The sequence below is a fragment of the Neolamprologus brichardi genome, chromosome 10 (genome assembly GCF_056152115.1).
Source record: "Neolamprologus brichardi isolate AB-2024 chromosome 10, ASM5615211v1, whole genome shotgun sequence".
In the NCBI taxonomy this organism is placed as follows: domain Eukaryota; kingdom Metazoa; phylum Chordata; class Actinopteri; order Cichliformes; family Cichlidae; genus Neolamprologus; species Neolamprologus brichardi.
This window is the reverse complement of record NC_142113.1, coordinates 24,912,871-25,201,228: the sequence shown is the minus strand read 5'-3', so window position 1 is coordinate 25,201,228 and position 288,358 is coordinate 24,912,871. Positions and strand designations below refer to the sequence as shown.

Sequence of the window (288,358 nt, the reverse complement as noted above, 5' to 3'; positions counted from 1 at the left end):
ACTATCTAAAGGAATTTAAAATAATTAAAAATAAAAAAATATATAGCGTAAAGTTTATCTGGCCTTAAAAAGTGCCTGCGTGATAAATTTAATTTAATTTAATTATATTTTATTTTATAAAATATGTGGGCATTCGTGTATTTATATTTCTTCCTGAAAAAAAGGAACTAATGCTTCTTATTTTATACACACTCTTAGAAAATTAGGCTACTTAAACAGTCAGTTTAAATGTCCACCTTCCCTCTCCAATCAAAGAACCGCAAACACAAAAGGTAAGCAAAATAAACATTGCTTACATCTCTAATCGTATTCTAAAATATTACAAATGAAGGTCCCTATTTACCAGCAGCAGAAAAATACCCCACTTAACGAAAATAATACTGGGAGAACATAATCCCGCACTTCAGTGTTTCTGACCCCCAAAAAGGCAGAAAAGAAGTCCCAGAGTGCACCGCGGAGGATATAAAGCGTCACAAGATGAAACCGTTTCGTTGTTTTGGTTCTCACAGAAAGAAGAAGAGAGAGATTATGATCCGAAAACATGAGGCCAGAAGAGCAAGGAAGATAAAAAGAGTGCAAATATCAGAAGTGATCATCTAACAGAAGCCAGAGGAGGCAGCAAATGTCACCTGATCTGATGGACACGGATCGATTTCCAGGCTTTAAACCTCAGTCTCCAGCTGAGGACGCATTATAGACATGAATCATCCCTTGGTGTATGCGTGCGCGCGCGTGTCATCGAATATTTGTCTTCCTGAAAGGAATTCAAGTATCTTAACTCGTGGTCTTAATGCTTGAAATTATTCTTAGGTCACTGCGCTTTAAAGTCTGAAATATGTACGTGGATGCCCGCTCTTTTAATTAGACCCAATATATCTGCTGAGGTATCTATAATTTCAGAACAAATCATGTTGTCTCTTTTTTTTGTAGCCTGTCTGATCTCGAGAACTTTCAAAAACACTTTTAAACGTGCATTTATTTATTTATTGAGCTAAATCAAATTAAATACATTAGTATGAATGATTTGCAATTTAGTCCGTTTTTATTAGAAATGCATCAAATGCCAAAATGTAACATCATTTTTAGTGTTTATAACACCAATGTATATTTTAGTGTAACATCACTGCACCATGCAGTGACATTTATGTAGTCTTTTCTTTAATTTTTTTATTATTTTAAATCTATTTTCATATACTTATATAAAAAGTGAATTAAAAAAATGTGAAAGCTACTCTGAACTGACCCGACGTGCAACTCTACTTGTGCTGCAAGTACAATCTTTTATTGTTCAGGCTTTCATAAAAATGCAGACAGCAAGAAATGGCTGTAAATCCCTTTGCTTCAGCAGTGAAAATTACTAGGAAACATGAATTTAAAGGAGATAATGCTAAAAAAACAGAACAAAGAAAACCGTTTAAAAACCAAACAGCACACGGGGTGAAACAAAAACAACAAACAAATAAAAAGAAGAATTTCAATGATGTAATAAGGACTTTAAATTTATACTGAAGTCTCCCACTATGTTAGAGCACAGTCTTTCCTCCAAACAGGCAGACAGAGTGCTTTATAATAGAGTCCTTACTGTCTTATAAACCCTGCCAGGCTGTTCGCTGGGCCAGCAGAGCCATAAGCCCCTCACACACACAGACACACACACACACACACACACAAAGCTCTGCCTGCCTTCTATAGGAGGCTTGTGCAGCAGATGTGGGGTCAGCGCTGCAGGGCCTTACATAAGGCCTCGACTGAGCCGAGCTGATCTTTTATAGCACTAAAGCCTCAACCTGGATCCTTTAATATTGTTTAATTAGTTTTCAATTAAAGCAATAATTACAAATGAATTCAGTTCAACCAAATAGTCCTAATAAGATTCATTAAAAAAAACCTTAAAGATTAGCAGATGTGTTTGCGGAGATAGGAAAAAGACAATAGACGTGCAAAAAACTTTGCATGCAGAGCGGAAACATGTCATCCGAAGCGTGTTTGTGCATTTTAACTTGATTACCTTTTTTATGTGAGCATATAAAAATTGAATCCTTCACAGCTTTGGAATACCAGGACTGAAAACCTCATGTTTCACTTATGTCAGTACTGGTCCAAACCCTTTTAAGGCCATTATGCAGGTTTTTGTGTGTTTTTCTGTTGTTTTTGTTTTATTTTTGTATTGAATTTGCTGAGCCAAGAAGACATTAAAAAAATGACTATAACATCTTGAAATGTGTTTTTAAATATGTAAACTGCCCCAAACCAATTAATCAAAAAAAATAAAAATAAATACGGGACCCAGCAAAAATGTACACATTGATTAGGTTTTTTTTCTCTGACCCCATGGTTGCTAACGAGCCACTGAAATTACTCATCTTGCTTTTTTGTTGTTTTATGGTCTAAAGTAAAGGATTAGCGTTGGTTAGAAAAGTAACCATGGCAGCATAATTACAAGCAAGTGTTGAATTGTATTGTTTATCCAAAAGTGCACCAGTTTCCAAAACATGTTGCCATTCCTACCTGACTCTTAGTGGCGAGGCAAAGCCTTCAGTGTGTCTGGCTCAGGCGGCGGGGCATTTGAGATCACAGCTGCTGCAGAGCCGGGGGGAAGGCACCCAGCTAATGCAGCCAATTAAAGCCTAATCCAGTGATGAAGCATTGTCTCAGGAAGATAACTGAGCTGCTAAGTGGCACTGCTAATGACAAGGGAGAGGTGAAGATCACTGCTGGATAATGCTGAACACCCTGTCTTTATGGAACACAATCAAATGAAAACAGTGTGACAATGAGAAAACAGAGGTAGAGGTCTGGAGAACACAGCTGGATGCAACTAACAGGAAGCCTTTCCAGAAAGTGATAATGAAACAACAAAATCTGGCAGCGCACTCAACGACAAACCTAGAAACTGCTTTGTCCTAATAAGACTAAATCTTATTTTGACACGGGATACTTCACCGTGTCATAGCTGATGTTTTAGGCTGAAATCCTTTCAGTCAGAGTTTTGGCTGCCTTAGTTAGGAGTAGGATACAGGTAAACTGGTTTAGTTTCCCAGGCATGACTTGTTTAATTACTAAATAAAAAGTACCATATGTAATTAATTATTTTTGTATATAACACAAGTAAGCTTGCATTATGTGCAAAACCATTACTCGATATCCAAAACAACTCTAAAAGGAGGCCGTGCACATGTGCAATTATGCAGCTAGGAGAGCTGAAGCATGCTCCACTTTTAGTGTAATCTTGCTTCTTTTGTGAGGTAGCTACACAACATTTTCTGCACTCCAGCCGCACTCCAGGAAATTAATTGCTCCTGAACCAGTAACACAATTTACAAGAGCGCACAAACACACATGAAGGATCTGAACCATCACGCACAACTTTTTGAAAACTCAGCTACAAAAAAGTACTGCAGAGAAAAGCATACACACTGACCTCCTCCAAAACATCAACACACCACACAGCCCGTACTACTGTGTTAATTCAGCAGGCTTCCTCAGGCTTAAGCCAACATTGTCGTGCAGATTAAAACGTTATGGTGTTTAGATGCAAAAACAAGATTAGCGGCAACTTCATCCACACCTTCTTGCTGGTGCAGAACACACAAGCAGCGTCAGAGAGCTCCATTTAGACAGTGAGGCTGCCGCAACCAAATATTTGACTGTAATTTTAAGGTAACAGCATGAATGTAGGGCAGAAGCTGTGGTGTGGTAACATGAGCTACTAGCCAACATTAAATGGAAAAAAATATCTTTAAGTTAGATTTAAAATGACTAAATATTATGTGATGTTTTCATGAATTAGATAAACTGCTACCAATTAAACGTTTGTTGCAGCATAATGGAGAAAAAAAGTCCAGTATTTTATTTCTTTGTCCTCACGCTGAGGCTGAATTCTTAATTCTTAATTCTTGGTTAAACTAAACTTGCTACAGCGCAAAGAACAAACGACTCTTGAGCCGAAAAAAGGTGGATTTGATCAGCGCTGAACACACAGAAGGCAATGAGGATAAACATATCCATGTAGCTCGTTACGCATTATTCATAATTACAATTTTACCTTAACTTAGTTCATTTAGAAAAAGACGTCCGAGCCTCTGAAAAACATGCATTTCAATCTACAAAGGCAGCTGGGTAACTTAGATGTTTAGAGTAAAAAACATTTTAAAATAATATTTCAGCCATACCTTCTAAAATATATAAAACAATCCTGCGCAGATTAACTGCATTGCTATTGTAATTGCAGTAAATCACAAATTTTTGCACAAATACGAAACATACATCTGAAGTTTTCTGCTCTCCTCTCTCCGTGTCTGTTTTCTTTTATTTCTGGGGGGTTTTCACATTTCATTTGTCTGCACACAGAGAATACCCATGTACAGTTTATCTGATGACGTTATGCTTGAGTAGGTAGTGTTGTGCATGGTTTTTATAGTTGCCAGGAGAAGCTCATATGCTACATACAAAAGTTCTTATGTTCCTTTAATATTTAAGTAAACTTATCACGTTTACTTAACTTCCAACCCAACTTAATAAAATCTAATAAAGTATATTGCCAATTAACTGCCTAAAGAGTGAGATCTGGAAAAATTGATGTTTGATGTGATTTAGATTCTTGATCTCATCCCTTTGTTAACCGTTTCAGGTTGTTTTGTCCTTCCCGCTGTTTCCTACCCGAGGGGGTTAATCCTGCTTCCTGAGTACTTGTATATACATGTGTGTTTTTACAGAAATACATCTACTGTGTCAACTTTCTCTCTGTGTGTTGTTGGCAATCTGTTTAAGAACTAATATTTTAACCTGCAGAGAGAAACACCCCACCCCACTCAAAAAAATGAGTGGATTCTCCCTTTAAACATGTAACACAAGCTCAGTAATCAGCCCTCCAAGTGCTTACAGGCGTAGCACTGTACAATCAACTGAAATTTGTAGGAACGGAAAGCCCTGGCAGGGCCCAAGCACCTGAGATCATGTCTGTTTTATTGGGGGATAAATGTTGCCATTGACATTGTGGAGGGGGGAAAACTGAGCGTGGTCGCACAACTCTAATTGGCTGTATTAACATCATCATTGCTGAATGCCCGCTCCTCCCACTCTGGCTCCAATTCCTGAAATTTCATTGGTTAAATCAGCATTCCAGTGCAATTTACAAGCTACCTCAGGGATATTTTTTTCCCTCTCCCTCCTTTACTAGTTTTTTTTTTCTTCTTCTCTCTGCCAGGGCCTAACAAGCGTCATTGTGTGCATGCATGCATGCATGTCTTTGTGTCCTGTGTTAGCTCTAACTGTTTGCTAAATACAAAGAGGCTTAAAGCAGTGGAAGATTTGAGTGCAACCAAGCCCACTGCGCAAAGTGTCGTTGGAGTGACGTCTTTATAAGTCATTTTTGGACGTACAGTTTTGGTCCACTGAAGGGGTTGTTTTGTAACGCCAGGCGACGTCTTTTTTCGATGTCTATTATACTTCTAGTGTTGATGTCCATAGGACCTCCGTGTACGGGCTATTTATAGTCCAAATGTGGTTGTTGTGGACATCTTTTCAAGGTTAAACTTTTTATATTGCTTCCACATGTATAGGTTCTGAAGTCCCCGGTTTCCAGAGGGTGGAAGTCATGTTTTCTGTGCAGAAACAGTTTAGTTTGAAGGAATCTCAAAGGTGGCGTGAGCTCTCGACTTAAAACAAAAGTGAGCAGCTGCACAGGGGATTTGGAGCAGAAATGTCCTGAGCTTCGCACAGACAGGTTGCAAAATGTGCACATCAACAAAGACTGTCGAGCAGATAGTCCAGTTCTTACATAGCCACTTGCACAAACTTCTCACACTCACTTCCTCTTACACAGCTCTTCACAATAAAACAGGATACCAACCTCACTAAAACAAAAACAAACATATATATTGCAAATGTTATGTTAAACTTATTAAACACATTGTACTCCTTTTAACACAAATTCCCATTTTTTCCCCCACATACTTTAACCATTATTATTTGACATTTAACATGGATTTCAATATTTTTAATATTTCATAAAATCTTAATAAATGTCAGTTTTAATCTGATTACACGCACATAAGTCTAATAATTAAAATAAATAAACCAGTTAAAGAAAAACAAGAAATTTTAAAATAGCAAACAAAACAAAAAAAAACCCCACATGTACTGAATAAATCAACAGGCTAACACATAATAAATTATGTTTGTTTATAAATAATCCATATTTATATCTATCATATTGATTACAACAATGTTGTCGTTTGTAAATTTAAAAAAAAAAATTGTTAATCATGTAAACTCCCTGCATCACAGATGTCCACATGACATCCAAAGTTTAAATATTGAACATCATATTTATGTCCAGGTTGGGTCATAGTTGTATGTCCAAATTGTGGACCTAGATTGGACTGACAGGCCCAATATAGACATTCTAAATCTATCCGACGTCCAATGTTTAGTGAGAGTGCTGGAAAAGTAGCACTTGTGATCAGATTTTTAAAAAAGAAAAAAATGAAGCAAACTAATGAATTATAAATCAACAGAACAGCCTTTTTCAGAAATGAACTGCATGTAGTTTAGCATGATGAAGTGAGGAAGCAGACGTTTATCACAGCTCTATGAATAAGAGTCTTCATAGTTTTGAAAAGTGAGCATTTTCCAAATTAAGAATTTATATTAACATAATATTAAGATTTAAAAAAATGAAAGAAAAGAAAAACCAAATTATTTGTGGCAAATGTGGGGGAGAAAAATGTCAATAAATTATTGTTCCTTTGTCAATATTGAGCAAACTAGATACAATTACAATTTGTTATACAGCACTATGATATTTGTGACAATCAAAATATTATGTTTACACAGCACAGTGCTACCAAAAGGATTCATCACAGTTGTTACGCTCTGCGTTGCTGTTATCCATAGATACATTTCAGAATTACCACAGTATTAGTATGTATGTATAATTAGTATGCAATTAACAGGGATTACAAATAATCAAAAAATGATTTATTTATTTTTTATCATAAATTAGCTAACAGAGGAAAGGTTTTTTTCAGATCTTAGAGGTTTGTTATTTGTCACATTTTCCCCCCATACAATCTGTGGTTATTTGTTGTTCTGTGGTTGCGGATGATCCCATTGAAAGGCTAATCTTGGAGATGCTGGCACCTTATGGCACTTTATATGACAGAGTTGTCAATGTAGGCTTATTTATAATGGATGTGTAATGACAGCCGGTTGGTAAGTAGGCTTTACAGAGCAACGTGGCTGCCATTTTAGCATATTCAAAGTTTTGCGTAGTGATCTCCTTATGGTAAAGTCCAGCACAGATGAAAACCTAAGCGGGTTAGCGGGCAAACAGGTACAAAAGCAGAACAACCCATCAACAGACTAAGTCAGACAGAAACCGTCCACCCAGCTCCCAGTGAATGCTGACAGTTCACAAATGTGCAGACACACCTCGTTAGATCTCCGTTGGTGTTCATTTGCGCAACTCTCCACCTACGCAGTGAGTAGGATTATGGGAATTCGATCGAGTGCGTAGCCCCGCTGTATGTGCAGGCTGAGTATGGACTGGGTGATGAGCAGAAATCTAACGAACAATGGGTCTGTTCATGGGCATTTTTTGTAACTGATTATTATGCAGCATACAGGATATTAGCTCATCCCCAACACCGACCACTAATTTATTAACACCAGGCTGACTTCTGTATTCTCAGCAGCAGGCTCCAAAGAGATAAAAGGTCCCACATGAGTATTCAACGTTTCTGCTTGTTCTATATATTTTTCTTCCTAAACCTAACCCAGTCGCAGTAGACAGCATAAAATAGACGGGCATGTGTCTGCGGAGCAATGCAAAACTCTTTAGTAATAAAGTATTTCCAACATGTTACTAACGCAGTAGCATGCTGGAGCCTTTGCCTCCATTCCTCTCTCACTAACTAACACCTACTCTCTCACATAGTAACATGAAAGATCAAGAAGCTTTGTGGGTCCTCTGTTTCATCCAAACCATCTCTAATCCCTGCGCAGGGATTGATCTCGTAAGGGGTGGGGGAGAGATCTTGTGGGTGATGGCTTCCCTCAGGTGCACTGAGGGAGCAAAGGCCTAATTGGGACCTTTAAAGCTAGTCAGTCCAGAATGACAGCTATTCTTTGGAAATCTGTCATAACATATTTAAGTTTAATTTGGGTCCAATTATGTGAGTTTCCTCTTGGAATTATTTTATCAACATTATTTAATATCTCATAAAATCGCTAGTCTTCGCGTAATCCTGACGACAGGCAGACAGATAAATGGCACCGCAAACATTCAACCGCCTCCGCTCTCGTCTTAGAGGTTGGATTGCAAAAGGACGGTTTTACAGCACACACCAGATCAAATCTCATATTGTAATATTCCAGATGTCCAAATCATGTTTTCCATACTTTATCTTGAATTCAGGAATTGATCTGATTGAAGTGGAATCAGATCATTCTGGATCAGCTTGCATGTACATAGTGCATGTTTAATATTATATAGGTTTTGTATAAAAACCAGTTACACCCTAAGCAGCTATCTACATGAGATATAGAAACGATAAAACGGACAGTGAGACATCTGTTGACGTGTCTATGGGGTTGTTAGTTTTTTCAAGGCAGCTGCACAAAGTGAAAGCTTATTGTGTGTGGGTTCTGTGTCTTTATTGGGAACTGGCAAAATAAAGATGTTTTTGTCAGTGCTAAAGTAAACACAGTTGGGTGATAAACATTGATGTTTGATCCAGAATCAAAATCTCGGCTTTTGGCAGTGTGACTAGAAACTGTAAACCAAAAAAGAAAAAGGAAGCGAAGGAAATGATAGCCACATGAAAGACAAACAAGAAAGAGCCAGTAAAGCTATAAAGATATAGAAAGTAAACTGAAAAATAATCTTGGTGTATTAACCACATTAAAAAAAATAGTTCAAGTCATTATATGTTGTATGAATTATGAGGAAGTAATGCTCATCGTGGTACAGTCCTGATTTCATAAGCTGCTGTGTGTGTGTGACAGATGGTTCTCGGTGTGACGACTGTCGGGATGACTCAGCATTCATCCATTAAAGGATTAGATATTCTGCAGATCAAAGCTTCAGCAGAAAAGCTCGTCTGCTCCAGTACGTCGCCTTTCTTGCCTCATTGTTTTACGATGCATTCGAAATAAAGCTAATCCAGCTCAATTACCCAAACAATATAAAACAAGAAGTACACTAACAACGCTGTAAATTATTCTCTTGTACAAATTACCTTCATATACTAATTTATAATCATGTTGCTACAGTAAATGTATCTTGGGATAAATGTAATCATCACTGAACTTCAGGATCTTCATCTGTCGACTAAATAAATAAATATTTGTGACAAATGTGAAGGTTTTTGCAATAAATTATCACGTGCTACTGCCAGATTCCTGCATCCATGTCACTGACATGAATTTTATTTTACAACAACTTTACTACAACTATTTTTTATCACTTCCCATCCTCCTAAGTGTTCATATGTGGAATTAACCAGCAGGGACGTAAAGTGTTTCAGCCCATACTGTTCAGTACCCGACTCTTCTGATATGAAGCCATGCTGTTGTAATACCTACGACATATCAATCCCTGAAAACATGGCATCTCGATGGGAGCATATGTTTCATAGAATTTTTAGTTTTCCACTTTGCCTCAGTCCTTTGTAGATGAGCTTTGGTCCAGAGAAGACCATCTCACGTTCCCTTTTCAGGGTCATATGGTTGTCATAAGATGAGAGAAGGGGTATATCCTGGACAGGTCACAAGTCCATTACATGGCTAACACAGAGACACAGACAACCACATTCAGAGCTCACATGCACGTCTTTAGAACAGACAGGGGCACACAGAGAACATCAACACACTGTAAGAACAAAGCAGGCCCCACCTTGTTAACATACGTCCATTTTTTCTAAAAGCTGGTAAAAATGCTGATTGGCTTAGTCAGAAAATATTGTGCGGCACATTGTGACTGAAGAGAAAACCATGTAAAGTCGTTGGTTGGTCTATTAGTCAGATCAAATGATGTACACAGTTTTTATTTGTGAGGGTGTGAAAAATCATCCCATTGTAGCAAATGTTAAAGGTTTGGCTGTGGAGTAACTCACATGTTCATCAGCAAGGACTATACTTCACGAACAAGTATGCATAATTTGGAGATGCTAGTGGTTTAAACCAAACAACAGTGTTTTTCATACCATGGGAAAAAGAATGGATAAAGGCTTATAAAGGATAAAGGATAAAGGTTTATACTATACACTCTGGTTTAAACTTTTTAAAATTTGTTCTCTCGACTATATCTGTACCTAGTAGCTACACGTATGCTAAAGTAAAAGTGGTGACATGAGGCATGAGCTACGTATCCTATATGTTGTCCTATATGTTGAAATTGGACAGCAGTGTGAGGAAAGAGAGGAGAGAAGGGGTGGGTATGGTGCTCGGGATAAAAATCAGGTAACAGGGAGTGAAGGGAGTGTAAGGGTGAGTCAATGAGATGATACAAGGGAGGAAGGACGGGACAGGGAAGTCTATAATCGGTTGCCTGGAGAGGATTAACCTGTCTGCCTCAAGCCTCTCCCTTCTGCTTTAAACAATATACCAAATACCTGGGTTACAATGGCAACTACCCTCTTTGCCTTTAACCCATAATAAAAATGATTAATTAGGCATGAGACTCCCAGTAAGGGAATTGTATTGTCTGCCTGTCCAGGTAAGCGGAACACAAGTTACTGTACGCTACATTAGCCTCTGCGTTTCCTGACTCCTTCACCACAAACACTATGATTAAAAGGCAGGGAAGGGCATTCCCTTCCTTTAATCTTTGGATTTAATTTTGATTGACGCTTTGAGACTTCATACCCCACACACAGCAGACATGTACACATTTCACCGCGCACACACTCCCAACCTCAGATGTAGCCGCGAGGCAAGCAGCTACTAGTTTGTGTGAGAAACCAGAGGCCGCTAGACACACAGAAACACAGACAAACACTCCTATGAAAAGATGAGAGCACACTTGCGATGTTCCCACCATGCCGCTGTATGACAACACACAATAGGACAGGAAATAACACCGAGAATACACACACCTTCATCCTGCATTCTGACTGAACAAACACTTGATTGAAAATAGTAAGATTAATGGATAAATGCTTTGCTCAATAGCAACAGTGCAATGTCTGACAATTACGTATGAGAACAAAGACTCCTTTGACAGACAGTGTAATTGTGTAATTGCAGATCTGGGCTGTGGATGCTTGCTTTATCTGATTATTCATCTTACAACAATTGTTCAAATGTAATAATAAACAATGTTATGATGGTCTGATTAACTTGGCGGATGATTGATTACCTACTTTATACTTTTTTTTCTACCTTCAAAGCAATTGTACAATTCCGTGTTAAAATGTTGCCAGTTGAAACACTGAAACAACCAAAATAGAGATTTCTTTGCCAGGTTTGTTGTCCAGTTTTCCCTGAAATTATGTTATTAGAACTTTCCAGTGCCGTAATTCTTTTACACTATGAGTAAAGTTTCATGTAAAACTTTTTTTTTTTTTTTTTTGCAGGACTACAGGAAGTACATTAGCTCCTCTATTGCAAGAAATGGGAAGAGCAAAAGCTACACAGTGGCGATTGACAACAACCCACCCATGAACTTCATGACTGATGCTGGATCAACTAAAGAGGCTGCTGATGATCCATGAAAGTCAGGCTTACCAAGATGAGTCCTAGTCATAACTTATAGTAACTCTCTTTTCTTTCTCGTAAAGTGTTTTACGCACCTGTGCTGAAGGAGTAAGCAAAAAAAATAGCAGATTAGCAGATAAGAAATCCTCCAGAAGCAAAGCGACAAAAATATAAATCAAAACAATGATTAAGGTTATGGTTCTTTTGCTGATAACATTTCACTGATTCTCACTGATTGAAATCTATATAAAAAATTGTAAAACAACAACAAACACAGAGCCTTCACTTCCCAAAACACATTATGAATCATATATTCATTCAAATCCATTATTAGAAAACATTGGCACAGTTTATAGACCGAGATGAGAGTCAAAAAACAAAAAACCCCAAAACATATTAGTAGATATTCAGTGCATTTTGTAAGACATGTTTTTAAATGCTGTGACTCTTGCCATGTCCTCAACACATTCTTGTATTGAGAGTACTCTATAGCCCTTTCCTCTTATCAAAAGACTCAATCTGCCTATTATGAAGCTCGTTTTTTTTCTCAGGACTAAATACTGAAATTGTGTCATCTATAATTGTGTCTCACTGTAAAATTTAAATGGTAATATATCAATAATATACTAATCTTTAATGGTATATTATGCAAGTTTGTTTGTAATGACTCTATGTATTCATGTACAAAAGTAGATACACAAAAGTTAGTGTGCACTGTATCTTTTCTATGTTCCTGTTGTAACAAATTTAATTACACTCTTTGTGTGATTCTGCATTTCTCCAACTAAATCACTTTAAATGACAGGGTCGCATTGTGAAAGATATATCAGTTATATTCATACGTGTCAAGAAACTCATATACTTTTTCAATACACATCCGTGTATATAAATCACACAAAGAAAAGAGAATATTGTAGGTTTTGTCATCTCAGTCCCATTTTGCTTTCTTTCTCTCTTTGTTATTCATCTAGGCATTTCACAGAAAAAAAATCTGTACCCACAAACACTTAAAGTTCTCCAGGAAAAAATAGAATCAAATAAAAATGTTTGTGGCCGATACCCAGTGATGACTGTTACAGCTGAAACCCACACGCGGCAGAGCCACATACCTCATTAAAGACCCAGGGATTAATTTTTTAAACATCATGTCCTTAAACGTCCTTCTCACCAACTTTCTGAAGAGGAGTCTCTCGAACCACTTATGGGCAAGTCTGGACATACTCACGATGTGTTGCCAAAAAAACTTTAAATCATACCAAACATTAAACACTCACGGAGATTAAATGTGCATTTTTTTGGTCAGTATTCTTAATATTTTGAAGTCCACAATAAAAAATAAATCAAGTTATTATTTATAAGGTAAAAAACAAATGTTTGTTTCCGTTTTCTAATGGAAACTTTCTTGATGCCGTCATAGAAAAATTAGGGATGTTCATGGCAACTAATTTCCAAATGGTAAATTTAACAGTAGTTAAATGAGAAAAATAAAAACCAGACAAGTCAGCCACTCTAAAAATTTTAAATCCTAATTTAATCAATCAATCTCTCTATTTAATATTTTTATAACATATTTTTTTCAATGTGTAGGAAGTTGTATGAAACTCTTAATCAAATCATGTTTTCAATTTTAAACTTTATATTGTATATAATAACATAATATCATTATATAATATATAATTGTGTATAATGATACACAATGTCAGAGTCATTTGTAGAGCTAACCTTAGCTAGAGTCCACATCCCAGTGCCGAATGTGATTAGATTCAGTTTCAGATAGTCAAGTTTATTCTAATGAAGCTAACAGACAGCCACTGTTTTTTGTTCTTTTTTACTTGTGAATTTTTTAAACAATTTTTTAAATATTAATTTTCAACATTGTTTGTTGTGTATCATTCCATTCAGGGATACAGCACAGCTATCTGTCAAGGCTGCAACACCAAGTAGTAGTGGGTGGCATTATAACATCTTTGAACCAGTGGCTGCCTTTGCATATTCATAAAATAATAATAATAATAATTTATACTCTATTGATCCCTGTGGGGAAATTCCTCTCTGCATTTAACTCATTCACTCAGTGAAGCAGTGGGCAGCCACTGGCCGCCCGGGGAGCAGTGTATAGGGATGGTACCTTGCTCAGGGGTACCTCAGGGTAGCCGTTCAGTGGATTCGAACCCCTGACCTTCCGATCATGGGGCCACCACTCTACCTACAGTAAGAAATTTAACCAACTGGGGGTGTTTTCAGTTTTTCTAGCTCTAGACTAAGAAAAAACATTGTATTGTGAATGGAAAATAAAGTTACACCATCTACTAAGAAAGAATAAGATTTATATATTAAAAATGGAACAAAAGGGTATGTTTTTTAACTTTGTTTTTTTAGATTTTGTTATGGAGAACGTTAAACTTAAGTCTTTTCTTCATTTTTCCATGTTCGTTTTAATATTCAAAGAATAAAGACAGATCTATAAATGTAATTTTCACCTTTTTTAAATTATTGGCTATAATTACATTAACATTTTACTCATCGGGTTGATTTCTAAGGTTTAAAGAAAACCAGCTAACATCATATTCATTCCCACAGGGCAAGAACCACAAGCAGCCAGATGAGCATCAACCAACCAACCAATCATCTTAAGTTAAGAGAAACATAGCAGGAGTACGACAAACAGTCGAATGGCTTAGCAAAAAGAAAGGAGAGGGGAAAAAAAAAAAGAAAAGACCATCAATCAAGTTGTCAGCTTGCCAACATACCAATCAAACAGCCATCCACTGAGGAGGCAACCATACCAGGCAACCACGCCTTGGGGTTTAGCACTGTGTGGCCTTCCACCACACATATTTGTATATTTCTCTGCCACATGGGATATTCAAAAGACAGAGATTAATTACACGCAGCAGGGAGAGATTATGTCTTGTTTACCCCAGAAGAATGCCATCTGTACAGTGCCAAGCCAAGCCCAAAAAAGCAGACCTGTGACTGTACAGGGCTACCTGCTCGGGAGCACTTAAACCTATGCCACCCACATCCTGTCTGCGTTACACAGGTGCAGTCGTACTTTGTTCAACAAATAAGAGCGATACAAGAAACTGTCAGTGTCTGGAATTTGAATTTATTGTACAGTTAGACTACAGCTATGAAGCCACCTGAAATGACATATAAATGGGCTGAAGAGGGCAAAGAAAAGTGGACTCTAACTGAACAGAGTGGAGCAGAACTACTTACTGTTGCTTAGATATTTATACCAATCATTTCCCAATGCGGGACAATAAGAAGTCTGGACAGCGACATCAGAAGTTCTCCTCTAACACACCAGTTTCTACACAATCTCTCTGGCACACTGAGTGATATATCAGCTATTGTTTATCTACATGCTGTCAGATCGTAATCAGTTTATTACAACCATCTAACATGACCACGTTCTGCTCTGACTTTTGCTGACTTTAGACATAACTGCCAAGCTCAAACAGAGAAAATAAACACATCCTCTGTGATCAGCCATGCTTGGTTAACATCACTGACAACAAGATGTATTTCATACAGTCATAAAATAGTTGTGTCACGCTGCAGTTTCAGAACCCAACGAAGCATGGGCATGCCACCTTTTGATGTAATGCTCTCCTGCTCTGTCAGCAGATGTGTTAGGAGAGGTGTTGCTGGCACGGTTGCTGTTCTGATGAACAGCTAATTGTGTCAAGTGTCTCGCGTGTTATGTTTGGTTTCATATTTTATCTCTGTGAGGTCTGACTATGAAGACAGCAAGGTGTGCAAGTCTTTATCAGGTCTTGTGATCCGGCATTAAACACACAGCTCAAGAATCTAGCATGCCTAATATAAATCATCATGGAAATGGATGGAGGTAAATAGCAGTCGATGCATCATAGGAAAAGATATTTGGAGAGTTTTAAACAGCAATTTTCATCTTATAAGTCTTCTGTTCCAGGAAAAAAAAATCCTCTGTCCTGATTTCTTATTTTTTTGTATACACTTCAATCTTTTAGATCACCAACCAAATTTTAATGATAACCCAAGTTATCATAAAAAATACCATTTTTAAATGGAGATTGTCCCAAGTGAGCTTGAGCTTCAGGACACAAACTGATGTTTGGACATTTTCCTTCAGGACTTTCTGTTAGAGAGCAGAATTCATGCTTCCATTAATTACAGCAAGTAAGCAGCAAAGCAGCTCCAGGCCATCACACTATCACCACCATGTGTGACGGCTGGTATGATGCTCTTTTTGAGAGATGCTGTGTTAATTTTATGCCAGATGTTTTGGGACTCAAACCTTCCAAAAAGTTCAACTTCTGTTTCATCAATCCAAAGATTGTTTTCCCAAAATTCTTTGAAATCATAAAAATGTTTTTTTTTCTGACAAATATGAAACAAGCCTCTGTGGGGGGTTTTGTGTGGTTTTTGCTGTGGAATTCTCCCATTGATTTTTGCCCAGTCTATTCTAATCATGCACACTGACATTAACTGAGGCAAGTGCAACCTGCAGGCCTCACTTCTGTATAATGGCTCTCACTGTGGTTTGCTGGAGTCCCAAAGCCTTAGAAATGGCTTTGTAACCATTTCCAGACTGACAGATGTCAGTGACTTTGTTTCTCATTAAAAACAGACATTTACACCACACCATGATGTGTTGTTTATTTAAATCTTTTAGCCTAGTTCATGTTGTCAGACAGGTGACTTCTTGATTCAACAGGTCTGACAGTAATCAGACCTAGGTGTGGCTAGTGAACTTGAAAAAAAAAATTGGTTACTCCCAGTTACTTCATAATTTAGCAAGGAGAGGGGCAATTACTTTTTCACATAAGGCCAGGGAGGCTTGCATAGCTTTAAAAACTGCATTTTCTAATTACTCAGGTTATCTTTGCCACAGATAAATTAACATTGCTCTGATTTTCTAAAACATGTAAGTGTGCCAAATATGCACAAAAAAAAAATGTCCAAATGGATTTGACCCTCAATATTTATTAGTTACTACTATTTAATATAGAACTTGGGTATTACATACTGCAGTGCCTGCTGTTTCTTTGTTTGATGCACTTGCCTGGATGTTTGGTCTTCTTTTCCAGAGTGATGAAAAAACCCTTTGTGTTTGAGGTGTTTTGTCAGTTGCTACTTCTGCTTGTAATACTAATACTTGATTCATGTACGCCATTATGTACGCCTGATTTGGTAGAGAACTGGGTCATTGTAGATACAAGAGCTCATTAAATATTAAATGATAAGATCTACAAACGCAACGTTAGTAATACCTGTTAGCCTTTCCCCTAGCTCCTCCTTGAGGCCATGCCCTGCTTGATGTTCTGGATGAGAGATAGTATTTGTTAATGCCGCCACTGGCAGAGACCCACCAGGTCAGCAGTGCCTCAAGTTGGGTCATGTCAGGCTGCCTGTGGGTGGCAAACATTACCTTAGAAATACTCAGATATGGAAGGAGAAGCTGTGGGGAAAAAGGACAGAGGTGTGCTCTTTTCTGTGTGTTTGAGTTGTGTTTGTACAATTGTGGCCAAAAGTTTACATGTGTTCATCACGGGTGTGAATGTCATGGTACGTTTGAACTTTTAATGGTTTCTTTAAGCTGTTCTTTTTCCAGGGTGAATTTATTATACAGCATACATTTTAATGACTTCAAAAATAAGTATTGGGTGCACAAGTTTAAATGTACTTACATTTTTTTCTAATACACAGAGGGTCAAATGTGTACAAATACATACATAATACTATACTGTATATTACCATACTATAACTGCTCATATTTTGAGTTATACTGAATAAAATAATGAAACTGTACTAAACCAATCAGTAAAACCTTTAATAAATCAGGATAAACACATCACTATGGTTTCAGAACGTAAAAAGAAATATCCTGTGCAATTATTAAAATACTGCATTCAAGCCCAAATTCACTGCACTGCAATTATAGGTTTTTGAATTTGATATCATGCAGGCATAATTGGTCTTTCTGTTTATAATACTTGGTGCAATTTGTAAAGTCATACAAATACACACAAGTGAAGCATGATGAATAACTTCACCTGCTGTGGCCTTGTTTGCCGCCTCGTTCTTTACAGTGCAGCTAATCCACAGATCCACTAGAGATCCCTTTATGCATTCTCCATGAGTGGAGGTCTGCAGCTTTGAGCATAGGCAGCCTAACTGCCCCCCGTGAGACCAGCATTAGCAAGGGAGCCTGAGCTTGTCAATTACCCCCAGGAGTCACTAAACCCAAGCACATCGATGCTCTAACACAGACCTGCACGCAGCCGTTCTTTCATGTTAGGTAGAGGAGAGGTGGCATCATGGATATGTATGACATGTACATACACACAATCACACACCCAGACAGCTGTGATTTCCCCAGGTAGCCTATCTAAGCCTGCAGAGAGAGGACTTGTCAGAGGCCTTGTTTAACAAAGATGTCAAAATGAGTGCCGTGGGGTGCAGCTGACGGGGGGTGAATTTGATTTTGACAGAGATGTTTCATCCTGTACTGCTTTGATTGACAAGCAGACAAGCTCCCAGTTTAACCCAGCACACTGACAGAGCACCTCCTGAATGATCAAGTGGTAACACAACTCAATTTAAGCAGCTGTTCACATTCAAGAGGTTTTGTGGGGTCAAAAAGGGTTTTGCATTTGAATCGACCACAATTTTTGGTGTGTGCGTGTGCGAGAAAGACCGGTACATATGCTGGGCAATTTCAACTAAGCTAGCAAATGAAAGAATGAACATATTGGCCAGTCTAACAGTTTGGTTAAGACTAGAATATCTCAGAGCAACTGGATAAATTTGCTTTAAATTTTGCACATATATTCAAAGTCTTAAGAGTGTGAACATGCTGACTTTTCTCTACTGCCAAGAGCCATAGATCAAATGGCTCACTTATCCTAAGAAATAAATCCAAATCTCTGGATCCATCAATTCTGCATCATTTGCCAAACAGCAGCAGGGTTGGCATTATCTTTTCATGTGGTGCAGGCTGTGTACAGACACCTTTCCTGACTGAAAACGTATTGCCTCGCAGTCTTGGGTTGACGAGTTTGTGAAACTTTCTATTAAGCAGCTATGCTGTAATTTAAATCAAAAGAGCAGAACTTATTGGCTTCATGATTCACTATATATAAAAAATGGTCATAGTCACCATGACTTCTGCTGTCTGCATTTTAAAAACCTGTATGTAAGAATTTTTGTCACTAAGTAACGAAATAAAAGAAATCCTACAATTGAACTAACAATAAGCACTAAGAATACTGAACTGATGTTTCAACCTGGAAAGGGGTTAAACAGCAAACATGCCTGAAATACAGATCAATAGATCAATTGCAACTTAACAATTTGCAAGCCCAGCTAAGAGGACGACAAAAAGCTTCGCTATAAACACCCTGAAATAACCCGTCTGGAAATGTGATATGATGATATAAGGTAAGAGACGTTTACAGAAAATAAGAGACAAAGCAGCCGAGTGAAAAAGCGTGCAGCATCAAGGACCAGAACCAACACTGCAGAGCATTCCTTTGAGTGTCCAGTATGTGGTCAACTATGTGTGTCAGACTTTGGCCCACTAATGAATGGTACTAGGTTGTACTATACTGACCACAATAATCGATCATATACACTGTGCATATAAATATGGTCAAAGTCACCATCACTTCTGATGTCTGCATTTTGAAACCTCAACGTTAGCGTATTGATCACGTAACAGAATAAAGAACGTCAAAAGTGGAGCACCAACTTCTTAGATGGTCTGTACCTTACAGTACGCTGTGTTATTTGTCAGAAAATGCAATTAAAATGATCATAAAGCCACCAACTCCACCAACACGGTGGAAGGGTCTAGCTTGAGTTACAAGAGTTTTGTCCCAGCAGAAAGCGCTGGGCTCCTGCTTAATGTGTCTGGATACCAGTGAATCAAAGTAGCTTCCTTTTAAGCCCTAATACAGTGAGTTTAGAGAGAAATCAATTTTTAGGAAGGAGGGGATTCGCTAAAGAGGCTGTGACCATGTTGATTTCACTTTTTGAGTTTCACATTTTTAATCGATATAGAAATGCCTCAGTCAGTTTTTCCACTTTCATCTTGGATGAAATTAGTTTAGTATGACTTCCATAACCTGAACTTAGATAACAAAAAGAAGATTTTTGACTTTGTTAAAAAGAAGATGCTGCCTAAGAGAAACATTTTGACCTGTTTCCTATCAGACCCCAAGCACTGCTAAAAAGGACTCCACCTTAATGAACTCCTGTGACTGTCTGGAGCGTGGGACGCATGAGAAATATCAAAAACATGGGAAAAAAACCCACTAGAGATGTAATCTCCTCTCCTGAACCTGTCTGCTGCCTTTTGGTTACACTTGCAAACAAACGGTGTGTGGAAGAAAAAACCTCGCTCCCGTGGGAGGTGAAGACAACCCAGACAATGATTGGCAGCAGCTTAACAAAGCACCTGTCTGACAGACAACACACACACACACACATGCACAGATACACAAACATGCAAACAAACACTAGAACATGCGCTATTCTATGCCTCTACAAATGAGGCAGAAAGAGAAATGGTCTTTAACTCACTGCTGCCCTTCCAAATTGGTGTGAGAGGAGGAAAGGCGAGAAAGTAGCTTTACAGCATAACAAAATGAGTGTGGGACATTATGCAGAGGCAAACAGTGAGCGTTCCTAGAAGAGGAGGAGAAGATGTGGTGACATCAGACTTAAAGCCCAGAGATGGTGCTTGTTAGCAGGAAGCTCTATTAGGTTCGCCTCATGCCCTTTTCTCCATTCTCCTTTGTGCTCCTCACCTCTCCCAGCAGACCTAAATTGGACTCCAGGACTCCACCTGACTCCCCTCCCAACCTGCACCGCTCATGTATATGCATCTCAAATCCCCTCTAGACACGGGCAGATAGGCAGGCCAGGCATAGCACTAGCCTCACCTAACAAAAGCAATTTACTGCGATAGACCATTTGGGTCAAGTATCCTGTGTGTTCCCCTTCAATTGTTTTAATCAGGCCAAGGTAGCAGGAGAAAAAGGGCTCGGAGGCACCTAAAGGCACCTTTCCACTTGGCCATTATCCTCTGGTGGGTGAATCGTGGATGTGGCTGTTAAGAGAAACCTATATGACAGCCCATCTGTTAGACAAGTCAATTAAAAAAGATGGGAACTTTTTTAAGGGTGAAAAATGCATATAGACATATATGTTTTCGGGAAATTAAAGGACAAGTTTGACACCAGACAGGTGGGAGTGAATGTCAAGAGGAGAAAAACACTTGTTAAATGGAGACTTTGACATTTGTTATAAGAGTTGTTAAAGCTCTCTGGAGCAGACAAATGATCACACTGCAGAGTGAAAACTTTTTACAGTTGCCCTTTGGCTCCTTTAAAGTCCCATTACAAGTTGCTTTTCTATTTAAAGCATTTTCCAGCAAAGTGGTAGATTTACCAAAACTGCCAATTTATAAGTTATTATGAACTTATACAAAAATAATGCAGCTATTCTTCAGTGACATTTATAGTGAAAGTTTAGTATTCGCCTGCTTGATGCAAGGATTTAAACAAACTTGCAAACTGAGTGTTAAACAATTCATATATATATATATATATATATATATATATATATTTATAAAATATTTACAAGCCAAAGAATTTAACAGATTGCAGAGTAAAAAAAACACAGAACTACTATCTGAATTGTTCTTGTTGTCAAGTTTGATCCTGACTTGCATGTAGTGCTGATTAGCAGACGGAGTGGAAGCTTCAGATCTAAGCAGCAGTTCAAAATGCTGGAAAGTGAAGTGATGCGTTGGAACTGAGGTGATGATTCTTTAGTGTGACATGTGTCATTAGCTCAGCTAAATCAGCTCACATCCTGATTCAGGTCACAAGAGAACAAACAACAGCTGCAGAGACAAAAGACGAAAAATGCAGATAGATTCCACTGATCAAAAACAAACGTTCATATCCTCGGGCAGTCATGCCTTTACATGATCCACCTTTACAAAGACTCTAAATGTTTTAATATCTGAAAATCCACAGGTGTTGATTCTTCTTGGTGTGAGTTGTCACAGCCCAGTGTCTTTGATATCTCTTTGGCCCGAGGCGGCTTTACTTGAAATACAACCGACAGACACCCTCACGTGAATTGATTAGAATTCTGTTTGACAAGCTCAGCGTGGTTCAGTAATAACATGGCATTCACCTGACAATCAATTCAGCTTTCTGCAAAATTTCTATGTTGATAATACCTTTTTTTGCCTAGCTATTCTAATGGAGGTCATCTCAATCTACATCAGCAATTTAGGAATTCAGGAAAATCCAACACTCCAATCCATGTATGCAGGAATCTTTTAGTATCCTTTACACCAACCTATAATTGGTATCTATAGAGCACTACTGGATCAGCGTTACTCTAGATGTCACTGTGAGGTGAGGTATTTCTAACAAAAACCACATAACCTGTCACTCACTGAAAATTCTATTATAACACTCAAGAGTTCAGACTACTTGAAGCCAGCAAGTCACAACAAATACCTTGAAAATACAGTAAGAACCACATGGGATGTTGTGAACTGACCTTTACAAAGTTGGCGCTGGTTGTTAACGTGCTACAGTGTACTGACAGATGCATGACTCACAAAAGAGTTTTGACAGACTGACTTCAGCCATGCACGTCTGAATCTAACAAAGCTCACGGAACTTACACAAACCATTTGTATAAAACAGCGTGGGTGGAATTTCGTGGCAGCTATGCGCTGTACCAACTCCACACCCATATCTGAAGGTGTTATATTTAACTATGACTGTAATCTGTTTATGTTTATCCCCTGATGTTTCCTCGGAGATTCACGTCTAAGCTCTTTGATGAAATCTCAATAGCCGCTGCCTTGATAACCGTGAAATTGAAATTACAATCAGTAATGCTGATTCCATGACTTGGCATCCAGTGGAAGCATAAGACAAAAATGCCACTTTGTCAAATACAAAACTACTTGCCCGGCTGTACGCTTCTTTTTCAAATGTGACAAAAGATTGGGAAAAAACGCTGAGAGGTAGGTATGTTCCTCCAGTGACAATGAAATATGACAAGCTTTGTTTCACTGTGCTTTTTTTATTGTTGCAGAAAGCATGAACACTTTCCATAAACTGTCAAAATGTTTAGAGCTACACATCTCACACCTTCAAACAATGGCGTGCGTAAAACAGAGGATGATATTTGAAAGGGGTTATTACTAGAAACTCTGATTGGCAAATTCTGCTTCTTCGAATACTTGCAAGGCAATTGTCCATGTCACAGGCAGAATCAGGTTAAACCTGTAGACAAACCTACAGGAGCAAGAAGAATGTGTTGATCAAAAGCTACAAAGAATAAGGTTTCATCTTTTTATATTATTAGAAGTAACACAAGATGAGGCTTTCTGGAAATCATGACTTATAAAATGATAATCAAATATAAGATATTCTGTATACGTCTCCCTTAATGTTATAATGGAAAGCAGGAAAGCGCTTTGAACACAGCTCTGCACTCCAAAACACAACATCCAAGAACTGACAGCAATATCGCAAACCTTCAGTAGCGTTATGGAAAGGATAGCCATCACAAATTTCAATAACTGCCTCTAATCTAACATGCTGAACTAAATGCAAAAATGAATCAAGACGATAATGCAAAAAATAATGAACTTTCTCTGCACACAAACTATGACTCCTTAGATGAAGGCGACCAATCAAAAACATTTGGCATGTTTGTGAAACTTGAAGTGAAAAGTACTGAGTATGAGTGATTTCAATAATACGTCAATTCACAGAAATGCACTGAACAGTTTTTTAAAAATTCTCATGCCTATCAAAAACAGGCTCTCCAAAGGTGACTTCATGCCTTTCTTTGTCTTCGAGGTACCTCATTGGTTTAAACTTTCCATGCTCTGACACACCCAAACATTGTAGTCTTCTCCCTTATTACATCATGCAATCTTGCTCATTTGTCTGATTTACATAGTACACGGGTGGAGCATGGCAGACATCCTGAAACCGTTGAACTTCAGCCCAGCCTTAGAGGCTTTCCGCTTTTTAAAAAAAAAAAATTGTAACTTTCAAACACAGTTGCGATTCTGTCAGGCAGCAGCCGGCGGATAAAAGATAATTTGATCGCTCTCTCATTTTCATTTAATGTCATGATGAGTCATTTGGGAGTGTTAATCATGAGCCACAGTTTACGCATGCACATGCATGCTCTTGCAATTGTCCAGCTGACTGCGTGCATACTAAAAAAGAATCAAAAACTTCTTCACATAATGTAAATCTATTTATTTGTGCACTAATGCCCGCACACTCTATGTGCATGATTATGTTTGTTTTGACTGTTCAATTCAAAGCCAGACATTAAGAGTAATAGTCTCCCAGGGTGCGCTCTAAACTAGACTTCCTGCATCTTTACTTGTTACTGCAGCTACTCACGTGTGCATGCTTTCGCCAATGCTCGGCTCCTTTGTTTTTGTTTGTGAGCGAATTCTTTTAACAGCAGTAACTGACAGGTCACGCTTCGGGGAATTCTGTCATGTTAAGGAAAGGAAAGCAGACAGCGAGAGAGACAGTGCAAAGGACTCGAGGGAAAATCTGCACGGTGATAATTACACTGTCCTTCACCTCCTCTACTTAACCTCAAGATCATGTAGACCAAAATCGTTCTTGTCACTCTACAGGAAGCACTATCTGTGAGGTAATGATAGTCAAGCACTAAAGGGGGACTGACCTCTATAAGGAATATCAAAGATAGCCACAATAAAGTGTAAAAGTCCATTGATCTTGTTCTGCTCACTGTAAAATATGATAATGTTAATATGTACAACATATGCATGCACTTTATTAATTTAATCATCATTTTTTTACTTTTAATTGTTAGAGTATCACTGCATGCTGCAGGGAACAACTGCTTGTGATTAGGCTGTTCTTCTGAGGTAAAGATTTAAATCTGGACTTCAGGTTAATCAAGCGTGGACAAGAAATCCTCCAAAGTTCTTCAGCATCTCACACGCACGTGCTAATTTTAATGGTGTCAGATCTTTGGATGAAGCTTTCTCAACCTTTACTCTCAACCCTTATTCTATACTCAACCATCCTTCAACCGTGTAATTTACCACGTGCAGCTCTATGAAGGGATACAGATTCATAAAACAGTCACCAACATGCTACATTTACACGTGTTTGTTGCCTAATGTAAACACCGTTGGTGTGAAATTTCTCTCTCAGTCTTTCAGAGTGGAAATTATGTGGGCTGTCTGTAAGGCAGATTGTTTTTCAAGGGCTTATTTTTCTTCACAGGTTAAAAATAATTTAGTCATGACTCCTCCAGGGTAAGAAAACACCATAGCTGATAGAGGCAAACCACAAGCAAGAGTTTTAATGACGACCAGAGGCATGCTTAGAAAGAGCGATGACAAAATTAAACCTCAGACTATTTCAACAATTTCCCTTGTGTATCTATCTTCTATCGATCTATCTGAACCTTCTTGTTACTAAAAAAAATTTTAAACTCTGCAGCAACTTTTTGAGGAATTTCTGTTTCAGTTCTGAATGTAAGTAGTTAATGTGGATATCTGTATAATCTGAATGCGATCACATTCTGTGACTGTATTTTGGCACATTGTACACTTCCTGTCAAATTTTGGTCCTGGAAAGCTACTACTTGACAAAAGACAGTGGAGGCATAACTGATTTTACAGCGTGACACTTATCCATTAATTTGTGCACGTAAGAAGATCCTAAAGTGCTTTCTTGGGATCATCCTGCCAATAATCTTTTATATCAGTTTCCCAAGATTGACTCAGAAAGCTAAATTTAATTATCTCTAGGCCTTAACAGATTAGTAAAAAGACTGTTGTACTCTACCATGAATTTACAAACTATAAAGACTATCTTTTCAATATTAGGTTACAGCCTGTCCATAGTAAGCATCCAAATCTTCTTAGGAATTGAAAATCCTTTTGTAAACTTCATTTTTTCCATTCTTCCTTCATGCTTGAAGTGGATTTAACAGGTGAAATCAATAGGAAATGAGGGCTTTCACCTGGATTCAGGGGCTCTTTTGAGTTTATGAGAACAGCATGTTGTTTTCTGTGCTCTTTATGTGTGTGAATACAACAAATAAGCATTGTGTGTAGAAGAGAGGAGCTTTATGGCCAATGCAAAGTGTGTGAACACCTTGTTTTGACTAGAGCCGTGAGACAATTGCCACTCTGCCATTGAAGCAGTTCGTGCGTGTTGATAGAGGCAGGTTAAGAGTGTCAGTCTTGCATCACGTGGTCGCCCTGCCTTAAATGTTGTTGCTACAGCTATTCAAATGCTCCTCTGTCACTTTGACACACCGACTGTGCCAGAACAAGAGGGAGAACGGTAAACGGGAAGAGCGTGTGCATGTGTGTGCACATGTGTGTGCCAGCTTTCTTTGTAATCACATGCCTCTTTAGCTGAGTTATTGTGACGTTTCATTGCAGGATCTCTGTGCATCTGTGCATTTCAAAGCCCATCCTCGACCAAAGTGACTTTGTGACAAACAGGCAAAACATTTAACTCAAGGCTGTAGTGTCGCTGATTGAAGCCTCCATTGTTTATTTGTGACTCGGATTTACCTGCTATTCAAAGCCACTGAACTTCTGCTAAATAGTTTGGGAAGTTATTACTGCCCTGAGCCAGGCTGTTGTTGTTGGAGTCCAAATGAGACAAACAAGAATCAGGAGGATTTATCTGATGCTGCCTTTACTTCATTGAAAATCTGCTTATTTTGCCTGAGACTTGTTAGTTCAATCAGGTTAAGAAACATCAATCTGATTATAAAAGCCAGTCAAACAACTTAGTTTCTATCATCCCTAAAGTAAGTAACCATGTTGAGTTTATAAATTAAGAACAGTTCTTTAGATCATCACCAGAAGTGATTCAATTAAATGTATAAAAACATTTACCCTTAAGGTGAGACGAATAACCATCATCCTGTTACATAGAAAGAGTCACCATCACAACGTCACTCTTTAGTTTGTGAAGGTTTAAAGACTTCGACTAACTAAAGAAGAATGATTTTTGGTCATTTCCATCCGTTTTTTCGAGCGAGAAATGACCATTTGGACCGAGCAGGCTGCGGAAGGGTAAGCTATCAGTTAATGCTAGGTTGCTTAGTTAGCAAGGTAGAACAACAGACTGTATGGGTGCATCTGAAATACATAAATGCCTGAACCGTTGATATAATTCAGGATGGATCGAAGCTTTCATGTTGCTTATGACATATTCTAAATGCCGCAGCAGAAATCAAGACTGATCAGATCACAGATTTTCCACAGATTCCTGTTCTTAGCTGACAGGAGTGACCCCTGGTATGATGATCTGCTGCTGTAGCCCATCTGCTTCCCCTGCATTTGGTTGTAAAAGTGATTTTTTTTTGAGTTACTGTTTAATTCCTATCAGTGCAAAGCAGTCTGGCTATTCTCCTCTCACCTCTGACATCAAAAGATTATTTTTACTGACTTGGCTACTTTCTCCTTTTCTGACTGTAAACCATTGACATGATTATGATAAGTCTCCGTAGATCAGAAGTTTCTGAAATACTCAGACCAGCACACTTGGCACCAACAGCCATATCACGTTCCGATGCTCGATTGAACTTCAGCGGGCTGACACGAGCAGTAAAAGAAACTCAGTGCATTTAGACATGTAGGCACATGTCTTAATGCCATGTGATTGGTTGATTAGATATTTGTGTTACCAAACAGTTGAACACGTGTACCTAACAAAGTGGCTAGTGAGTGCATACTAGTGAGTGTTAAGTAACATATAAAACAAAAATGCTAGAATTTCAACCTCCACAACTTGATCACAGACCCCTTATGCAGGTTGTTACTACAAATAATCACATAGCAATCACACGAGCCTTGCTATTTGTCAAATAGCTGGATTTTTAAAAAATGCTCCACAATGCAAAAGGCGAGGTTAGTGACTCTAATTAGCCGAGGTGATGCTGAGCAGGCAGATAGCAGCAGTAGCAACAATGTGCATCTACATCTACCTGTGGGTCAACATAGCCACACTTCTAATAATCTATTTTACTCTATTCCAAGACATGGTTTGTTGTAGAAAAATTTGCAATTTCTTAAATAATCTTTTAATTCACCACACCATCTCTGATGGGAGGAATCTTACAGTTTACGGTAAGACTATATAAGACACTTGACATCTGTGACTGTAATAACAGCTCTGCCATAACCTATATTTTGAAAAGCTTTGAGACATGATCGGCAGGTATTACAGTGAAATACTGGCATCATTACTTAACCTTTTAAGTATGCAGATTTTGTAGAACATCATCATCTTAATGACGCTGCATGATAGAGTGAACAAAACAATTTAGGCTAAACATTTATTATTCGTTAAGCAGCTGAAATCTACACAAACAACCATAATCACAACGTAGTTTCATCCAACGATTGATCTAGAAATCCATCATCTAATTACAAACTAAAGAGCAGCTCAGTGTTGGTACAGTTGCATCTAGGAAAACAGTGTTAATATATAATCTCGGGCACTTCTAAGGGTGGGCCGTATTTACTATACTGCAATAATACCCTATCATCAATTCTCTTTGTACTGGCGGATTGTGGCGGCTCACAGGATTACAGCAGGTAGTCTGAGTGAGGCACATTTACAGGTGTAAGCTCAGACTTTTGTCTGCACTTTGTCTGTGAAGCCTGTGTGAAGACTACTAAGACAGTGAAGCACTGTGTTCTCTGCTGCTGCCTTAAGCACACAGCCAGCACCTCAAGCTGAACAGTGCAGAATCCAAAATGACCGGTTATCTCCCCAGAGGGGGTTAGAAGGATTGCGCAGGTATACAGATGTAAACTCTCTCTTCCGCATATTCTGTCACTGTCCTGTAGCAAATTGGCTGCACGATTTTGTGATACAAATTCAAAGATGCAGTATCTCCAGGCCCGGGAGCAAATCTCAACACATGGCTTCGTCAACAGAGATCGAAACTCAAGCAGCGGAGAGACAGGATTACATCTGCGCTGCACCATATCCAGTCAATCCCTACCTTAACCTGCACATCCTGTCCTCTTCTGCGTCTGCTTCCACCTCACTTACATGTGCTGACCGGGGTGGCTCCTAACGGACTAAATGAGGGCCACTTAGGTGTCGGCATTAGGCTTAGATATCAGAGTGACACACTGAGGACTTACAGTAAGTCCACAGTAAGTCCTTACTCTCTCAGTGTCTCTTCCTCGCTCTGTCTTTCCAGCTCTTTCTTTTCTGTTTCATGACTTTTCCAGTCACGCTTACCATCTTTGTCTTTTTCTTTCTTGCCATTTTTCATGCATTCGTATACGATTTTAGTTTTTATTGTTCTCTGTTTTCCATCTCTCCAATCACGGCTTATCAAAGGCTCACACGGGGTTCGTGTGCAATGACTTCAGTTGCCATGTTTGAATAGTTCAGGTGGGACTTCACCTTAACATGCTGTCAAAACAACAGTATCACTGTCACACCTGAATCCCCCTGGATTTTTACCACAATCATTCAGTCACAACACTCCAAAATTTGTTAATAAATAGGGAAGCAAAGAAAGTTTGTCTTGTAGAATGTCTGCATATGGACAAAACCCCCCACAACATAAACATGCAAATAAAAATACACACAATAAAACTTTTCATTTAGTGAAAAAAGGAAAGACTGATCAAAAGAAAAATATTTTCTCCCTTCCCTGATATTTACCTGACAAAGAGTTGATATTGTTTACTTAAATGTAAATGATCCTCTGACTTAAGCAACCATATAGATTTTGGATGGATTTCTATATGGATAATCTATAGAATATATATTACTATATTACTAAAGTATATTACTAAAGTTATTATGTATTAATAACTTTTTTAAAAAACACATCACTAAGAATTTGGGATAGGCAAAACATCATGCTTGGGATAGTAAAGTACTTAATGTAAATAGGACCTTTGTTGTTATATTTATAAAAATATAGGTAAAGGTGAGGACCAGCCGTGACTACAAGAAACAATGATTATCAGTTAAAAGCCAAATTTTAAGTCTCCAGACATGTTCTGTTAGAAGTACAGTGCACTTTAGTACAGCTGCTGTCATTTGCACTCTTTATGCAGAACGGCACTACTTTTTGGTAACTCTTAGTTCTCAACAGTAGAATTAATCTCTACAGTTCAATGTTGTTCATCGTGGAGGAGAATGCACAACAGAAAAAACATTTTGTTTGTCTGCTTTCGGATTATTTCGTCACTTCGGCTGAAGAGCATTCTTCATAATTTCTGTTTTTATTAGAGAAGCTATGCAGTGCGGGGTTACAAGTTGTCGGAAAATGTTGACATTTCTCTTTAATCACATGCAATTTTCTCTTAGGAAAAGAAAAGCAACCTAAGGAGGATCAAGTCCCACACTCATGGTTTTCAACAGCTTGCGCAGAATATTTAAAAGAAAACAAGGACTCGCTGAGAAAGGCAAAGCTAGTGATACAGATATATAATCAGTTTTAATTATATGTATGGTGGGGAACACCTGGCTTCCGGCCCTCCTGAAAGCCGTAAACTGCCACTGCGGTCACGTTTTTTGACAGAGGTAATCACGTGGGCCGTAAAATCTCTTTCGCTTTTTTTGTTTGTTTGTTTTATAGCTGTGAAAAAAGTAAATGATTTGTTCTTCACACGGTTCGGTGCTCAGGTCGCTTAAAACGGTTGATGATTAAGATATCCCCCTTTGTTATATATTGATTATAAACCCAAATCTGTCACACACTACATGATGGCTCATTAGGTTAAAACACATACAGGAAATAAAGGTCTTTTCTTTTCTACTTTTGATTTTTTACACCAAATGGATCAACAAAAATCCTGCCAAGTGTGTACAAATAGATATTAATGTTACAACCATGCCCATGCGCAAAGGGCAGAAAGATTTCACATGCACACTTCCACAGTTAACTCTTTTTTGCATGATGCAAATAAACAGCTTTCTTCTATATATTAATGATCTATCTGGTTCCACTCTGGCCTCTGCTCCTTTCAGGTTTTACTTAAAACACCACTAAACATCTAGTTTAGGGTATGGCTTATGGAAATGGGTGTTGAAACAACATGGGAAGTTGCCATGTGGTTCCAAAGCGCAGGAGGACTGCTCGACTTTGACACAAAGTTTGAAAAGTAAACCATAAGTCCAGCAAACAGACACCATCCTTTAAATAAGATAGAACGATCCCTGTTAATGGCTCTGATGGCAAAACAAGTACTTTAGGTGCTCCATTACAAAGTTTTGCTTTAAATATGTGTTAAACCGTAAGCTTATACTGATGTGAATGGAGCTGCTTGATGTGAAAGAGACAAGTCTCATCTCTTTAAGGTGCAGTCACAAAGATTTGCAATTCCATCCATGCAAAGTGAACAGCCATGCGCAATTTAAATTTGGCTGACCTCTTCTTCAAGCTTGTGCATCTCTGGCTGCTGTTTTTAAGGTTTCTCTCTGACAGTGCAGTCTGCATCTATAGTGCATCGGACATCACATTTGCACAGAGAACAAACAGTGACTTCTGATTCAAACTGGCCTGTTGAAAATCATCACAGCTAACCAAACAGCAGCCTTTAGTGAGCATGTCAAGGTGATGCATCGTATCAGGAACTAAATCAAAGGGAGACAAAGTTATTCCCACTGAAAATGATACGTACAGATGAACAGAATCAACAATTTGGGATGCAAAGTAGGCATTTTGTTTGTTTTAAGGGCTCTCTTTGGTTTTCTTTTTACTTTCTTTTTCACTGGTTTGCACATTGATTCAGGGTTAGACTGGCAAGGTTTTACTGCAATCCATTTGGGGAAAGATTTTCTGTAGAAAAAAAAACTTTCCTGCCATTGTACAACTATACACAAGACACTGAAGAAACTCAAGTATTTACACACTAACACAAACTTGGCCAATCACCAGTTCTCCTCACACAAATGGCAACCTGTGACATCTTACCCCACACAAGTCAAGTTGTAGGGCTGCAGCATGATTCATCACTCATTACAGACATGTAGTTACAAGACATCAGTTACACAAAGTAATCTAGAAATAGCAGTCAAGCTTAGATTTGGAAAGCACAGCCAAACAAACTGATCTGGAAAGACACACCAGTGAGTTCTCCCACCTTACAAACACACTACAAACCAAAGGTCTCTAGGACAGGGGTGTGCAAAAGCCTGCTTAGACCCCATACTTCTATGATGTATGACCTATGCATGTATGCTGACCTATTTTACAACCATAATCTAACACAGTGGTCCCCAACCTTATATATTTTCATGGACCGGCCTTTAAGGTGTTGCAGATAAATACAACAAAATAAAACTAGTACCGGTACCGAAAAAACAGAAAATTTATTCATAACACACATGAAAAGACCAAGGAAAACCGAGTAAACGATAAAAACGATAACAAAATAACGCTGAAAACTGATAAAAACCCTGAAAACTATACATTTCACACCTGAGCCTCAACTCTCGCGGCCCGGTACCAAACGACTCACGAACCGGTACCGGTCCGAGGCCCGGGGGTTGGGGACCGCTGACCTAACATCTTCAGCACAAACTGAACATATTATTCATTATATGGGAGGTGCCGAATGTGTGAAAACTGAATGTGATACAGATGCAGCTTTTCAAAAGACTTAGCGTGCACGAACACCATTTGCCTTCAGGGCTTTTTTTGTTGTTGTTTTTTCTGCTGCTACAGCATGTAACAGTGACTATTAAGGACTCAACAGCTATTTATACCACTCACAGTCTTCTGAGGAAATTATTATCATTGATGACACATTTGCTAAAATATATCCTCAGAATCGCTAATATTGCATCATTGTTGTGACACAATGCCAGCTTTTGAAATGTATCCACTTTCATGTAAAATGACCTGCAAGCATAACAGGAAGTTTTGGCCCAGATATCTGCAGACTTCATCAGAAACTCTGAAACATTGCCCATGGTTCCCACAGTCATCAGGTCATTGCTGATGAGTTACTATGTTGGAATCACACTGAACAAGGTTTGTTTACTTCAGGGAAAAATAAAGTAACAGCATTTAAAAATGTAGGAAACACTATGTATGACTTATACGTGAGAAGCTGCCGCTTTTTTTGTTTTCTTATACGCCAGCCTCACACAAAGACAACAACAGATGATTGTGAAAAGGAAAGAAAACTGAATATTAGTAGTCTGATGTGCATTCATTCATAACTCTGAACTTAACTGTACAAGTTAATTTCTTTTATCTTACGGCGTGCCCCACATGTACATAGCTATTAGGCTCTACACGACAGCGCGCAGTTATGCAAAGTGTGTTGTGCTATATACTCTGGAAATTGGTACAAGCAAATGCTTTGCATTCACTCACTGTAACAAAACATATGCACCACCAGGCCAACGGTCTCTATCATCTGCCTGCTGAATCTGAATAAAAATACACCTTGAATCTATAAGAACAAGAGCAAAAGGGGGAGGTGAAATGTAAGCTTGTCTCTCCTTGATCTCCTTGCCAATTTATTCCACCTGTCTGTCAGCACTGCCATCCATCTGAAACATGAAGACAATGATGAAGCTGTCTCTCATTTGGCAGCTGTGGCTTCTTGTCAGGAGCCAACCAGTTCCTTTGCATGCAATGCAGATGCCCCAGCCTACCCTGAAGCAGGCCAGTTTTCATATTAAGCAGGTAGAGCTGGTTGGAGACAATCAGAAGAGGTGTAAATTTAGTTGTAGCGCTAGGAAAGGGCGGGGAGTGCATGAATTAATCAGACAGTGTTTCTGAATAGCCTTGACATCTACATACAGAAAAGCAATCAGACCAGCACCGAGCAGAGGAAAGACTGCCACATGCTAGAGATCTTTAAAAAAAAAAGCCCTGAAACCACTGGAAGTTCCAAAGGTCAGGCACGCCTCCTGAGACAAAACAAAAAACTGCATCACGGTGACGGATCCTGTGTGCTTAAAAACAGTATTTGAAAAGTTGACAAAAGGGCAGCAATTCATAACATCAAATGCTGAAACCGCCCAAAGAAAGAAAAAGTGCACACCTACTGTAGAAATGTCCTTAAACACAATTACCACATCCGTATGTGCTTCACTCAGTTAGACCACAACTCTAACAAACAGGATATTCTCTCAGTTGACATCTTCCAGCAGAAAGGTGTAACCTTTTGTTAACCTTTATGTAATCTCGCTTGAATATTTATTCACTTAAGCACACAGCTTTCACTTAGGTCTTTTGTCTTCTATTGTTCTGTGCTGATATTTTATCAATTGTCTATTTCACATCAATAAACCCACAACTGTGTGCTGCTGTCTGCTGACCAGCCGGGCAGTCAAGCTCCATTCAAAAGTACTTCACACAGAAGTAAGAACTCTACACTTATAATATTCCTGCTATGATTCTCGAAGTTGATACAGGAATTCACGTCTCAGCTAAAACAATTCAAATGCACTGACGTAGCATTTCTTCTTATGTGTCCAGCTAAGCATTCTCATAGATTTGATAATGTACAATTTGCTGTCTGACAACTAATGCTTGCTTTATGGTACTGTGGTTGTGCATGTTTGTGTAGGTATTTGCCTATACAAACCTGTTCGTGGAGGCAAAGATGGTTTTCAACTTATGCAAACATGCCCCCGTGCAGTCCTCCAAAAACCCAATAGTACGCAGCTCACCTACATGTCAACCAGTCAAATAGCTGACTGGTTGACAAGCGGGCAGAACAGGGAAAAGAGCAACTGAGTTCAGTAGGAACAGAAGAAGCATGAAAAAATACTTTCTTTGTTTTTAACACTCGTTTCATTTCAGCTGTTTGCATATTATAACGTCATTGTAACCTACATTAACGTTATAACGTCGCTCTTCTCCGTAACCAGCTGTCGGACCAGCAACAGCACAAGCAAGAGCAGCCCGCAGAGCTGTTGTACCACATGCCATGGTGCCAGTGCACTGCAAAAAGAGAGAAACACGTTCAACCCATCGGGTGGTGGTAAGGTGGGCAGGAGTTTTTGTGGGACTTTTGTGGGAATGATCTCACATTTTGAGATTGTCCTACATTATGATTGGCTCAGGTTTTCCAGGTAGGAAGAAATCAGATCTGGTCATGATGTGTTTTGGTCAAGACCAACCAAAAAGAAATTACATAGATCCAGGATACCATGAAAGGGCTCAGTTACCTTGGTGTCCCCTCAGTGTGCTGTAGGCAGTAGTTAGGGGACAACTACTATGTCAAAGCCTCATATCGAGGTCTGGGTGGCTCTGAGTCTGCCGAGCAGCAGTAGTATATGGATGAATAGACAGATAGCTTTTAAAAGCTTTTAAAAGCTTTTAAAAGCTTTTAAAAGAACAAATACTTTTCTAAAGTCTGGCTATAATCCAGCAGTTGTGAAGAAAGCAAAAATAATGTTGTTGTTCAAAGGCACCAGGCAGGCAGATTTTAGCAGAATTTGCTGAACATCAGCTACAACAAAGCACATGAAACTGTTTCTATTTATGGGAAAGTTGGTGGCTTTCTTCCTGAAACTTTTTTCTTTTTTTTTTCTAATTTGTATGGAGATAATATGACACACATGTGAGCCTCACCCAAAGATATTCTTTGCCCGCATTTTGCTTTTTGGGATACGGTTCCCCTACGAGATGGCATTGATGGATGGAATCTCAGCAACTAAAGACAACGAGGAAGCTGCTGTTTGACATTCTTGGGGAGACATCTTCATCAACTAAATTGTATGAGGGAAGCAGACACTAGAAATGATAACTGGATGAAAGACTCTCCGGCGTGTAGCTCACAGAATCTTGAAACAAACTTACAGATGTGCACACAATTTAGAGCAAATATTTCCTAACACACATATGCGTGCACATACACACCAAAGCACTTAGACGCATAAATCTTGTGCAACGACTCTAATCTTCTTGACTGAAGGGGGAAGCCTCTATAAGAACATGCTGACGGCCTGTCAAAGGTGTCCACTTGTTCTTCAGTTCATAACAGAACCAGCTTTAAGATCTTGAGAACAAAGACTTGTGGGAAATGACCTATTATAGGACACAATTTAGTGTGTTTTCCAACAACAGCCCGCATAATTGGGTGTTTAAACATCAGTAAACCCTTTGTATTTATCAAACAGTACACAGGAAACACAGGAAAAAGAAGTAGCTACTTCTTATTTCTTTTACCCATGCTATGTTCAGAAGGATGGCAATGGTGGTCTGCTGAAATATCTCAGCAGCCACTGCATGGACAAGAAAGTCATTTTCACTCATTAAATCCAGACACTATCAGGAGGATCAGTTTTGGACAGCAACCTTAAATCAGTTCTTAACTTTGGTTGGTTTAGGCAAGCAGCAGGTGGTTGAGGAGGCAGGAAACATGACTCTCACGGCCACTCTCTGAAATCACCAGATAGTAACCTGTGCCAATCTTGCAAGGGCAAAGTCACATTACATTACAAAGACTTTGTACTAAAGAGTTGGCAGATTAAAGACTGTGTAATGTCAAATCCAACTAAATCAGATATTTGCATTGTCACATACAGGTCTGCAGGATGATCTATGAAAATCAGTCCATGCCAGCAAGTAAACAGATCACTCCAGGCTGTTTGAGATGCTTACAAAAATACTCAGCTTTTAAGAATTGATTGATTTAATAACTTTTGTCAAAAACAATGGATTTTGTACACTTGGACAACACATGTGCTTAGCTATAAAGATCAAAAGCAAACAAGAAAGTAAAACTTTATTTATAGAGCACGACATTACAGGTGGAAGCACAATGTGCGGCACAATAAATAAGTTACCACAAATACTGCAGCCACAAAACTATACAGATACAGTAAAAGTAAAACAATAAACAGGGGTTAACAAAAGAAATTGTATAATAAACAAGCATAATAAACAGCTTAACTTGCAAACCACAAAATAACATTTACAATAACTCTGAAAGACTCCTAAGATCCTAAAGAAAGGATACGTCCATATGATATACTGATAGCTCTGACTTTGAGTCCAACATCAAAGGCCAGGTTTAATAATGCTCATGTAATTGCATTCAAACCGGTCAATGTACACGTGTAAAAATCAGGTATCCAAATAGTTTTGGCCACAATGTGTAGATAGCTCCACAAAGGAGACGGAAATAAGAAAAAAATGATTTATTAATAAAAGTGTAGAGATGATGAGAGGGATCTGGCGATCAGGGGAACATTCCAGTCTGAACCAAGATGATGAAGAGACAGAGAGAGAAAAGAGACAACAGATGTGAAGAGGAGTAGCAACAAGCAACAAGGGAAATAGGAGGGATAGAGAGGAAAATCAGAGCAAACTGTAACAAAAAAAATGAAAAAAAGTATCACAGTGACAGAAAAGGAAGAAGAACTAGCAGGAAAGAATAATAAAAAGGCAAATGAAAGAGTTAAAGGGCTGGAAAGAGAGTGGTAGTAAAATTGCAAAGGGATTAGAGGAGGAAATACGAAGACGGCAAGAAAGTTGCTGAACTAAAAGACTGAGAGAAAAAGAAAGATCACGAGGGAGGCAGACGTGACACAAAATAAGACTGACATAGACGAGGGAGGGAGAGATAAGGGAAGAGAGAGGGAGAGGAGGTGGAGAAAATAAAAAGAGGAGAAAACAGCTTTCCTAAGCCAGCCAGGAGGAGAGTGCCAGCTGTGTTTATCTGACCTTTGACCTGAAGGCCACTCCAATCTCTACAAGACCTCAGTCTGACTAGCAGGCGTACACAGACACACTCTCATGTATCTCACAGCAGCACGGCTGCAAACAATGGATTACTGGAGCACTACTTTACCTGATTAAAACAGAGCAAAGGTTAGATCCACTGACTGAGCATGAAACGTCGTTCATGAAAAGCACACCTGCAGGAAAACTACATTTTGCCTTCACAGCAGCAGCAGACCATCCGGTGTATTTACATCTCTCAGACTGGACTAATTTTAAAGATATAATGCTATTATCCCAAATACATACAAACAATAAACACTTATATTAAAGAATTATATTTATATTATGTTTTAATAGGTTTGATTATAGGAAAGCCTGAGAAACTCTGACTTTTAATCAAACACTGCTTCCTTCACCTACATATAAAGAATCAGTGGCATCCTGATAATTCCGGACTTAAACAGGATTATTTTTCAGACATGACAAAACTTCCTCACAGACATAAGAGATGTTGCACAACAGTTTCTTTCAACCTGAGTAGCATCAATCAGACTGAGTAAACTGACTTATACATGAAAAATAGCTTGAGTATGAAAGAGATTAATTGTTTTAATTATACAAACAATTGAATTTAAATGATGCTGTAATAAATAAGATTCTTTAAATTAAGGGTTTTACAGAACATCAGTCTAGTGTCCACACAGCAGTGTCTAAATAAGTACGAAGTGGACAAAAACTGAAGCAGGGTACTTTTTGTTTTTGCTTTTTGTGCCAGAAGACAAGAGCTGCTCCCTAATCCTGCAGCCCTGGCCTCTGGCAATAAGTTTCTCTCACAGGCCAGACACACACAGACACACACCTACACACAATGCGTAGCCCAGATCAAAGCTCAAAAGCCTCCCAGACCCCCTCCAAACTCCAAATTTGTCTCTGGGTTTCCACATCGTGCCTCACTTTGTTGCTCTTCACAATTAGTTTGTGTTTATCCCGTTTCTTGCGTATGAACCTCATCCATCCCCAAATGTCTAATGCGTTGTCTCACCATGTTCCCTCTCTTTCAGATCCACATCTTTCTCTGTCCCTGTGAAATATGTGCAGCTGGATTTAGCTTCTTCCTCCTCAGCACTCAACTCAGCAACCCAGGAGAGAGAAAGAGAAGCAGCTGGTTTGACACAACAGGAGGAAAGGATAGATGGATGGAGAGGGGGAAGGGGTAGAATAGAGGGCTATGGATGTAGATAGGAAGAGAGATATAGGGAGTGGGAGATAGAGATATATGGCAGAGCGTGACTAAGGAAGAGTGGGAGAAGGATGAAAGCAATGACTACAGAAGGGAAGGGGAGCGATGTGAAGGTAAATTTGTTCCCAGTATCTTAAGAATTATGTCCATGTTGTACCAATCCTTAATATTTACATCCAACATTCACATCAAATGAAAGAATTTATACAGCGAGGCAGAAAGTAAGAGTTTAGATGTTAAAACATAACCAAAAATCGCATCGCACCCACAAGTGGAGCGATGTAACAGCAGCATAACTTCTAGTGTAATAACATATGTTTCAATATAAATATGGCTTTTAAAAATTTACAAACCAACACAAATAAACATGAAAAAATAATATAATTAACTTGTATAGAGCAATTTACATCTATCTTTATCCAAAGACAAACCACCAGGATCCTGTAGTGCACTCACTTCCTATTAAAGTTCCACAGTTCTGCCATCTACTCACCAAAATCCAAATTATTTCCAAGCTCAGAGAGCAAATCACCAGGCTCTTTACCACTTATTGCCACACTGTTATTGCCAAATTATTCCAGGCCTAAACCAACCCTGTTTCCCGCACTAAAGATCAGGGGATTAAGCATTTCTTAAATCTCTTTCAAACACAAGCTACAACTGTCAAGTTTGCTAAAATAAGCATTTAACCTTCAGTTACCATTAACCACTTTTTACATATTAAAAAAATAGCCGGTAACACTTACATACAACTGTAGAAAAAAAGTATAAAATAAAAGAAACTTGCAAAATTTAAGGTTTAATGCTGTTTGTTGTTAGGCAATATTAGTCCAATTATACATGCAGTGGCCACTTTATTAGTTATAGGTTCCTTAATGCATTAACAGTTGTTTGAAAAAGTGTTTCCTTCCTTTCTGATTTACTATTGTTTAGTCACACTGTAATGTTTCAGATCATCAAACAAATTTTAACATACATTAAAAAAAACAGTTTTTAAATGATGATTTTGTTGATTAAGGGAGAAAGGTTCCAAATAAGCAACTGCCCCCCTTGTTAAATAATGAATGGACTGTGATTATCATCTATAATTGACTGAGACAGGACTCTCTTCCAAACACTCTAAACACAATGTACATTCCAAATTCCTTTAATTTTAAATATGTTTATATTGTCTATTCTGTAAAATAGTCAGATGTCTATTCATATTAATGTACAGAATTCACCTGCTTGCTGCTACTACTGCACATTCACCCAATGTACATACTAATATATATATATGTATATATATATATATATATATATATATATAAATGTTCTTCCTCTACCACCCCCCCACCCACCCCCCATTTTTGCATATGTCGAGGAGCGTGTCAGGCTACATTTCACTGTGTGTTATACTTGTAACTATGCATGTGACAAATAAAGAACCTTGAACCTTGAACCTTGATTAACCACATTTTTTGGAAAGCTGAGTTCAGCTTCACACACTCAAAAATTTTTAATCAAGAAATGATTTCATTTTGGGTCAAGGAGGCTAAAATTTCTCAAAAAGCAACACATCCAAACAAACACCTGAGAAACAAAGTGACTGACAATCTGCAAAAGTTTACAAAGCCTAATAAGGCAGTGTGGTTCATTTCTAGCGCCATTATATACAAATGGAGAAAGCTTGGAACAGTTGGAAAGCTTCACAGGAGCGACCAAAATTAGCACATCGACAACTCATCTAGGAGGTTACAAAAAACCCAGAAAGAGATGTGTTGATCTTAATGAAGTTATTGTTACTTTGTCATGTGTATAAGTGTTATTAAAGAAAGCATTATGCATTACAACATTCAGCCATTAATCTAACACAGCTCAGGTCATTCCAAGTGCCATTAATTGCTGGATGCTGAAGGACATTTCAACTTAGATTTTCATAGAATTGATACTTGAGATAAGTTTTTTTTAAAGTCCCTCTTTGTGTACACACTGCTGAAAGAAGACATGCACAAGACACAAAGGTTTTCATTGTGCAAACAGCCCTGTGTAGTAATGTGACCAAAAACCTGAAAAACTGCCAACCGCTCTGCTCATTGTGAAAAGTAACTTGGCTTGGCCTGCAAAACAAGCTCGATCATTGTATGCGTCTTTTATTGGGATTCTCCCACTCACTAAGAAAGACACTCAACATTAAGTTCAATTCAGTTAAGCTACGCTCCATTTCATCTAAATGCCAGTATTACTGAAGATCACAAATACATAGGATTCGGCTTCTCTAATCATGGAGGGTGAAGACTGAGTGAAGCACAGAGCCAAAGTTCAGGAACTTTGCTACTAGGCTTCAGTCATCCACCTGCACCAATTACACAATCATTCACATGCCACCTTCTCACTGCAAATAAAAGAACAGAACAACAAGGGGCATAAAACATGACTTTTTTCACCATTAAATTTGGCAGAATTTGCAGTAAATTGATGGTTGAAAACCTCAAACCTCAAAGTTTTATGTTTCATTACAAAATGTTGCACTCCTACAAATAGGTACGCATTGCTGTTAATCGGTTGGATAACTTTTTTACCTTCAGAACTGCTTTATTTCTTTGTGCCATATATCCAACCAGATACTGGGAAAAAAAATATCAGATTTTTTTCCCACGCTGCTCTACTGGATTGAAATCTGAGGCTTGTGGAAGCCATTTGAGTAACTCATGACAGAAAATGTTAAAGAAATGCTCAGTTTAAGATCTATTATCGATATCGATTTCAATTCAATTCTATTCTATTCAATTTTATTTATATAGCGCCAAATCACAACAACAGTCACCTCAAGGCGCTTTATACTGTAAGGTAGACCCTACAATAATACATTCAGAGAAAAAAAAAACAACAATCATATGACCCCCTGTGACCAATCACTTTGGCAACAGTGGGAAGGAAAAACTCCCTTTTAACAGGAAGAAACCTCCGGCAGAACCAGGCTCAGGGAGTTGACCTGATTCAAACCACTGCAGCACAGTACCTGTAATACCTACTGCGTGCTCTAGTCACGCTAATAGGATATTATGGTCGACAACGCTGCACTGAGGTCTAGCAGGACAAGCACAGAGATGAGTCCACTGTCAGAGGCAATAAGAAGATCATTTGTAACCTTCACTAAAGCTGTTTCTGTGCTGTGATGAGCTCTGAAACCTGACTGAAACTCTCCAAATAAGCCATTTCTCTGCAGATGATCTGTTAGCTGTTTGACAACTACTCTTTCAAGGATGTTTGATATGAAAGGAGGTTGGAGATTGGCCTATAATTAGCTAAGACTGCTGGGTCTAGAGGTGGTTTAACTACAGCTAGCTTGAAGGCCTGTGGTACATAGCCGATTATTAGAGATATGTTGATCATATTTAAGATTGAAGCATTAATTATTGGCAGGACTTCTTTGAGCAGTTTTGTGGGAATGGGGTCTAAAAGACACGTTGATGGTTTGGAGGAAGTAAATATTGAAGTTAACTCAGAAAGATCAATTGGAGAAAAAGACTCTACATAAATATAAATGGTACTCAAACTAGCTGTAGATAATATTACATCTGTGAGATGATTATGGGTAATTTTTTCTCTTATGGTTAAAATTTTATTTGTGAAGAAGTTCATGAAGTCATTACTGGTTAACGTTAAAGGGATGGTTGGCTCAACAGTACTCTGACTTTTTGTCAGCCTGGCTACAGAGTTGAAGAGAAACCTGGGGTTGTTCTTATTTTCTTCAATCAGTGATGAATAGTAAGATGTTCTGGCTTTACGGACGGCTTTCTTATAAAGCATCACACTATTTCTCCAGGCTAAATGATGATCTTCTAAATTTGTGACACACCATTTCCTCTCCAGCTTACGAGTCATCTGCTTTAGGCTACGTGTTTGAGAATTATACCACGGAGTCAGGTACTTCTGATTTGAGGCCTTATTTTTCACAGGAGCTACAGTATCCAGTGTTGTACATAGTGAAGAGGCAAAATTATTAACAAGAGAATCAACCTCTGTTGGAGTAGTGTTCAGGTAGCTGCTCTGTGTTGATACAAGGCATCTAAGATGACAATAGTGGGTGGATTATATTCTTAAACTTTGTTACAGCACTTTCAGAAAGACATCTACTGTGATGAAGTCTACTCCCCACTGATGTGTAATCAATTATTGTAAATGTAAATGTTACTAGGAAATGATCAGACAGGAGAGGGTTTTCAGGAAACACTGTTCCGTTTCTATGCCATATGTTAAAACAAGACCTAGAGTGTGATTAAAGTGATGGGTGGGATCTTTTACATTTTGAGAGAAGCCAATTGAGTCTAATAACAGATTAAACGCTGTGTTGACGCTGTCATTTTTAGCATCTTCAGCATTTTGAGATTGAGATCGATTTATTATCTTTATTCAGTTGACTTGCATCACAAGAAATTCAATGATGAAAAATAAAGTAAATAACACACCAAAAGGGTGTAGGGCGAAGCTACAGCTTATATAACACCAAGCCCAATACAACAATCATCCCGTAAGGTTAAAGAAATTAAATGAACTATATCTCTAAATCTGAGTATAGATAACCTCTTTGTATCAAGAATATCCTTAGACTAAACATTTATCACAATACTGAATAATTATGTTATTTTAAATAATTTTTTGAAACAGTTTCAGTGTGCTGCACATGTCAATTTCTTCAGGATGACAGTCCTAAAGTTTAACCCCAGTAACAGAATGACACTTCTAATTGATGCCAACCTTGGGGTATTCAAAAATACAATTTCCTATTGATTTGCTTTCATTATGATTTTGAACAGCTTGTTGATATTAAGTGGTAACTGTCTATTATATGCTTTGTACATAATTTGAATTATGATCTACAAAATCTTTGAGTTTCAGTATATTTAACTGAATAAATAATGGATTTGTTGACTCTTGATAGGGTTTTTTTGTTATCATTCTTATGGATTTTTGGCAAAACTTGATGTTTGTCTTGTGTTTCCACACACCTCAGTAAGTTCACAGTAAACAGTAAGTCATATATGGAACAATACGTGAAGTAATTTTTGACATAAGAATTTTCACTTTGTACAGTACTGGAATAGATTTAGGCGTTTTAGCTTTGGCATAACTTATATGCAATTTCTGTTAGATTTGTTATCAACACTAACTCCCACAAATTCAGGTTAAAGAACTTTCAGCTTTGTTCATTTTCATTTTCATTCATTTATTTTCCCTTTTCCAAGGTAAAGGGACAATTTATTAGACTCAAGTCATTTTTAAACAATCAGTAGACCTACTGATTTCCAAGGTGTTTCAATTTTCCCAGCAACAAAACAGTTGGGTCATGAGCATTGAGCCCCAACTGTGGATTAAATCAGTATGATATTTAACAACTGCTATTTGCAGATGTTGCCACATGTTCATGTTTAACACACCTAAACAAGAAGGTCTGAGTCTATATGTTCACAATTGAAATAAACTAATAACCTCTGGACATGTATTTGTTACATATAGTGAAAATCCATGGCACTGTTTCTTGCGATTTCTGCCTGCTTGGTTGTGTATGTGGCATTTCTCACATGCACATGAGAGGACTTCCAAAAGCCATGAGACTGAATAAGAGCTTGTAAAGTACAGATATCAAAAGCACTGAACCCAAAGACAGAGAGCAATGTCAGATAAGTGCCTCCAAAATTCAGATTTAAGCTCAGTGTAGACAACAGCTTTTAGAGCTGCTGCCAACAACAACTATCAATGCCGAAGAGGAAAGAATTCCAACCGTTCAACAATATACATTCCATTTCAAAAAATAGGACACCACAGCATCACAGACACAGGCCTGAATGAAAGAAAAAGCAAAGATCTCTGGGATTATAACATTTATCTCATCCTCACTCACCACAGATGGGAACACTGGCTGAACATTAGCAGTCTACATTCATCTTTCACATCATTTAATCACACCTATACTTAACATATTAATTTGGCATTTGAGGATTAGTTTAGTAAATTACAGTGGCGACTGTTGATTTCTATGATAGATCGAGTGCTTTGGGTTTTAGCACACCCGCTCTAGGAATGAGTCACAGCATTATACTTCTCAGACTGAGACAAACAGAGATTACTGGGCTTACCTACTGCCACACAGGTAGACACTCTGTCAAACGCATATTCACAACACACAGACACACACACACACAGACAGCAGCTAAAGCCTTAAGATACACACAGTTAAGCACAAGCACCGAACACATGAAAATGGATCCAACACTGTTGCAATCCCTTTGAACTGCTGCTCAATTTTGCAAGAAAACTTGTTTAATGTTTTACCTCTTAGAATTGAAAGCGCCGTTTCAGTTTAAGGGTTATTTCCCCCTTTTGAAAAGAGCCCTTACGTCACTTCAGAAGATGCATTGTGAAAATTTTGTCGTTGTCTCTTATTTATATAAAAAACATTTAGCAACTTTGTGGTTTCCATGGATCTTGGGAAAGAGGTTCGTTGAAACCACTGGATTCTGCTGAAATGAACCAGGAAAGACTTTATACAGGGTAAACCCAGAAGAGTTCAACCATAAGCAAACACGGATATCATGATTTTTGTTATATAAATTGTTTTTAAGACCACAGATTATTTATTAATCACCAGAAAGACTGTATTATTTTTAGCCCCATAGCTTTTTAATGAGCCATATACGTATGGTTAAATTTATTTTTCCAGCAAAAACTTTTAGTACATTAGTAATTTTTATATTGGAATAGCTGATTTTCATATTCATAATTCTACTTAAAAAAATCTTAAAAAGTTTCAACCAAATCTTGTTGTTTTAAGAAAATGATGCTGGATCCACAATCTAAGTCACATAAGGAGCTGCAAAAGTTCTTTAAACCTTTGGTGGTTTTTTTTATGTATAGCTCAAATAATAACCTTTGACCAAACTGTTGAGAACAAATCGTAACCGATTAGGGGGTTTCCGATGAGTAATGTCTTCAACATTATTTCCCCATTTAAAAGCAGTACTCAGCATCCCATTGAACCCTGCTCATGGAACTTTTAGCGATAATCTCGTTTGAATGTTGCTGAGCCTACAGCGTACGTAACGACAAAACAAAAAGGTCTCTGTGGAATAATAACACTTTTTTTTTACTGCAGAAATTTTGATTCGTCATAGCAGGAAAAGAACAAGTGTAAATACCTGGATTCCTTTTAAATGAAGCCATTTTAAGGGCTGTGCGTGTAAGCTCACTGGTATTGCCGACAGTAAAAAAAATGTTTTTATGCCGTGGAAAACATTAAATGTCAAGAACAGATTTTTTTTTTTTAAACAAACATTACATTGAGCTTATTGAACTAGAAATATATATATTTTTTATACTAATTTAATATTCACACCAGTAATAAATGTTTAAGGTTTTATAAGGCTTGCATGTGTCATAGTGTCCAATTTTGATTTCTGGATATGACTGGATACCAGTCAGATGAAAACATTTTAAAGGTTGTGCATATAAGCTCACAGATATTGTCACCATTAAAAAACATGTGGTTTCACCCTTTTTGTTCTTTTTGTGCTGTGAAAAAAGTCATATGGCAAGAACACAATAATAATTATTATTATACGTATATATATGTATAATCTTAACTCCAGTAATAAATGTTTATGTGGTTTTATAGTTTTTTAATACTTGCATCTGGCTCTGTTGGATTATGATTTCTGCTTACTTGTAATTTTCCTATTATGTTATAGGCAAAAATGCCTGCTTTAATGAGTAAATCATACTATTACATAAAAGTCCTTTGAGTAAAAATGTGTAAAATTTAAGCATTTCTGATTTATTATGTTCTGAAAATTTCTTTTTCATATGTACAAAGCTGTCACAACTCACAAACTAAATTTGAAAAGCACAGATTTATATCCAGTTCAATTAAAAAAGGTATTTCATTTAGTTACAATTAATTTTATTCCAAAATAGAAAAGATCAACATTTTTACATTAAAAGCTAAAATGACATAGTTTGTTCTTGTAATGTGTGTCAATTACTTGTACATGATAGATAAAATAATAAAATAAAATAATATTTTTTTAATAATTTAAAATAATTAGATTCATTTTAATCACTTTTTTGTTAAAACATATTGCTGCATTTAATATAGTATAGATTTTTTTCTGTCTAAATTTCCACTGTGTGCAAGGAGAACTTAACATTTGATCATAGCAGATGAACAGAACAAGGATTTGTTTGTTGTTTTATTACCAAAACAATTTTTCACTTATTGATGAACTACTTTAAAAGATGGGTCTTTGATGTGAAGGCTGGATGTCTTCTTCGGTGTTTTACCGGCCAAGGACATGTTATGTTTTGCATGAGCTAACTCTGTTAAAAGCTTTAAAAGAGAAAAAAAATGGACCTGATGTTAATTTTGATTGATTGATTTATCCTTTTTCATGTCAAATAGTACCCAGAAGAATGCAATTTAGATCATTATTTCCACTATATGTTCATGTTGCTATATACCATCAGCGACAATAACTCAAAGGCGGGACCTCATAATAAATGCATGCCTTAAATGACAAATTGCAACACTTACATTGCATATAGATGGAAACAAAGAAGCACAGACACACAAACACACAATGCTAACCCTAAACCCAATTCCTCAGCCCTCTACTGCGTATTTTGTCTGCTCCTCCTGAAAAACTCATTAGTCACACGTATTTACGTTTGTACACAAATCCGCCCAGCAACAAACACAACAGGAGCTGTGGGCTGTCCTTGCATGTGCAATTCACATGCATTCATGTAACAGGCCAAAAAACAAAAAAAACTTATGTGTACAATTACACGCTCAGAAACACGTGAGAAAGTATAGATGGATGGACACACTTATAGACGATCATTTCAGCATGAGCACACTCTTAGGAAATTGTACTACACAATTGGGGAAAATGCACACACACTGGCAACACTGGTGGTCCTGCTTGCAAAGAGCTAAAGCTCCCTTTTTTTTGTCTCTCGTGGGAGGCCCAGACAAAAGCAACAAACTGACAGGTAAACAAGCAGTCATGTTTGGGCAGACCTACCTGAGTAAAGCTCTCACCCTTCTCAGCCTCTCCCATCACACCCTCCTCCCACTGTCAGGAGCTCCAGCCAGTGGTTTTAACTTCCCAATGCCCCTGCCTGGGTCTACGATTCATGTGTGAAACCTCATCTGCCTAGCCTTTAACTTCGTACCTTGATGCAATCCATAGCTCTGAAGGAAAACAGAGCTCTCAACTGAAACTGTTAAGGTGCTACACGTGAGATGCCTCGCAAGTGACGTAACAAAGCAGCCATATTGAGCTCCGCAGCTCTCCAACTGATTGCATTTACAATTGTAAAACTTTTGAACAAAATATGTTCCAGCCATCCTACGTGTTAATCTGCAGACATGCAGAAAGTTGTGTTAGTGGGTATAAACGGCAGGCATATGCAAGCTATGATTTGAAAAGAAGGACACTGAAATTGTAGTGGCTGCACATATCCTGATGGATGCAATATAGTATAATACACTATGATGCCCACATCTATCAGCATAAAACCACTAGGCTATGGCTCTAAATGTAGGCCTGCATTTTCATAATGCATTAATTTGGTGCAACATGGTTCGGAAAAGAGACGATGCTTAGCACTGCTGTGTCTGTGCACAGTACATCATAATTCAAAATAGTCACATTTATTGTAAAACTAGCAAATGAAATCGTATTATTATATCACAGATTCCTCTGAAAGTAGCGGTGTCAGCTGACTCTCTACCTAAAATCACTCAGAATCTACGTAAAGGACTGCCATGAAATTTTGAATGGAAAATTTTCCCTTAAATTAGTCTGTATAACTTTAGTGACTGCTTCACGTTTCATCCTGCAAACTTGTGTTTTTTTAAAATACAAAATACCTCAGGGCTTGGATTTACATACTTAACATGACTCCTAAGAGAATCAACAGTTCCAGTATCATGTTCACTGTGCAGATCGGGGCAAAGATGTTTAATCTTACAAGCTACAACAAAACAAAAAAATGAAGACATTTTTAACAAGACAGAACAACAGCTGAGGCATTAACCATTTTTCTGGGCAGCGTGAGGCGCTCTGGATGGTCTTGTTTAGTCAAAGCTGGTAATAAAAGTCAAATGTCAAAAAATAACTTAAAATCCATATTGAAATCAGGGAATTTGTAATAGATAATATATAAATATATAAAGCACTTTTTGATGCTATAATATGAATTTGGCATGGCACATTGTCGATTCAATGCATTTCCTACCCAACAATAAGGTTTTAATTGCAATGCTGAATTGTGTAAAAATCTTTTCCAATAAATTCAAACCAAAAATAGCATATCACCAATCTTTATCGTTTGCATTGCAACATGTTTAAAAATGCCACGAAACCCTGTATGTTTGTCAGTTTCGACATAGAAACTGAACCTGCGTCACACTAATTGACAAATATTGATCAAACCAAGTAACCAGGCCATTAGGACAGTGACATTTTGTTTGATAAGTGTATTATACACTGCTATTTTAAGTGCACAGAGATGAACACACATACACACATGCAGACACACACACACTCAGGCAGCAAATCCCTGTCAACTTCAGCCTTTCCAAACAATTCAAAACATTTGGGAATAAAGTCGAGCAGCGTAAGACAAGAGTCTAACAAAAGCCACCCACACCTGTTTTATCACTGGAGTGTGTTTCTGGTGTTTTCCGTCCAACTAAACATTGGAAACGGGTTTACTCTTTTTGCACAGCAGATGTTAGACAAGGGGAAAACCACGACCACAAGGACAGAGAGGGAGGAAGAGGCTAAACTGAGTGAACTGAATGAATAATGTATTTAGAAATTTTGTACAAATGCTAAAAGATAAATGATCAGCGAGAAAAGGTTTTCTCACCTAATTATTTAACACTTTTTTAGCTAGCTAAGAATGGACAAATTGCTTTAAAATGATTAGAATAGATTTCAGTTTAAAAAGTAAATCCTTTTAAATTTTAAAAAGGATTAAAACACACACACACACAACACAACACAATCTTTTACTGCCACAAATGTAGCCAGTCTGATATCAGCAGGCATTTATGGTGGCTAATGTTAGCCATTTTCATCTCCCATAACTGAATAGGTTTGCTAAGTTTTATACTCTTATCCATTTCTCCCTCTGTTATGTTATGACATCTAAACATCTAAACACTCTTGTTTCCTGCTCGGTTAGTACCAAAACCAAATTAAAATCGCCAAGAATATGTCATAAAAATATTTTAACCTTAATTTTATGTTCAAATTGTCACCAATATGTACAGAGGAGTCTGGAGAGAGTTACATCAGTGAGTGCCTACAGCCATCTGTAAATCATCCGTAAGGCTCTGTCATGGTTTGTGGCTACATTTCAACCAGTGGTGGATCTTGTTGAAAACGGGTAAAATTATAAACACAGACAAGCACCATCGGATTGCAGCCAACATCCAAAGAAGAGCTTTGGATTTCCTTCAAGAAACTGGCCTTTTGCCTTTCCACGTTTCAATAAATCACAGATTATGCATTGATTGATCGATTGACGGATAGATTAATGGATGGACGGACCATCCTTAATCGAAAGTGCTACCATAAGCATTTAGAAAAAGACTATGTTGGGGAAATTTCTTCAAATTTAACACGACTGTTCACTGATTTAAAGATGACGATGGGTTTAGTAGTAAAATGTTAAAGAACACAACGATCTCACAAAACACATTTTTGCCTGTAGCATAAGGATTCATAATCTAACTGACAAGCTTTCATAGAAAAAAGTCTAGCACAAGGATAAAATGATGATGATGCAAAAAGTCAAAGGTTAAGGGTCATATTTCAAATTATATTGTCACAGAATGGCATAGATATAGGCTCTAAGTGGACACAAGCATACAACAGAGACATGGTAAGTCTAGTTTAGTGGTAACTCTTTTAAAAGAAACAAAAATATGTTTATACATAATGGAGACATTAAATTGGAAGAAGTCAACATAAAAGTGTGTCTCTCTGAGAAAGTGAAAAAATGGCCCATTTTGTTATTTTGTTAGAGACATTTTTGCATTTCAAGATATTAAAATCTGCTCATCTGCTCAGCTTGGTGTCTGCACATGCTTGGTTTATTTAAATATATAGTGCGCACGGTGCAGCACAAGGGTCATAGGTTATTTTTTATTGGAATCTTCATGATCAGATAAAACTAACAGAGCAAAAGAGGAGCTGAACTCTGCGTCACACAGGCAGCCATGTGAATCTGCTGTTGCGTGTGCTGCTCTGGGAAAATGCATTTTACCGACTGAAGATAACCAGAGTCCCAGCAGTTCATCCTCCTACTCCTCCTCCCTATTTAACCTGGGCTGCTGGGTCAGGCTACTGTGTGTATGTGCTGGTATTAGCGCATGTATATACCTGTGTTGATCTATACCTGTGTTTGTGCATCTGGCTCGGCGGTGAGCATGGGAAAGAACGAGGGCAAAATACAGAGAAACCCATTAAAGGATGAATGCTTTACACAACATTTGCGCCTAAAAATCAAGAAGTAAATTTTAATCACCAAAGAAGTGATTGTGGTGCTGTTTCATACGCCTTAATATTTATAAAGGATCAGTTTTATCCCTCATAATCAAGACACTTTACAAAGAGAACAGCCAGACGTACACTGCTTTCACAGAGTAAAGGTTCTGCGTTTGAGTCTTTGATTGATGAACTAAGAAAGGTTTTTATTTCTCCACAAATATGTTGCTGCTTTAAATAGAAGTCTTCTAAGGAATCTCCAGCCTCCCTGCACCTTTCTTGGCCTTTTTAATGACAGTGTTTTTGTGATTTTTATCAGAAACCAGAACGTGAGAAGGAGCTAAAGTGCTTCTTGCTAAAGACTCTCGTGTAGGACTTTAAAACACCAGATACTGTTTTATCTGGCAATCAAGATAAAACTGCCAGAGTGAGTTCACTGCTCCAGCTATTCCCACTCTCCATTCCCATACCTGGATCATGTAGAATTCCCAGAGAAGGGCAGTAAATTGTCCAGCGGGGAGACGTTGTCCTCTCCCTCCTGAATACCTTTCACCCTGAGAAAACGAGACAAGAATGGAGGCATGTTGAGTTTCACCCATGTGTCCTTTCTGAAAAACACATACATCACTTTTCGTTTTTTTCTTCTTCTTTTTTTCCAAGGGAGGCCTGAGGTGGAGTAGCATCTGCGTGTGTTCATGTAAATATCTGCTTGAATGTATTCAGTCCATGACTTTCTCAGGTCCACCACCTATTATATTGAGATGAATGGGGAGTGCGGTACTTTCAGAGAAATTAAATATGTGGTTGACCTTTTGTTGATGGACAAACATCACTGAGGCTCCAGAGCAAATATGAAGGAGGCGGATTCAACCCCTTGTTCGGTTTGCAACGTTTACTCGCTGCAGAGAAGTTCAAACCTCGCCAAGAACATGTCAGCACCTCTGGCTAATGTGCAGGATGTGATATTTATGTATTGGCATCTCAGAAAGAAATTAAATCCGCAAGGCGATGCTGTGGTCAATTCAGGGTTTGTTATCAGCTCTCTAAAGGCTGAGGTGTAAGTCAGTGCACCATATGGATGACTGCCAGACTCATTTTTACCGGTGCAAGAGGAGTCATTTGCAATATTTACTGCTTAACCAAGTAAATGGCGGCACCTTTAATGTGGCAGTGCCGTAGCAGGTAATGCTATTATCATATTTCAAGTACAAAACAGACCAAACCCATAAAAGCGGGATATCTGATAAATGGAAGGCTATTCTTTAAAGTTAAACTTTAAAGATTTTGCCCATTAATCAGAAGGGAAATATTCCTAAACACATCATCAATATTTTCACATTAAGGAAATTCTTTAAAGATGGAAAATCTTGGTTATTTGATATGACAAGAACACAGGAAGTCACTGCAGCCACCGGAGAATGATAATGTCCTGTGCATTACTCAGCGTGACAAAGGTGCAAAGAAACTGAATTAGCAGAAAAGCTCTAAAGTGGTTTGTAATCAGGTTTTTTTACATATTCACTTCATTTGATCCAAATGATTAATCACTGAGATCTTTCCTCACACTATCTCAGTGAAGAAAATTTCAGAATTAGCATCACGCGGTCTGGCAGAACTCTGAGCCTAGTTCTGCCAGAGGTTTCTTCCTTCCCACTGTCGCCAAGTGTTTACTCATCTGATTGCTGGAGTTTTTTCTATATTATTTGACAGAGATAGGAGATAACAGGAGATAAGATGTACCACAATGTAAGGAGTGCTCTGACACGTTGATAAATATGTTTTTTTCCTTTCTCGCAGTCGAAAGTGCTTTGAGGTGACTTGTTGTGATCTGGCACATCATGAATAAAACTGAATCAAATGCCTATCTTCACCATGAGACTGAAATAACACAAGATTATAAGACACCCAATCTGATCTGGGAGCATCATGGGCTACCTTAATTAACCCCCTGCAATGTTTTGACATGTAGTTGTAAAGAGACATCTCTCTCATGGGGTGAGGTCCATATGTGGTCTACAATGGCCAAAGCTATTCTAGTAGCATATGATAGTTTACATAGTTCTCTGTCCAAAGAACTATGCAAAGACTTGCAGTGAGTCATGACATGATGCCGAACATCCCGTGAGAACTGTGTTTACTTATATGAAGCTTTGGCCAGTTTGTCTTTTCTATTCTGCCGTAGCTGGACAAACTTGTCTTTGAAAAATGTTCCTCACCCTACTGGCAGAGCGAGTACAGGAACATTTGGATTCAGATGTATAAATTAGCATACAGCCTAGTCAGTAAATGAGCTCAAAGCTGCAGTTATCCATATATCTGTGGGTCCATGCACTTAAACCTTTACCCCTTGGAGCTCAACTAGGAGTAAGCCTTGAAGCTCTTTTCCGAACTGAGCTGTTTCAGGCCTGCTTATACAAAAAAATGACTGGGTTTGCATAGTGAGCGCGGTCCCTGCCTGTGCAGCTACCTTTGGAAAAAACCCAGAAACTACCATCTTTATTGACATATATTGAAGAGGCAAAACTCATCACACAGGCGAGGTCATCAGATACCATCTTTATGGGGGAAAGAGTTACCGTGCAGCTGTGCGAGTATCTCAGTTTGCATGTGTGTGTGTCAGTCTGTGCACATGCACACAGAAGTGTGTTTATAACTGTTTACACTCTCCGGCTTTGCTCAGCCTGGTTCCTCCGAGCAAGCAGGTACACCAACAGGCAGGGAGTCCATGGCAGCCTCTCAATCATGTCTCCCTCCTTTTTGTTTCTCTTTTGACAGTCCTTCGCTCTTGTGTGACGGCCCACAACGTCGCCCCGGCCTGCTTACCTTTTCAGCGCTCGTGAAGCGAGACTACTAATGCACTTGCTGCTCTCTTTGCCGCCTCATCGGCCCACACTGAGCTGCAAACTCCCGTGACAGCACAGGAGGCTCACTTTGTTTCATGTTTGCCCAAAAATTGTTTCAATATGTATTTTTGGGACCGGTGATGTTTGCATAATAAATCTTTGTGTCAGTGGAATACAAAGAGAGCTATAGGTCAAAACCTGGGTGGGTCACACTCTCTCTCTTTTTCCTCATTAACTCTCCTCTACTTTCTATTCTCTTTCTAAGCCAAGTTGTTTTTCCAGCCTGCTGTCAGTAGGTTTATATAGGCAGAGGCTGGAGCTGTCTCTTTTAACAGTTCTCATACTCCATGTATCGTTACTTCACGTGGCCAGGTACAGTAAGGTGGGGGAGTATTTGCAGAGATGCACAACGTGAAACAGCGAATCATGCTATGAACATTTTTCTGCCGTATGACTCAAATACAAAGCAAGACTGAACATTAGCTGTTTCAGTGTTCCAGAAAAACCCATCATCAAGCTGAGTAAGGTTTGGGCTCTTTGACTAAAGCCAAAAACAACTTATTTAGAAATTACCCGTCAATTACACTTCCATTATGTTTAAACTGAATTTTTTTGACATGGCCAAAAGAATTTTTCCTAATATTGTGCATGATGCGGTCAAGTTGAGTGGACCAGCAAAGAGTGAAGTCACAGTAATGTGCCTTAAATGGTGGGAAACCAAAGAAAAAATGAGGAAGTGGAGAAGCACTGACTGACATGCACTGTAGAGATAGAGATCAGCCCGACAACTGGCTAAAGCTGTATTTTTTTTAAGTAGCAGAGTACCAGAGTTCATTCTCTTTCAGTGTGTTAGTGGTTTAAAAACTGTTTGTGAGGTTTCTATATAAAAATACTTAATTAAAATAGAACTCAAGTTTAAGAAATATGCTTCTATATAAAAGCTATGATTTTTTTTTAATGCATTGGCCTTGTTGCACAATGCAAGGCTCAGATTATGAGAGGTTTGGATTTAACATTTAGCAACAATCCACCCCTAATTAGACTTCCGACACTGGCCTTTACACTCTCATTAGTCACTGGACTCCAAGGAGGCTGTGTAGATTTTTAAGCAGTAAAAGGTACTAACACAATTTTTCCTTTAATGTGCAATATGAGGAAAAAGTACAAAATTATGTAAAATTTAATTTAACAAAAGTTTGAATGTTTCCTTGTTTATGTTTTAACATTCTGGCATATATGTGGTACAGTGGTGCAGAAGTTGACACTTTCACCACACACTGAGGTTAGAACCTTGCCCTCCTGGACTCGTGGTCACTAAAAGTAGAAAAATGACATGTATGCCAGTCCATTTCAACCAATAAACTAAAAAAAAATTGAAAAACACAGTTGCACAAATAACTAACCTCTGATATGGGTATGACCACAGTGTGCACCACCCCACTGGGAAGCCTTTATACGACAATAAGGCTACATTAAAGTAGGCTAATTTCTATTCTGAGAGTGCCAGTGGTCATCCCAGATTATCTGGTAACCTCCCAAACTGCTTGCTGGCATGCTGATAGTATCAGCCGCGACAAAGACAAATCTGAGACCCATAATATCAAAGGGAATATAAGCGACCATACTGTTGGCAGTCAAAGTCTTACCTTAAATAGACAACTTGTGCTGACAGTGTCTGTCCAACCACTTTGTTGTCAGTTTAACCTTGTGTTTTTCCACCTCACTGCAAAGTAATGCTGCTACAACCACAGCCTCCATCTTTGTTTACATCTACGCCCCCATGACATCACGTGAGGTCGTGCGTGTTGTCCTCTGACAAGATGACGATTATAATTTCCTGCAGTGTGGATGTTATGCTATTATTGCCAAAGTCACTTTGAGTGAGAGTAGAATATCTGTCAAGTTTCTCCTTACATGTGTGACCTGGTCCGATTTCCAAATAGTTTAGTGTTTTAAAACTTCTGTTATCTGATCCTGGCATTACTGATAACTGGAACATCGAGCAGCTGACAGTACACAAAGGTATGAAATACTATACTGTTTGTAATCTTGTATTTGTGGTCATTTTCTGTGCAAAAACTGAGCGGTTAAAGGCGCTATCACATAAACTGTATATAAAAGATGGCAAAAGTCATGCACTGGTTTGCAAAGTCCTTTTAAGGGGTTTTCCTAATTTTATTTTCTTTCTTTATTTGTTGTTGTTGTTTTGTTTTTGATTTGTTTGGGGGAGGGGGGGGTTGCACCTGAGGTGACCATATATGGACAACAGAGTGGACTGCTGTTATGGAGTTATCAGCTAATGCTAAGTGCCATAGAAAGTTGGCATTGACTGTGTGAATTCATGGCAAACAGAAGGATGTCTGCTGAAAAGTCTTAATATACAGGCTCCTTAGAGTACCGCATGGTCGGCCACATTGTTCCTGAAATAATTACACAAAAAATGCTGTAAAAGGGCTTGAAGCTCAGCAGACATCTACCAGCTATACTCACTTGTCCTGGTATCTAACTGTCAATCAAAGCGGCCACAACCCTAAAAATGCAAACTTGAATTAACACATTTTAAATGGAGAGGTCATGAAAACACCTTTGCTTCCATACTACTGTGATTTCAAAGGGATGAAGTAGCTATTAAAACAAAAATCTGTTTTTCTACCAGGTTAAAAACATGTTTAATGTGTCGTGCTGCAAATGTTTTAGCATGGGAGCCAGCCTCAAGTGGCCATTCCACGAACTGTGATTTTGGCACTTCTCATTGTACTCACTGTTCAACAACTTCTTGGCAACTTCACCCAAGCAAAGCCTCACAGAAGCAGCATTTTTCAGAATAAGAGCTCAAAAAGCCCCACTGTATACTCAAATGAGGCACATAACAGATGAATGTGGAGTTTTTAGCAGCTAAAGATATATATTTTAACGCTGACTGAAATGAAAACATGGATGAGCATTCTGGGTTTGAAAAGTAAAACCAATACACAATTGTCTTAAATCTGCATTCTTTCCAATTTGTCAGCAGGCAGCAACTCCTGTGGTTGCAAAAAGAAGCCAGATTATACAGATATTTATAAAAAAAAATAAAAGAATTGCACCCTCCCTCGATTTAGTTGAACACAGGATGGTATTCATTTCTAAATTGTGGTTTCCATTTGAGTCAAAAAGGAGGATAAAGTAGAGTATGCTTTACAAGTCACTACCATCCAAGTGTGCAGTGTTTTCAGTCAGATCAGCCTGTCACTCGTCACAGCCGGTTTTAAAAACCAAGATGGTGATGGCTATGCTTCCTACATAAGTTGGTAGTGAGAGAATGAATATCAGACTTACTAGCTCCCCAAATGCAGGGCTCTAAATGAGCGATCGTGGTTTTCTCTAATAGTTTATTTTGTAAAGTAGTTCATCACATCAATTTTAGAGGCGATGATAAGTTGGCACTGAGTTCAACTTATTTCTGCTACACACAAGCAGACAAGTAAATTAAATACTTGAGGTTTATTCTGTCAAGCAAATAAACTGCCATGGTGAGAAAACCCATCAAACATCAGTTAAATCATCTGAATGTGAAGCACCAAAGTTCAGCCACTTTCCTGCAAATCCGACAGTCAAAACCCTGTAACCAGAGCAGCCACATGACCTCGAGGTTTTTATTGTCCCTCGCTGGTGACAGAAGCAGACTGAGAGGGGGAAAAGTGGGCGGACAGTTTTCCTCGATGAGCCAGAGCCTGGAGTGAAAGCGGGTGAGAGTACAGCGAACTTAGTGGGACGAAGCAGGACAACGCTATCCCAAACATAGCAGAGTGCTATAAGCCACCGCCATAAATCTCAGATCTCGTCCACAGCTAAGCTTTTTCAGTGCTGTGTGCTGCTCCAGAGGCCAGAATCCAGATGTTGGAGAGAGAGATAGTAAATAAAACAATCTATCAAAACTGAAAACGGGGGAAAAACAGGATTTTTTTCATGTAGTTGATATTAAAAAGCACAAATTCTCTACCTGTTTTAAATCATTATCAAATTAAATAGCATACACAGCAACAGGCAAACATAGAGAAACTCCCTCAGTGAGTGAAATCAGTATGTTAATCCCATTTGGGATAACATAGATATTATAGCACCACTGGTCCATTGTAGCTCAAGGTGTTCCTGAATAAAAAACAGGCCTGCTCCTCTGGATTAGTTTTTATCATTTATGGTGCACGTGGATTGGAGGGATAAACAGATACGGAAGCCTCATTGTGGAACAAATATCTGAGGCTTAACATCTTATCGTCCAGAACATGGCGATGGCTTATTGTTTAAGACTCTGCCTCTGGACATGAACTCCTGCTGGATGCTGATGATCTCTTGTGTCAATGCTGCGACTGCACGTTTCTCAACTTTCAGCTGGCTTGATGAATAAAATGTAATAAGAGAGCACCGAGAGATGTGCAGCTACTGCGTGAAGTTTTTTGTTTTGTTTTGTATTTGAGCAGCTGGAATCAAATGACAACTTAGACCTATAAACTGGAAATAAAGGATGGACTATAATGGCTTCCATTGGTTAGTGAAGCCTTACATCGAGTGTTTACAGAGGGATAATACACGCTTATATTGTGGTGACTTGTCAGTAATAATGTAGATAATCAGTATACCCTGAATTCTCCGTGGCTCCGCTTGGCTTTGCTTTTCAGACCTGGAAGCTCTATCTGTCTTTTATATCATTTATAATTTAACAATTTATGCATAGAACAAACATAATTACTCAGTTTCATAGCTGAAATTATGGTGTCAGGTCAGTTGAAGGAAATTAGGTCAGTGTGGTCGGCTGCTAAATTTTTTTGGCTCCACAGATATTACTCCAAATACTGGAAAATGGGGTTCACGCAGCTAACCTGTTGCAGCTATGTCATCCAATCAACATGCACAATAACTCAATTCAGCTTTGATTTTGTCCGGTCTTCCTCCCCTCATCCCCAACCGGTTGCGGCAGATGGCTGCTTCTCATTGAGCCCGGTTTCTTCGGGGTCAACCTTCAAGATCAATAAAGTTTTACTGAATTGAATCGAATTCTACCGAAGGTTTCTTCCTGTTAAAAGGGAGTTTTTCCTCCTCACTGTCATCAAGTGCTTGCTCAAGAAGGTCGTCTGATTGTTGGGGCTTTCTCTGTATCATAATAGGATTTCTACCTTACGATATAAAGTACCTTAAGGCAACTGCTGTTGTGATTTGGTGCAATAGAAATTAAATGTAATTTTATTATTGTAGCTAAAAAACAATCACACGTATTCAGCTGATCATTTTCAGATTTTTGTTTTACAGTACTAATTTGTTATTAAAGTCAGTCTGTCAGATGTAAAAAGTATGAATGAAATAAGATGAGTAAATCGTATTACTTTATATAATAAAGAAGTGAACCTCTGTCACTCTGGTGCTGAGTAAGGCTCTCCAGGTCAGCCGGTTTTAGTTTAGCCAGTGAAACATTACAACAAAAGGAAATATCACTTAGTCAGCATTAAGTTTATGCTCAGATGAAAAACTGGAAGCTGGACGTCCGATTCTCATCAGCACTAAGCCCGAGAGAGCTGCCGAGTTTGGACAGAGTGGAAAAAGGGAATGATGCCTCCTCTTGAAAAGATGATCTATGCACCAGACCTGTTTATGTTAGTAATCTCCAAGCCCAGTGTAATCAAAACATCACTAATTTCACTGCCGATTGGAAACTGTGACATCTGTGTTTTCAACACACTTCAAGGGGGACTTCTTCAAAGGGGGGGAAAAAGGCAACTGGGAAGCATCCATTCCTTATAATAACCCTAGTGATGAGAGGATGACTTCATCCTTGTCCACTTAAATGTTTTGAAGAGGATATATCCACAGTAGTGGAAACTTTATGCAGTAAATACCTCGGCATTGCTTGCTGAGAGTGTGTATAACAGGCTGTCGTGTGTCCGTCTGAGCATCTGGGCAGGCTGGCTGGTTGGGTGTTTAGCTTGTTGACATGCCGGCAGATTCTCCAGCTCTGCTCTGAGTTAGAAGGTCGGCTGTGATGTTACAAAAGGTTTTCCATCCCGTCGAGCAGCCTGGCGTCAAGCTTGCAAGACCTTCCTGATTGATTCTACAGAGTCTGGACTGCACGTGGTGCAAAAGCACTTCTATAAGCCTCGCTCAGCGGAAATGGGCCTTAATGCAACCAGCACTGCTTTACTATGATCATCAGGGATGTGGCCTTTGTTGAGCGTCACTGCTGAAAAGGCCACAGTGAAGAGAAAAACACAAAAATGAGAGCTTTTCCTTTTCTTTCTGTTTTTTTTTTGTGGGCTTGGCGAGAGCAAAAAAAGACAATAAATATAAAATGTGCAAAGCTTGGTGTGTGTGTGTGTGTGTGTGTGTGTGTGTGTGTGTGTGTGTGTGTGTGTGTGCGTGTTAAATGTATCCCAAACACACAAATTCACCCTTCCGACTTCTCCAAAAAGCAATCTGGCATTTTGTGCACTCTGGGCTTGTTTTTTTCCTCCTCTCAAACTTGGATTAGCCCTTGTGTTATTTAGGAATAACTATTTACGCTGCAGAGGTGACCATCAGACAGCTCCTGGCCACAGATACACACCTCCTCCCCCTTCGCACATACACTCTTAACAGCCCTAACAATCCCTCCACCTATTTGCACAGGAGAGAAGAGGCCACTGCCTCACCTTCAGGGTACTACTTAACTCTTCGAGTAACTCGTGGAGTAATCACAGCATTCTCCTGCCAGCCTACTGCCTAATTAGAGTGTGAGCATGTGTGTGTGTGTGTGTGTGTGTGTGTGTGTGTGTGTGTGTGTGTGTGTGTGTGTGTGTGTGTCCGCGCGCGAGAGAGAGCGAGTAAAAGACTCATTATTTAGCATCCCAGGTCTCACAGGTTGACAATTACACATGCTTATATGGAGTATTATTACTATTTTTTGGATACAATTTCATACAAAGTAGCTGGAGTCAGTATTGGAGTCTAAAGGAGCCATAACACATTTACTTTGTAGCTCCAGTCAAGCAGAAATTTTACATGTCTGAGGCATAAAGTTGGTTTAACTGCAAACTTTTAATTTACATTCAAATATATGAAATATATTTGAATTGTTATTATTGTCTTTTGCCATAATAAACTTGATTGTGACAGTAATATCCAGCAAAAAGTGGCTCCTGATTCTAAGCACAAGCACCTCCTGGCAGTAAATGATTATGGTACAAATTGTCTGGCTTTTCTGCAGTTTCGGGTCTGTGGATTCCATCACTTAGTATCTCGTGCATGCACAGGATAAATATTAACATGACCAGATACAGCCTTCCCTGTCTCCAAGAGGCACCTTGGGAAGCAGGTCTCTCCGAGTCCTAAAGGGAGGCCTGCAGCTCGCCTTTAATCCCTCCGGGATCCCTCTCTCAGAGCTGGGCTTTGCTTTGTGCGCAGCTCTTGGCCGAGTTAAAAAGGAAAGTGTAAGGGTGGGACAAATTTCGCACTTTCTCCCATGTCTCAGGCCAAAAGAAGGAGCTTGTAAATTGAGTATGTGAAGCTGGAAATACTCCCTGCCACACGAACTCTGCGGTGGTTCAGTGGTGGGGCCGGCTGTGTGCGTGGGCTGCACAATCTTGGCTGCGGACGCTTGAAATCCGGCCTGAAAGTGTGTTTTGTCCCAAGGATCAACTATCTAGCAAAGACAATTAGGACTTGTAATAACTTTTCAGTCACTCTTTTTTCTTTTAAAATAAATTTCTTTTATTTTTTTTTTATTTTTTTTATTGTATTTTGTTTTATTTCCATTCGTGGCCTAATCGGTGATGCGGTCCTTCCACGGCTACAGTCTAACTACTCTAATCTCTGTCTGTGTTTCTTGTGGCCATCGCTGTTACTTTGCCTCTCTCTTCAAGCTTTTTGTTTTGTCCGTTGATACAGCAGCGCTGCAGAGCTTACCCGACCTAAATCTTCCGTTTATTTGCTTTTGCAAAAGAGTTGTTTTGTTGGCATGGCGTTTTTACTCTATTTCTCGCTCTCTCTGCAACCGCTCACGGACACACAAAGGCCTGAATGGTTTCGTCTTCCTTTTACAGAAAACATTAGCCTAATTATTTCCCCTTTTTAGGGCGCAAACGCTTGTTCACAGCTCGGTCATATTTCCTCCATTTAAAACCTCAGACCATTTTTAATGGGATGCAGATCGAATGTTTTACTTTGAAGGACAAAACAAATCTGGACCCTGCGTGCAAAAATGAACAATTAGTCGTTAAATAATCATCCGCTAACAGAGAGGTTCACAATGGTCAGACGGCTTATTGTTTGCCGACCCGGTTCATTATCGAAGAGGAAAATACGGCCAGTGCGCAACCACGCAAAAGCCTGATGCCAACTTATAGAAATAAAATGCAAAATATTGGGATCTTTTCGTGCTTGAAAAACAACTTAAGTCATTACATTAAAAAAAAAATAATAATAAATTAACCTATGTGTTACACAAAAAGATGTGTGGTTGTGTGTGATTTACAGTTTTTGGGGTTTTTTTTTAATTTATTTAAACTGTGATAAATAGATAAACAATATATATATGTATATATATATGTATATGTATACACACACACACACACACACACACATATATATATATATATATATATATATATATATATATATATACATATATATATATATATATATATATATATATACATATATATATATATATATATATATATATGTGTGTGTGTGTGTGTGTGTGTGTGTGTCTACATATAACAGGATGTGCGTCTTCTTTTATGTGAATTCTTCAAAATACATTTTTTTCTTTCCTCAAGCTGATGGTCATCGGTGTGAGGACAAACACCCTCTGATGAAAATCAAGAAAACTCTTCTCACCTTTCTTTTTTACGCCGAAACGGTCCTTCGTCAACGCCACACACATACACACACACACCAAATAAGTTTATTATTATTACATCACTTGTTGCTTTCCTATGTTAAAGTAAAAGTCAGAAAAAAGCGTTTGAGAACATATTTGGCGGAGAAGAAAATCGTGAATTAAGATGGGGAGGAAGAAGAGAGTGACGTCAGGTGATGATGGCAGCGCAGGTGAGGAATTCAGTGATGTCTTTTTTTTCCTTTTTTTTCTTAAGAAAAGTTCAAATGAAGATGCGATGGGATGAAAAGGAGACCAGTGATTGGGGGGGCGGGGGGGGGGTGACAGCGGGGGAGGTGTTGGTGGTGGTGGTGGTGGCGGCGGCAGCAGCAGGGGGTTGCGGTGTGATGACGTCAACGCTAGGCGTGCAGCAAAGCAGTGAAGAAAACCAAGGTATCGTCACAGAGACGACCAAAGTGCTGATTACCGCGGACGCAGCATTTACGCGCAGCTGACGCTAAAGTGGATTTACTGAACACCTGCATGGGGAAACCGTGAGGGTTTATTCCGTTTTTCTGTCTTCTGCTGGGAACCAACTGGTGAGTAAAGCACGCACGGTGTCAGGTCAGTGGATTTTAGCTGTGGGAATTGGTCAGAAGGTCGGCGGGCAGGTCGCTCTGTGCCTTTTAACACTTCAAGATATTGGGAATGTGAATCAGAGGGGAAGATGTGTCCAGCGTGAAGAAGAAAATAAAATATTTAAAAGTGCTGACTCCTTTAGGAAGAGCATGCTGTTGGCCATTTGGTTGTCAAAAAACTGGAGTAGAGACTGAGCGAATAGAGCTTTGCGCACAGCAACGATTTCTGGCATAGACCTGCAGCAGCGAGTGTGAAACTAGTTTGTCTGAGCATTAGAGTCAGCAAGCTGCACCTTACAACATTATTCCCACTGTAGCCCAGAAAAACACTACATTAGAGTTACTTAGAGTAACTAATATAGAGTACAAGCGTGTGCGCGCACTGAAGCGAAGGACGAAAGGACGAAGGGTACTGAGTAAAGATTTACTGAGGACATAAAAGCAGCAAAGGGATTCCTCTAGATAAGAGGGTCAATCTTTCTGTGTGTGTGTGTGTGTGTGTGTGTGTGTGTGTGTGTGTGTGTGTGTGTGTGTGTGTGTGTGTGTGTGTGTGTGTGTGTGAGAGAGGGGGGGGGGGGGGTAAAGGGATTGGCAAGGGAGAGAGTGTTTCTCATTCTGTGAGCTGAAAACATGAAAATCCTTTCGAATAAATATTACCACAAAATTCGCGTTATTTTTTAAAAAAGTTGTATTAATTAATTTATTAATTTTGCTATTGTCCTTAATTGTCTTGCATGTTTTTTCTCACAATCAATTTTAATACAAATGTATGAGACCAGGGTCCAGAAAGAATTAAACTTGCTGTTGTAGGATTTTACACAGCCTGCTCTGACTTGTTTTTTAAACAAACTTTCATTTATTCATTATTTTAAAAAAACAACAACAAAAAAAACATTGTAATGGTAACTATAATATGATGTGGTTTAATGAGAATAAGTGTGTTTAGCCTCTGATTTTTTTGGAGGAGAAAGTTTGATTTAATTGTCTTTTTTTGTGTTTTTCAGGCAACTGGAATGGAACTGAATCTGTCGAAGAATGTGATTTCTTGTGGGGAATCTGGTATGACATTTAACATGTTGATTGTGTTTGACTTTTCAAAATATCCATATATATATTCAGATCCACGGTGGTGTGGTGGTGGTTAGGACTGGGTTAGAATCCGGCTGAGGCGTTTTTGTGTCGAGTTTGCGTGTTCGCTCCGTGTCTCTGTGGGTCTCGGATTCCTCCCACAGTCCAAACGCAAGGATGTTAGAATGACTGCTGATTGTGAAGTACAAGTCTAGAGTGAGTGGTTGTCTGTCTCTCTGTGTTACCCTTGCGATAAACTGGAGACGTGGTCAGGGTGTACCCCGCCTCTCGCTCTATGACAGCTGGTATAGGCTCCAGCCCGACCGCGACCCCCAATTGCATAACCGGAAGAGAATGGATATTGTGATTCATTAGCTGCAAAATGATTATGGAGCTCTGTGGAAAAAGTATTTTGAGTTTGAAGCAAAGTCACAAATTGGCATCGGCCAATTTATAAATAAATAAATACATATACAAACAATGAACGTTTTTCATCTTTCTGGTGATAAATCCCAACCATTTATCTTTTAAACACTAAAAACAAAAGGAAAAACGAAGAAACATCAAGCCAGATGCTACAAACGACACATAAACATGCAAATCTATTCAGTTTAATTTTTGTCTTCAGATCCAGCAGTCGTAGCTCACATAAAAATAACTCAATCAATCTTTTCTGGATTTAATCACAACAAAAAACCAAGAATCCCCCATTCGTTAAAAAGATACGTAAAAACGATGGAATAATTTCGAGGTTTGGGGGAAATTTAAATGAAACATCGTGTGCAACCTATTTCACAAAACGTTCCCCGAGGAAATAATAATATGCAGTAGGAATCAAGTTTCACCCTAAAAGGCAGTATATGTATATTTTTATGTTTTCACATATTAAGAACCACTCTCTTTTCAAATATCAACACTGCGTGTATATAAAACTAAAAGAAACGACCGAACGTGTGGCGGACTGGTTCTGGTTTAACCACGAATGAAGGGGTTTAAAAGGAAATTTTACATATTCTTGCAGTTTAGTGGATTTGTCCTATGGGTGTTTCCCTGTGCTGGTTATTAGACGTTGTTTTATTTACACCTGCATTCCCTGCACAGGCTGTTTATTGGTTGTCAGACCTCAGGTCAAACAGGCCTTGGACCAAGCAGGGAAACAATCACCAAGGCAATAATCAGCTCTGTCCTTCTCCAGTTACGCACCGTGTCCAGTTACATCTCCGCTGCTGTCCTGCTCTTGAATCAGCTCGCCAGCTTTAATTTTCTATATGCTTTGTTTTTTCGGTCCTGTGGTTAGCTTTACTGTGCTCGCTTTCCCTGGCGAGAAAAATAAACCAAGACTGTATTTTTGTGTGTGATTCACGGCGTTCGCCGAGTTTATTTTCACTTCTTGGGGGAAAAAATATGAGTGTTTGCTTAGCCACTGGCCTTTAACCTGTCCTGCCGGATGGAAAGGCTTTTTAACTCATCCATCACACGCAAGTGCCCTCCAGAGTGCTGGAGGAGCGGGACGCGGGCATAGATGGAGGCTGAGGAGGCTGGGTATTTAGATTACCCCCATCTATCAGCCAGGAACATGTGGACAGAACAAAGTAGAATTCATAAGAGCTCCGTCATGGCGAATCTCTTTGTGCTGTAAATCCCATAATATTGACCTCAAGAGTCACTGGGTTTATTGTTATTTTTTAACGCTGCTTTTGCTTTTGCTAATACTTTATGGCACATAAGACTTTTCTGATTTTAGTTTTTCAGGAGTCCGCTGCAATCTTGAAACAAGCTAGAGCTTTAAGCACTTCATTGATAGACTATCTCCCACTAAACCCTACCAGCTACCAACAGGTAGTCTCTTTCACTCAACCTTCACAACCTGAATAGTAAAGACCACCTGCTGGTCACGAGGTCCTCGAGTTCACCTCATCAACGCCTTTTCTGCTTTCTTACTCCAGAGTTTAGATGCAGACGAACTTTTATTGTTTTCAAATATTGTGTCCAAACCATTTAACCATCTTGGAATATGAGTAAGCAGGTCGGCGATGCTGGTGTCGTGCCCAAAAGCACTTCGGTAAGCTGCGGCGGTAACCTTGTTGACTGTATCCTCAGTAGGTTAAGGTGACGCATTCATATTAGCTAGTCAAATAATTATGCCATAGTAATACAACAGTTACACACCGTGCACTAAAAATGTAAAAGGTTCGTTGATGAGTTTCGCTGTATTCAAATTTCTTGAGTGCATTCAGTGTAGATGTCTGTGAAAACACGTGCCACTCTCTTTGTGGAGAAAGGCTGAGCAAATATTGATGAACACGGCAGGTGATTTCTGAGAGCTAACACAATTCTCTGCCAAAAAAAAAACAACCCTTCGGGGGAGTTTTGAACAAAACGAGGATCTCGTGTCAAAAGTCATACGCTCATACAATGGCCGAAAGTCTTCGACCCTGGCGCCTGTGACAGTCTGACTGTCTGTCAGCCTGAGACGCTGAGGCCTGATGTGCGCCTCTACCTGAAGGAGGTAGCAGACTGGCCAAGCAAGCCAGCAGGTCAGCTGCTCTCATATCGCAGATGTGGCCAAATTATAGTGATCTTTGATCAGCTTAGAAAGAGAAATCTGGAACTCTTTACATTCAGTAAACCTGTGATTTCTGGTCACTCAGAGGTGATTTAACTCAATAAATCATTATTGCCCGTAAGTGTTTGTCATATTATAACAAACCACCTACAGGCACATCACATTTAAATAGAAAAGATATTTATCTCAAATGCAAACTCAAACTTTCAAATAAGAAATGTGATTTATACACTCTGTGCGTCTAATGACTCAAACCCTAATGCTAAATGGAGACTTTTGCCCACAGATTCCAGTTACACGAGTAAAGGCCTTTACATTTTGCTTTAATGTAAAGGGTTACTCATAGTGGTCTGAAGCAAACGCCTTTTACGCTGACCTTCTTTTCTTTTACATTATTTTCAGCTTTCATGCGCAATTTGGTTAGGAAACGAAATACTTGGTTTGGTGGATGAAAAGCTCATGGTTTGGGTTAAAACAGAGACTTCTTGGCGAGTCTATGGCAGAAAGCCTGCAGAGCTTTTCTCATGCAAAAGTTACATGGAATCTATTTCTGCCATCCCATAAAAGAGCCCCGCGCTTGGGTAAAACTTTAAATATTATCTAACCTGCATCTGTGCATTCCTAAAAGAAATACACGAAAATAGCCAGTGCGACACAGACTACGATCAGCAACTCAGCTCTTCAGTTTTGCACACAGACATATTACAGTTCACTTAGCTCTAAAGCACCATGAGTACTGCGCATACCTGAATGTCAGATTATAATCCCTGTAGCATCTAATTTAATCTTGCTTGTTTTCCATCTTTAGCGGGATGAGGTTGGTTTGAATTAGCACTGCTAATGGATACAAAGACGTTATGTTCTGGTGATGTTGGTGCTCCTTTATCAAGCCACTGCTTGCTGCTGTTTGCGCGTCACAGCCAACAAAACGCACAAAAGTCAAACGTGTCATCATTCGCAGCCACAGTCAGGCGTAACCAGGTGAAGTATTAGCGGTCCATTTGTCATATTGCGGTTGTCACTGAAAGGCTGGGATCTATAGCGGTTGGATTCTGAGTGCATGTTGTTGGAGTTTAAATATATTATATCAGTAATGTCTGAAGTGGTGAGGTGGTGGCTGTTTAGGCAAAGTGCAGGGCAGACCGATCTGCTGCTGCTGATAGATTACTTATTCTTTGACTGATGTGGTTCAAACGATGTGGTACATAAAAAAACAGCACGGACAAACACATCCTGTTAAATAATGAGAGATGTAATGTTCCGTGTATTACTCCCGATTGTCTCTTTGTGAATCAGCGAGCTGACAGAGCGACTCTTGTCAGGTTACAGCGCTCGTATTCATGCACACAACGAGGCTGATATCGTCGAGCACTTTTCATATTGGAGACACAGTAACTGGGCAGGACCGTGTTGGATGGTAAATGTTTATTCAGCTCGGTACATATCCGAGATATACATTGTGTGGCCGAGCGTGTGTGTATAAGCGCGCCCAGCTGCATTGCTCTGGACACATTTCAAACATGCCTGCGCGAATAAAAGGCCCCTTTTTTTTACTCCTGAAAGCAAAGCTTCGCTTTGTGCGCCCTCGATAACTGACAAAGCGTACACTGCAAAAAATAATAAAATAAAATAAAATACAAAGTAATAACAATAACTAGCCTTAAGACTAACAAATGAGCAGACAGCCACCGTGGCAGGTTTTTGTTAGGAGTGTTTAGCAGATGAGTCACCTCTTATAGTTTCGCTCCACTCACACTGGAAGAAATTTCCTGATCTAAATGCGACATAAACGTCTAATAAATCTAAAATTAATTAAATGCACCTTTTCACTTTGTTAAGCGCGACGTCAGACTGTGTCTTGTCTGGGTGGGTATTTTCTTGCAGCGGGCATGTTTAGTGGGTGGGACTTGTTTTGGGGAGGTTAAACGCAGCTAATGGGTGGGTCTGATGTGAGGGTTGGAGAGCCGGAGCTTATTCTCGGTCACAGCTGGTGGAAGCTTTTCCTTGCTGCGGATAGAAGGAGAGTGCACAGGGCTGTCACTGCTTCAGAGGAGGGGAACGGGGCCGTGTGATTTTTTTGTCCTTTCTTTCTTCTATTCTCTCGAAGCACGTTTTGCGTGGAAGAACAAACGAACCTGCATGGTTAAATCTCCCATGTCGTGGTGTGTGTCTGAGAGCGGGTGGATGTTTTGTAGCGTAGCTCTGAAAGAAAGCCTCGCGATCCACAGGATTCACCCCGTTTCCTCTTTTTACGCACCCTTCTCTTCAAGGTGGGATGAATTTGGACAGAATTGCAGAGGCAGTGAGAGCACCGCCGCCCCGCGACGTGGCCCCCGCGTTTCATTTACAGAGAACTTCAAACAGCAGTCGAGAAACTGTAGAGAACTCAAGCAGCGAGTCTTCAGACACAGAGTTGGCAGGTACACAGTCAGAGTGCTTTTAGCCTCTCCATTCTTTTTCCCACTGAGTGCTGTAACAGTTTATTTTACGTGTCCGTAAGCATTTTTACGGCGAACTGTCAGAGAGGCATCCCCAGCACTTAAAAGCTACAGAACAAAGAGAAAGAATATTTAACTTTTCTATCCCTTGTGTTTGCTTGATTTATTTCCGTGTGTCACCGGGCAGCGTGCACGAAAACGACAAACTCTAAAATGTGTTTCCATCAAATTTTAGTATTTGAGTGTGTTTGTGTTTGTGAGCGCTTTTTGTGCAGTTACACTCCATTTTTCGTTTACTGTGCTCCCAGAACCAAACATTTGGCAGGAACCCGAGATGTGTCAGGGAAAAATGTGCAGAGCAGCCTGGCCTGCTGTCAGTGAATGCATTAGAGCAAACTATAAATATTGGAGCTATCCACAAATCTAAACTAAAAACCAAGTTCCCGAAGACACTTTTTATTATTCAGCTTTTCCAAAATTTTAGGGAAAAAAACAGAGGCCTTTCTGGCCTTTCTTCTCGTCTTTCAGGGCGCACGAGAAGCAAATAGAAAATACACCAAGGTTAGTTCTATTTTTTTAGCTATCATTCACGACAGTAAATCGTTTTAAATTACAATCTTGAGTCGTGATTTTAAGCTTTTTTTTTTTTTTTTTAGGAAACTCTCAAAATCCTAGCTCCCTTTCTGTGTGTGCGAGTGTGTGTGTGACTGACCTTTGCGCGTGTGGCCTCTTAAGTTTAACGAGGCAATTGTTAGGACACAAAATACAAGACAGTTGGGAGATAAGAATGGGCAGACCTCATCGTAAAGATATTGATCTCTAAGCGAAAACCGAAGAGATCCGATGGCTAACTCTGACACACGTTTGTGAATGTGTGACTAATTTGTTTCTGTTCTTTTGAGGTTTGTTTTTTATGAATGACTTCGTAAATAAATTAACCAAAATGGTTGGTTTCATCGCGGTGGGTCTTTTTCAATTGCTTTACTTAAAAAAAAAAACCGTTGTTGTACTCAATCCTCGTGGGAAATAGTGAACTGTCGACGTACACACACTAACTTCTTCATTGTTTAAACGTGCCTTATTTGCATGCCATTCAAAATATGTTATAGGAGTACTGCTGTTTCACACCGGTTTTTCACCCACAGAAAAGGAAAGAAACGCTGAACACAGGAGCGATGACGGAAACGCGGACGACCCCAAGAAGAAAAAACAGCGGCGGCAGCGGACTCACTTCACCAGCCAGCAGCTGCAGGAGCTGGAAGCCACGTTCCAGAGGAATCGCTACCCTGACATGAGCACCAGGGAGGAGATCGCCGTATGGACCAACCTGACCGAGGCGAGAGTCCGGGTAAGATAGCAGCCGTGCGTAAACCATACGAAAAGTTTGAATACGCTCATCAAAAACAGCAATTATTAAACTTCCAAAACAAAAAACAATTATAAGAAAATGAAGAAGATATTTTTTTAATAACTTAAAATTATATATTTTTTTAAATTGTCAAAATATGTAACTTTTGAGCTTGGTTGCACAAAACTTTTTACCCAATTTCAAGTATTAAAAAACAAAAACAAAAACAGAACTTTGTAGAAATTTTCAACTAAGGATGTCACAGACTCACTTTCCAACATTTATGCTGTTTGTCAGTACAGCGAGAAATCAGATGTATATTAAAGTCAGTACATTTCCCTGAAGGTTCTGAATTCACGCGTTAGTCACTATTCCTATTTTTAACGGAATCCATGTCACATACAGACTTTGGTGACTTTAAACGGATCAGAAGTAATAAACTAAATCTGTGATACATTTCAAATACACGCTTACGAAAATCCGTCTCCAAAGACCTCGGAGGTTTTCAGAAGAATATTGTTAACATATTAAGTTGCAGTCATCCCTGCCTGTCAGCTGTCAGCTACGGTGCATCCAAAAGTAAATCTACCGTTATTAAAGCACGTGCACAATTCCCAATACTGGCACAGAGGACGTTACAGGCCTTAATGGCACGCCGTCATGTTAACACGTCTCGTGCTGAAAACTTAGAAGAAATGAAAGCTTTAAAAAAGAAAGTAAGGGGGGAAAAAGTAGTTGAATCTGTTGGAAATTGCAGGTCCTTTCAAAGGGTGTATCTGCTAATGTAGCCAATGGATGATTCGCATTTTGATGACATCATCGAAAATCTGGACCCTTGTTTTTTTTTTCTCCACGGAGGAGAGCGTTCACGTCTCTCCGTATATATATAGATGGCTTTTTAATGAATAGGACTTACATGTATTATATTTATTCTAGCTACATTTTTAAACTGTTTTGAGTAAAAATGAATAATAACAATAATAATATGTTTCGTCGATTTGAATCAGCGCAGTTCTTATAATATCTTTTTTTCTTTCGTTGCCCTTTTTCATTAGGAATTAAAAACATTATTAGGAATAAAAAAAAGGGGGGGGGGGGTGTAATAACACGCTGAATATTTGAGATTCAGTGAAATTTGAAATAATTGGAACTATTTTAAAGATCAATTTACTTTAAATAAGATGCAATTATGATTTTAAATATAATTTCATAATATTTATAAGCACACTTTGACACGTCAGTCATTATATTCATATTCTTAACGTGGTTTTCGTCGTGCAAGTGTCATTAAAATCCAAAGTATGCATTTTATAGCTGGGTGCAGGAAAACTCGAGGCTGAGCTCTGACTGCAGTCTTGAGTGTTTCCTCCGCAGCTCTCTGTCACATCGCTCAAGTCTTTGTGGACAATTTGTCGGCTGCACAGTGTTCCGCACCACTATAAATAGCTTCCGCGAGGCCGTCTGGTGATACCAGTTGTAAATTGTTTCTACTATGAATTAACAATGAATTGGAGAGTACCGACTAGTATTTTGTTAGGTTTTGATAAGGTGTGAGGATATCCAGAAGCGCTTTTCTGTTTCATTTCGAGTCATCCGCGGAGCTGTTCGAGTTGCTCTGTGAACCTGATGGTTTTACGTCTGACTTACACAAACACACGCGCCTTTTATTTACACTGATTTATCTTTAGAAATACTTCTTATTTCATTGTTAGAAATGAGGCGAAAAAAATCAACATTAATACACCTCCATCTTAGATCTGGTGTAAACACACATTCTCGTTGTGATGTACAAGTGTGTGGTAGTCTTATACTAATATGTATAATATCAAAACACCTGGAAACAGTTTTCATAAACGATTTAATGTATTTGCTAGTTTATTTGTAAAGGGCAAAATAGTCTACAGGAAGGAAAAATTACATTTGTAAAGAGAGTGCCGAATATATTGTATAGTCTATATGAATATAACCAAAACGAATTTCTAACATCAGTCCACTGATTAGGATTAATACATCCCGCAGTCGTCGTCCACATAAACTTAAAGGATGTCCACTCATTCAGTCTCGCTGATTTTGTATTTATTTTACCGGGTTGTAGCTCGTCAGCAGAAACTGCTCTCCCTGACTCCAAGGCTAGTTTGTCGACTCGGGTATGGAAACTCTGAATATGCGTTTCACTCAAAAAAGGATCCTTTTTTGGTATTGGTTTGGTATTTTTAAAAAACAAAAAAGTGCGTGTTTCCTAACTAATCATAAATTAAAAAGCAGTCGGTGTTTTTCTGTAATTATAACTCGTTGATATTTGACATCTGAGAACATTGAAAATGGGATCGCAGCTGAAACTGCTGAATATGGCTGTGGGCCTATAAAAGATTTTAACTCATCAACAATTAACCGCTATAAAATTCAAAAATCATTTAGTTAAAAATGCCTTTATTCTGTAATGTTTTTTTTTTAAATTTGTTGTTGTTTGTTTCCTTTTAATGAGCACGCAAGGTTTTAAAGCACCCTAGACACTAACTCCCCTTAAAGGCAACAATTCAAGGGCACCAAAGCGGGGTCTGAAGCTTGTTGCCACAATATATGTGGAAATAAATGATTCAGACATCAATAAATGATCATTAGTGTCGTTTTAAGAAAAAAGAAATTACACTTGTGCTTCATGAACTGAATATCACACGAGCTTGAAATGCTGCTTCGGATGTGGACTCGAGTCATTCCTGTATCATCTAGAAAATTAATTTTACATTTTACAGCATTCTGGTTAATGCTCACGGTTCTGTGTGTCCCTTCCAGGTGTGGTTCAAAAACCGCCGGGCTAAGTGGAGGAAGCGGGAGCGGAACCAGCAGATGGACCTGTGCAAGAACAGCTACCTGCCCCAGTTCAGCGGTCTCATGCAGCCTTACGACGACATGTACCCGGCTTATACCTACAACAACTGGACCAACAAGGGCCTCACTCCGGCACCGCTGTCCACCAAGAACTTCACCTTCTTCAACTCCATGAGTCCCCTAACTTCGCAGTCCATGTTCTCGGCCCCCAACTCCATCTCCTCCATGACCATGGCCTCCGGGATGGGCCACTCCGCGGTGCCCGGCATGCCCACGCCAGGTCTTAACAACATCAGCAACCTGAATGGGATCGGGACATCCGGCATCAACTCAGCTATGTCATCATCGGCTTGTCCTTACGGGCCTCCCGGCTCACCGTACAGCGTTTACCGGGACACTTGCAACTCCAGCCTGGCCTCTCTCAGACTTAAATCCAAACAGCATCCAACATTTGGATACAGCGGCCTGCAGAGCCCGGGCTCCAGCCTGAACGCCTGTCAATACAACAGCTGACGGGCCAAAAGGGGGGCCTTAAAAATACAAATATATATATATATAAATATGTGATAAGCGGACACGGTGTCATAGCTTATGGGCTACGTGCGGATCAGGGGAGGGGGGGGGGGGGGGGGGGGATCAAAGACGACTAAACTGGATTAGTTGCAATCATTTTTTTTTTTTCGAAAAAGAAAATGAAAAAGAAAACGTGGATAATGCGGGTTACATGTGTTTACCAGTGAACTTGCACAGCAGTTTAAATGTCCAGGTTTTTTGGATTTTTTTTTTTTTTTTAAATGATGAAGACGTGTTACATGGCTGCACTGTACATATCTAAATGTAAATATATACAGGTCTAACATGTGAAACAGACGGTGGGATTTTTTTTCTTTTTTGTGCTTGCTTACTTTTGAAGACGGACTCGACCAAAGCGAGGATTTGCATCAAAATAATAATAATAATAACAAAAAAAAAAAAATCGAGCATGTAACGAATCAATGAGAAAACACAAGAAAATCCGGCCTTTACTGTACATACTTTATACTGCTTCTGTGTGCTTTCTATTTACCGCATATGCAGGGTGACTCCACGACGCCTCCCGTTTGAAATGCTTTTCATTTTGTTTGCTCCAATAGAAAAAAAGAGAGAGAGAGAGAGTGAGAGAGAGACCCTGCATGTTTAACTTGAGTGCAACGTGTTTTGTACAATAATGTAAGACTTTGCAGAAGTACGTTCATTAGCCTAAACTGTATACAAAAGGTGATTCAAAGTCCTCATGTGTTTATGGTAACATGTTTGTTTGAATAAACTCCAGGAAAAGAGAGGTTTATTTCAAGTACATGTCTTAGAGGAGTCTTTGTTTAAGGAGACAAGCACTCGGGCTCCGGGTTTCCCCCCTCAAAATATGAGAAAAATAAATAGGTTGGCTAAATAACCCCAGCGTAGTGGTCCACTTAGTTTAAGGGAAGGGGGATTATCTTAGAAAGATGAAGAATCTTTTGCGGTTATTTCGACAAAGTGGAATCAATCCGAGCTTTAACCATAATATTTAATTTTATGTGTTTGTTTGTTTGTTTTTTGAAGCTCCTTTAATATAATTTTTATTTCAGAGGAGGGTGGGTAGATAAATCCACCTGACCCAACTTTGGGACCTCAGCAGCTACATTTCTATGAGCTGCTCTCATTATTATTTGGTCATCGTGTTAATGAACACATCTCAGCGCTCACTGGATTTTCCAGTAATAGATTTATGGTTAATTTTACTCGACTTTTGTTCCCATCACTCCCTATACAGAAGATTATATTGGGGGCTCATTCAAACCTGGCTATTCTGCTGCAACACAGAGCTATTTCTGTCTGCGTAAAGGACGGAGATTATGTCCAACTAAAAGGATAATTTCAGATCACCTGAAACCTGAGCTGCTTATTAAGAGTTCCACCAGCGTGTGTGGAAACCTGGAGTGCGCATTCAAGAACATTAAGGACTGACAAACACGGCAGTTAAACTTTCTGAAAGGGGGTGAAAAAGGCTGAATACACTGAGCAGATTTCACAAAATAAATAAATAAAAACATATTCAAACACACCTGGGAACATTTTATCTAATTACATCTAGATGGATATTTTGTGGGCTAGAATCTTTTATTTGCACCTCCGGGGGGAGGAAAAAATGCAACTGGCGACAAGCCCGTGCACACAAAATGATTTCAGTCAATACCCTATCTTGTTTTCTGACACCTGCAGAAATCCCCGTATCTATATTACTCACCATTAGACTGATATTAGTGCGCTGCTGGAGCAGCCACCAGTGTGTGCTTTAACTGATAACGCTGGGTCTTAGAGGATATTGGATTAGAGGCAACACTTTAATAAACAACTGGATAGTAAAAAGAAATGATTTATATATACATATCTCAATAAGACAGCAAACTCCAATGTAAACTGAAAATAATTTTTAACTAATACTAATACTTTTTAACTACTTTTTAGTTACACGGTCCACACAGCAATTTCCTTAAAGTAATACTCACCTTCTGGCATTTTGTATCAAATTCTTTGTTTCCCATGCTCAACTGTAAGTTTACCTTGATTCTGTGGTAATTATTCTCGATACTTCGTGTAAAATGAAGGTGTCTATGTAATTTAATGAGCATAAAATGCAGTGTGACTCAAGCCCGTGCAAAGTAAGTGTGAATGAATTATATCTTCTAAGGGGGCTTCATATTATTCTCCCACAACTTCGTCATAATTGTATCTTGACATAATGTTACCTCCACTCTCAGCACATGACCGTTTGTGGAAATCTTCCCTCTTTTTAAAGTCGTTTTATTCATTTAAAATAAAATATCGACACGGGGTGAGTTTGTGGCTCTTGGATAGCTCTCCAGATCCGATTAGATATGAGGTTATCCTCCTTTAAAGGACTATTGCACATTTTTATTACAGTTTTTATTTCTCTAACCTTCTGCCGTGGCCTTGCTGACGCTCTTTTGTCATTGAGATTTCACTATTCACAACAAGTCACAACAGTCATATCAACCGCGTGCCCGGCTGCAAATTCTTTCCTAGGGCGAGCCTGAGCGCACGGACGCACGGAACATTTACTTTAGACGGGCATGCGCACCGGGTGTAATTGCAGCCATCCGCTTTGATTTAGAAATATTTGACGAGAGGACAAAGCGCAGCTAAAGACTCACGGTGATTCGTAACAAAAACAAAGCGCGCAGGCCGTCGTAAACCTTTCCCATAATACCCGTTTCCAGTCGAAAATAAAGACGTGAATGCGCCCGAACCTGGAGGGCAAAGTTCAACACGCTGCATTATAGCCGGTAAATATTTGAACTAAAGTATCTCTGTTGAGGAAATCCCCACTGCTCCTGAATTGTTGGAGATACAAGAATAGAATAGAATAGAATAGAATAGTAAAGCGCTATACAAATACAGACCATTTACCATTTACCATAATAGAATAAAAAGTAAACCAGGTGTATGTTCACTGTATCACCGGTACTTTCTGCACGTTTGGGTCTACAGGTTCCACGGAGGTGTGCCCCACTTGGGAAAAACTCCAACACATTCAGAGCACATAACCAACACTTATTTTCACTTCTCCAAATTCTGTAACTAAATCTAGCCAACATTTCATGACCAGACATCCATCCAGATACAAACAAACTACACCTGGTGCGGGATTAATAAAAATAATAGGTCATCACTTATGAGATAAAGCATTTAAAATCTTCTTTCCTTATATACAATGACCCCATGTTTTTTTTAATATCCTGTTAATTGCATACTATTTCTCCCCCAGTGCTCGAAATATACTTGAGTGAGTTCTGCTAAATTCCCACATTGCATTCTGCAGACTACACAAAGAGGAAATGTGACACACAAGAAAGCAAGTGTGACTACTGCAACCGAGCCAGCAATAAATAATGATAATGTGCTGTGTTTTACCCATTTTGACCCCTTCTTTTACCCACATTACAGAGTTAAAACACAGACCAGATGTAAGAAAAGAAAAGAAAAAAACACACAGAACATGTTAGACAAGACATTAATTGATCAACTATATTGATAATAATTGTGAAGAATTACAAAAAAACAATCCAACTGACTGCTGTTCCTCATTTGTGAAGATTAAGTGCATCTCTCTGGTTGCTGAAGAAAACAAGACATTTAAAGGCATCCTTTGAACCCCACAAAAAAGAAAAAGAAATGCTAACAGTTTTTAATGGTTTTCTGCAAATCAGATGGAGGGGGTGGGGTGGAAAATACCTAAATAAAACCTTAGTGGAAGCCCAGCAACTTGAGACCACAGCAGAATATAGCAAAAGGACTCCAGTATCACAAAGAAATTCTGCTGGATTTCAAAACAATTTCAAGGACTGTTTCTGAACAGTGGCACGATAACTCGTAGCTAAGCTTTTAAAATGGCTAAAGCCTTAAAGCCGATGCTAACATGGAAACAAATAAACACAAGAAAATCCAAGTTTAATTTGTAAGCAAAGCTTTATTAGTAGTTTTATTATAAAATCTACAGTGATATTAAATAAAAAAAATACTAGTTGTTTATGAAAAAGCTTTAAAATACACCCAATCCCCACCTCACATACACACACTAGTCGACATCATTACAAAGAAGCAGATTATCAGTCATAGTTGTAATTTTTTTCCACTGCAGTGCATTATCCTTTATGAGATGGTGTTCATTCTTTTATAAAGCTGTATTTAATTAGTCAAATTCTACTGAAAATGTTGCAGGTGGTGTTCCACAGTAGCACAGGTCCATCCCAGTGTCTCTGATCACATGATAAAGCTACCCAAACAGCCTTCTGCGTCGGGATCAGTGGGGGCCCAAAAGCATAATTTCTACCCTTGGGCCCTGTAAGAGGTTAATGTGGCCATGGCTGAAGTTTCACCATAGTGGGCTATGGAGGAAATCTTTTCAAGCAACCAGAAGACCAGACTGAAACGGTATTTGCTGACACAACTGCATAAAGGAGGAAGCAACATTAACAAATGTAAACAAAGGCTTCATGAGTGTGGCGCAGTTATTAGTATTTGACAAGTCGAATATACAGCACTATGGTGAAGGAGTCCAAAACTTGCATTTAAAGCTGTTACAGGGATATTCTACCCATTGTGTGACTGATGTTTGCAATCCAGCCCATCTAGAAACAAAACAATCTCTGCTAAACCAAGGCCTCCCCCTCAACTTACACTAATGCTGCTCAGCTTCTGTTTGTTTTCTCCTTCTGCTACCACCAGGTCCCTGCAGCAGTTCACATGATCCTGAAATCTGTACTACAGCTGCTGCATCCTGTAAACATGCCAAGTCTCCATTTAGATCCAAAACTTTAATTTAAATAAAAAAGCAGCTTTGGTCTAATATGGCCCCATAGACTTTTTCTCACAAGGAGATCAACATTTATTTCTGGGTGTAAGGATACTACTATAAAACCCCAAATGAAACATGGCATTTCCATGGCATTATGTTGATTTTGAGTAATAGTAGACATATTTCAGTGTATTAGGAAAGCCATTAAAATCCAATTTCAAACACCTCAAAGATCTGAGTAGGGTGCCATCCATCCTAATCAACGTCTCGTCTGCATCTATTATCAGCATATCAGCAAATTGTTGACAATAACGGGCTTCAAATCCATCAATAAAAGCAGATACTGACAGTGACAGATAACATTTTTATAGCCCCATTCCAACTGTGTTTAAGTCCCTGCACTTTGATTTTGAAACCACACTCAAATTAATCTAAAGCAAGGACTGTCTGGGAAGTAGGAAAAGGTTTACAATGAAGTATTTATTCTCATTCTTCTCTCAGACATGTAGTTCTTTTTTTTTACATTTCAAATAACTATGAGAACAATAACCGACATTCATAGCAAAGTAAACCAACAGGCTGAATCCTGAATTGCTGCTCACATCAGATTGCTTCTGGATTACTGTTGCCATGAAACATGTATCACAAATAGTAGCTCAAGATGCTGCATGTTTTGTGCTTTGGCTCATTTCAAACACTTTGGGTTTGAGATCTCAGTGAAGAGGAACCTCCACAGCGCACACACAATTTAAGCCACTGTTTAGTTTTCTGTTCTGTGTTATGTGTCATTATTGAGCGAGCTAACCGCAGCTCAGCCAAACTGTCATGAATGATAAACTTGCAGCAGCTGCCCCTGTTGCTGCCATTGTCCCAGGTTCAAATATTCAAATGCAAGCAGTTTGTAAGTCACATTTTCAGGATTTGTTTCTTTCCTTATGGAAGCGGCCTTGAAGTGAGTTCTAAAACACCATTTAAGAAATCCGAACCATCAGTTACTTTTTTGGTTCACACTTATTTTAAAACATCTAAAAAATCTAGTTTATATCTGCCAAATGTTCAGATTTGACATCTTTTTGCATAATATATAGTTAAAAGGGAAGACCACTGTTGTTGTAGACTCACAATCTGTCCTGGATGTACCCTGCCTCTCTCCCCAAAACAGCCAGGCCTCGAACTGGATAAGTGCGATGGATGGATCAGTAACCTCCTATCCCATTAAATTGAGCAACCAAACTTGACACATAGGCATATTTAATGCTCCTGAAGGTTTCCTTTCTATATAAAATATTATGACAAGATCAAATTGCCTAGCAACCACCTAACAAAAGGCTGAAAGGACCTGTTTTCAGCTTTATGCACCTACAAGACCTTGTTAAAGCGTATCATTTTTATTTCATGAACATAACATCTAATTCATGCTTCATAGGTTGCATGAAAGGTTGACTGAATTCCTAAATAAACAACAACTTTTGCATGAACAGTACAGTTACAGGGGAAAAAAGGAACACTGGCTCTAGATTTTTATAGAAAAAATATTTGACTGTATAGACATTGCAGTTGAAATATTTCTGGACTTACAAAAAGCATTTTAAACCAGTGACCAAATATTATTATTAAAAAAGTTAGAAAAGTATGGAATAAGAGGGATGCCACAGAACTGGTTAACCAGTTATTTAGAAGATCGGTACCAGTATGTCAGTGTAAGTAACACAAGCTCATAATTATAAAGAGTTACATGTGGTGTTCCACAAGGCTTGGTACTTGGTCCTTTATTTTTTTTATATATAAATGATTTATGTAAGGTACTTATGAATTTATAATGCATATTGTTTGCTGATGATACTACTTTGTTTGGTTGTGAAGAAAATCTGGATCAACTGCTTCATACTGTCAACAAATAATTCGATACAGTCGAGCAATGGTTTGCTATAAATAGGCTGTCACTAAATCGAAGTAACACAAAATTCAGAATATTTGGAAATCAACTAATACTAATACTAATAATAACAATAACAATCAACAAATTTACATTGTGAAACTGAACGTATATCTAAAACTAAATTCATCATATAACATTAGATCAGAGCTGATCTTTCACTATTTCTAGCTCTATATTTATTTACTATGATATTTGTCTTGTTTTCCATGTCTTCATTTTGTATTATTATTATTATTATTATTTGTGTTCATTTTGTTTTGTTTTTTTATTTTACTTTTGCTTTGCATTCTATTGAGCACTTTATAACTTTTTGCTTGCTCGCCATTACATGAAAGACATTCTCAAGCTTCCAGTATGGAATAGTAAAACAAAGCTCTCTTTCCTGTCTCCATAAAGACATTTTAAAGACTAGAATGCTGACTGTGACCCACAACACTATTACTAATGGCTTAAGTGGAGAAAAAGAAGCAAATATCCAAAACAAAAGAATGATGATTTTATCATTCAGTAATGTTCAAGTGTTATTTGTATTTTAATGTATAATGATCTCATGACAGAAGATCCACAAATTTTATATCTGCCTTAAAATCAAGTGATGTCATGATACTGACAAACGGACAAAGCCTCCAATGCTGCCAGTGACATTTACCACGAGAGAACATAAAGCACAAGCTTCCTGCCTTGTCAGCATCGGGAAAAGGACTTTCCATTTTCAGATCTTATCATCATCATCAGAGGTGCAGCCTGATGTTGAGTGGCATGTATCTGATTCATGTGTGTTTCATGTGCACACGATCAACATAAGGAGGTATTTTTAAATTCAGCAAAACGGCTCCAATGTCAAAAAGACTCTGATGTTTCAGAGGTAACAAACAAAGCACATCATGCGATGAGTTGTGTACAGCCTGCATGACATATGAGGGAAAAACAGCTTCACCCTTAGTACAACTTCCCTCGAACAGAAACCTGCATGCCGTTGCAAAAAGGAAGTTTCCATAAACTGTTCATTCACAGATTTCATCGTCACTTGATATCAGAGGGTGAACACGAGTTTTTCAGGTATCAGGTTTATGAATGTGAGCGTACTGCTATAATAAAACAATTGGCCAAAAAATAAACCACAACTTGAAATGTTCTCAACATGTCAAATGCATCTATAAAAACCTTTGCTTGCTCGACGAGGAAGCCTATGATTGCTTTATTGCAGACAATGAATGATGGTGGTTTTTATCTACAGAGGGAAAATTTCATGCCATGTATCCATTAGTGTTTGAATAAGATCGTCAGATTCATGAGTCTACAGTTTGTGACAGTTATGGAAGAAAACGAGAACTGCACAAAGGATGAAAATAAATGAGTGACAGGGGAAAAAATGCTGATAACTGTAGGGACCTGTCTCTATAGTTTGGGGTTGTTTTTGTTTGTTTGTTTTTTAATCAAATATGCTTCTTTAACATTGATGATTCCAATGCTATTTGGTGCTATCATTACTTTGGGAAGTTGAGAACAAGACTGTTTTTGTTGTTATTTATGTTTTGGGATATTTATGTGTTTGTGTGCTTGCCCTGCAGGACACTAAGAGGTAGATTAATGCTCCACAGTCCAAATCTTTAATCAGAAAACAGGCTGAGGTCATTAACAGATGATCACTCAGTGGACCAAACATATCCAGCAAGGCATAGTCAACAGGCAAATCCAAGAATAGTCCAAAAAGTCACACACAGGGTGAGAAATAACAACAAAATGGGGGACAAAACGAGGGATGGCAGAACACTTGACTGCAAGGGGTACAAGTCAAAGAAGTATATGTACACACACACACACACACACACACACACACACACACACACACACACACACACACACACACACAGGAGTAAGGTAACATTAATGAGGCTAGGACAAGCGATCACAAAGGAGGGAAATTGACAACTGTCTAAAATGACTATGATTGACAAAATATAACAGAAAGTGGATAAACAAACACTCAACATCACAACACTAGGAGTTTGATACTTGACTCCAATTAATAGAGGCTTAGAGTAATATATTAGGGTTTGTTGTGTGCCATAGTAGCGGAGTCTGAGTCCTGTGACAAGCTTTAAAATGGATATATCCAATAAGTATCTGGGTTTATTTTTCTTCAACCCAATCAGGATGAATTAATTAAGGGAAAAGGGCAAAAAAGGAAATATTGGTGCTGATATAAAAGTTTGTAGCAAACTAGGTGAGAAGTAGTTTGCGCAACGCTATCCTGAATAAAATGCGCTGTTACAAAGGGTCACAAAAAGCAAAGGAATACATTTCACCAAGAAGAGAGCTAGGTTATTGTGGTGGGGCGTGGCTTGCGGATGCCGTGCAGGGAAGACGGACGCACCTGCACGGCATCCGCAATCATGCCCTGCCTACTTAAATATGGTACTGGGTCATGGAGTTTTGTTGTTGTTGATGTGAGTCGGGCTGTGAGCTGCGGAGCTGCAGCTGACTGAGTTGAGTGTGGCCAGCTGCCGTGTGAATATTGTAAGAATAAAGTGTGTGAGATGCTGCAAAGCATGAAGGTGCACCCAGGTCTGCTGTGGGTTTATTACAGTGATATACATTCAGGTGCTGAAACACATTCAGTGTATATCACCTTCAGACAGTTGTTAGACTTTTTCAACTGTATCAAGTGATTTAAATCTTTAGTTGGAACTTACACTCACCAGCCTATTCATTATGTAAGGCATACTAGTATTAGGTTGGACCCCATTTGGTTTTTCTTTCATTTTAATGCCAACAAGGTGCTGGAAACACTCCTCAGAGATTTTGGTTTATATTGACATGATATCATACAGATGCTGCAGATTCAGAGCCAACAATACTCAGGTATCATGTGGGGTTTAAACACTGCTCAGTTGGTACTAAGGTGTCAGAGTTTGCCAAGAAAATATCCTCCACACCATTACACCACCAGCAGCCTGAACTGTTGATGCATGGCAAGATGGAGTTATGCTTTCGTGTTGTTTACGTCATATGCTGATCATGATTCTCTTATCTTGTATTATCTGATTTTGGTGAGCCAGTACAAACTGTAGCCTTAGTTTTGCATTCTAAGCTAACATGAGGGCCAATTGGGGTGGTCCTCTGCTGCTGTTGCTCATCTGCTTCAAGGTTTAACATGCTTCATATTCAGAGATGCTCTTCAGGATAACTTGGCTGTAGCAAGCACTTATTTTGTTACTGTTTATTTCCTTTTAATTTGAAGCTAACTGGTCATTCTTTCCTGACCTCTGACATCCATAACACATTTGGCTCGGGAAGTGCCACTCTTTTGTACAGTCTTTTGCAGCTTGAAAAAAGAAAGCAACTGGACTTCTTTAGGTTTGTGAAGCTGTTTCCCTCTCATGCAAGAGGCTTCTTTAGTTCTAAAAACAAATAGTTTCTAACCAAGTCTGCAGGTTGCAGATCATTCTCTCTAAACCTTAGAGATGGTTGTGCAGGAAAAACTCAATATATCAACAGCTAAACAACTAGAATCAACCGTTTATTCCCCAATCTGATGCTCAGGTTGAACTTCTGCAGGTCATGTTGGCCATGTCTACATTCTTAAATGAATGGATTTGCTGCCATGTGATTGGCTGATTAGATATTTGCATTAGCAAGCAGCTGAACCTGAACTAGTTGTACTTAATGAAGTGTATCTACTTCACTAAACCGATTGTGGCTGAAAGTTACAACCTGAGTAGGAAAGCTTGAAAGCAGCAGAAAAAATGTTGCTTTTTTTAATGTGACCCAAGGTATATTTTTTGGAGAGAACTTTCATATGTTGAATATTTCGAGACTAAAGTCATGGTTAAAGAAAACACTTTTTTTAAAAAGCTGCTATGTGGACATGCTGGCTGAAAAAGTATGGAAAAGTTGATGGTATATGTAGAGGCTCACTGAGGTAGCAACAAAAACACGAGTATTTCCTTGTGTTTCCCATGTTAACGACATAGCCAGCGTCTGAAGAGCTCGATGTATATTCAGGATACACTCAAAGCCCAATACGTTATCTTAATTAATGAGTTTATTTTAATCAAGCCAAAGTCAACATGCTGCTTGTAACATTAAGTGACATAACAAGCCAAAATTCATGCTGTGCTGCAAATTACACTTTGATTTATGGAGCTGAAGATTTATTACAAAATACTGGCTCATACAATCAAAAAGAACATTTGGCCAATACGAGAATATGGTTGCAAGCCCAAGTACAACAGCATGAATTACTATAATTATATGTGTCCTGAGAAAATTATGTTATTACCTCCAGGACTCTGTCTCTGTACCGCAATAATTCTAACAAAACTGACACATGACTGTCATTTTGGGATTAGTGACTGTGCTGAGTCGAGCTGCTAGGACTTCACAGCCTAGTCAGAGAAAGCTGTGGGTGGCTGAGCAAAGAATGAAGCACATTATATGAAAGATATAAACATTATTTATTTTAAAAGACCACCAGTTATCTGACTTCTTGACTTATATACCTCCATCAAAGAAGTGTGTGTAAAGTTACACTGAGAGAGATGGATCAAAATGGGAGAAAATGAGCAAAACTGCTGCTTTTTCTTTGTTGGGTTTTGATGATAATTTCATGGAGAAGTAGCAAGTCACTACTTAAAATGCACTTTTTATTTGTTTTTTATGAGCCAAAGTTACACATAATGACAAATGAGCCAGCCCGCTCAGGTTTAGATCACTCCAAACTCTCAGTTTCTAACATTTTTTTCAACTCTGGGGTCTGGTTGATGTCACTGAGAGGTGATTTGCTTACAGAGTCACAGGAAGATCCGTTCTCCAAGCACAGCAGTTATGAGGAAAGTTAAACTTGTTTGGCTTTCTAGAGAGAAAAGTTCGTTTCACGTCAGTTCAGAGCACTCTTTCATCAAGTTCATTATGTACCTGGATTTCCAGCTATGCTAACACTAATTATAAAAGGTATGTACTATAGAGGGAATGATGAGGAGTTACTGAAATATTTATATGCTAAAAATGATAGATCTCTCCTATTTTCCATACAATATGGCATTGTGACAAGGCTTCAAAAAATGTGTTTGTATTGGTTCATACAAAGTTACATTTTTGTAGTTAGCTTTAACAGTACAGTGACACTGGTAACAGATGTGAGTTTATTTAGGACCTTCTGTTGCTGATACTTTTCGTCTCTCTGGAATCGGCACGATATCCATTTCTGCAGTCTGTAAAAAGGAAAATCCTTTTTACAGACGGTTTGTCTTTTAAATCGAAGAAGACAGCGTGAAACTGCCATTTATCAGTAAAATAGACAACAAGATGTTTCTGTTCACACAGATAAGAACAGCCAGTGGTTGTTCAGTAGTTACTGCTGCACCACATGGGAAATGTACAACCGGGGGTGCATTTGATCAAAAAACAACTGCCATACAAATGTGTGTGCAAATGTTAGGCTGCTGGTTGTTTTTGGCATCGAGCGCACACTGTGATTACTATCACACTGTGTCTGCAATGAGTCCCGCTACAGACAAGCCCACATGCTAAACGCTGGCCTGTGCACTCCCCCTGGAGGCTCCAAAAGCAGACTTAAGTCAAGACTGACTTTCAATGACCTCTTTATCTTTATTTGCTGGGATCTGATTGCCACTACCAGTCCCCCTCGCCTCAAACCACCCCTCCACAGCCAGGGAGTGAAAATGCAGTTCACACACGAGAGGAAAAATATGAGCCGCTATCACGCACTGCAGCTACTTGGAAAAATCCCAGAAAGCCTCTCTCCTGCTTGTGGTTTCTTTTCTCACTTGCTGCCCCACCCCTCCCCCCCAACTCCATGTCTCTCTTCTCCTCTCAGGGGCAGGAGACATTTATGCAAGGGAGAATTATTATTTTTCCATCTCAAGGTCTTCACAAAACATAGGCCTGCCCCACCTGCCTGTCCTACTCATCCATTCTCGACTCTGTCCCTTTCTACCCGCTCTCTCTGTTTGTCATTCACTCCCCTCCACCTCTGCAATCTCCCATTAACTGCCCTCCCCGCTTTCTCTGCTTCTCTTTTCTTCCTCGTTCCCTCTACTGTTTGTCTGTCTGTCTTCCTCTGGCGGGACTGCTGGCAGCACAGAATTAGTAGGTGAAATGGATTAAGGAGCCAGAATCCAGGGACTTCACTAATGGGAGGTCTGCCTCGGTTGTCTGCTGCTGCTGCTGCTGCTTCTGGCCATCAGCTGAGGTCAATTATCTGAAGGAGCCACATCTGGCCTGGCCTGGTCCAGCTTGGCCTTGTAGCAAGGTCCGTCCGGTCACTTAGAAAGTGGCCCCCCTCCTTCTCCTCAGAGAAAATAGAGTGTTGAAGTGATAAAATATACTGATTAATCCAAAGGGGGATAAAGAGAAATGAATGAATGAGTGGATTTTTAACCAGTTAAGAGATTTATCATGGAAAAGCAAGAAGCATTTGCTAGTTCAAATTCTGAAACACGAGGCTCCAAGACATGGTCCATAAAGGGTTATTAAGTTTGTAATTTCTTTAGTAACTGTTTTTGTGATTGGGTTACAGTTGGAAACTCTTAATTAAACCACAGTTACTGATTTCACAGTATGTGGTCAGCTTGTTTGCTGTCTTCTCAGCACTTTTCTGGAGTATTGATTGCAGGTTGGTCTCTGCAGTAGGTGCAGAAAGAGCCAGCGAGTTAGTGGAGCAGAGGCTGGAGTTGCAGGGAGGCATAAATCCAACAGGGGAGGAAGATCCCTCTGTTGGGTTATTTAAAAATAGAAAAATATAATTCTGAGGGAGAAAAAGAGCTTTGCTTTTTATTCCTCTGTCTTCTATTATTGTTTTCAACCTCAGTTTTCTAACCACAGAACAATGCACACCTCCACAGAAATTTGTTAAAAATGAGCTAGTGCATTCACTTTGAGACAATACAGATGACACACACGTTAGAGTGCAAACAGAGGCAATGTGGTCTCTATTAGCAACATTGAAAACACTTGAATTCTCTGCTATTGTTTCCAGCCTCAAAGTTGTCCTCCTGCACAAAAAGCAGTTTGAAGGGTGGCTGCCTGGGTCACTGTTGTGCAATGTAACACACAACAGATGCAACCGTCGTCTTATTTTGGTGAGAACTTCCCCGTACAGATGAATGAACTGGGGCTACTTTAGTGCTCACAAATAATCTTTGTAATATGATATATATATATATATATATATATATATATATATATATATGACTTTCAGCATGTGCTTTAACCTCACCAGTGTGTGTGGGCCTTGGCAATACAATGTGAAAATTTGACAAATTATACAATATGTATATTCAAGTTACCCTGTAAGTGGAGGCCTAGCAGCAATGAGAAAACTGAATTTAGCAGCAGCATCCCGCGATCCAGCAATGCCATCTGAAAAAAGCATTACACAGTACAGAGTTATGTTATATGCCATGGGGGTCATTTTGCTGGCGGGGTTTAGGGAGTGAATTTTCTGATCCTGATGGGAATGGACTCTTCCAACATGAGAAGGTTCCATTCAAACAGGACAAAGGGATTATGGATGGCTTGATGAGTATTAAAATTATATGAATTATATGGTATGGGCTTCCCAGGCACTAAATTCCAATCCAATTGACTTCTGGAAGATTTCTGGCTGACAAGTTAGCGCTCTCCTCCGTCATTTAAATACCAAATGAAAGAATAACATGGAAGAGCCCCTCCAGCAGAGGTTCAGAGACATGTAGAGTCAGTGTCAAAGTACACTGAAGCTGTTCTGACAGACAATTCATATTTTGCTTTGGGGTTTTTTTATGTCACTCGTTTGTGACCAGAAAAACCTCATCAAAGTCATTACCTGATGCTTTGCGCTAAAAGCCTTTCTAATTACTAATATAGTCATCCAGGCTTGTCAGCATGTAATTAATTACCACTAATTGTGAGAAGAAGCACACCCAGTCCATCACCCCACATTTTAACCTTACTCTTTAACTAGAACAATTGCTGATAGTTACTTAAAATCCAGTCCAAGCATCAGTACGACTGCAATTAGCTTCTGTTTGGCTTATTACAATCACATACCACATGGTCAGTGATGAATGAAAATCCAGCTGCATTCAAGTTGATGCAATAAATAAACTATTTGACATTTAGAAATATGATTAAATGAGAAAATTGATATTACAGAACCTGCCCTGTCTCTGATTATTCCATTCATTCAGTGTTTACTTTGTTTCCATAGCATGAATTCCTCAATCCAGAACTGTGATCAAGATTTAGGTTTTTTTAGGTATTGCACTTATGACTGACTGTGATCAGATTTAAGTAATAGAAAATGAAAATGTGAGCAGGGCAGGAGACCTCCAATGTTTGCATTGTCCTGAGGATGTGTCAAGCTCCAACATCTCACCCATTTTGTAGAAATTAAACAAATGGGATGGAACATGTTAAACGAGTCACTGTTGGATGGATTTTGTAACATTCAGACAGTTCATGCTGCCCATTTTTACTTTCTATGCTTAACCAGCAGACACTGACTTGTACTTGAAGTGTTGTCAGGTTCCTCATTTAAAATGGTAGCAAATCGGTTTGAGCTGACTCTGAATTTAGTTTGGCAATAAAATGAGAATTTACAACATTTTTTAAACTCACTATGATCAGGAAAGACCAAGGAAGCATATTTATGCTTTATTTATGCATATTTATGTTTATAAACTTAGATTTTCCCCAAAAAAACTACAACTAAACACATGAGAGGTAGATGGCACTGAATTTAGTTCATCCTTTACCAAATCGCAAATCAAATTAATTCCCTTCCTACTGCCTTTGACCCCTTACACGATCAAGTGACAAAAGGAGAGCATGTGATCTGATGGACTCACATGTAAAAGCTCACTGGTGAGAACTTGACAGAGTACTGCTGATCAATCACGATCCATTTTAATTCCATATGTGAAAATCACTCAGTGATACCTTTCCAGTCTCTGACTTTTGGGGAAATCTAAACCAAAGAGCTTTCATACACAGTGTTAATTCAAGAGACACTGCATCATTTTAAAACAATTAGAGATGAAACAAGTTAAACTGTAAAATGTTTATTTTATTTTGACAGATCTTATTTGGGACAAAAATCAGAAGCAGAATATGCACATGTGAAAGACTAAATACATTTAACTCTGTAGTGCAGTCGTCTTTTTAAAGAGTTGAAACTAAAATCAGTGTATCTACAAAGGCTGTGACAGATTGCAGACTAAAGACAAAAAAAAACACTACATGGAAAGTGAAATTTTGTCAATAAATTTGGCCATTTTGATGTCCCGTTTTGACAGCCCTCCACAGTCATGTGTAGACAGTGTAATTTGGACCTGTGAAGACATATACACGTTAGTGTCAATCACAAGGCAATGACAACATGATCAAAATATTTTCCTAAAAACAACTTTTAAGAGTTTAATAGTTGCAAAGAAAAAAAAATCCAATAAAATTACATTCTTTGTCATTTCAGAAAACCTTCTATTCTTTTAAATTGTGGTATAGCTCAAAGTTTTGCATTATTAGGACTGTGGTCACTTTGACAGGTAGGTGCCGGCGCCTATCTGCATCACCAGGCTTCGCCTTTATTCATTCGAGTGACTAAACAGGAGCTCTCGCAACTGTTTGTTTTGGTGGCGCCTTTTGGATCAATTTCAAGTCATCAGTTATGGGACAAATAATATGGCTTGCTCTGTGGTTAACTGAACCAATATACGGTTTTGTCAAATTAAATACCATGTTTTACCTGTAAAAATATACTAATCCACTTAGAATCACCCCGTTTTCCAAATATGGGCACGTCTGGCTCCAGTTGTATAAGCTATTAGGCTCAAGTCAAAATGCTGGTCACAGTCTAAAGGGGGGAATGTTAGAATAATTATGTCCACCTTTGATTTCCAGTCTGTATTCAAGAGTGCAAGGTACAAATCAGATAGCATATGTGTGGCCATCTAGACACAGCTTTCAGTGCATTATGTGTCGCATCCAGTGATGTTGTGCAACCTTGGAAAAAAAGATTAACACTATCACCTAGTCCTGTGACAGCTCTTACACATTCTGGTGGAAGTATAATGTGACCTTCCTGTGTATTGGTAGGTGTAACTACAGCGTGCAGTGCTCCCAGCTGTGCTGTGGTTTGCCACATGCAGCCAGTGAGTACAGGTTTTGGTTTTTGGTCTCTGTGTGACAATTCTGTGATGACAAACTCAAGCAAACTGCCCACAGGCGCTGAGCCTTCCAGCTGTTGTCAAACAATACTCTCCTAAAAACCACTCTCTAATCATACTTTACAAAATGTGAAAATTTGTACATATTGTGATACACATTATAGTTTTATTTGACATAAACTGTGATAACTACTCCTTTCCTGCAACAGTTTGACCCCCCCGCTTCCAAAAACATTTTTTTTTAAATACCCTTAAAACTGACAACCACCAAAACAGAACAGAAGGTTTAGAGTGAATTTTAGAGAATATTAGCAGCAGCTCAGCATACAGCTTCTGTTTTGTCGAGGCTGTACCTCAGTCGGTGTGGGATTTGTGTGTAAGTGTCTGGTGGAAAGTGCTGTGGGGGCCCAGAGACCTGTAGCACCATTGTACAGAGACTTTAATAAAGAGTGGATTAGGAGCAGCATTCCTCCCAGAGCGGCCCGGTCTGCCACACAGTAACTCAGTGGCTACAGCCTAATGCTGAGAGATTTTCAGGGACTGGGTTTGTCATATCAACCACTACTTTATTTGTGAGGCAGGGAAAGTGAGAGAGCCTGTGTGAGTGCTGGGGCTGTGAAGGAAGGCAGACATATTTGCAGAGCTTTTCACAAAAAAACAAAAAACAAAAAAAAAACTATGGGAGTAAAGTGTGAACCTGATTTTGGCTTTTCCTTTTTCTTTTTGCATAAGGAGTATGTGAAAGCCTGGCTATGGGCCAGTGATAACCGTTTGACATAAATAAATAAATAAATCAGGCTTTATACAAGATCAGTTGCAGTGTGTCTAATTTGTTATTAACAAACCACAAAACTGTAAATATGGCAACAAATCAAACAAACCACTATTGATTTTGCAAGATGCGCTTACTTTATAGTAAATAAACGCAGCACTGTAAATGAATCTCCAGTCCCTGTTACCTTATTATAAACATTGAACCATTCTGGGTGATGGTTCATCTTCTCTGCCTGCAGAGCCACCCGTGACATGAAGCCAAATGCCTGTTAGGGGGAAAATAAAATGATGGCTGAATTTATTGCGAGCATGCTTCAAAATGCATGTTTTTAAGCACAAAATGATTAATACACTGCATTAAATTTGATCCACTTTTTATAAATAAATAAATGAATAATAAAAATTAAATGTTCAGATGTACAAATTCTGCTAAAAGCAAAGTCATCAGAATAACAAACATAAATGAACTCCTATATTTATAATGGTCAAAATCTAAATTAAAATAAATAAATGTTAACAGTATACACATAATTAGTGAAAACAAATAATTCCGTAGGTAATCTTGCAAAATTGTAACACTTCAACAGAACTATTGATTAGAAAATATAGCGGGCCTGTTTAAAGGGCTCTGTCACCGAATTTGAAATAAGTTAAATGTGAAGTTTCATAAATAATAAACAAAGTAAGTAAAGTTTATTTATATAGCACATTCACTGACATAAAGGTCACAAAATGTGGTACAACAATTAAAACACAATGTCAATAGAGAACCATGTTAGGATAGAATAAAAAAGTTTAATACTATATAAATAAAATAAGGTCAATCCAAAGCTTAATAAAGTGCAATACTGCCATCTGAGGCGGGGAGAAGTACAAGACGGATTTCTGAATATAGAAGGTCCTCCTGAATGCATGTGTTCAATTTCCACAACCACAAAAGGACTTTAGAGCATGCATGCACACACCGAGAAACATACACACTCTTCATAAGTTTGGCATGTGACTCGCTCCAATCACAGGCCATCCAGGGAGTGATTACGGTTATTCTAATTATCTACAAAGAGGAGAGTGAAATCCCTCGTCATGCTCTCTGTGAGGACAGGAAAAAAAGAAGAAAAAAAGAATCAGGTAGACCTATTTCAGAGCAATTTCCCACTGCAATCTCAATTAAGCCCCTAAATGCTTCCTCTCTGCCTAATTAAATCAACTGAAATGCCATTGTTTACATGCTATGGCTGTGGCCCCATCCACCACCTGACATGACGAAACAGAATTAGCCTCAAAGAGGAAATTGCATTTAGCCTTTTTAGTGTGTTGTAACCAATTTCTGAGACAGCCTGCTCAATTCACGTGTAGTGCTATGCATGTAACACGATCAGGAGCTTGATCAAATTGGTTATCAAGGAAACCGTCTCCCGATCAATTTAAGTAATTGACATATTCCTGCAACTTGACCTCACTGGCACCAATTTAGAGAGCCGGGCGGTCTGCTTTTTCTCAGTTTTCATTGGCTTTAATGGAGATTGCTAAGCAGCCTGTCATGTCAGGTGTTGTCCAAACATGTCTTCTCCCTCTAAGGGCTGACTTCAGGTTAATATACCACTGAGGAACATTAAGTGACAGGTAAAAGGATTCTGTGTTAACACTTTTGGTTCCTGCACAATGTCCCAGTTCAAAACACTGTGCTTTTTCAGAAACTCCCTTTCTAATCTGTCCCTTGTTATAGAACAAAAAAGTCATCTCGTGGTATTTTAGATACTTCTGACTGATTAAACATGGTCTATGAATGTTTATAACTCATTCTTCAGGCTAACATTTTTTTCCTTCTTTTTTGACACCATCATTGGTATTAGGGTTTCCACTACACAAGATTTTTGGCTGAGACCATGCAAAGTGTCAAACACTGCAGTTCCTCTGGTGCCCACTAGAGGCTTGCTCCAAAAGTAAATTGATCCCCATACAATCCAATGTTAAAGTGCCCAATTTTACAGCAGAATTTAAGAGTAGACATTCACAGCCTAGTATAGAAAGTGTTTAGGGCTCTATAGACAGTTTCTCTAACTCATCTATCTGGAAACTAGATTTGGGGGTGTGGCCACTTTAACACAGACAACTGCTGTCACACATCTTTGGTCATTTAAGTCTGCTCCACTGCATTTGTGTTGTAGGGACCTCATAAAGCAGTTTTAATGCATTTATTTGACAAAAAATGGTTTCTACTTGAGTTTTGCTAAATGAAGTTCTGGTATTTTGCTATTTAGCTACTTCACAATAACTGGCAGATTTCAATTTGTGCCTTACAAAAATACAACTTAAGAATGGTAACCAAATTTGCTAGTGTTAGCTGACACTCTCATTCAAGAGTGGTAATGTCTGGCATTAGAAAACTGATGGAAACACAGTGTATAGTAACAATATGTACATTACAGTGGCTACGTAAATCTTTTATGGTAGGAACTAGCTTATACTGTACACAAGTGGGTTTTTTGGCTTGAGTACCTTTTTGTTTCAAAGAGAGAAAGATGACAGAAATTCAGTCTACACAGCTTTTAAAACTGTGCTTATGAATGTTTGTGTCCATTAGCATAGCACTTTGCTATACAGACATTCAATAGCAAGGCTGCAAGAACACACTGATGTACACTCTAAAAACTCAACAATGCTGTCATAGTTGGCTAAAAAGCTAGCTTCAACAGAAACACCAAAATAATTCAATACACACACACACACACACAAATGAGAAGCAGAATCAATGGCTGGCATGGGCAATGAACTTTTTTAACACTCAATTTCACTCCAATAAAAAGAAGTTTTGTTGTCTAAAATGACTTCTGTCTTCTCTGCAGTAGGTGCTAAGCTAAAAGCCCAACAACAGCACAAACATGAACAACAACAGGCCAAATGACAGTACACAGGTACAAATATATACACGTGGATCTGTAAAACTTTTTGGAGCACCTATAGGCTACCAACCCAGTACCATGCTGGTACCGTAAAGAGGCAAGCATGCATTTATAGCATCCTACGCTTTTAAATAAAAGTAAAAAATACAAGCTGGAGAAGCTTCAGCTCATCTTTCTTCCTCTTCTCCCTGTGCACTGCCACAACTTATACATAAAACTACAATGTCCTCTAGTGCCTTCAGGCAGCTTTTCACTAAAACTACACAACACCGCAGTGTCCAACAGGACACTACTCAGAACAGTGTTCACCAAGTAGAGAAAAAAAAGAGTTCTTTGTGTGACTTCCGTCTTCTCTATAGCAGGGGCTAAGCTAAAGGATCAACAGCAGGACAAACACAAACACGAGTAGCTTACATTTCCAGCTGTTCCACATATCTTTGACACCGTCCCCATTTGGCGGCAGACAGCTACGACATGTAGGTGTGCGTTTACTGATCATGCTCGCCGCCTGCGCTTCATCAATCCTATGCTAAAGTTATTGCTAACCACAAATATTAGCAGTCTTATTTTCACTGAAGACTTACATAAAATACATAGAAATGATCAATTTATTTGCAAATGTGTAAAAATGTGACAAGCTAACAAAAAATTAAATTAAGCAACTTCTTAAAAAGAAAGGTTTGTCATGTTAGCATTGTTTCCAACAGCATAAAATGATTATAAAAAATAGGAATGAATCCAATTCAATTCAAGGATTTTAATCATCAAATGTAAATGCAGATTTCATAACTTTAATCCTGCAACAGCTAAACAGTATCATGACGTTTGCCAATGATCAAGAACAATGTTGTATTCATATTCGTATTTTGAACCGGACTAGTTTATATTGATAACCCAAGCTTGAAAAGTGCTGTATAACATGGAAGCTGCACTGCTTTTATCATAAGTATTGTCACACTTTCCAAGATATTTCCTGTCCACATTCAGCTGTCACTGATGTGCAAATGAACCACAGAGCATTTGGAGGGAATGGGAAACATAAGATGACCGTTAAGTAACATGAAGTCTGATAAAAGAAATAAAAATGGAGAGAAACAAGAAAAAAAATTAAATAAAAGCAGTAATCTCTCGCTATTGGAGTTGAATGTCAAAATAACCTGAAATAGTAAATCCAGAAAATAAATCCTGCCTTACATCAGCCTTTTCTCAACAGACAGCGCTCCCTTGGGGGCAGTAAACAGAGCATGAGGAAACAATACAGGCAAAGTGACAGTGCTGTGCCTGTCCGTCATCTGTAGGTCATCTCAACACCCTCCACTTGGGCCAAACAGAAATTAAAACCAATCCTCAACTCCCAGATGAGGTCTCGTGTCAGCAGAGGTCAAGGGCTTGGCCTCTCAAAGTGCTTTGTTTATCCCATTTGTATTGTACGGGCCACACTTCTCGAGCCAACAGGTCAGCCAGCTAGTCGGCTATCCATCCTCTCAGCCAGCCAGCCAGCAGTTCTCTCCAACTGGCCCAACAAGCTGTAGCTGTCAGAGTCACATAATTTGACGTGACATTATGCAGGCCCCCATCTCAAATAATCAGAAACACCCGACAGCAGACCGCCACTATGCCCCTCTCCCTTCCACACACACACACACACACACTCTTTTGAGGAGCCATTTTGGTGCTATTACAGCATGATTGTCATACAACACTGGATGAGACAATTTGACGTCGGAGCGGAGTGGTGTTCTCCCTCTCATTGCGGCTCTGGGCTGGAATACAGGACTCAGTTTCAAACACATGTGTCTGTTATTTACAGATCGGCTTTCCACCACCCCGCGGTCCAAGGGCTTAGAAACGCCTGCACTGCTTTGCCAGGACTAAGTGCATGCAGATTGTGCCCACCCTTACTAGCCTCTGACAGACACACACTTTCACACTGGTGCATGCACAAATGTACACACACACAAGCCTCCTCGGCATATGCGCGAGTATTTGCCGACACGCACGCGCAGGAAGACGAGCCGCTCTCCTCCATTACACACCGCCGTGACTACCCGATGATTACTCCGCTAGCCCCATCATCACCCGCGTCAGCGTTAGCCCCCTGGAAAACCTTCGCTCCTCTGCAAGCGAAGAAAGCTGTGATTTCGATGGCGGTGGTTGTGGTGGTGATGATAATGATGATGACCACACCTCATTTCTCTTCTTTCCCCAAACAGCTCTTCACGAGCTTCCAGCTGGCCAGACGTGGGCTGCCCGCTGAGTTGACATGTAACTTAAAGCAAAATATCAAATAATTATGAAGCAAAGCTGCCAGCTGTGAAGTTCTTTCATGTAGTCAAAGAGAGAGAGCTCTGCTGGGCAAGTGTAACATCAGCGGTATTAATCTTCTCAAATTAAGATTCTTAAAGTTGAGAAACGCAGAGCAGGGTTTCAGTCTGACTCTCTGCCAGTGTTGACGCTCATTTAGTGACTAATATCATGTGTTACAACTCTTCACACACAACTCAGCTCCTTTTTGTAACGAGTGTCACGTAACGCTCAGGTATGGCGTTAAGGCCAACTTATGCAAACCCTTCATTAACTGCGGGGGTTAGTAGCGAGGGCTCAAAAAGGCATTGGGCTTGTCAACAGACGGCAGACGTCAGGGCCATCTTACTTTACCCAAGGTCTGATAGCCAGATTATCTAACCACCTCCGCTTGGGTGCCACACCTTGTGGCTTCCCTCCAGCTATTCTCACAGGATGGGATGAACGCAGGATGCCTCTGGTTCCCAGGGAAAGTTTCACTTTGGAGATTGAAGGTGGGAACTGAACACCGCTGAGCCAATTAATTGGCTTCTCGCTCGTCTGAGGACAAGTGTAGGAGTTGTATATGCAAATCTGTGTGCATACCTCTAAACATTTGAACAAATTATAACATTTTCTTGTTAGCTTTCCTTTTTTCTCCCCATCCGGTGGAATGTAAAACACTGCCTAAACTCTTTGAAGGGTGGCAAATCCCTGAATCATCGCGTCCAAACAATAGTCAAGAAATGTGGTATTCTCCGAGTCCACTTAAAGGTGGCTAAAATAATAGATCACCAATATATCAAGGAAAAGTGCCAACCATTCACTAGTTCCAGCTTCTTGGATGTAAGGACTGAAGTGGAAACTTATTATCTTCTGGTATCTGGAAGGTCTAGAAGGTCAACTGGCAGGTCAGTGATTTGATTCGCTGTTCAACCGATCCCCCAGTTTAAATGTCCTTGGGCAAGACCCCAAAGCGTCATAACTGCCCATATATATTATATTATCTGTAACAGGAAGACGCTGAGGTTATAAAAACATTAAGGGCTGTATGAATAGGTGTGGCTTGCAGTGTAAAGTGGTCAGTAAGACTCAAAGTGCTACATAAATACAGCACACGACAAAAGGAATTAACGTTCATTTCAAAAAGAAATAAATTCACTGATTGATATTGACTGACTGGGAAATTGACAAATCAACCCAACAGACTGTCCAATCTGATTGCTCAACTATTTGCCTGGGAGAAGAGGCCCTGCTTGTTTGGTATGGAGCATGAGCAAATGAATTCATCAGTCTAACCTGTATGCGAAAACATGTGCGTGTGTGTGTGAAGCTGGAGGAGGATGGCTTTGGGAGTTTGGTTTACCCAGGGGCTCAGTTTTAGTTGTAGGACAACTTATTCAACACAAGTAGACCAAGTCCCATAACGAGAGGCAGAGGCTTGAAGGAGATTTGGAGGAGAGGGAGCCTCTGACTGAATATAAAAAAGGGATGGGGGATGGGGGGGATCAGCCTCCAAGAGCAGAGCAGGAGCAGAGGCAGCTGTCTGAACACAGCATTGCTCTCTTCAGTAAAAATCAGAGTCGCTACCTCAGACTCGAAATTGGAAGTTAAGTCCAGAAGCTTTTTCCCAGAGCTTGTGATGTAGTTATTGTTTGCGGCAAACCGCAACCTTGGGAGGTTGTTTGTGTATGCCGGACACTTAAAAATTATTTCACACAAATAAAACTAAAATGTTCTGAATTTATTTTGTTTTGTTTTTTTATTTGAAGTGACTATTTTTCAAAATAACAATAAATTAATTTTAAAATATTTTCCACAGCAGCTTGAAGTCGTTTCCGAGGAAAAGAGTTACAAGAGTAGGAGGGGAGTCTTTTCAGCCTTCCAAAATTATTTTAAAAATAATGTATGGGATGAAATCCAGGTAATTACTGATGCATTTGAGTAAAATTATACTTATTTCACATTTACAGTTCCACTAATGTTATGTGTTCAGGATAGGATTACTTTTTCATTTCTTGGCTGAAGTGAAATGTGAAAAAATAAGCGTACTATCAGCAACCGATGGACGCAGGAGTGGATGCAGTGTTTATACTTTAAGCTAGCCAGTGAAATATGTTTGTATTATATCCCAATATGGGGGGGGGGGGGGGGGGGGGGGGTCCATAAGAACGCGATAGCAGTGAGTGAATAATGTAAATATGTAATCCCTTTAAAATAGTTAAAAATACAGCAATTAAATAAATTTTACTATTAACTTTTACTATTAACTAAAACTGTCAGAATCCATATATATTTTAATACAGCACATGTTAGGAAATGTTTTTAAATGCTTTATCTTAATGTGTATATTTGCTATATGTTATCAGTTCATATAATAATATCATCGTAGGTCTTTGAATTGAAATGTTTTAATAATACTATTGTTGTGACTTAGTTTTTCTTGTAATTAAATAAATAATTAATTAATGGTTTTACTTTTTCTTTCATTTGGTTTTTATTTTTTTATTTATTATGTATTTGTATTATTTAGTTCAAATGTACAGAACTTTGTGTCGGCTGTGGTTGTTTTAAAGTGCTTTATAAATAAAGATGATGATGATGATTTGGATTTGGTGTCATATAAATAAAACAAATTGATCCGAATCATGAACCAATCCCTTGATGTTTTGTGAATTGTACAGTGATTGCACAATTACAAACAAACATGTTGCACTATTAAAATGAACATTCAAGGCAATGTTTTGTGTGGAAAACAAAAATGAACCAGTTTATAATATGATTGCGTAAACATTGAGCAATTTTTTACTATCTTACTATTTCTATTTAACTGTTGTAATTTTATTATGCTCGTCTGAAACAGGTCTCTCTTGTAAATGAGACATTCAATCTCTGATGGGATTACCTGTTTAAATAAATGAAAAATAAATACTTTTATTTTTAAAATCATTTATGAATGAAAACTTCAAAACGATTGAAAATTGTCCAAAAATAACATTAATTGCCAACAATACTATCACTGATGAATTTAATAACCTCTTCACTGGTGCACATACCCCTTTGCTTTTTAATCCCTCTAATAAAAACAGTGGAGCATGCTATGGATGCAGATATTTAACCATTAAAAATTCCCCTCCTTAGGTTAAGACTGCCCTTGTTTACTTTACAAGAAAGACTGAAGATAATAACCGGCCATTTTTCCCCTTCATCCTAAATGCAGCTTTTGAGTGATTTTTTTTTCCCCAGGGCTGCTTGACTGAATATTTGTGGGAGAAGGAGGAATGCCATCGATGTCAACCTCAGCTAACACAACACAACAGTTGAGCATGCACAGCTCACCCTCTCTTATACAAGCTGCACCCGAAAGCTACCCGTTTCACTTGTGTCGCATGAAAGTTTCCACTTCATCAACCGAAATGTATAGCAGATGGTCATCTGTAAACATACATAACATAAAGCTTGATGTGTAAACAATATCAGCGACCGCAACTTAGAACACGCTCAATTCCAGCCCAGATTTACAGTATTAAACACACACACACACACACACAAACACACACACACACGTACGTCTATATGTGATTGCAATAACTCCCACTGACCAAAGCGACTCCAGAAAGAGGATTTCACCTCTCAAAGCACATTAAACAGACTGGACTTGACAGGAAAAATAACTCACAGTTACTCCTCAGACTAATGCCACAAACATCACACTGTATACCCACACGCCGCAGCTAAACTCCTGAGCCATTTATAAAGGCATCATAACACTTTCCACTTGCTGTAATCAAAGAAAAATAAACTCAAAGAAGCAAATCCAGCTGCCATGTTTCCTTTAAATTCATTTGCAGCTCTTGAGCATCTCATGAATTCGCTCAACCTCAACTTGCTGTACTCACTTCAATGCATGAGTACGGCTCTACCGCCCCCTAGAGATCAGGAGAGGAAGTGTTTCGATACACAGGAAGGGGATTTGTTATTCTCATTATAAACTCTTGGGGATCTGATTTCCTCAAGCCCATCACTTGGAGATAAGTGGCGAATGGAAATCAGCCAGCATGTCGCTCCTCATCTCCATTCCCCTTCGGTAAAAGCCCTTTAAGAGCAGCCATGAAAAACGAGCTGGAGAGTTTGTGAAAATGCATCAGAGAGTTTGAGTGGTGTCTGGAGAGAATAAAAGAGGGTGAAAAAGAAGGATAGAGAGACAGACAGACAGAGCGAGCTGCCAGCATGTAAAATTGGAACAACATGAGCTCATTCCCCCAATAACATGGGGCACAGAATGGGAATGAGAGACAGACAAAGACTGAAAGGCAGAGATAGGGGAAAGGAGGGTGGCAACAAGTAAGAATTTTAAAAAAAGAAGAAGAGAAAAAGAAGAGAGAAAGCGATGCACAGCAGAAGGAATGATGGGGTTGTTAGTGGTTTGTGAACCAGATGAAACATTTTAACCAATTTGATTGTTTGTGAAAGAAATCATTCTGATCAAAACCCTAATTGCTGCCAACTGGCCTCCTGGCGAGTCTCAGAGTAATGCAGCCTGACGTGTCGGGGTAAGAGGAGAGGCTTTAGAGCCAGGAGGAGTAGATGGGGGAGGTCAGCGCTCACCCTCCGACTTCAAACATGGGGAAGTGTAAAAACAGACTATTTTAGGGACTAAAACAACTAACGATGGGATTAGAGGAAGTCCGCTAAGTGGCCTTGAGATGCTGCAGTTTACTTCGCCCCGCACAGAGTGAGCGAACGGAGCAGCTGCTTACAAGACGTGCCAAAAAACTTTTGAAAAGAATATTTAATGTTTGCTTTACCCCAGGAAGCAAGAGAACTAGTTTCAGCTGCCAGGCAGCTCTCAGGAACTATGTTACAGTAGACACAGTCACCAACCAGTAACTTGCCCAATATTATAAATAACTTTCTGATAAATTGCCATAATTCATTTTAAATGAAACACTTACTTTCAGTGCAATCCTGAAAATTCAGAGCTAAACTGTACCACCAATGTGCACCTGTCCATTTCATCTAAGTACCTCATACAGTACCTGCATATTTTTCCATCCATCCATTTTCTTCCACTTATCCAATTCAGCGTCTCAGGCTGTCATGCCCACTTATACACCTAAAGTAATTTTAGTTAGAAACACCAGTTAATCTAACCCCATGCATGTCTTTGGACTGTGGGAGGAAGCAGGAATTTCCCAGAGACAACCCATGCAGACAGACACGAGGAGAGAATGCGAAATGCAAACAGTAAGAGACCAAGCTGGATTTGAACCCAGACCTTCTTACTGTGAGGCAACAGTGCTAACCGCCATCCTGTTATTGCACATGGTTCACATGATCGGGTTCACTTGTCTATATGGAATATTAGGTGTATTTGTTTCTTTATGCATTATATTGTTATGCATTGTATTTGGTGTAACTTCAGATGCCCTCATGGTCGGGTATCTTAATGATACTTTTATCTGGATAAATAAAGGATTACACCGCCGCCCAGCATATTCGCCCGACTCAAATATTACCATACTTTACTGTTGACTCTGATTAGCATCCCAAAGTATCCTTGCACTGTGTCCTTGTGTGGCTTTAGAAGCACTTAAAATTTAAACACTTTGTGATAGATATTCAAAGGATGCATGCTGGTTTTTATGGATAGTGGCACAAATTATATAAAGAACAGACCTCTGCAACACATGCAATCAAATTATCCTGGTGTCATTGAACGTCCTGAGGACTGCCTCAAAGTGTCTCTAGACTAAAGTAACAATCTGGCATTCAGGGCTTGTTTGGATTCATGGTCCGTTTTAGTTATTCTTTGAATAATATTCCCCAATGGGAATCATAACAGTTTTTAAGGCAAGGTTTTCTTCATCTTCCCTTTTTCAGTAAATATTAAACACAGATGCACTGAGACGTTTGGCAAGTTTGGTGGAATTATAAGAACACAGGCACTGCTTCTATTTAAAATTGTAGTTTTTGTTGAGAAAACGAAAAAGCAGAGAATATGGCGCGAAACCACAATATAATTTAAATTTAAATTTAATTTAAATACATTTTTTGAAAAATATATACTTGCTAACTATGAGGAATCTAATCTGAATGTCTGTTAGTGAGTAGACTGGACTGAGCAGTGTGCTTTGTATTATTGCAGCTACAAACCAGTTTGTTCATAAATAGTTTTGTAAATAGATAATTGTGACTATTACACTGTATATATTGAGCACTGCAGCAGTAGCAGGAGTAAGAAAACTTTTTTGTTGAACCATTTTTGTCTTGTTTATTGGTTATGAGTTTAGGTTGGAGATTTGTCTTTTGTTTGTTTCTGGCCTTTTCTTCTGTGTGGTTGGTGTGGGTAGCTGCACCTCATGTTACATCCAGGTTACCCCAGGCCGGGGTCGTAATATTATTTAAATCACTAACTTTTTCCTGCAACTTCATGTTTTTTCTTGAACCACAAAATGTCTATAATTCAGTCTCACGTAAACCAAGTCAGAGATATTGCGTAACAACCAAACAATAGTTCATTGATGACACGATGACACTGACACGAAGAACGCTAATCACAGTATTGTTTTTAAACAATACCAAGCCCTAGATGTTATTATCCTGCACATTTGGTGTCTTAGGTCATTCATAAGTACTTCAGAAAAAATGCTGAAACTTGACACAGTTATAACCTGTGGAGACATGTCTGACTACTGATTTCAATATCACAATTTTATGCTCAGTATGCTACCAGAATCACAGCTGAAATTATGAGTTTCCAATCGACACTTTGGGCATGCATCTGGCAGCGTGCAACAACTCTCCTATAGGTGAACAGATTTTCACGGCTACAGAAACTGGAAAATTGACTGCTTCATCACAGACTCTACTGGCCACCTGGAATAAAAAAGACCACTAAGACAGGAAAAGATGTGCATGTTTCTTCTCTCTCTCTCTCTCTCCCCCCCCCCCCCCCCCCCCCCCCCCCCCTTATGTCAAATTCAAAGAAACACCATTTACACACCACCCAGCTGTGCAGGCATGGCTGGTGTGGTCTGATATTGTGATCCCAGCACTTATATAAAACTGTTATTTTGAGGCACTTTTCTTTTATTACACCTTTAGCATCTTACATCCTGCGCTTGATTTAATGACAACAGACACTTCAGTTTCAATCGCCATATGCAATGGTGCCTAGATGTCGAATTAGCTGCTGATTTTTGCCTGTCGTTCAATCTTTTGCACGCATAACTGCATACTAATTGTGGCAGAGAAGGGCGCCGGCGCCTTTGGAAGCAATTACAGTTTCAGGGTTTTGCTCAAGGGAATGTGGACAGAAGACAGTGGACAGTGATAGAATCGCCATCCCTGCAATTTGTGGACTAGTCTGCCACAACTCAACTATACGTGGTAAATCAAGAATAGGACCTATGCATATTTTGAAAAAAGTGCACACATGCATGACAGGGAAAGGGGAGAAGACGTTAGATACACCTAACTGCACCTGATCACGAATGGCTAGCCTTACATAAACATAATCTAAATTAGGTCTAAACTCAAATCAAAGGAAGTGATGAAAAAATAACAGCAATATAAAAAAAATAAAATTCTAACTCATAGATCCTAAATTAGATCTAAGACTTCAACAAAGCTAATTACTATATTAACATAAATACACACACCTGATTAAAGGTTTTAAAGTGAAGCTCTTTGAAGATGGCATCACGGTCCTCCACCTCCATCCAGCCTGTGGCCCTGAGCTCGACCAATAGCTGCTCCCGGTCTTCAGGGGAGAGCCAGTGTGAGTCTGATGACTGGACAAAATCATATTACGGTTAAACTCTTTAGCCCTGTAATTATAAAGGACAAATCACGTTTTTTGTATTTTTTTTTTCTTGCACTATAATGAAAAGTGCTGATTCAACACACACATGCTTAGTCTAGTATTAGGAGTTCTCTGACTGCTATTTACGCTTCGTCCAAAAGGTGGCGGTCTAGACCCAAAAATGAACGTTAACGCCGTCCTTTCCAGGACCACAGGTCAGGCTTACCTGGGTGTAACCTGGATAAGGAACCTACCTTGATTGGTTTAAATAACGGATTTGGGCGGGACTCCACTCAAGCCCCGCCCTACTCCAAAAGTCTCGACCAAGCCCTGACGAAGCGTACAAAATGCAGGCATTTCACAGGCTAAAATAATAAATAAGTGTGATGGTTAACTTTTAATATACAGTTAATCTCAACTTCGCAATAATGTGAATACCAACCTCGCCCCGCTCACATTTCTATTGCACATGAGCCAAATGCCAACGTAAACAGCAAAAGGACCAAATTAACTGAGAAATCTAAAAAAAAACTACTAACGCCGAATTAAGGAACAGCATCAGAGCAATTCATAAAACTGTTACACACTTTAATCGTTTGCGCCTTAACGTAAATGGACGCCTTAAAGTTTTTATTTACATTTTTCCTGGGAGAGTTCAGCGTACGGTTTCTCGCGTGATAGAACGACGCGAGCTGGATACTTTGGAGGCTACACGTCGGAACGGTGCTTGGCTTGTCACGTGGGAGTGCACCCACACACTTAGCTGTGTTCAAAAAGAGACTTTCCTCACGTGGAATTTGTGTTTCTTCTGTTTTTAATGCTAATGCTAAAGCCTGTCACTGCATTACTCACCATTTTAGATGAGTTGTTGCTGCAGAACGGAGGCGCCCTCAAGCTGCTCGGCAGGTGTAGAAGGCTGCCTGTCCTCAGGCTAAACATTAACCTAAACATTATCAGTAAACTGTCAGCTGTCCTCTCTCCCTACCAATGCCTCTTCTCTTCCTCTACTGCCCTCTCATACTTTGCCATAGCTGTTTAACGTAGTGCCTGATTAAAATCACGCATATTTCCAATGGAGTCTGGTTATCTATTGAGATGCAGTGGTAGGATACTGCAAATATAGCCGAGAGCCATGGATTTGTGAATGCTTTTTAAGGACAAGTAAATGATGTGATTTTTGCTTTCCACTGCTAATTATCTAACATGACAAAAGTCACTTCTCGCTCGTCTTCATGTGTTTTTCAAACTGGATTTGGATGCAATTTCTGTTGTTAAAATGTGCTTATATAAATAGCTTATATAAATAAAAATAACCCAAAAGAGTTGCTATAGCCAGATATTTTATGTTTGAGGTGTTTTTTTCACTTCAAATAAAATTACTTACTGAACACGTTTCATTAGGTTAAATATCTAAATATATCAGTCTGCTAAAGTAACAACTATGATGATGAATTTCTCTTCAATTAAGTAATATATATGCCATGATTGAAACGTTATTTTTACCACTGTATAAGCTAACGGAATATTCTTTGATCTCTTCCTTGATTCCTCTCTTTTTTTCTTCTCGTTTTGCTGCCACAACAGAGAATTTCCTTCCTACACACATCACTGTTTGCAATGTTTTCATTTACAGCTGTAAAATATCTCCACAGGATGTTCCTCTCTTTCACTCACTGCAGCCTACATGTTTGTTCAGTGCAGCTGAATCAGGGGACTGCAAGACAACAAAACACAGTAGAGCCAGGAGGAAGAAGAGGAGCAAAGCGTGCCTGCATGAGAGGAGCAGTGTTTGTACAGACATGTCAACTATTTTGTTTTTTTGGACTTACTTGTGCTCGGCTGAACATCAACTAAAAGGCACCAAAAAAAAAAAAAAAAAAAAATGACAGCACAGTTTGTCTTCTCGCACACAGCCTCAAAATGTTACTTTTAATCCAAATCTTTATTCTAAATCGGAAGAGCTCAAATGTTTTATTTCACTCAAACACTTAAAACATGAGCACATTAGCCATTTTAATAAACTAAACTGTTTAACAAACAATTCTTTACATCATTCTTCACGAACAGTCTGTGCGGTTTCAGTCTTGATGCTCGTGCTCTTGTCCGGGTATGAGCCAGCGTATGCTGTCGGTCCGCAGGATGGCGTACAGAGTGAAGCTTGTGATGAAGAGGATGGAGAAGACCAGCAGCCAGTCGATGCTCTTCACGGGAACGCTAGGGAGGGGACCGAGGCGGTCTGCGTCTGTCACATTTCTATCAGGGCTGGCTTCAAAACCTGGAACACACAGAGTTGGATCTTTTGAGTGGTCGTTCAGATTCATTTTACATGACTCAAAATGATCTTCCAACCACCCAATTCTTACCCTTTTGAGCCCAAACCAGTAAGCTCTATATAATGTAACACATAACCTGCATTTGTACCTGTCTGATTAACAAGAAAAGATGTGAGCGTGTCCAGCGTTCTGTCAGTGTGGTTGAAACGAGCCATCGGTTTTGCCCCTTGGAACAGCAGGATGTTGGGCACTGCCACAGTCCCAAACCTCGTGGAGAGGCTGGTGGAAGATGGAGACATGCATTACAAAATAACACGCAATAGATTTAAATATTCACTGGTCAACAAAATAACCTACAGAAAAATCTTTTGAATATACATGATAGATGCATTCAAAACAATTTTTGAGTCTGCAGTTAGTCGATTTTTCTTCTTTCAGCTGTTCCCTTTAAAGGTAACCACAGAGGATCATCTGCCTCCATCTAATCCTGTACCAAGTATTCTCCTCTGTCACACCAACCCTCTGTGTACATTATACTTACACAATGTCATGTATAACGTACAGGGATACAGATTATTATAAGCACCCTTTATAAGAACATAATCAATCAATTCTTGGATGTTTACACAAAATAGGTCCAAACGTTTGATTTTCAGCTTTTCAAAATTCTGGTTTACTTACTTTGCCTCAAATGTGATTATAAAACCAAAGTCACAAAAAAGACTTTATTCTACATTTGTATTTTTATCATTTTCAACACAAAAGAACTTTTATCAACTACTCTAATTATCCAATTAACTGTTCGCTAATAAACATGAGCTATATTCTGCTTCTATATAGATGCTAAGGTGTGGTGAACCACAGACGACAACAGCTTTAAAAAGTATTCTAAGAGGGGTTTTCACAGTGAGATTACACAGTTAAAACCAGAACAAAGGTGATCATTTACCTGCTGTGCTGTGAGGCATCCAGTGCCAAGAAATTCATGTTGGGAAAAACCCGGGGAAGGGCGTTGAAGTGAGGTGCCAGGTTGGCTGAGAACTGGCACCAGGCGGTGAAGAACAGCACCACAGAGCACTCTGTGCTGTTAGCATTGAGGAACTCCATTAGATCCTGAAAGAAAAGAAGGGATGGGTTTAGTTTTTTTTATCCAGGAGAGAAACAGGAAATTCTCCTGCATGGAATTTTATAAGAGGGATACAAACAGAACCTGGATTCTGGTAAATTCACTTAAAAATGAAAGGTGCAACAAACAACAATGCTCACGATACAAACAATGAGTCATGCTATGATGAAATAAAACAAAACTGATTTACAAAAAGGTTTATACACACAAAAAAAGATATAAATAGATGCATTAGAAAAGTTGATAAATGAATCTTGTATATGGTAGCTGGTGTAAATGTTTGGGAAATTGGTGGCACACTTTTTACACACTTTACGCAGTGTAAACATGTGCCTCAGAGGATGGAGTGAGTACCTGTGAGGCATTGAGGACCTGCACAGTGAAGTTCTCCATTCCTGTGATGTTCCGTTTATCACAGTTGACTTTGTACGTCTTGGCGGTCTCCGTGGTGTTGTGCTCCTCAACCGTTATGACCTCCGCACGCACAATGTCAAGCGTGAGCTGCAGGGAAACATTCAAGGAGAAGTTAGCTTCAGCAAAATAGCATTTATAGCTATGCATATTTGAGCTAATCTTCACTGAGACTTTATCAAGCATACGTCAAAACATAAAAGCTAAGCTGAGGCTGAAATTAAATTAACCTTGTTATTAATTTTTTTTTTATCAATTCATTTTTAAGATAGGAGAAGACTTTATTGATCCCACAGCGGTTTAAGTCAGTTGGTTTATAACAACCAGTGTTAATATCTTAAAGTAAATTTGTCCAGGAAGACATTTGAGAACCATTGTCTCACTTAATCGTCTTAGAAGACAAATCTGCAAATCTTCACAAGTGCAAATTTTACCTTAATGATAAATCATTTACTAATTTGTGATTACCTTTATATTTTAGGTTTCTTTTGGAATTTATATATCAATTTAGATGTCAGTCACTGTGGTAACTGAGGTGGTAACCCTTTAAGGCTGCAGTCTAACAGCAGTTCCTTTTTATGTCTCACAGTTTCATCTTACTAACCTGCTGTGATGATTCAGCATCCTCCTCCTGTGATGCGCCATTCTCAGCTGGAGCCGGTGAACTACACTGGGCACTGCTGTCATCACAGGGCGGGGAGAAGCCTGACTGAAAGTCTTTCACATTTTTGGGGAAGAGAGACTCGATGTCAGATGGATCGATGGGAGTTTCCGTGCCCATCACAGCATCTGCGATCTCAGCCGTCTTGAACTGCCTCTTCGGCAGAGAGTCCATGTCTCCGGACTCTACAAACTTGGGGCTGTTCTCCAAGTCGGACAAAGTGTCCTCTGACAAAATGAGCTCCAGTGAGTCGTCATACTCTAAGGGACAAAAATAAATAAATAAATAACTCAGTACAAATAAGATATTTGTAATTGTTTTCCATACCATCTGACTTTTAATAGTGAATCACTGCAGAAGTTTATCTGAAGACAATCATATTTCTTGCCATAAGCTGACAGTTAGACTCCTGTGAAAAGTATTTGTTAATTTCCCGATTTCATGGTTTTTTGCACATTTATGACACGTAATTGTTTCGGATTCATAGGCATCTGATTAGAATAAACAGCGTCTCTCACATTATTTCAGTCATCTAAATCCCTTTGAAGGACTAACTAACTAATAGAATATTACACAGAGAGAATATCCTGTGTTACTGTTAATGATCAACCTAAATACAAACATTATATTAGATAAAGGTTTGTACTGTTAGCATTGAGGCTAGCTGCAGCTGTCAGTCTCTTACCTTGACCAGACGAAAACTTGAAAACATCCTCATGATGCAGCAAAAACAATAAGACAAACCGTAATTGAAGCTTATTTAAAATCCCCCTCATGTTTTTGAAATGTAACGAGCCAAACACGATTATGAAACGCTCTCACGACATTTTGAGCCGTGAAGAGATGCTGCTGGACTCATAGGAACGAGTGGTCGGATCTGTGGCGGAAGAAAATAGACGATGCACATGAAAACGTGGCTTCCGGGAAGCTTATTTAACCCATACATTTATTTTTCTCTAGGAAATCCATCCCAGATATTTCTAGACCATTCCTTGGCCATTTTTGTGCTGTTATTGGTGCCTTTTACGGGGAACACTGGTTTAAAGTTTGGGTACTCAGGTATATCAAATAGGGTTTAAGACAGCGTCACCTCACTTCCTGAAGTTTACTGCACAGCTCCACCTTTTGTTTTGCGTATGTGTCCATACTACGTATTACGGTAAGGGAAACCGAGAACCGATTTCAAAATAAACGCGATCTTCAATGGAACGTGATTTCAACGTTACCCTACAATTTTAGTCTGCCATTGACAATATAATAAATAATGGAATAAAAAAACATACCAATATAGAAATGGAAAAATAACTTTTACATGACAAAAATAGTCAAATATGGCAAACCCACATACGTAAACTCGCATAACCAAATTAGAAAATTAAGACTTCAAGATATGTACAGGTGATTTGAGAGGGGGGGAAGTGGTTTGTATAAAGTGATGTCAAAACGCTGATATCCAAAATCAGAGTCACTTACTTACCCTATACTGCCTGAGTAATGGTGTCAAAATTACTCTGTGGAAACGGAATTTACTTGCAATGGCTGTACACTTCTTTTGAAAATGTAATTTCTAAAAGTGGTTATGCATAAGTATGTCATACTTGAATATTTCTGCCTTTGGCAATTTTTAATTTGTATTTAATGTTTATTTCTGTATTGATATTTATCTCACGGTATATTATATCATTGATCACCGACTCACGTTGGTTAATGTTAAAATTACATTCACAACTAGATCGCTAGATCACTTTTATTTTGAATTTAGGTCTAGGTTTCCCGTACCGTAATCTGTAGCACATACACGTAATGCAAACTAAGGTGGGGGCTGGCTTGACTGAGTGTCTCAAAGTGGTACAAAGTCCCTTTATTCCCTCCCCTTCTACTCCTCAGCCAGTTAAAATATGGATCTAAACACCATGTGATCAAATGCAAGCGCTGAAAAGACCATACACCACAGATTAGTAAGGAGGCAATGAATGCAGCTTTTCTCTGGTAGCTGAAAGTGAAACTTAATTTGACTGGACAAAATGGCGCAGCAACTGATTCAGCTGGATCAAGAAAAACTGAGCTGTTCCATCTGTCTGGACCTCCTTAAGGATCCAGTCACTATTCCTTGTGGGCACAGCTACTGCATGGACTGTATCAAAAACTGCTGGGATGAGAAGGAAACACACAGCTGCCCTCAGTGCAGACAGACTTTCACACCAAGGCCTGTCCTGGTGAAGAACATGATTTTAGGTGAGTTAGTGGAAAACTTAAAGAAAGCAGAACATTCGACAGCTTCATCTGATCATACCTTTGCTGGACCTGGAGATGTGGCCTGTGATTTCTGTTCTGAGAGGAAACTGAAAGCCTCCAAGTCCTGCCTGGTGTGTATGGCCTCTTATTGTGAGCATCACCTTCAGCCTCACTACAACATAGCTCCATTAAAGAAACACAAGCTCATCAAAGCCACTTCAAAGCTTCAGGAGAACATCTGCCCTCGCCATGATGAGGTGATGAAGATCTTCTGCCGCACTGATCAGCAGTGTATCTGTTATCTTTGTTTAATGGATGAACACAAAGACCATGTCACAGTGTCAGCTGTAGCAGAAAGAGCTGAGAAACAGAAAGGGCTTGAAACAAATCGGCAAAATGTCCAACAGATAATCCAGAACAGAGAGAAAGATGTGAAGGTGCTCCAAGAGCAAGTTGAGGCTATGAATCTTTCTGCTGATAAAGCTCTCAGAGAATGTGATAAGGCTTTCAAAAATTTGATCAGTCTCATTCAGAAAAAAAGCTCTGAGGTGAAGCAGAAGATCAGGTCCAAGCAAACATTTGAACAGAACAGAGTCAAAGAGCTTCAGGAGAAAATAGAGCAGGAGATCAGAGATCTGAGGAGGAGAGACACTGAACTGCAGCAGCTCTCACTGACAGAGGATCACCTCCATTTTCTGAAAAGCTACTCCTCACTGTCACATCTGAGTGCATCTACAAATGTACCCACCTACAACAATCTTACTCTGCAGTACTTTGAGGATGTGACTGCATCTGTGTCACAGGCCAGAGATAAAGTGAAGGCTCTTCTCAGTGATGAATGGCCAAAAATCTCAGTTGGAACGACCGAAGCTGATATTTTACTGCCTCAAGGAGAACCCAAAACCAGAGACGAATTTTTGAAATATTCTTGTCAGATCACTCTAGATCCAAATACAGCACACAAACGTTTATCACTGAGTGACAGCAACAGAAAAGTGACACTGATGAGTAGAAACCAGCCATATCCAAGTCATCCAGACAAATTCCTTCAAAGGTTGCAGGTCCTGAGCAGAGAGTGTCTGGCTGGAGGCTGTTACTGGGAGGTGAAGTGGAATGGGACAGTTTATGTAGCTGTTGCATACAAGGATATCAGCCGTACAGGGACCAGAGAGGAATGTGGATTTGGATTGAATGACAAATCCTGGGCATTAAAATGTTCAATCAATGGTTGTGAATTCAAACACAACAACATTTCCACTCCCATCTCAGGCCCTCAATCCTCCAGAATAGGAGTATATTTGGATCACAGGGCAGGAACTCTTTCTTTCTACAGCATCACTGAGACCATGAATCTCCTCCACAGAGTCCAGACCAGGTTCACTCAGCCTCTCTATGTTGGACTGTGGCTTCCACAAAGTGCTGGAGACACTGCTGAGCTGTTTGACTTCAAGTAGATAAGAGATATTGAACTGTGCAATACAGTATTTGTTAAGATGTATGTATGTACACTATCAAAGATCTTTATGTATGTTATGATTTGTACCTTATTTTTTCTGTTTACAAAATCATTTTCCAATAATTTAATTACTGAGGTATGTATGTAAATGTGTATGTGTACTTAACTTTCAGACTCATAACTAAAACATTTATCAAAATTATATTTTTCTGAAATTCTCAAATAATACTGTGTGTTGAGAAATAATGATAAAAACTGTGTTGTCACTGGGTTAACCGCGGGAAACAAAAAGAAAAATGCAAAAAGATAACACAATATATGTCTATGATGACGTGTATGTTTGGATAATTTTGTTTGATGTACTTTTATTTTTACAAAAAAATAAGATTTTATATAGGATACCTTTTTTTTTTCATTTACAAAAAAGCAAAACAAAAAGCGAAGCAATGGAGTTTTCATCCACATGAGATGCGCTGCCATACAGTCCTCCAAGATCCTGGGTCTTGAAACTTAGTTCACTTTTATTTATATAACGGCAAACTACGATAGTTGCCTCAAGATTCTTTAAGGCAAGACCCTACTTTAAAATCAAGAAAACCTTGAAAACCCCAACAATCAGAAGACCCCCTTTGAGCGAGCACTTTGGCGACAGTAGGAAAGAAAAACTTCCTTTTAACAGGAAGAATTCTTCAGCAGAAGGGCTTGTGTACACACAAAGCCTGAAGAAATTGATCTTTTTTTTTCTAACCACTTGGAAAGCTCTAAGGTTTCATTCGGCTTCATCTGGCCATCACTCCTCAAGAAGATCTGCTTTGCAGGTGCTGCAGTTTCACACTCTTTGGCTGCCTGCAGGGAGTTACTGATAATAGATACAACAACATGAAAGTATGACTCAAGCCTGCCTTTCATCAATGGCTCAGATTGCTGATGATGTAATGGTGTGGTGATTATGTTCTTGGCACACTTTGGGCCCTGTAATACCAACGCAGCATTATTTAAACCCCTCAACTTACCTAAGCAGGCAACTCTCCATATTGTCAATATGGAGCAAAATGGAGCAGAATTCTGGACAAATATATCAGTTTCCATCTGGTATATCATACAGACATATGGCTAGTATAGAGTAATGGATCTAAATGATCATCAGTTCCCAAAAGCTGTTTTTTGAAAATCATTCCAGAAATGAAGTAACCTTGGAAAATCCCAAAATATAAGTGTAAAATCCTCAATCAATCCAAAGCCCCTACAGCAAAATTACTATATCTTGAAATAATAATAATGGGTATATTGAAATATCTCATTTTTATTTTCACTTTGCTAGTTTACTTCCTGCTTTTAATTTTGCCTTATTATGAAAACATTTTTCATCTGTTATACTCCTACTTAAATTAGTGTAGACCTACAGTATGTACGTTTTTGTCATGGTGCTGGGTGGTTGACCCAGCGTTTTGTGTTTGTCATTATGTTTATTATTTTATCTGATTTGATGTTAATTTCTTCTTGGTTATTAGTATGTAGGTTTCATTCTCAGGGTTTCCAGTCCTAAGGTTTATTTCCTGTGTCGTCCCCCTTTGTGTCCATGAGTTTGTTTTATGAATTTCCTGTTTTACTTTAAAGGTCTGTGTCTGTTATCACTGTGTTCAGCTTGTATCCTCCCGTCATCTTGTGAATTAGGATCATCTGTGTGTCATTGCCTGGTAACCGTGTGTGTGTGTGTGTGTGTGTGTGCTCTTTGTCTGCTCGTCTCTGTTTCATGGTGTTTTGTTCTTTGGTCTGTGTCTCTCTGCCCTTCACCCCGTTTCATTATGATTTCAGGTTTGCTCTTTAGTTTTCCCAGTTTAGGTTTCTTCAGTAGCTTCTCATGCCTCATTGCCTCATTTTGTCACTTTGCCACTTTGTAAATAAACATTCACTCATATCATCAGTCTTTTGCCTGCATTTTGGGTCCTTTTCCACCACCAACACCACATGGCTCGCCCCGGCATCCGTGACAGTTTTTAAGATTTTACTTTTTTAATTTTATCATTAATGCTCTACTTTAAATGTCTCTTAACAAAAGGTTCCATTCATCATGTTAGTGATATTTTATTTCTTGAAACAAGAAAGCTTAGTGTACATTGCTCACTTTATTTCACAAACAGCAGTAAATAAAAAAAGGTTCATAAAAAAATAACTGAAATTAAACATTTTACAATCCACCAACTTAAGAATAGAAATAAAAACAAAATAGAAAAAGCAACAATTATAATAAAAGTGCCAAAAAATATATCCTGTTCATCTAAACATTTCCAGTGGGAGAAACATTACATCAGTCATCCAAGTGACTTCTTCAGTCTCAGCTGACTGCAGTTTCCCCCGACCTTATAAACAGTACATTTTCACAATAACTGAAACTAGCCCACTGAATGAATAATAGTATATGAGGTCAGTTTCTTTATCAATAATATGCAAATTGTCAAATTGGCATTTCTCCTACTGAAAACGTTACGTCCAGATGAACAGAATCAGCTTTTTAGGATTTCCTTACCTGGATGATTGAGCATGCATCAAGATATAATAACTGTGATTCCAACATATCTGATACATAATTACTTTTTTTCTTTAATTTTAAATATACTGAAGTTATTTTTACATGAATTTATATGTGTTTGTTTTTTGTGTTTGTTTGTTTGTTTGCTAATGTTACAACAAACAGTGGTTAAATGAATATTGTTTGAAATAAACAATTTTACCCAAATAGCTATTGAAAACAACACAATCAAAGAAATTAAAGAATACACTTATATCCATAAAGATTCATCTTTAGCAGGTGCAGGATAGATAAACACATTTCAACAAGTAACACACGGCAAAAGGCAGAGCATCAAATTTCACTATTTTGTGTTTATTCTCTTCTTGAGCTCACACACCTCAGCAGTGTGTCCAGCACTTTGTGGAAGCCACAGTCCGACATGGAGAGGCTGAGTGAACCTGGTCTGGACTCTGTGGAGGAGATTCATGGTCTCAGTGATGCTGTAGAAAGAAAGAGTTCCTGCCCTGTGATCCAAATATACTCCTATTCTGGAGGACAGGGGGCCTGGGATGAGAGTGGGAATGTTGTTGTGTTTGAAGTCATAACCGCTGCCTGAAACTGTTAATGCCCAGGATTTGTCATTCAATCCAAATCCACATTCCTCTCTGGTCCCTCTACGGCCGATATCCTTGTATGCAACAGCTACTCCAACCATCCCGTTGCACTTCACCTCCCAGTAACAGCGTCCAGTCAGACCCTCTCTGCTCAGGACCTGCCGGCAATCAAGGAATTTGTCTGGATGACTTGGATATGACTGATTTCTACTCATCAGTGTTACTTTTCTGTTGCTGTCACTCAGTGACAACAGTGTGTGTGCTGTATTTGGATCGAGAGTGATCTGACAAGAATGTTTCAAAAATTTGTCTCTGGTTTTGGGTTCTCCTTGAGGCAGTAAAATATCAGCTTTGGTCGTTCCAACTGAGATTTTGGGCCATTCATCACTGAGAAGAGCCTTCACTTTATCTCTGGTCCGTGACACAGATGCAGTCACATCCTCAAAGTACTGCAGAGTAAGATTGTTGTAGGTGGGTACGTTTGTAGATGCACTCAGATGTGACAGTGAGGAGTAGCTTTTCAGAAAATGGAGGTGATCCTCTGTCAGTGAGAGCTGCTGCAGTTCAGTGTTTCTCCTCCTCAGATCTCTGATCTCCTGCTCTATTTTCTCCTGAAGCTCTTTGACTCTGTTCTGTTCAAATGTTTGCTTGGATCTGATCTTCTGCTTCACCTCAGAGCTTTTTTTCTGAATAAGACTGATCAAGTCTTTGAACATCTTCTCAGTTTGCATTAACGCTTTATCAGCAGAAAGATTGATAGCCTCCACTCTTTCATGAAGCATCTTCACATCTTTCTCTCTGTCCTGAACTCTTTGAAGAAATTTTTGTCGATTTCTTCCAAGCCCTTTCTGCCTCGCAGCTCTTTCTGCTGCAGCTGACACTGTGACATGGTCTTTGTGTTCATCCATTAAGCAGAGATAACAGATACACTGCTGATCAGTGCGGCAGAAGATCTTCATCACCTCATCATGGCGAGGGCAGATGTTCTCCTGCAGCTTTGAAATGGCTTTGATGAGTTTGTGTTTCTTTATTGGAGCTACGTTGTAGTGAGGCTGAAGGTGCTGCTCACAATAAGAGGCCATACACACCAGGCAGGACTTGGAGGCTTTCCGCTTCCTCACAGAACAGAAATCACAGGCCACATCTCCAGGTCCAGCATAGGCATGATCAGGCGAAACAGCTGGAAGTCCTGCTTTCTTTACATCTTCCACTAAATCAGCAAGCATTCTGTTTTTCACCAGGTGAGGTTTCGGTGTGAAAATCTGCCCGCACAGAGGGCAGCTTTGTACTTCCTTCTCATCCCAGCATTTTCTGATACAGTCCATGCAGTAGTTGTGCCCACAGGGAATAGTGACTGGATCCTTAAGGAGGTCCAGACAGATGGAACAGCTCAGTTTTTCTTGATCCAGCTGAATCAGTTGCTGCGCCATGTCTCCTCACCACGACTGTAAATGTCTAAAAGATTTCCTTTCTGTTACCGGATGCAAATATGCACTGAAATCTGAACTCAAGGTCCTTTTGAGGGAAGTCTGTGACATCTCACTTTCAGTTACCAGATAAAAGCTGCTTTCGTTTCTTTGATGTAGACACTGACCTGAGCGTAGGGTGTGACTAATGTCTGAGGTGAGCAGTATATAAACTGAGTGGGGTTTAGACACGTGTGCTTTATTCCAGGAAAGGGAGTAGACAGATTGGTCTTGTAATTTGATACAGTACTGTTCTCACCATTTCAGCTGTGCATTTGTTAGTGGGTATTGTGTATATTTTCTATCTAATAAGTATGGGGGTTATGAGTTTTCTGCTAGTTAATGTGAGTTATGTATTTTAATTTAAACAGGAAACCACCCCACTATAACTGTTGATGGACTCATATAGAGGATCATTTTCACTGTAAGGTTTTAATTGTTTTTTTAAGAATTCAATTTGTTCAGAATAACAAAGAATAATAAAGGGCCTTTAAATATATTTTGTGCTCTGTCCTGAGCTCATTTTACCAGACACCACATATGAATAATTGCAGTCAGTTTTTATAGTAGTTTTTGCTATTTTACTTTAGTTTTTAATAGTAGGTTTTAATAGAGCTCATGCAATAGCTGTGCGCACAGGGAATAGTGACTGGATTTAGTAGTTCCTGACAGATGGAACAGCTCCGTTTTTCTCGATGCAGCTCAATTAGTTACTGCACCATTTCTCCTGCCCTCAAATGACGTCTTACTTTCTGTTTTAAGATAAAAACCTGTTTTTGTCTCCTTGATGCAAAGACACTGATCTAAAGCATATGGAAATGTTCTGTTTTGCATCTTATTACGCGACTGGCAGATCAGTGATCTGGGAGGAGCTTAGAAAGGTGTGCTTCATTCCAGGAAAGGTAGTATTCAGATTGATGTGAAACTGAAAGTGTTTCAGATAAAAACAGAAATGTAATCGAATGTTTACAGTGGAAACTGTTACTGGACAATTCAGAAGGACTGGATTAGTAATACTAAATATTAGTATCATTCATACACATTAACATCATTCATTCAGTAATTTTTATTTAATTTGATAACTGTACAGTACTCTGTTTGTAGTAACCATTGTCCTTAATGTAAATATGTAAGAAAAATTGTGTATGTTTCTGTCCTGTTTGTTGTATGTGTGTCTTTCTGGCTGCTGTTACAACCAAATTTCCCCTTGTGGGACAATTAAAGGGTTATTCTATTCTTCTATTCTAAAAGGAAAGACGCACATGGACTGCTAACTCTGAAAGGAAATAAAGTGTGATTTAAGTCATTCAGTAACTCACAATACATGAACTCAGGAAACTCGAACAGAAACTCACCTCAGCTGCCGCCCCACGTGGGAGTGAAGAAGGAGTTAGCTGTAGGTGAGTTCAATTAAGGGCAAGCACCACACCCAATCAAAGGTGAGGAAAAGAAACTAGGTGCATCTAGTGAAGTGAGTGTACTGAAAGGTGAGTCTTTACAACATCTATAGGACTGAATAAGAATATTTACATAATTTCCAGTAAAAAGTAGAGAACTGTCAAATATGATGGAGACCCTCCCAGCAGTAGTCTCAGTTATTATGCGTCTGAGTTTTTAACTTCCAAGGTGTTTGTTTAGAACTAAAGTTGAGTTCAAAAAAGACAATTATGAACGCTCAAAAGTACGTCCTCGACAAACACGTTGCCAATGTTGAGGCCCAAGGAAAAGACAAGGTCCAAGGTATGGCCTTTTAAATGGGTTGGACCAGAGACATGTTGGACAAAGTCAAAAGAATTAGATACAGATAAAAGTTCAGCTGCAGAGTTTGATGAGGCATCATCAATATGAATGTTAAAATCCCCAAGAATCAAAATTTTCTCCAGCTGGATAATAGAAGATTAGACGTTTGTAAAATCCTTTAAGAACACAGTAGCAGAGACAGGAGGGCGATAGACTGAAACTGTCGTTTCAAACTGTCAAAGATAAAATATGTTCGTACAGCCAACTTTAGTTGTTTCGACTCAAAAGAAGAACAGTTTTCAGTTTGCATACCTCTGCATATGTAACTGTCCTTAAAGACGACAGCAAGTCCTCCACCACGGCGACGTAAATGGGGGGCGCCCAAGTAAGAGCAGCCAGCAGGGCGCAGTTTGTTTAGGTGAATAGACTTGCCATCCCTCTGCCATGTTTCAGTGAGAAACAGAAAATCCAGTTGTTGTTTTTTTCCTGTGAAGAGCTTATTCAGAGAGAACGATTTGTTTGCAATGGAGCGGATGTTCAAGAGCGCAATCCAACCAAATACTGGCAGCGCAGGTTTCACATCAGCTTGTCGAAGTGGGACTGACAGCAAACACCTTGTCCGATCACGTGGTCTCCAGCAGCGCCACGGACCCAGTATTGCATGTGAATTATAAAACACAAGCACCACTTGTTACAGTCTAGCTGAGTAGCTGACTGTGTGAAGTATGAATAGTAGACCCAAGTGCAAACAAAATGGAACATGGAATGTAACTTGACAGACAAAAAGCGAGCTGTTTAAAGTGGCTGATGGAGAAATACAAAGTAATGCACAAGGCAAACAAAGACGAGAATAAACAATAACCGAAACTGGGGAAAAAATAAATAAACATGAAAAACTAAACATGAAACTTGCTATAGATACAAAGAGCCCTGGACCATGGAGACATGGCACAAAAGACAAGCTGACACTGAAAAAAGGAGGACAGAGGACTTAAATACACAGAAATATAATGAGAGGATGGGGAACAGGTGGAAACATAGCTGGGACAAATCAGACCTAACTAGACAAGGGGAAGAAATCTAGATACACTGCATACTGGACAGAGAATTTCACAGTAAAACAGGAAGCAGAATGGAATGCAGACATGACAAAACAACCTTGACAGCATAAGACACACAAACATAAAACACAAAGGGTGAGGGAAACTTAAACACAAGGGCAGAAGACACAAGGAGAATCTGAAAAACAATAAACTAAACTTAGGTTTAGTGGAAATGAACTTAGAGAACCTAAATTACTTAAACATAAACCACAAACATCAAAATAAGCTAAAACTCAAAATGCTGGGTCAAAAAACCCAGGATTATGACACATCCATATTCTTCCACTTAAATTAGTGTAGACCTACAGTTAGATTTGGATGTCTCAAGACCGGTCTTGGTCTCAAGACTTTTACATGGTCTTGGTCTTGACGGACTTTGGTCTCTGTCTTGTCTTGGTCTCGGATCCCTCGGTCTTATATTGGTCTTGCTGTCTCGGTCTTGTTGTCCTCCTCACTTAATTTCCTTTCGCTGCTCAGCTCTCACACAGTGGCTCAGCTATGCTCCAATCCCTCCATATTGTGGCCAATCACGTGCGAGGATATAGGATAATATCAATATGTGAAAAACAGAGAGGGTGAGAGACGCGACAGTCAAGTGGAGCATGCGTCTGTCTTCTTAGTAAGTGAGTGAGACAGTAGGCAGCGGTGAGGAGGGCTGTGCGAGTGCATCGCAAAAACACATAAATATGCCTGACACCTGTAAATGAAGCAGCATCTGGCTGCAGTTTATAGACTTTTTTGTGTTGGTCTTGTCTTGGTCTCGATACCCTCTGGGCTTGGTATTGTTTGTACATTTTTAAGGTTATATTTTTTTTTTATTTCATCATTATTTAAAATTGTTGAATGCTCCACTTTAAATGTCTCTTTACAAAAACTTCCATTCATCATGTTAGTTATATTTTATTTCTTGGAACAGGAAGCTTTAGTGTACATTGCTCACTTTATTTCACAAACAGCAGTAAATTAAAAAAAAGTTCATGAAAACATAACTGAAATTAAACATTTTACAATCCACCAACTTAAGTATAGAAATAAAAAGTACATTAAAACTCCAAACACCATAATAACCCTGATTCCAACTTATCTGATACATAATTTTTTTTCTGTAATTTTAAATACACTGAAGTTATTTTCATATGAATTTATATTTATGTGAGTTTTTTCTGCAAATGTTACAACAAAACACTGGTTAAATATAAACTATATAGGAAATGAATATTGTTTTGCCAAATAAACCGTTTTACCCAAATAGCTATTGAAAACAAGACAATCAAAGAAATTAAATGTTATTCTCATATCTATAAAGATTCATCTCTAACAGGTGCAGGATAGATAAACACATCTCAACAAGTAGCACACAGCATCAAATTTCACTATTTTGTGTTTATTCTCTTCTTGAGCTCACACACCTCAGCACTGTGTCCAGCACTTTCTGCAAGCCACAGTCCGACATAGAGAGACTGAGTGAACCTGGTCTGGACTCTGTGGAGGAGATTCATGGTCTCAGTGATGCTGTAGAAAGAAAGAGTTCCTGCCCTGTGATCCAAATATACTCCTATTCTGGAGGACAGGGGGCCTGGGATGAGAGTGGGAATGTTGTTGTGTTTGAAGTCATAACCGCTGCCTGAAACTGTTAATGCCCAGGATTTGTCATTCAATCCAAATCCACATTCCTCTCTGGTCCCTCTACGGCCGATATCCTTGTATGCAACAGCTACTCCAACCGTCCCGTTGCACTTCACCTCCCAGTAACAGCGTCCAGTCAGACCCTCTCTCCTCAGGACCTGCTGGCAATCAAGGAATTTGTCTGGATGACTTGGATATGACTGATTTCTACTCATCAGTGTCACTTTTCTGTTGCTGTTACTCAGTGACATCAGTGTGTGTGCTGTATTTGGATCCAGAGTGATCTGACAAGAATATTTCAAAAAGTCGTCTCTGGTTTTGGGTTCTCCTTGAGGCAGTAAAATATCAGCTTTGGTCGTTCCAACTGAGATTTTTGGCCATTCATCACTGAGATTTTTGGCCATTCATCACTGAGAAGAGCCTTCACTTTATCTCTGGTCCGTGACACAGATGCAGTCACATCCTCAAAGTACTGCAGAGTAAGATTGTTGTAGGTGGGTACATTTGTAGATGCACTCAGATGTGACAGTGAGGAGTAGCTTTTCAGAAAATGGAGGTGATCCTCTGTCAGTGAGAGCTGCTGCAGTTCAGTGTTTCTCCTCCTCAGATCTCTGATCTCCTGCTCTATTTTCTCCTGAAGCTCTTTAACTCTGTTCTGTTCAAATGTTTGCTTGGATCTGATCTGCTGCTTCACCTCAGAGCTTTTTTTCTGAATGAGACTGATCAAATCTTTGAACATCTTCGCACTTTGCCTCAAAGCTTTATCAGTAGAAAGACTGATAGTCTCAACTTCCTCTTGAAGCACCTTCACATCTTTCTCTCTGTTCTGTATTCTCTGTTGGACATTTTGTCGATTTGTTTCAAGATCTTTCTGTTTCTAAGCTCTTTCTACCGCAGCTGGCACTGTGACATGGTCTTTGTGTTCAGCCATTAAACAAAGAAAACAGATACACTGCTGATCAGTGCGGCAGAAGATCTTCATCACCTCATCATGGCGAGGGCGGAAGTTCTCCTGAAGCTTTGAAGCATCATTGATGAGCTTGTGTTTCTTTAATGGAGCTACGTTGTAGTGAGGCTGAAGGTGATGCTCACAGTAAGAGGCCATACACACCAGGCAGGACTTGGAGGCTTTCCGCTTCCTCCCAGAACAGAAATCACAGGCCATGTCCCCAGGTCCAGCATAGGCAGACCAGATGAAGCAGATGTGAGTCCTGCTTTTAGATCTTCCACTAGCTCACCTAAAATGATGTTTTTTACCAGGACAGGCTGCGATGTGAAAGTCTGCCTGCACTGAGGACAGCTGTGTGTTTCCTTCTCATCCCAGCAGGTTTCGATACAGGTCATGCAGTAGCTGTGCCCACAGGGAATAGTGACTGAATCCTTTAGAAGTTGTAGACAGATGGAAAACCTCAGTTTCTCTCGATACAGCTCAATTACTTGCTGCGCCATGTCTCCTCCGCTCAAACGACGTCTTACTTTCTGTTTCCAGAAAAAAACTGTTTCATGCAGAGACACTGACCTGAGCAGATGAAAATTCTTTGCAAATTTTTTTGTTTTGCATCTTATCACATGACCGGCAGATCAGTAAAGTCTGAAGTAAATAGTCTATAAACAGGGAGGAGCTTAAAAAGGTGTGCTTCATTCCAGGAAAGGAAGTATTCAGATTTGTGTGAAACTGAAAGTGTTTCAGATATAAACAGAATTGTAATTTTACGTTTACATTGGAAACTGTTACTCAAGAATTCACTAGGAATACAATTAGCAATACTAAATATTAGTAACATTCAACGTTGATTCCGTTTATACCTTTTTAGAGAAATATTAAATTGACTCAAATTTGTAGGAAAAATGGACTTCTAATTGTCAAAAAATAAGAATTTTAGTACATTTAGTGTCCATTATAAATTATGAATACTAGCAATGGATCAGAATAGACTGGAGCCAATACAAGTTTAGAATAAGCTTAACAGTTGATGTGAGACATCACTAATGCTGAAGAGTTCTTTTAAGTCTGGCTTGAAACATACAGAATATACAGATTACATGTCAAGCATTTAACATGTAAATAACAAATATGGACCTAATTCCTTATTAGAATGCAACTTTCACATCTCTGTGAAAGTTGTATTTACATGTTAAATGTATTATGGTTAAAAGATGCTTTGTTATCCCAATAACAATTAAAACTGTTTTTTAAAGTGCTGTTCTTTCTAGAAATCATTACTGGGTTTCATAGGGACGCATCCATCACAGGCGTAGACAGCCACACATTCCTCATTATAAAACGCAAACAACTACAAATGAATTATACTAGTGTAGGGACCCTTCATGTCATATTTCTCCACACCTTAAAATTAGGTAGGTTTCCTATGATGCACTGAGCATTTCTTCTTCACTCTGTTCACTCCTTTTGGGTTTCTGCACCACTACTGTATTTAACACTTAGCAGTTATTAAACTCTCTTCGGTAGTTTGCCTTTTGTCTTTTCTCTCTCCTCTCTTTTCTTTCTCCTCACCCCCAGCTGGTCATGGTGGAGAGCTGCTCCTCCCAGAACTTGGTTCTCTTGGAAACTTCCTCCTTTTATCTCCCTGCTGTTGCCAAGTGCTTCCTCATAGTGACTGAACTAAATGTGAATAAAACTGAACTGAACTGAACTGACCTGACATGAAGTCATCATGGGTATAAATATTCTGTCAACCAGCCAAATAGCTAGACATCAGCCAGAGAAGGTAAATATAGAGGACAAAAGTAGTCTGTGGGGCTGATGAGGCAAACACAATTTTTTCAGATTTTCATGCCAGTCCTACTGGGGCCCATTGCGGGCAAACAAAAACAAGAGAAACCATTTCAAAGCGGTTCTACTGGCCAGGGATGTCAGTGGACATAAATAATTGGGTGGGTATCCAAAACAAACTTTATGTAATTCTACTACAGTTAACTTATTTTAAGATGAACACTGCAATGTTTCTGTATCTCTCAAATTAAGTTATGTAAACCTTGATCATGAACTGTTGAGTTTCTTAGCGAATTGCTTTTGTTTTTGATTAGGTTTCCCAGTGCGCACTTTGCCAGGCAAGTGCTGCAACAATTAAAAAACCAGCGGAACACATTCCGATAAAGGTTAGTCATCGACCATAGCAAATAATCACATTTAATCACAGAATGTTTTCATTGCTTAGAAACCTACTGATTATATACTTGAAAAATTAGAGCAGTAGACTAGCACTCTGTGTAATTTTAGTATTATTAACTTAACTATGATTTTGTTTTAAGGTCTCTCAGCCATTTGAACTGGTTAGGATGGACCTTATTGGGAAACTTACTGAAACCAACAACGAACATCAATACATATGTGTTTTTATTGATTATTTTACAAAATGGCCACAAGCATACCCTTTAAAGTCAAAATCAGCCTGGGAAGTGACAAACTGTCTCATAAAATTTGTCCACCAGTTCGAAGCCCCGAAAAGGATTCTTACTGACCAAGGCAAAGAATTTGTCAATTCTATAAGTACTTTAGTCTTTGGCAAAAATATGTGAACTCATATTTGAATAATTTTTTGAAAACTGTTCAATTTCTGGTCTTTATAAATCAATTTTTCAGATATTAGTATGACAGCTTTTTATTTAAATTCTTATTGTAATGTGCTTATAGTCAGTGTATATTACTTGCTTGTGCAGCTCAACAAAAGGGTTTGCGGATTGTTAAAAATTAAAAGAAGCTTCTGCTCCCCCTTTGCTCCTCCTCCACATCCCTTCCAAGTGTACTGTGTGAGTGAGTGATTTCTATATCATGGAGACAGGAAAACAAAAGCACAAGTAATTGTCCACGGGACAATGTTAAATGTCTACAGTGCGTTGTAGACATTTAAAAAGTTATGATTTTAACAAAACAGTGTGGTCAGTGTTCTTAACTTGATGTTCAACAGACATTTAAGCTCTCCATACTGTTCGCCTTTCTGTGTCACCAAAATTTAAAAACATGTTATTTGTTTTAATTGTACTTGTCCTTCAGGACATTTATGCGAAAAAAAGGATGCAACGTCTCAAGGTGGACTTGTGACACAGTCAAAGACCCAAAACAAGTGGACGCTACCTCATGTGGAGTCTTTGCATTGAAAGTACGAGTCCTAACCGCAATACATACATATATACGAGTATACTGGAAATGTTGTGTTGTAATAAATGTTAATGACAAGAAAAGGAATATAAGATAATTACACATGGGTGATCGTGGCTCAAAGACAGTTCGTCCTGTAACTGGAAGGTTGCCGGTTCGAGCCCGGCTTGGACAGTCTCGGTCGTTGTGTCCTTGGGCAAGACACTTCACCTACCGCCTACTGGTGATGGCCAGAGGGGCCGATGGCGCGATATGGCAGCCTCGCTTCTGTCAGTCTGCCCCAGGGCAGCGTTGGCTACAACTGTAGCTTGCCTCCACCAGTGTGTGAATGTGAGAGTGAATGAATAGTGGAATTGTAAAGCGCTTTGAGGGCCCCAAAAAGCGCTATATAAATGCAATACATTATTATTATTACAATAGAATAAAGAAATTGATTCACAGAAAAAAAAATTCTATGAAATAACATTTACGATATTAGCCTATTTAGTCATCTTAGAATCTCTTTTTCAGTTTGCTGAAAAGATCTTGCAAAAAGAGTCAATAGACTCAGATAGACAATAGATAGAAAAAAGGCCATAAACACACACAGGCTACAAATTGCCACCACTCTCATTTTCATCCTGATGGCTGTAGAAACAAACCATATACTTGTTTGAATGAAGTAATAGGTGCAGTAGGTAGTATACTCTGTGTGCTATTTTTTTATTTTTTGAAACAGATGATCTGACAAACATCTGTCATTTCCGCGGGGAAGAAGAGCATGAAACTGACAATAAATGGGTAATGACATCAAGAAAGACTGCTAAATGTTATGATCAATTCCCATAAATGATATTTTAATACTGGAATTTGTATTTATTTAGTTTTTTACAGATTCAGTGTGAGATGTGTTTGCGGTGGTCCCACCAGCTCTGTGTGAAAAGCCCACCACCAGAAGACGTGTTTATTTGTTTCGCTGGTACATCGTTGACACTAAAGGTCCGCAGCTAGTGTTCTTATGGCACACATTTTTGAGAACACACATATCTACATATATATTTGTAGATGTTAAATTAAGAAGTCGAAAAAAAAGAAAATGGTCTCCAATGTTACTGTAGTTATTGGTTATACTGTGATTGATTTGGCAAATAAATTCTTTCATGATAGCAGCGCCAATGTGGATTACAGATGGGGGAGTCACACATTCTGGCATCTGATGCCACACAGCCTGATAAAATCTGTACCCCTCCATAACTTTTGCTGAGAAGAAGAAATCCTCTCCAGAGTTACTATAGTTATTGGTTATACTGTGATTGATTTTGCAAATAAACTCCTTCGTGATAGCTTCGCTACAAAGTGTAAACCGAGTGTAAATTCACCGGAGAGCGACGTGTTGCCATGATCGCGTCTGGTTTTACAGTATTATAGTATCAAAGTCTTTTTCTAGACAAAGTATTCCCAGCAGGCTATTTCAGTGTACAGTTTAAGGTAAATTGTCTTCCACACAGCACATTACAATGTCACGAAACTAATATTAAATTCATCAAGTCTGCTGTTTTCCAGCTTTTACTCTTTATTTCGTCGACTGCAGATCAGTGACAAGTAGCGTACAGAACGGAGCTGGGCAAGTGGCTCCTCCTACTTTGCGCGCTCTCGTAGATGGGGAAACAATTTTTGCAACAATTTACTTGTTATGGTCTGGGTGGGTACCTGCAGGTCTCCAACAGCGGCTCCTCCTCCTTTAGGCGGAGATCGGTTGCTCCTCCCTGGCTGACCACCTGTGGGCAATTATTCCGGCAGCATATAAGACCTGCGCACTCAACCGTTCCAGTGTTGCCAACTTAACGACTTTGTCGCTATATTTAGCGAGTTTTCAGACCCCTTAGCGACTTTTTTTCTAAAAAGCGACTAGCGACAAATCTGGCGACTAGTGATGGGCAGATGAAGCTTCATGAAGCACTGAAGCTTTTCATCCAATTGGTTCACCCCAGCGCAAAGCTTCTTGAAGCTTCATTTGCTCTAGTGGGACATCTACTGGACGTAAAAATATTAGTTGGCATGAATTTGAAGAGTGTGGCCTTTTGCACACAGCCTGTAAATGTCAACAACAAAAGGAGTGTGTAAAACATCTATATTGTAGTGATGGCAGTATACTTTGTATATTTATGCTGGCAGTATGGAAAATGATCATTTGGAAATGCTTAAAATGGAAATGATCATTTACTGTGAGGTGAGGTGTGGTTGGGGTGTGGACAGTGGTTGTGCTTTTGTAATGTTCAGGTATGGACAGCTACACATTGAGGCTTTGAGCCTCAGTCCTGCCCACATTTTATTCTGTAAAAACTAAATTTTCACTGCTTTTATGACCTTTTTAGTGGGGAGAACATAGCTAGGATTTAATGATTTAATAAATCTTTTAAATCCTTTGTCCTCCACAATGCTAAATGGCTGGGAGTCCTCAATCACCATGCTAACCAGGTCTTCATCTATTTGAGATTGTTCTCCTGAGGAAAGACAACAAAAACAAAGCACAAATATAAATATCACACACGTCACTTATTGCATTGTATAATATTGTTATATCATTTAGTAACATTACTGCATGCTATATTATCATGGCATTTGATGGTTCACCTGGTCTTGCTCCACAATCGGTGTTCCCCCTATTCTCATGCAAAGCTCTGTAGTGCCTAAGCATGGATGAGGTGTTGTTGTTATATCCCAGCTCCCTGGCACATAGCAAACACTTCACCTTGTACAAAAGTAAAGACAGCTTAAAATATGTTTTATTGCACCATCAGTATTATGAAAATACATCTTCTGTAGAAATTTACATAACTTGTTGGGAGGAATAAAATCAAAATGTTCCCACACAGGGGAGGACATCCTCCTCTTCTTAGCTGGCTCCATTCTCTCCTGACTTTCTCTCCTCACTCTCATAAACCTCCAAACTCTCTCCAAACTGTCTCTAACTCTCACTAACCGCAACTCTCCATCAAACACCTACATTTTTGAATGAAGTCAGAGGGGTTCATATCGCTGTCATATCTCGCGGCAAAGTTTGAACCGCTTCATGAACCAGTCACGTGGTACAGCCGAGCAGCGAGGCTTCGGACGTCATCATTTTCAGCTCCTCCCATAAATGAAGCAAGCCTCGATACGCGCTTCGCGGAAACGTCCCCTCAATTACTCGACACACGCTTCGAAGCCTCGATACAGAACGTCACATCACTACTGGCGACTTTTTCTGGTGTTACTGGAGACTTATTTATGACGACTTTTTGACGTAAAAACGCGTATCGCTTTTCACGTCAAAAAGTGAAAAGCGATACTCTCAACAAGCAGCAGTGCTGCCGTGGGCGCCTCACCCGTGCCAAAGCGCTCACAAGCGGAGGATAGTCCTCCCCCAGCTGCTATCAGGGCAGGAGACGTTCACACCTGTGCGTCCAAACTAGTGATGGGATTTCCGGCTCTTTTTAGAGATCCGGCTCTTTCGGTTCGGCTCACAAAAAAGAGCCGGCTCTTTCGGCTCCGAACCGGCTCTTCAGGTTGTTTTGTTGCTTTAATTAATTTATTATTAACAATAATATAAAATTATGCACAAAATGAATTACTAATGTAAAAAAAGTGGTTTTATTTATATATGTTTATATATAAATATATGTGGTGGCCCCTAGAGACAAAACACGTACAAACTCCAAAACACATTTCTAGCATGAACTGAACTTCCAAAGCAGAGCTACTAGATCACTTAAATTACACAATTGAAAGCATGTGTCTATTGTTTGTGTATTTATACACAGGCAGTCATATATATTCAAATTGCTGATTTACTCAATTTCTGGATGCTGTAAGAGAAAGAGGCAGGAAGCAAATAAAAAAACCACAAAACCATCAGCCAGTCACAGGACAGCAACTCTGAGCATTCAGACACGTAGACTCGGCCTGCTGAAGTTCACCCCACGCATCAGAGTGTGGAAGGAACGTGAACGTGATGTGGTTGTTGGCTCTGAGTCTGTGGGGTGCACAGAGAATCGTATAGGTCAAATGTCAGTAAAACAGGATGTCCAGAGGACGCGTCTGCAGCACCTGTGTGACGTTCTCAGGTCAACATGGGCCAAAAGACTCCCTCACCTTGCTGAATTGAAGGAGCGAATTCAAACAATTCTGGACGCAGATGGCCATCGAGACCAGACAAAGCACTATAAAGAGCTGATTATAAAAGAATAACATAATAAAAACAGATAAAAATACCTTAATGAATGAATGACTATTACAATAAACCTCATTGGATGTTGGACTGACAGTGTGATTACTTTGTCTGCTGATTTCCAAGACTTGGGAGAATTTTTTTTATAAAAAGGATAAGATGTATGTTTTCTAATAGCGAAGTGTTAGGTTTATTAATAATGACTTCTGAGGGTTATCACAGTGAGCAAAATTTTACTTTTCTGACTTTTACTGTAAAATTGTAAGTAGTTGCAGGCAGTTGCTGTGAAATCGATTGCTGATACCTCTCGGGGAACAACGTATTTTTCCCCTCGTGAAAGGATCACTGAGGCTCATGCTAGGTGAAAGAGATAAAGGTGTTACCTTAAAAATCATGAACTAACCTCCGAGCGCAGTAAACCTGGAAAAAGTGCAATACAAACAGAAACAGTTCACTGTTAAATGAAAAGCTGTGTCTAACTGCTGAAACCACAATGTTTCAAAAGGTGCAACTTTTTGCATTTTTACCGCAGCACCATTTCTGAGATCAATTCTGCCTATCAACACCTAGCAAACCACAGCAGAATATACATTGTCCAAATTAGCGTGAGGTTGCCGTCTGATTCTAAACTGAAACAGCTTTTTTTTTGGCATATTTACATAATTAACTTCAGTGTTCGTGTTCATTACTGTGTATTACCTCTGTGAAATAAAATAAACATAATCTGCCTGTGACATGACACTAGTGATGGGATTTCCGGCTCTTTTTAGAGATCCGGCTCTTTCGGTTCGGCTCACAAAAAAGAGCCGGCTCTTTCGGCTCCGAACCGGCTCTTCAGGTTGTTTTGTTGCTTTAATTAATTTATTATTAACAATAATATAAAATTATGCACAAAATGAATTACTAATGTAAAAAAAGTGGTTTTATTTATATATGTTTATATATAAATATATGTGGTGGCCCCTAGAGACAAAACACGTACAAACTCCAAAACACATTTCTAGCATGAACTGAACTTCCAAAGCAGAGCTACTAGATCACTTAAATTACACAATTGAAAGCATGTGTCTATTGTTTGTGTATTTATACACAGGCAGTCATATATATTCAAATAATTTAAAAACAATGTTCATTTACCTGTTACTACCACACACCAAATCCGGTCGTTGGTACTTGCTGGTTTGTGTAGCCACTAGGTAACAAAAGCTCAACACTGCACCCAGCATCCTGGAGCAATTCTGTTGTATTTTGTACGTGTTTTGAGTTTTTATGTGCTTCTGAGTTTTTACGTGCTTCGGAGTTTGTACGTGTTTTGGAGTTTGTACGTGCTTCAGGGTTTGTACGTGCTTCAGAGTTCATACGTGATTTAAAGTTTGTACGTGCTTTGTCTCTAGGGGCCACCGTAAATATACTTTTATTTATTCACTCCACATAAAATGTAATAAATAAATCATATAATACAAAAATCAACTATTCACATTTCAACTTTTAACTATTTAAATTTTCAGCTTTTTCCTTTTACAAATTTAAAGTGAAACAACACAAAACACTGCAAACCACAACACAATTAAATATAAATTAAAATATGAAAACAAAAAGAAGATGCATATTCTCTGTCACATGGGCCCGCATGAATAAACTTTCTGAATCCTTTATCATCTGCAACTGAAAATAGTTGTGGATGATTACTATACCTTTCTAGTGTGACATTGTTGTCCCTGGCTCTCTTTCTCTCCCTCCGGCTCTGTTCCTGTGCTACTGAGTGTAACTACCGCCCCTCCCCCTCTGCCCAGCATAAAGCACAAGGCTCGCGAGCTGAGTGAAGCAGAAAAAAAGTGCGAGAGAGAGGCTGAGAGAAAGAAAATAAAGAAAAAAAAACCACGTGACGGCTCGCAATAAGGAGCGGGCTCGCAATAAGGAGCGGGCTCGCGTCGTTCACGTCAAAGAGCCGGCTCTAAGAGCCATTTCGTTCGCGAACGACCCATCACTACATGACACCAGTGGAGCTGCTAATGAAAAGTTAGCTTGCTAGATTTAATCTTTACAGATCATTCAGGTAACATGTTTCAGCCATGGAGTTTATTTTAATGATTATTTGATTCATCTGCAAGCTTCTTCATGCAACTGAAAGAAAAGTATCTCAAAATTTCAACTTGCTCCTCAGTAAGTAGAAATTTACACATATTTTGGGTGCTGGATAGCAACAAGCGTCCACTTGATCAGTTGATTGTGAGTGTGGTAAAAATACTTTTTTCCCCCCAGTGTTTTAATTCCCTTTAAAAAAAAATCCCCCAAACTGTATCAACGAAAACTGTGGTCCAACAATTGAGGCTGTGGTTGTTACAGCCCTGATATCCTCTCATTTATGTTTATAGTGTTGTACAAATTAGACATGCAGCAAAGTTGTTTTCAGAGGCAAAGAGTCCATCCTTACTTTCCCATTTTATATGAACAGTAACCACAGAAAAAGACCAGTCAGGTTTCACGAACAATCATTGTGGTTATGGCACGGCTCAAATAAATGCAGACCACCAACACGTACCATAAACTCACGGGCACGTGAGATGCTGTAGCGTTGACTCTGGGAAAATTAGTCTGCAACTTAAAAATCATTGATTGATTTTTTTTTTTTTAAACCTGTCAGGGCAACAACGGGGCGAAGTCTCAGAAGACGTCATATTATCTTTATTTCTTTAATTTTATCTGAGTCTTATTGTCCTCTTTTTCTGATAATTTAACCCTGTCAGCTTAATTCGTCGTCTTTTAACCTGTTTTCATCCAGATGAGCAACACACAAGCAAATGGCGAGTCCAACATTCAGATAACCAAGAAAGCCAAAATGAGCGGCGACACCGCCACCCTGCACCTGGACGACATCCCTCCGGACGTGCTCAGTAAGGTATGTGTCACCTTGTTGTATGTATGTTTTTTTGTGGTAGAGACAGTATTCGATAGATAACTAGCAAAAACCCAACCTACAGGCAGTTGTTGCCAGGCCTGCAGCACATGTTCGTCTCGTTCATGTTTAAAACACAGAAGTCTGTTTTAATTTATCATGTTGTTGTTGTTTTTTTATATTCTTTATATCACTTTATAAAGTCCCACGCCATAAACACCAAACACATAAATCATGAATACATATTTTATAGTTTTTCTTTGCAAGCTAGATATTTATTTTATACAACAACATAATAATTACAGGCACTTTTAGCTTTGCTGTCTCATGAACATTTATTTAATTATGTGACCACACATTCCAGTGATCCCAAAGTCCCACTGCACAACAATGTACATGTAACGTACATGTCACCATTCATTTTGAGATTAGTTATATAGAGCTTGATAATCCTGGTCTAGGCAATTTATTTAGTACATTTGATTGCGATTTAGTCACACATCTAAGATGAGTTTTGGAAGATACACTTGCATATATACACTACGATCAACATGATAAGGTTCAGTGAACACAAGATATATGTTTTATTTCTGCATGTTGGCATGCTAATTAATGAGAATACAGCATTAAAAAGTCCCTGTGCAGATACAAAACCAATTAAATGTATTTTATTGGTTATTAACAGTAATTATAAAATACCTTTTAAAGTAAATATCACCTTAAAGGTTCCTGCATGTTTGCTCAGTCTGACGTTATGGTTTTAGCCTCTTATTGCACTGTTCAGAAGAAAAAATCCAAAAGCTTGAATCACATGATGATGATGATGATATCTTTGTCTTTGCAGATAAATTCTTTAGTTTCTGACAAGTTAACACTTTAAATGTGCTGAGCAAAGCTACCAAAGTTTATTGAGAATTCATCAGAAAATTCAGGCTAGCTTAAGTCACGGGGATTCTTCTTTCGGTGAAAAATGATCCAGCTGTAGTCTTACACATTACCACAGCTGCTAGCATTGCTCAGTGAGGTTCAGCATCAGGCTTCAGGGCTGGAAAATGAAGCCAGCGCTCTCAGGACCACTCAAAGACTCGTACAGCCTGGTACCAAGTATCTTGCACATTGAAGAAAGGAGAGTCCATAAAGTATGTGTGCTTAAATATCTGTGTTTGTTTACAGCAGTGTAAAAAATGAAAATGGGCATAAAAATGGGGCTAAAATCACATGAAAAACCAACATTCCCGTCTCCCTGAGTGGCAAACAGCAGTATAATAATCTTCACACGAAAGCACGAAACACTCGTTACACAGACGTAAACAGAGCAGGTGAATATTTAAAGCACACAAAGAACAGAAAGTAGCTGCAAGCTGCCGCAGACCATTAGTGAAGTCCTCTTTACAGCTGAGTGAAATCTTGACAGAGGTCAGGAAAAAACAGGAACAAAGAATCATATTTTTTCATTTGTCAGATTTATGGTCAGTCATTGGTTTACTAACTTTAATCATGACCCTATGTATTTCATCATTTTCAAAGTGACAACTTTCAGTTTTTCAGCTGCAACTTCATGAATAAGAAATTGGAGCCAAACCTCTTCATTTCCACAAAACTTCCATCTCACTTGTGTTCATGACAAGCAGCACAATCGCATCGATTTCTATGACATCCAGGGAGTTTGTTTCTTTTTATGAGGTTTTTAAGGGCGAGGCTCTGATGACTCCCACGATGATGGCCAAAGACAGTCACCAAGACTAAAGGTTTCAGCAACCTTCGGTTTACTGGTCCATGTCCATGATGCTGGCGACTGATCCCTGACAATAATAAGCAAAACAAACCAAACGTGACTAAACTAATATAAAAAAACACCGGTTTGTTCCAGGATTGATCCTCTAAAGTATCTGTGCCAGAAGAAAAATCTGAGTATTCACCAGATGAGGAGTTAAAAGAATATTAGAAATAGTATTTCGGGACCATAACGGACATCTAAGGAAAAAGTTTAAGTTCACAGTCAGAAAACAATGAAATGAAGGAAACTCTGAGACCACAGCAAAAATGTGACTCCAAACTCTCTGAATTTCTCTGAATTGTTACTCAGTTCAATTCAGTTTTATTTGTATAGCGCCAAATCACAACAACAGTCACCTTGGGGTGCTTTATATTATACATAAGGTAGAGAGAAAACCCATTGAGCGAGTGCTTTGGTGACAGCGGGAAGGAAAAACTCTTTTTAACGCTTTTAACAGGAAGAAACCTCCAGCAGAACCAGGCTCAGGGAGGGGAGGAAAACATGACTGAAAAGAAGAGAAGAGAGCCAGATATTAATAAGAACTAATAATTAAATTCAGACTGGTGTATAGAACAAACACTCAGTGCATTGTGGGAAGCCTAAAGGAGCGCCCTGTTGGGGTGATGTGGTGCCACGAAGTCTTAAAGATAAGATGGAGAGGAGAGGAAGACCTCCGAGAAGATTTAAATTCTCAGTCAGGAAATTCAGAAACGAGGAAAACTCTGAGACCAGCGCCACAGAAAAAATATGGCTCCAATGTTAAACATGAACTAAGAGCGAAGTCATGAACACATCCACCCTCAGGTTGTTAACTCACAACGATGTCTCCAAGTCGAGGATTTCATCTTCCAGGAATGCGTTCCTTTTTTCCGGAGCATTTACTTTGTTCTGCATAAATCAGCTTTGTTTTTGCAGAATCATTTGTTTTATCAGTAATTATCAGAACGACCACGTCTCAACCTCTGGAGCTGAATAAAGGAGTGCTGCAGTTCCTCTACCGTCCATGTGAGGCTCCAGCAGTCAGTCAGAAACTGCCGTGTTAAAACCTTTTGTCAGAAATAAACACGTCCACGTGTAGCTGCTAGCCTTCATCGCTTACGATGTTTGGGGCATTTTTAATAGATTCTCTGACTAATATTACTGTTTCAGACCATTCTGAAGTTCGTGCTTCAGTTTCAGTGAGTAAAATTCACACATTAATTAGTCTGTTACTTGGCACAGCTTTGACTCCAATGTTTCATCCACACCTTTGGCTTCAAAAGGCCTCCATGGCAACCAGCAGGTCTCACTGTCGTGTCTCACTGAAGCTTCAAAGTATGCAGAACCTGTCCAGAACATGTATGCGCTCTACATACATACACAGCACAAACGCTGTTACACAGAGACGTAGGCTCTATGTCAGAGAATAGAAAGGCACCGAGAAAATCAGCAAAGCAAAAACGTATAATAGCTATAATAGCTGTACCTGAGCCACACGATGAATCGAACACATGAATCGCCGAGTGAAAATATGTTTAACTCAGTCATCGTGGTGTTGGTTTGGCTTCTCCGCTTCCTCTGAGCGCTGAATTTCCTCGACTGCCACAAAAGTGGCAGCCAAACCCGAAACACCCTGAGCCATTTTACGACAGGAAACACCTTAGCTAACAACAACTTAACAACTAAGCTGTAGTGCCTCTTCACTTCACTGTGCAATTACCTTTTGTGCAATACTTTTTGTTAATAATCAGCGGTGCAATAGACTCTGTTTAGAAGGGTTAAAGAAATCTGAGCTGGCAGCAATCACTTCAGAGTGTCGGGTCAGAACACTTGTAAATGTTCAGATATGAGAGGAACAAACAGGCAGAGTCCAGGAATAAAGTTGTCATTCTTTGTATTTCCAATTGAGAATGTGCCCGCAGCTGGGCGTGAGCGTGTGTGTGTGTGGTTTCTGTAGACAAAGCATAATGATACAAATCAAATTACATAATAAACATAAAGATACAACTGAGGTGTACTCAAGTACAGTATATAACTAAATAAGCTGACATTATACTTCAGACTGGTTACATAAACTTAAAGTCAGACATTATGCATTAACACACCGCATACAACTATGCAATGAAGGCAACTTTACATTGGGTTATCATCTGTTACACAGAGCACAGAATCAACAACACGATAACAACGAATCTCTCTGCTAGAAGCTAATTAGCGAACAAATCTGTTATGCTAGCGAACTGCTACTTGTACATAATGTCACTTAAACAGAAGCAGAAACTGCTGGTAAGTCATCAAATACACTCATGGCTGAACACCAACATAACTGAGTGAAGTAAACATTAACTTACAGTCTTATGAACGCACACACTGTCTGTTGTTTGGCTGCCGTTTGTCTCTGATCTAAATTTGCGGACATGCACACCGATGGTGCATTCAGGGGGCATAGGAAATCCCATACACAAATCTAACCCTTTTGTACAGCCGCCCCCAAATTTGGTATACAAATTTGACCTTAATGGAATGTCCTCTGCACCTAAGCAGAATCCTGAGGTAGAACAGGCAACCTGATGAGCCGTGCCACCGGGCAAGTGTAAGTTCGGTCCTTTACTTGAACGACTGCAGCTCTGACACGATCATCGGCCCCCGGTAAGATAGTTTTCACGGTTCCTACTTGCCAGAGTGCTCGTGGGGTCTGCTGATCAACAATGAGAACCACAGATCCAACTGCAATGTTGTCTGTTTCCTTGTGCCATTTCTGCCGTGGTTGCAAGGTGGGCATAAAATGCCGTAAGAAGTGCTTCCAGAATTGGTCAGCCAGGACTTGAGTGTGTCTCCACCTCTTACGACTGAGCAGCTCGGATTCTGGATAGAACACTTGGGGTAGAGAGCAATCTGGCCGCCCCATCAACAAAGAGTAGGGCGTGATGGGATCTGGGTCTGCGATGTCTGAAGAAACATAACCCAAAGGTCTGGAGTTGAGTATACTCTCCACCTCAAGCAGGACAGTCCTCAGCACTTCCTCTGACACTATCTGCGCTCCCAACGTGGTGCGCAGAGCGGTTTTCACAGATCGCACCTCTCTCTCCCAAGACCCTCCAAAGTGTGGAGCACTAGGGGGATTGAAACAGAATCGGATCTGTTCTGCCGCCAGTTGCTGTCTAAGATCTGGCGTTAGGGCGGTGAATGCTTCTTGTAGTTCCTTACTTGCACCTCGAAAGTTGGTACCCTGGTCTGAAAGGAGTTCAAACGGCTTCCCTCTACGGGCTATAAACCGTCTGAGTGACATCAAGAAGGAGTCAACATCCATGTTTACCAGCAGATCCAGGTGAACTGCTCGAGTAGTAAGACACTTGAAAAGGATGCCCCACCTCTTTTCTGTGCGCCGACCCACTTTAATGAGCATAGGGCCGAAGCAGTCCATTCCAGTCGAATAGAAAGCAGGTCGGAAGAGCCTCAAACTTGAGGGCGGCAAATCTGCCATTTTTGGGACATCTGGCTGACCTCTCCACTTCTTGCATTCGAGACAGTAATGCTGATGTCTTCTGACTGCTTCTCTCCCCCTTAAGATCCAGTATTTCCGGCGCAACTCAGCGAAAACACGTTCAGCTCCCGGGTGGTTGAGCTTATTGTCACATCGCTGGATTAGAAGCTTCGTAACTGGGTGAGCAGATTCTAGAAGTACAGGATGTAGTACCTCAGGGCTCAGGCCTTCACATCTGCGGAGTCGACCTCCAACTCTAATCAAGTCAGAAGACTTGTCATACTCAGGAGTGAGGGTAATTAGCCTGCTACTGGATGGAATCAGCTTCTCTGATTTAAGTAATGTGAATTCTCTCGGGAAGCTCTCCATCTGAGAATGTCTAAGCAGGACCAGCTCTGCCCTTTCAAAGTCATCAGCATCAGGTTGACTGGTGTCATTAGCCGTCCCGTGCATCAATCGAGCAGTGGCTTTCAGGAGTTCCTCATATGTGCTGAACTGTGTGATGTCAGGTATCGCTGGACTAGCGGATCCAGTAAGCAGACCACAGAACACTGGCTTCTTCAGCTCCTCCACTTCCTCTTTAGCTTCTCCCACCGGTGCTTGTGGCCAAAGGCTGGGTGGCAGCTGAAGAAATGGTGGCCCACGGCTCCAGCGATTCTCACCAGCAAGCTGAGCCACAGTTTTCCCTCTCGTGATATCGTCTGCTGGATTGGTTCCTGAGTCAACGTCCCGCCAAGATGCTGCAGCAGAGAGTTCTTGTACCTCTGCAACTCTGGTTCCCACAAAGACTATATCTGCATGAATCTGAATGGAGCCAGTTAAGCACTGTAGTCGAGTCTGTCCAGAACACCATATCGTGGATGTCAAGGGTCAGTTCTTTCTTCAGAACAGAAGCCAGCTGTGCTCCTGTAAGGGCTCCACACAACTCTAGCCTTGGAATTGAGAGTTGCTTCTTGGGTGCAACTCTCGACCTCGCAGCCAAGAAAGCCACCTGGACCTTTCCTTCCCCTTGGTCGGTGCGTAGATATGCCACAGACCCATAGGCACGCTCAGAGGCATCACAGAACACAGGCTTCGATGGCTGTTACTACAATCCAAGCGTGAGTCAGTGTAGCATCTTGGCAGCGTTATCTGTGAGAGCTGGCCGAGTTCACTTTCCCACAAATGCCAGGCATGGAGCAGATTCTCAGGTAAGTGAGGATCATCCCATCCTCTTTTCTTGTCCCAGAGGTGTTGCACGATGACCTTTGCCCTGGTTGTATATGGAATAAGAAACCTGAGAGGATCATACTGCTGGGCGAGCAGCCGATAAATGTTGCGCATTGTTGGCTCCGAACTGACGCTCTGCTGATGCTTGTACCGGAGTGCATCAGTCTTACAGTGCCATACGAGTCCTAGAGTGCGCTCTTGAGGATCGGCTGACTCCTGGGAGAGCCAGAGAACGCTACCCTCTGACTGGGACTCAACTGGTAGGTGGCTGATGACCGTGTGGACATTGCTAGCCCATTGTCGTAGTTCAAATCCACCCTCCAAGAGGAGAGACTGCAGGCGATCCACCAACTTCTTGGCTTGGCCTTCTGATGGGAGGCTCTGCAAACAGTTGTCAACATAGAAATTACGTTCTATGGACAGACGAGCATCCTCTCCTGGCTCAGTGCGTTTCTGGACATGGTGTTGAAGTGCAAAGGTAGCGCAGCACGGACTGCATGTAGTCCCAAAGGGACGCACCTGCCATTGGTAGATGGTGGGTTTTTCGTCTACCTCCATGTCTCGCCACAGGAAACAGAGAAAGGGTTTGTCCTCATCTAGCAGACGGACCTGATGGAACATCCCCTTTATGTCACTGCTGAAGGCGACTGGGTGTTCCCTGAACCTGAGAAGGACTCCCAACAGGCTAGCTCCCAGTGTAGGCCCTGGAAGAAGGCAGTCATTCAGGCTCTGACCCTTGTAGGTGAAGGAACAGTTGAACACTATCCTGTCCTTCCCGTTGTGGTGCACCATGTGATGGGGGATAAACCACGAACAGTTACTCACTGCGGCCTCTTCCGGTGCAACAGCTGTGACAAAGCCAGCCTGCAGCAGTTTTTGGATTTCCTGAGAGTAGGCAGCTGCCTTCTGTGGTTCTCTGGCAAGTCGTTTCTCTGTACCACGAAGCTGGGCCAAAACTGCCTCTGGTGTAGCACGAGGAGGGGGAAGATTCTTCTTCCACAGTAGTGGAGTGGCGTAGCGGTTTACTCCATCAATTGTTACTCGAATTGTCCTTTCCTCAAGTCTCTGAATGGCCTCAGTGTCTTGTCGGGACCTGGTAATGAGCCGCTCACTCCGGTATGGCAAGATATCCATCTTCCAGAGTCTCTCAACATGGCTGAAGAGCTCAGCTTCTGGTGAGGCCCCAGAGGTGAAGAGACACTGCTGTGGGGTTAGCCGCTGACGTAGGAATCTCGATGGACCCTGTAAAGTCCATCCAAGTCGGGTGTGCACAGCTGCAGGTCCACCTGGAGGGCCTAGACGTACTGGCTCCACAGGAGTGAGAAGATGTGGATTATCCGACCCAATAAGCAGAAGGGGCTGTACTTCCTTTATGTCTGGCAGTGGCAGGTGCTTAAGGTGACGGTACCGCTCCTGTAATGCTCTTATTGGGTAACTATGGCGTGCTAGGCCAAGTTCCTTTGCTGTGAAGGCTTGGTGGATCTGGAAGGACTTGTTAGGCTGTGAGGCAGGAGAAATGGAGAATGACACAGCGGCACCATGGATGGTACAGCTATCTTGACGGACAGTGCGGAGTGCTAGGTCCTCAGCTTCCCCGTGCAGCCCCAAGCGATCAGCCGCTTCATGCAGAAGTATGGTACGCTCTGAACCATCATCCAGTATAGCATAGGTTTCAACCATCTTGGTACTGCTCCTAATGATGACACGACTTAGCTTGAGTAGCACCTGACTACTATTGGTTTGCCGGTCTACGTACAGTGTCTCAGAGGTGGAACTTACTAAGCATGTGCTTTCCTCTGGTGCACTGGTTGAATCAGAGGCTGTAGCATCTGGGCTGGTATTGACATCATGAAGAACTTCAAGATGTCGGCGCCCACATGGTTTACACTTGGCTTTGAGGTTACACTTAGCTGCTTGATGATCACGGGCGCATCGCCAGCACCTCTTATTTGCCTTGATCCACTCTGTCTTCTGCTCCTTCGACAAGAGTTTGAAGTTACTGCACTGATTCAGGTAATGCTGCACTGTATTACAGAATGGGCAGTACTTCTTGGGCCTTACTTGTGTCGTTGGCATGTCACCTTCCATCTTTCTCCTGGGCTCACTACCATGGAGAATGGTGGTAGCCTTCTGAAACTTATGCTCAGGACGTCTCTCCTTTCGTGAAACTTGCCTCTCCCTGTCGGAGTGGTCACAGTATTGGTCTCCAATTACCTGGACACGCACCTCATACTCAAGCCATTCAGCCAGATCAAGCAGTGTTGGTATAGGAGTGTTGATGGGATTGACAAATCTTTGGAAATTTGCTCTTAGGTCATAAGGTAGCTTAGCTAAGAGGCGAGATACATGTGAGCCACACCTCAACTCTGTCCGACCCTGTTCTCCCAACTGGTGTAACATACCCACTAGCGCACGAACTTGGAGTGCAAAAGACTTGAAGGCTCTGATGTCACCACTCCTAATGTTGGGTCCATCCATCAGTTTGGTAATCCTTTTTAAGGCCAGATGTTGAGGTTGCCCATACATGTCTGTAAGTGCTCTCATGGTGTCAGCAAATGGGAATGGACTGTTACTGTATGAGTCAGCTACAAGTAGTGCATCTTCACACTTAAGATGATCTGTCAAGATCTGGAACTTGAAGTGTTCAGGAGCATCAAGTGGAAGTATGTTATCTAGGGCTAACTTTAATCTTGCAAACTCACGTGGGTCCTCGTGCACAAAGTCGGGGATCGTTGGTTGAGGTCCACGATAAGTCTCTATTGGTTGGGCTCTGCTGAGAGAGAGTGGTGTCTGAGGGCACCCACCTGGTTGCAGGCGATCAGGTGGACACTGTCGGCGGTCATCTGGGTAGTTACCACAGGCGCCTGTAGGGATGACTTGAATCCTGATACCCATATCCATAAGGAGAACGATAGTGACTGTCAGGGCTGCTTGGGTGACCAGGGGTAGGATACCTGTCATCTTGTCTGTAGTATGGATCATCTTCATAGCAGGCCCCTAGTCTTTGCAATCTCGGAGGAGTGGCAGCCTGACTGTAGCTCCTGTGGCGACGAGCATACACCTCATCAACCCTTCTTTGGTCTGCATAATACGGTGACCGTCCCCTTGCTGCTGACGCTGCTTGAAGTGGAGGGGGCCTCTCTGCTGTCATTGGTGGAAGAAAATCTTGAGATTCAGGGCATGAGTCGACTGAAGGTGATGGTGACTGTGCACTGCACTCCCTGTCGAGGTCTGCGTCATTTAGACTGTGAGTGAGCTCCTCAATCAGGCCATGCTGGCTGTCCTTTGGATGTTGAGACTCATCCCCAAATGGCACCTGTGGAGCACTTACAGGCTGATGTGGGCTCTTCTGACCTTTGATTGGCACCAGCTTACTAGTGTGGGCAGGTGTGGTTGACGTCCCATCCTCACAAAGTCCAGACCGTGATGTGGCATGCTGTGGAGCTAGTACAGGTGAGCTAGAGATCAATTCTGTCAGGCGTTGCACATCTAGTCGGAGTTGATTGTGTTCCTCTTTCATGTGATGAATATATTGGAGAATTTCAGGATGAGTAGAATGCTTGCCCTGATCATCACGTGAGAGTCGGTTCTTAGCGAGGTCGTCCACTTCATAGTTCTGGAGGTATGATGGCAGCTTGCTATGTCTGTGTGGGCGGTCAGACTCTCTGTATGGGTATCGGTCTTCCATTCTGAACATATAAGGCTGAAGCAGTTGCTCACATCCGGCTCGAAGGACCAAATGTTTAGAAGGGTTAAAGAAATCTGAGCTGGCAGCAATCACTTCAGAGTGTCGGGTCAGAACACTTTCCTTGAATCTCATAACCTGAAGGGTCAAACTCTTCCTCTGGGCTTCACCTTCTCCTTCCCCTGTGAACAGCTGGAAATCGACAAGGTCTCACACACACACACAAACACACAGTGTAAATACACAACAGTGATCTATGTGTTTTGGCTGTTTGAGGAGACATCAGCAGTGTAGCCTGTAGCTGGTTAGGCTGTTCATGGTTTTAAAGGTGGTTTAGATGAGTTTTTAGAAGGAAAAGAAAATTATCAGAAATAATCACAGAGACAGAAAACTATCACAAAAGTGCAGAAAACCTAAACAAGGAGACAAAACCTAAAAAAACTACCACAGAGATCCAAGAAGGGTGACCCTTAGAGACCCTGGACTCTCCCCGGGGTTTCTGTGCCTCCTCCTGCAGTCAGTCCTCGTGTTCACGGCGATGTCACTGATAGATTCTGTAAATTGTGTTTTTCTGCACAGAGCATTCTGATCCGCTGGACCAAAGGCTACAACTGCTCCGGGGTGGAGGGGAAAGACGTGGTCCAGTTACTGAAAGAGGCCATTCAAAGGAGAGGGGTCGGTCCAAAAACACCAGAAATCACATTCATGTGTTTCAGCTCTGGCCTGCAAAACCGTTCTTCCAGCTGCAGCGTTTTAGCTGCGTTTTACCCTTCAGCACAATGTTTCTTTATACACACACACTCTGTGACACTGCATACAGTGCAGAGCAGACTTGTGTGTATCTCATTGCTGTTTCAGTTGATGCTAACTCACTCATGATGTTCGAACATCAGAATAACAGCAGCTTGTGGTGATGCGCGAATCATGAACAATCGTTCAATACTCGAAAATCATTTTACTGACTCGTGAATCATGATTCACAAGCCCAACTGACTCACTGACTCATCCCTGTTGCTGTTAGCAGCAATATATCTAGCTTATAATTAAAATTGTGGAGAAAAACACAACATCCAGTATCTTAACAAAAAAAATTCTGCTCTGAACTGGAAGAAAAAACCCTGAGTAGAAGCTCACATCAAGACAATAGCTCCTCGGTTCACAGTAGCATCGCTCTGCTAACATGCTAACAGCACATTTGAGCTACTCACCCCCTCCCTTCTGTGCTGAATCATAGAGCTAACTCACCCCCTCCCTCCTGGCTCACAGCTTCTTCTTCTCCTTGGTAGGCAACCAATGTTAAGGCGCATTACCGCCCCCTGGCTCACAGCTCAGTGGACATTTAGATGAGAAAATATATATTTGACACATTTAAGGAAAATACTAATAAAATAAAAATAAACAAAATAAATGTTTATTAAGCAATTTTGATAGGAAATTGCTAAATTTTAGAAATGTTTTTGCTATTTTTTGCTCTATAAAATAGTTTTCTTTTAGAATCACTCATCTTAGCAGTAGGATTTACATGAAAAGAGAAACAAATTAAGTTTGAGTGAAAATGTACATTTTTTGCACTCTCTGGTCAACTGACTCAGTGAATCAAATGACTCAAAAACCCGATTCGATTCAGTAAAAAGAATCATATTTACCATCACTAGCAGCTTGTATACCAGCCACGAGTGCAGAAGCAAAGCTACAAAAAAAATCTGTCATTGTCTAAAAAGACGTGGACTTAACTGTAAGGGATAAAATCAGTAGCACCACATGCTGATGTGCTGACAGAAAATGTTATGTTAAATTGTTTGTGGGCCTCATATTTGAATCGGCGAGTAATTCTTCCCACTTCATCTCTCTGTGAATGCTGCTGAGGTGCAGATTAAAAGCAGCGTGGCACTTTCTCTCTCTGTGTAGGCAGGATATTTGTGAATAGGCGAGATATAAATGCACCTGTCTGCCTGTCTTCTTTTCTGTAGGACTATCATATTGGCTCGGTTGCCATGGTGAACGACACAGTGGGAACGATGATGAGCTGCGGCTACAGGGACCAGAGCTGTGAAATCGGCATGATCATTGGTAACCATAATTTCAATAAGTAAAGAACTCTGGGATGTCTTTGTCTGTGTTTGTCTTTGTTTGCCGTTATTGTACAGCACTTTAATCAGCCATGCTGTTGTGCTTTATAAATAGAGTGGGACGGTCCTCAGATAAACCTCACATCTGTCTGACTGAGCTGTGTTTGCCTGCACCCCCCGAACACACTGACAAGATGATGAGTAGTCGGTTTATTGAGGTCATAGATAAATTACTGAATGGATAAAACATCCACAACAAAGACATAAAAGCAGCTATATATATACACAAAACAACCACAAAGAGACGCAAAGCAGAAAAAAATGACTCCTAAAGAGCCACAGTCACAAGAAGGCAAGAAGTACACAAACATGAAAGTCTTTTTACACAAGATGGATTCAGCCTCTGGGTTTTAAAAATAGAATTGCAGTCCTTCTAATCACCAGCAAGGGGAGATGTCTTTGTTTTTACGAAGAAGGCAAATTGGATAAAAGTCATTGAAAAGATGGCCCTTTGACCCCTTCACCTCAGTAAAAAGTTTCCTGACAAGGTTTTTCTTCTCAGTCACCATTTTTAAATCTCACTGAAGACAAAATTATCTAAATGATGGTCCCTAAAGAAAAAAATAAATACCAGGCTTACATTAAAAGCTACAGTTCACGGATCTACTTTATAGTATTATAAAGTAGATGTTATTTGTAGTACTGTAATAGCAAGTTTTAGACCCAGAAATAGTGATATTAGAGTATGATTTGTGCTTTGGTTATGATGCTTCTTGGCTCAGAATCCCAGACAAGCCCCCAAATTTACTCGAACAACAGAGAATGATGTCACAGTAGCTACAATGTTTTTTACACAGATGCAGCAGCTGCTGTCTGAGCCAGATGTAGTCTGAATGACAAGTGACATCTGCCCATGGGTGAAGGAGTCACAGAACGGTGTGGCCCACAAGTATACATATTTGCCATATTTGGGCCAAACATTCATTGCTATATCTGGAGGGCTTCCTCCAAGACCTAGATTTTAATTTTTATATTTTAAAATATCATAAAATTATATTTTAATTTTATGACATTTTGGGGTCAATATGGAGTAGCAAATAATTACCTTTTATTATGATTTTGACTCTTCTAAGCTGCTAAATGCTTCGCGGTTTAATCTAAACAACATTTTCCTGCAGGTACAGGAACCAACGCCTGCTACATGGAGGAAATGACGAATGTGAAGGGTATTGAGGGCGAGGACGGACGGATGTGCATCAACACGGAGTGGGGCGGCTTTGGGGATGACAAATCCTTGGATGACATCCTGACTGAGTTCGACGTGGAGGTGGACAAGACCTCCATCAACCCTGGCGTGCACATGTATGTTTCACAACTATTCAGAATCATAACACACCTCTCCCGTTCATGTGATCAGCTTCAGATAAGTCTTTCATACAACTTCTATACAATAATTTTTGGCTACAGCAGAAGTTAGAAACTGATAGCTAATGTTTGTGAGAGTTTCTGTCCTGATTATGTGCGTTCTGCTGTAGCTTTGAGAAGATGATCAGCGGCATGTATTTGGGAGAAATCGTTCGACTGGTGCTGGTGAAGATGACCAAGGACAAGCTGCTGTTTAAAGGACAGATATCGGAGGCATTGGGGACCCCAGGACAGTTTGAGACCAAGGCTATCTCTGAGATTGAGGAGTGAGTCTTTTGCTTTTTCCTTGTTTCTAGCAGTCTCTCCTGGTCTTTATTATCTAACCACTTTGTCTGGTGCTCAGGCCGGACAGCGGTTTGGAGAACGCCATGAAGATTCTGACTGAGTTGGGTCTGGATTGGGATCCAGTCGACGCCTCTGTGGTGCGCCTGGTCTGCGACACTATCTCCTCACGCTCTGCCCATCTCTGTGCTGCCGCCCTGGCAACCCTCGTCAACCACATCCGTAACAACCGCAAACTGGACCATCTGAAGACCACTGTCGGGGTGGACGGGACAGTGTACAGAAAACACCCCACGTAAGAGGCATTTGGTGAACAGAGCAAAGACATTTGAACATTTAACCAAACTTCACTTGGTTTACTGATATTAAGTAACCAGTCTTTTTCTAATAGTCTTTTCTTTAATACTTAAACATTATTTGGAAAGATTGTACAGAGTACACTTTTAATGACTTTAAAAACAAGAACTGAGTGCACTATTCTGTACATTCATGTTCAGATATATTCATACATTCCCATTAATACTAGGTTAAGTCTTCTTTAGCAAGTTGTACTTTGATCAGACACTTTTAGTAGCCGTCAACAAGCCTCTGCCATAACTCTGGTTGAATATTTGATCACTTTTCTTGCCAGTTTTGGTAGAGTTCATAGTCCATAGTTCAAGCATAGTCCATATTTTCAGTAGGGTTGGTGTCAGGGCTTTGGGAAGGCATTTCCACAAGTTTAATATTAGCCTGCTTTATTCATCCCGTAAACAATTTTGATGTGTTTGGATAAATATATGTACTATGTAAGTAATTTTACATTGTGTATGTCTACTTTTAAATATCTTTAGGTAAATATAATTAGATTTTTTTTTTTTGATTGATTGATTTGTAATTTATTTCAACATGTGAACAATATACAGGTACGTTTAGAAAAGAAAATGAGAGAAAAAAAATACTATACAAAATACATACAAAAAAAAAACGTTCTGATTAATTTACATGTTGAAAGGGAGTGGGAAGAAGTAAACACTTATTTAATCCCACCCCTTTGTCATAAATTATCAGTTAATATTTAGTCAGCTTCCTTACTGATATAATTTGTAATAAAAATAGTGAACCGATTTCTGATATACTATATACTATAATATTACATCATGAATTTAAAAAAAAAAAAATTTAAATAGAGACATTCACTTAATTTCAATATTTTCCTTTTCTTTATAGTTTGAGAAGATCATATTTTTATAACTCTTTCTGAACAGTTTTATGTTTGGACATTGTTTTATTTCCATATTCAGACTGTTCCATAGTTTCACTCCATGAACAGAAACACAAAAGCCTTTTCTTGTAGTATGTACCTTCCCTGTTTTGAAGTTACAAAAACCCCTTAAATTATAACTTCCTTCTTTCAAAAAAAAACATACTCAGAATATTACCGGGCAGTTCTTTATTTTTTGCTTTGAATAGAATTTGTGCTAAATTGTAATTTAAAATAAAATTCCATTTAATTTCAGGGGAATGATACAGGTAGTCCTAGGCTGTATTATGAAGCGCTTGTCCATGTGGGACGCTGCAAATTTCAGTCAAGCTTGAAGGAGGAACTTCTTTCTTGGTCGACACCCTTTCAGTTGATGGACATATAAAATTGACCTCACTGTGGACAGTGACGCTGGTGCTTCAGCAGTTTGGTGGTTGTTCCTGAACATCCTGACCAGGTTTCCCTGTTCTGAGAGGGACAGTTTGGATATTGTTTCAGACCCTCAGCAAAGTGGAGACACATTGAGCTGATGATCTCTGAATCTGCAGTTATTTAGAAATGGCTCCAAGAGAACATCCCAACCTAGATTTCCTAAGTTTCATAGACTTTCCCATTGTTCTGAGTATCGGTCAATCCAGTATCTGCTGTCAAATCCTTTTTATTCTGGCAAAGAGAAACTACCAATCGTTATCACTATATCGATAGGCCTTGACTTAAAAGACACTGTAGTACCTTCAGGACCACATTTGGGTGTATGCATAGATTTGAGCCTGTAGCTATAATTTTGACCTTGTGTAGATTAGTGAAATCCATTTCTTGTTTTGTTTTTGTTTTTTTGCAACTCATTAAATGGCAAAACCTGGCAGTTCTGTCCTTTAAACACCTCCCTCTCTCTTTCCTTCCTTTTCCAGCTTCAGCAGTAAGCTCCAGAAGGCGATGCGCCTGCTCGCCCCTCAATGTGACATCACCTTCCTCATCTCGGAGGACAGTAGCGGGAAGGGCGCTGCCATGGTAACGGCTGTGGCACAGAGGCTGGCTCACCAGTCCCGACTGCTAGAGGAGAGCGACGGTGAGGACAATGAAGAGGAGCAGGAGAAGGAAGAGGGTCAATAATGTATTTTTGACCAATCTATGCCTCAGTGCAACTGCAACTGTTCATATAATGTGAAGAGGTGGAGCGAATCTTCCGGTATTTTATCATGTTGAGATTTTATTAGAAAAGAAGTAAAAATATGTTGATCAGAGTATTTAAAGTACAAAAACATACGCAAGGCTCACTGAAAAAGGTATTAAAAAGTAAACAATGTGTCAAAAGGAGGCGATTTAAAGTCATTTTATAGATCGCTATGGAGATTTTGATCCATTAAAAACCTATTTATTAATAAGGGGCATAGCTTCGGGGGGATTTGTGGTGGCAACAATTCCTAAAAATAAGTGTTGTTATATCACTGCAGCAAGGGGCGTACACTCCAGGGGGGGCTGAGGGGCCCCCTATTGCTGGTTAAAGACAGTGTTTTCCTCCTCAGTGTGTCACTGTGAGTATAACTCAGTAATGTTAAATAATAATAATAATAATAATAATAATAATAACCACTGAAAGCTAATGTTCTGATTGTATAACAGGATATTTTAAAGTTAAAAAGATGGACAGTTTACAAGCCTTAATGTGTGAAAATGATGTTGATGAAAATCGGGCTAAAGGGACAGGAACAGTTCAGAGCTTCCCTGAGAAATGTCCCGTTTTTAAGATTATTTTTTATTAACATAAATCTGTGACAGTTGTCAGCACATATGGTGGTACAAGGCAAGAAAGAGTGGAATAAATAATTTGGCTTTTTTAATTTCCTCAATCTCAATAAATAAAAAACAAAAGACTAAGAATTATCAGAGAAATGCATCATTTGCTGCTTGGTGAGATTTCCAGTCATCCTGAACATCAGTGATCTGTTTGTGTCCAAGTAAAAGATAACAGATGCTTCAGTCTGATGCAGAAAAGAGGGAGACAAGGATATTTGTGAAATGTGTATTGAAGGTGCCAAAAATCCTCCTCTCTTTTAAAAAAAATGGGGAATAAAGAGTTTATGTACAAAGAACCACAGAAGAAGAGCTGCAGCACAATGTGCACTAAAGCCAGTGAATAAATAAAAATGTTAAACCGTCCAATCAGAGTGAAGCCTGTGTGTTTTCATTACTGATGCTGTGGTGCTGATGACAAATAAAAAGGTGAGAAGGAAACTACTGAGAAGAAGCCTCGCTGTGCTAATGCTTATCTGACAAATAAGAGGCTGGAAAATCGGCCAGTAGGTATGATTGAACAGGTGAAATCAGTGACCTTTGACCTCAATGAAGTAACATCATGAACCAAAGAGAATATGTGAGGAAATTCCACAGTGCACAGACTGCTTAAGTAAAGAGACGGTGGACGTTGTTGATGTCAGCAGAAAGATCATCTCAGATCATTTTCTCCATGAGCTCTGATGGTGATGTTTGAACGAGCCGCCGTAAACGTACACTCACAAACACTAAACACTGCTGCAAACAAAAGAAGCAAAAAATCCGTCAGAGAGAAAAATCATTCAGCATTTTTAAAACACAGCTTTATGTTTGAGACACTCCAGCATAGGCTTCCACCCGTTTCTGCTGCCTCCCTCTCGTTATTAAAATGATTATGTTTCAGTTACTCCAGTAAAGGCACTTGCTTTAGCTTTTCTTTTTTTGTCTGAAGGCCATTCAGACACTTTCATCTGCTGTTTTTAAAAGCACGCTGCACACCCAGCTGAGATATACCGAGTTTTTAGTTAATAGCTCTTTGAGAATCACCTTGTTGGTGTAAAATTCCTATTTTATGTTATTTTATGTTTGTTACATGCAGACACAACGCTGTGAGCTAACCATGAGTTTGGTGTCTTTTAAGCGCTTGAATGCTTCAAAATGGTCAGGTACAAGAACTGTATGGTGTTATTTTTGTGCCTCTATTCTGATCCAGTGGAGTGGTTTAAACTAGATTAAACCAACAATGGTCTGAAAAAATTTAATATTTTAAAATAACACACTAACCAAAAATGGGTTTAGCTACATTCTGGACCATGTTTCTGGAAAGCAGTAGCTAGCGAGCTGATTGGAGACCAAAACAGCCAATCAGAATTTTTGCATCCAAGTCTGTGATTGGTTGGTTTTGAGGCACATTTATAAGTGTACAGAGAGTGCGCACAGAGCAGAGATCTGAGCGAGAGCGGCTGTTATTGTGTCTGTATATGGATAATAGCAAACACTGAAATACATTTCCTGCACGCAGCAGTAAATTCTGTTCGCTCAAATTAAACTTTTCTCCAATCAAAATAATTTTCTCCTCAAAATGCAACATTTGCACTCGCACAATTTTTTTTACACGTGCTCAGAATAGCGGCACAACAAAAACGCCATAGAACTGGACTGAAAATGAGAGAGAGAAGCCGACGACCGAAGAAAAACTCTGACAGATGCTCAGAAAGTGGAGAACTACGGAGCCCCGCAGGGGACATGGGAGAAAAAAAAATTAAGACGCAAAAACTTTTGCGAGATCTCACAAAACAAACTCGGGATCTTGCAAAAGTTTTGCGAGATCTCCCAAAAGTTTTAGCCGCATTCTTCGGAGGCCGCCAGCTCGAAGCCGACCAGGAGGTCGAGGCACGATGTGCCGGAAAACCGAGCAGGTATCTGACGTTTACACAACTACATTCACGCCTCAAAATATCTTAAAAGTGTATTTTGTGACCCAGAAAGAGTAATATTACAACTAAGTAGCTGCCGCCATTGTTGGAATTCAACTTTTGCGAGATCCCGAGTTTGTTTTGCGAGATCTCGAAAAAGTCCGTCTTAATTTTTTTTTCTCCCATGTCCTCTGCGGGGCTCCGTAGAGAACTGTTGCTCGGGAGCACTTCTAGAAAACTAACAGAAGGTCTGTGGAAGCAAAATATAAAGAAATGAGGATACAGCTCGACGCTGTACAAGCGCTCATTAACACCGTGTCCAGCCTCTGCGCTTTGAACCTGACAATGGAGACCTCTTTGTCTTAAAAATTTAACCATTTTTTTTCTTTTTTAGGTTTTTTATGTGTAAAAATTGGTGGTTCATGATTAATTCATCTGAAAGGCGGCTTAGAAAAGCTACTGGAAGCTGAAAACTGGAGAACCTAAAAATCACTCTGATCAGTTTAATTCAGCTCATATTTATTTATAGAAGTTTTTATGGTGTTCAGAGTTCATCTGTAGGTTTGAAATATAAAGAGCACGCTCAGAAACACTGACCTCATCGGAAGTCAAATACAGGACACACATGCAAATCATAAATCATAAAATACCATTTAAGAACGTAGTTTATGATTAGTAGTATAAGAAAACTAGAAAAATTCAAATGTAAAGAAATACTGGAAATAAATTGATTTATTCATGATGCCGTGAGAGGTGATAAAGCTGCTGCTGAGGCGCTCAAATCGTCTTCAGTGGGCTTAAATAAAAAGGATGGTTTAAAGCTGGAGGTGCAGATTTACTCATAATTAACATTCAGTATTTGGATATTTAATATTTCCTGACACAGTTACAGCGGTGATACTGTTGCAGGACTTTAAGGACTTATTTAAAAGTCCTCTGATTGGTTTTAAAGTGTTTTCACTCACCTGAGTCCTCTGCTAAAAAAAACAGGCAATAAAGGAAGCTCTGAAGCACCTTTTTTAGCTGTTTCTGGACCCTCAGCCAGCTCTTCGGGGTCACTTCACTGAGAAACCTTCCTGAAAAGTTGAGTATGTACCCACGGCCCACAGAGCGCTTGCTGGCCTGTAGTTCAGCAGGTCTCATAGCGAGCGGAGGGAAAACACGAATAAAAGCTGCTGTTGTTTCTATGAATCCTCACAGAAGAGCTCAAAGCCTCACATGTGCAGACTGAGCTCTGCAGTCCAGGCCTGCCGCCACATGCACTTCCTGCTCTGGCCCCATGGTGGGTCCAGTTCACCACGTGTTTCCTCCCTCTGCTGGATGCAGCTGGTAACTGCAGCGTACATTCAAATCACCACCAGAGAGGCAGGAGTGAGCACGTCATGTGCACGTGCTCAAAAGCAGATGAAATATTCGACACTGCACACCAGAAATTTGATTGGCTGCCCCACCAAAAATTTTGATCTCAAATTACTAAACCCGTGGTTGGAAATGATAGGGGAGGACAAAAATCACTCTTTGTTCCTGCAGGGGGTGCTCTTGAGTGACTGCAGAATGAATAGGGCTCTATGGAGCTGTAAATCGTGTGTGGTAAACAGCCTTCTGGAAGTTTTCATCTTATCAGTTACAGAAGAGGCTGGGATAGCAGATTCAGTTCCACTTTTAGCTTTCTGCTGATTTTAAAGATTTAAATTGAAGTTGAAAATAAATAAAAAATTCTGTGACAGCACCACTTTAGTGCTTTACAGCATCCTTCATTCTGATTTGAAGCGTGATGCGATCATCTGTGAAGACGTGCACTTCATCAAACACACGATCCACCCAACTTAATGGTATCCAATTAGAGGAGCTATAAAATTAAAATGATCTTCCTGTATGCTTTTATTAAGGAGGATCTACACAGACCAGAGCTGTGCTTTGTATCAGTCTGTAAACACGTTAACCTGGGAGAACTGCTGGAGCCTCCAGTGGCCTTCAGAGGAACTGCAGCTTTTTTTGGACTTCAGGTTTTTGGTGTTTTTGTGCTTCTTTTATGCTATATTTTGGTAATCCTCCTCACAACCTCTGTTGTGTGCCCCTTTGTGGTTCCTCGCTCTCCTTTTTCGATCCTCGGCTCAGTCCTCATTACTTTCACCTGCGTTTGTTTCCTAATTAGCTCTCAGTGTATCTACAGTCCTGCTGTCTTTGCTCCTCATCAGGTTTTGAGATTTTAATTTTATTTCTGCTAAGCCCTGCTGTGAATATGATTAAAGTTCACCTGTATGCATGAATATTTCTTATATTTGCTTATCATGCTTGTTATGCTTCCTTACATGTAAATCCTTTGCCTTGTTGAAAGATGCTCAATATTCCTGCCTTGGCTCTATTTTTAGACTTGGAAATGTAGATGCTGTGTACTCAGGAGTCAGAGTCGGTCGCCATGTTTAAACCCTGACAAGTATTTTTACCTGTTGAAAAGGAGACGGAGAGCTTCGAACATCAACCAACGGCTCGGAAAAGAAAATCCAAGCAAGACACCGTCAACGAACGTTAAGTTAAAGAGACAGCTGCAAACATTTCCTTTAACTTTCACACATCTGGAAAAAGGAATGGAGAAAAATAATAATAATAAAAAAATCTGTGTACGCACATAAAGAAAATGTTACGTTTTGTATATTTATTTAATCTGTTCAGATTCTTGAATTTGAATCCACACTTTGAAGAAATCTCTTTCAAAACAAGACCAACAGACACACTAAGGAAGCAACGTCATCACACACATGACAAGAAGACGCACAATCCAGAAAACATCTGCCTGTCAAAACGAGAACCATCCAAAGCACCAACGCCATCCTTCAGCTCACTAACAAAGTCATAACCAATATCATTTCCTTAATGTTGTCAATACAAACTTGGGCTACGTTCCCACTGCAGGCGCATCAAATCCGGCTTTTTTGACCCTATGCCACCCATATCCGATCATCATAAGAACTGTCACTATACAGAGATGTGCTTCTGAATGTGGACGATGTGTCTTCTGCTGCAGTGATGCAGTTCTGCTTGTGTTGAGTGATGTAAACAACAGATCGATCTAAACTCTTTAAATGTCAAAATTGATCATTAGATTTTTTTTTTATGACACAACAGTGGTGAGTGTTCCCACCTTCTGCTCTTTGTAACTTAACGCGAGCTTTCCGTTGTCAAGTTTTGGACATGATTTTGGAGTATATCTTCGCAGTAGCAATTGACCACAAAGTAAAGCTACCGAAAATGTACAACCCCACATCCAGTCTCTACGGAAGAGGATTAGGACCACTGGGAAAAAACAGAATTGAGGTCAGTATTTAACAATAACACTAACTGTGGATCTGTGGCTTTGATGGATTTGTTTTTAAAAGCTTGTCTTTCATACAGAAGATAGAAAAGATCCATAAACTTTTGTTATAATCCAAGAAAAAATAAAAAAAAACCTAAACTAAATATGCGATAGTGAGGAAACTGACGAGGAAATACAATAATTTAATGTAAATATTAATGACTGAAAATCATGAGATTACACATCACAGCTCTTCCTCACCGATGGGTCGATACTGACCCATCATTTACCGATGTTGGCTGAAATTTGTTTACTTAAATGTACAGAAACTTTGTGAAAAAGAGCTCAACTATTATGAAACGGACTATTTTCATGCCAAAGAGATTCCCGTTACTCCGGGATTTAATGGAATGGAAAAATCTACCAGGTCGTCACTTCAGTCATCGCTGCCATCGTTCACAATCAGTTCCTCCATGATTTTCTGGTCATATTCTGGATATTTGTGTCAGACTTCACGGCGTACATACCCCGCTTTGTTTTTACATCTCCTTAACCTGGTTTGTTGCTCTGCTTGAAGAGTTTACGACTGTATTTAGCAGTCTGCACAGCGTTTGGAAACATTTTATGGTAACACGCTCTCTTTCTGCCATCTTGAATATGTTGACTATTAATCTTGATTTCTGCATTTTCTGCAACGTCATCTTGTTCTCTCGTCGGTATGGTGCTTTTTACTTTGCTTAAGACACTTATGTGTCTAATATTTAGGTTGCAGTATTGCAATCAGTGCTTTTACAAAAATCGCTGTAATTATATTATAGCGATATCTAAGAATGGCACTACTTTTTTTGCAACATAAATAAATTTGTGAAATTATTTTTCACCTAATAATTGAACCTATTAACTGTCAACACGTTTAAGTCTGACCGTCAGTATCACAGAAACCTATAAATGGAGACCTACAAATTTACCATACTCACTGTAATAACATAACAAAGTTGTGACATGTTTCCACAATATAAACATGTAAAATGAATAGTAAATTAAAATCATATAAATATATATTGTGACATTAATGATGATTTATAGATATATAGAACAGGTCCCTTCATAAAGTGCCCAATGATATGATGATACTCACCCAACCCTTTCTTATCCCCATGTTGTTCACAGCAGGAAGATGGGGAAAAAATGACAGTTTCTGTTAAAATAAAAACGCTGAATGATTAAAGTAAACGAGCGTAGCGTGAGCGCACTAACCGAACGTGCCCACGGTGGATGGAGTTGTAAGTTTGGTGCTCAGCTACAAATCTAAACCTGCTTCAACACTTTGATATGAATCTGGTGTTTATTACATTATAATGATAATAATTAAATACAGTTTTAGCTAAACTTACTTTTTTTAAGTTGAGTAGCATATGTTTATCATGTTTGTAGATATGCTATAGTTGAATCTCCCTGTAGTTGCTGATCCTGCCTTTGACTCCATTTTATTTTAATTTTGTGTATTTTTGTATGAATGTGATTTTACTAATACACACATATACCAGTACTAAGAGAGTAGTGTGCTATAACATAAGAATATTACTTTTTTTGACATAATATTTAGCAGTAATTTTGTTTTTCTTTTTGTCATTAAAATTTTTTGAAAGTGTAATTAAGAAGTAGCGTTGACTCTTCAGTATTTAAGTTCATAATAGTGTTTTTATCATTATGAATAAACCCCAAACATTATGTTATTTAGGATTTTAGATCAAACTTTTAAAGGCTCAAACATATGTATGTAGCATATTTCTAGTTGTATGTTATTATTACAGGATAAAAATGCATATTTATAAGCGAATACAAATAAAACTGAATTTAACTGAACTGACCTGAAGTCATCATTGGCATGAATTTGGACCATCGAAAACCTCAGTATCTTTTCAACTTCAAACTTTTCATTTATTAGTTAAATCCTGGCAACACATGTCACATTTTTTAAAATTTTCAATCTGTGTTCAGATCACACCACAAAACTGAAACTGCTCTCATCAAAAACACAAACTACCTCCTCACTGCTGCAGACTCTGGCCATAAAAGTATCCTCACTCTCCTGAGCTTATTACATCCTCTTTAACTGTTTATCTAAATACAGAGGCCTCAGTGGTGTAGCACTCTCCTAGTTTCAGTTATACTTTCCTGACAGGAAACATTATATCACCTGAAGAGACTCGTGTTCCTCCTCTACTATTTTCACCATTTACATGATTCCCATTACCAAATCATCATCATCATCATGCGCTAAGCTTCCACTACTTTGCTGATGATAGGGGATGATATCTAAGTACCAAAACTTCCAATCAGCTCCCTCCTCTGTCTCCCATTAACTGCCTGGATTTACAACTGAACTCTTGACTCTTGCTCTGAATCATTGCTCTGGAAAGTCTTGTCTTTTATCCTGTCTTCTTTCTCTCACCCCAACCGGTCACAGCAGATGGCCGCCCCTCCCTGAACCTGATTCTGCCGGAGGTTTCCTTCTGTTAAAAAGGAGTTTTTCCTTCCCACTGTCGCCAAAGTGCTTGCTCATAGGGGTCATATGATTGACCCCCTATGGTTTTTCTCTGTATGTTTTATTGTAGGGTCTACCTTACAACATAAAGCTGTCTACTTTTAAGATTAGACTTTTCTTTTTGAAAAGCTTATAGTTACGGCTGGATTAGGTGACCCTGAATCTACCCTTAGTTTTACGTTCCAGTCCAGTTGTTAAGGGATAACGTGTAAACCCTGCTTCCGGGTCCAAATTACTCTGGGTTTATTACGGCTGTTGTGTTTTAATGCTTTGTATCAGGATCCTGACATGCAATTGCATTTATCCCTAACCATCAGGAACCCTGACGTTAACCTTTATCGAGTGGAAAAAAGTTAGCGTTCATCCTCCTGCTTCACTGTGTTTATATTATTCTACCCATAGCTGTGTGGCTAGCTCTATAAATGCTACTTTAAAATACAAACGAATTAAAAAATAATCCAGACTCCATATAACTCAAAACACAGCAATCAAAAATATAGCTATAACTGAATGAATGAAGACCACCAACTCACCCCAGAATCTAAATAATAAAGAATTCAAATCTCTGGGACAAAAACCCAGGGCCCATGACAAGTTCAGGCTGGTCAGTGATAGAAAAAACAATGGTGCTAGAGGGGAGTAGCACTGATGTCAGAGTGAATGGCACATTATGTCATTAATACAACATTTTTTTAAGTAAGAAAGAGAAACAAAATCTTTTTTATTATTGAACTGTACTCTGTCCAGTTAGCAATCTTCTTATATACTGTACTTTTAAAACACAACTATTGGTGTCAGGCCCAAAGCCCTGAGTAGTAAACACTATTGAGACAGTAGGAGATGTGAGTGCAAACAGTGGGGATAATGATGCGATCCAACAGCTTAGTGCACAAGTAGAGGCTTTGACTAACATGGTTGCGACTTTAATGGGCCAACAACAACAACCCAATCAAAGACTGCACCTGTCCAAACGCCAGGCCAGGACCAATTCCATGGCACCCAACCTCTTGTTAACCAGGCACCCACTCCTCCACCAAGTCAACCTTTAGCTGCAAGGAGAGGTAAAATACCCAGCTGCACCAAATGTATGCAGCAAGGCTCAGAAAACCGTTTAAAGTGGCTGATGGAGAAATACAAAGTAATGCATAAGGCAAACAAAGACGAGAATAAACAATTGAAACTGGGAAAACTAAAAATAAACATGAACAACTCTAAACACAAAACTTGGTGTGGATACAAAAATACCTGGACCATGGAGACATGGCACAAAAGACAACAGACGACCTGACACTGAAAAAAGGAGGACAGAGGACTTAAGTACACAGAAATATAATCAGAGGATGGAAACAGGTGGAAACACAGCTGGGACAAATCAGACCTAATGAGACAAGGGGAAGAAAAACTAGATACACTGCATACTGGACAGAGACTTTCACAGTAAAACAGGAAGCAGAATGGAATGCAGACATGACATCACGAACTTAACATAAGACACGCAAACATAAAACAAAGGGCGAGGGAAACTCAAACAGGGGTAGAAGACACAAATTGAATCTAAAAAACAATAAACTATAATGGCAACTTAGGCATGGTAAAAATTAACTTAGATAACCTAAAGGACTTAAACATAAACCATAAACATCAAAATAAGCCAAAACTCAAAACTCAGACAAAAACCCAGGGGCCATGGAAAGGTCAGGGTGGTCAATGAAAGTGTAAGGAAGAGGACTGCCTTTCTATTATTTATATTATAATCTGTATAAAATCATTAGGTAGCCTTGTTTCAGATCCTGCACAGCTGCTGCTCATTAAAGATTGTGGTGGTTGTCTGTGAAAAGGAAAAGGTTGTGATTCAGAGGAAATAAAGTTTACCAGTAAGGAGAATTAATGCAAATGTGTGTGTGCAGGTCTAGAATTAAAGGGGGTGTAAAGAAGTGATTGTAAGATGTGATTACTCACCTTTCTCTCTTGTGTACTCTCCAAGGTGTTTGGGCAAATGTTTCCCTGAGGGTCCAGACACCCTTTAAAGGTTCTGGGAGAGACCATGGGTTAAGAGAGTGTGGGGAATCTTTTGTGCTTGGGTTTTGGGGTATTTATAATAATGTTTGGCGTAAGATTAAAGTGTAAAATATTTATTAATATGAAAATGTGAAATGTATTTATTAGAGATGGACCGATCCGATATTACATATCGGTATCGTTCCGATACTGACCCAAATTACTGGATCGGATATCGGTGAGAAATAAAAAATGTAATCCGATCCATTAAATATCAAAAAAGCACCTCACAAAACTTGCTACATGGCGTAACTCGGCTCATAACTGTAGCACGTTGCAGCAGTATGCATCACGTGATAGAGCCGCTGTGTGTATTTGTAGCCTTGCTAGCAAACCAGCATTTCATCTCCGAGGAAGTTTTCCCAGAGAGAAGTAAAGCAAGTGTGTAAGTTCATCTCTGAATGTTTGTAAAGCATTCCCACGTTAAGCTTAACAACAGATATATGGAGTGACTGCCTCTCTCTCTCTCTCTCTCTCGCCTACTACTTCCATCGTGAAACTGCTTAATGATCAGCTGATCGGCTTTTCTGTCGCGAGTCTGTCTCTCTTCTTTGTTTTTGGCCCACTTTGCACCAGAAAGAGGAAACCAGCGGCTGAACAACAGCAGCACGTTTAAGCTTGATAAGCTGTTGTTAGAATTTATTTAATATTACTTTCTAGACCAGGATCGTTTTCTACATAGCTGACGGCTGGTAACTGTGCAGGGGCGGATCTAGCAAAGTTTAGCCAGGGTGGCCGATAGGGCATGAACAGGGAAAAGGGGGAACAAAGACATACTTTTCTTTCTTATTCTCATTTAAAATGTCTAGCTTTTAATAAATAATTATCTGACTCTTACACCCAAAGTTTTAATCTGATGTAAAATACATAGAAGTCCATTACTGTATATAGTAACTGTTAAGTCTAATATACCCTAGTAAGCTATAGTACTTTTTCCTTTGAGAAGATACCATCTATGCAGTCTGCAATTCTGTTGAAGAAATATGTTGAATCTATTTAATTATTCTTGAAAAATAATTTCTTTCTGTGCATTTTTCCCCCTGCATCAAATTAAATTTGATTACATCGATTAAGCATCATGAGCTGGAGGGTGAGGGGTGGTTCCCTATTTTTTTTTTGCTGGGAGTTTGCAACCCTATTAGTTAGGTTGCTTGATATTTCTGCTAAGTACTCTTTAAAATACCAGAATAGGGAGGATGGAGCAAGTTTACGTTTATTAGATTGATCAGTGTTGCTGAACTATGAAATATTTTGGGCGCAGTGTATTTTTTACATACAGGTATAACAGAATAGCTTTAGTGTTGTTATTTATTTAAACTTGAGTATAAACTTATACAAAATGCAGCAAGATATTAAAAAAACATTTTATTCATTAAAAAACACACTATATCGGATTCATATCGGTATCGGCAGATATCCAAATTTATGATATCGGTATCGATATCGAACATAAAAAAGTGGTATCGTGCCATCTCTAGTATTTATACATGTATTTATTCAAGTTGATGTGTTGTATACTGTGGTGGAAGGTTGGGATTTAAGAATTTACCTGTGTGTGGAATAATGCTTTAGTCTGTGACAGCTGAAGGTATTTAAGGCTGCCAGTTGCCATTAGATGGGGAGTGAATTGTTTGTAAGGAGAGCTGTAAGACAAACAAATACTACTTGTCCCCCTGCTCTTGCCTTGATCCATCTCACTGTGATTCCAGCTGCTAAGGGCTGCCCTGTGACAGAGAGAAAGAACAGTGGTGCTAAAGAGCAGTAGCACTGAAAAAACCTGCTGATGTCAAAGTGCATTATTCCACACTAATTATGGTGTTTTTTTCACTTTCTATGTTTGACACATAAAACACAAAAAATGAAGAAAAAGGAAAAGTTAAAGAAATTGTTATCTTTTTGTTAATTATTTGATTTGAAGCATATGGAAATTTCCTGTTTTGCAACTTATCATATGACTGTGATAAGAGAGGGTGTGCCTAATGCCTGGGGTAAAGAGTCTGTAAACAGAGGGAGGCTTAGACAGGTGTGCTTAATTCCAGGAAAGGGAGTAGTCAGAGTTCTGTGAAACTGAAAGTTACTTTTATAAGATATCTTTTTTTTCTTTTACAAAAGTAGCTTTAAGGTTTCATTCGGCTTCATCTGGGCATCGCTCCATGAGTCGACCTGCTTTGGAGGCGCTGCAGTTTCACACTCTTTGCCTGCCTGCACGGAGCTACTGATAATAGATACAACAACATCAAAGTAGAGTGTCAATGATGTAATGGTGTGGTGAATATGTTCTTGGCACACTTTGGGCCCTGTAATATTTAAACCCCTCAACCTACCTAAGTAGGCAACTCGCCATATTGTCAATATGGAGCAGAATTCTTAACAAATATATCAGTTTTCCATCTGATACATCAGACAGACATATTGCTAGTAATGGATCTAAAGGATCATCAGTTCCAAAAATCTGTTATATCTGTAAAATCCTCAATCAATCCAAAGCCATTACAGCAAAATTTACATGAATTACTACATCTTGAAATAATGATTCATACATTGAAATATCTCATTTTCATTTTCCACTTTGCTAGTTTACTTCCTGCTTTTCTTATTATGAAAACTTTTTCTTCTCTTATATTTAAATTTCTTTCCAATTCAACTTTTACATCCATATTTTCCCACTTAAATTAGTGTAGACCTACAGTATGTATGTTTTTAAGGTTATACTTTCTTAAATTTCATCATTATTTGACATTATTGAATGCTCCACTTTAAATGTCTCTTAACAAAAGTTTCCATCCATCATGTTAGTGATATTTTATTTCTTGAAACAGGAAACTTTAGTGTACATTGCTCACTTTATTTCACAAACAGCAGTAAATTTAAAAAAAGTTCATGAAAACATAACTGAAATTAAACATTTACAATCATTTTCCACCAATTTAAATCTAAAAATAAAAAGTACATTAAAAATGCAAACACCATAATAACCCTGAATCCAACTTATCTGATATATAATTACTTTTTCTGTATTTTTAAACATACTGAAGTTATTTTCATATCAATTTATATTTGTGTGAGTTTTTCCTGCTAACATTATATTTAACCACTGTTTTGTTGTAAACTATATATGAAATAAATATTGTTTTGCCAAATAAACAGTTTTACCTGAATAGCTGGTGAAAACAAGACAATCAAAGAAATTAAAGAATACACTTATATCCATAAAGATTCATCTCTAACAGGTTAAACACATCTCAACAAGTACCACATGGCATCAAATTTTACTATTTTATGTTTATTCTCTTCTTGAGCTCACACACCTCAGCAGTGTGTCCAGCCTTTTCTGCAAGCCACAGTCCAACATAGAGAGGCTGAGTGAACCTGGTCTGGACTCTGTGGAGGAGATTCATGGTCTCAGTGATGCTGTAGAAAGAAAGAGTTCCTGCCCTGTGATCCAAATATACTCCTATTCTGGAGGACAGGGGGCCTGGGATGGGAGTGGGAATGTTGTTGTGTTTGAATTCATAACCGCTGCCTGAAACTGTTAATGACCAGGATTTGTCATTCAATCCAAATCCACATTCCTCTCTGGTCCCTCTACGGCCGATATCCTTGTATGCAACAGCTACTCCAACCATCCCGTTGCACTTCACCTCCCAGTAACAGCGTCCAGTCAGACCCTCTCTGCTCAGGACCTGCCACCATTCAAGGAATCTGTCTGGATGACTTGGATATGACTGGTTTCTACTCATCAGTGTTACTTTTCTGTTGCTATCACTCAGTGACATCAGTGTTTGTGCTGTATTTGGATCCAGAGTGATCTGACAAGAATATTTCAAAAATTCGTCTCTGGTTTTGGGTTCTCCTTGAGGCAGTAAAATATCTGCTTTGGCCGTTCCAACTGAGATTTTGGGCCATTCATCACTGAGAAGAGCCTTCACTTTATCTCTGGTCCGTGACACAGATGCAGTCACATTCTCAAAGTACTGCAGAGTAAGATTGTTGCAGGTGGGTACATTTGTAGATGCACTCAGATGTGACAGTGAGGAGTAGTTATTTAGAAAATGGAGGTTATCCTCTGTCAGTGAGAGCTGCTGCAGTTCAGTGTCTCTCCTCCTCAGATCTCTGATCTCCTGCTCTATTTTCTCCTGAAGCTCTTTGACTCTGTTCTGTTCAGATTTTTGTTTGGATCTGATCTTCTGCTTCACCTCAGAGCTTTTTCTCTCAATGAGACTGATCAAATCTTTGAAAACTTTATCACATTCTCTGAAAGCTTTATCAGCAGAAAGATTGATAGCCTCCACTTTTCGATGAATTATCTTCACATCTTTCTCTCTTTCCTGAATTCTTTGAAGAAATTTTTGCCGATTTCTTCCAAGCCCTTTCTGCTTCTCGGCTCTTTCTGCTGCAGCTGACACTGTGACGTGGTCTTTGTGTTCATTCATTAAACAGAGATAACAGATACACCGCTGATCAGTGCAGCAGAAAATCTTCATCTCCTCATCGTGGCGAGGGCAGATGTTCTCCTGAAGCTTTGAAGTGGCTTTGATGAGCTTGTGTTTCTTTGGTGGAGATACGTTGTAGTGAGGCTGAATATTGACATCTTCAGGTCCACAGACATGATCAGATGAAGCTGTCGGATGTTCTGCTTTCTTTAGGTCCTCCACTAAGTCAGCTAACATGGTGTTCTTCACCAGGACAGGCCGCGGTGTGAAAATCTCTCTGCACTGAGGGCAGCTGTGTGCTACCTTCTCATCCCAGTAGTTTTTGATACAGGCCATGCAGTAGCTGTGCCCACAGGGAATAGTGACTGGATCCTTTAAAAGTAGCAGACAGATGGAACAGCTCAATTTTTCTTGATCCAGCTGAATCGTCTGCTGTGCCATGTCTCCTCACTGTAAATAACGTCTCCCTTTCAGTTACCAGATAAAAGCTGCTCTTGTCTCTTTTATATAGAGACACTGATATGAAGCTTATGAAAATTTCCTGTTTTGCAACTTATCATATGACTGTGATAAGAGCGGGTGTGCCTAATGCCTGGGGTAAAGAGTCTGTAAACAGAGGGAGGCTTAGTCAGGTGTGCTTAATTCCAGGAAAGGGAGTAGTCAGAGTGCTGTGAAATCAAGTTTAGAGTGCCAATGATGTAATGGTGTGGTGAATATGTTCTTGGCACACTTTGGGCCCTGTAATATTTAAACCCCTCAACCTACCTAAGTAGGCAACTCGCCATATTGTCAATATGGAGCAGAATTCTTAACAAATATATCAGTTTTCCATCTGATACATCAGACAGACATATTGCTAGTAATGGATCTAAAGGATCATCAGTTCCAAAAATCTGTTATATCTGTAAAATCCTCAATCAATCCAAAGCAACTACAGCAAAATTTACATGAATTACTACATCTTGAAATAATGATTCGTACATTGAAATATCTCATTTTCATTTTCCACTTTGCTAGTTTACTTCCTGCTTTTCTTATTATGAAAACTTTTTCTTCTCTTATATTTAAATTTCTTTCCAATTCAACTTTTACATCCATATTTTCCCACTTAAATTAGTGTAGACCTACAGTATGTATGTTTTTAAGGTTATACTTTCTTAAATTTCATCATTATTTGACATTATTGAATGCTCCACTTTAAATGTCTCTTAACAAAAGTTTCCATCCATCATGTTAGTGATATTTTATTTCTTGAAACAGGAAACTTTAGTGTACATTGCTCACTTTATTTCACAAACAGCAGTAAATTTAAAAAAAGTTCATGAAAACATAACTGAAATTAAACATTTACAATCATTTTCCACCAATTTAAATCTAAAAATAAAAAGTACATTAAAAATGCAAACACCATAATAACCCTGAATCCAACTTATCTGATATATAATTACTTTTTCTGTATTTTTAAACATACTGAAGTTATTTTCATATCAATTTATATTTGTGTGAGTTTTTTCTGCTAACATTACAACAAAACAGTGGTTAAATATAAACTATATAAGAAATAAATATTGTTTTGCCAAATAAACAGTTTTACCTGAATAGCTGGTGAAAACAAGACAATCAAAGAAATTAAAGAATACACTTATATCCATAAAGATTCATCTCTAACAGGTTAAACACATCTCAACAAGTACCACATGGCATCAAATTTTACTATTTTATGTTTATTCTCTTCTTGAGCTCACACACCTCAGCAGTGTGTCCAGCCTTTTCTGCAAGCCACAGTCCAACATAGAGAGGCTGAGTGAACCTGGTCTGGACTCTGTGGAGGAGATTCATGGTCTCAGTGATGCTGTAGAAAGAAAGAGTTCCTGCCCTGTGATCCAAATATACTCCTATTCTGGAGGACAGGGGGCCTGGGATGGGAGTGGGAATGTTGTTGTGTTTGAATTCACAACTCCTGTCTGAAACTGTTAATGACCAGGATTTGTCATTCAATCCAAATCCACATTCCTCTCTGGTCCCTCTACGGCCGATATCCTTGTATGCAACAGCTACTCCAACCATCCCGTTGCACTTCACCTCCCAGTAACAGCGTCCAGTCAGACCCTCTCTGCTCAGGACCTGCCACCTTTCAAGGAATTTGTCTGGATGACTTGGATATGACTGGTTTCTACTCATCAGTGTTACTTTTCTGTTGCTGTCACTCAGTGACAACAGTGTGTGTGCTGTATTTGGATCCAGAGTGATCTGACAAGAATATTTCAAAAATTCGTCTCTGGTTTTGGGTTCTCCTTGAGGCAGTAAAATATCAGCTTTGGTCGTTCCAACTGAGATTTTGGGCCATTCATCACTGAGAAGAGCCTTCACTTTATCTCTGGTCTGTGACACAGATGCAGTCACATTCTCAAAGTACTGCAGAGTAAGATTGTTGCAGGTGGGTACATTTGTAGATGCACTCAGATGACTACTGAAATTTTCATGTATTTGAATAAGATGTATTTGTACGTGTTTCCAGTCTTTCTGCAATATTTGCAGGCTAGTTGGTAGGGTTGAAGGCCATTGGTTTTCCTTACTATTTATGGTATTTGCAATGTATATTATGGGGTTATTTCGTGTTTTATTGTTCTATGACTGAAAATGATTTAAAAAAAAAAATTTTCTTTTGTATTTTGATATAGGACTGTTTGGACCATTTCAGTTGTGCATTTGTGAGTTTGCAATCAAATGTACCAGAAATTAGTATTGTGCGTATTTTCTATCTGTTAATGTGACTTTTGTATTCTGATTTAAACAAGAAAACAAGCCTCTACAGCTGTTGATGGGGTCATTTAGAGGATAATTTTCACTCTAAGGTTTTAATTGTTTTTTTTAAGAATTCAATTTGTTCAGAATAATAATAAAGAACAATAAAGGACCTTTAAATATATTTGTACTTTGTCTTGAGCTCATTTTTCCACACACACCACATATGAATAATGGCAGTCACAAAGTGGCCTTAATAAGTTTGTGTTTCTTTAATGGAGCTACGTTGTAGTGAGGCTAAAGGTGCTGCTCACAGTAAGAGGCCATACACACCAGGCAGGACTTGGAGGCTCTCCACTTCAACCCTAAGAGTTCCCCTTGCATTGACATGAGTGCTAAAAGACCACAAAACCCTGTGGTCTTTCAGCACGCTTCAAACTTGAAATGCAAGAGAAGAACGGAAATCACAGGCCACATCTCCAGGTCCAGCAAAGGTATGACCAGATGTCTGTGAAGGTTCTCAAGCTTAATACTAAACAATATATATATTAGCTGTATAATACCAGTAGGCCAGCTCTAATAGTAAGAGCGGACCAGAGTTTGACACCTATGACTTATGGCAAAGTTACAGTCTCAATGTTATTCTTTATTTTTTCTCAGTGTCTTCTTGAGGGACAGTATGTGTATATGTGTACGTGATATTAAATAAATGTTTAAGTGCAGGTTGTCTGTGAAGGTTCTCAGTCATCCAGGTCATCGTAGTCAAAGGAGCTTGTAAAGAAAAGCGTCTGGACTTCTTTAAGTTACTTGAAGACGTTTCACCTCTCATCCGAGAAGCTTCTTCAGTTCTAAGGTCAAATGGTGGAGAGTCCCAGATATAAACCTAGTGGGAGTGTCCCCCCACAGAGGGACAAAAGGACCCCCTGATGATCCTCTAATCGCCTGAGCCAAGGTGTGGAACTGGGTTTGGGTCCCAATCAGCCAGAGTTTCGGGTGAGTTCATTGTGAAACCTGGCCCCACCTTATCATGCGAATTCCTGAGGTCAGATGGCCCAGGGAGTGAGTGGGCGTTAAGGCGTCTGGGAAGGGATCTCAAAACTGGATTATAGATGGCAGAGAGTTGGTGTCGTAAACCACCGCCTCTGTTCAAAGATGGTCGCTCACAGTGGACATAGATGGCTTCTTTCACTCCTCTTTCAAACCATCTGTCCTCTCTGTCCAAAATGTGAACATTGGCATCCTCGAAAGAGTGTCCTTTATTTAATGCTGAAGAGTTCTTTTAAGTCTGGCTTGAAACATACAGAATATACAGATTACAGGTCAAGCATTTAACATGTAAATAACAAATATGGGCCTAATTACTTATTAGAATGCAACTTTCACATCTCTGTTTAGGCAAATGTATTATGGTTAAAATATGCTTTGTTATCCCAATAACAATTAAAACTGTTTTTTAAAGTGCTGTTCTTTCTAGAAATCATAACTAGGTTTCAGTAGGGACACATCCATCACAGGTGTAGACAGCCACACATTCCTCATTATAAAACGCAAACAACTACAAATGAATTATACTAGTGTAGGGACCCTTCATGTCATATTTCTCCACACCTTAAAATTAGGGAGGTTTCCTATGATGCACTGAGCATTTCTTCTTCACTCTGTTCACTCCTTTTGGGTTTCTGCACCACTACTGTATTTAACACTTAGCAGTTATTAAACTCTCTTCGGTAGTTTGCCTTTTGTCTTGTCTCTCTCCTCTCTTTTCTTTCTCCTCACCCCCAGCTGGTCATGGTGGAGAGCTGCTCCTCCCAGAACTTGGTTCTCTTGGAAACTTCCTCCTGCTAAAAGGAGTTTTATCTCCCTACTGTTGCCAAGTGCTTCCTCATAGTGACTGAACTAAATGTGAATAAAACTGAACTGAACTGAACTGACCTGACATGAAGTCATCATGGGTATAAATATCCTGTCAACCAGCCAAATAGCTTGACATCAGCCAGAGAAGGTAAATATAGAGGACAGTAACAAAATATCACCAATATTAACAGTATTGGAACTAAACAACGATATAATTAAATAAATAGCTCATAGTGGGATGAAAAACAGGAATCCAAGCTCAAAATACAACCTAAAAAGAACTCAACTTAGAAAATGTTTATTAAAAAATAAAATGAAAAGATAAAATCATACTGTTAGAATAAAGATTAATGCAGAATGGGGAAGGACAGAACATCGGCAAAACTGAAAAAATATACTGCAAACTCTGTAAATACTACTCTAAAACACAAACAAAATAATCAAAAAAAATAATCCAGACTCCAGAAAACTCAAAACACAGGAATCAATATATATGGCTACAGCTGAATCGAAACTACCAACTCATCCCTCATCTTCACTCATGTCATATTTTTGTTAATTATTTGAGCTAGAGCTTATGGATATTTCCTGTTTTTCAACTTGTCACATGACTGTGTTAAGAGAGGGTGTGCCTAATGCCTGAGGTGAACAGTCTGTAAACAGAGAGGTAAATAGACGAGTGTGCTTAATTCCAGGAAAGGGAGCAGTCAGATTGGTGTGAAACTGAAAGTAACTTTTATAAGATATCTTTTTTTCATTTACAAATATAACAAATAAAAAAACATAACATTGGGGTTTTGCCCACGCGAGACATGCTGCTGTGCAGTCCTCCAAGATCTTTAAGGTGCATTGCTGGAATTCATTCACTTTTATTTATATAACGCCAAATAACAACGGTTGCCTCATGGCACTATATTTTAAGGCAAGACCCTGCTGTAAGATGGAGAAAACAGAGAAACCCTCAACAATCAGAAGACCCCCTATGACAAGGGTGTCAAACTCAAATAATTAGTGGGCCAAAATTCAAAACTGGAACAAAGTCGCGGGCTAACATTAATATTTATTGGAAAAAAAGATCTTCCTCTAGATATAAGAATGAGTCTCTTCTTATGGACTCAAATAAGTTTTGCTGGAAAACTGAATATGGAACAAGCAAAGCTTAATACTAAACAATATATATATATTAGCTGTATAATACCAGTAGGCCAGCTCTAATAGTAAGAGCGGACCAGAGTTTGACACCTATGACTTATGGCAAAGTTACAGTCTCAATGTTATTCTTTATTTTTTCTCAGTGTCTTCTTGAGGGACAGTATGTGTATATGTGTACGTGATATTAAATAAATGTTTAAGTGCAGGTTGTCTGTGAAGGTTCTCAGTCATCCAGGTCATCGTAGTCAAAGGAGCTTGTAAAGAAAAGCGTCTGGACTTCTTTAAGTTACTTGAAGACGTTTCACCTCTCTTCCAAGAAGCTTCTTCAGTTCTAAGGTCAAATGGTGGAGAGTCCCAGATATAAACCTAGTGGGAGTGTCCCCCCACAGAGGGACAAAAGGACCCCCTGATGATCCTCTAATCGCCTGAGCTAAGGTGTGGAACTGGGTTTGGGTCCCAATCAGCCAGAGTTTCGGATGAGTTCATTGTGAAACCTGGCCCCACCTTATCATGCGAATTCCTGAGGTCAGATGGCCCAGGATGTGAGTGGGCGTTAAGGCGTCTCGGAAGGGATCTCAAAACTGGATTATAGATGGCAGAGAGTTGGTGTCGTAAACCAGTGCCTCTGTTCAAAGATGGTTGCTCACAGTGGACATAGATGGCTTCTTTCACTCCTCGTTCGAACCATCTGTCCTCTCTGTCCAAAATGTGAACATTGGCATCCTCGAAAGAGTGTCCTTTATCCTTAAGATGCAGATGGACAGCTGAGTCTTGTCCTGTGGAGGTGGCTCTTCTGTGTTGTGCCATGCGCTTGTGAAGTGGCTGTTTGGTCTCTCCAATGTAGAGGTCTGGGCATTCCTCGCTGCACTGTACGGCATACACCACATTGTTAGGTCTGTGTTTTGGTGTTTTGTCTTTCGGGTGAACCAGTTTTTGTCTGAGTGTGTTGCTGGGTCTGAAGTACACCGGGATGTCATGCTTGGAGACAGCTGTCCATCTGCATCTTAAGGATAAAGGACACTCTTTCGAGGATGCCAATGTTCACATTTTGGACAGAGAGGACAGATGGTTTGAAAGAGGAGTGAAAGAAGCCATCTATGTCCACTGTGAGCAACCATCTTTGAACAGAGGCGGTGGTTTACGACACCAACTCTCTGCCATCTATAATCCAGTTTTGAGATCCCTTCCCAGACGCCTTAACGCCCACTCACACCCTGGGCCATCTGACCTCAGGAATTCGCATGATAAGGTGGGGCCAGGTTTCACAATGAACTCACCCGAAACTCTGGCTGATTGGGACCCACACCCAGTTCCACACCTTAGCTCAGGCGATTAGAGGATCATCAGGGGGTCCTTTTGTCCCTCTGTGGGGGGACACTCCCACTAGGTTTATATCTGGGCCTCTCCACCATTTGACCTTAGAACTGAAGAAGTTTCTCGGATGAGAGGTGAAACGTCTTCAAGTAACTTAAAGAAGTCCAGACGCTTTTCTTTGCAAGCTCCTTTGATTAAGTGCAGGTTATTGTGCAGACTCAGCACAGAGCATCAAAGAGTTGATTTGTAGTGTGTCACATCAGTGTGGTGGCAGCTGTCCTGGCAGCCATTTTTGGAATTCCATAAGATACTATGATTCATATCAGTATGTCACACATAAACACATTGTATTGAATGACACAAAAACAGAATCTTATGAGAATTATAAGATTCTGCTAACATTCTGTCCACATTTGATAACCTGCTTAGTGATGTGAAATCATCATCAATGTGTGTGGGCAAAACAGAAGCAACTTTCAATTTCTAACTACAAATCCGTTCTCTCTTCTTTCTTTTTGTCTTTATCCCACTCTAAAAGTTGGATGTAACAGTGAGACCAAATTCACAACCCAATAGAAACAGATCCAGGTACATTTACTGCAATATTCAAACTGATTACAGGCTGCTGGCCATTGACATGTAGTATCCTTTTGACTTGAAGTCACCTGGAACTGTAGCTGTGCTGTAAACAAATAATGAAGCGCAGTTTGACCAGAATAAGAACTAGAATCTTTAACACACTAAGATAATAAAATACACAAGCTATTTGGCTGGTAACTGGCAATAAGCCAGAGGACTAATGGCCCAGAAGGCCCAAATGAAACTAGTAATGTCCAGACATCTAGCCTATATTACTTAATATTCATTAACCTATTTAAAAAACACTTTTGCTCTGTTTCAGGTAAAGTGTAAATCTGCACCTCTGATTTGTGTGATTACATTTTCTCTTTGTCTTTTTCTGCTGCAGCAGCCAAAGTCTGATTTATTAATGACAAACCAGTGGCAGAAGCATCATAACATCAAGAAAACTGGACAGTTAAAGGATTTTTCTTTTTACATAAAAAAGAAAAAAATGTTTGATGATCTGAAATGTTTAAGTGTGACAAACATACAAATAAATAGGAAAACGCTTTTTCACACCATTGTCATATAAAAGACTTACTTCCTTCATTCTGCTCATTGACCCCATTGTGGACCACTAAAATTTTGTTTATACCTTATTTAGTTATTTATTAAATTTTGGGTTTGTTTTGTTTTTTTGCACAACATTAGACAACATCAAAATAGCGTTGGCCTTTTTGTTATTTTTGTTTTGTAATCTTTATAAAAACCTAGAAAAAAACACCTCTTAATCGTTGGTATATGGCGAGACGCTGTCCAAGTTTGTGATTGTGTAGATTTTTCAAATCAATACCATGGTTGCATCTACTGAAAATCTCTGTGAAGCTTAAATCTCAGTGACCTTGACTTCAAGGTCAGAGGTCAACTTTTCTGAAAATCGGAGGAGTTTCACATTTATAACACAGGTATGTCTACTGGGAGGCTGAAGGGTAGCACTATATATTTATAAACAATCAAAAACAACAATTTATTTCCAATTTGTATGGAATTTATTTCTGTAAACATGGTGTTTTAGGTCAGATTAAAGGACTGATGTGATGGTAAGGTGTCCGCTGCTCTGCTTTGAATATTGGTAGGCTTTTTTTTTTTTAATTTTCACAAGAATTGCTAGTTCCCCTAGAGTTTTGGCCACCCCAGCAATCAGAAGATTCCCTATGAGCAAGCATTTAGCGACAGTGGGAAGGAAAAACTCCCTTTAAAAAGGAAGAAACCTTCGACAGAACCAGGCTCAGGAAGGGACAGTCATCTGCCGCGACTGGTTGGGGTGGGGGGAGTGAAAATTTAAAAAAAAAAAAAAAAAAAAGCCAAAGTGATCATTATTGGAGCAGCTTAATTAATATTTCCAGTGTAATTTGCTGTTAATATCCTTTTCCAACCCCAGTTTGTGTTTTTATTACTTTTGTCCAGGGTGGAAGATGCCATGCTGGAGATTGACTCTGTATGGTTTTTCAATGTTGATACTTGGGAACCTGTTGGAGAGGCCAGGGTTGAAAAAGGGATGCCGTAGAACCTGAGAGGGTGTTATCCGCTGGTGTGCATCCAAGGCCAACATCTCTTTAATTAGGCTGACAAATAAGCGTTGGCCATCTTCTGGTCCTCGTCTGAACATCATTATTTGTTCGAGGTCATCCAGACGTGTCAGTTTTATGTATCTTGTCTCCAAAGATTCATATCCTGTCTCGTATTTAAATTGTTGGGCGGTCTTAAATGTCCAGCGTTGTTGGTTGTAGTTGCAGTTGTCTTTTGTGAAATAGTCTTCAGTGTACACGCCAGGATCGAGAACATGATCTGGTGGCTGACCCTGAGTCTCTATGATGAATTTCAAAACATCATAATATTTTTTTCCAGGGTAGAGTGGCACCCCTGTAACAAGCTCAACAGCCACCAGCCCCAGAGACCACATGTCACATGCTTCGTTATAAGGAAGGCCAAGCATAACCTCAGGTGCACTATAACCAACTGTCCCCACACGGTCACCAGGCATCACTGCAGACGCAGGACATGCGAGGCCAAAGTCTATAAGTCTGACTTTGACTGGAGACTCCCAGCGATTTACAACCATGATGTTTCCAGGTTTAAGGTCAGCGTGCACTATTCCCAAAGAACCCAGGTGGGACAGAGCATTAGTGAGTTGACCTAAAATTGGCCTGACTTTGCTTATGGGGAGACGCCGGTTATTCGGGTCCCGTATATAGTCCCACAGGCATTGATCAAGGAGTTCAAATTTCAGGCAAACCCGCTCTCTGTCAAGGAAAAAGCCGTTCCATTGAACAATGTTGGCGGCACCTGGATCCAACCTTCGCAGCTGCTCCAGGATGAAAATTTCCAGTTTTGCCTGTTGCAGAATATCAGGGCGGCTCTTGTTCACCTTAATAGCCACAGCTCGGTTGGTCATGGTATCACGACATTTGGCTACAATACCAAAGCCCCCTTCTCCAAGGAAAGCCTCTACCTTGTAGTGGTTTCCCAAAATGCTCCCTTCAACTATTTCAACCTCATCTGAGCTGAAGGATGGGCTGGCTGATGTGTGGACGAATACTTGCTGAGAAAATTCAACCGAGTTTTGAAAACTGCAGTTGATTTTCTCTGATCTCTTGCATTTCAAGTTTGAAGGGTGCTGAAAGACTACAGGGTTTTGTGGTCTTTCAGCACTCATGTCAATGCAAGGGGAACTCTTAGGGTTGAAAAAGGGATGCCGGAGAACCTCCGACGGTGTTATGCGCTGGTTTGCATCCAAGGCCAACATCTGTTTAATTAAGCTTACAAACAAACGTTGGCCATTTTCAGGTCCTCTTCTAAACATCATTACTTGTTCGAGGTCATCGAGACGCGTCAGTTTTATGTATCTTGTCTCCAGGGACTCATATCCTGTCTCGTACTGAAATTGTTGGTCAGTCTTAAATGTCCAGCGCTGTTGGTTGTCGTTGTCTTCAATGAAGTAGTCTTCAGTGTACACGCCAGAGTCTAGAACATGATCTGGTGGCTGACCCTGAGTCTCTATGATGAATTTCAAAACATCATAGTCTTCATTTCCAGGGTACAGTGGCACCCCTGTACCAAGCTCCACAGCTACCAGCCCCAGAGACCACATGTCACTTGCTTCATTGTAAGGAAGGCCAAGCATAACCTCAGGTGCACTATAACCAACCGTCCCCACACGGTCACCAGGCATCACTGCAGACGCAGGACATGCGAGGCCAAAGTCTATAAGTTTGACTTTGATGGGAGACTCATGGCGGTTTACAACCATGATGTTTCCAGGTTTGAGGTCAGCGTGCACTATTCCCACAGAACCCAGGTGGGACAGAGCATTAGTGAGCTGACCTAAAATTGGCCTGACTTCGCTTATGGGGAGACCCTGGTTTTTCCGGTCCCCTATATAGTCCCACAGGCATTGATCAAGGAGTTCGAACTTTAAGCAAACCCGCTCTCCGTCGTGGAAAAAGCCGTTCCATTTAACAATGTTGGCAGCATCTGGATCCAACCTTCTCAGCTGCTCCAGGATGAAAATTTCCAGTTTTGTCTGTTGCAGAATATCAGGGCGGCTCTTGTTCACTTTAATAGCCACAGCTCGGTTGGTCATGGTATCACGACATTTGGCTACAACACCAAAGCCCCCTTCTCCAAGGAAAGCCTCTACCTTGTAGTGGTTTCCCAAAATGCTCCCTTTAACTATTCCAAGCTCATTTGAGCGGAAGGATGGGTTAGCTGACATGGTGAAATGTGTCGGCTTGGTCAGTGAATTGCTAAGTAATGCGAAATTCTCTCAAAACTCTCCAAAAGGGTTTGCTTACTGTCAGGTCAAGGTCCGTTGAGCAGCAAAGTTTAACAGAGCAAAGCTCCTATTTAAGGGTTTTTTCTCTCATGACATCACAGGGGACATCACAGAAGATGATGACATCACAGGGGATCAAAGGCATTCTATTTTTTTTTATCAATGGCATTCTATTTTTTCAGTTGAAACACTGAAAAAAAATAGTGTTTCAACAGGGCAGGCTGGCGCCCTGTGGGAGGCAGAGGTGATAGGGTAAGGATGCAGAGGATAAGAAAAGATCTTATCTGTCAGCTCATCAGCGAGCAGCCGCAGAATCACAGGTGCAGCTTGGCAGGGGATGGAGAGTGAAGACAAAATCAACAATGACTTATGGCAGGGGTGTCAAACTCAAATACACAGTGGGCCAAAATTCAAAACAGGAACAAAGTCGCGGGCTAACATTAATATTTATTGAAAAAAAAATCTTCCTCCAGATATAAGAATGAATCTTTTCTTATGGATTCAAATACGTTTTGCTGGAAAACTGAATATGGATCAAGCAAAGCTTAATACTAAACAATATATATATATTAGCTGTATAATACCAGTAGGCCAGCTCTAATAGTAAGAGCGGGCCAGAGTTTGACACCTATTACTTATGGCAAAGTTACAGTCTCAATGTTATTCTTTATTTTTTCTCAGTGTCTTCTTGACGGACAGTATGTGTATATGTGTACGTGATATTAAATAAATGTTTAAGTGCAGGTTATTGTGCAGACTCAGCACAGAGCATCAAAGAGTTGATTTGTAGTGTGTCACATCAGTGTGGTGGCAGCTGTCCTGGCAGCCATTTTTGGAATTCCATAAGATACTATGATTCATATCAGTATGTCACACATAAACACATTGTATTGAATGACACAAAAACAGAATCTTATGAGAATTATAAGATTCTGCTAACATTCTGTCCACATTTGATAACCTGCTTAGTGATGTGAAATCATCATCAATGTGTGTGGGCAAAACAGAAGCAACTTTCAATTTCTAACTACAAATCCATTCTCTCTTCTTTCTTTTTGTCTTTATCCCACTCTAAAAGTTGGATGTAACAGTGAGACCAAATTCACAACCCAATAGAAACAGATCCAGGTACATTTACTGCAATATTCAAACTGATTACAGGCTGCTGGCCATTGACATGTAGTATCCTTTTGACTTGAAGTCACCTGGAACTGTAGCTGTGCTGTAAACAAATAATGAAGCGCAGTTTGACCAGAGTAAGAACTAGAATCTTTAACACACTAAGATAATAAAATACACAAGCTATTTGGCTGGTAACTGGCAATAAGCCAGAGGACTAATGGCCCAGAAGGCCCAAATGAAACTAGTAATGTCCAGACATCTAGCCTATATTACTTAATATTCATTAACCTATTTAAAAAGCACTTTTGCTCTGTTTCAGGTAAAGTGTAAATCTGCACCTCTGATTTGTGTGATTACATTTTCTCTTTGTCTTTTTCTGCTGCAGCAGCCAAAGTCTGATTTATTAATGACAAACCAGTGGCAGAAGCATCATAACATCAAGAAAACTGGACAGTTAAAAGATTTTTCTTTTTACATAAAAAAGAAAAAAATGTTTGATGATCTGAAATGTTTAAGTGCGACAAACATACAAATAAATAGGAAAACGCTTTTTCACACCATTGTCATATAAAAGACTTACTTCCTTCATTCTGTTCATTGACCCCATTGTGGACCACTAAAATTTTTTATACTATGTAGTATATACCTTATTTACTTTATTTATTACATTTTGGGTTTGTTTTGGGGTTTTTTGCACTACATTGGACAACATCAAAATAGCATTGTCCAAAATGACAACAGCGTTGGCATTTTTGTTATTTGTGTTTTGTAATCTTTATAAAAACCTAGAAAAGATCCACCTCTTAATCTTTGGTATATGGCGAGGCGCTGTCCAAGTTTGTGATTGTGTAGATTTTTCAAATCAATACCATGGTTGCATCTACTGAAAATCTCTGTGAAGCTTAAATCTCAGGTCAACTTTTCTGAAAATCGGAGGAGTTTCACATTTATAACACAGGTATGTCTACTAGGAGGCTGAAGGGTAGCACTATATATTTATAAACAATCAAAAACAACAATTTATTTCCAATTTGTATGGAATTTATTTCTGTAAACATGGTGTTTTAGGTCGGATTAAAGGACTGATGTGATGGTAAGGTGTCCGCTGCTCTGCTTTGAATATTGGTAGGCTTTTTTTTTTTTAATTTTCACAAGAATTGCTGGTTCCCCTAGAGTTTTGGCCACCCCAGCAATCAGAAGATTCCCTATGAGCAAGCATTTAGCGACAGTGGGAAGGAAAAACTCCCTTTAAAAAGGAAGAAACCTTCGACAGAACCAGGCTCAGGAAGGGACAGTCATCTGCCGCGACTGGTTGGGGTGGGGGGAGTGAAAATTTTAAAAAAAACAAAAAACCAAAAGTGATAATTATTGGAGCAGTTTAATTAATATTTCCAGTGTAATTTGCTGTTAATATCCTTTTCCAACCCCATTTTGTGTTTTTATTACTTTTGTCCAGGGTGGAAGATGCCATGCTGGAGATTGACTCTGTATGGTTTTTCAATGTTGATACTTGGGAACCTGTTGGAGAGGCCAGGGTTGAAAAAGGGATGCCGTAGAACCTGAGAGGGCGTTATCCGCTGGTGTGCATCCAAGGCCAACATCTCTTTAATTAGGCTGACAAATAAGCGTTGGCCATCTTCTGGTCCTCGTCTGAACATCATTATTTGTTCGAGGTCATCCAGACGTGTCAGTTTTATGTATCTTGTCTCCAAAGATTCATATCCTGTCTCGTATTTAAATTGTTGGGCGGTCTTAAATGTCCAGCGTTGTTGGTTGTAGTTGTAGTTGTCTTTTGTGAAATAGTCTTCAGTGTACACGCCAGGATCGAGAACATGATCTGGTGGCTGACCCTGAGTCTCTATGATGAATTTCAAAACATCATAATATTTTTTTCCAGGGTAGAGTGGCACCCCTGTAACAAGCTCAACAGCCACCAGCCCCAGAGACCACATGTCACATGCTTCGTTATAAGGAAGGCCAAGCATAACCTCAGGTGCACTATAACCAACCGTCCCCACACGGTCACCAGGCATCACTGCAGACGCAGGACATGCGAGGCCAAAGTCTATAAGTCTGACTTTGACTGGAGACTCATAGCGATTTACAACCATGATGTTTCCAGGTTTAAGGTCAGCGTGCACTATTCCCAAAGAACCCAGGTGGGACAGAGCATTAGTGAGTTGACCTAAAATTGGCCTGACTTCGCTTATGGGGAGACGCCGGTTATTCGGGTCCCGTATGTAGTCCCACAGGCATTGATCTAGGAGTTCAAATTTCAGGCAAACCCGCTCTCTGTCAAGGAAAAAGCCGTTCCATTGAACAATGTTGGCGGCATCTGGATCCAACCTTCGCAGCTGCTCCAGGATGAAAATTTCCAGTTTTGCCTGTTGCAGAATATCAGGGCGGCTCTTGTTCACCTTAATAGCCACAGCTTGGTTGGTTTTGGTATCACGGCATTTGGCTACAATACCAAAGCCCCCTTCTCCGAGGAAAGCCTCTACCTTGTAGTGGTTTCCCAAAATGCTCCCTTCAACTATTTCAACCTCATCTGAGCTGAAGGATGGGCTGGCTGACGTGTGGACGAATACTTGCTGAGAAAATTCAACCGAGTTTTGAAAACTGCAGTTGATTTTCTCTGATCTCTTGCATTTCAAGTTTGAAGGGTGCTGAAAGACCACAGGGTTTTGTGGTCTTTCAGCACTCATGTCAATGCAAGGGGAACTCTTAGGGTTGAAAAAGGGATGCCGGAGAACCTCCGACGGTGTTATGCGCTGGTTTGCATCCAAGGCCAACATCTGTTTAATTAAGCTTACAAACAAACGTTGGCCATTTTCTGGTCCTCTTCTAAACATCATTACTTGTTCGAGGTCATCGAGACGCGTCAGTTTTATGTATCTTGTCTCCAGGGACTCATATCCTGTCTCGTACTGAAATTGTTGGTCAGTCTTAAATGTCCAGCGCTGTTGGTTGTCGTTGTCTTCAATGAAATAGTCTTCAGTGTACACGCCAGAGTCTAGAACATGATCTGGTGGCTGACCCTGAGTCTCTATGATGAATTTCAAAACATCATAGTCTTCATTTCCAGGGTACAGTGGCACCCCTGTACCAAGCTCCACAGCTACCAGCCCCAGAGACCACATGTCACTTGCTTCATTGTAAGGAAGGCCAAGCATAACCTCAGGTGCACTATAACCAACCGTCCCCACACGGTCACCAGGCATCACTGCAGACGCAGGACATGCGAGGCCAAAGTCTATAAGTTTGACTTTGATGGGAGACTCATGGCGGTTTACAACCATGATGTTTCCAGGTTTGAGGTCAGCGTGCACTATTCCCACAGAACCCAGGTGGGACAGAGCATTAGTGAGCTGACCTAAAATTGGCCTGACTTCGCTTATGGGGAGACCCTGGTTTTTCCGGTCCCCTATATAGTCCCACAGGCATTGATCAAGGAGTTCGAACTTTAAGCAAACCCGCTCTCCGTCGTGGAAAAAGCCGTTCCATTTAACAATGTTGGCGGCATCTGAATCCAACCTTCTCAGCTGCTCCAGGATGAAAATTTCCAGTTTTGCCTGTTGCAGAATATCAGGGCGGCTCTTGTTCACTTTAATAGCCACAGCTCGGTTGGTCATGGTATCACGACATTTGGCTACAACACCAAAGCCCCCTTCTCCAAGGAAAGCCTCTACCTTGTAGTGGTTTCCCAAAATGCTCCCTTTAACTATTCCAAGCTCATTTGAGCGGAAGGATGGGTTAGCTGACATGGTGAAATGTGTCGGCTTGGTCAGTGAATTGCTAAGTGACGCGAAATTCTCTCAAAACTCTCCAAAAGGGTTTGCTTACTGTCAGGTCAAGGTCCGTTGAGCAGCAAAGTTTAACAGAGCAAAGCTCCTATTTAAGGGTTTTTTCTCTCATGACATCACAGGGGACATCACAGAAGATGATGACATCACAGGGGATCAAAGGCATTCTATTTTTTTTTATCAATGGCATTCTATTTTTTCAGTTGAAACACTGAAAAAAAATAGTGTTTCAACAGGGCAGGCTGGCGCCCTGTGGGAGGCAGAGGTGATAGGGTAAGGATGCAGAGGATAAGAAAAGATCTTATCTGTCAGCTCATCAGCGAGCAGCCGCAGAATCACAGGTGCAGCTTGGCAGGGGATGGAGAGTGAAGACAAAATCAACAATGACTTATGGCAGGGGTGTCAAACTCAAATACACAGTGGGCCAAACTTCAAAACTGGAACAAAGTCGCGGGCTAACATTAATATTTATTGAAAAAAAATCTTCCTCCAGATATAAGAATGAATCTTTTCTTATGGACTCAAATACGTTTTGCTGGAAAACTGAATATGGATCAAGCAAAGCTTAATACTAAACAATATATATATATTAGCTGTATAATACCAGTAGGCCAGCTCTAATAGTAAGAGCGGGCCAGAGTTTGACACCTATTACTTATGGCAAAGTTACAGCCTCAATGTTATTCTTTATTTTTTCTCAGTGTCTTCTTGAGGGACAGTATGTGTATATGTGTACGTGATATTAAATAAATGTTTAAGTGCAGGTTATTGTGCAGACTCAGCACAGAGCATCAAAGAGTTGATTTGTAGTGTGTCACATCAGTGTGGTGGCAGCTGTCCTGGCAGCCATTTTTGGAATTCCATAAGATACTATGATTCATATCAGTATGTCACACATAAACACATTGTATTGAATGACACAAAAACAGAATCTTATGAGAATTATAAGATTCTGCTAACATTCTGTCCACATTTGATAACCTGCTTAGTGATGTGAAATCATCATCAATGTGTGTGGGCAAAACAGAAGCAACTTTCAATTTCTAACTACAAATCCATTCTCTCTTCTTTCTTTTTGTCTTTATCCCACTCTAAAAGTTGGATGTAACAGTGAGACCAAATTCACAACCCAATAGAAACAGATCCAGGTACATTTACTGCAATATTCAAACTGATTACAGGCTGCTGGCCATTGACATGTAGTATCCTTTTGACTTGAAGTCACCTGGAACTGTAGCTGTGCTGTAAACAAATAATGAAGCGCAGTTTGACCAGAGTAAGAACTAGAATCTTTAACACACTAAGATAATAAAATACACAAGCTATTTGGCTGGTAACTGGCAATAAGCCAGAGGACTAATGGCCCAGAAGGCCCAAATGAAACTAGTAATGTCCAGACATCTAGCCTATATTACTTAATATTCATTAACCTATTTAAAAAGCACTTTTGCTCTGTTTCAGGTAAAGTGTAAATCTGCACCTCTGATTTGTGTGATTACATTTTCTCTTTGTCTTTTTCTGCTGCAGCAGCCAAAGTCTGATTTATTAATGACAAACCAGTGGCAGAAGCATCATAACATCAAGAAAACTGGACAGTTAAAAGATTTTTCTTTTTACATAAAAAAGAAAAAAATGTTTGATGATCTGAAATGTTTAAGTGCGACAAACATACAAATAAATAGGAAAACGCTTTTTCACACCATTGTCATATAAAAGACTTACTTCCTTCATTCTGTTCATTGACCCCATTGTGGACCACTAAAATTTTTTATACTATGTAGTATATACCTTATTTACTTTATTTATTACATTTTGGGTTTGTTTTGGGGTTTTTTGCACTACATTGGACAACATCAAAATAGCATTGTCCAAAATGACAACAGCGTTGGCATTTTTGTTATTTGTGTTTTGTAATCTTTATAAAAACCTAGAAAAGATCCACCTCTTAATCTTTGGTATATGGCGAGGCGCTGTCCAAGTTTGTGATTGTGTAGATTTTTCAAATCAATACCATGGTTGCATCTACTGAAAATCTCTGTGAAGCTTAAATCTCAGGTCAACTTTTCTGAAAATCGGAGGAGTTTCACATTTATAACACAGGTATGTCTACTAGGAGGCTGAAGGGTAGCACTATATATTTATAAACAATCAAAAACAACAATTTATTTCCAATTTGTATGGAATTTATTTCTGTAAACATGGTGTTTTAGGTCGGATTAAAGGACTGATGTGATGGTAAGGTGTCCGCTGCTCTGCTTTGAATATTGGTAGGCTTTTTTTTTTTTTAATTTTCACAAGAATTGCTGGTTCCCCTAGAGTTTTGGCCACCCCAGCAATCAGAAGATTCCCTATGAGCAAGCATTTAGCGACAGTGGGAAGGAAAAACTCCCTTTAAAAAGGAAGAAACCTTCGACAGAACCAGGCTCAGGAAGGGACAGTCATCTGCCGCGACTGGTTGGGGTGGGGGGAGTGAAAATTAAAAAAAAAAAAAAAAAACCAAAAGTGATAATTATTGGAGCAGTTTAATTAATATTTCCAGTGTAATTTGCTGTTAATATCCTTTTCCAACCCCATTTTGTGTTTTTATTACTTTTGTCCAGGGTGGAAGATGCCATGCTGGAGATTGACTCTGTATGGTTTTTCAGTGTTGATACTTGGGAACCTGTTGGAGAGGCCAGGGTTGAAAAAGGGATGCCGTAGAACCTGAGAGGGTGTTATCCGCTGGTGTGCATCCAAGGCCAACATCTCTTTAATTAGGCTGACAAATAAGCGTTGGCCATCTTCTGGTCCTCGTCTGAACATCATTATTTGTTCGAGGTCATCCAGACGTGTCAGTTTTATGTATCTTGTCTCCAAAGATTCATATCCTGTCTCGTATTTAAATTGTTGGGCGGTCTTAAATGTCCAGCGTTGTTGGTTGTAGTTGTAGTTGTCTTTTGTGAAATAGTCTTCAGTGTACACGCCAGGATCGAGAACATGATCTGGTGGCTGACCCTGAGTCTCTATGATGAATTTCAAAACATCATAATATTTTTTTCCAGGGTAGAGTGGCACCCCTGTAACAAGCTCAACAGCCACCAGCCCCAGAGACCACATGTCACATGCTTCGTTATAAGGAAGGCCAAGCATAACCTCAGGTGCACTATAACCAACCGTCCCCACACGGTCACCAGGCATCACTGCAGACGCAGGACATGCGAGGCCAAAGTCTATAAGTCTGACTTTGACTGGAGACTCATAGCGATTTACAACCATGATGTTTCCAGGTTTAAGGTCAGCGTGCACTATTCCCAAAGAACCCAGGTGGGACAGAGCATTAGTGAGTTGACCTAAAATTGGCCTGACTTCGCTTATGGGGAGACGCCGGTTATTCGGGTCCCGTATGTAGTCCCACAGGCATTGATCTAGGAGTTCAAATTTCAGGCAAACCCGCTCTCTGTCAAGGAAAAAGCCGTTCCATTGAACAATGTTGGCGGCATCTGGATCCAACCTTCGCAGCTGCTCCAGGATGAAAATTTCCAGTTTTGCCTGTTGCAGAATATCAGGGCGGCTCTTGTTCACCTTAATAGCCACAGCTTGGTTGGTTTTGGTATCACGGCATTTGGCTACAATACCAAAGCCCCCTTCTCCGAGGAAAGCCTCTACCTTGTAGTGGTTTCCCAAAATGCTCCCTTCAACTATTTCAACCTCATCTGAGCTGAAGGATGGGCTGGCTGACGTGTGGACGAATACTTGCTGAGAAAATTCAACCGAGTTTTGAAAACTGCAGTTGATTTTCTCTGATCTCTTGCATTTCAAGTTTGAAGGGTGCTGAAAGACCACAGGGTTTTGTGGTCTTTCAGCACTCATGTCAATGCAAGGGGAACTCTTAGGGTTGAAAAAGGGATGCCGGAGAACCTCCGACAGTGTTATGCGCTGGTTTGCATCCAAGGCCAACATCTGTTTAATTAAGCTTACAAACAAACGTTGGCCATTTTCTGGTCCTCTTCTAAACATCATTACTTGTTCGAGGTCATCGAGACGCGTCAGTTTTATGTATCTTGTCTCCAGGGACTCATATCCTGTCTCGTACTGAAATTGTTGGTCAGTCTTAAATGTCCAGCGCTGTTGGTTGTCGTTGTCTTCAATGAAATAGTCTTCAGTGTACACGCCAGAGTCTAGAACATGATCTGGTGGCTGACCCTGAGTCTCTATGATGAATTTCAAAACATCATAGTCTTCATTTGCAGGGTACAGTGGCACCCCTGTACCAAGCTCCACAGCTACCAGCCCCAGAGACCACATGTCACTTGCTTCATTGTAAGGAAGGCCAAGCATAACCTCAGGTGCACTATAACCAACCGTCCCCACACGGTCACCAGGCATCACTGCAGACGCAGGACATGCGAGGCCAAAGTCTATAAGTTTGACTTTGATGGGAGACTCATGGCGGTTTACAACCATGATGTTTCCAGGTTTGAGGTCAGCGTGCACTATTCCCACAGAACCCAGGTGGGACAGAGCATTAGTGAGCTGACCTAAAATTGGCCTGACTTCGCTTATGGGGAGACCCTGGTTTTTCCGGTCCCCTATATAGTCCCACAGGCATTGATCAAGGAGTTCGAACTTTAAGCAAACCCGCTCTCCGTCGTGGAAAAAGCCGTTCCATTTAACAATGTTGGCAGCATCTGGATCCAACCTTCTCAGCTGCTCCAGGATGAAAATTTCCAGTTTTGTCTGTTGCAGAATATCAGGGCGGCTCTTGTTCACTTTAATAGCCACAGCTCGGTTGGTCATGGTATCACGACATTTGGCTACAACACCAAAGCCCCCTTCTCCAAGGAAAGCCTCTACCTTGTAGTGGTTTCCCAAAATGCTCCCTTTAACTATTCCAAGCTCATTTGAGCGGAAGGATGGGTTAGCTGACATGGTGAAATGTGTCGGCTTGGTCAGTGAATTGCTAAGTGACGCGAAATTCTCTCAAAACTCTCCAAAAGGGTTTGCTTACTGTCAGGTCAAGGTCCGTTGAGCAGCAAAGTTTAACAGAGCAAAGCTCCTATTTAAGGGTTTTTTCTCTCATGACATCACAGGGGACATCACAGAAGATGATGACATCACAGGGGATCAAAGGCATTCTATTTTTTTTTATCAATGGCATTCTATTTTTTCAGTTGAAACACTGAAAAAAAATAGTGTTTCAACAGGGCAGGCTGGCGCCCTGTGGGAGGCAGAGGTGATAGGGTAAGGATGCAGAGGATAAGAAAAGATCTTATCTGTCAGCTCATCAGCGAGCAGCCGCAGAATCACAGGTGCAGCTTGGCAGGGGATGGAGAGTGAAGACAAAATCAACAATGACTTATGGCAGGGGTGTCAAACTCAAATACACAGTGGGCCAAACTTCAAAACTGGAACAAAGTCGCGGGCTAACATTAATATTTATTGAAAAAAAATCTTCCTCCAGATATAAGAATGAATCTTTTCTTATGGACTCAAATACGTTTTGCTGGAAAACTGAATATGGATCAAGCAAAGCTTAATACTAAACAATATATATATATTAGCTGTATAATACCAGTAGGCCAGCTCTAATAGTAAGAGCGGGCCAGAGTTTGACACCTATTACTTATGGCAAAGTTACAGCCTCAATGTTATTCTTTATTTTTTCTCAGTGTCTTCTTGAGGGACAGTATGTGTATATGTGTACGTGATATTAAATAAATGTTTAAGTGCAGGTTATTGTGCAGACTCAGCACAGAGCATCAAAGAGTTGATTTGTAGTGTGTCACATCAGTGTGGTGGCAGCTGTCCTGGCAGCCATTTTTGGAATTCCATAAGATACTATGATTCATATCAGTATGTCACACATAAACACATTGTATTGAATGACACAAAAACAGAATCTTATGAGAATTATAAGATTCTGCTAACATTCTGTCCACATTTGATAACCTGCTTAGTGATGTGAAATCATCATCAATGTGTGTGGGCAAAACAGAAGCAACTTTCAATTTCTAACTACAAATCCATTCTCTCTTCTTTCTTTTTGTCTTTATCCCACTCTAAAAGTTGGATGTAACAGTGAGACCAAATTCACAACCCAATAGAAACAGATCCAGGTACATTTACTGCAATATTCAAACTGATTACAGGCTGCTGGCCATTGACATGTAGTATCCTTTTGACTTGAAGTCACCTGGAACTGTAGCTGTGCTGTAAACAAATAATGAAGCGCAGTTTGACCAGAGTAAGAACTAGAATCTTTAACACACTAAGATAATAAAATACACAAGCTATTTGGCTGGTAACTGGCAATAAGCCAGAGGACTAATGGCCCAGAAGGCCCAAATGAAACTAGTAATGTCCAGACATCTAGCCTATATTACTTAATATTCATTAACCTATTTAAAAAGCACTTTTGCTCTGTTTCAGGTAAAGTGTAAATCTGCACCTCTGATTTGTGTGATTACATTTTCTCTTTGTCTTTTTCTGCTGCAGCAGCCAAAGTCTGATTTATTAATGACAAACCAGTGGCAGAAGCATCATAACATCAAGAAAACTGGACAGTTAAAAGATTTTTCTTTTTACATAAAAAAGAAAAAAATGTTTGATGATCTGAAATGTTTAAGTGCGACAAACATACAAATAAATAGGAAAACGCTTTTTCACACCATTGTCATATAAAAGACTTACTTCCTTCATTCTGTTCATTGACCCCATTGTGGACCACTAAAATTTTTTATACTATGTAGTATATACCTTATTTACTTTATTTATTACATTTTGGGTTTGTTTTGGGGTTTTTTGCACTACATTGGACAACATCAAAATAGCATTGTCCAAAATGACAACAGCGTTGGCATTTTTGTTATTTGTGTTTTGTAATCTTTATAAAAACCTAGAAAAGATCCACCTCTTAATCTTTGGTATATGGCGAGGCGCTGTCCAAGTTTGTGATTGTGTAGATTTTTCAAATCAATACCATGGTTGCATCTACTGAAAATCTCTGTGAAGCTTAAATCTCAGGTCAACTTTTCTGAAAATCGGAGGAGTTTCACATTTATAACACAGGTATGTCTACTAGGAGGCTGAAGGGTAGCACTATATATTTATAAACAATCAAAAACAACAATTTATTTCCAATTTGTATGGAATTTATTTCTGTAAACATGGTGTTTTAGGTCGGATTAAAGGACTGATGTGATGGTAAGGTGTCCGCTGCTCTGCTTTGAATATTGGTAGGCTTTTTTTTTTTTTAATTTTCACAAGAATTGCTGGTTCCCCTAGAGTTTTGGCCACCCCAGCAATCAGAAGATTCCCTATGAGCAAGCATTTAGCGACAGTGGGAAGGAAAAACTCCCTTTAAAAAGGAAGAAACCTTCGACAGAACCAGGCTCAGGAAGGGACAGTCATCTGCCGCGACTGGTTGGGGTGGGGGGAGTGAAAATTAAAAAAAAAAAAAAAAAACCAAAAGTGATAATTATTGGAGCAGTTTAATTAATATTTCCAGTGTAATTTGCTGTTAATATCCTTTTCCAACCCCATTTTGTGTTTTTATTACTTTTGTCCAGGGTGGAAGATGCCATGCTGGAGATTGACTCTGTATGGTTTTTCAATGTTGATACTTGGGAACCTGTTGGAGAGGCCAGGGTTGAAAAAGGGATGCCGTAGAACCTGAGAGGGTGTTATCCGCTGGTGTGCATCCAAGGCCAACATCTCTTTAATTAGGCTGACAAATAAGCGTTGGCCATCTTCTGGTCCTCGTCTGAACATCATTATTTGTTCGAGGTCATCCAGACGTGTCAGTTTTATGTATCTTGTCTCCAAAGATTCATATCCTGTCTCGTATTTAAATTGTTGGGCGGTCTTAAATGTCCAGCGTTGTTGGTTGTAGTTGTAGTTGTCTTTTGTGAAATAGTCTTCAGTGTACACGCCAGGATCGAGAACATGATCTGGTGGCTGACCCTGAGTCTCTATGATGAATTTCAAAACATCATAATATTTTTTTCCAGGGTAGAGTGGCATCCCTGTAACAAGCTCAACAGCCACCAGCCCCAGAGACCACATGTCACATGCTTCGTTATAAGGAAGGCCAAGCATAACCTCAGGTGCACTATAACCAACTGTCCCCACACGGTCACCAGGCATCACTGCAGACGCAGGACATGCGAGGCCAAAGTCTATAAGTCTGACTTTGACTGGAGACTCATAGCGATTTACAACCATGATGTTTCCAGGTTTAAGGTCAGCGTGCACTATTCCCAAAGAACCCAGGTGGGACAGAGCATTAGTGAGTTGACCTAAAATTGGCCTGACTTCGCTTATGGGGAGACGCCGGTTATTCGGGTCCCGTATGTAGTCCCACAGGCATTGATCTAGGAGTTCAAATTTCAGGCAAACCCGCTCTCTGTCAAGGAAAAAGCCGTTCCATTGAACAATGTTGGCGGCATCTGGATCCAACCTTCGCAGCTGCTCCAGGATGAAAATTTCCAGTTTTGCCTGTTGCAGAATATCAGGGCGGCTCTTGTTCACTTTAATAGCCACAGCTCGGTTGGTCATGGTATCACGGCATTTGGCTACAATACCAAAGCCCCCTTCTCCGAGGAAAGCCTCTACCTTGTAGTGGTTTCCCAAAATGCTCCCTTCAACTATTTCAACCTCATCTGAGCTGAAGGATGGGCTGGCTGACGTGTGGACGAATACTTGCTGAGAAAATTCAACCGAGTTTTGAAAACTGCAGTTGATTTTCTCTGATCTCTTGCATTTCAAGTTTGAAGGGTGCTGAAAGACCACAGGGTTTTGTGGTCTTTCAGCACTCATGTCAATGCAAGGGGAACTCTTAGGGTTGAAAAAGGGATGCCGGAGAACCTCCGACGGTGTTATGCGCTGGTTTGCATCCAAGGCCAACATCTGTTTAATTAAGCTTACAAACAAACGTTGGCCATTTTCTGGTCCTCTTCTAAACATCATTACTTGTTCGAGGTCATCGAGACGCGTCAGTTTTATGTATCTTGTCTCCAGGGACTCATATCCTGTCTCGTACTGAAATTGTTGGTCAGTCTTAAATGTCCAGCGCTGTTGGTTGTCGTTGTCTTCAATGAAATAGTCTTCAGTGTACACGCCAGAGTCTAGAACATGATCTGGTGGCTGACCCTGAGTCTCTATGATGAATTTCAAAACATCATAGTCTTCATTTCCAGGGTACAGTGGCACCCCTGTACCAAGCTCCACAGCTACCAGCCCCAGAGACCACATGTCACTTGCTTCATTGTAAGGAAGGCCAAGCATAACCTCAGGTGCACTATAACCAACCGTCCCCACACGGTCACCAGGCATCACTGCAGACGCAGGACATGCGAGGCCAAAGTCTATAAGTTTGACTTTGATGGGAGACTCATGGCGGTTTACAACCATGATGTTTCCAGGTTTGAGGTCAGCGTGCACTATTCCCACAGAACCCAGGTGGGACAGAGCATTAGTGAGCTGACCTAAAATTGGCCTGACTTCGCTTATGGGGAGACCCTGGTTTTTCCGGTCCCCTATATAGTCCCACAGGCATTGATCAAGGAGTTCGAACTTTAAGCAAACCCGCTCTCCGTCGTGGAAAAAGCCGTTCCATTTAACAATGTTGGCGGCATCTGAATCCAACCTTCTCAGCTGCTCCAGGATGAAAATTTCCAGTTTTGCCTGTTGCAGAATATCAGGGCGGCTCTTGTTCACTTTAATAGCCACAACTCGGTTGGTCATGGTATCACAACATTTGGCTACAACACCAAAGCCCCCTTCTCCAAGGAAAGCCTCTACCTTGTAGTGGTTTCCCAAAATGCTCCCTTTAACTATTCCAAGCTCATTTGAGCGGAAGGATGGGTTGGCTGACATGGTGAAATGTGTCGGCTTGGTCAGTGAATTGCTAAGTAACGCGAAATTCTCTCAAAACTCTCCAAAAGGGTTTGCTTACTGTCAGGTCAAGGTCCGTTGAGCAGCAAAGTTTAACAGAGCAAAGCTCCTATTTAAGGGTTTTTTCTCTCATGACATCACAGGGGACATCACAGAAGATGATGACATCACAGGGGATCAAAGGCATTCTATTTTTTTTTATCAATGGCATTCTATTTTTTCAGTTGAAACACTGAAAAAAAATAGTGTTTCAACAGGGCAGGCTGGCGCCCTGTGGGAGGCAGAGGTGATAGGGTAAGGATGCAGAGGATAAGAAAAGATCTTATCTGTCAGCTCATCAGCGAGCAGCCGCAGAATCACAGGTGCAGCTTGGCAGGGGATGGAGAGTGAAGACAAAATCAACAATGACTTATGGCAGGGGTGTCAAACTCAAATACACAGTGGGCCAAACTTCAAAACTGGAACAAAGTCGCGGGCTAACATTAATATTTATTGAAAAAAAATCTTCCTCCAGATATAAGAATGAATCTTTTCTTATGGACTCAAATACGTTTTGCTGGAAAACTGAATATGGATTAAGTATTTGGTATGGCTTCGCGGGCCAAATGTAATTAGGCTGCGGGCCAAATTTGGCCCGCGGGCCAGAGTTTGACACGTGTGCCCTATGAGCAAGTGGTTTGGCAACAGTGGGAAGGAAAAACATCTTTTTAATAGGAAGAACCCTCCAGCTGAAGGGCTTGTGTACACACAAACCCTGAAGAAATTCATCATTTTTTTTCTAACCACGTGGATGGAGAGCTTTAAGGTTTAATCACTCCACGACAAGATCTGCTTTGCAGGTGCTGCAGTTTCACACTCTTGGGTAGCTCTTTACCTGCCTGCAGGGAGTTACTGATAACAGATACAACAACATGAAAGTATGACTCAGTCCTGCCTTTTATCAACGGTTCAGAGTGCCGATGATGTAATGGTGTGGTGAATATATTCTTGGCATGCTTTGGGCCCTGTAATACCAACTGAGCATTATGGAAAAAAATCAGCCTAACTAAGTAGGCAACTCTCCATATTGTCAATATGGAGCAGAATTCTTAACAAATATATCAGTTTTCCATCTGATATATCATACAGACATATGGCTAATATAGAGTAATGGATCTACATGATCATCAGTTCCAGAAATCTGTTAAATCCCTTTTTGAAAATCTTTTATGAAATGAAGTAACCTTGAAGAATCCCAAAATATTCGTGTAAAATTCTTAATCAATTCCAAAGCCCCTACAGTAAAATTTACATGAATTACTAAATAATAACGGCTACATTGAAATATCTTCTTTTTATTTTCCACTTTGCTAGTTAAATTCCTGCTTTAAATTTTGCCTTAATATGAAAACTCGTCTGTTATATTTAAATTTCTTTCCAATTCAACTTTTACATCCACATCCTCCTACTTAAATTAGTGTTGTAGAGCTATGTATGTTTTTAATGTTATACTTTTTTAATTTCATCATTATTTGACACTATTGAATGCTCTATTTTAAATGTCTCTTTACAAAGTTTACATTCATCATGTTAGTGATATTTTATTTCTTGGAACAGGAAACTTTAGTGTACATTGCTCACTTTATTTCACAAACAGCAGTAAATAAAAAAAAGTTAATGAAAACATAACTGAAATTAAACATTTTACAATCCACCAACTTAAGTATAGAAATAAAAAGTACATTAAAAATGCAAACACCATATTAACCCTGATTCCAACTTATCTGATACATAGTTATTTTTTTCTGTAATTTTAAATACACTGAAGTTATTTTCATATGAATTTATATTTATGTGAGTTTTTTCTGCAAATGTTACAACAAAACACTGGTTAAATATAAACTATATAGGAAATGAATATTGTTTTGCCAAATAAACCGTTTTACCCAAATAGCTATTGAAAACAAGACAATCAAAGAAATTAAATGTTATTCTCATATCTATAAAGGTTCATCTCTAACAGGTGCAGGATAGATAAACACATCTCAACAAGTAGCACATGGCATCAAATTTCACTATTTTGTGTTTATTCTCTTCTTGAGCTCACACACCTCAGCAGTGTGTCCAGCACTTTGTGGAAGCCACAGTCCGACATAGAGAGACTGAGTGAACCTGGTCTGGACTCTGTGGAGGAGATTCATGGTCTCAGTGATGCTGTAGAAAGAAAGAGTTCCTGCCCTGTGATCCAAATATACTCCTATTCTGGAGGACAGGGGGCCTGGGATGAGAGTGGGAATGTTGTTGTGTTTGAATTCATAACCGCTGCCTGAAACTGTTAATGCCCAGGATTTGTCATTCAATCCAAATCCACATTCCTCCATGGTCCCTGTACGGCCGATATCCTTGTATGCAACAGCTACTCCAACCATCCCGTTGCACTTCACCTCCCAGTAACAGCGTCCAGTCAGACCCTCTCTGCTCAGGACCTGCCGGCAATCAAGGAATTTGTCTGGATGACTTGGATATGACTGGTTTCTACTCATCAGTGTCACTTTTCTGTTGCTGTCACTCAGTGACATCAGTGTGTGTGCTGTATTTGGATCCAGAGTGATCTGACAAGAATATTTCAAAAATTCGTCTCTGGTTTTGGGTTCTCCTTGAGGCAGTAAAATATCAGCTTTGGTCGTTCCAACTGAGATTTTGGGCCATTCATCACTGAGAAGAGCCTTCACTTTATCTCTGGTCCGTGACACAGATGCAGTCACATCCTCAAAGTACTGCAGAGTAAGATTGTTGTAGGTGGGTACGTTTGTAGATGCACTCAGATGTGACAGTGAGGAGTAGCTTTTCAGAAAATGGAGGTGATCCTCTGTCAGTGAGAGCTGCTGCAGTTCAGTGTCTCTCCTCCTCAGATCTCTGATCTCCTGCTCTATTTTCTCCTGAAGCTCTTTGACTCTGTTCTGTTCAGATTTTTGTTTGGATCTGATCTTCTGCTTCCCTTCAGAGCTTTTTTTCTCAATGAGACTGATCAAATCTTTGAAAGCCTTATCACATTCTCTGAAAGCTTTATCAGCAGAAAGATTGATAGCCTCCCCTCTTCGATGAAGCATCTTCACATCTTTCTCTCTTTCCTGAATTCTTTGAAGAAATTTTTGTCGATTTCTTCCAAGCCTTTTCTGCTTCTCAGCTCTTTCTGCTGCAGCTGACACTGTGACGTGGTCTTTGTGTTCATCCATTAAGCAGAGACAACAGACACACTGCTGATCAGTGCGGCAGAAGATCTTCATCTCCTCATCGTGGCGAGGGCAGATGTTCTCCTGAAGCTTTGAAGTGGCTTTAATGATCTTGTGTCTCTTTATTGGAGCTACGTTGTAGTGAGGCTGAAGGTGATGCTCACAGTAAAAGGCCATACACACCAGGCAGGACTTGGAGGCTTTCCGCTTCCTCCCAGAACAGGCCACATCTCCAGGTCCAGCATAGGCATGATCAGGTGAAGCTGTCAGATGTTCTGCTTTCTTTAGGTCCTCCAGTAACTCAGCTAACATGGTGTTCTTCACCAGAACAGGCCGCGGTGTGAAAATCTCTCTGCACTGAGGGCAGCTGTGTGTTTCCTTCTCATCCCAGTAGTTTTTGATACAGTCCATGCAGTAGCTGTGCCCACAGGGAATAGTGACTGGAAGCTTTAAAAGCTGCAGACAGATGGAACAGCTCAATTTTTCTTGATCCAGCTGAATCGTTCGCTGTGCCATGTCTCCTCACTGTAAATAACGTCTCCCCAGATAAAAGCTGCTCTTGTCTCTTTTATATAGAGACACAGAGTGTGGAAATTTCCTGTTTTTCCACTTATCACATGACTGTGATAACAGAGGGTGTGCCTAACGTCTGAGGTAAACAGTCTGTAAACAGAGAGGGGCTTAGAAAGGTGTGCTTCATTCCAGGAGAGGGAGTCATCAGATTGGTGTGAAACTGAAAAGTTTCATGTTTTTGATTAAGATGTATTTGGTGTTTCAAGTCTTTGTGCAATACTTGCAGGCTGGTTGGTAGGTTGAAGCCCATTGGTTTTCCTTACTTATTTGCAATGTATATTATGGGGTTATTTCATGTTTTATTGTTCTATTACTGAAAATGATGAATTCAATTAGTATTGTCTGTATTTTCTATCTTTTAATCTGACTTTTGTATTCTGATTTAAACAAGAAAACAAGCCTCTACAGCTGTTGATGGACTAATTTAGAGGATAATTTTCACTCTAAGGTTTTAATTGGGTTTTTTTTAAGAATTCAATTTGCTCAGAATAATAAAGAATAATAAAGGACCTTTAAATATATTTTTATTTTGTCTTGAGCTCATTTTGCCACACACACCGCATATGAATAATGGCAGTCACTTAGTTTTTACAGTAGTTTTTAATACAGCTCATGCAGTAGATGTACCCATAGGGAATAGTGACTGGCTCCTTTACAAGTTGCAGACAGATGAAACAGCTCAGTTTTTCTTGATGCAGCTGAATTACTTGCTGCGCCTTTTCTCCTCATTCAAATGGTCTCTCTTTTCGTTTCCAGATAAAAGCTGTTTTCGTCTCTTAATGCCGAGACACTGAACTGAAGCATATGGAAATTTTCTGTTTTGCATCTTATCACATGACTCTGTCAAAGAAGAGGGTACGCGTAAACAGTGCAGGAAGGAGCTTCCATCCAGGTACTCAGATTGGTGTGAAACTGAAAGTGTTTCGGATGAAAACCGAATTGTAATTGAATGTTTACACTGGAAACTGTTACTCACTGTTTATCTACCCGCTGTTGCCAAGTGCTTGTTCATAGTGAGTGAAGCAAATACAAATAAAACTGAATTTAACTGAACCTGAAGTCATCATGGGCATGAATTTGGACCTTAAAGAGTTCAGTAACTTTTCAACTTCAAACTTTTCATTCATTAGTTAAATCCTGGCAACACATGTCACTTTTTTTTTTTTTAAATTTTCAATCTGTGTTCAGATCACACCACAAAACTGAAACTGCTCTCATCAAAAACACAAACTACCTCCTCACTGCTGCAGATTCTGGTCATATAAGTATCCTCACTCTCCTGGGTTTATTACATTGTACTTAACTTATTTATAGGGCGATCGTCACTCAAGAGTTGGCAGTTCGTCTTGTAATCAGAAGGTTGCTGGTTCCAGCCCCGGCTCTGACAATCTCGGTCGTTGTGTTCTTGGGCAAGACACTTCACGTACCACCTACTGGTGATGGTCTGAGGGGCCGATGGCGCGATATGGCAGCCTCGCTTCTGTCCGTCTGCCCCAGGGCAGCTGTGGCTACAACTGTAGCTTGCCTCCACCAGTGTGTGAATGTGAGAATGAATGAAGAGTGGAATTGTAAAGCGCTTTGATGGTCTTGAAAAGCGCTATAGAAATGCAATCCATTATTATTATTAATGCTTAGCGTTCATCCTCCAGCTTCACTGTGTTTCTATTATTCTAACCATAGCTGTGTGGCTAGCTCTAAAAATACTACTCTAAAACACAAACAAAATAATTAAAAAATAAACCAGACACCATATAACTCAAAACACAGGAATCAAAATATAGCTACAACTGAATGAATGAACACCAACTCACCCCAGAATCTAAATAGCAAAGAATAAGGAACACTGGGACAAAAACCCAGGGGCCATGACAAGTTCAGGCTGGTCAGTGATAGAAAGAACAGTGGTGCTACAGGGCAGTAGCACTGATGTCAGAGGGAATGGCACATTATGTCACATTTATCACGTTTATTTTATTTTTGTTTTGTTTTTTTGACACACAAAACATAAAAAAGTCAGAAAGAGGAAAAGAAAGAAACAAAATCTTCTTTTTATTATTACACAGTACTCTGTCGAGTTAGCAGTGTTCTTATATGCTGTACGTTTACAACACAACTATTAGTGTCAGGACCAAAGCTCTGAGTAGTAAACACTACTGAGACAGTGTTTAGTGTATTTTGAGCTACAAAAGATTGAAAATGAGCTTTATCCTTCTCTAAAGCTCGATTCTCACGTGAACACTGTGGTAAAATCCTGCTTTTTCCAACTGAGGCAGCTGTCAAAGACCAAGCCTCTTTTGGTCAAACGCAACCTTGAAAGAGACATACATGCTTTTATAAGCTCCCATCTCAACTACTGCAGTGCACTTTTCATCCAACTCACCCAGGCCTCCATTGCTCACCTTCAGCTGATGCAAAACGCCACCGTTGGATTTTTATCTTGTGCAAGTAAGAGCTCCTTCACTCACCGTTTTAAAACACACTTTTACTCCCTGTCCTTCAACCCAGGGTCAGATGTCTGTGATCTTATGTTACTTTTATGTACTTGTTTAGTGTTTAACTTCGACTCCTCTTTTCTGTTTCCGTATCTTTTACCTTCTAGTGTGTGTTGTTTGTCTTTTGTATTTGATATCATTTTACAGCACTTTGGTTTGCCCTGTTGTTGTTTTTAAGTGCTTTAAATAAAGTAGTACGGTAACTGTATTTGTTTAAATTACATACTTACAAGTCACCATTTTAGAAAATACAAGATCAAATCAAAAATGAGTTACAAAAATACTTATATATTTGCCTTCAGTTAGCTGTATTATAATAAAAAATACTTAAAAACATAACTATTGGAAAAGGAGTGAGCATCTTTACTCTCCAGGCAGAACAAAGCAAGTAACATGTTGAATATTTTCATGTTTTGAGACAGGTGAGTTCACATGAAACAACTACTTCACCTTAACTCAAAAAATATATACCTAAGATCGTCTACAATCATTCACCGCACAACCCTTCCCTTCTTGCCCTGCTATCAGAATCAAAGTCCATTCAGTGTAAATATCTTTGTACCCTCCCCTTTCACAGACTTCCCTCAAAAGGACTTTGGGTTCGAATTTCAGTTCATATTTGCATTCTTATAACAGAAAGGAAAGCTTTCAGACATTTACAGTCATCGTGAGGAGACATGGCGCAGCAAGTGATTCAGCTGGATCAAGAAAAATTGAGCTGTCCAGTCTGTCTGGATCTCCTTAAGGATCCCGTCACTATTCCCTGTGGGCACAGCTACTGCATGAGTTGTATCAAAAAATATTGGGATGAGAAGGTAACACACAGCTGCCCCCAGTGCAAGAAGACTTTTACACCGAGGCCTGTCCTGGTGAAAAACACCATGTTAGCTGAGTTAGTGGACGACCTAAAGAAAGCAGGACTTCCAGCTGCTTCATCTGATCATGCCTATGCTGGACCTGGGGACATGGCCTGTGATTTCTGTTCTGGGAAGAAGCTGAAAGCCTCCAAGTCCTGCCTGGTGTGTATGGCCTCTTACTGTGAGCAGCACCTCCAGCCTCACTACAACATAGCTCCACTAAAGAAACACAAGCTGGTCAAAGCCACTTCAAAGCTTCAGGAGAACATCTGCCCTCGCCATGATGAGGTGATGAAGATCTTCTGCCGCACTGATCAGCAGTGTATCTGTTATCTCTGCTTAATGGATGAACACAAAGACCATGTCACGGTGTCAGCTGCAGCAGAAAGAGCTGAGAAGCAGAAAGATCTAGCAGGGAATCGACAGAACATCCAGCAGAGAATCCAGGACAGAGAGAAAGATATGAAGGTGTTTCAGGAGGAGGTGGAGGCCATTAATCTTTCTGCTGATAAAACAGTGAAGGAGAGTGAGGAGTTGTTCAAAGACCTGATCAATCTAATTGAGAAAAAAAGCTCTGAGTTGAAGCAGAAGATCAGATCCAAGCAGAAAACTGAACAGAACAGAGTCAAAGAGCTTCAGGAGAAAATAGAGCAGGAGATCAGAGATCTGAGGAGGAGAGACACTGAACTGCAGCAGCTGTCACTGACAGAGGATCACCTCCATTTTCTGAAAAGCTACTCCTCACTGTCACATCTGAGTGCATCTACAAACGTACCCACTATCAGTGTTCAACCTCAACAGTACTTTAAGGATATGATGATGGAAGTGTCACACCTTAGAAATAAACTACAGGCCATTTTGAGTAAAGAGCCGACAAACACCTGTCAGAAAATGACTCAAGTAGACACGAGTTTTTGAAATACGCCTGTCAAATCACACTGGATCCAAAGACTGCAAATCCATATTTATCTCTGAGTATGAGCAACAGGAAGGCAACGCTGACGCAAGTCGAACACTTAGTTTCCATTCATCCAAAAAGGTTCTTACCATGGTGGCAGGTGATGAGTTCTGATGGTCTGACTGGATGTTGTTACTGGGAAGTAAAGTGGAGTGGTAAAGTTTTAATTGCAGTTGCATACAATGACATTTGTAGAACAGGAAACAGGACTGAATGTGGATTTGGAAATAATGAGAAATCTTGGGCACTAGAATGTGAGAACGGTAGTTATGTTTTCAGACACAACAGCATTTCCACTTTAATCTCAGGCCCTCAATCCTCCAGAGTGGGAGTGTATTTGGATCACAGGGCAGGTATTCTGTCTTTCTACAGCGTCACTGAGACCATGAATCTCCTCCACAGAGTCCAGACCAGGTTCACTCAGCCTCTCTATCCTGGTTTTTGGCTGTCAGCATTTGTTGGAGACACTGTTGAGTTGTGTAAGTTAAAGTAGACCGGAGTGATGACTGATCTGTGGTGAACAGTAAAATAATATATGCTGAGATGTGGCTGCACTGCTGAGGTCAAACTCTGTGGGTGAGAATTTTAAAAAAAAATTGAAAAATACTGCATTTATAAAAGCAGGTATGCTTGCATTAGAAAGTGTTTTGATTTATTCATTTAAATAAACCTATTAATTTCTCTGACCACAATCATCTCCAAAATGAATGTATTATAATGTAAGAAAATGTCATAATTTATATATTAATTAATTTAATGTCTATATTTGTTGCTTGGTATTGTGTATGCTGTTCATTCTTCTTGTATATATTGTAAAGCTGTTTTAATGAGATTACAAAATCACAGCAGTATTAAATGTAAATTTAAGCATGTTTAATTTAAGCCATTCTGAATAATGACTAAATTTACTTTTGGTAGCTATAATGTTAACACTAATGCTTTCAATCTTTACAAATGCAGGATTTTTAATTGTTATAGAGTATATTTAGTGTAAAAGCTCAGGTTATCTTTCCTTCCACTGAGCAAAACGGTCCAGTTTTTTGTAACCTGCACAGCAGAAGAGCCACACCTGATGGTAATGGGAATATTTAAACCTGCATTTATTTCTGATAGATTTCCAATTGTCCTGTCCATGACCATTTAAAATAAATCTTGGATTCGTTCCACTTTTATGATTCTCAATTTCTTTACTTTTTTTAAATATAACAAATAAGTAAAAGGTCATTTAATCCGAAACAGCACACATGTAACAAAAGTAAATAAAAGTAAACATTTCACCAGACAGTGTTACTTTCAGATTTATTACACAACTTGTTTAAACATTCCACAACAATCATGCAGGAATAAAATGGGAATTATACAAAGCTTTACACGCTTCTCCAATCACACTTCAGGAATAACTGGACTTCTGATCATTGTCTCAAAAACACTCAAAATGTGAGGTAATTTTTAAAAATCATTATCTACAGACGAAAGACCGTGTGTTGACTGAATGCTGAAGAGGGTGAAAGAAACAAAAACACTCAATATAGGGTAATGAAGTCAGCAATTAACTATACATAACTGTGCACTGCGTCAGCATTGAGTTCATTTGGAATATTACAGTTTAAAATGCCAGGAATGTCAACAAATGCACCATCAATTCCTTATCCCTTATTTGATGTCCTCCTTAGAAGTAAAAAAACATTACACATCAGAAATTATTAACATAACACCTTGTCCTTTTTTCTTTTGTACAACAATTCTACAAAAGAAATAAAAGCTACAGTAAAACAGACGCACAAAGAAAGTCAGGGCGCTCTGGGATCATTGGACGTTTATCATTTCATTCCCTTAAATTCTTACCATTCAGAGAAAATCTGTAAAGGTGCAGAAAGTGTCTTACCTAAATTCTGACTTTGAAAGGTCAAATACTTGAGAGTCAACCATAAGCATCTCTAATCCCAGCCTCAGAATATATCTATACTTAAAATATCAAAGCTTGAGATAATTAAGATAACGGTTGTTATAATTACCTTCTGTTCTTTTAACGCCTGTAACACAAAAAGCTTCCTGTCTTTTTTTAAGAGCTGAAACATGTTTTGGGGGTTTTCCTTAGTCGCATACACTATACACACTTTATGGACAAACGTATTGAGCCACAACTTTCAGTCTTTCAGTCTCATTGCCACAGGTGTGTAAAATCAAGCACCTACCCACACAGTCTGCCTTTTGTGAAAGAATGAGTCATTCTGAAGAGCTCACTGTATTCAATGGTAGTGCTGTGGTACCTCTGTAACAAGTCAGTTTTCACGCTAGATATATTCAACAATCAGCTGTAAGTGGTTTTATTGCAAAGTGGAAGTGTTTAGGAACCACAGCAACTCAGTCATGAAGTAGTAAGAGCAGAGGAGGCATAGTGTTTAACAGTCACCAACGCTCTGCTGACTCTGCCGCGCTCCAAAGCTCCTCTAGCATTAACATCGCCACAAAAAGCTGAACTGGGAGTTCAAGGCGTGGGTTGCCAAACACAAAAAGTCCCTTTAGATATAACATGCAGGTGACCAACCTTTTGTCTATATATGTATGTTCTAACACAGCAGTTTTTTTTAAATACTCATTAAACATGGGCAGCACGGTGGTTAACACTGTTGCCGCAAAGCAAGAAGGTCCTGAGTTCAATTCCACCATCAGGCCAGGGTCTTTCTGTGTGGAGTTTGCATGTTCTCCCCGTGTTTGTGTGGGTTCTCTCCGGGTACTCCGGCTTCCTCCCACTGTCCAAAGACATGGACTTAGTGGAGATAGGTTAATTGGTTAATCCAAATTGCCCATAGGTGTGAATGTGACATAATTATTGGAATTCAATCCAGATAACAGTTTCCCCCTTACTTGCTATAAAAAAACGCATATGAGAGCTCAATAAAAATTTGAATATGCCTGATGAGGGTTTTTTACACATAATCTGGGTGTTTAGCGGTGAAATACTGTTGTTATTAACAGATTTTAAAAAACGCAAAGTTTCCAAAACTCCACTGTCTATGTGCAAATATCTAGCTTTTAGCCGCTAATAGCAAACTAGCAAGATGTAAAAGTCTATTGGAGCTGCTAAAAGTGAACAAAGCAAATTTTGTATGTGTGTGTGTGTGTTGCACATGAGGCAAAACACACAGTCATCCTATAGTCTGAAGAAACACAGTTCACTTTTTCAGTAAGTTGCAGATGTTATAAGAACAGAAGCTACCCAGAAGATTGAAGAGCAGTAACAAAAAGCCATATTTTCACAGCTTTTACTAAAAGGTGACTTACACATGTTATAAGCAACCTTAACATGTCACTGCGAGCCAACTTCACAATAGCCATTGTGTATGCTCTTATTTATGCTTTCCCTGCTGTGTCATATATCAAAATGTCTGCTGTGAGAAAAGCTCCCCAGTTATGTTGATCCTATCAGGGTTAGAAACAAATAATAACAATTTAACAAACACTTTAGCCACAAATACTGTGTAAAAAAAAAAAAAAAAAAAGGTCAGATCATGAGAAAAACAGGCACCATATCCACCATAATCTCAATGGAAAATATCAGGTAAATATCAAACATGACTATATAAGAATTATGGATAAAAAGAAGTCTAATTTTGAAGCATATAAATAGAAAACAATGAAAAGTAAAGTTTGTATTATCAACGTGTACTACTTTACAGTGTGCTCATTTTAAACACATACTCTCCCAGATGTAACAATGTAACGATGAAGCCAAACAATCATCTTTTATGGGTTAGTGGTTTGTTTGTTTTTTAACTTCCATTTACATTTTCATGCTCCGGCTGTTTTGTGAGGTTGTTCGAGTATTTTTAGATCAAGTCAGATGAGATCATATTCTTTGGTAAAAGGAGGGTGAAGAGGATGTTTGTATGAATTACCTCTGATAACACTACGCACGTCAACAAACCAATGATAAAAGGCCTTATACACAAGTTTAAAAATACAATGATAAAAAGTGATAGTATCAAAGTTTCCACAGTACAATACATACAACAGATTATTGCACCAAATGTAACTATTTTAAATGTTATCATAGCAGAGCGACTTAGTGACACTGTTTCACTTTCTCCACTCTCTGGATTTAAATCCACCCATAAATGAATAATACAATTAAAAAAGCGAATGTTCAGTAGGGAACGTTTTAAAGACCAAAAATTATTATTTGCTGAATGATTAAATAAAAAAATTATAGTGGCAAGTAGTTACATAGCCAATCGGTCATTTTGTATCAAAATTCTCATTAACTATATGTGTATTACACATGTTGTAAAGTCACAAATATTAAACCAATAAAGCTTTGTGCATCTTACATTTACACTAAACTGGCGTTTCAGAAAACATCGCTTTCGCCTACGGTCGGCTTCAAGTGCGTTACAGGGTTATGGTAATATACCTAAAAATGCACAATAAATACTAACCTTAAACAATAATCATGATTGGACTTTGTCATCACTTACAAAAATAATGAGCTGCTTAAACTTTTCTTTTAGGAAAGTTACATTTTAAGTGATGATTTGCTGTGAGTCTCACAGCAGTGATGGTGTGATCACCAAATGTTGCTATAGGCTCGTCTTTCCTCTGGAGGAACAGCGCCCTCTCTCTGCAGATTTCCCACTAAAACCTAGAGGCCTGTAGTGGGAGACAGCCTCATTAGATGGTCTCATTTGTTTACTTTCAGCATTTTGTCCATACACTGCCTGGCCAAAAAAAAAAAATTTTACAAAGCAAAAAAAAGAAGAATTTTCATCCATCATTTTTCATCCAAGAATGTTGGAAGGGTCGAATTATTGGCCTCTTTCAAGCAAAGAAAACAACTAAAGAGACTGATAGAACGACTAAAACCGGGTAGGGGCTTTCCAAGTTCTCATTACAATAAGGCAGTAAGAACAGAGTAAAAAGAACAGGACTAAACAAAACCACTTGTCAATGAAAAGGGTAGAAAAGGGTTCAATTTCGTAGGAAGAATAAAGATTGGACTCAGCAATGAAAAAATTGCCAGATTTAACCCTTTAACGCCTATTGTTTCATATTACATACATTCAGTTTTTTGTGAGTTATATCATCAGTGTGATTTTTTTCCCAATAACAAACCTAAAAAAATGCATTTTTAAGTATTTTCTTTGAAGCCAGATGTAGCAAACACAATATAAATTAAAAGTCATATATAGAAATTAAAATGTAATTCATTTTTCAAACAAATTTGCTAGATAGTTCAATAAACTCTCCATTTTCAAAAAATTCAAAGAACTTTCTAGCAATTATTTCATATTTCAGGCTTTCATAACCCTCCCAAAGCATGCAACTGTGTACAGACAAAAACGTGGTGACGCTGCATAAGCTTATCGAAACAATGCCATGGTGAATGCAAGCTGTCATCAAAGCTAAAAAGGCAGTGCAAGATATTATTAGATTTTTTTTGACAGGCAGTGTATTTTCTGATCTGTGAGCAAGGATGTCAATAAGACTTTTGAGTCTTTAGCTGGGTAAAAGTGTTTAACTTTTAAAAGTCATATCATTCGAACTACATTCAGCAACACATTCATAGCAGATGAGATTCTGAATATCTGTGAATCTGTTCACTATCTTGGGACAAATGTAACACTGACGCAAGTTTTCATTATTTTACACCAACAAATGGACCCTGTGGTTTGACACAAAACAAGAACACAATAATAGGTAACAGATTTTCCTCTACAATGTGAGCCTTTTAGAATAAAGCAGTGTACCCTTTCTCTTACTTTATACTGACATCTACACACTAAAAACAGTCACACGGGTTTACATTTTGCCGTAGGAGTGATAAATGCAAAGCTAAAAATGAAGCTTTTAGATCAATATAAGGACATTTAAGCTGCGTTTCAAACACAAGTGCCTCCTAAAAACGAAACAAAACATGTCTAAAAGTTGTTCCAGAGCAGGAACAGTGAGGAAGGTCATATTTTTAAATGGGCATGTTGCTTTTTTAAGACATTAAGTTTGCCGTTCTTGTAAAAGTAAGCTGTGTAGAAAAAAGAGCGCATTAAAAAAAAATGATTATTTTGGTATTTGTGCTGAAATTTGCAAAAGAATAGCAGACAAAAGCAGAGAGTGGAGAAACAAGTCCCACCACAAATAAGCCAGCAGGTTGCTGGGACTAGCTAGTGGCTGTGAAGAGTGATCAAATACAAAAACACCATCCATCCAAATGTCTACAGCTTCTCTGTGCCGAATATGTAACAAAAAAGGCAACCACAGTCCACATTAGCCAATTTGTAGCAGGTCATCAGAGACGAAGGGTGTTGCTGTGAAGGTGTGTACATTTTTTTTTAAGTTTTATACTTTTAGTTTAAAAAAAAATACAAACAAAACCTTAGCTGAATAACAACGATCTGCATGTTGAGTCAGTGGTTTTGCATGCAAATAATATGTAGATATTTTGCAATGTGACATTTAGAGAATAAAATCTGTTTTTAGGAGGAATTACTTTTTTGTGTTACATGAGGAGCTGAGTGGAACTGGCTCGGTCAGATTTTAGTTCTGGGATGCTGAATAAATATTTAGATTTCTACTTTTGAAGTGCCACTGAGCAAACCACTAGACTACCAACCTTTCCTCTATAACTATATTTCTTTACTTCCTATCAACCTGCCTGTTTTTCATGACGGCAGCTCATTTAAATTACAAACTGTAGTTGAGCAATAATGTCCTTGTTTACATCAAACAAGATTTTGAATCGTTTCCATTAGAGGTTTCCTCGATAATTTAAAAATAAATGATCAATATCACATCATACATTATTGTGTAGCTGTTCTTATTCTATGCTTTTGCATGGCTATGGTTACACACTCTCTTGCTACCTCCATTTATTTGGAGATTTAATTAAATTGCCTCAAAAGAAATTATGCAATAGACAACGGTATAGATGAACTTGCAAAATTGCAATGATATTGTCGTTATCAGCAATAATTGTGAAGAGAAATTCTGACAGGACAGCCCGAGTTTCCAACATTTGTTGGTGTTAAAATGCTACATGTAACACTCTAAGACTTAAATACCACAGTAGCTGCTGGATAAAAGCCTCTTGTTCAATGAATATCTGGTATTTTTTTCCCCCCCAGAAAACAGATACAGCAATGTGTACACTGTGTAGTGAAACCTTTCGCACACTATAGATCTCTAGCACTGAAAAACAGTAATTTTATCAGCTGGCAGGCACACAAAAGACACAAACACGAATAATAGAAAAATCCTCCTCTCTCTCTGCCTCACAGCAGACTAGGAAAGTTTGCAATCACCCTCAATATGTGGCAGGAAACCTGTGCGTGTCTGTCTGTTATTCCAGAGACGAAGGGTGAAGTAGAAACGGGGTACAGGCTTTACTCATTAGCGGGCTTCTCTTTGCAGGAAGGTTCACAGAGGATTTCTTTGTGTGGTAGTGGATAGGGGAAAGCTGCTCCGCTGCAAGTGCTACTGTGAACCAGTTTGTTGAGGCGAGAGAGGCCCTTGATGCTGCCAGGGGGCCTCCCAGGGCTGACCTTATACCCCGCCGCTCTGGTCGTACCGAGCGGCCTTCCAGGACTCGTCTTGAACCCGGCAGCTCTGGTGGTGCCGAGTGGTCGCCCTGTGCTGGTTCTATAACCAGCTAGCTTGGTGGTTCCCAAAGGCCTCCCACGTCTGCCCGTCTTCCCGACAGACTTGTTCTTCTTCTTGGCATCATCTGTTGCTTGATTGGTGTTTTTTAACCCTGCAAGCTTTCCAGACGAGCGGGGGTCACCCCCAAGAACTTCCTGTCTCTGGCACACCATGGGCTTGTGGCTCTGGGTGGGTAAGGCCATGGGAGCCAGTGTCATCTGGAGGGATGATGGAGGGGGAGGAGGGTAGAACTTGCTGGCCTGTGAGGTGCACAGGTCAAAGTGAGCAGTGGGGTGGTGGCTGTCCTCTGCTAGGCACGACGGCCTGCTGTTCATGCAGAAGTCACTGGTTGTCACCTGGCGCATCATCTTCTGTTGGGGGTTGGAAATAATGCATCAGCACTCAAACATCAGGACTAATGTTTTCTGGATAGTGAAATGTCAGGTTAAAGTTAAAAAGCAACTCTACAGTTGAAACTGATCATACCCATATTTGCATGAAGACAAGAAACATGGGAACACTAAGACTTCAGTGAAATATTCTGAAAGCATCATCTGGTCTAATCCAGATCTACACACGGTGGATCTAATCCCATCCCAACAGATTATTCTCATAAGAAAGGGAGCTGCTTATTTCTGAAGTGAGCTTCACTTTTGTGCTGCTGGTCAAAGTTCAAATTTAGTGTCAGCGCTAAATATTAAGGGCTCATTACTGCCACGCTGAGAGTAGAGGGCTGAAAGCATCCACTATGACCTGCAGTTATAATGGATTTTTCCCAAATGACCACATTGCACACTGAAAAGGGAAACTTCAAGGTGCATGAAGGTGGGAGACGATGCTATATCTGAAACATTTTAACAGGAGAAAGGACTTGAGGATTGTTTTGCTCTGCAGAGAAGGAGCAGCAGCATACTGTAATGTGGCTGTGTGCTGAAGTCGAGGTTATTACAGTAAACAAACTACACAATAACAGTTGTCTCATGGTGTTTGTACTATAAGATAAAGACCCCAACAATCAGACCTCAAATAAAACGTAGACTCAAAAAGAAAGGCAAACTAACAGAAACAATAATGGACTTACAAAAGTAACTATAATCAACAATATTGAGTAAATATGCTTAGTCTTAGTTAACTTGCACTACTTCTAAGCACTTTGTTCTGCAATGCGTGCCTTTCTCTTGTTTTCTATATGTTTCTCCAGTTCGTATATATTTCTCTTGTTTCTTATTTATTCCTGCTGTCTTACTCTTTATATTTTGTTCCTGCACAGTTGACATGGAGGACTTATAACTTTGTTCTACATGTACAGTGACAATAAAGGGCTATTTTATTTATTTTCAACCTGAGGAGGCATTGGTTAATCTGTTGGGTTGTTTGTTTGTTTTATTATAATGACTGTGAGTCAACTGCCTTCACACAGTGTTGTCCTTGTTTTATAATACCAGCTTTGAACTTCCTAATCTGCCTTTAATAATAATTAGCATGGAAACATACAAAACTAAAAGTAAACAAGAAAAACAAGCAAATCCACTCGGAAACTAAACAGAATTAAAACCAAATTAGATATTTGGATTCATGCCCTTCATGTAACAACAACAACACTTAAAAGATTTTTTTTTTTAAATACACTCCTGGAAATAAAAAATATTATTGTTACTATTACTACTACTACCTATATAACCAGACAAATACCCTTCATATAACAACAACAAAAACAAGTGCTGAAGCTAATAAAATAAACAAGAAAAGCCCCTCTGAAACGAAACAGAATTAAAAGTAACTTATTAGAAATACTGAAATAACAATAAAAAAACAAAAACTATAGATCTCGATGAAAAATGCTTTGTTTAGAAACTCAAGTTCACATCTAGTTCGCTTGTTTACACGCAGACTTTCTCGTGTTATGTTAACTCGACCATGAAAAGCTGTTTCATAATTTAACAAACAGCATATGATTATATACGTCCCGTAAACAGCTTCGACCTTAAGAATAAGGATAGACCTCACCAAAGTGGTGCTGAAGTGCCTTAGAGCAAGACCTCTCCTCTCGCCGGTCATAAAACCGTGTTAGACTGAATGCATTTGGCTGCTTTGTACACTTTAATTACAGTATTGAAGAGTGTAAATGGAGTGAAGTAAAGAGTGCACACAGCTGCTATCGCCTTTTCTGCAGAGGAAACGGGACGCAGGGAGGTGTGGACTTTCACCATCACACACGCTACACTGTCAGTAGTAATATTCATTCACAAAAAACAAAATGCACATGGATTCCGCATCTTTGCATTCAGACAAAACCTCCAGCTCTCCGTTAACGAGCAGCACCGAGGGCTGAACGTAGCCTCGTCCCTGGCCCGAATAACGGGCTTTTTTTTTAAGAGACACAGAGACTGGTTTACACTGTTTACAACATGGCAGCTGACCGTGGACAGAGCTGATTTATGTGCTCGCATTTGAGCCGCATAACGAATCTAAATGCCCCTCCGGAGACCCGCGTTAGCGCTAACGTTACTGTACCTCGATTGTTCGCAGATCTCGGAGCAGAAAGGGTTAAGGAGCAAAATGATCTTTCATCCCCCTCAAAGCGCGAGTCGATCCATTTTCCAGAATATTTTCTCGCCACAGGACATCGGTTCGCTAACACACGATCACCGCATCGGGTAGTTTCGACGCGAGCGACGGTGAGAGGTGAGATGTGGTCAGCTAGACGGCTCCTTTTTTCATCTCCCAGCTCCAGCGGTTTGGATAAGAAACGCAGCCATTTTCCATTAAAAATTAATAAGACAGCAGCGCAGTCTGAGCATGCGCACAACAGCAAACTCGGGATGTGAAGAGGTTATTCTCCTTCCCCTCCTCCTGAACTGCTTTGACGACCGAAAACGCTTTTTTTTGGTCTCTCAAGTCCTGAAAATTCTCATTTTCACCAAACAAGCCGGAGTAAAGGCTCAAAAAACGACTTTATTTTTCAGATTATTATCCTGAAACCGAGCCATGAAGCAGTTTTAATGCTCACCAAGCATCACTTCCCACCACTGATGAATAATATACAAAGAACTGCTATTAAATAATTAACATTAGCAGTCTGAACAAATACAAAGCGCCTTAACAGACTGGAAACAAGTTTATTTTCTTAGCAACAATGTTTTCTTGGATCTTTCATAAAGATGGTGGTTGGTATGGTGTTCCTACATAAATGTGACTAAAAACATCTTATTAATGAAACCAGGTCTTATACTTAAAGACATATTGTGGATAGTTGTGCTGATTTGATGGTATAAAAATCATTGGACATATATGTGTATATGTGTGTGTGTGTGTGTGTGTGTGTGGCGGGGGGGGGGGGGGGGGGGGGGGTCAAAAATGCTAACAAACAAAATACAACTAAAGTTGGACACATTACAAAAAAAATATTGACTAAAATATTCTTCAACAACTTGGATGAAACTGTGGAGATGAGGAATGGAAGCTCCTCCGGTGTGCCTCGGTTCATCCTCTACAGCACTTTGTACCGGCCTTTGCTCGTCGGCTGGTAGGAGTTTTGCTGGGGGGGGAAAAAGAAAGAAACGGGAAATAAAATTAAACATTTTTGGCATAAAGTCACTGCATAATAAGAGTGGATGACATGTTTTAACATGTGTGAGCAAAAAGATACTTACTAATCGGATGAGCTCTTCCTTGATTAGCCGTGTAATTTCTGTTTTGGCTTTCTGCACAGCCAGTTCATTTGCACCTACAACACAAACAACATGTTAATATTCAGTATAGGCTGCTCTGTTAAGGAAACTGGACACTCCATTAGGAAATTCGTTGCCTTAAAGGTAATTTAAAAAAACTACCAAAATAGAGGGAGGAGTTGTATTTTGCAAGAGGCACTTTTAACAGCATGATTTAAGCCAACAAAAGCTTTTTTTCCTTCTTTAAAACTTGAAAAGTCAAGATTATCTGCTCCGTGTGATAACTAGTTTATAAACTTCCTGCATTGTGCTGTTCTCAAGTTATCATGTTCATTGTTCCTGTTCACTGAACCTTAGAGTTCAGCAATTGTACAGCTGCCCTAAAAATATCTTGTTATATCAGGTGTCAGGACTTTTAAAAAAAAAGGACAGACGTTCTTTGACACATACTCTCAATAGCCAGGTAGATTTTGCGCTCTCCTTCCTTGGGCTCTTTGCCTGGAGGGAAGTACGTTCCTCTGATGGTGATGGCAGCTTCAGAGTATTCACCGATCCTCTGCAAAGCTTCTTTAGATGTCACCTTCCACCTGGCAGTCTGAGGGAAGGAAGAAAAGGACGATTTTATAAGGCCTTTTTTGTCTGCTTTATGTTCAGAGGAAGAAACAAAATACTTTGGGATTCTTGATTGTTAATCAGTCGTGACAAAAACCACAAAACGCTCAGTTTAAGCATCTGTCATCTAAAAGATAAGCCCCTCTCCCGGACAAAAAGCATTTGTATTGAGCATAAACATTTTGCCAAAAATTCGAACAGCTTAGCTTTTTTAATCAGAGATTAAAAGAAAGTTATTTTCTTAGTAGCTTAAAGAAGTCGAGGATTTAAATGTCAAGTATTTTTTAATAGATGGATTTGCTTAATTTTCCACTCAAATTTGCATATGTTAGACTTTACATCATGATGCACCAACTACACGCCGGAGGTGGATTTTAAAGGGGTATAACAGGAATGAATGACTACTAGGCCCTCAGGTCTCCAGCTGTCTGCGTCCGTGTTCGCAATGGAGAATAATCAAGACTTACGTGTAAGCAAATCAGGAACATTTTAAAACATTCACAGATGTTTTAAAAAAAAAAAAAAGTACAACTGGCTTTCCAACTTTAAATCTGAAATTGCATTGCTAAAAAAAGCGACAGTGTAAGTCTTACATAAACACTTAGAGCAACAACGTCTCTGCCAGAAAAACTTGAACCCGTTTCACTTGAAACCACAACCAGGAGATGGGTTTGGTGTGGTGTGCAAATCACTAAAAAGAAAGCAAAGAAAACACTCAAAGACGTGTAAAGTGGAACTTCTGGTATGTATAGGTAGAATGCCTGCAGACTAAAAAGTGAGCAGACTCTAAAAATGGGAATCATCTCTCAGTTTTATAGGGGTTTTAGCAACGTTCACTCAACTCAACGTATAAAAAAGCAAGATGAGAGAAGAAGGAGGTCTTACAACAATGCAAAAAGAATGACAGGATATCTGTGCATTTGGGAGGAAAAATAACTTTTGAAGGAATTTTGCTGGATTTTTGTTATTACTCCCCACATGAAAGTACACTTAAATGATGGTAAATCTGGGTGTTGGAGGAATTGTGGCTCCCAAACTGCAGAGCATTATGTCTGCTGGGAATGTCAACACATGCAAAACTACTGGATGGAAACAGACAGGGTGTGACAGGGTGGATCGTCAACACTCACATATGACCTTATATCTGGATAACTTTCCACCAAAGGAATCAATAAATAATCATATTGATGATGTTGTTTCATCACCTTATGATGTATTATGATCCTTAGATTTCCCCATCACGCATTATTTATTTATATACAAATGTATGGATAACCAGGTAGCTGCAGGTTAGTCTTACATGTCTGTAAATTTGCTGAAAAGTTTTAAATAATAATAGTTTTTGTGTTTGTTTTTTAAAGTGGGCTTGAAAAACAAAGGGAGCAATAGTAGAGCTCAGTTTAACAGGAAGTAGTCAGGAAAAAAACTGCAAAAGCAAAAGTTTGTTTTATGTTTTGGTTTTGTCTTCTGTTTGGTCTTTTACTCATTTTTAAGTCCTTACACGGCCTTGCCCCACACGACCTCTGAGCTGTTGTACTTCCCAGTTGCTCAAATCAGCAGACCAGCTGCTCCTGGATGTGCCGAGGACACAGTGGAGGCTCGGGAGAACAGGGATTTGCCATGGCGGCTCCCAAACTGAGGAATTCTTTGCTGTTAAAAAGACAGGCCTCTTCACTACCAGTTTGCGCTTATGACCCACCTCTTCATCTTGGCTTTTCCCCAAGTGTGATGATTTTACTTTTTGATTTTAAAGTTTTACTCGTGTTTAACTCTGTCTTGATGCTTTTGTTTTACATTGTAATTTTAATTCTATTTATTTTATTCTAACATATCTTTATTTTTGTATCCAGAGGTTTTATCAGTGGTTGCTGTTTTTTAAAGTGCTTTAAATGAAGTTGGCTTGGCTTATCAGCGGCACGGGCTAAGCTAACAATCCAACAACAGCACAAACAGAAATAAGCTAGCATGCAGACAGCTGATCCCCATATTATTGACACAGACCCCTGGTGACAATACACAGCAACAACATCCAGATTCATGATTCCTTCCCTATGCTGTTTTGGGGAAATGACTTAGTCGAGTTAAACTACTGAACCCCAGCGGCTGTGAAAAGAAAACCTGAGTCCAAAAAACAAAAAGCAAAAATAAAACTGATCCTTGCTAAATATTTCAGTACAGCCGCTGACCTGAGGGAAGTCGTTGATCTCCAGCTCCTCTTCATATCTCCTGACTGTCTCAGCCTGCTCAGCCGCCTGCCGCTCTTCCTCCAGTTTCTCCACCGGGGTGTAGTTGAGCTTTGCATTGATCTTTTCTGCCAGCTGCTCCGCGATGGTTTTGGCTGACACTGAGGGGGTCATGATGGTGCCGCCCCGCAGGATGGCGTTGGTTGCCTGTTGCATCACATCCTGTAGACACAGAGTAATTGTAATTGTCACAATGCAAACAAAGTTTTAATTACCAGCTGAGGTCTGAGGATTTTTGTGGGTTGTAAACTCAAACCTAAGTATTGGACACAATAAAAATGAAACCTAAGTGGTTAGTCTGAAAAATCACAAGTCCCGCAATCTCAGCTGTGTCATGAATACGTGCACAACCGTCCAATTCACGGTGGCACTGGAGTCTTGACGTACCTGAGCCTCAGCGCCCAGGTTCTTCTGAGCGTTGATCTTGAGCGCCAGCCTTTTGGCCATTTCCAATTTCTGGATGTTACCAGCAGACGTAGGCCCGAGTCCTGGCAAACCACCGGGGGCGGCCGCTGTGGCGGCAACAGCTCCAGCTGGACCAGCAGCCGCGCCGGGAGCAGACAGATCCTTCACCCTCTTCTTGGAGTTAAACATACTTTCAATTTGCTCCTCAATCTAAGAAGGAATAACAGTTAAACATGTTTAGTAATTATATAACTGCAATTAGAGGACAAAAAAACTTACAAGAAGCCAAGCAGTTTAGCAGAGGTAAGTAAATAATTTAAATAAGAAATTTAAATCTCCATTATTTAAAAGTTACTCACATCCAGGGCTCCGTCCTCATCGTCAGAGTCCTGCAAACCGAGAGCAGCTTTCTGCAGCTTCTTCCTCTCATTGGCCAGAGCATGCTCAGTCTCATCAAACTTGAAGCCTTTTCCTGAGAAACCACTGCTGCTCTTAATGGTCTTACCCTCCTGCACAGAGGGAGGAAAGAAAGAAGCTTATAAGTTTGTCACATTGTCTTTCTAGATCTTTTTTAATCTGCTTACTAACTGAGACACCAAAGATCAATCAAATTTTATCCCAATTAATGTTAAGTATTTATAATAAAAGAAAACGATAAATAAATGAAACATGAAGTATAAAAGCACCATGTAACTGTAAGGAAAGCATAAAAATGAACACGATATTTAAGCTGATGCATTACATGTGCAGAAAGACGTTGCTAATACCTTCAGAAACTTCAACATACGTTTCTCCCTGGCAGTAAGTAATGCTAAAATATACAATTGCCTACTGTGGGTCTTTATCTTACCGCTTTCTGTTGGTCTTTGAAAGAGGCCCAAAGCTGCTCCAGTTCTGGTGGGACCGGAGAGCCCGACAGCTCCAGAGCTTTAATGATATCGCCAGCATAGCGAACCTGATCCTCAGTGATGAACGTGTAGGCGTATCCCTGAGAAGCAAAATATGTACAGATTTAAACATGATTACCACCAAAAAAAAAAACCACCCCAAATGTCAACATGAATTTCCTAGTTTTTGATGTCTAAAATTAAATGAGCTTCCTTTAAAACGGCTGACCTTGTTGCCTGCTCTGCCCGTGCGCCCGGCCCTGTGAACGTAGTCCTCGTAGTGGTTGGGACAGTTGTAGTTGACCACCAGGATCAGCTGCTTCACATCAAGGCCTCTGGCTGCCACAGAGGTGGCGACCATCAGACGACACGCTCCATTCTTAAAATCGTTGATGATGCTGTCTCTGTCGTACTGATCGATTCCTTGGAGACACAGAGAATTACTACTTTGTAGTAAATGTGGCCATGACAGAACAGAAACCTAAAAATATAACTGACAGATATAAAACTGACTGATTGTATATTCACATTAGGAGGACAAAAAAATATGAATTCATGTGGTTTGATGAGACTTTTTAATATTCCTGGTCGTTGTTTAAACAGACCAGATCATCCCAAATACCTGAAATTGAAAAGTGATTGACAAGCTGATAGCCAATGACAATTCCATATGATGAAAAAAAACTAATGAGGCTTCTAAATGAGACTACTGGGTGATGTCACAGTAGCTTTGTTACTCATTATATGGCTGTCGAAGTCAAAGTGTGGCTCAGTACCTCCATGTAAAGACATGCAGGGGTACGAGGCTTTCATCAAGTCTTTGAGCAGTCCGTCTGCGTGCTCCTGTTTGTCCACAAAGATGATAACAGATCCTTTTTCCTGGTAGTGACCCAGAATCTCCAGCAGCTTCAGGAATTTCTTGTCCTCATCGATCACTAGCTGCAGAAATAAAAACAGATACTTTTAAAAAAGGGGGGGAGAATTAAAACTGAACTAGTAAGCAGAGAAACTGAAAGGGAAAGTTCCTGTTTAGTGAGATGTATTGCAGACTGCTTACCACGTGTTGTTCCACATCAGAGCAGACGACACTGCGGCCTCCCACCTGGATCTCCAGGGGCTTTGACAGGATCCTGCGAGCCAGCGCCTCCATGGCTCTGGGGAAAGTTGCTGAGAACATGACCGTCTGACGGTCTGGACGCACGTTGTCAACGATACGCATCACCTGGTGTGTGAATCAGAGGGGGGAAAAATATATCTGCGAATTTTTGTCACTGAAGATTTTGTTTTGCAGCATTTGCAGGTTCAGAGTTGATTTGTCCTGGCTTTATAAAACATGTTGGACACAACCATTCCTCAAGTGCTAAACATTATACACTAACAATGCTTCATTTGATGCTGCTCATTTGTGAAAAACTGTATGTTAATGTATAATCACCCACCTGTGGCTCGAAGCCCATGTCAAACATCCTGTCTGCCTCATCCAGGACCACATATGTGACTCTGCGGAGGTTGGTTACCCGACCTACACATTAAGGAAGACGAGCATAAGGAAATCAGTTAAATATGAACAACGTCAAGGCTTAACAGGCATCCTGCCTTCTTCACATCACATGAAACTAGTCTAACAAAACACAGAAAAGCTTTTTCCATGATACAACTATTTGATACAACTGGACAATAAATAAAGGCATCCTAATTTCAGCACATTTTTCAAGTGGCCAGAGTTTTATTGCATTGGTATTTTAGGCTGTTAATTTCTTTGCTCGTCTTGCGTACCATCTCAGGGGCAACTGGGACCTGTAAAACATATAATACAAGAGATGGAGCCACATCAAGCACTATCTGAGCGAGCGCCTTTTCACCTACAAGGGAAACATATTACAGATTACCTCGCATGTGTGGAAGCAACAAGAAACCCCTTCTATCATACTAACTGCTACACACATGTAATAGCTACTTTCTAAGTACACTAATAGTGTTTTTTTCACATTTCTATGCAAAGGCTCAGTGCTGCGCAGGACTCTACAATCATATTTACTCCCAGAAGCAGCACATTAAGTCAAAATAACCTGACATGATGCAAAACTCTGATATAATACAGTGCATACCCCTGACCACCTTACATCCATGTTATGATACACTTATCAAACATTACGATTGTTTCCTGCTTGAAGTCAGAGGAACCGTGGAGGCAGCACCAGGTCCACCTACCTGTACTTGGCCTGAGCTTCGGGAATAACACATCAGTCTTGTAGATATGAGTGATCCCAAAGGTGGTCAAATAATGCCAACAGTTTAGTAAGTAGTACTGATTTGGTTCATTATGTACTGTATCATACTGTCACATTTAATCCATGCAAAGCAACAAGAAAAGGCATCAAATGTGCAGACTTGCATTTATGTCCTATAAGGATAGAGAAGCGACACGACCAAGAGTGATGAACTCACCGCTGTTGGCCCCCAACATGTCAATCATTCTTCCTGGTGTGCACACGATGATCTCAGCTCCTCTCTTCAGCTCAGCGATCTATAATACAGAAGGCAGCGTTAAGGAAAAATACACATTTTCTTTCTGTTGCAGGAGTTTTGAGGGAGGAACAATGTCCAGAATTTAAACACTTATAATACCAACACAATAAAATTATTATGGTGCACAAGGAGCGTATACAATAATGAGCAACTTGAATTTGGAAGTTTCTGCTACTGGGTCTCAAATCGGTGTTTCCTCCAAACCTTTTCAAAATTCTTCAAATTATTTTACAATATATTTTTTAAGAAGTCTCAGCCATGCATGTTTTTGTTTAAATATATACAAGAATTGCAAAATAGTTTAGAAGACCAATTTTAGGTTGGTATTTTATGCCGTTATTTGATAGTATAAAAGATAGACGCAGCCACAATGTCGTCACCTGCTGTTTGGTGGCGTTCAGTTTGACATCACCGCCTTGGTGTTTTGAAATTAGATGTGAAAAGTGAGACTCAAACTGAGGATATCACCACCTGGTAAACAACCTGGATAATCCAAGTCGTTAGCCAGTGAACATAACCTGGATATTCCTCCTTTCTGACTACGAATGGCCATCATTTAGACTAAAGTCTTCAGGAAAGTGCTTACAGGTAACAGAGTAAAGGAAACCAAGGGCTGTTATAGCACAGACTCTACTACTTAAAATCTTCTCGCAATTGGAGGAATCACCCCCTTGCTGCCCATAAAAAGAAGCAGGTTTAATCTTCTACTCCACCTCAAAGTTAAAGTGGAATTTATGGTTCAGCAGGGAGAGCTCGCTTACAATATGCTGGAAGTCCACGGTCTACCTGCACAGAGCTTTTTGTCAATTGAGGCAGCGAACAAATAAGTGCTACAGCCGGTCTGTGGGCCACTCTTCTTGTGCTGTTGATATACAGTATTTTTTGACATGCACTACTGGCATTTTGGAGGACTGCATGGAAGTGTTTTGCAGTGGGTGAAAACCCTTCTCTCCACTCACTGTCCACACAGAAACCTGTACGTGGATGGAACAAGCGGAGCCACAATTTGCTCTGAAGCCTGTGTTATACTGTCAATGTTGACAGCAGTCCTGTAAGCAGTTATTATAGCAGCAGTTGTTCTTTTGTTGTTGTTTGTTTTTTAAAAACAACCTATTGTAGTTTCCCACACTATTACATCAACATCAGCCTGAATCATTAATGCAAGGCAGGATGGATCCATGCTTTCAACTTGTCTATACCAAAATCTAACCCTACCATCCAATATATAAATCCATTTTTGGCTCTACTGAAAAGCATGAGCTGCTATGTCAGATGGACACTATAGGTCTATTAAACCTCTAAAATGATGTAGTTGTGCTACAGCGCACACTTACCTGTTCACTGATGCCCGTGCCTCCATAAACACACACCACCCTGAGTCCCAGCGGTTTAGAGAATTTCTTGCACTCCTTTGTGATCTGCAGAGCCAGCTCTCTGGTTGGAGTCATAATTACAGCTGCGTAAAAGGGAGGAAAAACAGGATAATTGGATTGTTGTCGTTAGGGGAAAAACAAAGAAAAAAGAAACTTGACCATTTGGTCTTCATCTGACCTACAGTTGGGTTCTGAACCCGGACTGTGAAAAGCAAAGGAATCAGACAGGATTCATATGTTTTTATTTGAATGTGATCAAAAGATGAGTTTATTTATATTTTAGCGAGAAGCCCAAAGGAAAAATAAAAGTTCCTGTTGCTTACAGATGGGGCCCTCGGATTCCTCCAGGGGTCTTTGGTCCATGATGTGTCGGAACATGGGCAGCAGGAAAGCTATGGTTTTCCCGCTGCCGGTCTTAGCAATACCAATGAGGTCTCGGCCAGACATGATGGCAGGGATGGCCTGGGCCTGGATGGGTGTGGGTTTCTCATAACCGTGCCTTTAAAAGAAAACCATGAGCATCTTGTCAGAAAGAGTCATACGCAATCCCAATATATTAATTATATATTTGTTGCTAGTCTTGAGTGAATAGAGTGAATATGAATGGTCATATTTATTGGCTTATTAATGGATTTTATATAAAGAGAAAAGACTGCTCACTGCACAATGATTTTCAAACATGCACACACACAGAGACACACTCACTTCTTCAGGGCGTTCAGGATCTTCATCGACACTCCACACTGCACCCATGTCTTGATGGGTTTGGGACAGCCTTTCCCTTTCACCGTAATGCCTTCCAGTTCCAGTCTGTACGCATTCACTTCTGTATTTATTTAAAATAAAATAAATAAATGAATAAATTGAATAAAGAGATTTTAAACAAGTAATTAAGCATGAAAAAGACAAGTCGTTTATCATAGAACAGATATGGTTTTCTCACTGACCTTCTGTAGTCATCTTGGCCAGTTCGGGCACCTCTACGTAGAAGTTTTTGCGGTACGGTTCATACTGGATCTTTGTGTGGTCAACAGGCTCCAGGATCTTCCTTTGTTTGGTCTGGAAGCCTGTCAGAGCCGTCTGGAGATCAACCTCTTCCTCCTCTGATGAGTACTGTCAAACACATGAGCATCATTTTAGATTGTTAAAAGATGATCCCATCAGCAGAAAGCAGATTAATTACTGAGGATCTCTGTTTCATTCATCTCAGCTTCTCGGGCAGCGAGAGAAGAGGTTTAACCTTTATTATATAATCAAAGCAAGCATTAAAATCTCACCTCCATGGCATCCTGGTCATTCTCCATCAGCTCTCCCTTCTTTTTGTGCGTGTGAGGTCCTTTCTTGGTTTTAACGACTGTCACCACTTTGGTCACAGTCATTGCACCTTTCTGCAGAAGAAGAGAAGACACACATATTCATCAGCAGAAGAACAAACATCCATAAAGGCAGCATCTGGTCTGACACTAGTAGATGAAACGGATGATAACAGGAGATCCTTTCCAGTCTATTTTTCACAATGTTTAATCCCTGAAAAGAATGGACCTTCACAGAATATGCAGTGAAAACAAAAACCAAAGCCACACGCTTCCAGTGATGAACACCTAAAGACAAAATGATAGCAACTACACAAACATCAGGAAAATGTTGACAAACTTCAAAGGTGTATTTTTAGAGCTGATCCTAATGACTTTGGGGAGGGTTGGGCAATAAGGATAACACTGCAAAAGATGCAAAAATCCAACCATCAGATCAGATATTATGTCTCAAAACACTAGATATCGGAGAAACCGACCTGGTCTTTGGGCCACATTATTCAATTTTACCTAACTAATGCGGGATTTTGTCCTCACCTTATCATTTCCTCTCATGGCTCCAATGTTGAACTTCTTCACTTCCTGTTTCACCTCCTCCATGTAGGCATCCAGGGGATCTATATCATCCTCCTCTGTCTGCTGCTCCATGGGAGTCTCCTTGTCCTTATCGTCATCACCCTCTTTCTTACCATCCTTTAACTCCTCTTTCCTTTCCCCTTTCCCGTCCACCTCCTCGTCATCATCTCCCTCCATTACAGCAGAACCGTCCTCGTCATCGTCTGAAATGAAGAGTTAATTAAGATGCTGGGCAAAGATAAAGCTACAGCAAGTATTGGTCAGTTAGCTGATAAAATTAAAGCAAATAAAGGGTGACTGATTGGTTTATCACACTGATAAAGTTTCGTTAGACACAGTTTAAACAACTTAAACTACTCGTGAAGTCCAAAGTAAAAATTCAACAGTGTTTCCTTCAGTTACTTCCTCACCATCATCGTCCTCCAGGCTCCATTTCTTGCCCTGCTTCATCTCCTCCAGTTCTTTCTTGATCTCTCCGATGTTTTCGATGGCCTTCTTCCTCTGCTCTTCCCTCCACTTCTCCACCCGCTCCTTCCTCTTCCTCATCTCCTCCTCCAGTTTGTTCTGGTCAAAGTCTTGCTGCATGAAAACAAAGGAAAAGCACAAATATTTTACTTCTCGTTAAGTTCTTTACTTACTTGCTTATTATTTCAAACAAAGAGGCACTTTAAAGTTCTTTCTACGGGCAAAGAAAAACATGAAGAAAGGACAATGGCATTCAAGCTAGCAGAAGTAAACATATCAACCAACTTACATCCTCAACCTTTTCATCTTCTTTCTCCTCTTTAATCTTTTTCTTTTCAGCTACAGGCTCCAGGGTGTCCTTCTCTTTGCTTTTAGCCCTGCAAGGGAAAAAGAAAATAAGACAAAGTGTAATAGATGGGATTATGGAATTGCTCAGATTAAGCAAATCATGCAAATCATCCATCCAATTTACAAGGTCTTCTATACTGTTCACCACTTCTAGAGGACAGTTTAATCTTTATAAAAATGGAAAGCTCAATATATTATATGGTGTTTTTTTAACTGTCACCAAGCTCTGAAAATATGCCTCACATCCTGGCTGCTCATAGCATCTTTACATGACATGTAAAAGAGCTACAATACTCTAACCCTAAACGCAGCCCCTTTCACAACATATAATTATTTATCACTCTGCATGCCAGCAAAAGAACACAAAGTACAGAGTAGAAGACTCTGTGTGTTTTCAATTTCACAGATGGGAATTTAAAGCCTCACTTTTCATCCTTTTTACTGCTCTTGCTGGGGCTACCAGAGCGGGACCTCCGGGCTCGGCTTCTGCTGCCCGACCGCCTCCTGTCTCGGCTTCTCGACCTCCTCCTCTCCCTGCTCCTGGAGCGCCTGGAAGCCAAAGGAAAACATATCACATGTAAAAGGACAAATCAACAGGGAGACAACAGTTTTGTCAGTTTCAGCTTTTTAAGTGTGCTGATGCGCATCTAAAAGTAAACCTCACAATAGCTTAATCATGATAAAACTGTATCATAAAAAAAGTGCATGAATTTTCACTGTCTCGATTCAAAATGATTCTTCGCCATCACTGTGATTTTTATCCACTGTCCTACTGGATTTGCAAAATTTAACACATGTGAACGTTTTAGTTCAAAAGAATTTTCAAATCTATGGATGCAATTCTACTGAAATTAAAGATAATTACCAGACAGAGCAACAGCAGTAAACAGTTTTGTTAAAAACTAAATTTGGCTTCTGTTCATCAACGTATGGCTGGGACATATAGCCTGTTGTTTTTCCCCCCATTAAAGCAGGCTATTGTCTGATGGAGTTTATCAAAGAGTTTTTGGTGGACTAGTGAATGACTAATGTGCCCTAATGTCTCTGAAGGAAGAAAAGAAAATTGAGAATGTGCCCCTCTCCAAGCAGACAATTGACCTTTTCTCATTGGCGCTGGACAAGAACTGTAATGTTTGCGAGTCAAGTTACTCATCTTTGCAAGTGGGAAAACAAAAGAGTATGAGATTAGTGAGTGCCCCAGGAGTGATTTATTAACAGAGTACCTGCATGCTGAAGCTGAAATGGGACAACAGGCAGGCTACAACCAAAACCATGTCAGACTTTTGAAACAGATGCAAGATAAAGTGACTGAAATGAACCCAGAACTGCAATTGGTATTGTTGCATCATATTGTAGGTCAGGAAGTGTTGTGCAAGTCTGCACTAGCCATGTTGTTGATGTTGTAAAAAATAAATAAATAATTTAATAATGTGCCAGGAGCACTGAATCTCAGACAGCTTGCAGCTCTTTTGATTCACTACAGGGAAAGAAAATTTTAAGTAAGCATCACTGCTGGGTTTTGGTTTGTTTGTTTTTTCTGCTCTCAAACAGGAGAGGTTTCCACATATAAGTAGACATGCTCATAAAATGCTGGATCTTATTTAGATATACCTTTATATTTGAACAAACCAATACAGATACAGATCCTCTCTGAGCAACAATAACATGTTCAGTGTCATTTGTATTTCCACCAACAACATTAACACACACGAGCCAAAAACACAATATATCTCTATGAAAAAAGAGATAGTCATTCTGCCTGCATATGGTTGGAAAATCAGTATTGTTACATCGGATCAAAAGAGTGACCAGAAACTTCAATTTGTGTTCAGGCTGTAAACACCAGAAGACTTCAGTCCACTTCAAAATGTATTTATTTACGTGTACACTTAAACTTAAGTTCAAACCACCACACACCTGGCTCGTTTTCTGTCTCTGGAGCGCGACCTGCGGCGATCCCGGCTCCGTGACCTCTCCCTCCGGCTCCGCTCGTCTTTCTTGGAGCGCTTGTCCGGGGAGCGACTCTTTGATCGGCTACCCGACCGTCCCCGAGATGCGGAACGTTTCCGGTAATGCCTGTTGATTAAAAAAACACATGATATGAGAGATTAGCTCTTGGTTAACGTGCATAAACATCAGTACGCTTTTAGCCAGCATGCTAACGCTAATCTAAAATCGCTTCCTCAAACAGAAGTTAGTCACACTCGATTCACCAGCACCAGACTAACCGGAAAAGTCCAGACATACCTCGACTCACGTCCCATCTCGAACCCACGCAGATAAGTCTCGCAAAAAAGTGAACTTAGTTCTCAGAAAATAAACGAGTCTTGCGCGTCGAGTGGATGTTTGTGTGTTTGAACCCGCACGTAAAAAAAGTGCGACTCTACATCTCCTAAACTCCACAGGTAAAAGGTTGCTGCGCCACCAAGTGGTGGGAGGTCAGAATACCCCAGCCTTATCACAGGCTGTGTCGCAGGGCTTTTCATTTGTGAACGGTTCCCGAACTTTATGAAGATGATTTCATTTTCATTTATTTCACCTTATTCATCTCTTTATCTTTCGTGGAACTGAAACATTTTAAAATTCTCTCATTCTTAAATATAAGTTGTATTAATTGGAGGATCAGTGGTTTATTGGTTCCACCACAGAGTTATAAATGAAAAACCTATTTATCTTTCTTGTTTTCCACATTTTAAAGCTGAGACTTACATGAGAGATCGCACTGGATTTGAAAAGAAAATATTTTTAGAAAAAATCATCCAATGGCAGCTTTTTGTCACTACTGGGGTGAATCTGAATGCAAAATGTTCAATGTAGCAAATATTTGCCAGAAGATTTAGGGAAAAAAAGCTAACCAAACTTACCAGGCCCCTACTAAATACTACACCATTACCACCACAGGAGTGTGAGCTGTTGAAGGCAGAATGAATCCATGCTTTCATGTTGTTAACATCAAATTCTGACCCTACACTTTCAATTGTGCAAGAGTTTGTTGGTTTGATTCCAGCTACAGACACAAATACCCTTTAGGGTTACATCCTGTCTAAAACGCTGCCAAACCAAACATGCTTGACCATGCTTACATGGCTATACAGGCTGCCCTGTGATTGGCTGATTAGATTAGATACATATTTTTAATAAGCTAAATTTAGTAATATCAGTTCCCTTTGTCTTTCAAATTAAGGCTTTTTCAAAGTGTGGCTTAATAACTGATGCCAAAAAAGAGGTGATTCACACAAGTAGTATTTATTTGGTATGAATTGTTCGGTTGCTCATTTATCTTTTGGAGCAGAGACTGTTTACATCACATCAACACTACATTTGTTACTCGCGTTCAAATATGTAAGATACCGCAAGAGCCATTAAAAACAGTATCAGCAAATTTACGTTATCAAAAAAACAATCAAGTAGGTCAGACAAGTTGTAGGATAAATTACACCAAGTCATTCACATGGAAAAATATTCACATTCATAAATTAATCAGGTTAAAATTACAAATATGAAACAAGGACAGCACGGAAGTAGAGAGAGCATACTGTATATTTATGCAAGTATGTATGAGAGAGGCTTGAACAAAGCAAAGCAGGATATGTCACCAGAATTACTCAACACAAATAAGCATACAAAGTCCCCCTGCCTCACACAAAATTGCAGTGACAGCACTTTCTAGTAAAACCCCCCAAAACACTCTCAGCGTGTATAAAGTTCACCGCGGTTTTAAGCTCATGACCGAGCGTAATAACGTACACTAAACATACAAGGGCTAAACTCTTCATCAGACGTAAACAAAGAAGGAAATTGTTTGTAACGTAAGTGGACCCTTCCCAAAGATCAGAGAAAATGTGATTTTTAAAGCAGTGCTATGAGGAAAAGAAAATCCCTCAGAAATGGGAAGGTCCTCAACACTCGAATATCTTTAAAATCTCTAACTGAAGGTTGGAGGGCCATCTATGTAAAAGTTTGTTTTGTAGAAAAATCAAAGAAGCTCACAGTTTGAGGCAATCCAGAAATTCTGTCATTCTTCCTCATTCCATTTATACCAGAGTAGTTTTGTTCTTCCCGGCCTCTTGTACCTCTAAGATCTCCGTCTTTTTAAGCCAGCTCATTCTGATGGACAGAAATGTTTGATACGGCTCTTTCTACAACAGATTATTAGTGTGGTAAAACGATGTCTAACTGCTGGCCTCTTTCTCTCCTTATTATTTGTTTTAAATAGGCTGTGCAGCAGTGTCGGAGGTCATCCGAACCTCTCCACTCAGAGAGGAGCAACGTAACTGTGAGATCTCTGAGATTAATCGCAGTATTCACAAAAAAGCTGAATTAATAAACCTGAGAATAAAAGTCAGAAAGCAAATTTCTGAATCTTGTCATTAATCTCAGGGCGACTATTTTTCCAACGCTGCTCGAGTTAAAAGTTTCTCACACTTTTGTTTGCGGGAGATTTTTCTACTGGGCTGCTATGATGATCTGTGACACAGCTGTCACGTCTCTATCTCGTCTACAGCTCTGGTGCGGACACTGCAATCAGCAGGGGTGTTTATGTACCGTATGAGAAAGAACAGAAAACTGCTGCTTCTGTCAATGTCATTCATACTGTCAATTGTAACGGATCTAGAAACTTTCCTTGCAAGGTTGTACCAACCTCACTTTCACGATGTACAAATGAAGCACTTCAACCTAAAAGGCCAGCAGTGTTCTGCGTTTGATTTGAGTGGCATGAACTGAAAGTGAGTTTCCCCTGTGCGATGCCCTAAGTTGACAAAAAGATTACTATAGTGTTGTAGACTAGCTACCTCCAAAATTCTCCAGCAGTTTTCATCGTCTTGACAGCAGATTTTGGTTTTACAGAAGAGTTAGAACCCTGCTGAGGAATCTGGCTGTGGCATTAGCTGAAAATAGGACACCCTGCTCAGACTAAGCATCACCTTTGGAGGTTATTACTCCGCAGAATGACTCAAGGGCTTGGCGATAATTCAAAGCGTTCTGACTCAACATCTTGTTCAGCAAACAATTGTTCCTATCAGGTGTCAGATTTAGAATTATGACCCAGCCTTTTAGGAGACTCCAGTGTTTCCCCTTCATAAGTTAAATGCAATCTGTGGCTGCCCACTGGGATGTCAGACTGATGACTGTACAGTAATCCAATCTTCGCCGTGATACTTCCCATTTTCCGTGCTAATAAATATCCTTCTGCGCAATAAATGGCAGTACATTCTTTACACACAGGTAACACAGGTTTCACAGCTTCTGTTCAGAGAAAAATTAACCTGGAAGTCTGTAACAAACACCGAACTTTGTGGTCGGGCGTAGCTTTAGCGTTAGTGAAATCCCGAAGAGCTCAAATGACGAGCACTCGTCCAGCTGGCGTGTGCGGGCCTGATCATAAGGCAGCAGGGGTTCACCTCCAGACTGTCAATGATAAACAAGCACCTGAGGGTGCAACTAAGCATGCCTATGTTGCTATGAGAGATGGGAGGGGACAGCAAAAAAGGAGGGGTGGGGGTTTACAGAGGTCCTTGTAACCTATCAGGGAGTCTCTGAGCCAATGAGGAGCAGTATCTCATGCGAGAGGATGAAGGTGAAGAAGTAGACACAGAGGTCAGCAAAGACGTCACCCATCCTCCTGTAGGTGTCCATGGAGCGATTGATGACCTCGGCAGGGATGCCGGACAGTAACAGGGCAGCAGTTAGCACAGTGGTCTGGGTCTTCTTCTCTACCTGCAGAAACAGGAGAACCCAAAGCACATTATATGCAAATATATGTGCTTACTTCTCATTATTAATCAATCTATTTTTGCACTAAATAAATCAAGATTAAAATGTTCAAAAACTAAAACTCTATTAGAAATAGAGCAAGTCAATCCCCACAGACTCCCATGTTAAAATGTCCAGCTTTGCAACAGAAAGAAACATGTTTACAACCTGCTTTGGTTGCTAAATTAAGTGGAGTCACTGAACTGGACCTCTCCAACCTCTCCATCTATTCTTCTGGTGATGACTTAACAATCCACCAGCTTTTCCAAATATGATCACTTCTTAATTAAAAACAAGAACAGCAGCTGTTAAAATTAAACCCTGTGCCTTCAAAATGAGTCCAAAACTAGTGGGTGATGTCACAGTGGCGATGTCCATGTTTTAAAATATCACTGGACACTTTCTTTAGTACCAGTACCAGTTTGGACCCTCTGTGGCATAGATTCAATATGCTCCTGGAAATATTTCTCACATATTTTGGACCATACTGACATTAAAGCACCACACAGTCGCTGTGGATTTGTTAGCTGAACATCCATTATGCAGATCTCCAATTCCACCACATCATAAATGAGTACAGTGAACTCAATGTCATGTTCATGAAAGCAGTTCAAGAAGATGGGTGTACTGTAGTCATAATGGGATGGGCATGGTCAGCAACAGTACACCAAAATCTGACCTTACTATCTGAATGACACAGCAGAAATCCAGACTCATTGGAGCAGGCAGCATTTTTCCAAACTTCTATTGTCCAATTTTTGAGACCCTGTATGAGCTGTAGCCTCAGTTTCCCTTTCTTAGCTGACAGAAGAAGCACCCGGTGTGGTCTTCTGCTGCTATAGCCCATCTGCTTCAAGGTTCAGGGTATTTTGCATTTAAAGGTGCTCTTCTGTATACCTTAGTTTTAACAAGTTCTCTGAGTTACTGTTGCCTTCCGATCAGCTCAAACCCTCAACATGGATTTTTCACACAGATATGTTCTCTTTTTTCAACCATTATCTGTAAACCCAAGAGATGATTGTCTGGGAAAATAGATGGGAATAGATCAGTTTCTGAAATACTCAGACCGCCCAACTGGCACCAGAAACCATGTTATGTTACATTTAAATCATCTTTCATTCCCAGATTTTCTGATACTCGGTTTCAGCAGGTTGTTTTAATCTGTCTAGTTGTTGAACAGGTATTTGTCTTTTCCTTATTACCAATAGTTTTTATCTTTTTAAAAAAAAAAGGGGGGGGGGGATGATGGGTGAGGCAACTTCCATCGCCTAGATGCAATGTCCAGTAGATTTGAAATCCTGTTTAACCAATAATCCATTGAGAAGTGTAAACATGATCTTGGCTAGCTATAACTTGTTAGTCCACTCTGACTGGTTAGTCCTCAGCGGTGTAGCAGAATTAAGGCTGTGAATTCATAGGCGTGCTCCAGGACCTCATGTCCAATTTAATATTGTACTTTGTATGAACTTGGTGTTGGTTGAGAAGATTGTGGCTAAAAAGACTGGGCTGTCCGAAACAGCACAACTACATCGGAACAACTGCAATAGGTCATTGCATTTGATTTTCCATTTATACAGAGAAAAACAAAACTAAAATATTATTCGTAGTGCTGTCCGCTCTGCATGCACAATGTGTGCATGCAGAGAGATGAGAGTCTTAAAAAATAAAAACTCACCTTTGGAAAGTATTTGGACAACCCCATGTAGGCCAGTTCAAGTGTCAGAAATGGAGCAAATATTGACTAAAATAAAACAAGATAAATGTAGCATTAACTAACAAACAAATAAATAAATACATATTTGGTACTGATACTGGCATAAAATGTAAAAATGAACTCCTTACTAGTGTACTAGCAAGTCTGTGTTAAAAGCTACAGGCTCACCAGATACTTGCAGACAAAAACCCTGACAAAAACAGCAAGGAGGACGCTGCCGATGAGCCTGAAGACCCTGAAGGGATCAAACTCCTCTGAGTCCGACCTTCCGTCCTCGGTCGGCTTTTCATTGGCCAGCTGACCCCGAAGCTTCATGGCATCATCAAAACGAGAAAAGTAGGAGGCAGAGAGAAAGCCTGGACGAGGAGAGCCACTGACATCATCTGACGGCCGCTCGCCCCTCGGTCTCCGACGGACTCCTCCGATATCATCTTCTGAGGATCCTCCGGGTGGCTCACTGGAGAGCTCTGGCAGGGGTGAGCCTCTCCTCTCCGGGGTGGAGCTGTGGGAGTGACTGCCAATCCCTGGAGACGGTCTCGGAGAAGATGAGGCAGTGGACCATGGCTCTAGAGGCAGATGGAACCGGGGTTCTGCAGGACGCCGTGATGCTCCTGACAATGAGAAGACAATAATCAGTAATATGACATTAGCTAGTGCTAAAATGATTAGTCAGCTCCCCCCCCATCCCCCACCCCCACCCCCTCCCAAAAAAACGAATCCAGGTGTGACGTAACTGCAGTTTTAGCTTTAATTCAAAAGGATTTAACAAATTAATTATCTTTATAAACCAATTGCAAGCTGTTTAGATTTTGTACAGGGGACTATGATTTTACTTCAGTTCAGAGACAGCATAATATTGATAACAGATTGTAGTACCAGTAAGTTTCCATTAAGTTTTTTTTGCTGGGTCTGATTGCATGAAGACACTGATGAGTTCCAGCTTGTCTGTGTTGTTTAAGTTAAACTGGGAAGTTAATGTCAGCATAATTTTTTAAACAGCCATTTCCAGTGCCTAACAGTGTTCAAGAGCACAGGAGTGAGTGAGAACAGCGAGGTCTGAGCAAAAACAATCAGGACTTGTCAAAACTCATAGTATGTTCCACAGAATTGAGAATTTCAACACATTCAAGTCTGGGAAGATTGATTTTGGATATTTAGAGTAAGATAACTTCAGCGAGGGCACTCATGATGATGGAGGAGGACCTGGGCTCGGTAGATATGGCCACACTGAAGAAGAGGGCTTGAAGAAGTCAATTAAGAAGAGAACAGTGACTGCTGACGATGGTCGCTTCGATCACTTTTTGAAACATGATAACTATGATGTGTCGCCAAAGAAAGGGAATGAAATCTGTACTCTCAGGAGCTGATCATAGACAGTACTGCTGGTGTTGTGCCATAGAGTGATTGTCTGCCACTTCTGATTTTTCTATGCATTTTCAATGTATAATATCTTTGCTTATTGTACCTACATTATAATAAATACAGTCATTTTTGGCCACTTAAAATATCTCAATAATAATTTGTTGCAATTTCAGCCCCCTTTTGGCCATATCTCTCTATTCTTCATGCCAATGACACTTTTTACCCTGATAAATAAAGGATATATAAAAGTCACAGCCAAAAACCAACTGCAGCTTTTACCTTGTCACTCACTCCTGTGCTTTCTGGTTCCAAATGACTAGATATTTGTTATGAGAGATATGCTTGGCATATATGTATTTTTTGTTTCCTTATGTACTGACTACTGCAGCTTCTCTGCAGGTGTCTTAAAGCCTGTGTGCAATAGGACAGGTTGGCTGAGGTACCTTCTATCTACACTGCTGTATTGCTGTGTATTAATTATTCTGTTTATCAGAGCTGAGCAGCCTGTGAGCCACCCTCTGATCTCCACCTGCTAATGCTAACAGCATTTAGCATGACTTGAATCCCAAGCTGCTGCCATTTTCTTCTTCTAGTTAATATATCTGCAGTGAGCCCGATTATTTACATAGTAAGTTATGGTCCTAAAAGACAGCACTAACGTCCCAACTGCAGCCGCAGGATGAGGCGGGTCTCTGTCACGACAGCGTGTTTCAATAGGAAAGACACGCCCAGGAGAAATTCAGAGGATCGTTTGTTACCGATTACCGTTATTTTCAGGCTCGTTTTTGGTGATTCCCACGATCCTGTTCATCCTGTCCTCTGAATTCATGAGCAGCCTTTTCCTCCGGATCTCCGCTCTTTTCTGTGCCGCCGACATGGAGCCCGTCTTCTCCTCGCTGGCCTCCCCGGACTCCATGTCGATAATTAAGTAAATGACCCTTTAATGCAAACTCAGCCCACAGTACATAAAGCTAGTGCTTCAGTAGCTCACGGTACACGACACAGAAGCCTCAGACCACTGAATTAAACGCTTAACACGAAAGAGCGACGAGCCTTAACTGTGGCGCACAGTGATGATGTCAGCACGGCTTTTTTTAGATTACGTCAACGATATGCGATGATTTATTACGACTAATAATAATAAAATAATAATAATGAAGGGGCCAGATGGGTATATTCTGCAAAAAGGCAAATTTACAACCAAACGGGTCATATATTTAAAAGAGAAAGGTGATATTTAAAACAAATAAAAACAAATGGCAAATTTACAAGAAAAAGGTAAAAAAAAAAAAAAAAAAAAAAAAAAACTATATAAATTTATGGTAAATAAATTTATTTGTTCTTAGTTTGCTTGAATCCTCAGCCTCTTTATGCCTTTAATTGGCTCTAATACGCCTTCATAAAACTGTATAACAATATTAGCATTTAACGAGCATAAAAAAGTACAAAGAAACACTAAGGAAACAGTGTGTTCTGAGTGGCAAAGCATAAGCATAACAAAGCATAAAGCATAAAAAACGGGATAATTTCATTTTTGTTTTTCGAAATGGCACCAAATTTTAGATTATCTCTAGACCTCAAGAGGCTGGAAGTGACAAATTCTGCCTTTTTTAAAAAAAAAATCCATTTCTGAATGGTCTGTAGTGTTAATAGGAAAAATAGCTCTAACCTCTAGGTTTGGAGTATTCTTTACTCAAGCTGAAATAAAAAGTGCATTAACGATGCAACTAAAAAAAATCAGACCTGAAATAACAATTTTTTTCAGTTAATTATATAAAAGCAGGGCATATTAATTTAAATAATTGTAACTGAGCTATGGAAAAACTGAAGATATGAAACAACTTAATCATTTTATTTGTTTCATCTTTTGGTCATTGGTTATATTAAAGCAATGAAGTGATATAATAAAGGTCTGAGAAAAATGCTTATTGCAAATGTCAACACAGCACATACTGATGAAAAACAGACAGACAGACAGACAGATATCATTAAAAGCCTGAACTTACCACAACTTTCATACCCTTGATGGGTGTCTGTACATCTCAGACTTTATGGGCCTCTGTTAGCATGTTAAAGTTAATGACAGCACAATTTAAAAAAAACGACCGAACAAGAGGGGAAAGCTTCTTCCCTCTGAAATGAACACATCAGCACAGCTTACATTTGCAAAGTTGCACCTGAACAAACCACTTCTTCTAGAAGAATCACCATATCAATACAAATGTACTAGCACTGTAGAGAAAGGTGGGATTGAAGTCCACTCGGCTAACCTCTCACTACATAGGAGATGTAATAATTATAATCCTATAATTCCTATAATTTATAATCTTTATACTCTCTTTCTGCTATTTGCACATTTTTTACTGTAAATTCCTAAGTTAATTTGTAAATTTTGTAGTAACCTGTAAATTGTAAATACTGTAAAACTTTTTTTCTGTCATTTAATGGTCGGGCATTGTACAGCTACAAGCATTTCACCCCCATGTCATACTGTGTATGGTTGTGTGTGTGTGACAAATAAAATTTGAATTTGAATTTTGAATTTGAGATAGGGTAAAAGGTCTTAACATCCAGCCTTTATAATAACAGTGAAACAAAGTTCTAGAAAAGAGCTTATCAATGTGTTTTTTTAATTTGTATCAAAGTTATAATCAAAGTATACGTCTAAGTAATATAATGAATGAGAAATCAGTTTGAGTAATGAAACTGATTTAATATTTAATTTCCTGACCTTCTGCTGTGATTTGGTGTGTGCGTGCGCTTTTGTGCTGAGGTTGATTGTACCAGCAGGGAATCTAAATATGGCACACAGCCTAGAGCTTGTCTGAGGTCTGTAGCGCTTGGTCAGAATGACTAAGCAAATACTCAGAGAAAGTTTGATTTTTAGCATTTATGATTTCATTAATTTAATTGATAAAACAAAATTATATGAAGTAAATTGTGATTGACAAACTGAGTTTTAAAGAGTAAAGATGAGATAAAGCATTTCTATATAATGAGCTGTTTGGAAGATTGGATCTAAGCAGATCCAGCAGAGACACCAGAGGGATCTATCGCTGAGCCGGGGACAGAGGCTGACTGGAATTTATTCTTTATTGACAAAAAACAAACAAACAAAAAAAGTCTGGTGCTAAGAAACAAATATTTTATAGCGATAAGTTAATAAATTTTCACTCAATTGTCACTTTTCTCCCCTTTAAATATCTTATACCAACTATAAAGCATGATGGCACAGGCATGATGATTTGGCCTTGCTCTGCAGCCACAGGGCACTGTCATTGCTGCTGTCATTGAGTTGACCATGAACTCTTAAAAAATACTAAAGTATTCTAAGGTGAAATGTGAGGCACAGCTAAAACCTTACTGGAATTGGGTCACACAACAGGACAATGACCCCCAGAACAAATTTCCGACTGAGTGCCTCAAAGCCCAGGCCTCCACCTGACTGGAGTGAATGTTCACAAACCTCAATAATCCGAAACAACATTGTAAAGAAGAGTGGACCAGAAGTCATATGGAAAATAATTATTTCAAGTTATTTCATGTCACGCTGATGTTCATCTGAGGTTGTATTTAAATCATTTTAGAACCTGTAAGGACAAAATGATTTTTTGTTACATCCTGATTACATAAAGTCTAAGAATTAAAGGAGTGTGTACTTTAGTTTTTACAATGCCTGTACAATTAGGGAACACAGAGTGGGTCAAGAAGAATCAGAGAAGCCTCTCAGATTAGAGAAAAAACCTAAAATGAGTCTACTTTCCTTCAACATGAGTACTGAGACTGAGGTCCTGTGCACAAACACCGGTGATACAGAAGTAGAAATTCATCAGTGCTGCTACTGTTTTTGAACAGTGTATAGATGTGGGGCAAAGCCGATATTGAGGTTCCACTTTATACTCAAGACACAGCTAATAACTAACAGGTAAACCTCCACCCACCCTCCAACCAATTTTAAAGTTTCAAATTGAAACAACTTCTGTTGTGTAGAAAATGAAGAGTTGATTCATCGCAACATGTAGACAAGGTCTATTCGTGTTGTCCATGTAAGTCAGAAGAGAAGTCACAGGTCAAGTCAAATTTGTATTATTTTCTACTTTATTTTTTGGGTGTTAAATTTATTCAATTTCTTGTTGAAAGGTGAGGTCGTTCTAAAAAGCCAGTGGCATTACATCTGTTGATTTAATCCACTCTGTCCACACTCATGAGTGGTGTTATTTTAGCTGTAGTCATGTGACTGACATCCAGTCCTCAGCAAGTTAACTCTGTACAAAAACAAAGCTGCTTTTTATTTTCATCAGTATTTTTTTATGAAAAACAATTTTTCTTGTGCATGAAGACCAAAACATATTTGTCTGTTCCTAAATACATTTTTGTTGATATAATACATAGATTACAAACTGTATGAAATGAGACCAAACCAAATTAAAAAAGAAAAAAAAAAAAAAATCTCGATTCAAATGCATTCAAGAGAAATATTGACTGATTTGGTCCATGTTGTCTTTTGTAGTCTTTGTGTTCACAGAATAAACACTGTTTACCCACCAAAACACAAACTACACTTAAAAAGTCCCAACATTTTATTTTCTTAGCGTCATTTCACCTTATTTGTACTAAAATCATCAGCATGTCTTTACCTTTATATAATGCAATCTTTTAATATACAAGTATCAATAAGCATGATTAAAAGATCACAATGGCTTTGTTATGTCTGTGTTAAAGAATTTCCCATATCCTATTATATTAAAATATTTCATATATAGAGTCTGTATTTAAACAGAGGTTTTAATAATAAAAAGTGAGTTCCCATACAAGGCAATTATAGAATTTAATCAGATTGGGAGTCTCATAAATTAAACAATCAGAAAAAGAAACAAACAAACAGAACAGCAATGTCGTCAGAGGTGTTCTGAATGTCCAGAGAGAAAGAGCGAAAAGATGAGCGACAGACCAGACCGATGAAACCACTTTCCGCTGCCAAATCCAAACATTCGAGGCAGCGACGGCAACGAGGCTGATCTGCCTTCAAACACCTTTAAAATTCAGGCTTTCAAACAACAGAGTCTACAGATTTGTTCAACACACAAGTATAATGACTGTCAAATAAAAATCACACGCTCTCTCCTTCAGGTACAATATTAGAGCGTTGTTAGAGCTCAGCTGCTGTGTGTACAAATACTCCAGGTGACACCCAAAAAACAAAACAGTCTTTTTGCCGGTTCCTTCCTGTCTTATAAACTAGTCTTAAGCGTACGTACATATGTTTGACTCGTATTAATAAAGACTGTGCTTTTTCCGAACACAAACACATCTGTTTTCCTGCACTGTTTCTGAGCACTACCTCAGTTAGACAGCATTGTTCTGTGAGAATAAACACTGATTCATTCGATCATTGACACAATAATCATCCTGGATTTCTTGTTTCTTCAGCAGGGTTCAAAAGTGCCCAATAAGCATCAGAACCAATTATTTGTCACATCCTCGTCACATGACTTGATTGGGCTGATGCCTCGTGTTAAGTTCAGCTCGGGTTTTTCCCCCCCCTCAGAGATATGGTGGACCACAGCTGAAGAAGGACCAAGAAGCGACCTTGAGTGTAGTCTCACTCACACGCATACACACTCTCACACCATATACATATATACTCGCACACGTACACTGACGCACATGTTCGCTTCAATGTTCCCTCGTCTCCGCAGCCACACTGAAGATTATTTGGAGATTTGCTGTTGGAGGTGAAGGAGGAACTCGTAGTACGACAGGGCCGACTCTGTTCGGTCCTCGATCATGTTTTGCATAAAGCTGGCTTTCAGCTGGCTCTCGTCCCTGAGTCACATGATAATGTGTGGGAAATAAGAACACAATGAGAAGACGTGAGTTGGGATTGCTCCTACATATTCAGGTACTAAAGATGTGCAATATAAGATACTTTCGTTCATTTTAACAGGGAAGAAGAGGAGATGCTAAAGTTTTTCAGAGCATTTCCTTCAACACAGCACAGTTGCAAAGCCTATATTTTACTATTTTGTTAACATGAAGTCTGTACTATAAAGGAGGGTTAGGAGGCCTGTTGACGACCGTCTGGGACTTTCCCATCAATAGTCGTGAAAGAAAAATCGATTTTTACTGACCAGTTGAAAAAGTGTGACGCAAACCAGAAACATAGACCATGGGCTTTCAAAGTAAAAGCTGTGCTTCAGCAGTACAACCAACACGTTTCAAAAGTAGCAACTTTTACACTGAAGGCGAACGGTCTCTGCTTGCGGTCTGCACCACACTTTTCAGTTTCTTAACTGCTCAGTGAGTAGTCAATATCTGCCCTGCAAACTAGAGGCAGCAACTCCATGCCCACCAAAGCTACTGTAAGGTGGTTTTCGATGCTGCTCTGTAAACCTCTTTGCTTGTTACACAGATAGCAAAAAGGTCTATTGGTTTAAGAGATCATCTGCAGTTTTTGTCTTTACTTATCAGCCTCAACAGGAAATACAGACCCTCATAAGCCACTTGCCTTACTTGATTTATTTATTTTTTGAGTACATTATAGTTAGTATCATAAGCGTTAAAGTGCTATAATCCTAAAGGCACAGGGTGGCTTGTATTTTTTAGACCCTTTTGTTTTGCTGGGTTCTGAAAGATCAAGTCTGAAACAGTCTTATATGCCCTGAGAAAACATTAAGTCAACACATCATCCTATTAAAAACAGTTACTATAGTGAGATTTTAGCTGTTATATAGATAAAGCTATAAATTGATCTTGATCTTTTACCTGTGGAAGAGTGTGGGAAAAACTGACAGCACTACAAAAAGTATCGGTAGTTTATAACAGTTCTTAGCTAGACCACCAGGGAGCACACTTTTTACTTTTGCAACTTAATTCATTCTTTTCTAATACCCAGTGAGGTCCCACCTGATGATATGCAGGGAGGGGAAAAATGGCCTCTGATCTCTCAGCCAACCAATGAAAGCTCTGGTTCTCTGAGACTCTGCGGTGTCCAGTTCCGGGAGCAAATACTGTGAGAGGACAGCAACAGTTTTTGTTATCAGCAAGTATGGGAAGGCATTAACATATGGAAATGTAGCTGTGCTGCATGTTTTGAGAAGTCTTGTTACAGAGATAGAGCAGTTGACCCAAAGTAAGAAATCCTACCAGATTATCAGGCACAGCAGCGTAGTTTGGAACTCCTAGGACCTGTGTGAGGAAGTTAGAGTGGCAGTTTCGTCCAATCCACAGGTACATCACCTTTGGGAAGAGAATGAGGTTAATTTAAATATCTTTAACTGAAGAACAAGAAGATTACAGTACTGAGAACTGTCACTGAAGAGCTGAACACCTTTAAGTACAGCTCAGGAAAGCTCATAACTGATGTTTTAATCTAGAACTGTGCTACATGGTTATGTAAAATGTTGAGTGTACAAGTTATTATCAGGCGTGGGGGGAGAATGATTAGTGTCATGGAGAAAGCTGGAGTAAGGCTTCATCACAGAGCTACACATTTGCATAAGTCACACAGAGAAGAGGCACTAGTGATACAAAATGTACAATTCAGTGATTTCTCATTATCCAGAAAAGGAAATCTCTCAATCTCTCTCACTATGCCAATATTAGCACCTTTTAACATACAGCCACAGAAAGAAGCGCCATCTAAAGAATCTTTAGCACTGCTGCTGATAAGTAGAATGTAGGAAATAAATTAAATGAGACATTCAGGACGGGAAATGCCAAGCTGTAATTTCGCCCGACATTGAAAATTGTTAGCTTGTTCTAAGAGCCCATCTTGAAACCTACAATTCCAGCATCCATGAGGAAAGCTCCCTCCCTGCTGAGCTTCTCCACAGACAGCTGCAGCAGTCTGGGCTGAGGGATGGTCCGCTCGTTGATGTTTAATGCTCCCTGAAGATGGAGAAAAGAAAAGACCACTTAGTAATGAAGAAAAGCTGAAAATAAATAAAATCCTTCCTAAAATGGTTTTAGTCCAGTCATGTAATCTTAAAACTACACATTACGCATAAAAAGAAATAAAACACAGGGCTTTGAAACTTAAATTAATCCTCCTCACCTCGTCAGTCAGGTCGTCGACACGGTACAGAGCAGGATGGATCATCAGCATGGCGTAGGCCAGTGGCTGGTACTTCAGCTGAAGCATGGCAAACACCCGGTCATCCAGCCTGGTGCTGGTGCCTGTCCTGAAGGCTTTCTGCAAAGCGCACATATAAACACACCAAAAACCTTCAATAACGACTCAATGGTGGCATATTCAAGAAAGGCCTCTGGAAGTAGAGCCAGTTAGTGTTAATGTTCATAAAAATTCATGAATTTAGCAAAGAGAGGATATAGTAGATCGATCTTTACACCAAACAAAGGTACGTTTAAGCACAGGGAAAGGTTGAAAATCCATCAGTGGAAAAGATTAATGGCAGTGTAGCAGTTGTGTAACCCAGCCAACCTGTTTGAGCAGCGCAAGAATGTAGAGCGGGAAGAGTCTGAGGCAGGCCGGAACCAGCAGGCCAGGCTGCTGGATTGTCAACACAGACTGCCGGTAAGACATCAGCGAGTCGATAGCAGCGTTGGTCATTGCGTCTCTTGCATCGCTCAGACTTGCCGTCACTGAACGGTCCACAGCTGTAGAGAGGGATATTAAGAACCTTTAGGCAGATATTTGTGGGATTAAATAGATGGGCTGTCTCTACAAACAACACAGACTACCAGAGTAGTTTAAAAGAGGCTCCAGTCTCACACCAGTTATGAGACAATCATGAATTTTAGGTCTGATATTGTAATATAAGGGGCGCTGTTCCTACACCATGTTCAAAAGGTAAAAAAATAAATAAAAAAAATCTGTGTTCAAGACCTCAATAATTACACAATGTTTTTTTAAATCAGACTTTTATGAACCTTTTAACTGAAACAGAAAAATAATACTTCTCTTTACCAGAATATGATCAACTAAATATTTGTGTGATTAAAAGATGAACTTTCTAAAAAAAGATCCATTAAAATTTTATTATCAAATGAGGGTTTTATCTGCTAATCTAATTCACTTAACAGCAAAATTGTTACTGTTAAAATTCACAATATGTGTGACTTTACAAAAACTTATTTTCCTTCATAGTAATGCTCTTCTAATAACATTTCAATGGAGACTATGATTTGAATTCAGTGTGAGGAAATTAAATAAATTTGTGTTTGTATAAACTTGTGTTTGACAGAATGAATGACCTGCTGGCCTGTGGCTCTATTGGTTCTTGTGGGTAAGCGACAGTTGTCTTGGTGGGCCAGTAAAACCCAGAGGGGGGAAAGAAAAACATGCTGAACACTGCTAAGTGGCCCGATTTTATGCAGTAGGACATTTAACTACCAAATGAATTTTCTGTGAATTTAAAATGAAAAAATATGTCCGTCTTTGAGATGTTAATATTTATGACATGACCTGTAAAAAATGCTTATATTTCCTAGCAGAGCTTAGCATAAGGATTAGTGTGTATAAATCTTTTTGAGTATTAGCCTTGTGTATATTACAGTTGTGAGCTGATGATCATCATTCACATGGCATGGCTGCGCCTTACTATGCATTTGAAGTCACAGTGCTAAAACAGCCATGCTCCACCTGATTGTAATAAGATTAAAATGAAATAAACTCTTCTGAAACATAATATCAGTATCTGTTCTCCAAGTTAACATCAGATGAGCCAGCACAGATTCGAATGCTCGGTATAGAATGGTCGCTAGGACACCGCAGCTGTCACCACTCATCACCATCTGTCAGTGCTTATAACAGCGAAGACGATGAAAACCCTGTGAGGATTCAGGATCCAGCCAATTAAAAGAGTATTAACTGTCACAATGAAGAATAATCGCCTAGTTATGCTTTCCACAAATCCAAGTTTATCCATATTTTACAAACACACAATCACGTATCCAGAAATTTACAAATGGTGAAGACAAAGCTCTCACACTGTTACTTCACTTTCACATTTCTGTCTACAATTATTATATACAAGTGTCAAAACAAACATAACTGGTAATAACTCTCAAGTATGCAAAAGAGATGTGCAAACTGACCAAATAAAATTAAGTATGAGTGGTAACAAATAACAAAAGAATTGTAACTTTATTATCACATGTGAAAATTTTAGAAAACAGTTTAGCACGTACCCATGCAAGCCAACAGCCCAGTGATGGCTTGAACATCAGCCCCAGCAAAGATATCTGACAGAGAATTAACCACAGGGAGACACAACGTGTGCACGCGGATCCTCCTCTCTCCTGTAAGGGACCATTCATGTTATTTAAACATATTTTAGTTCTACCCATTTATTGCATATAAAAATGTGTAAATAATAACATCTGCTTTTCATTCGATAAAATTACACTAAGTAGTTCCATCTTATATAATAATAATCATAAGTGACTATTTGCATGGATGATTTTTTTTTTTTCATTTCTCAACACTATTCTGCAAAAAGATAAGGAACCAAACAGGCTCGTCTGAGCATGTGCGTACCTTTGCTGGAGGTGTAAAGCAGCGCAGCCTGGAAAGAGACAACCTGCATGTCATCAAGGTTTTCCTCGATGGACATCTGAACTGCGAAGCCGGCGTCTGGGTTGACGTTGGGGAGGGACAACAGATCTGTGGAGCGCACAAAGAAGTTCCCGTGGAACGTGTGGATGGACAGACCTGCATAGGAACAGAGAGAAATAAAAATCAATTAAACTGGACTGCATTATCTTAAAAGGTAGCCAAAAAACAGAAACCACGGTTGTGTCCAGACTCTAGAAATGTGTTTTCCTCTCTATAATGACTCAGAGTTTAAGCTTTTATGTCCAATTTCCATGATGAGCAAATACAGGGCTACAAAGGCTGGACTGTTTGTAAATACAGCAAAAACTGAACACCATCGGGCAAGAAAAGTTGTAAAGCAGATTTCTGGTTCATTCAACCTGCTGCAATTTCCACTGTCAGTTTTGACTCTGTAAGTCATGCTAACTTTACACTTCCCACTAAAGCTGGAGAGACTTGGGAAAACTACAACCCCTCACACTTGCCTTGAGAGGTAAACATTAAAGTTTACCCCCCAACGCAGACCTTGGTGTTAGCAACAGTAAGCATATACTACTAATACTTTTACCAATAAATCAAACATGTAAAGAGAAACTTGAAGTTCTGTGACTCATATTTGGGAATTTATAGATGTAAGGAAAGGTTTTGAACCAATTACCAGGATTTCTGAAATTTATTTTTGAGTGAAAATCAAAACTATTTGCATTATTATTACTATTACAAGTGTGTTTATCTAATTGTGCCTTGGATGATGATGATTAGACCACATTTTATGCCAAATCAGTGCAGAGTTGGTAATTCCAAAGTTTATAAACAACATCTTGCAACGGTAACCTTCACGTCTATTCAACACTCAATCATCTTTAGCTCTTTTGTGCCCACAGACCTTTGGTGCAGCGTATCCTCATGACAGCCTCAAAGCCAATTTTCCTGGTTAAATATCTCTTCAGATCCTTCTGGAAGCGCTCAACCTGAGCTGGGTTATGCTGGTGGTGGTAGGATGGGTAGTAGTAAACGCTCCCTGCTGAATATCTGGATATGCATCCTGCAATAAAGAGAGAACGCACAGAAATGGAGAGAAAAAGCTTTTAAGTTTTGAAAAGACAGACTGGTTAAGAATTTCTATCAATTTCCATCTCGTTAGGGAATAAATAAAATCTGATAGCATTTTGTGCTTAACGTTTTTACCACTCAAGAGTTTTAAAATCTAGGAATATGAGGGGATTTTTAAGCAAGAGGTTAACATGATATAAACAATAAAAGGTCCACTGCATCCATGTTTTCCCTTCATTGTCCCCCTCCGGTCCCTTGAGGTGAGACTTACCAAGAGATGCCAGGTCACAGTACTGAGCGCTGAGCAGGAACAGGTCTACAGCCACCTGCTGGCTGGAACAGTCCAGAGCCAGCTTCTTGTAGAAGTCTGTCGCCGGCGCTAAGTGCTGGATATCCTGAAAGGAATGCACATCAGATAGCGCCATGAACATAAAGTGTAAATGTAAAGCAACAACTCAAAAGTCGTCCAAAGTAAAACAAATTTTTACAGTTTGTGGAAAAGCTGACATTTTTTAATCCTGATTTAACCCTCTGGTTTAAGATCACCAAAATCAAATAACTCTAAACATAAAAATGGAAATCTCTCTCTCTCTGTCTCTGAAAAGTTAGTTTTTCTACAATAAATCTGATCTTATTCCTAAAAATTTGCTTTTATTTTGCATTTACTAGAAAAGTTTAAAACTAGCTGTCAAACATTCGTCACGTCCATTTTTGTTCTATGACTGACTTGAAACACTAGTCATTAAGACTTACTTTGTTTAATATAGTTATGGCAACTGGTGTCTACATATAACACTATTTAAATCCCGCTGTATACCATTCAGCACACTTCTCTCATTACCTTGGCAGATGCCCGCTGGTTGGGGTCCTCTCTCGACTGCAGTGCCCCAACACCGAGGTTAGGCAGCTGCGTCTGAAACACTGACATGCGCCCTCCAGTGGGGGACAACAACTTAAAGGCTGCTTGCAGAGCTGAACCCAGGGCGGACTGCGTCTCCATCGTCTTCTCAAATAAATTTGGCAGGCTCTTCAACAGATCCTGCACAAGCTGAAAAGCAAATGGGTGGACGTGAGTCATATTTTTATGACGTGTTATCGCTATTAATCAGAGAAAACGGATATGAATATAAAGCAGCAATCAATTTTACTTCCTACATAGTGTAAACACATAGTAAACTGTTACACTGAATCTCAGTTTCAGAATACAGTCATTTATAAATTAAACAACACAGGACTTTAACAAAATGTGCATTTCTGACCTCTTTGCTTTCATTGAGGTTTACTAGAAGGCTGTCTGGTGTTGGTAAAAAGATATCTGTAGAGAACAAAACGTAATTATTTAAACAAATATAACAGTAGGTAATGACAACCATAAATCAAACAGGTGAGCAACCATAAAGTGGTTTCATTAAGAAATAGAGTCACTGCATGTATTGCAACAGTTTTTACAAAGTTTCACTTAAAATAAAGGCGAAAAAACATAAATGTACTAATTTACCAACATGGCATTCATGTTTAGTGAGCCAGTAAGTCTGTGACCTTATATGTTTGTCAGTTCTCGATTCCTGCAGCAAGTGGGCACACAGCTGATGTCAAGTTACTGTGATAATGAAAGTGTGGCCTTTGCCGTCAGCTGCGTCTCACCTTCTATGTCAGACACAATTAGCATCTGAGGCTGGGAAAGTCCTTCCTGGAGGTTGTAGAAGTGGATGGTGCTGTCAAAGGTGATGAATCCTACCTTAGTCCGTGAGTCTCCAGGAAGTCTAGGACACATAAACACACACTTCAGTAAAGCTTGTCAGGGATAACCTATTTTCATCGAAGTTTGCAAAGACCCAAATTAAGATCCTTGCATTAAGATATTATGTTGGATCGTGTTACTGCACATTACAGAAAATAACCATCTGTTGATCAAATATGTAGACAGGTGGTCAGAGTCAGCCTGCCAGGGGGTCCTGTTTGTCCCACAGGGTAGTTTTGTAAAGAGAAAACCCCTTACTTCAAAGAAATAAGAATCTATGGAGATTTTTTTAAGTCTACACAAATTATTTGAACCATCTGAACAGATATCTGTTCTTTAGTCACAACTCCATAGATCCCAGTGGCTCTATATAAAAAGGGATCAACCTTCATATGCAAATATTAACTGTACATGTTTAATATGAGTATCGACCATCTGAACAGTGACAGAAAATAAGGTACACTATGTTACCAAAATTATTCGCTCATGTACCTTCACATGCATATGAACTTGGGTGACATTTTATTCTAATCTATAGGTTTTCATATGATGTCAACCCACTCTTTGCAGCTATAACAACTCAAACTCTTCTGGGAAGGCTTTCCTTAAGGTTTAGCAGTGTATTTATGGGAATTTTTGATCATTCTTCCATTCCATGAAGCTCTCTACAAACTGTTCTTGAGCTAATCTAAAGTTCAAATAAAGTTTGGAGATTTGTAGCGAATGACTGGAGAAAGTCAGTGACCTCTGTGCACTATAAGCCTCATTGTTGCACAGGTGGGATCCTATCACAGTACCATGCTGGAATTCATGGAGCTCCTGAGAGCGACCCATTTTTTCACAAATGTTTGTAGAAGCAGGCTGCATGCCTAAATGCTTGATGTTATACTAAATACAGAAAATTACTGTTTAAAAGGCTATTTTGTCAAAAGGACTCTAATGAATCAAAATTAAAGGTTGTACATACGAATTGATGTTGTCCAGAAGTGACTGACAGAACACATTTAGGTAGCCTGTCTCCACTGCATTGTGGGAAACGTCCAGAACGAAGAGGTAAACAGCAGGCTGGGGTGGCCTCAGCTGAACAAAATCAGGGCAAACACAAGCTAGTTAAAGCAGAGTTAATAAAAATAGACAAAATTACTATCACGTACACAGAAGACTGCACAATTTCCAACACTCAGAATTTAATTTAGCAGGTTAAAATAGCAAGTTAAAAGCTTAAAGTAACCACTAACTGACTTTGCCCTAAGACAGAGTCCTGGAAAGTATTTTCCCTGCAGAGGGCTACACCTCTCCCACCATCTTTGAAATCTCCCTCAGCTTTCAGATCATAATTCTTCAATTTTACACCACTCTGAAAATGCCAGTTTTATAATAGCATGGATTTAACTGATGACAGATACAATGTTAAACACCTACCATGTATTCTGAAGGAGCAATGAACTCAATGGTGGCATTCTGGACCTCAGGTCTTTTGTGTGGTTCTCCATATGATCTGCTGACAGGGTTGTACATGAACTCCTCTGGAACTACACACAAACACACAAAACTTCCAGTGAGATTTTAGTACTGAGTCACCTGAGGTGAAAACACATATAAACTAACAAAATCCTCTTTCCAAAGTAGGTGACATTATTCTCTCTTTGTACTTAATCTGTGGGTGGAAAAAACCCCTCCTGTTACTTACCATCATTAACCCGATAGCAAAGGTTGCACTTCCACCTTCTCTGGTCCAGGAAAGAGACAAAGGGATTGATGTAGGTTCTGCAGAACCGACACCTAACAATCGTGCTGGATGTCACAACAGGAAGCTGCTGTATTTATAAAAGCAGATGAGAAACAACTTCTGTGAGACGAGAGCCTCGAGGCAAAACTATCTGGTTTGCAGCTTATTTTAAATGGCATTTCAATAAAGACGTTTCTTGTTGCTGTCCAAGCTGTGAAATGTCTCTGGAATTCGTGTCCTCAATTAACAGGGAAACATAAACGTAGTCGCTGTGATAGATTTTGCCCAGGGGTGTATTAACCCTACTGGGAAATAAACAGCTGTTAGGAAGACACTGTTTAACCAATACAAATTTGATGCAGCTCATGCATCTTTTTAAAGATAATATAGCTGTTATATGTTGGTGTTATATGAGGATGACACATTTAAAAAATGGCTCTGGGAATGCCTCATTTTTAAAAGCACCACTAATGAGATTAAACAATTAGCTCCTGTAACATATATATGATTTTTGTGGGGAATTCATTTAATGAACTATCAGTCACAGGCATATGTTTAAGGAAGAAGCCAGAGGAATGAGGCACCTATTCCAGAAAGACACAGAACAAACTCATTCACTCCGAGTTAAGCATGTGTGTGCCACTAAGTAAAGAGGAAAGTCTGTTCCACTGAAGGGAGACATTACTGCACTTTTATCATTCAAACCAGACATGCAGCAGTATATGAACCAGAGTTAAAGCAGCAGAAAGAGTCAATATCCTAACGCTACATTTTATTCAATGCAGTGCTCTTATTTATAATTTAGCCTTTTGTCAATGTGTGATAAGTGCCAACTGCCAGGTTTGACCCAGTGATAATGATGACATACAACTGCATGGAAGCGTTTAAGATCAAGACAAATTCTTATCCACTTCAGATTAGAGAAAAACAGAAGTTAATACATGCAGCCTATATTCATAAACAGTCTATAAATATTCTCACCATATGACATAGCTATGACAGCGATACATGGAGAGAAATTCGTCTTAAAGTGTTAGTGCGTGGAATGATTAATACATGTGCAAATGCATAATACTGCAACCCCTGCATTCATGTAAATAACCAAAATAAGTCACTGCTTCGAAAGAGATTTGAATGCTGGGAGAAAACTGAGACATCTGAGCTTTGGGTGTAACCCAGTATCGTTTCACATAGAGCAGAAACAGACAGAAATACCTCGCCACCCTCTGTCTAAAAACCAATAACCTACACCTCTAATTGTTGATACATGATAATGACTACACACATTTGTGACTAAATTGTCTCCTATGTGTCACCAATATTATGTGTATAACTACTTAAATGTGAGGACAGAAATCAGTGCTGTCTCCTCACACTCAGGATTGATCATAAAAGTGGCAATGATAGTAAACATAGGCCCTGGGTAACAAATCTCCAGCTGGGATTGTGGTGATGTGTATGACATATAACTAATGTTCTCTGCTTTGAAATAAACGAAAGATAGACTCAGCACTTGTTGCCGAAAACCTGCTGGCTTGCAGGTGAGGTTCACAGTGGAAGCTGTTGGAGTAACTGACCTAGTTAAACTGACTGATGACTGAGAATGAACATTCAATATTAAATTGACACGTTACCGAGAGGTCTTTGAATGGGTGAAGCAGCAAGCCCAGTGGCATCTTGGCTTTATTGAGCAGAGACTGGGTCTGAGGGATGCTGGTCAGTGTAGAGCGAAAAACTCTGGAAGCACACAGAGTGACAAATTCAGTGTTTAGGCTGTGTGCACTTAACACGAAACAGTGATATGATTGATGTCCCACTTTAAATGCAGCATTTCTTAACCATTTATAATTTTGATTTTAAAAACATAAAAACTAAACAGAGATCATTTACAGTATTACTAGCTGTATGAGATAAAAACACAATCAATTCAATGAAAGACAAGAAATGCAACAACACAGAAAATTAGTTGATTATGACTCACTCTGGGCTGCAGTTGAGTTTCTGCAGGTCCTGGGTGAGGCAGGGAGTCGGGGCAGGGACTGGAGCCGGTGGCAGCAGGTTCCTCTCTTGCAGGAGGTTGACCACTCTCAGGGCCTCCGGGGTGCTGGACTGGAGGCTCATGGCTGCTAATGATGGGCTTAGCTGAGCTGGCCCCAGGCCACCAGGTGGCTTAAACAAAAACAACAACAACAAACAAACAAACAAAAAAATACATTAAGCCTAATAGTCTAATAATATTTACTTGACACAATAAATGTGAGAATTTTGAAGTCCGCACGTGTTCAAGTGCTTTTTCCTAAAATTGTATCTTGAAATGAAATTAATTTAAAATTGATTTAAGCATTGGTTGCAAACTGTTCCCTCACAAGCCCTTTACTATAATTCACCTAAGTTTCTTTAGCCATTCCAGTTCTATAACCAGTTCAACCCTATGCAACAGTGAAAAAAGCAACCCAGTGTTGGTTATTCTCCTTTCCATATAACCAGCACGTGTTTTGCATTCATGTGCAAGTCAATGACAATTCGAACAAACAAACTGTGTATGCAAAGTGTTCTAAAATTATGTGGAACTGGGTTGTGACCTTAGGCTCACCTGCTGATATGGCTGAGGTGCTTGAGTGTAAGGCTGCGTGGCGGCTTGCATCGCAGGGTGGATGGGAGGGGTGGCGTGGGGAACTGAGGTGTTCTGGTACCCAGGAGGGAGCGAAGGGTAGTGGCCCAAGTGCCGACCGGGTGGTCCAGGCTGAGTTGGGCCAGCTATGGAAGAAACAGTAACATTAAAAACATTTACACTTACAAAGGCTTACATGAGAACTCAAATAGCAGACATCACTAAAAATGGGAAGCTCTGTGGCTGACAGGTACACACAGCAGCAAGGCATATTAGTCACCAACTTAAATAAAACCCAGTGGCAATGTTTCGTGGATTTGAATGTGTTTCCCTCATAAATGTGTTTTTATAGGCCTAAGCTACTTAATGTTTGTCTACACAAACAATGGCTGTTAGCAGAAGTTGTTTATTGTGGATTTTGTTCTTTTCATGGGATTTGCTGATGATATGAAAAGTATATTACAAATTCCGAGACGCCTGCTGGTATGGAACCAAAGGGAAAAAAAGAAAATAAAAGACTGTTCACCACAGCTGGCAGTCACAGTGGGATTTGTGACAGTTAATATTTAGATATTTGTACTGAAAAGGGAATCCAGTTGGGATTCAAGACATACATCACACAATTAAAGATTGTACAATAAAATGTAGCCTCATATTCGTCAAAAACTGCAAAGACAGGCATTAGCAAAGACTGCAAATGTGACAGGTGTGTGCACAGAAAACCGCCTTACCCATTTTGTTGTCAAGATGATTATAGCTGTTTGATGCTTGCGGGCCATTGCCAGCCACAGCTCCTGTTTCAAAGCAAACACAGACATGATATGAATAATTTAAGCAGCACTTTGCCAACCACAAACAACAGGGATGGAACAAAATGAACTACAAAAAGGGTCAAAACAATGACAATACTAATGATGACGCAAATTAAAGAGACACTAAAGATGTTTATGGGAAGTATTTTTACATTAGTGATTTTAATATTTAGAAGTTGAGCCACATGGGAGACATGGTGAGCCTAGATGACTGAAAAGGTAAAACACACCATCAAGAAATAATTGTTTCCATGGATGCTCAGTTTAGCACTAAAAAGATACAGAGTTACTATGAATGCCATTACAATATCTCTGGATTAGTTTTCATTTTATATGCATTATTCTTTAAGACTATGAGATGAAACCTCTGTATATGCTCAATAGTGCATCCAGAGATACAAGCAAGAACTGTACAGATGAGACAGGACTGGCAGCACAGCACTGACACAACATCTAAGAGCTGAAAACTGATTTTGCCACACCTGGACATTCAATATCTCCCTCCTGGTTGTCGGGCTCAGTGGGGGAAAGAGTGCTGTTAACAACACCCCCACACTGAGCTGGCATGTAGTGGAAGGAGCGGAGGGAGGGAAACAATGGAAGTTGATCAGGAAAAAATATAGAGAGAGAGATAATAACACGTTGGCTTATACAAAGGATATGCAGTCATTAAATATCACGATTATCACATCTGTGGGAGTAAAATGTTTAATGATTATTCTAATGTTTCCAAATGTGCTGAGATCTGGGCTCTGTATTTAAAAAAAAAACTTATAAAAAGATTACACATACCATCTGCTTTAGGTGGTGGAGGTGTGGCGTTTGCCACTGGAGGTCCAGTGGGAAGTGGTGTGGGTTTCATTGTTGGTGGTGGGCCTACAGGTGTTGGACCTGTAGGTGGAGGCCCATAAGCAGGCCTGTTTGACTGGCCTTGGTATGTATGGGGCGCCATGGGATTCATTGGTGGAGGTGCCACACCTGTAGAGAAATAAAGACTGTAATTTGTCATGATTTCCTCTATTCAATGTATAATGAGCTAATTACTTTGCATACAAAATGTGAAAAATTTGTGAGGTTTCTTTGACACAATAACTGGAAAACTTTAAAATTAAAAAGCTTGAATCAATGACTATGTTTATCTTTTATTCTCTTTAATAAATGAGTAATTAATCAGAAACCAGTGTAGCTTGTTTCTCTGGCACACAGCCGTGACTTTAGCAACATCTTCTATCATCCCTGTGAATCTGCTGACATCATGTTACAGCTTTCAGCTGGTCAGTTATCACTTCTAAAATTATGTCAAGGTTGCAGTTTATGTAAAACAACTCCAACATGCTATCATGTACAAGACATCAGAGTGTACTGTACCGCACTAAGCTCCAGGCTGTGGTGACAGCAGCTGGTGGCGCTACTAACCTACAGCAAGTTAACCTCAGAGCACAAGTGAATTTATCTGTACTAACACACCAGCTAGCTCAGGACTGTCTGTGCCCAAACAAACACTTCTTGATGAACTTAGTGATGACTGAAGACAGCAAGTATGTTTACTCTTTTACTATGTTAATTACGCAATTTCCTAAGCTTGTATGCTAAGGATGGGCAACATTTGCTTTCTGTCTTGAAGAAAGAGTCCCGTTTTACCTACTTAAGTTAAACTCATTACCTCCTTTACAACAGGTCTGGCCAAGACGTTTCTATAAGAAACAATTTTTGTTTGTTTTGTTGTTGTTGGGGTTTTTTTTTTTTCATTAATATGAGACACTCCAAACTAAAACAATCCACCTAAATACTTATATTATTTAATTTTTGTAATATTTACTGTTGTAGAGCAGGTGTTTGCAGCAAAGAACTAAGAAATATAAAGGTTCACAGACACAAATTAAGAGCAAATATTTAGTCAGAAGAATGACTAGTGAGAATTTAATCATTTTGTCTATGACTTGGACAGGTATCTGAAACTTTAAAACCGCTGCAGTAGAGACTTGTATCACCAAATTAGAGTGAATTAAGACATCGACAAAGATTACTAAATACATTAAGTTATTAGTCTTTATGATGTGTGTCAGAAATGTGTAATTTAGTTTAATGAGAATAACTGCACCATCAAATCGTGCCATCGAATGTTAAAAGGATAGATGTTTCAAGATCAGCTAAGAGCTCTAACATGATGTCATGTCTTTGTCGCCTCACAGAAAAAGTTGCACACCATCTGTTAGAACTCGGCTTAAAAGCACTGCAGACCAATTACAGTCTAGTCTAGTGATTCAGTCACATTCAGTGCTCTTTAATGATTTGGGGGAATTTGTTTAGACTTCTTTTTTAGGGATGCCTGGGGAGGATTTAGACTGTCTGTCAGGCGGATGTATTTGTGTGTGCGTGTGCTGTATAGGTTGCACACACAATCAGTGGCTGTATAGGTTTCCATTGATAGCTAGGACCAAATCCAATCCACTGGAATTATATGCCTGACCATCTCAATTCCTTTTATTAACACTGCAGTGGTTTTCTAACAGTTCACACTGCAAAGCAAAGATTTTGTTCCACACTGTGGGAGATAACACAATAGTTGCACTGATGCTGGAAACCTATGTCCTCCTACTTTTCTTCCCAAAAAAAACCCCACAAAAACAAAAAACAACCTGACCTATATGAAGAAAATCTTAATAATATCCATCCTTAATGAAGTTTTAAAATGCAGTTTGGCAGGTTCATTATGTATATAGACATAAAATGGCTTCAAGTATGCTTTTGCAGACTGGAGCATGATCACAAGCATTTTTTTTTTTACCACTTAAACTAAATGTTGGCCTAAATAATGCCCTTTGTGCCCATACAGAGTTCATTAAAAAACTGATTTATGTAGTAAAAGCATAAATAGACTTAAACTTAGACTTAACTTAAAAAAAAACCTTTCCTTTACAGTTTTCAATGTTACAGAAAATAAATAAATAATAAATAATACTACTACTACTACTACTAATAATAATAATAAGAAGAAGAAGAAGAAGATATCAACACATAGTTCTGATGGGGCAATTTTAAATCAAAGTTGACTGAAAAATTAAAGACTAAAGCAACCGTTTGACCTCTGCAAGTACTGCACTAAAACAAACAAATGAAAAAAGAAATCTAGGTTAAATTACAGAAATGCTTTGTGAAATCACTTTGCCTCTGTGGTCACATATTACGCAACCAATTTATGTCAAGCTAAATCATGTAACAAAGCCACTTCCTGTTACTAAGATTCTTTATGAGCGTTTTTTGTTACCGCTGTGAGCTAACTGAAGGCTACCCTTAACCCTCACAGGAAATTAAAATATAACCAATATCCTTGAGATACAAATGAGTGCAACTGGTTAATATCAACAGCATTAATTTGTGCATTTTTTATTTTTCATCATTATCACCAGAGGCTGTGCCAGAAAGTAAAAGTGGTCCCAAAAGCTAAATTATATTCAGTATAAGAAACAATATAGTTTGTATTTGAACTTTGTATTCAGACTAAATGAGTTTCTGTTCTTGGGAGGAAGCCAGAGGCCACAGCAGGCCAACATGTTCAGTGTAGGAACAGAGGGCAATGTCCAGCTCCAACATATCAGCATTCTAGATATGCATATCTCCAACACATATCAATGAAAGAAGACAATGACAGGGAAAAATTAAAGCAATCACGCCACAGAAAAGATACCAGAAAGGAACAGTGCCAAACTTAACACACACTACAGTATGTATTTTCAAGTAATTAAATAGGCAATAATTGCATGATAATAATTGGTTAAAGTTCAGTGCTTTCAGTGAAACCCGACAAGATGATTCATCTATTTACTGATTTGACCCCAGGACATGGGGCATCATTATGGTTTCATTTACAACAACAAAGAATTGTTGCCTCACCACTGTGTAATTACATCTTTTTTTAAAATGAAATTGCATTGGGTTAGTGCAGTGGCCTCTGGAAGTTCAGTGTTGTACACAGAATTCAACTGAACAGTGCATACAGTGGTGTGAAAAAATGTTTGCCCTCTTCCTGATTTCCGAGTGTTTTGCACATTTGTCACACTTGTTTTAGACCATCAAACAAATTTTAATATTGGATAAAGATAACCCGAGTAAATACAAAATGCATTTTTTAAATGACGATTTCACTGATGATGGGAGAAAAGTTATCCAAACCTACCCAGTCGTATTTGAAAAAGTAATATCTCCTCTTGTTAAACATAAACTAACTGTCACTAAACACAATTTTTTGGAAAGCAGAATTCAGTTTCACTAAACTCAGGCCTGATTACTGACAGACCTGTTGAAACAAGAAATCACTTAAATAGAACCTGTCTGACAAAGTGAAGCAGGCTAAAAGACCTCAAAACAACACATCATGCCAAGGTCTGAACCTGAGAAACAAAGTCCCTGACAGTTACCAATCTGAAAAGGTTTACAAAGCCATTTCTAAGGCTTTGGGACTCTATTGAAGCCATTATATACAAATGGAGAAAACTTGGAAGATTGGTGAAGCTTCACAGGCAACCACTCTACCAGCAGCCGGCCTACTCTGCTGGTAGAGTAGCACTCTACCAGCAGATTTCCACACCAGAGCAAGGACTATAGGGCAAGAGGCTCAAGACAGCTCAAGTATAAAAGGCTGGGACAAGAGCAAGTTAACCAACTCACTTACAGGAAAACATGGAAAAACTGGACGCAAAGGACTATAGGTCAATAGCACCTGAACATTCGAAATAAGACTGATGGGATTGTCAATTTATATATTAATCATAATGTTGTTTTGGATGAAAACAACACTGTGAAATCATTTGCAAGAAAAAATTATGCCTCTGTCAGTTTGTCCAGGTTTCCCGGCCACGTAAAGTCTATATGTGGGGAAACACTGAGTATCTCTTTGTTATATGCCTTGATGTACTTACCTGGCTGTGTATAGCCGTGCAGAGAGGTGGGAGGCATTCCTGGGCCCAGGGGTTGGGTAGTGCTGTAAGACATGTTGGGAGGTGGTGGTAGTGGTGCTGCTGAGCTGTAAGATGCTGATGATGGCAGTGATGGCCCTGCTATGGTTGCAGCTGAATTCACATGATTTGCCACAGGGCCCATTGGAGGCGCACTAATGGAGGTTGCTGGCCCCAGTGGTGGTGTAGGTGTGTTGTACTGCCATGCTGGAGTCATGGGCTGCTGAGGGTTGGGGTAGTAGCTACTAGAAGACACAGCAGGAGGAGGTGGTGTTGCCTGTGCAGGAGGCATTGGCATCCTAGGACCAGGACTGGGGCTGGCAGACTGAGGAGGGGTATGTGATGGATGACCTCCCATTGGAGGCCTGGGCAACAGTGGCTGGCCTGCAGAGGATGGGTAGGAGGTGGGTGGTGGGCCTGGCTGATATGAGCTAACTGGGGGAATAGGCTGGTATAGCCCAGCTGGGTAAAGTCCAGGGCCAGGGGGTGCAGGAGCTTTGGCCTGCACTGGATTGTATGGTGGTTGATTAGTCATCCCATAACTAACCCCTGGTAGCTGCTGGAGGGCAACAGGATTTTGTGATGGACCTGGAGACCAGAGGAGGATAAATACAGACATGTTAATACATTTTTCTCAAAGTTTCCTCTTTGAGTAATTAAAATCAGACATGACAATCATTTAATTCTCTGGTTAATTTTATGTCAATTTTATTTTTTATAAAAACTCTTATTTCAATCCCTTTGTTTAGCGGAAAAGATCTGCCTGACTACTCGCCAACATTTCACAATGGCTGTAGCTCTTTAAATAACAGTATTGTCATGTAGGATAAGAGTTATATCTGAAATTAAGCCTTAGGTTCAAAAGCAGTAAAGCCTTTAGTGTTACAGAGAGATGTAACCAGCAATGTTATAGATTTAAAACTAGGGGCTATTGTTTGAGATTCAAGTGCATTTTAATTAAGGCAATCCACTTGCTTTAAATGTTTTTATATGAAAAGCAGATGGCACAGTGCTGGCAGTGAAAACCACACGGATGCATCAAATGACCAATGAGCCGACAGCCCAGAGGAGTAATCTCTTTACTTGAATTTAATTTGCTGTGATTTTCCCTCAGTGACTGTGGGTTTCAGGCTTACTTACTGAACACAGCAGTGATAAAAGCTGACACCTGTACACCATTAAAATGCTGTGTTTACTGTGCAGATACTAGGCTAAAAATGTAACACAAACATCTCAGTTTCAAGAGTGTCAAACATTAATAACAATAGGCGATGTAAGATCTTGTTATGAACAGGAAACAGATGTCAAATTCTAAATGAACAGTTATAAGGAAGAAGGAAGGAAAGCAGGACAAAAACTACCAAGAATGATCTAATCAGCACACTTGAATTTGAAACATCAATGCGATGCAGTTTGTGGCCTAAACAATTATGTAATGCAAGCAGTTTCACTACTATGCATTTATTCCTTTACTTTATAACTGACAGCAGAGCTAAGTCAGCAGAGTGAAAAGGGATTAGAAAACTTTTCTCAACATGCAAAGATAGATGACGGAACATAATCCAGTAATCTTTGCCCTTTCTAAGAGCAGGGAAATTCTAAGAAAGTCAGAAATCATAAAGTGCCAAGTGTGATATCAGACCTTTCACTCCATTAAAAAAAAACAAAAGCATCTAATGGTAAAACAAGAAAAACTTCACTTACAGAGTAGGAAAATACAACCCATGTAAATCTAGACTTGAGGGTGTAAATATGCATTACAATGATTAAGATAATGAAAGCAGCTCTAAAGACCACTTTATGACAGCAAGTTCAAATAGTGAGGCTGTTAATGTACTGGCGCTGTTTAACTCCAAACACAAAACTAATAATTTCAGTTTAAATGGGAGAATGACACAAGGGTAAGTCCTGTAATGAAATTATTACTAAATTGTCTTCAGAAGTTCAACCCTGTGCTGCCAGAAATACTAATACTCAAGACAAGAAAATGAACCAAAGATACAGAGACAGCGCAGACTGTCAGCTTTAACTTGAATACTAGTAAGGCAGTCAGGAAAGCCTTTTAAATCTAGTCTACTGCAACTTCTGGCTTTAACAATAACCGGGTATATGATAATGATACTGAAGAAAATATAAATCAGTCAAGGAAAAAACAACAACAACAACAAAACACACACACACACACAAAAACCACACCCTCATCAACCACACCTTCACCTATGAGCATATGCAGGGGCTTGTAATGGACAGGTTCCTTATAACTGCCTTTAGTCTTTATACACGAAGCTTAGCATTATAATATGACATTTCTGTCCATTCATAAGGGATGGGAATTACACCTGATATATGGAAACATTTTTTAAACAAAAATCCATATTCACACATTAACATTTCATTCGCATAAAGATAACCCAGGATAACAAATATTATTCAAGTCATGCCACCCAGCTTTATTGATGTGCTTGATGGGGTTTTTTTTCTTGTTGGTAATTGGCATTGTTTATTTTCCACTGCTGTATTTTTAACTGAACTGCAATGGGAAAAAAAAACAATGCTATATTAAAATGACCAAGATCACGTGTACTCATTTACAACTTTTGAATTGGAGCTGAGGTATTATGACCTAGGGATGCTGTTGCCTGCACAGAACAAGAAAGTTATTTCAAGTGCAGACTAATTTGATTGTGAAATATCAGTGCTCCACTGGAAAACCACAAAAAGATATGAATAACCTGAAATTAAGACATTTATCTGTTTCAGGCTGGGGAACGCTTTGCTTTAACATATTTGGATGGTCCCCAACGTGCCACATGTACAGAAAAACGCAAGACGCAGACAAGCCAGAGCTTTTAAGCCAGCTGAAAATCCGTATTGCACAACAGTGAAAGAACTAGTAAACAAGCAAATGTATTTATTCACTGCCACTAAAACTACATCGGGAGTTTAAAAAAAAAAAAAGAAGGGAAAAAAGGTTCAGGCAAATCCAGCAGCATGAAAGGAAAAAAACAATTACTTTTCAAGTTATCAACGAGCTCGCATTATATCTGCGTATATTATATTATGTTGTGTGGAGAAAGGTCGGACAATTGAACACCTGTCTCTATAATTTATGATGCCTGATGAGTCCTATAATCAACCTGTTGGGCTGCCACCTCGACAAAGGAAAAGTAGCAAACATTCAAACACTAACTAAATGTGTGTATATATAGCGTAAAGAAACTATTTTGGTCATGTTAAGTCATCAAGGTAGCATAGATCAAGATTAACCTCAGCTCTACACCTGACAGGTCGCCCCTACTTAGCTACCTATCGTTACAGTGTTACTAAGCAAGTCAGTTAGCTAACAACTAGCATCAGACACAAGATCCAAGAAGTGCCGCTAGTGCTCGTTTGTGACTACCGAAAAGCCAGTTAGCTATTAGCTACTTCGCCTTGAAGTAAATATATTTAATAAAAGTTACTCACCATTTGCGTATGTCTGCCCTGTCCCAGTCCCGTTCTGAGAATTGAACCCCGCAGTTGACATCTTGAAACAGACACCAGGATCTAATTTAGAGGTGCTTGGTTGGCGAAAAGCTAGCTACGACTTTAGCTGGCTAACAAGCTGGCTAACTAGCTGGCTGACAGTCGCGGGTAACGTTTAAACCTGTAGCTCTGACGGCGCGTAGCCTGCTCAAAGCGTCGTCCACGGCGACGTCTCCTATTATCTCAACAAAAAAAAAAGTTGATTAGGTGACTTGTTGACGATTACAAGCCCATCGCCATTATCAAAAAACCCGTTCGGCTATCTACGGGTGAGTAACGATGGGCCTGGTCAGAGTAATCGTGTCAGACACTTCTCCCCTTTCACCGGAAGCTGGGATCACCCAGCAGGATCAACGTAGAAACTGTTGGGCATGCGCAGTATGTACACGTGGCATTTCCTCCGGTGCACAGGATTTTCCAGTGTACTAGAAACATCATCGAGTTTATGGACAATCACTGTGCATTTTTTTTGAGAAGCTGCTCATTTAATTGCACGTGAAATACGACCTGCGATACTTTTTCTAACGTATGGTGGAATCCTCTGATCCAAGTTAAAGCACTAAAAGAATATGCTATAGTTTGTCCCCAGGTGAATTCTTTTGGACATAACTGTATGGAAAAACAACCACACATAAACCTTGGTTTGTTGGGAATAAGCTTCATCTTTATAATAGGGTTAATGTAGTTTAATTCACCTTTTTTGCATTTGATTAAACAGTCAAGAACTGGAAACATTTAGACTTGACATTGAGTTTCCTTACAACTTCTATGAATTCCGAGCTATTTGTTTTGTCCTTGCATGCAACTGGGAAAAATCCAGCATCATTGTTTTGAAAGTGATAAGAAAGTCAAAGAGAATACATTTGTACATTACTGTTTTTAATCACTGGGGAAATTCCACATTAATAAGAACTGGTGGACAAACTCCAAATCAGATGTTTGACCATTTTTGTCAAGAAATGCAGAAATGTGACAACAAAACTTTAAGAATAATAAGTCAGTTAACTATAATTTGTTAATTTTCGTTTTTCGTTTTTGCCAGGACTTTATCCTTCTAGTCATATGCACATAATATGATGTAGCCTATACATTTTGTGCTTCTAATATAAAATGAAATAAGAATTGCTGAATGTAAAAATGCTCTACAAGTCCTATACATTTCAAATAATCTGCAAAATAATTACATCCTACATGACCTGTGTCTATCCTGGGATATGATGTTAGTGTTGTGGGTGTCTGACCTGAAAGACAAACACAAAAGCTGTATACAAAAATGAAATGAGCAGACTCTGTTTCATAAGAAAAAATAGATCCTTCAGTGTGTGCAGATACATGATGGAGATTCTCTATTACTCAGTTGTGCAAGCACAATTACTTCGCAGTGGTCTGCTGGAGGGTGGCACTGTGACTGGCTACAAATTGAACACTTTTGAAGCTGGAGAGCAGATCATTGAACAAACTGTTCCCGTCATGGATTAATCCGGACCACCCTCCGCACCGGTTACTGTAGAGAGAGCGCGAGAGAAAGCACCTTCTCTAACAGAGTGATTAAGCTCTGCTGACATAAGTACAGCTACAGGGTATTTTTCATAACATAACCCTCTATAATAAAATACACCTGCCTCATAGAGAAAGTATCTGACGGGTATTTTTATTAATATTAATATTTTATCATGCTTAAAATCCTGTTCTGTTCACTCATGATATTGAGTTTATTCCTTCAACTTAGAACTACTATGAGATATCATGTGATGATTCACTTGATGGATAAAGTCCTCCTCAGAATGTGCCCAGTGCCCAGGACTATCTTCTGCACCTCCTGAATAGAGTGCAAGATTTTATTAGTATAGTTTTCCATTTCTTTCTTTCTTATTATTATTTTACTATTAATTTGTACTGCTTTAAACAAATTATTTTCTAAATATGAGATAAACAAAGTATTTCATATCAGAGCTGACATGGACTTGCCTAACGAGATTATTTGACTATAATAATATGAAAACTTGGAGCAAACCATCACACCGATGAAATCATTTAATTTAAAAAATGAGCAAAATGTGTCCATGTTGGCTCTGAAATAAAAAGAAATCCAGAGCGGAGCTAGATTTTAGTTCCCCTGCCGGAAAGATGACTGTGAAACATAAACAGGAAGCGGCAGGGCAGAGTTTTCGGGGAGTTGCTGGACAGCCATTGCAGTGTCGTGGCTCAGTAACAAAACACGAAGGAGGAGAGAAGGACCTGGCATTTTGCAGGGTCTCTGGTTGGTTTGAGCAAGTGACCAATTTACATGAGTATTAGAGCGAACATACTTATTATATTAATCTACACCTAGATAACGGGTAAGTTTTTTTTGTTTAATGTACTTGATATCTGAAAAGAGTCCCGTAAACGTTCGACATCTAGGCTAGCAATTTCTCCCGGCTGCTAATGTTGCTACGTTAGCATTTCTTACACCAAGTTTACTGTTACGGCGCTGGGAGTGGGGTGTACATTTAACTTGACCCATTGTCATATTTATTTAAACATTGGTGCTTATTTCAGAGTTGAAAAACAGTCGGAGTATTGCACAAATTCCATGGTTTTAGCACGTCGAAGAGCTGCTTTTGTAGCTAACTGCTAGTTAGCTAACGTAGCCATCGATGCAACGTCGCCTAAGTGATAGAGAATATGACACGTAGCTAGAAGCTTCCTGCTAGCCGGTTAGCCGGCCTCGCCTTCTCTTTTCAAACTATATTTAACCAATATATATATAAGCGTGGCATGGTTTGTTGGTATTCTTAAATACAGTCCTCGTTGTAGTTTTTTGGCTGAAGTATAACCTGGCAGAGACCATCAATTGCTGTAACATTAGCCGTCATATTGGAGGTTAGCTCACTTCACTGCTACGTCGATACTGGCTGTTATAACCCGGGGATTTTGACAGCCGAGTCAAACCGCATTCGTTGTCTTTGCAGTGTTATGTTAGTTGACAGGTACTGCCTGAAACCTAAATGTGATACTAATTCATATCTTCTCAGAGGAGAAAATGTACCCCATCTTAGTTTGGTAACACACTGCTCTGATAGGCTTTATCTAAGACATGAGCACTTTGCTACTAACACGCTGAACTAGGAGTTCAAGAGGTAGATCACGTTAGTGTTTGAGGTACATGGGTGACGATTTTTGATAAGACACCCCTCTTACCCATTTAATGTTGACTCAGCGTTATTGCAGTGTATTTAAATGTCAGATTTAATTATAATAGACATCTTAGTTATAACGAGTTTTTCTTTGAGGGCACGAGTTCCTGAAGTCATCTTTTTTGTTGTCACAAGTTAAAAGTTCAAGGCAAAGGAGACAAATAAATATAGAGAAAATATAGTGGCCAATGAAATTAATTGCCTTGTTGTTTCACGTAACTTTGCAAAAGCGAACATTGGTAGCGTAACTATTTTAATATATGTAACAACTAATTTCAAAACATAATTTCTCAAAGTACTGAGCAATTGAGCACAAAATTTTACTGAGCATATTTAAAAGTAAAAAATAAATCAAACTAACAAAAAGAAACTTAATGTATGTGAAAAGTTTGGGGCCCACCTAGGGCTGTTCGATATAACGACATATATCGGATGACGATATAAAAACATCTATCGTTTCATTTTACGCTATCGTTTGTTTCCTGGTGTTGCAAAATAAACTGTTTACGGCAATATTTTTTCATCGTTTTTATGGTCACTGTAGTGGCTATATTAATTTCTTAAAGTTCTCTCTTTCTCTTATATTTAATATAACCACACTATGGACGGACAAGTGCCTGTTTTTATGCATTGTCATTAGGAACAACGATGGTAAAACCGTGTCCGTTTGTTTATTTTCCACATAAACCTTTCACAATAAAGCTCAAGATCCTGTTGAGACTTTTCAAAATAAACTGAATCACGTGAAACAGTATGCAGAGTATTTACCGATGAGAAGCAAAAAAGAGCCGTCAGGTGCTAAAAAATAAACCTTAGACTCAAACGTTAGAACAGGCTTTTCCCTGCAGCATGCTGCAAAGAAAACGGCGGCCGTTACAACCTATGTCTAAAAATGTGTAGTTTCTTCCAGATATGACGCCCAGCTGGAAACACTTCAGCTACCGGAGATTCACAGAATTTACAGAAAATGTTAAATTTTTGTGATTTATATCGTTATCAGACGATAGATGTTTTAGATCGGGATATGAGATTTTGGTCATATCGCACAGCCCTAGGCCCACCTAATAGTTTTTGCCTTTTCCTCAATCGTATGACATGAGCATGGATTTTTAAGAAGTTGTTTGTTAGGGGGTGTTCTTTTAAGGAAAATTGTTGTCTATTAGATGGCCAGGAAAATTCATAAACTTCTGTTAAGATAACACAGGTAACGCTGACATCTTAAGTGGGGACCAAGGCTGTAATGGTTCGGAAACCTTCATGGATAATCAATTTGATCAGAGTAATTCACCTTCATCTTTGCATTACATTTTTATTTGTTTACTCTAAAGACCCATTCCTATTTTCCCTTTAGTTTGATAGTGTCTGTGTCTTTCTTAGGGCTACCGTTTGGTTTGGGTGAGCTCTTGTTAGAATATTGTCATTGTTCATTGGACTCTGAGACAGACGGCAAATGACAGAGCAAGTCAACAACAGCAAAATGTAGTAGAGCCTCAGCATAGTCTTTTACAGTTGTTCATGTGTATGTTTTAGGGCAAATATTTACCCGTCAGTGTGTCAGAAAGTCTTCTGAGATTTACCGACCAAACAGAAGATCTGTTGGCATTTGGCTTTTCATTTCAGACCCTAGTAGTAGCAGTTGGTCATGCTTGATGATCAGTTTGCACATCTTGTAAACGACACTGCCAGATCCAGTTGAAACAGGGTAAGGCAGCAGCCTTCAGGCAAGCTTTTTTATAGCCACATGCATCTTTTGCTTGCCGAATATTTTACAGTCACTGAGGCAGGCATGGGAGTATATCGGTCCACAGTGTGGCACCAGCTGACGTGTAGTTCACCTGTATTTGCATGATCTTGACCTTTGTCAGCCTTATACTTTAGCCCTGGAGTTGTTTTCATGTTACGTAATTGGGGCCAGAGGTCTGTACCAGCTTACCTTGCTGTGATGCTGTGATCAGTGTGCAGAGGATTGAAAAATGAGATGAAGTTGGAAATGGAGTGCAAAAACTTCTTATTGGAGAGTGGATGTTTGCTTTTTCTGTCCTCCCTTTTATTGGACGTCATAAGCATAGCACTCACATATTTGATTGGGTCACTTAAATGGGAGACAAAAAAGCTTATGTGAAGTAGAAATGAAAAATGAAGACTGTAAGAATGTGTCTTACCCAGAAAAAAAGAAGAAAAAAAACATCTGTTACACAACAGAAACTGGTACCTATTGATTTCATACTTATAGTAGTTATCTGAGTCTGTTTATTTTGGGTTTTTTTTTTAAATTGGACAACAATTAGGCTACCCCCATTTGAACGTCTTAGACGGCATAATTTTCAGATTAAAGCTCATGTTGTCTGTCAAGAAACTGTCAGATGGTATGTGATCAGGGTTCTGAATCTCCTGTCCTGCTGGAACAAGATAATCATTGGCTGTAGAAAGGCACTCACTGTTCTTATCAGCAGTTGCTAGTATCTGTGTGATAGGTTGATGCAACTGGCATATTTAGTTCTTAAGTTATGTGTTACCCTTTAATTGTGTTTATCACTTAATGTTTTCAGATACTTTTGCAAGTTGGTTTTTGCCCTATTAAAAAAAAAACAAAATCACAATTTTACAACTTATAAAATTTGAAAAGTACTGTTGAATCAGATAAGATATTTTCTTTAACTTAGCAGAATAAATTTCCTTTGGTGCAGAAGTTAAATAAATTAAGGTAAGACACAATTACAAAAGGTTCTAGAAAGTGTAGTTTAAATTTCCAATCTGAGTACCATATATTTATCCCCCCAAAAAGAACACACACACACACACAGAGGCTAAATTCTCTTCCAGGGCCACTAAAATCTTCTTTATGCAGAAGGAAAATAAAAGGGAGGACTGAATTTTGCTTCACTTTACAGCACTTATCAGTCCAAGGGGGGGAAAATACCCTTCTCTGTGAATTAATTTGTTCTTTCCTTTGTTTTGAATCCTCTTTTTTGGGGGGTGGGGTTGTTTTTCAGGATTCAACAGCTCCGGATATGTCATTCCTATTGGAGTGGATTTCTAGCGGTTTCAATAGCGTACTACAGTTTTTAGGTGAGTACCAACTAGGGATGGGAATTAAGAACCGGTTCCCAGTTGTCCATTTCCTTGGACTACTGGGAACTGTTAGTCTCGTTGGTCTGCTTGTCTATCGATCCAGTTATCGGTTCTTGCACTTGCAAATAGTGACACAGTCTATATTGTGGATATGACATTACGTTTATTGTTATTGCACAATAGGATGAGAATGCAATGGTAAACTGGAAACTGCATCTAGGACATAAACACCTGCATTATGTTGCTAACACAGCGTCGACTCTTTGCAAGCATCTAGTCAGACAGCATGCTAACGCTAAGCTAGCCAAGAACGCAGGGTGATGTTAAAGCTGAGTGACTGCTAACCCCAACCCAGCCAGACAGACCCTAAATTTCAAAGGTAACAAACTGATGAGCAGACAGGCTGCAGCCTCCGTTTCAACAATAGAATTACTGCGTTGATCACTTTGAAGTGTCTTTGTGCTGGTGTTCATCTTTGCTTTGTGTTGTCAGTTTTGTGTTCATACCTAAACACTGAGAGAAAGATCATATTATTATCATTATCTTATTCCAGTGTTTTTCTAATTTTTCTATGTAACTTTGCACTGTCCACTTTCTGCTGTAACAAAACAAATTCCCCACGTGTGGGACTAATAAAGCTTATCTTATCTTATCTTATCTTATCTGTGTGACCTTATTAGGATAGCGATTTGTGTTGGTGTATGAAACTGTAGCCTCTGTTTGTATTGTTAAATGGTAATTATGAGTCAATGCATTTCAGCTATGTTACAGTAACATGAAAGTAATGTTACGAGTAAAATTAATTACTTTCTCCTGGGAGTGAAATTACCTTTTTGAATATTGACTAACACTGATCTGCTTGCCGCTTGGCAGATTAGTGTTACGAGAGTCCATCTGTTAGTCGAACCTCGGATACAGGAGAAACAATGCGGTTTTCATCCTGGTCATGGAACACTGGACCAGCTCTTGGTTTGCATAACCGGCATTAAGTCGGACTCGTGGTGATGGGATTCACCAGGGCTGCCCTTTGTCACTGATTCTGTTCATGGTGTAGCGAAAGGCTTTCACCTGGGTGGTTTCAGAATCTCATCACTGCTTTTCACAGATGATGTGGTTCTGTTGGCTTCATCGGGTGATGGCCTCCACCTTGCACTAGAGCAGTTCACAGCCGAGTGTGAAGCGCTGTGAATGAGAATCGGCACCTCCAAATCTGAGGCCATGGTCCTTAGTCGGAAAAGGGCGGAATGCCCACTCCGGGTCAGGGAGGAGTTCCTGCCCCAAGTGGAGATTGAAGTATCTTGATACCCACCTTCAGTTATATGTGCTGTTCAAGTATCTTGTTCATGAGTGAGGAGAAGGGAGCGGGAGATCGACAGATGGATTGCTGCTGTGGTTGCAGTGATGCAGATGCTGTACCGGTCTGTTGTGGCTGGCCGCTGGCCTCTCCTTTAGAGATAGGGTAAGAAGTTCGGCCATCCGGGAGGGGCTCAGAGTAGAGCTGCTACTCCTCCCCATTGAAAGGAGTCAGTTGAGGTGTTTCAGGCATCTGACAAGGATGCCTCCTGGACACCTCCTGGGTGAGGTATTAGTCTTCACACGGCCTAGAAACTACACATATAGAATCCCTAGGAAAATACAGCTTAACCCCCCACCACCACCACCACCAAAAAAAGAATAAGTTTTTACTCCCCATACCTTGGATTTCTGTTGTGTACAATACTGCGCTTTGTGACTAGAAATCCCTCTCTGCTATCGTAGACGGTAACGGGAAGAAGCAAAATTTCTCTTTAAAAAGTTTAGTTTGTACTCCCAGACACAAATGTGGGAGTATACAGACACAAACTCAGGATGCACTGATCTGTTTGGATGTCGGCCCAATTTTTAAAACTGAAAATTTTCAGGGAAAGATGCTGGCTGAAGTGTAAAAATCACTCAGTTGTTTGGTGGTGGCTATGGCGGAGCTTCCACAGAGGCCAGCAGGTGGATGAGGGAAAGGGGAGGCAGGAGGAGGAGAGACTCGAGGCGGCCGCCTGTCTGAGTGTCAGGTAAACTTCAGGTAAGAAGTTATGACCTGCAGTCTATCTGGGTCAGATATAAACCAAGTTTAGGTGTATTTTATTTTCGTTGTGCTGACTTTTTACAGTCAGTTCCAATAACTCGTACTGCGTACTGGCTAGCATGATGGAGTTTCTATACAGCTGGGTGGGTGCTATGATGTTACTGATAGTGAACTTTTTTTTTATTCATAAGGTTAGTTAGTAGAGTTGCCAATCGTCCTGTAAAAAAACGTAATCGTCTCGTATTCAGAGAAAATATTACGTGTTTCGTATTGAGCTGAGAAGGAACACAGTTTATCCCGTACTTCAGCTAGAATGGAAAAAGACGCAAAGCTGGAGTTATTCTGTGTCTTCACGCTGTCAACTGCCTCTTCTTCTCTCATTCTCTCCCCATCCCTCTCGTGTTGCTGCTTCAATCATGAATCTGATCAATGATCAGCTGATTGTCTTTTCTGATGCAAGTCCCGTCTCTCGTTTGTTTATCTCCCATTTTGCGCCAGAAAGAGGAAACCAGCGGATATCGTGCTAAACAACAGCAGCACGTTTAAGCGTGATCAGCTGTTGTTAGAATTTATTTAATATTACTTTCTAGTATCAGCTGATGTTTGCTGGAGCCACAGCTGTAAAAGCTACTGGTCATGATATCAGTTTGGATATGTGGTCAGGAGATGTCCTTACTGAATCATCAGAGCTGAACAGGTGAAGGAGAAACAGGTTTACCTTTTTAGGTGACATGAATGAGTTGAAGGGAAGTTATGAACTGTTTCTGAGAGACAAATAATACCAGGATCCTTTTCTAAGTAGCTGACAGCTGGTAACTGTGCAGGGGCAGGTCTAGCAAAGTTTTGCCAGGGGCCAGGTAGGGCATTAACAGGGAAAGGGGGGCACAAAGAAATACTTTTCTTTCTTATTCTCATGTAAAATGTCTAGCTTTTAATAAATAATTATCTGAATCTTACAACCAAAGTTTTTATCTGACGTAAAATGTATAGAAATCATACATATACCAACAGGACAGTGTACATCACTGTCACAACAGCGTTTATTTTCATTCAAGGCTTTATGGCTTTAATACCTGGTGGGTGGGTCGGTCTCTAGTCAAAATGCCCAGTCCAGCCCTGAAGTCAGCTGTGACGTGAGGACTATATATACTGGCTGAGAGTGCTTGAGACTCGCTGCAATATGCACCTAAACAAATAGGTGTTGTCCCTCAGGCAAAACCTTTCCAAAGTTTCACACAGAAAGTCTGATCTTTCCAGGCTGTTGCAGCATCCCCCTCTGTGTAATATGGATATCTCTGAGCTTCTGCACCAATATATGAAATGGTGGTTAAAAACTGACAGGATTGCACATGTATGTCTTCAACCTGTCTGCACCTCCATGCAAGGTAAAAAAAAATTGAGAGGTGCATGACCAGGAAAAATGCACCAAAGCATGTTTTAAACGTCACCTCTGGCGTCTGCCGCCATTTGCTAGGGAGACATCAGGTATAATGGGCCATTTATTCAATCCTGACCCTGTTGACATAAGAGGGACACAGTGGGTAGTACAGCTTTAGTTGAGATCTGATATCAAATATAACTGAAGGTAAGGTATCAAATTAGAAATGGAATAAGTTGGATTGGTACATCCTCACTCATTATCTCCTAATCCACGCTGCAAAATTTTATTGTTGTTCATAAAATATTTTTCAGCTGCAGCACTTGTCAGGAAAATGCTTTGTTTTGTTTCACGTTCTAACATCCATTTTTACAGTCTTACACTTTTGATTGTATCACCATTTTTTGAAGTGGTCATCATTTTTCAAATTCTTTCTATTGCTTCAGTGTATGTCTTTAGTTCCTGGTTAGAGCTCTAACACACGGTAGCCTATGGGTTATGGCATTGCCATTTTGGTCCCTGAAAGTCGCTCAGCTTAAAGCTTTCAGTGATGTCCACATGCTGCGTAAACATGAAAGCCTCATAAAGGATACATCTCTCAGAAACATGACAGAATTTTCCACCCTTCTTTTTTTCCCCGTCTTTTCTTTCTCTGAGTGTCCATTTGAAATGTGTACCAGCAGCTCTTTTCCCCAGGGTGTGCTGTTCTAGTTTCTGTGTTCGAACTGCTTATATGAAACGGGCGTTCTTGTTCTCCCAGTTAGACAGGTCGCATAGTGCTGCTGTGAGTAATGATGTCATCCAGCTGACTGACTCAGAAATGTTATAAATCCACCAAGTATCACTATGCTGACTCAGAGTTGTAAACACAAAGGCTTGTAATCTTGTTAGGAAAGTTGATCAAGGAGTGGCATAACTTTGCACCTTTTACCTTTTGAGAAAAGTTGTTTTTTTTTTTTTTAAATGTAAAGAAAGGAAAAAAAGAAAAATAGTCAAATCAGTCCATCAAATTGGAAACTAACCACTTCTTTTTAAATAATCATTGTGTGAATTTGAGAAAACCAAAATGGTGTTCTGATTTATATAAACTTATGTGGATTAAATATCCCCTGTAGTTCTAAGAACAGGTCTGAGCTTGACAGCCTTTGTTTAGTGTCACTGATTTGCTTTAAAAATATAATGTGAAATATAATGTGATTCAGCAACTTAAAAAAAGAGTAGTAGCGTACAGGCTTGTGTTCTGAAATACTTTTGGCTTTCTTTCAGGACTGTATAAGAAATCCGGCAAGTTAGTATTTCTTGGCCTGGACAATGCTGGCAAAACGACGCTACTGCACATGCTCAAAGATGACAGATTGGGACAGCATGTGCCAACTTTACACCCAAGTGAGTTGGTGCTTACTCTGTCACACGCATGCACGTTCACACATGCTCATTCGGTTATGTGTCAAAAGACTGTCAATACAAAGAAATGGAGGCAGCTTTTACAGACATTTATATCTGTTTTCTTGTTAACAGACACTTTTAAAGCAGATGCTGTTGATTGGATGTAATATCATAAATGTAACGTACCTATGTGTAACATGTGCTTGGATATTCCATATGGAATTGCATTAAACTGATGTTTTTTCAGTATCTTTTGAGGTGCTTGACTAATTCATTTCCTCCCCTCCAGCCTCAGAAGAGCTGACGATTGCTGGTATGACTTTCACCACCTTTGACCTTGGAGGCCACGCACAAGGTGTGTCTGTGTGTGTGTTCTGATAGTTTTTGTATTTTACTGATTGCATTTTGTTTTTAAGGGAACAACAATATTAATTTGTATGGCTAATGTACTTCAGTTTTCAGTCTGGTTAGCCCAAGGTTAAAACAGAAGAGAAGTTGACAAATAAGATTTTTTTTTTTAAAAATTTGTTTGTTCACTTAGCCCGCAGGGTGTGGAAAAACTACCTCCCTGCCATCAATGGCATTGTCTTCCTTGTGGATTGTGCAGACCTCGGGAGATTGGGTGAATCAAAAGCAGAACTTGATGTAAGTACCCGCAACACACGTGGTCATCATCACACCGCTAAGCGTAGTTTTTGACAGCTTTTAGTATAATAACAAAGAATGAAATAAGTGAAGTTTTGGTTATTCATTGTGCATGTTACCTTTTACCACATGTATTTGATCATTATGCAATTTGAGAAAAAAATGAGAGGAGATAATAGTTGGTTTGTTTTTCCCCAGTAAATCCATATAAAGATACAAAGACCAGCCAACAAAGGGATTATTAAAGGACTACTCATAAAAGGGATTATTTCTTTCATAAAACAAGTAAATCATGTAGAAAAAGAACAAAATATAATTAATAATTATTTTAAAAATAAGAGAAAAAGGAAACGTGTTGAAAAAAGTGTTTGTATGAAAGCGTCACCACAATATTATTGATCACAATTGTTTGCCCAATGGGTACCAATATTATGGGAATTATGCTAGATTACACAAAACAGTATGGCAGTTTTTCTTTATTCAAATGTTTTTTAAGGGTTTCAGTTTGTGGTGCATTAATCTAATATGTCTCGGATGTTTCTGAAAAATCTGCTTCTAGCCCCGCTTCTTAAAAGAGAGGAGTTCATTTCTCTTCCCTACATGTTCTAATCTACTTTTCAACTAGCAGACCAAAGGGATATTTCTGGTAACTAATTTACCAGTTTTAGAATAGTCTGAAAGGCAAAAGCTGCTCACAGAACATCTAAAACTGAGCAAATTCTAAATGACAAAGTGTAACTTTGGCCAGTCAAATGTTTTGTTTGTATTTTAGGAGTTACAGGAAAATGTTAATCACACTCTTTATTTTTCTAATTGTGTTTCACAAAAGCATGTTTTTTGCTGGCTTTTTTAAATGTAATTTTTAAATGGACTTATCTGGCTGAATGATCAGTGACCTGGCATGGCTATAAGAATCACTCCTCCTCCTTGTATTGGAACGAATTTAACCAAACTTGTGTGCGAGTTTGGTTAAATTCACACCAGCTGTGTTCAAGGTCACATTTTAGTTTTACAGGCAGTAACCTATGAACAGTGATGGTTCATAAGCCAAATGAGCTACTACGCTCTAACACACGGTAGCCTATGGGTTATGGCACATGCAGCCCCAATTCCCATTGTTAGTGTGGTCTCCTGTCTGACTTCAAGTCACTAAAAACTCATGCTATTCAAAGGCTACTACTGTCTACTAGTTACATATAACTTAGTCAGTTAGAGGACAATCAAAGCAATAACTGTGAGAACTTACTAGAAAAAAATTATAATAGCCATAAACTCTTCATTCAAACACCGCATTTAATTATTTTATTTTTTTTAAATAAATCTGCTCGTGAATTTATTTTTTCCCTTTAATTTAGAAGGGACGGTGCATATTATTGAAGATATCAATGTAAATATACCAGAGTTAGCTAAAAGGCTGCTCCTTATCTGTGGTCTCTGACAGGTCAGACAAAAATAGTGAATAAGAAATTTACCCCACACTGTCAGACAATGTACAACAATTTATTAGCCATTGTTTGAGATGAATTTTAAATGTGTAGCGCATTGTCTTACTTTTTGGAATATGATTCCAAATCTACCTTTACCTACCAATACGTCATGTTGTCACTCTCATTGACCCACCCAGGCATTAATGACAGATGAGACCATCGGAAATGTGCCTATTCTGATCCTGGGCAACAAGATTGACAGGCCAGAAGCCATCAGCGAGGAGAGGCTGAGGGAAATCTTCGGATTGTACGGACAGACGACAGGAAAGGTGAGACCCCGTCCAAGTGAACCAAGGCTTTAAAGCTCTAAATGCTGAAGAACAGAAAAAAAATAATATAAGTTAATATATCAAAATATGAAAGGACCAGCAGTCCTAGATAAATCCCTGCCTGGTTCTTTTGCATAACATGTCAGATATTTCATCAATGTAAAAGACATAGAGGATCATGTACAGTAAATGAGCCTTGTACCAATGTGTTGTGGTCCCAAAGTGGATTTGGTTTAATTTTTCTTTCTGCTTCTTTTTTTTTTTTTTTTCTTCCGTCCTCAGGGCAACGTTCCCTTGAAGGAGCTGAACACAAGACCACTGGAGGTGTTCATGTGCAGTGTGTTGAAGAGGCAGGGCTACGGCGAGGGCTTCCGCTGGCTCTCCCAGTACATCGACTAAAGAAGCCAACCCCCGTGACACGCTGACACCACCACCACCACGATTATCAGGGCGAGCGCTAAATCCAACCATTCGAGTCGCCCACCGTTGCCACCAGTACCATCATGCTCAGCCCCACGTTCGGTTAATCAAGTCTACATCCACCTTCAGAGAAACCAGTACAACTTGATCCCAATAGACTTTTATTGGTCGAACATTTGGTTCTGCACTTACAGCATTCATACCTGTACATGAACACAGTTGTTTCCATCTCTCGCTTTTTTTTTTTCTTCCCCTCTCTTTGAAAGAGTAACATAGCATTGGTTCCACAGCAAAGGGTGTTCAAATTCAAGCGGATGAATCTTTTCTATGTTGTCTGTCCTTTGCTGCCCCTTTCTCCCTCGCTCCCTGCGATCTGTTGATAATGATGATAGATGCATTATAAGTGTAAAACTGTACATGATTCCATTTATATAATCAACAATCCAATGCCTCTCACCCACCCCCTCTTCAACAACATGTTAAACAATGAGAGAGAGCAACATAGTTGTATACATTGCAGTACACTTTTTTAACAGTAAAGACATTCAACATCGTATTTAATCGCAGTGTTTTTGTTTTGGTTTTTTTGCTTTCCCCACATGGTTTCAATAAATAACTGAAGTGGCCACATGCACACCCCCCACTCTATACATGTGGCTGTTTTACCCATTTATTAAAATGGAACAGTGCATTGATTTTGGTGTATCAGAAATGTGATGAGTTTCTTTAGGTTATTTGGAAGTTAAAATACTCTCATCCCAGTCTTTGTGGGCACAGTCAAATTATATTGAGTCAAAATAGTCAACAACACCCCCCCCCCCCCCCCCCCACCCTTTCTTTTTCTCTTTTTTTTCTTTCTTAAATTTACATAAGAGAAGCATGGGGTGGTAACATAACTAACAAGAGGAACGTTTTAATAGAAGTAATACTGGCTGTAACTCTGATAAGGTTTGAAATTGTGTAGGTAGCACAATGGTCAGTTGATGCAAGGAAGACTATTTAAATAAATTAAATGAACTTTGCAATAAATATCTTTATAATAACATGCAGTAAGAAATGAAGCGAGGAATAAAATAAACAGCCAGATGTAACGTCTAGTAGTCATCACTGTTAGAAGTTCATACTACAGATGTACGTTCCTGCTCAGACCTTTTCACAGGGTTAATCTAGTGACCAAGCAGAAGACACGTCCCACAGTGGGAACAGGTAGATAGGCTTAAGACACCTAAGAAAGGGACCATATATATGAAATGTACACAAACATCGTACATGGATTTTGTATTTATAAGTGGTATCCTTTGATCTATGTGCATTACCAGATACTATTATGCATGCCTTGTTCTTTTGAGTTTTTTGTTTTATTTACCATTACTCCACAATACAACAGGAGAGAAGGAGATGCCAAAATTCACTATGAGATGATTGTTATGTTTTTGTTTTTATTTTGTAAGGAAACAATGGAATTGCGCATAATACATACTTTTTTTTCTGTCCCTGTCCCTTTGTGTCTCTTTAATTCCCTCATGACAAGATGATGAGCTATTCCAGCAAGGGTGGGACTTACTGTTGTTTGCATCATATGAAATGTAATAAATGTTTGCAATGAATAACAGGCTAAACCTTGATCCCCAATGTAGACTCCTTTTTTCCCCCCACTTTTCTTTAATATTAATGTTTTTTCCATCAGCAATCAATTGGTGCTTCACACCCAAGCGCCTTATAAATCAATGGATTTTTTCTTCTTCAACATTTTCCAGATGTGGTTCTTTTTAATTCACATTATATTTTTGTGAGTTAATAACATTCGAGAGCCTTCATAACTTTAGTTCAGGGGAGACAAGGGGCTGAAAAACTCATTGAGGCCCTGCAACCTAGTCAGTCAAATCTCTCCAAGTGTCATGTTCTAAATGATAAATCTAGTCTTGTTTTTGTTCATTGTTTATTTCTGTAACCAGTATTGGTGTCATGGGATTTGCCAGTCTTAACGGCACCAAATTAATGTCTGATGTAGAATAATAGAAACTAACATTGGTACCCTGGATGTTTTATCCCTTTTCTGATCATTCACTGGCTAAAATCTTAATTTGAGGTCAACTTTCAAGGGCCAATATCACTTTGTGAGACGAGTAGTAGTCAAAATGAGTTATAGTCCATAAAAGGCCTACATTTTTATACCTCACTTATCTCTGAGGTAAATTAAGACATTGCACAAAAAACACTTGATTCTGAGAGGGTCAGGTGCGAAGTTTTTTCCTTTCCTTTTTTTATGTAATGGTCCAATTTCGTCCCTTTTATTCAAGTAAAAGTGTCAATCCACCAATATTAACTGATCTAAGAATATAAAATAAAAATCTTAATTTTAAAAAGTAACAGTATCAAAAATTTATTTAGTTAGGGTACAAATTCAAAAATAATGTTGATGAATTACTGTTTGCCAGTTTAATAGTCAAGTTCAATGATCTCTAAGATAGTGATCCCTTCAGGAAAACACAAAATGGGATCTCATGATCCCATTACAAATGGGGCAGGGGGGAAAATCATATATTGAGGTTACAGTTTAAAAATGCTTAACAAGCAAGAATGTTAAGAACATTCAACAACTCAAAGAAATTCTGAATGTGATGAAGGGTATGAAATGAAAATGACTTTTTATTAATAGGTCACAAGACAGGTTGGTTGGCAATGACTGTCACAATGAGCTTTTGGCTGATGACTCCACATATGCGCATACAATGTTCTCAACAAGTTTATATTATTATGATTCATGACCATCTGATAAAATAAACATGAAAAAAAAAAACCTAAACAAAACTCCAATTTATAAACATTGTTTAAAAAAAGAAAAAAAGATGTTGCAGTGCTGGTGATTTTCCTCTGACTAAAATACCCCTGGGTAGGATGTGACAAATATGACAAATATGTAGGCTGCTTACAATGTAATGTGCCCTGAGATAGCCGTTGATGCTACCTAAAAATGCAATGATTTGATTTTGTAACTACAGTCCAGAATTCCCTGATAAAGTAACAAGTGAAAGTAGATGAAAAATAACATCAAAAAACAAAACAAAACAACATAGTAACCTAAATTTTATCCTCCACATCACCTTTATGGGTGGAAGAAGTATCTCCTCCCAATATTAAACAGCATACCTCAACATGTTGTGCCACTTGAGTTATTAAGCTGTCGTGATTTACATTACAAAGTTTGTGGGAGCATTACGTAACTGTGGACAAAAAACATTTTGCCTTTATGTGTATTATTTCGTTTCAGCAGAAGCGTCGTACTGTGTAATGCCACTAGATGGCGCAGTCGACATGAGAGAGTATATTTGAAGGATCTCAGTAAATACTAGAAATAACAACAAAATAATAGAACAATGGGGGGTACAATAGAGTCTTTGAAGGAAAGTACACTCATAAGCGCTTTAAAGTTCTTTTGAATCATTTAAGAAAAATAAATATAAAATTTTGTCAAAAGAGATTTAAAAGGTACATTCAAGAGAAGGAACATAACTGTACAGATCTTTTAAAACATTTTTTTTTTAGTTTCTAAATAGCACATCCAATGCAAATTCAATGGTTTTAAATTCTTTTCTTAAATAGTTGTGATGACTGTCATTATTATATAATACATGTTTTAATTTTGTTTGTTTTTTAGAATCTAAATCATGAGCTTTTGTTGTCTTTGGTTATTTTTTCTTGTACTTTGTAAACAGTACCTCTTAGCCTAAACAAGTGGTTCTTAACCTTTTTGGAGGTACCGAACCCAACCAGTTTCATATGCGCATTCACTGAACCCCTCTTTAGTGAAAAATAAAATACGATTTTTTTTTTCAAATTCAAGACATACATATGTTTTTTACTGGTGCACAAAATGAGCCGTGCATGTCACGGCGGAGGCTCTGCCGAACCCCTGAGACCGACTCACCGAACCCCTAGGGTTCGATCGAACCCAGGTTAAGAACCACTGGCCTAAACAATCTTCCTTTCCATTTTTAAACAAAATACAGGTACATTTTCTAAATGCATTATAATTTATAACTGTTTTTTCCCCGTCCCATCATCAGGCTTAGTGTAAAGACATAAGTCACACAAAATTACAATCTTCTCACAGTTCAGCTCTTTTTGTCACTGTCTTTGAGCTTAGCGTTTCCAACTAGAGAAGCAGTACTTGAATGCTGGAGGTTTCTTGAATGAACCACAGGACACGTTTTCCAGTGCTGTTCCCACCCTCAACTACTGTATGACATAAGATCACATAAACCTAACTAAACATAAAGTATGTAAGATTCTCAATGCAATAGAGTGCTTTAGTCTATTTAATATGCAATGGAAATATGGTAAACCAGTCTAAAAACAGAAAGAAAATAGCTATAAACAATAAATCATTTGTACCTGTAAAAGGTTAAGAAAAATGTTGGTTTTCTCTGTTAGGGTCACAATTTGTGATAAATACAAATCCCTATACAGTAGATTATGTAGGGACTGTATTTATAAGCAGTCTATGGGTCATCCATTTCTTTCTCATTTACATTACAACACTCTCCAGAATAAATATCAGCGATACAGACTCCCACAGCAAAAAGAGGGGAGAATACAAACAGGACTACGGCAAATATCAGGTGTCCACACACCCCACGGTAATGCTTAATTCCCTTCAGTATCCCTTCACCTTTCCCTCAGTTTCCTCGTTCCAGGTTTGCACTCTCACTGATTGGAGCTGACGTTCCAAGTTTGGGCACAGGTTTGTACACCTGGTAATGGTCCCGGTTGAAGTGCAGTCGGGGTAAAATGCACGTCTGTTTTTTTGTGTGGTTGACTTGATATATCTGAGGGGGTTATTGAACAATGGGCACCCAAAGAAAGAACTGCCTGGCCTGAATGCGATGCCTCGGATAATCCTGGGCAAGCTGCCTCAGTGCAGGACAAGTTGTCTGTTCCTGATTCAAGTGGCATCTGACGTGGCCTGGAGCAGGAATGTGTGGGGAGGATTATTAGCTTGTGAGATTGTTGAGAAGGAAGAGGAAATAAATATCAAACAATGCTTTTATGATGATAAAGAAACAAAAACCCTTAAATACAAAATGACAACAACAAAACAGAGTATGTGCATGCAATGATACTGTTCACAGAACCCATGGTATATTTATATAATATACCATACTAAAATAAAGCACTGGTTCTGACACAGTTATCATCCTAAATAATATATTATTAAGGAGAACAGAAATAATACAATCACTAACACTATTTAACTTACTTTAAATAATACACTGTATATAGACAGGCAGTTAGCTGTCTGTTGTCTTAACTCAGTCTAGGTCAGTACAGGATGTTACACGTTGTTCTGCCTAAGAAACTGATGCCAACAGTCTTCCTTTACCATGATTTAAGGATACAAGACAATAGGGGAGGAGATTTGGTATTACTGGGAACTTTTACCCTGTCTTATCTCCTTTTACACCTCAACCCAGTCACAGCAAAACATCAGCAGTTAACAAGACGTGTAGGCTATTCCAGTCATGGGGAAATGGGGAAACAGGAAGAGATCATTCCTGTTAAAGTGCTGGACAGCTCATGAATTCAACAACAGTGAGTTGTGTCTTTTGATTGTACAAAAACACAACTTTACGTACAATCAGGAGCACAATCGAGAGTGACAGGGTGTCTCTGAGCAGGGACGTTAATGAAATAATATACAGGGCTTTGTTAGATCATTAAGGAAATGCAATACCCGATATTCATAGTACAAAGAAAAAATGTAAAGGCAGGGCATGTAAGTGCATACACATGTTTGTGTAAGAGGAAATATTCTGTGTCAGCTTGATTTGTGAGCTCATGGTGAGATGTTGCAGATAAAATGGGGAAATTTTCTTCTTTCACTGGAAACTTTGATGTAATCTTTGATATCATTTTTGAAGCTCACATCAAACACCGACGAATTTTTTCACAAAGAAACCTTTGTTTTTGCTCGACCCAGAGGGATTTTCTTACTCTCTGTCTTTAACCCTCAAATCCACATCATTAAATCTATTGAAGAGTTTACTTTAAGACAGACACTATCTACAGCTAAAAAGGAAGATAGAGCAAACACACACATAAAAAATGTGTATGTGATGAAACTGATAAAGGGCAGAAGCTTTGACTTATAATGATGGTTCAAATGACTGGTCACCTGACAAATTCTTCCGTTTTTGGGATATAGCTTTCTCTCCTGATGCTGTCATGTGTGCCAGAGAGGAGAAAAGCACATTTCTTATTTGTTTCTCTGCTTGCAATGTCACCGGTTTTGAGTTTAACCCTCAAGAGACAGACTGGGATAATTTATGACCCCAGCAAGTAACAATGGAACAATGGATGAACCAAAACACCCTGACTATTATTACGTAATTACGATAAGTAATAAAAAAGTGCAGATAAAAAACTGTTGCAAAGGAACTTTCTACTGTAAAAATTAGGGGTGCAACGATACACAAAATTCACGGTTCGGTTCGGTTCGATACTTTGGTGTCACGGTTCGATATTTTTTCGATACAAAAAAAAAAGTTCATGCCTTTTTAATTTGTCATTTATTAAATTTTCACGGCACATTCTGACCACATCTCTGTGCGTTCATCATTTGTTTGAAGCCAGCTCACCTCCTGCAACCACTTTTCCGAGAATACGCGCTTCTTTTGTGGTTCGGACTCCTTCTGACATTTCTTTGGAGGCAGAGGTACATCACAGTAATTGCTTAAAGGAGCTTCTTCGACATTTTTAAGAGTTCTAAACAAATGTCTGTCCTCCTCCTGAAAATCTTATGTACGCAAACACACGTTGCAACTTCTTATCTTGTGTGCGTTTTTTATTTTGACAGCGAATGCGCACCTGCAGACCACTTATGTGCAGCCCTGGTTATTTAGCTCGTCATATTGCAGCCACAGAAATTCTTTTGTCCATAAAACCATAAAGCTGCACTTTCTTTTTGCCTTATAGTCTGATTTGTCATAACTTTTCCGTTTTGTGGTAAGCTTTTCTTTGGCTGTCACTTCTTCACCCTGACCTGTCTTATTTGGCTCAGCAGAACTAAAATATATATCCTGCTGCTTTTACACACGCACTCACATAACGCTCAGCGATTCTCTGCGCGATCCACCTCTCACATGTTTAAGCTTGCTGCGGGAGATTTCACTTGTCATGTTTGCATAGTAAGCTAATGATTGATAAGACTATGTCAGAGGAATTGGTGCGCAAATTATCATCACTCACCAATCAGTACTGTCGCTTTCTATACACAGTTCACGCGATTGCAAAGTGAAAGCAAAAAACAAGCGCAAATTCAAACGCGATTTCAATATGTCACATTGACAGTGGCTCACCGATGCCAATGACATAATTACCCAGCTACATTTCCGAAAGAATGCAAAAGCATTGACATAGATTTTTCCTTCCTACGATAGGCCGACGGGCAGGGCAGAGAGATTTTGGTAGCCCGACTGGAAAAATCGCTAGCGATTTTGCAAGCCCTGTATCTGATTGAGGAATCACTCATCTTTGGAAAAGAGAGTTTATTACAGAGAAATGGCTCTTTCCAAAATAAAAGCTATACTATACGCTTCTTCTGGGCTATATTCTCAGCAGCATATTAAACATATCAGGTCCCCATAAGGAGAATCATGTGCTAACGGCTGTCTAAATGACTCGGGTAAAGTTTGTAGCATGCTGCTTGTTGTTTTTCTCTGCTTCCACTTGTCTTTGCACTAGGATGATGTCGGCATAAATGTGCAGTCATATTTGTTGTGTTCCCACTAGTGCTGTCAGCGTAAATCTCGTTGGAATGACGTTAACGCCACAACACGGCAAATCTCCGTTAACGAGCTACCGCGGATCGCCCCGTGCGTGGGGCTGAACGGCCAACACGTTAACGAGCTAACTGCGCTAACACACTAGTTCCCACCAATGTAATTGAGCATTGCTGGCACATCCAACATACTGTTTTACTTTAGTCCATGACTCGCTTACCTTCAGGGTCATACTTCACATGAAAACCAAAATAGTTCCAAACGCCAGATCTGAATGAGGGTGGGGGAGGTTCAATTTGCCATGTTGCAAGGAGAGCTTAACTTCTGTCTGCTAGCTTGCCCTGCGCTCAGTGAATCGGTGTTCGACTGCTCCGCCTAGGCTGCACTTTCGAGCGCAGATCCACTGAGCGCTCAACACAGACAGCACCGTCAGAAGGAAAGTTGATAAAATAAATTAAAAATTTTGTATTGTTCGATACATATGCCTACCGAACCGAAAGCACTGTATCGAACGGTTCAATATCGATACGAGTATCGTTGCACCCCTAGTAAAAATGTAAGAGAGGGCATCATTTCATTGAAACAACAGAGATTACAAAGACATTTTACGTTCTATTCTAAGAACATTTCTAAGAAACTTCTACAAAAGTTTTGTCCTCACATAGCGACACAGTTTCCTTGTTGTGAAAGAAAGAAAAAAATCTGATCAACAAAAAGTGACTCAAAACATAAGAAAAGACTATAAGAAGAAGACTAAGGGTAGCTGTAAAACCTTGCTGCACTTTCTTGACTAAAAAAGCACAAATGTTGGTTTAATAATGGACACTGGACTGGTCCACACTGGACATTCTGGACTTTGTTTACACTAATTCGATTAGATGCGTGGTCATCTAATCGAATCACTTCATCACTAAATCACTTTAAGCATATTTGCACTGCACAAGACTTACAAATGTGGATTGCACAACACTTTCTTAATACATTCTTATATATTTCTATACTGTGTATTTGTGTATTGTGCATTTTGTTGTACAGTTATTTTATTTTCAACTTTAATCTTTATATTTTATTTTATTCCTTCCTAGTTAAATTGACCCTTTTTAATTTTCATATTTATTTCCTATCTTATTCATAGTCTTTATTTTCTTTAGGTCACGAGCAGTTGTGTAAGCATTTCACTGCATATCATACTGTGTATGACTGTGTATGTGACAAATAAAATTTGAATTTGAATTTGATTTAATGCAAGAAAAGTACAAAAGAATCATACAACTGTCTTATTGAAGTTACAGGACAAAACTGAACATTTTCTATTCATGGATCAGCTGCTCTTCATCCTCTCGAGGATACTTGAGGGTGCATGGGAGTTTGCCCAACCAGTCTACATGTGTTTTGTGGACTTGGAGAAGGCATTTGACCGTGTCCCTCGGGGTGTCCTGTGGGAGGTGTTGCGGGAGTATGGGGTGTCTGGCCCATTGCTACGGGCCATTCGATCCCTATACAACCGTTGCAAGAGCTTGGTTCGCATTGCCGGCAATAAGTCGGACTCGTTCCCGGTGGGTGATGGGCTCCGCCAGGGCTGCCCTTTGTCACCGATTCTGTTTATAATTTTTATGGACAGGATTTCTAGGTGCAGCCAAGTGGCGGAGGGCTTTCGCTTTGGTGGCCTCAGAATCTCATCTCTGATCTTTGCGGATGATGTGGTTCTGTTGGCTTCATCGGGTGAGGGCCTCCAGCTCGCACTGGAGCGGTTCGCAGCCGAGTGTGAAGCAGCGGGAATGAGGATCAGCACCTCCAAATCTGAGGCCATGGTTCTCAGCCGGAAAAGGGTGGAGTGCCCACTCCGGGTCGGGGATGAGTTCCTGCCCCAAGTGGAGGAGTTCAAGTATCTCGGGGTCTTGTTCGCGAGTGATGGGAGAAGGGAGCCGGAGATCGACAGACGGATTGGGGCTGCAGCTGCAGTAATGCAGACGCTGCACCGGTCCGTCGTGGTGAAGAGGGAGCTGAGTGTAAAAGCGAAGCTCTCAATTTACCGGTCGATCTATGTCCCTACCCTCATCTATGGCCACGAGCTGTGGGTAGTGATCGAAAGGACGAGATCGCGGATACAAGCGGCGGAAATGAGCTTCCTCCGAAGGGTGGCTGGCCTCTCCCTTAGAGATAGGGTGAGAAGTTCGGCCATCCGGGAGGGGCTCAGGGTAGAGCCGCTGCTGCTCCACATCGAAAGGAGCCAGCTGAGGTGGTTTGGGCATCTGACAAGGATGCCTCCTGGGCGCCTCCTGGGTGAGGTGTTCCAGGCATGTCCCACCGGGAGGAGGCCCCGGGGCAGACCCAGGACACGCTGGAGAGATTATATCTCTCGGCTGGCCTGGGAACGCCTTGGTGTTCCCCCGGACGAGCTGGAGGAGGTGGCTGGGGAGAGGGAGGTCTGGGCCTCTTTGCTTAGGCTGCTGCCCCCGCGACCCGGCCCCGGATAAAGCGGATGAAGATGGATGGATGGATGGATGGATCAGCTGCATATCTGGCCTAAGTCTTAAAATCATAAAAGTAATCAAGCATGGCTGTAACTTTTGAGTGGTATCATTCATTCTGAAGTATATGGGTTTTCAAATAAGACACTGATCTCCTGAGATCCAACCCAACCATAGAAATGGGCAGTGCATAAGAAAAGTCAAGAATAGGGTAAAGGAAGGGTGGGGCAGAGGAAGAGCAGTGAGAAGATTCGTAGATGTAGTGTAGAAGCATGCTGGATAGGGTGAGATAGAAGCAGATGATCCACTGTGGTGACCCGTAAAAGCACCTGCTAGAAGAAGAAGAAATCTTTGGTATAATTTTGGCAAACATATTAAAAATGGACTAAAATGCATGTTAGTTGTTCAAAATTATCTACTTTAAAATATTTGAGGTGATACAGCTCATAGCATGTTTTTGACTTTGGCAGCTGAACATTTTATCCATTTTGCTCCGACATTGTTCTTCCGCTTTTGTGTCACCTTTTTCTAGCCAACAGTCTTGTTAATGTTTCTGAAAGTGAAGGCTATTTATAGTAGGTGTCTGTGAGTGTGGGGGTGTATACAAGCCATGGGGATGTGTCCTTCACCACTGCTGTGAACAATGCTCTGTGCCAGACTCACAAACACTTATTTGCAAGAGGGAACTCAGTTAGTGTGGAGAACAGTATACATGCATATAGACTAACACATAAGCACACGGCAAATGTGCATGAAAACACACAGGGAAACAAAGTCACACTGCAAAGTCAAAGAGAAGAGGGAGCTTTGCAATTGCAACCCCTATTTTTTTTGTAACTTCAAAGGAAACTCACATCATTGGATGTTATTTGGAAACTAAAAGACTTGTAAAATAAAGTAAGTACACTAAAACTGGGCTACTGTTAACAGATATGAAATTTTAATTGTGTACCTGAAACAGTGGCTTTGACTTCTTGGTTGATTTTAAATATGGAAAATGTAGCACAAGTTAGCTAACAGCCAGTGACAAGCTGCAAGTGATGTTGAGGGTTCATGGATAAGTGGTATACAGTGTGGGAAATATTTTTTTGATTGCCTGCTGAATTTGTAAGTTTGCTCATGTACAAAGGAATGAACAGTCTTAGTTTTACCGTACTTTCATTTTAATGGAGAGAGACAGAATATCTACCCAAAATCCTGAAAACACGTTACATGAAAGTTATTAATTGAGGTGCACGCCACTGAGTGTTTCATTGAAACAACCCAGAAACAATAGGTGTGGATCCTACGAGGTAGAGAGGCGGAGTAATTAGTAAGGTTGTGTGAAGTGATGCAGAAGTATCCACATGGCAGCCATGAAAAAAGCTGGTCAAATTCTCCAAAAAATGCATTTCAGTGCTTTCTTTATTACCTTACCGATACATAGGATACACTGGACCATCTTTTATGGAAGCAGAGATGTCTGTGCACAACAAATGTCAAAGGTAATTTTTACATAACCAGTTAATAGAATCAGCTTCTTCTGAAGTTGTCACCTTGTGCTAAGAACATTTTTTTTAAAACTCTAGAAATGAAGATTAAGATTTAAGTTTAAAATGATGAACTTCATTACAGTATATATAATTTATGTCCTCAGTTTGAAAGCTGCTGTATAGCAGACTTTGGGATTATCATTCATGAATTTTATCTCTGTCACAGAAAGCCTCCACATTCCACCCAGTTCCATCAGTAATAGTAATATTTTTCACCAGTGGTTCTTCTGTATAAGAGCTCCATGAAACATTCTCTCCACCCCAGGGAAAAGGGTAACACTACCTGGGTCTGGGTGCAGTTTCCCCCTCCAGGGGCAAGGGTACCTAGACCCGGTTCTTAGAGTACGCTTGGGGAGTGTGATTGTGTGTACAGTGTCTATTTATGTCTGTCTCCACGTTGGGTGAGTGTTGAGTATTTGCATATGAGAGCATGAGGGTGGGAATGGATGTTTGTATCTGTGTGTGCCTGTTTGTCTGTGTCTATATGTCAGGTCAGGTATCAGACACCACCTCTCTAGGGTCATCTCAGGCCCTCCAAGGTATGGAGACCTATCTCCCCCCACCACTCCCCCTGCCAGTGGCAGACGCCCTCAGACATCGGTGCGTTGGTGGTTCTTTGTGTCCGGGCATGGGCGTCTAGGTACCTACCGGCTCACTCCTGGTGGCTGCTTGTCGGGGCCTGGAGCCTGGGGCTCGCTCGGACCCCTTCGGGGGTGGGGTGCCCTCGGCCTCTCGCCCTGGGGCTCGGTCACTCTGGCACAGCTGGCTGTGGAGCTCACGGGCACGTCACTGCAAACCCCCCCTGGCTTCTGCTTCGCGGCTGCTGAGTGACCCCTCATCTGGGGCTCTCCTCAGCTCTTTCTGGGATAGTGGCCCAGCAGCCCCTCTGTTGGTCTTCCTTGGTCTCTTGTGTTCTGGGGGCCTCTGGATGTCTGGAGTTTTGATCTCCTCCATACCTGCTTCATGCCCTGGAGGACGGGGCTATGGCTCCACACCCTCGAGCAGATCATTACATGAAGGAACCTTTTAAAAACAAGCGCGTTCATGCTCACAGGTGTACACACGGGTGCTCACACACACAAACGACACCCTTTTTGGCTCCTACCTCAAAGCACACTGTGCGCTGTCGATCTTACGTGCGGCACAATAATGTTTAATATTTAGTATTTACTGTTATATTCCCATAGATCATCGTAATAATGTTGTTTATTATATTGCTCTTTTTTTCTGCTTGTTTTCTCTTTTTTCTTTCTCAACAGGTGATCCAGGTGATCGATATATGTATTTTTTGTCTGCTTATTTTGTTGGTTTTTGTTTTTTTGCCCTTTATCACCTTTCCTCGTCCCCGCTGTTTTTCTTTCCCTCTTTCTTTCTCCCCTTTCTTTTCCCCAGTTAGGTCTGTCCCGTATTTAGCAGGTTAAAATAATAATAAGACAATAATTCTGATGGCAAAAGAGACAAATGAAAAAGAGCTCCATGAAACAACATTTTAGGAACACCTTAAGTAAAATACCTAAACTACAGTATCTCTATAGGCTTTGAGTTATCCTGATCGTGGTCGTTTTAAATGCTTAAGTTTAAGGCAACTGGACTTTTTTTTTTAAATAATATTTGTTTAATCAGCACTTACAAAATTATAGCACAAACTGCACAATTATTATAATGTGAACAGAGCAGCACAAGAATCAAAGACAAAGTTTACACTGAACAAAGCACTGAAATCCCAAAATAAACAGATATCTTTATATTTCATTTCAGGATCATCTGAGGATCATCTTCAGTTCAGAGCAGCTTCAAGAACCAAAAAACCTGTGTAAGGTATGCCTTTTGTTGTCTATTCTAAGGACATTTCACACCCATGTCAACAAATTACACATTATTTAAGGAGCCTCATGTAAGTGCAGTTGAATTCTCTGAACACTGTACTTCTCTTTTTCTGACTTGTTATTATTTCCCCTTAATATCTTTATTTAACTACATGGTGTTTTCTATTAGCTTCAATGAAAAAATAATTATAAAAGAGATATTTCTTTCTTTCTTTCTTTCTTTCTTTCTTTCTTTCTTTCCCAGATAACCTTAAACTAAATCAACAAATCCAAATCAACCTTATAGCCCCCGACCCCCGAGAAAATGTACTATAAAGCATAATTAATCTGGAGTAATAATGAATCTTTGTAAATATCCAATAAGCATGATTTACTAAAGAGCCATATGTAGATATAGATGTGGACACAGGTCAAACATAAGTACAAATAATAGTTTGGAATGCCAGTACAGTGCAAGTAAATATACGTTTTTGGTAAGTTCTGCTTTGAAGATGACAGATATTTGTAGTTGTGAAAATGTAAAAAATATGAAAAATATATAAATAGTTTTGGAAGAGGTGTATGTGTACACTGTCATATTAAGTGTCTTAATATGACAGTGTCTTAATATGCCCAATAGCATATTAAAACCCCCCACTACTGTTAAGCCAGATCAAGAACACCAGCAGAGGGCAGTACAGGAAGGCAGCTGAGGGTCACAAGCTCTTCTAAAAAAAATTTTTTGCTGTAACTGGAGAAAACAGAAAGGCTCAGATTTTTACAATCTGATATCCTACTTTGATTATGATTATTATCAATAATAATGACTGGACAGTTTGTCTATAGGATCTCCTGCCTTTTCCCTTTACTTTGTCATCTGGTGCCAATGCTTTCATTCACTGAAGCTTAAAGGTTAATAAAAAATGCTGTAACATTTGTTAAGATTGTATCAGTTAGATAAGATAAGGTTCAATGGAAATTTAAAAGGCTTCTTCTGCTGGTTTACAACAATTGCACTTATTCATTATTAGATAGGGTCGTGATTTTAGAATTTAATAAGATCATTAAGTTCATTTTAAAAAATTAACAAAAAAGGTTTATGTAATTTATGTATTTATTTGGTTTTACTGTCATGTTCATGATGCCAGTACAAGCAAGTGAAAATAGTAACCCACGCATCCATCCATCCATCCATCCATCCATCTTCTGCCACATATCCAGGTTCAGCCTCTACCTCACCCTGACCACCTCCCAGCTTATCCAAGGGGAAACTGGGAGATATAATCCCTGGAGTGAGTCCTGGGTCTGCCCTGGGGCCTCCTCGCAGTAGGACATGCCTGGAATACCGATTGAGTCCACGAGGCATCCTTGTCATCCTTGTCAAACTACCGTAAAAGGCTCCTTTCGATGTGGAGGAGCAGCGGCTCTCCAAATCCCTCTCAAATGGCCGAGCTCATGACCCTAAGGGAGAACTCACCCACCCTACAAAGGAAACTCTACCGCTTCTATTCGTGATTTTGTTCTTTTGGTCACTACCTAGAGCTCATGAACACAGGTGAGGGTGGACAACGTAGACTGACAAATACATCAACAGTTTCACTTTTATGCTCACCTTTCTCTTCACCACAACAGATCATACAGCCACCCCAATCCATCCGACAGTCTCACACTCCACTCTCCCCACACTCGTGAACAAGAACCTGAGATACTTAAACTCTTCCACTTGGGGTAGTAAGTCAATATTCTGTCCATAAAAATTATGAACAGAATCAATGACAGGGAACCCCTGAAGGAGTCCAAAACCCACCAGAAAAAAAAAAGATCGGACTTTCTGCAAACCAATCTCTTTCTACATGGACATAATGGGGTGTAGCATTGGGCCAGACATCCCATACTCCCAAAGCACCCTCTTTTCTCGAAGTCCACCAAACACATGCAGACTGCTTGGGCAAACTCCCACTCACTCTCAATTATACTTGCGAGGATGAAGAGTTGGTCCAGTGTTTCACAAGAGTCACCCTGAATTCCTCAAGTCTCTGAATGTTATTGGGCTATCCTGGCTAACACGTGTCTGCAATGTCGTGGGGAGTCTGGGGCAGCGCCTATGGATTGGCAAACTGGGGTGACAGTTCCCCTGTGGAGGATGTGTTCCAGCTACATGGAGCTCACACTCCTTAGGCTACAGAAATGCCAGGGTAACCTCAGATTCAAGAGGAACAATGTGGTTTCTTCCTGGTTGTGGAAAAATAGTCATCAGTTTTAAAAAATCACAAAGTAAAACTGATCTCTATTCTTGCTCTTGGAATAGTATTCTACCCTGTAAAGGTTGTCTGTTTCCATTATTTCTCTAAAACACTGCTTTGGCCGACGTGTATGATGTAGAAGATTTCAGAAGACTGGACTACAACTATTATGGGCTTGACAAAGCAAATTAGCACATCTGGAAAATCCATTTGGTTGACTGAATGAGTTAAAAACACTACTTTAATATTTGTTTACAACTTTTATTCTATCTGTAAATATTCTGTCATAATGCCAGCAAAACATTGGAGTCAAAAGAAGACCAGTTAACAGATTTTCTTGCAAATAAACAGGTCATCAGACCCAAAGCTTGGGAACCAAGAAATGCAACAGGTCAGAAATTTTTGTAGGGTGGAGCTGGGATTCTGCCAGAGAGGAGAGGATAGTCAGAGCAAGGCTAATATCTGGACAAACAAAGTGATGAATAATTCTTTAAAATTGTTTGACATGATACTTACTTGATTCTGTCTTCTTGGCAAACAGGCCAAGAGGAAACCAGAGGGTGAGCAGTGGAGGTTGTACTGACCTGGAAGCCCAGGTCCAGGTTCAGGAATTGTTTTTTCCTTTGTGCATTTAAATTAAATTAAACTAAATTCAGGTTCGTGCATATGGTGTCAAATCATAACAAGTGCAGCCTCAAGGCAAAAGTCAATCAGATGACCTGCTATGAGTTATTTTATCATAGTTCTGTGGTTCTGGAAGCAATCTTTTATATACAGTACACTGTAGTTTTTAATTATTCACAGACTTGATCGGCTGTTTTGATTAGTTGTAGTTTAATATTCTCTTCTGTTCCTGTGCCCTGTACATTTATGGAGATTGAGTGCGCTAACAAAGCCCATAATGCAGTGATAACGTTATCTGGCATCAGTAATCAAACATTGCTCAGCTGTGTTTCTAAGTCACATGGGTGTGAGGCAAACAAACTGCCTGCAAGTCTGTCAGATTTCACCAGCCTGTGCCGATGTGCTGCTGCATCATTAACTGAGGTGATCGTAGTCTTTTGCTTTTTCGATCTATTAAAGTGATCTGTGCGCATGTGTGCCTATAGGAGAAGTAGCTATTTCATATACATCTGCATCATTAAAACTAGATTTGACTTCAGTTATTTAGCTTGGAAGAAAAACGAACCATCTGCTAGATGACAAATGAGGTTCAGGTGCATATGATTCTGTCCTGCTCCTCCTTAATTATGATATTACGCTGCAGAAAGCACTTTTAGGCCAGCTCCTGTCTTTTATACTGTATTTGAGCAGAACGTGCATATTATTCTTGTTCTAAAAAGTTCTCTGTATGGGTAAGGCACACAGAAAGAAAGCTGATAAGGCATTTTATACTCTTATCATGTCTACAATAGTGGAGCAGTAGCTGCAGAACTACTGTACCTAACCTTTGAGTGAGGTATAAAGGAGTTGGCCCATAGGCGTGGCAAGGATAATGAAATGTTGTGTAGGGTCATATGTGTGTTTTTCTACATAACTATTTTAAATATTACACACCTAAAAACCACATATTTTAGATTTTTTTTAAAAGCACGGAAGTGACAAAGAAATAAGAATGACTGTAAAATAAAATAAAAAACAAACCCTGACTGTTAGGAATTCACTGTGAATTCATCAGAGTAGTACAGAGTAATCAGTACATTCATATTTTGATGTTAAAGTGACACTTTATGTAATACATGAATCACTCAAACATTTTAGCCAAACATTTGGTCATTTTAACCATTAAAACACAGTTGTTTAGAGGTTTACGTAC

General features: G+C 39.6%; 18 protein-coding genes and 2 pseudogenes across 24 annotated transcripts; 5 read left to right on the top strand and 15 right to left on the bottom strand.

The window, feature by feature from the left end:
- The first annotated feature begins 63,360 nt into the window (after positions 1 to 63,360).
- pitx1 (paired-like homeodomain 1) lies at positions 63,361 to 74,387 on the top strand. 3 transcript variants are annotated; one of them, XM_006785201.3, is made up of 5 exons: positions 63,361 to 63,488; positions 64,532 to 64,586; positions 69,432 to 69,581; positions 70,745 to 70,947; positions 73,741 to 74,387. In XM_006785201.3, the coding sequence occupies exons 2-5, from the start codon at positions 64,541 to 64,543 to the stop codon at positions 74,287 to 74,289; spliced, it is 948 nt and encodes a 315-aa protein (XP_006785264.3). In that variant the 5' UTR covers positions 63,361 to 63,488; positions 64,532 to 64,540; the 3' UTR covers positions 74,290 to 74,387. The 3 variants fall into 3 exon arrangements, with proteins under 3 accessions (XP_006785264.3, XP_087703034.1, XP_087703033.1); XM_087846908.1 differs by lacking the exon at positions 69,432 to 69,581; XM_087846907.1 differs by lacking the exons at positions 63,361 to 63,488; positions 64,532 to 64,586 and adding an exon at positions 69,143 to 69,323.
- A 15,718-nt stretch (positions 74,388 to 90,105) lies between these two features.
- On the bottom strand, positions 90,106 to 106,011 carry LOC102798495 (pterin-4-alpha-carbinolamine dehydratase 2). Its single transcript, XM_006785039.3, has 4 exons — positions 105,845 to 106,011; positions 104,850 to 104,981; positions 92,185 to 92,265; positions 90,106 to 90,391 (listed from the first exon to the last, which is right to left on the bottom strand). The coding sequence occupies exons 1-4, from the start codon at positions 105,941 to 105,943 to the stop codon at positions 90,296 to 90,298; spliced, it is 408 nt and encodes a 135-aa protein (XP_006785102.1). The 5' UTR covers positions 105,944 to 106,011; the 3' UTR covers positions 90,106 to 90,295.
- Positions 106,012 to 106,915: 904 nt separating this feature from the next.
- Positions 106,916 to 110,366, bottom strand: txndc15 (thioredoxin domain containing 15). Its single transcript, XM_006785038.3, has 6 exons — positions 110,149 to 110,366; positions 109,407 to 109,723; positions 108,746 to 108,892; positions 108,215 to 108,378; positions 107,414 to 107,544; positions 106,916 to 107,267 (listed from the first exon to the last, which is right to left on the bottom strand). The coding sequence occupies exons 1-6, from the start codon at positions 110,237 to 110,239 to the stop codon at positions 107,071 to 107,073; spliced, it is 1,047 nt and encodes a 348-aa protein (XP_006785101.1). The 5' UTR covers positions 110,240 to 110,366; the 3' UTR covers positions 106,916 to 107,070.
- Positions 110,367 to 111,427: 1,061 nt separating this feature from the next.
- On the top strand, positions 111,428 to 115,041 carry LOC102797912 (tripartite motif-containing protein 16-like). The gene has a single exon (XM_087847441.1). It carries the CDS (start codon positions 111,488 to 111,490, stop codon positions 113,150 to 113,152), a length of 1,665 nt encoding a protein of 554 aa, XP_087703567.1. The 5' UTR covers positions 111,428 to 111,487; the 3' UTR covers positions 113,153 to 115,041.
- Positions 115,042 to 116,027: 986 nt separating this feature from the next.
- LOC102799188 (E3 ubiquitin/ISG15 ligase TRIM25-like) lies at positions 116,028 to 117,710 on the bottom strand. Of its 2 annotated transcripts, XM_087846906.1 has the most exons (2): positions 117,420 to 117,710; positions 116,028 to 117,341 (listed from the first exon to the last, which is right to left on the bottom strand). In XM_087846906.1, the coding sequence occupies exons 1-2, from the start codon at positions 117,708 to 117,710 to the stop codon at positions 116,028 to 116,030; spliced, it is 1,605 nt and encodes a 534-aa protein (XP_087703032.1). The 2 variants fall into 2 exon arrangements, with proteins under 2 accessions (XP_087703032.1, XP_006785263.2); XM_006785200.3 differs by having other exon boundaries at positions 116,028 to 117,710.
- A 4,252-nt stretch (positions 117,711 to 121,962) lies between these two features.
- LOC102798892 (tripartite motif-containing protein 16-like) lies at positions 121,963 to 123,664 on the bottom strand (annotated as a pseudogene).
- A 9,699-nt stretch (positions 123,665 to 133,363) lies between these two features.
- LOC102798596 (hexokinase-4-like) lies at positions 133,364 to 149,686 on the top strand. Its single transcript, XM_087846744.1, has 12 exons — positions 133,364 to 133,423; positions 140,470 to 140,760; positions 140,932 to 141,044; positions 141,319 to 141,415; positions 143,114 to 143,256; positions 143,656 to 143,761; positions 144,134 to 144,229; positions 145,525 to 145,624; positions 146,802 to 146,985; positions 147,159 to 147,314; positions 147,392 to 147,625; positions 149,485 to 149,686. The coding sequence occupies exons 1-12, from the start codon at positions 133,364 to 133,366 to the stop codon at positions 149,684 to 149,686; spliced, it is 1,782 nt and encodes a 593-aa protein (XP_087702870.1).
- A 13,749-nt stretch (positions 149,687 to 163,435) lies between these two features.
- LOC102798310 (tripartite motif-containing protein 16-like) lies at positions 163,436 to 165,037 on the bottom strand. The gene has a single exon (XM_035905391.2). The coding sequence runs from the start codon at positions 165,035 to 165,037 to the stop codon at positions 163,436 to 163,438; it is 1,602 nt and encodes a 533-aa protein (XP_035761284.2).
- Positions 165,038 to 166,309: 1,272 nt separating this feature from the next.
- On the bottom strand, positions 166,310 to 169,288 carry LOC148100953 (tripartite motif-containing protein 16-like). The gene is made up of 2 exons (XM_087846743.1): positions 169,274 to 169,288; positions 166,310 to 166,978 (listed from the first exon to the last, which is right to left on the bottom strand). The coding sequence occupies exons 1-2, from the start codon at positions 169,286 to 169,288 to the stop codon at positions 166,310 to 166,312; spliced, it is 684 nt and encodes a 227-aa protein (XP_087702869.1).
- Positions 169,289 to 173,272: 3,984 nt separating this feature from the next.
- On the bottom strand, positions 173,273 to 176,581 carry LOC148100952 (uncharacterized). Its single transcript, XM_087847438.1, has one exon. It carries the CDS (start codon positions 175,995 to 175,997, stop codon positions 173,676 to 173,678), a length of 2,322 nt encoding a protein of 773 aa, XP_087703564.1. The 5' UTR covers positions 175,998 to 176,581; the 3' UTR covers positions 173,273 to 173,675.
- A 1,569-nt stretch (positions 176,582 to 178,150) lies between these two features.
- LOC148100951 (homeodomain-interacting protein kinase 3-like) lies at positions 178,151 to 179,963 on the bottom strand. Its single transcript, XM_087847440.1, has one exon. It carries the CDS (start codon positions 179,882 to 179,884, stop codon positions 178,622 to 178,624), a length of 1,263 nt encoding a protein of 420 aa, XP_087703566.1. The 5' UTR covers positions 179,885 to 179,963; the 3' UTR covers positions 178,151 to 178,621.
- A 3,129-nt stretch (positions 179,964 to 183,092) lies between these two features.
- On the bottom strand, positions 183,093 to 186,336 carry LOC148100950 (uncharacterized). The gene has a single exon (XM_087847439.1). The coding sequence runs from the start codon at positions 185,888 to 185,890 to the stop codon at positions 183,569 to 183,571; it is 2,322 nt and encodes a 773-aa protein (XP_087703565.1). The 5' UTR covers positions 185,891 to 186,336; the 3' UTR covers positions 183,093 to 183,568.
- Positions 186,337 to 188,040: 1,704 nt separating this feature from the next.
- On the bottom strand, positions 188,041 to 190,962 carry LOC148100949 (uncharacterized). The gene has a single exon (XM_087847437.1). It carries the CDS (start codon positions 190,835 to 190,837, stop codon positions 188,516 to 188,518), a length of 2,322 nt encoding a protein of 773 aa, XP_087703563.1. The 5' UTR covers positions 190,838 to 190,962; the 3' UTR covers positions 188,041 to 188,515.
- A 1,947-nt stretch (positions 190,963 to 192,909) lies between these two features.
- Positions 192,910 to 194,583, bottom strand: LOC102797611 (E3 ubiquitin/ISG15 ligase TRIM25-like). Of its 2 annotated transcripts, XM_087846905.1 has the most exons (2): positions 194,296 to 194,583; positions 192,910 to 194,226 (listed from the first exon to the last, which is right to left on the bottom strand). In XM_087846905.1, exons 1-2 carry the CDS (start codon positions 194,581 to 194,583, stop codon positions 192,910 to 192,912), a joined length of 1,605 nt encoding a protein of 534 aa, XP_087703031.1. The 2 variants fall into 2 exon arrangements, with proteins under 2 accessions (XP_087703031.1, XP_006785099.2); XM_006785036.2 differs by having other exon boundaries at positions 192,910 to 194,583.
- Positions 194,584 to 197,809: 3,226 nt separating this feature from the next.
- Positions 197,810 to 199,440, top strand: LOC102798004 (tripartite motif-containing protein 16-like; annotated as a pseudogene).
- A 789-nt stretch (positions 199,441 to 200,229) lies between these two features.
- Positions 200,230 to 209,379, bottom strand: cunh5orf24 (chromosome unknown C5orf24 homolog). The gene is made up of 2 exons (XM_006785035.2): positions 209,094 to 209,379; positions 200,230 to 206,950 (listed from the first exon to the last, which is right to left on the bottom strand). Exon 2 carries the CDS (start codon positions 206,945 to 206,947, stop codon positions 206,324 to 206,326), a length of 624 nt encoding a protein of 207 aa, XP_006785098.1. The 5' UTR covers positions 206,948 to 206,950; positions 209,094 to 209,379; the 3' UTR covers positions 200,230 to 206,323.
- A 135-nt stretch (positions 209,380 to 209,514) lies between these two features.
- ddx46 (DEAD (Asp-Glu-Ala-Asp) box polypeptide 46) lies at positions 209,515 to 223,378 on the bottom strand. Its single transcript, XM_006785034.3, has 23 exons — positions 223,249 to 223,378; positions 222,919 to 223,077; positions 221,428 to 221,550; positions 220,943 to 221,030; positions 220,599 to 220,767; positions 220,150 to 220,391; positions 219,577 to 219,687; positions 219,247 to 219,412; positions 219,005 to 219,125; positions 218,623 to 218,798; positions 218,261 to 218,382; positions 216,846 to 216,924; positions 215,837 to 215,919; positions 215,455 to 215,619; positions 215,174 to 215,336; positions 214,627 to 214,820; positions 214,361 to 214,498; positions 213,870 to 214,019; positions 213,493 to 213,720; positions 213,049 to 213,267; positions 210,701 to 210,845; positions 210,233 to 210,306; positions 209,515 to 210,117 (listed from the first exon to the last, which is right to left on the bottom strand). Exons 1-23 carry the CDS (start codon positions 223,263 to 223,265, stop codon positions 210,070 to 210,072), a joined length of 3,180 nt encoding a protein of 1,059 aa, XP_006785097.1. The 5' UTR covers positions 223,266 to 223,378; the 3' UTR covers positions 209,515 to 210,069.
- An 859-nt stretch (positions 223,379 to 224,237) lies between these two features.
- On the bottom strand, positions 224,238 to 230,909 carry camlg (calcium modulating ligand). The gene is made up of 4 exons (XM_006785033.2): positions 230,597 to 230,909; positions 228,638 to 229,080; positions 228,431 to 228,496; positions 224,238 to 226,719 (listed from the first exon to the last, which is right to left on the bottom strand). The coding sequence occupies exons 1-4, from the start codon at positions 230,745 to 230,747 to the stop codon at positions 226,528 to 226,530; spliced, it is 852 nt and encodes a 283-aa protein (XP_006785096.1). The 5' UTR covers positions 230,748 to 230,909; the 3' UTR covers positions 224,238 to 226,527.
- A 3,008-nt stretch (positions 230,910 to 233,917) lies between these two features.
- Positions 233,918 to 257,165, bottom strand: sec24a (SEC24 homolog A, COPII coat complex component). 3 transcript variants are annotated; one of them, XM_006785031.3, is made up of 24 exons: positions 256,756 to 257,165; positions 253,255 to 253,878; positions 249,128 to 249,313; positions 248,818 to 248,895; positions 248,255 to 248,317; positions 247,506 to 247,669; positions 246,894 to 247,081; positions 246,547 to 246,649; positions 244,874 to 244,997; positions 244,606 to 244,715; positions 244,151 to 244,263; positions 243,087 to 243,205; positions 242,702 to 242,757; positions 242,284 to 242,490; positions 241,714 to 241,837; positions 241,276 to 241,434; positions 240,333 to 240,506; positions 239,984 to 240,094; positions 238,275 to 238,450; positions 237,888 to 238,025; positions 237,617 to 237,721; positions 236,978 to 237,070; positions 236,738 to 236,841; positions 233,918 to 235,657 (listed from the first exon to the last, which is right to left on the bottom strand). In XM_006785031.3, the coding sequence occupies exons 1-24, from the start codon at positions 256,814 to 256,816 to the stop codon at positions 235,543 to 235,545; spliced, it is 3,495 nt and encodes a 1,164-aa protein (XP_006785094.1). In that variant the 5' UTR covers positions 256,817 to 257,165; the 3' UTR covers positions 233,918 to 235,542. The 3 variants fall into 3 exon arrangements, with proteins under 3 accessions (XP_006785094.1, XP_006785093.1, XP_006785095.1); XM_006785030.3 differs by having other exon boundaries at positions 233,919 to 235,657; positions 244,874 to 245,000; XM_006785032.3 differs by lacking the exon at positions 248,818 to 248,895 and having other exon boundaries at positions 233,919 to 235,657; positions 244,874 to 245,000.
- A 1,808-nt stretch (positions 257,166 to 258,973) lies between these two features.
- Positions 258,974 to 272,329, top strand: sar1b (secretion associated, Ras related GTPase 1B). Its single transcript, XM_006785029.3, has 7 exons — positions 258,974 to 259,154; positions 262,988 to 263,063; positions 267,770 to 267,889; positions 268,179 to 268,244; positions 268,431 to 268,534; positions 270,159 to 270,290; positions 270,573 to 272,329. Exons 2-7 carry the CDS (start codon positions 263,006 to 263,008, stop codon positions 270,687 to 270,689), a joined length of 597 nt encoding a protein of 198 aa, XP_006785092.1. The 5' UTR covers positions 258,974 to 259,154; positions 262,988 to 263,005; the 3' UTR covers positions 270,690 to 272,329.
- The last annotated feature ends 16,029 nt before the right edge of the window (positions 272,330 to 288,358 follow it).

What these genes read in the sequence shown, in the direction of transcription:
- LOC102798310 (XM_035905391.2), bottom strand. Translation starts at nt 165,037, where the DNA reads ATGGCACAGCAGACGATTCAGCTGGATCAAGAAAAATTGAGCTGTTCC.
- camlg (XM_006785033.2), bottom strand. Translation starts at nt 230,747, where the DNA reads ATGGAGTCCGGGGAGGCCAGCGAGGAGAAGACGGGCTCCATGTCGGCG. An exon ending in AAACGAGCCTGAAAATAACG is followed by an intron (nt 229,081 to 230,596) that starts GTAATCGGTAAC and finishes TCTCATTGTCAG; the next exon opens with GAGCATCACGGCGTCCTGCA. An exon ending in TGTCCAAATACTTTCCAAAG is followed by an intron (nt 226,720 to 228,430) that starts GTGAGTTTTTAT and finishes CTGTTTCTGCAG; the next exon opens with GTAGAGAAGAAGACCCAGAC.
- LOC102797611 (XM_006785036.2), bottom strand. Translation starts at nt 194,583, where the DNA reads ATGGCACAGCGAACGATTCAGCTGGATCAAGAAAAATTGAGCTGTTCC.
- sar1b (XM_006785029.3), top strand. Translation starts at nt 263,006, where the DNA reads ATGTCATTCCTATTGGAGTGGATTTCTAGCGGTTTCAATAGCGTACTA. An exon ending in TAGCGTACTACAGTTTTTAG is followed by an intron (nt 263,064 to 267,769) that starts GTGAGTACCAAC and finishes GCTTTCTTTCAG; the next exon opens with GACTGTATAAGAAATCCGGC. An exon ending in AATCAAAAGCAGAACTTGAT is followed by an intron (nt 268,535 to 270,158) that starts GTAAGTACCCGC and finishes TGACCCACCCAG; the next exon opens with GCATTAATGACAGATGAGAC.
- ddx46 (XM_006785034.3), bottom strand. An exon ending in AGCAGTAAAAAGGATGAAAA is followed by an intron (nt 221,031 to 221,427) that starts GTGAGGCTTTAA and finishes TTTCCCTTGCAG; the next exon opens with GGCTAAAAGCAAAGAGAAGG. An exon ending in ACCTGGGCGCTGAGGCTCAG is followed by an intron (nt 213,268 to 213,492) that starts GTACGTCAAGAC and finishes CTGTGTCTACAG; the next exon opens with GATGTGATGCAACAGGCAAC.
- LOC102798495 (XM_006785039.3), bottom strand. Translation starts at nt 105,943, where the DNA reads ATGTTTAGGTTAATGTTTAGCCTGAGGACAGGCAGCCTTCTACACCTG. An exon ending in GCAACAACTCATCTAAAATG is followed by an intron (nt 104,982 to 105,844) that starts GTGAGTAATGCA and finishes GATTTTGTCCAG; the next exon opens with TCATCAGACTCACACTGGCT. An exon ending in GGTTCAATGTTTATAATAAG is followed by an intron (nt 90,392 to 92,184) that starts GTAACAGGGACT and finishes ATGTCTTCACAG; the next exon opens with GTCCAAATTACACTGTCTAC.
- LOC102799188 (XM_006785200.3), bottom strand. Translation starts at nt 117,710, where the DNA reads ATGGCGCAGCAACTGATTCAGCTGGATCAAGAAAAACTGAGCTGTTCC.
- LOC102798596 (XM_087846744.1), top strand. Translation starts at nt 133,364, where the DNA reads ATGAGCGGCGACACCGCCACCCTGCACCTGGACGACATCCCTCCGGAC. An exon ending in CTCCGGACGTGCTCAGTAAG is followed by an intron (nt 133,424 to 140,469) that starts GTATGTGTCACC and finishes GTCCTCATCTAG; the next exon opens with CAGACGGACCTGATGGAACA. An exon ending in GTGTACAGAAAACACCCCAC is followed by an intron (nt 147,626 to 149,484) that starts GTAAGAGGCATT and finishes TTCCTTTTCCAG; the next exon opens with CTTCAGCAGTAAGCTCCAGA.
- txndc15 (XM_006785038.3), bottom strand. Translation starts at nt 110,239, where the DNA reads ATGAGGGGGATTTTAAATAAGCTTCAATTACGGTTTGTCTTATTGTTT. An exon ending in ATGCTGAATCATCACAGCAG is followed by an intron (nt 108,893 to 109,406) that starts GTTAGTAAGATG and finishes GTTTCCCTGCAG; the next exon opens with CTCACGCTTGACATTGTGCG. An exon ending in AGGTCCTCAATGCCTCACAG is followed by an intron (nt 108,379 to 108,745) that starts GTACTCACTCCA and finishes CTTTTCTTTCAG; the next exon opens with GATCTAATGGAGTTCCTCAA.
- cunh5orf24 (XM_006785035.2), bottom strand. Translation starts at nt 206,947, where the DNA reads ATGATGCGCCAGGTGACAACCAGTGACTTCTGCATGAACAGCAGGCCG.
- sec24a (XM_006785030.3), bottom strand. Translation starts at nt 256,816, where the DNA reads ATGTCAACTGCGGGGTTCAATTCTCAGAACGGGACTGGGACAGGGCAG. An exon ending in GGGAGATATTGAATGTCCAG is followed by an intron (nt 248,318 to 248,817) that starts GTGTGGCAAAAT and finishes GCTTTGAAACAG; the next exon opens with GAGCTGTGGCTGGCAATGGC. An exon ending in CTGCTGTGCCTGATAATCTG is followed by an intron (nt 236,842 to 236,977) that starts GTAGGATTTCTT and finishes GTCCTCTCACAG; the next exon opens with TATTTGCTCCCGGAACTGGA.
- LOC102797912 (XM_087847441.1), top strand. Translation starts at nt 111,488, where the DNA reads ATGGCGCAGCAACTGATTCAGCTGGATCAAGAAAAACTGAGCTGTTCC.
- LOC148100951 (XM_087847440.1), bottom strand. Translation starts at nt 179,884, where the DNA reads ATGAGTGCTGAAAGACCACAAAACCCTGTGGTCTTTCAGCACCCTTCA.
- LOC148100952 (XM_087847438.1), bottom strand. Translation starts at nt 175,997, where the DNA reads ATGTCAGCTAACCCATCCTTCCGCTCAAATGAGCTTGGAATAGTTAAA.
- LOC148100950 (XM_087847439.1), bottom strand. Translation starts at nt 185,890, where the DNA reads ATGTCAGCTAACCCATCCTTCCGCTCAAATGAGCTTGGAATAGTTAAA.
- LOC148100949 (XM_087847437.1), bottom strand. Translation starts at nt 190,837, where the DNA reads ATGTCAGCCAACCCATCCTTCCGCTCAAATGAGCTTGGAATAGTTAAA.
- pitx1 (XM_006785201.3), top strand. Translation starts at nt 64,541, where the DNA reads ATGGAACTGAATCTGTCGAAGAATGTGATTTCTTGTGGGGAATCTG. An exon ending in GATTTCTTGTGGGGAATCTG is followed by an intron (nt 64,587 to 69,431) that starts GTATGACATTTA and finishes CTTCTCTTCAAG; the next exon opens with GTGGGATGAATTTGGACAGA. An exon ending in TTCAGACACAGAGTTGGCAG is followed by an intron (nt 69,582 to 70,744) that starts GTACACAGTCAG and finishes TTTCACCCACAG; the next exon opens with AAAAGGAAAGAAACGCTGAA.